This window comes from Leuresthes tenuis, unplaced genomic scaffold (assembly GCF_036924035.1).
Source record: "Leuresthes tenuis unplaced genomic scaffold, fLeuTen1.0.hap1 SCAF_18, whole genome shotgun sequence".
Classification (NCBI taxonomy): Eukaryota; Metazoa; Chordata; class Actinopteri; order Atheriniformes; family Atherinopsidae; genus Leuresthes; species Leuresthes tenuis.
In genome coordinates, this window is record NW_027325372.1 from 7679459 (window position 1) to 7897847 (window position 218389).

The 218389-nt window shown below is 40.0% G+C and overlaps 22 protein-coding genes across 26 annotated transcripts; 13 read left to right on the plus strand and 9 right to left on the minus strand.

Moving 5' to 3' along the window:
• Positions 1 to 480: 480 nt before the first annotated feature.
• Positions 481 to 23252, minus strand: plekho1a (pleckstrin homology domain containing, family O member 1a). Of its 2 annotated transcripts, none has more exons than XM_072370975.1 (10): positions 23050 to 23252; positions 20988 to 21137; positions 11262 to 11402; positions 7389 to 7493; positions 7099 to 7197; positions 6723 to 7007; positions 6261 to 6349; positions 5093 to 5255; positions 4866 to 4978; positions 481 to 4700 (listed from the first exon to the last, which is right to left on the minus strand). In XM_072370975.1, exons 1-10 carry the CDS (start codon positions 23074 to 23076, stop codon positions 3887 to 3889), a joined length of 1986 nt encoding a protein of 661 aa, XP_072227076.1. In that variant the 5' UTR covers positions 23077 to 23252; the 3' UTR covers positions 481 to 3886. The 2 variants fall into 2 exon arrangements, with proteins under 2 accessions (XP_072227076.1, XP_072227075.1); XM_072370974.1 differs by having other exon boundaries at positions 7096 to 7197.
• Positions 23253 to 25284: 2032 nt separating this feature from the next.
• LOC140274554 (saxitoxin and tetrodotoxin-binding protein 1-like) lies at positions 25285 to 28306 on the minus strand. Its single transcript, XM_072369867.1, has 6 exons — positions 28099 to 28306; positions 27738 to 27883; positions 27562 to 27647; positions 26807 to 26947; positions 25738 to 25857; positions 25285 to 25402 (listed from the first exon to the last, which is right to left on the minus strand). Exons 1-6 carry the CDS (start codon positions 28213 to 28215, stop codon positions 25377 to 25379), a joined length of 636 nt encoding a protein of 211 aa, XP_072225968.1. The 5' UTR covers positions 28216 to 28306; the 3' UTR covers positions 25285 to 25376.
• A 3534-nt stretch (positions 28307 to 31840) lies between these two features.
• On the minus strand, positions 31841 to 40308 carry vps45 (vacuolar protein sorting 45 homolog). Its single transcript, XM_072369866.1, has 15 exons — positions 40035 to 40308; positions 39607 to 39741; positions 39458 to 39518; positions 38945 to 39024; positions 38287 to 38355; positions 37867 to 38004; positions 37238 to 37348; positions 36508 to 36642; positions 35880 to 35993; positions 35588 to 35755; positions 35279 to 35437; positions 34938 to 35045; positions 34726 to 34847; positions 32874 to 33005; positions 31841 to 32553 (listed from the first exon to the last, which is right to left on the minus strand). The coding sequence occupies exons 1-15, from the start codon at positions 40125 to 40127 to the stop codon at positions 32466 to 32468; spliced, it is 1713 nt and encodes a 570-aa protein (XP_072225967.1). The 5' UTR covers positions 40128 to 40308; the 3' UTR covers positions 31841 to 32465.
• Positions 40309 to 43670: 3362 nt separating this feature from the next.
• On the plus strand, positions 43671 to 59678 carry pogza (pogo transposable element derived with ZNF domain a). Its single transcript, XM_072370521.1, has 25 exons — positions 43671 to 43803; positions 45597 to 45695; positions 47851 to 47978; positions 48137 to 48197; positions 48658 to 48882; positions 48960 to 49118; positions 49690 to 49775; positions 49862 to 50017; positions 50432 to 50718; positions 50976 to 51133; positions 51549 to 51649; positions 51738 to 51884; positions 51985 to 52119; positions 52532 to 52609; positions 53234 to 53331; positions 53958 to 54098; positions 54300 to 54359; positions 54461 to 54576; positions 55102 to 55135; positions 56307 to 56460; positions 56538 to 56939; positions 57262 to 57564; positions 57767 to 57961; positions 58052 to 58182; positions 58495 to 59678. The coding sequence occupies exons 2-25, from the start codon at positions 45608 to 45610 to the stop codon at positions 58631 to 58633; spliced, it is 3582 nt and encodes a 1193-aa protein (XP_072226622.1). The 5' UTR covers positions 43671 to 43803; positions 45597 to 45607; the 3' UTR covers positions 58634 to 59678.
• Positions 59679 to 65333: 5655 nt separating this feature from the next.
• LOC140275436 (uncharacterized) lies at positions 65334 to 79890 on the plus strand. Its single transcript, XM_072370899.1, has 5 exons — positions 65334 to 65553; positions 73441 to 73527; positions 73702 to 73925; positions 75736 to 75832; positions 78495 to 79890. Exons 1-4 carry the CDS (start codon positions 65487 to 65489, stop codon positions 75796 to 75798), a joined length of 441 nt encoding a protein of 146 aa, XP_072227000.1. The 5' UTR covers positions 65334 to 65486; the 3' UTR covers positions 75799 to 75832; positions 78495 to 79890.
• Positions 79891 to 88774: 8884 nt separating this feature from the next.
• On the plus strand, positions 88775 to 93433 carry cart4 (cocaine- and amphetamine-regulated transcript 4). The gene is made up of 4 exons (XM_072370559.1): positions 88775 to 88905; positions 89001 to 89163; positions 91905 to 91988; positions 92907 to 93433. The coding sequence occupies exons 2-4, from the start codon at positions 89023 to 89025 to the stop codon at positions 93012 to 93014; spliced, it is 333 nt and encodes a 110-aa protein (XP_072226660.1). The 5' UTR covers positions 88775 to 88905; positions 89001 to 89022; the 3' UTR covers positions 93015 to 93433.
• Positions 93434 to 101210: 7777 nt separating this feature from the next.
• On the plus strand, positions 101211 to 105260 carry LOC140275209 (uncharacterized). The gene is made up of 2 exons (XM_072370626.1): positions 101211 to 101730; positions 102607 to 105260. The coding sequence occupies exons 1-2, from the start codon at positions 101565 to 101567 to the stop codon at positions 104652 to 104654; spliced, it is 2214 nt and encodes a 737-aa protein (XP_072226727.1). The 5' UTR covers positions 101211 to 101564; the 3' UTR covers positions 104655 to 105260.
• A 3808-nt stretch (positions 105261 to 109068) lies between these two features.
• LOC140275225 (uncharacterized) lies at positions 109069 to 112490 on the minus strand. Of its 2 annotated transcripts, none has more exons than XM_072370641.1 (2): positions 112097 to 112490; positions 109069 to 111360 (listed from the first exon to the last, which is right to left on the minus strand). In XM_072370641.1, the coding sequence occupies exons 1-2, from the start codon at positions 112170 to 112172 to the stop codon at positions 110381 to 110383; spliced, it is 1056 nt and encodes a 351-aa protein (XP_072226742.1). In that variant the 5' UTR covers positions 112173 to 112490; the 3' UTR covers positions 109069 to 110380. The 2 variants fall into 2 exon arrangements, with proteins under 2 accessions (XP_072226742.1, XP_072226741.1); XM_072370640.1 differs by having other exon boundaries at positions 112091 to 112490.
• Positions 112491 to 113498: 1008 nt separating this feature from the next.
• Positions 113499 to 117624, minus strand: LOC140275212 (uncharacterized). Its single transcript, XM_072370628.1, has 2 exons — positions 117192 to 117624; positions 113499 to 116340 (listed from the first exon to the last, which is right to left on the minus strand). The coding sequence occupies exons 1-2, from the start codon at positions 117298 to 117300 to the stop codon at positions 114431 to 114433; spliced, it is 2019 nt and encodes a 672-aa protein (XP_072226729.1). The 5' UTR covers positions 117301 to 117624; the 3' UTR covers positions 113499 to 114430.
• A 471-nt stretch (positions 117625 to 118095) lies between these two features.
• On the minus strand, positions 118096 to 126285 carry LOC140274696 (uncharacterized). Its single transcript, XM_072370067.1, has 4 exons — positions 125890 to 126285; positions 123789 to 124886; positions 122415 to 122507; positions 118096 to 120381 (listed from the first exon to the last, which is right to left on the minus strand). The coding sequence occupies exons 1-4, from the start codon at positions 125957 to 125959 to the stop codon at positions 119318 to 119320; spliced, it is 2325 nt and encodes a 774-aa protein (XP_072226168.1). The 5' UTR covers positions 125960 to 126285; the 3' UTR covers positions 118096 to 119317.
• Positions 126286 to 127755: 1470 nt separating this feature from the next.
• LOC140275211 (uncharacterized) lies at positions 127756 to 131859 on the plus strand. Its single transcript, XM_072370627.1, has 2 exons — positions 127756 to 127866; positions 129377 to 131859. The coding sequence occupies exons 1-2, from the start codon at positions 127821 to 127823 to the stop codon at positions 131527 to 131529; spliced, it is 2199 nt and encodes a 732-aa protein (XP_072226728.1). The 5' UTR covers positions 127756 to 127820; the 3' UTR covers positions 131530 to 131859.
• A 5841-nt stretch (positions 131860 to 137700) lies between these two features.
• Positions 137701 to 157462, minus strand: LOC140274697 (uncharacterized). Its single transcript, XM_072370068.1, has 3 exons — positions 157133 to 157462; positions 152120 to 153418; positions 137701 to 139595 (listed from the first exon to the last, which is right to left on the minus strand). The coding sequence occupies exons 1-3, from the start codon at positions 157305 to 157307 to the stop codon at positions 138325 to 138327; spliced, it is 2745 nt and encodes a 914-aa protein (XP_072226169.1). The 5' UTR covers positions 157308 to 157462; the 3' UTR covers positions 137701 to 138324.
• On the plus strand, positions 143168 to 147041 carry LOC140275217 (uncharacterized). Its single transcript, XM_072370633.1, has 2 exons — positions 143168 to 143288; positions 144189 to 147041. The coding sequence occupies exons 1-2, from the start codon at positions 143225 to 143227 to the stop codon at positions 145823 to 145825; spliced, it is 1701 nt and encodes a 566-aa protein (XP_072226734.1). The 5' UTR covers positions 143168 to 143224; the 3' UTR covers positions 145826 to 147041.
• A 2991-nt stretch (positions 157463 to 160453) lies between the features above and the next one.
• On the plus strand, positions 160454 to 168017 carry LOC140275205 (uncharacterized). The gene is made up of 2 exons (XM_072370620.1): positions 160454 to 160700; positions 163217 to 168017. The coding sequence occupies exons 1-2, from the start codon at positions 160541 to 160543 to the stop codon at positions 166711 to 166713; spliced, it is 3657 nt and encodes a 1218-aa protein (XP_072226721.1). The 5' UTR covers positions 160454 to 160540; the 3' UTR covers positions 166714 to 168017.
• A 6961-nt stretch (positions 168018 to 174978) lies between these two features.
• LOC140275222 (uncharacterized) lies at positions 174979 to 180921 on the minus strand. Its single transcript, XM_072370637.1, has 2 exons — positions 180503 to 180921; positions 174979 to 179179 (listed from the first exon to the last, which is right to left on the minus strand). Exons 1-2 carry the CDS (start codon positions 180786 to 180788, stop codon positions 177987 to 177989), a joined length of 1479 nt encoding a protein of 492 aa, XP_072226738.1. The 5' UTR covers positions 180789 to 180921; the 3' UTR covers positions 174979 to 177986.
• Positions 180922 to 181750: 829 nt separating this feature from the next.
• dnai2b (dynein, axonemal, intermediate chain 2b) lies at positions 181751 to 186776 on the plus strand. Its single transcript, XM_072370632.1, has 12 exons — positions 181751 to 182149; positions 182771 to 182932; positions 183189 to 183310; positions 183388 to 183530; positions 183606 to 183719; positions 183808 to 183947; positions 184102 to 184224; positions 184784 to 185007; positions 185366 to 185501; positions 185575 to 185721; positions 186271 to 186492; positions 186613 to 186776. The coding sequence occupies exons 1-12, from the start codon at positions 181967 to 181969 to the stop codon at positions 186682 to 186684; spliced, it is 1788 nt and encodes a 595-aa protein (XP_072226733.1). The 5' UTR covers positions 181751 to 181966; the 3' UTR covers positions 186685 to 186776.
• Positions 186777 to 187913: 1137 nt separating this feature from the next.
• Positions 187914 to 189807, plus strand: LOC140275227 (uncharacterized). 2 transcript variants are annotated; one of them, XM_072370642.1, is made up of 2 exons: positions 187914 to 188193; positions 188839 to 189807. In XM_072370642.1, the coding sequence occupies exons 1-2, from the start codon at positions 188001 to 188003 to the stop codon at positions 189579 to 189581; spliced, it is 936 nt and encodes a 311-aa protein (XP_072226743.1). In that variant the 5' UTR covers positions 187914 to 188000; the 3' UTR covers positions 189582 to 189807. The 2 variants fall into 2 exon arrangements, with proteins under 2 accessions (XP_072226743.1, XP_072226744.1); XM_072370643.1 differs by having other exon boundaries at positions 188842 to 189807.
• Positions 189808 to 190633: 826 nt separating this feature from the next.
• LOC140275228 (RNA/RNP complex-1-interacting phosphatase-like) lies at positions 190634 to 193082 on the minus strand. 2 transcript variants are annotated; one of them, XM_072370645.1, is made up of 2 exons: positions 192694 to 193082; positions 190634 to 192076 (listed from the first exon to the last, which is right to left on the minus strand). In XM_072370645.1, exon 2 carries the CDS (start codon positions 192015 to 192017, stop codon positions 191322 to 191324), a length of 696 nt encoding a protein of 231 aa, XP_072226746.1. In that variant the 5' UTR covers positions 192018 to 192076; positions 192694 to 193082; the 3' UTR covers positions 190634 to 191321. The 2 variants fall into 2 exon arrangements, with proteins under 2 accessions (XP_072226746.1, XP_072226745.1); XM_072370644.1 differs by lacking the exon at positions 192694 to 193082 and adding an exon at positions 192424 to 192680.
• On the plus strand, positions 192946 to 196636 carry LOC140275215 (uncharacterized). Its single transcript, XM_072370631.1, has 2 exons — positions 192946 to 193263; positions 194014 to 196636. The coding sequence occupies exons 1-2, from the start codon at positions 193005 to 193007 to the stop codon at positions 195675 to 195677; spliced, it is 1923 nt and encodes a 640-aa protein (XP_072226732.1). The 5' UTR covers positions 192946 to 193004; the 3' UTR covers positions 195678 to 196636.
• A 2266-nt stretch (positions 196637 to 198902) lies between these two features.
• On the plus strand, positions 198903 to 202390 carry LOC140275214 (uncharacterized). Its single transcript, XM_072370630.1, has 2 exons — positions 198903 to 199489; positions 200083 to 202390. The coding sequence occupies exons 1-2, from the start codon at positions 199066 to 199068 to the stop codon at positions 201579 to 201581; spliced, it is 1923 nt and encodes a 640-aa protein (XP_072226731.1). The 5' UTR covers positions 198903 to 199065; the 3' UTR covers positions 201582 to 202390.
• Positions 202391 to 202932: 542 nt separating this feature from the next.
• Positions 202933 to 207114, plus strand: LOC140275208 (uncharacterized). The gene is made up of 2 exons (XM_072370625.1): positions 202933 to 203354; positions 204438 to 207114. Exons 1-2 carry the CDS (start codon positions 203024 to 203026, stop codon positions 206492 to 206494), a joined length of 2388 nt encoding a protein of 795 aa, XP_072226726.1. The 5' UTR covers positions 202933 to 203023; the 3' UTR covers positions 206495 to 207114.
• A 2123-nt stretch (positions 207115 to 209237) lies between these two features.
• LOC140275220 (uncharacterized) lies at positions 209238 to 215113 on the plus strand. The gene is made up of 4 exons (XM_072370635.1): positions 209238 to 209498; positions 212648 to 212890; positions 213263 to 213466; positions 213895 to 215113. The coding sequence occupies exons 1-4, from the start codon at positions 209282 to 209284 to the stop codon at positions 214761 to 214763; spliced, it is 1533 nt and encodes a 510-aa protein (XP_072226736.1). The 5' UTR covers positions 209238 to 209281; the 3' UTR covers positions 214764 to 215113.
• Positions 215114 to 218389: the final 3276 nt, after the last annotated feature.

Genomic DNA, 218389 nt, shown 5'->3' on the forward strand with positions numbered 1-218389 from the left:
TGTCTGAATGCTCTTAGCTCACATGTGAAAATAGTTGGTTTCTGTGTATTTCAAGCGTGTTTTGAGTTGATGAAGTTTGATATTATATGATGTTGTTTGTGTAGGGCAACATTCTGTTACATCACAATGAGAATAAAACTATAGTTTGTGACCATGTGTGGTTTTCTGACCCTAACAATGTATTCTCTGATAGGTAAACCTATCTATGTAGTTTTAACTTCTTTTAACGTTTAACCCCAACCAGTAAACCAGCAATCAAAGGTTTAAACTCCATCTACTTAGCCCCTTAAAGGCATTTATGTCCTATTCAATGGTGCCAGCCTTTGACTTCATTACATCATCACAAGCATCAATGCGATCACGTTGCAAAAGTAGTGGAAAAGTCATCAGAAGCTCGAGGGGAGACAAACGTGCGTATGTCCCGATCTGTTATGAGATCGTGATGTATTCACACAAACATTAACTCTTGTGTTTCTCCTTCAAGACTGTTTTATTCAAACAAGAAAAAATTTCGCCAGTGAGGTGAGAAGCGTCCACCTGATCTGAGTCGGACTGACTCAAACATTCCCCATCAGCACATTGAAGCCATCACAAATCTGTGTTTACATGGCAGAGCAGGTGAAAGCTGTCACCCAGTCACTACCTGATGTGAATCGCTGCCTGATGCCAGACGCTCTGTGGGACACAGAAGGGAAACGCAAATACTAAATAAATGTTCAAAGATCCACTCAAAGCTCTGGCTGTTTAGCTGGTAATGTCTGTTAGAGCCACCCACAGTAACTGAATACAGTTTATTTGAACCCGGCCTTGTTATCTCTAAAGGTGATGGTAAGCTGAAATCATTTTATAATTAAACAAGTTACAGCCAGTTTTGGAGACCACAGGGCAGCAAAGTATATCAGCCAAGAAGCATTTAGATTTTTTATGTCCATGCAGGGTGGGGAACAGGAAGAGAGTCAGTGCTGTCTGAGCATGTGCACCGAGCATCAGGAAGTGACTGTCCCACCAGCAGTTTAGCTTAGCTTGGTTTTCATGTGACGATGAGCTTTGGACGCTCCTGGCAGCCAGTCAACAGTGTTCATATTGGAGCCATTTACCCACAATGCATTGCTGTAGAAAGTAATTCAAACATCATTCAAAAACATCAACACATACATCTACAGTCAAGTATAGTCAGCGACAAAATACTTAAAATAACTTGTTATTTTTTTTATATAATAACAGTGAATACAGCATCGGATTCTCTGCTTAAAAACATTGTTTCAAATGTGCAGCAACATTAAAAATAAAAATAAATACATTTGTTCAACATCCTCTCTTCAATGTCACTCACAGTACACAGAATCCATCACGTGATTTAGCTCTTTCAGTGTCAGTGCATTCTTATACATGCTCTAAGTATCAGGAAATGTGCAAAAACACACAAACTGAAGGAAAAAACTGGACAACGTTGTCACACCAGCGACCCACAGGACCTCAGATAAATAAATGTGAATGTTTGACGTTACAAAATGTGAGTATAAACAGTTTACTGGTCAGATATCAGCTGATGAAACTGATATCTATTAATATCTATTAATATCTTAATATCACCCATTGTGACAAATATAAGGAGCTGCAGCTGATGTTTGTTCCATTAGATATTACACTTTCAGATGGTTGTGTCTCTGTAAAATGTACGAACATTTAGATTTATTTCATGCTTTATCTACTATTAAGTCCACAATAGGACTGAATTTAGCCCAGATTGAATATTCATTTGAATATTTGTATTTTCTGTGTGATAACTGCAGCTGCAGATTTAAACCTGCAGACATTTGTTTTGTGGCGTTTTTATTGTAATATCAAGTGAAATGGAAGAAATTCTGAAATATGTTTAAGGTAATTGTTCATTTCATATTAAGTTTAATTTAAATTTGTTAACCAGAGAAAATTGAGAGGCTGATTTTTGTAAATTTACCCTAACACACTGTTCCATATCTGAAAAACATATTTAAAAGGTCCAGTGTGTAAAATTTAAGGCAATCTATTGGCAGAAACTAATGTTACTCATATTCATGGTTTTAAGTAGTGTTGAATAATGTGAGAAAGTTATTTTAGAGATGTGGCACACCTACTCATCCCTCCACCATGTTCCTACAGTGGCCCAAATGGACAAATCAGACACTAGCTGTAGAATCAGCATCCCACATTTTTCAATCTCACCCTGATAATGCTTTGAGGCTAATCTGTATTTATTCCATCATCCAATCATATCTTCAAGATGTAGATGAGGTCATTTATGTCTGTAATTTTTCACGTTTGCTGACACTGATGTGCTCACGTGTGCTTAATTCGTCAGCGACCCATCTGCAACACGTTAAATCTGTTATTCATGTCCATGACACATATATTTCAGCACCTGCTTCACGTCTGCAGAAAATTAGATCCTTTGTTAGTAATTGAATTTGTCTTGTACGTTCATGGTTAGAATAATTTATTAACAGCAACACATAAATGTCCTCATGTGTATCTGTAAAATGTAAAGCAGAGTTTTTTTGTTGTTTAAGGGATGCACAGGTTTCTTCTCGGATATGTGCAACACTTAGAATTCCCTCACGTGTTTGTGATGCATTCATTTAGTCCCCGGTTTATTCAATTCCTGGTTCATGTCTGTTGGGACTGTTAGTGGGACATCCCCCTCATTGTGTGTCAGGCATAATCCTGTGGATAATCAATTGAAGGCATCCTTAGAAAATTAACATTTTTATGAGGATTTAATAATGGTGGATGTTTTAAATAAATTGTTAGGCTAAAATATCCAAATGAAACTGTCATGTTTTCAGTAGAGGGACAAAATGCTTCAAATATTTTTCATCACACAGTAAAAAATGGGGCAAAGTGGTTTTGTTCCAAAGGAATTTAGTCCATAGTGCACATGTTTTATAATGTGTCGCCACACGTTATAAACAAGTAAATACTTTTTCCTGTGTTCATTATTGCTTCTTCTCTGTTCGTCGCATACAACATTAAAACTCCCTGATTTTTGCTGTAGCTCGACAAGACTCCCTGTGATTGTAAAGATACAAACAGTGAGCTGGAAGGACATTTCAGGACACACACTAATAAAGGGCAACAACTAAACCAAGGCCCGGCAATGAATAAGTTTGTTTTTAACAGAAACATCACACAAAACTACTGAAATCAATATCAGTGAATAAATCGATACAATTCTTAACAAGTGTGGATACCGGAAGTCCATTTTCAGTGTCTTTTTACTTTTAAAAGGAAGAAATTTACAATAAAGCCCCACTTTGTGCTCTTAGGAAACATAGTGCTCTTCAGCAGCTTCGTGTTTTTGTCATATTCAAAAAGGTTTTCATAGTATAAATGTTGACATCTTTACTTGAAAAATGTGTGACTTTCTTTTAAAGTCCAAAGCTTTTTTTTTTTCTTTCGAAATCAACAGAGAGGCTTTTCACTTCACATTCGACGCGCAGCATCGTTAGAGATGCGTGTCGAATGTGAGGGGAGGCCTCTCCATTAAAACTGTGTTTAGTAAAATTAAATGTGACACATCTGCCACACAGGAAGGCTTCCTCGAGTAAACAGGCAGCACAAGCGAGGGGGCTTCTGCCTGGTGACGGTGTAGTGCAATATGAAGGATTAAAGTCATTAAACCTCCTTGGGAAGAACTGCTTTCAAAATAATCCACATTTGCTGAGGTGGTCACGTGGATCCCACCGTTACCGGCTTAAAAGATAAAAATCATGTCACAAATAGAATTAAAGTCTTTCAAATTAAGCAAATCCTGTCTCTTTTTTGTGCATCGCATGCTGAAAACGCTGCAACCGCCATTGACAAAATTCAGTAACTGAATCGGTAATTATAGGAAAGGAAATCCCCATCAAGGTGTCTCCGACTCGTTGTTATCTTCAGGTGATGTTGGCGAGGCGGGCGTGTCGTCCTCTTCTGCCGCCGCGGTCCCTGTGGGCAGCCCAGCTGCTGCTGCTGAAGTTGTCATTTTCTCGTAGGTCCTCCTACGCTGCCGCCTCAGCGTCTGACTCTGCAGCTCCTTCACCTCCTGCAGGACCTCCTGCGCTTCTTTCCATGAGGACACAGCCTCCTCCAGGAGGCGTTCCGCCTCAGCTCGCCTCCGCTCCACCTCCAAGTCGTCTTCAGACAGCTGCGAGGCAGGCAGAGGAGGCGACAGGCCGTGCTTGTCAGGCGTTTTAGGCTGTGAGGAATCGAAGGATCCAGACACAATCAAGAAGTTCTGACTGTGACAAGACGACTCCTTCATGCTCCCTAGACGAGGGGAGTCAGTTTCGCTGCCTCGTGGCGAATCAGATCCTTTAACCTGAGAGGATTCAGATCCTTTGATGCATGAAGACAGTTCAGGTGTCTTCTGTACAGGAGAGTTTTCTTGTTTGTTGGAAGAGAAACTGAATGATGCCTTGAGATTTGGTGAGCAGTGAACTGTGTCCGAGCTCTTTGAGCGAGGAGAGTCGGTCAGATGGGGGGAATTCTTCAGTCGAGGAGAATCAGTGGCTTTAGCAGCGGGTGAGTTGGATCGCCTGGAGCGAGGCGAGTCGGTCCCTTTTGAGCGATTCTTCTTGGCTTTGGATCGAGGAGACTCTCTTCCTCTCATTCGAGGCGAGTCTTTGCCCCGCAGGCGAGGAGAATCACTACTCCTGCTCCTCGGCGATCCTGATGACCTGCTGAGGAGGACAGGAATCCAATAAATATCTATCTTTAACAACATTTTATGACAACACAATTTGAAAAGCATAAGTACAAATGAGTTCAGATACCAAGCCCACACAGATGGGCATCCTCTATCACATTTGATTATAAAATATAAGCAAATCTGTGAGAAAAAATACCTGGACTGAGGAGAGTCAGAGCCCCTGAGGTGATGAAGTCGGGGGGACTCGATGCCCTTCAGGTAGGTTGAGCTTCCTCCTCGTTCCCTCTCTGCTTTGGCCTTCTGCAGCTCCTGTCAATCACACCATTTCATTAACTTCATTCTGTTTTACCATCTGTGCCATTCATTTTTGCAGAACTGTTAACCAACTGTTCAAAGAACAGCTCGTGTAAGAAGCAGTCGGACCTGCAGTCTCATCTCCTCCAGCAGCTCTTGAGCTCTCTGCATCCTCTGAGCGATGAGACTCTGCAGCTGACCGACAGGCTGGGCCAAAGCCCCGCCCCCTGCCTCCTCCTCAGTCGGACAGCGTCGAAGAGCAGAACGAAACTCTGAGCGGATCATTGCTGGCCTGGAGAAAGAGGTGAAAAATAAAGCGAGAGACATGAAGAATGAAGGACTATAAAAGGTTTTTCATTTAGCTAATCTGGCTTCTGTGGCAGCAGTGAGCTAGTCGAGTCATCCTTCTATCCAGCTGTGCTTTCCAGCTCCTCATGAACCACTTCAAATACAATATTTACATACTGCTTACGTCAAATACAATACCCCACAATGTAAGAGGCTGTACTTGTATCAGATTTGTTCACAACACTGACTTACTAAGCAGTATTGCACCTGGAGTTTTGCACTGTTTTCTCATTGTCAAAGCTCTGCCAGACTCTCATTCACTTATAAAACCAGAGTTACATCCAATCATTTCTGTCACCATTAACTCAAAAAATAACTTGAGCACAAGTTGAACTGAATAGAAACATGTTTGCTCAACAAAAGTGTATTGAGGGTTAGGATTGTTAAACTCTCAACGCTCTGCCGTGAGACTGGGTTGAAGTCTGTGTAAATCAGATATGTGGGCTCTGCAACAAAAGATGAATAACCATGAACCAAGATAAAGGGGGAGCACTGAAACCGTTTGAAAGCCCTGTTTGGTTTGATGCTATGAAAGATTTACATTAGTCCACAGCTGAGTGCATGAACATAGCTCAACTTAAAAATCAAAACTTTTGCATTCAAGCTTAGCGCAGACTAAAAGTGCGATGGATTGCATTATTATTGCTAATAACAGTTAGTCAAACTGAACAGTTTCCAAAATGTTTTGTTTTTGTTCTGGCATTATTCAAAGTTTTTTCTTTTTCAACTGTAAAAATGAAAATAATCTCTGTTAAAATTGCTATAATTCCTTGTGTTGCGCTTGAATTTCCCCACTGGGTTGTTGCAGCATCAGTATCAGTGTGGGGAGGAGGTAGCCAGGTTTTTAATTAATTAATTAATTAATTTAATTTATCAATTAAACTTTGTTTTTGCTTTCAATTACGCAGCTGTGTTTTCACAATCAGTCAACTGTCAGGTGTTTGAGTACCTGGACGAGAGGACCTCATCCATGGAGGCACAGCGGCTTCGACCCTGCATGCTGAACCTTTTCCCGGGCTGCGGCGTCTGCGACTGAGCCTACAAGACCAGAAAGGAAACAGATGTGTTGTTTATATCCGTGCTTCACAGGTGGGTTGGGCTGGTTTAGACTAAGCAGACGCGAACTAACGTCTTCCACCAGTGAGCGATAACTGTTGATGACTTGAGGACTTTCAGAGCCAACAGCAACATATTTAATGTTGCCTCACAAAAGAAAGAGGTAAGAGATAGCTGAAGTAAAAACATAGTCCAGAAATGATCCAGCACCAGTTAGGGCTCAGTCTTGGTGGGTCTTCAGGTTCAGTTGTTATGCAGACCCTTTTAGACACTGCTTCTATCACAGAAGGTCAGTTTCAGGTAACAATTGACTACTTTAGCAGAAAATGTGATCTACAGTATAAGAATGATCCACCTGGACTTGCTGGCACTTGGAGGTTTCCAGATGGGACTGCTTGCCCCATGACCGCTCACTCCCCCTGGGCAGACTGCTGGTCTTCACCTTGGGCTCTTTGGAAGTCACCCACAGCTTTGACACATCGGTGCCAGCTCGCTGACGACCACCAGAGCCCCCTTTCTGCAAGTCCACCCGGAAGCTGTTCTCCCAGGATTCATCCAAGTCATCGTCATAATCAGGGCAGAAGCCGTCCTCCTCAGCGACCAGGTCGAGGGTCAGCATGCCGTGGGAGGAGGTGGATGCCTGCGGTTAGAGATGAAAGACAATATGATATCATTAAAGATAATGTTCATGTGTAGAAACAGAAAGATATGACATGGCATCCTTGTACCACGGCCATGAGGTGTCCTTTGGTCGGCAGCCGGCGGCCGTGAGGGATCTTCGCTCGGTCTCTAGTGGGATGAGCTAAAGCACTGTCCTCCTCGATGGTAACCTGGACAGACATACAGCTTTGTTTCATAAACCTAAAGATAACCTTGACATCGTTGAATATTCTGTCAAGTTCATTCATCAGTCTATAATACGTTAATACTTTAATAACCATAAAGCTTCTCTGTCTGCAAAACTGAACCCTGAATTACATATTTAACTTGTCATTCTGCACTCAGTTTTACGACAAATTACCTCGTCTAAAATTCGGTTCTTGGCCTTGACGATGGCCACATTGAGCGCGTTAATCCATGACTCCTTTTCCTCCGGACTGACCGCCAGAAACACCAGGTTAGGAACCTGCACAAAGATATATTGGATGTGCAGTTACATACAGCATGTAATGGTTGTTTACCCTTTAAATGCTGCACAAACTAACTTTTTAGATGTTCCTTCATTGTTTAAAAAGTTGTGTGGTGTGGCTTTTCAGTACGACTAGAAGCAAGAATTCTTGCAAGGGTGTGTAACTGGTGTTCTTACAACAGCTGATGTTCAGTGTAACAGGTGTATATTTGGTGCTTTGGTGTTGCACAACTGCATCTGCCATCTAAGCTCCTGAAGACCTTTGTACTTCCATCCAATGTTATTTTAGCTGTAGTATTTACACTGCATGCACAATTAGAGGCAATAACCAAAGCCTCCGACCTTCAAAGAGGAGTATTGTCTTGTCTTCTTAATGAATATCCCAGCTGAGAAGTAAAGGTCTTTTTTTCTGTCATCACTGAGGCAAACAGTGGAGCGCTTTGATGCTCCTAGAACACTGTTCTAGAAAACTATCTAAAAGATTGCTTGGGTAAATTATTTTTATGAGACTAAAAGCAGGTTTAGAGGTAGATTTTCAGCCTAAGTTCAGCCTGAAACATGCTCATTCCTATACCCCTCCTCCACGCTTTTTCCATCAGATTTAAAGAAGTGGAGACAACTATTTCTGATTTTTACACCATGTGACTTCTCTATTAGACGGTTGTTTACTTATTTACCACATTTTCTTACCTTTAAAAGGTCTATGGTCTGTTGCACTGCTGTCATGTTCCACGTAACTGTCTGATGTTAAAGTGAAAATCCACATTGCAGCTCCTGCTTAAACTACTGTGAAATGTTTGAGTTGCTTCAAATAGAGAAAAATGTGATCTTTTCAATGCCTTTTTTTGAGAAGCTTTAAGCTAAACTTAATTCTCTAAAGTGAGAGCTGCTGTCTACTGCAACGAAGTCACTAACTGAGTACTAAAAACAACCAAACTAAAAGGAAAAAAAATCTATAAAATATTCCTTTAAATGCTGAATGACAAAGTGTGATTTGGTAAACATTTGTTAAACACAGAGCATGCCAGTTTGAAGCAGGTTATAGTCCCAAACAGCTGCTGCTTCACCCACGTTGCCTCAGGTGGAGAAGCTTTTTAAACTATGCTCTGCAGTCAGAAGTGCACATTATCAAAGGGTTTTCACACGCGAGGAAACAGAATCAGTCACGTTTTCTCCGCTTCATTTCAGTGCAGCAGCTGAGCAGAGAGAGGACGAAGGGTAGACTTACATGTGAGAGTGTGTCAGGGATTATTCTGCTGTAACTCACAGACTAATGGGATTCTGCAGATTAAACCTTTTCAGTGGGAAAAAAAACAAAACAGCACAGCTCAGCCAATCGGGACAGTCAACTCAAAGTGGAGGGGCTTCCTAAACTCAGATCCACCAATCCTGAGGCAGATGTAGGAGGAAATCCACCAACGAGGTGACAGTGTGAGTCAGGCAGGACGGCGTAATCTCTGAGCACGGAAACGAAGAGACACGGAGGGAGGACGAACTGCAGTTCAGAGCTTTCACATCTGGACGGACTGCTTAAAAAGCATAAAGCCTGATGCATGTAATGTTAAACAAGATAAACGGTCAATGGTGTGACATTAAGTTTAATCTCAGCTTTCAATTTATGACAGCAGTTTACTTCATACCAGGATATATGGTCTTGGTACAACACACTTCAGAACATAGCCTGCTCCAGAGCCGTGTATGTCTCATGAGATCCCCGAGCATAGAAGACCACATAAACCTGTTGGATTTCCCTGATGAGCATCTTTGAGAGATGCCCTGTGTAATCTCAGTGGAGAAAACGGCTCGTCTAAAACACACCGATTAAAGCACTGAAGCTTGTACTTGTTGAGCTTACGAGATGACATTTGCAAGCATGCCTACTTTCTGGTTTGACTTATGTTTAGTTTTTATATTTGTTCCAGATCCCAACGCAGTTCAACAACATCATAAATGCAGCTGAAAGAATAAAGTTTGTGTAATGTAATCCACAATCATAGTTACAGTCAGATCTGATCACAGCTTAATGTTGCGGAGGTAGTTTTTATAAACTAATTAACTTCATCGAGTTTGCAAACAGAATTCTCGCCTGGTTTTCTCAGCAGCAGCCATGTTGCTTTTAACCTGTGACTTAGTTTTCTTTTATTCTTAATACTTCTTGTTTGTTTTTCTTGTTTAACATATGTACCCCTTACCTTTTTCTGTTTGGTCACCAGGTGCTTTCAACACCACTTCTAAATGCACTGATGAGAGTTTGATAACCAGAGTTACGTGACCTCATAGTGTGATTGAGGTTGTTGGGGTTAGTTTGGCCAGATAATGAAATGATGCTGTGGCTGTGTTTAACATGTGTTGTAGCACAGGCCTTTAAAGGGACGGTGATGACCCTTTTATTCACTTTTTGTATTAATTACTGTTTTTCTTTCTTAAGGCTTCTGGTGTAAGTGCCTTTAACACTCCCTCCTCTACAGCAGGCAGCCCCATGGTGATGGTTTTCAGTTGATTTGTTCCTTACACAACACTCAAACACAGAATGTTCAGCCCCATGCTTCATCCTACTCCACCAACACACTGATCTCCACTTTTGTCCTAGCTTTACGGGTCAGGTTGTGACAGGGACAAATGATGCCATCACCAACATAAAAGATCAAAAGTAAAAAAAACTACAGCCCTGTCACTTTGGTATAGAAAATGTCTCAATCAGTGAAAGGTTCAGATTTACAGTTGACTTCTGCAATTCAGAAGAGGGATGTCGAAGCTCTTTGCTCTTGTGCTTTGTTTTAGCTGTTATATAGTTTACATAACTTTAAAAAGTCATGTCTAATACCAGTCTACCAGTACTTTGAGTAATGTTTTATTGCACATCCCTACGAGGAAATGGAACTTCTTAGTGGTGTTCTTTCATTTTTTCCCAGACAGAAGTTGGAAATTCTGATTTCCCACTTGTCACATGAATGCAGCATTAAACCGAGTTACAACAGAGTTACAAAAATAAACTTATAAAGTCTGTAAAAGTTCTTAACGTCAGCCTCTAAAAAGCTGAGCTAAACAGAGTGAAGCCTGCGCTCTCTAGAGTCGGTATGAGACAGAGGAATCACCAGCTGGCTGGCTGGTACATGACTTCAGCTGTCCTCTCTGTTGTCTTGTGTTTTTAACAATCTGACTCAGTTTGACACAGGACTCTTGACTCTTTGAGAGTGTAGTATTTTTTCTATCAGTTAGGTTGTGTAAGGTTATTTACTGTGTGCTCTGTTATATTGGCGATAATGTGCTTCAAGCGTAGTTGAGTACTACAGATCTTAAAAGAAGCAGAACCTGCTGAAAAAAGCAGCGTAGTGGAGATAGGGGTCACTCCTCGCCATCAAACAGGCTTATGTTAACAGAGGTGTAAATTTAAGGTTAGAATAGGACCTGAGGAACACTTTCTTTGTGGTATTTTTACCAAAGAACGTTAACAACATTTAACTCTGACCTCTGTAAACTGTACCAACGTGTGAGAAGAGGCGATAACATGTCTCCTTTAAGAGCTGAGAGGCTTTCAGATCACGATTAAAAAAGGATGAGGGAACCACAAGACAAGTGGACATCAAAACAATAACACAAGTTAAAGTTTCTGGCTTGCTATGTTAAGTACCCCAATGTTAGTTATATTGATTTGGAGCTCTATACATAAAACTAACCGACAGACAGGTACAACGATGGACAGGTCAACGGATAAACAGGAAGTGAAACAGACAAACAGTAGGAGAGACAAACAGGTGGACTCACAGTGTTTCCAGGCTGCCTGCAGCGCAGCACGGTGAAGCGACTGTGATTTTTCTTGCTGCGACTCTTCGCTTTCCTCAGCTCCTCTGATCGCTCGTAATCAGCCAGGTCAAACACTTCCTGTGCTTTACGTTCATCTTTCACCTGCAAACACGAAATAATCATTTCTCATAATAACATAAAAATACCAGAAACCTTTTGTTCTCTAAAAGTTTTTTTTACCCAGTCTAAGATTATATAAAGTTGTGAGAGAGTAAACTGAAATATAATACATTTCATATACAGATGATTTTTGCTCCATAGAGGAACACAGTTACACAGCATGTCATGACATATTCATATAAGGAGGCTGGTGAGGTTTGAGGATGAAGCCAAACAACAGAGTTTGAGTCACGTTTCAACCTCTGATGTTTTAAAGTAACTTAACACTGAAATGTCATTTTAGCATTTAGTCACTCTTTCGTTGCTCTTTTACACAAAAGCTTCATAGTTAAGATGAGGAAAATATCGTGGCTTGTAGTAAAACACATAATGTAATAACGTATCGGCCTCCTGGCTAAAGAGGACTCAGACAAAGTATCAGTCACCTTTTAGCCACTTTTTACAGATGACAGGTGTGATTCGCACTTTTCATCTACAGTATTTAGTAAGTTTAGGGTTAAACAAGAATTGGAAAAATGGTATATTTTTATAAGATTCTATTTCATCAGGAATTTTATCCCTAAATTTTGGTGGGAAATCTCTGGTTGAGTTGACATCGAATGTTACAATAAACCTCTCAACAGAACCTCCAATCAAGACCAGAACTCCAGATTATCTAATAGAATCAGGCTGTGGAGGTTCTGACAAGGTCTTCACATTGTCCCGTTTGTGTCTGTAAGTACAGACTGATGCGAGTAAAAAGTTGCATATGAAGTTGTAAAGAACTTGCTTCTATATGATTAATTGTGACAAAAATCAACAGATAAATGCTTATGAAACAATCATGATCACAGACCGTCTTCAGATGTAATCACTGCACATGTTAAACTCTGCATTATGACACAGAACGTGAAGCAACAATTAACAGTCAAAATTCTCTGAATCAGAGGGACTTTATACAATCCCAGTTCCAAAAAAAACAGGGAGTCTGTCTAAAATGTAAGTGAAAATGAGAATGCAACTATCCCATATTCTTTTAAAAACAGCCTGTAAACATCTGGGAACTGAGGAGACCAGCTGCTGGAGCTTTGAGAGAGCGTTGGTGTCCCATTCTTGTCTCATACAGCTGCTCAACTTCTGCTGCTGTAATAGATGCAGTAAGTGAACATCATCTTGCTGAAATAGGCAAGGCCTTCCCTTAAAAATATGTAATGTGGATGGGAGCAGACGTTGCTCTAAAACCTGATTATACCTTCCAGCATTGATGGAGCCTTTCCAGATGTTTAAGTTGCCAGACAAATGCACCCCCCCCCATACCATCAGACATAACAAGTCAGATGATTCCTCTCCTCTTTAGTGTGGAGGATGTAGCGTCCATGATTACCAAAAACAATTATTTTGAGTCATCTGACTGCAGAACAATTTTATACTTTGCCTCCGCCAGTTTTAAATGAGCTTTGGTCCAGTTTCTGGATCATGGTTTCTACCAAGATAGCTTTAACCGGCACAGTGAGCAGTGTGCACAGACAGTGATTTCTGGAAGTGTTCCTGAGTCCATGCAGTGATTTCCAGGACATAATCATGACTGTTGAGAACCTGAAGATCACAGGTATCCAATACAGATAATCAGGTATCCATTATGCGCAGAGATGTCTCCAAATTCTCTGAAACTCTGTAGAAACACTGTAGATGATGTGAGTGAAGTCTTATTACTCTGAAATTGTTCCACAATTCCAACACAATACAAAATGTCTCTTTCAACATTTTAATATTTTCTATGTTCTGTTGTGAACAAAATATAGTTTTTTTGAGATTTGCAGATCATTGAATTCTCTTTTTATTCATAATGTACACAGAGCCCCAATGTTGTTGGAGTTGTAATTACAGAAGTGCAGAAAATATTTACAATAAGATAAAAAAGGTAAAGACAGAAGGTTGAAAGTAATAATGATCAGCACATTAACCCAAATCTGTAATGAATAAACAACTAAATCAACAGAAGCAGCCTCTCAGTGTCTGCTTGTTCGCTGAGTGATGAAACTTAATTTCTCAAAGATTTAAACAAAAACAGAAATCATTATTACTCTGTAAAATGACCTAATTCAGCCTCAGACCAGCTGTGTCTGCTTCAGTTCACATTTTTCCCCACATCTGGCTCATTAGCCTGAGAATTTTGGCTGATTTGATTCAGATAATTAACCATGATGCTCTCTGTTCAGGGTTTCTTTCTATCCGAGTTATCATTACTGAAACAACAAATTAGGTACTTAAAACCATCTCCGCTTTTTAAAAGAAAATGCTCCACTCAAACAAAGCATACGCAGCTGTTCAGTTTATATCTGTCCTCTCTGCATAGAAGATATCACTGTAATTTAAATAAAAGACTCATGACAGTAAAAGGTTCAGCTTGAGTTAAATGAGTCGACTTGCTCTTCGTCTGGTTTTCATGTTTCATTCATCAGAGACATTTTCCCTTCGTTTAACTTTAAAATGTTTGTGGGAGCCACGGAGACGAAAACCATCTCACTTCACAGTGGAGAGGGAAAACTAAGAACTTAATAAAAGCAACTGGATTCCTTTTTCTTGGTTTTTGAAGACATTTCACTTCTACTCCAAAAGGTTTCTTCAGGGAGAAACTTACCACCGAGATGTGGAAACATCTCTAACTAAATTTAACTCGTAATTTTACTTATATGTATATAACCTGAAACTTTTATGTATATAACCTGAAACACATCGATTATACACAGAAATCTTTGTGTTGCGTAACCAACTGAGAACAGTCACGTATATAAACCGTAATAAAAGCTGCCGTCTACTTTCTTGAATAAATTTCTCGCCTGCCATGTGAGCATCATGAGGCGCTCACTCAGCCTACAGACGGTCCAGTCATGACTTCTCCAACGAAGGCAAGATCTACTGTCCTGAGTTTTACTCGTATGATACAAGGTACTGTCAACAAGCAGAACTGCAAAACGTACCACAGATGTAGAACGCTTCGATGGCCTTATGGTCAAAATAACTATGTGACAGGATGTCCCCGACATGAGAAACCGAGTGGAGCAAAGGGAGCGACACCCTGAATAGAGTAGAAAACTAAGACAGAAAGCAGCATCTCCATGTTGGCTACAGGGTAAGATCCATCCTGATAAAGGTGAAGTACTGTTACGTCAATTGAAATTGAGCTTTTAGAAAATTTTACAGACTAAAAACCCTTCAATGTCTGTTAGCCCAGTTAGAAGAAGAAATGACAGTGAACCAAAGACTAAAGACTAAACAGCTTCGATAACTTATGCCAGTCCTTGATTTTGGCAAAGATGAGCACCAAAAAGATCCACCATTTTTATATCAATGGAAGATTAATTATTCTGCTCTGTCTTCAAGAACTACTTTCATCTTTCATCTTTAGGGAAAATATCAAATGCATCATTAGTTATATTTATAATGTTTTTACCTCAGAATAAAATTAAACTAGCTACACAGGGCAGTGCTGGGAAAATGGAACAGACATAACAATAAAAGAGGAAATGTGGCTTCAGCCTTGGGTAATCCAGTCAACTTCCACTAATTCTCTTATTCAAGATATTTTTGCTGGAAAAACATAATTTCTTACTTTATTAACCTTATTTCAAATATAAACTGAAGCTGAGAACCAGTGTCGTTTAGGAGATTATTGTCTCAGCCACAAAAACCAGGAGCTAAAAAGAGTTACCCGGGAGACTACCCTGAACCTTTGGGGTGGTGCTTGCGGCACTCAACATTTCTGATTGTTCCAGTTTCTTTCTGTCTGTCATCTCAGGTTTATCATCAACAATACCTCATAAAATCTTTGACCTTTAAGTTGCACTACAAGAATAGTCGTTACTGTTTGTGAGCACAACATTTAAACTCCAGAATAAATTAGACGACAGAGCCCTGATTTTGACAAGAAAGCAGTGAAATCAGAGCAATAAAATCTTAATTTCCTCTTCAATCTCAGCTGCTTTGCTCTAAGACCCAAATAAAGATGCTCCAAACCCCACAGAAACATATAACATGGGCAGATTTTCAGTTGATAAAGCTTAACCGGACTTTCTGGTTTACCTGTAGGCTCAACCTGGCAGTGCACAGACTCCTGTGAGCACTGACGGGGTGGAGCGACACATTTCAGATGACTGAATTTGCCTGATCTACCCTGAACTTATGTAGATATGTGTTTGTGAAGGCCCAATGCAGAGTTGTAGAACCATGCTCTGGATCCAACATGGACTGGATAAGGAGACTGGTGACGAAGAGTGGGACAGAAACCCAACTCCCAGACATGGGACTTTTGCTCAAGGTCAATTCTGAATGTACTATTTCATATAAATTCCTTTATTTCTGTCTTTATTTTAACCTCCTTCGAATGGCTAATGAGCTACTTCATTTCACATTAAATGTACATGGTCAAAGTTAGGAAAATCCTCATGATAAGGTTTTGATTTATACAATAAAATATATTAAAAAAACAATTCCCAACATTGCCATGCTGATGCATCCCACTACTGTTCCGTCACCAGTTCGGGAGACCCATTCAACAGTTAGTAAGTAACAATTTGGGAGTGAGAATTGTTTTAAATTTAGGTCACAAGTGATGAATATCCACGCTTGTAACTTATCCTGACGGACTTACTTAATGATGGACATATTTTCATAAGGACCATGCAAAGTGAGCAAAAGGATTCAGTTCAGCTAACAACGGCTTAATGTCTTGTGAACTAATTATACTGACTTCATGTTTAATGGAAGAACATGACACTTTGCTTAATGGGAGTCTGTTGGAGCCAGCAATGTTTTACAGTCTGTGTTCAGTTATTATCAGGGGTAGTGCACTTTAAAGTACCCCCACACTGGCTTCAATTTCAGCCCACAGTTATTGGACCATTGGGGAAATGGTATTGAGCATCTGCAGACTTTATATCAAAGTTTGATGATCTAACACAAATAAAACTCACTTTTCTTGGCTTTAGGAATGTTTTAGACACATCAAACTATATAGATTAACCATTTATATCTTCAACATTACCACTAAAATTAAAGAAATGCAGATAATCTTAACTAAAGTGTAGATTAGAACGATGGTGTCCTCTGAGTGCATTTGAAGTCACATGGTGTGTTTAATGGCTGCAGGGTCCTAGTGAGACCAGAAGTCACATGTCGAAGCTGGTGGAGCTGAACATTCGTCAATACCACAATCAATATGATGCCTAAGCTCAACAAACACAGAGACCAGCCAGAGAAAGCTGTTAAAGTATAAAACATGTGATCAAGTCTGGTGATGAAATGATCCCATATCTTATCTTAAGTCATCAGTACTGTTCTCTGATCAGATCTGAGCAGTTTTCATCACAGTATCATCACCGAGCAGAAATGTCCTCAGAACTATAGTTTAAAAGTAAAACTGGTCCTCACAATGATAGAACTACACAATTCCACACACATACAGTGAAGTTTCCCTCATGCTGCTGTATTTATAAGTCCTGGGTCAATGTGCTGCTGAGACACAGAAACAAGACAAAGCACAGGGACCGATGTAATGAAAAAAAAAAGCATAATTACAGGAAACACGCACACACTGTTATTATCACGACTTCAGAGGACTTTATATTGACTTGAACTAATTTATTGGAGACATAAACAGGTCTAGTGCCCTCCTAATGCCAACCTTAACGTATCTTCACCCTCATATTTGAATTAAATCTAAATGAACTTGGGTTTTTTTTTTGTCCTCATAAGGAAAAAAATCCTCTTAATGTGACTATCCAAACAGATTTAGGTCCTCACATATGAGTAATATGCACACACACACACACACACACACACACACACACACACACACACACACACACACACACACACACACACACACACACAGATGGAGTAAATATGACTCATTATGCTGCTGCTCGGTTCACTCGGTCGACCTCCATAGAACAATAACAGGAACGACAACGCGAGTTTCTGCTGCTGAAATAAACCTGAGCAGACAAAAATATCACCTCCATGCAGGAAACACATGAACACACAACGTATTTTCTGACACAGCAACCACATTTAGCCGAATCTTTTTCTTCTTAAAGCAGACGTGTCGAGTCACTTTTATAGTGACACCACAAACACGAACTTAATGATGTCAGAACAAGGCGCGGACTCATCGAGAGATGAGGGCCCCTGGGGCCAAACACCTTCAGGGCCCCAAACCCTGACAGATATGAGACCTCCAAACAGAAAACTGGAGCAATGTTCCTCAGTGGTTTGTCAGACTGGGGTAATTTTGTATCTCTAGTTGTCATTTTTTGTCTCTTTGTGGCAGTTTCCTGCTTTTTTGTTGTCAACTTGCATCTCTTTGTTGTTGTTTTGTGTCTCTTTGTTGCCAGCCTTTTTGTTCTGCTTTCCTTAAAGCATCCATTAGAGAATTTCTCTTCTCTTTCTAGCTGTATTTTGTCTCTTTTCTTATCTTGTGTATCTGTTTAATCTTCTTTAGACTCTTTGTAGCTGTGCTGTGTTCCTTTTTGTGTCTTAGAAGCCATCTATGGCAGGGGTTTTGTTTTTCTTTTTTTGTGGTGATTATGCGTCTTTGTGGCATTTTTTGTATCATTGTGGTAGATTTTTTTGTCTTTTTATAGTCGCCTTCCATCTCTTTGCTATAGTTTTGTGTATCTTTGGGTCAGGATTTGTGTTCTACTGGATGTACGACCCTTCCAGAGGAAGGAGGACTGGCATGAAGTGTACATGGTTGCATTTTTTAAAAACAACTAAGGGTGCTGCCGAGGTAGGACAAGTCAAACTTGCAACGGACTATATCAAGACAAATTAATTAAGTGACTAAGTGAGTACCACAGAGACACAAAGAAAGCAACAACATCATCCAAAGCAACATCAATGATCTGGAAACAGAACACAGAAAAACCAGGAGACTATATACTGAAGGACTGATGAGGGGATTAACAACAGGTGGGGCAATTAGCAATGGAAACCAGGTGTTAGAAAACTGCAGTTAAGCTAACAGAAATGAACCAAAAGGCAGGATCTTCCCAAAATAATACGGGAAAACCAGAACACAAAAACCCACAGAGCATGACACACTGTAGCTGTATTGTGTCTCTTTGTGGCTGATTTATTTCTGGCTGTGGTCTTTCTGCATCTATTTTTTGTGTCTATGTATCTGTATTCTCAGACTTTCCCTGGTTTGTGTCTCAGATTAGTTTTCTCTTCATATTGATCGCAGGTCTCTTTGTAGGCATTTTCAACTTCTTAAGATCTTATTTTATCAGTTCTTATGTCTTTGTGGTTGTTGTTTCATATTTGTCTGTTTTTCTTCTGAGGTCCTTTTGCATCTCTTTAGGCTTATTTGTAGAGGTTTTGCATCCCGGCATCAGGGAAACTCAAACCATGTGATGCACACACATAACTTTTGTTATGTGTCTCATAGAGTTGGGTGTATTTACTGGTCTCTGCCCAGCAACCCATTGTCTCATGATAGATCTCTGCGTGCCTGCAGAGCTGCAACCTGCCATCTGAGATGCCACAGAAAGGAGAAAGTGTTAATTAGAAATTCTGACTCAGCAACCCACAACCCTCTGTGTGCAGTTTTGAAACACACTATTACATAATGTGAGGCAGAAACAGTGTGAACACTCAGCACTTTAGGATCCAACTGGCCCTGCTGCTAACACACTTCTACTGTGTGTTCAGGGACTCTATTATAAACTAAAACTCTATACTGTTGTGAGAATATCCAACATGGAAGATGAACTATCGGCTGAGAGTGTAATGAAAGCATCATTTGAATCTGGAGCATATCAGACAGAGATAATGATGTCCTCAGGAAACATGCACTTTGTTTGACTCTGACTCTGATTTCTGACACTAAAACTGACTTCCATCCCTCAGTTTTACCTGCAGTATTAAAGGAAAAGTCTCATAAAATCAACAACAGCTGCCAGCTCTTAACCCAGCAGGTTTATTTTGTTCCATCATAATTAATGCGTGCAGTAATGTTTACTAATGTGTGTCACAGAGCATAAAAAACAACGCAAACACACCTTCTCTGTGTTGCTGTAGCTCTAAATTGGTGTGTCTCATCAGGATGTTTGATTTCTATAAAGCGAGATCGCGATGGGTCAGTTTGCACAATCTGTGTGACTCAGCGATGTTCAGAAATGACTCAGCATCATCTGAGCTGGAAATAAACACAGATCAGGAGCGCTCTGTTCCTGCACTGATTCAACAAAATATCATGCCACAGACCAAGGTGACGCCTGAAACAATTAAACATATTTCTGATCCTTTCAACTGTAAATCTGGAGATATTTTGATATTCTTTCCTTCTTGTAAGCAGCTCCGACATTCAGATTCAAACTACAAACAAAACACCACCTGAACACAATCAACACACTGTCTCCTCCTGTTGATGTAAATAATTAAACTGGGATGCTGGGCAGGGCCAGCAGTGGATTAATCCATGCTTCGTGTCAGTAGTCGTGGCAGCTGAATAGGACCTGTTGTGCTCGTTTTGACCCTTTTTGAGGTAGTTTTGTTTCTTTTCTTTTCTTTTTTTTTGCTTCTCTGTGGTCATTTTGGATCTTTTCATTTGTTTTTGGTCTATTTGTTGTTATTTTTCATCTGTTTTGGATCTTTTTGCATTTCTCTGTTGTTTTATTTTAGTGGATATCATATTTTGTGTCTTTTTTAGGGTAATTTTGGTCTCTGTGGTTATTACTTTCTTTGTAATTTTGTGTCTCTGAAGTCATTTTGCACTTCTGTGGTTGTCTCTGCGGATGTCTTCATGTGGACATGTCTTAGTGGTTGTTTTGCATCTTTTCTTGGTCATTTTGCATGCTGTCTTGTTGTGTCTTTGTGGTCTCTTGTGGGTCATCTCTTTAACATCTTTTTGTGAATGTCTTTTAATGTTCATTCTGCATGTAGTTGTCTTGCATCTCTTTACATCTGGTTTGGAGCATCTTTGTGGTTGTTTTGTGTCTCTTTGAAGCTGTCCATTTGTGGGTGTCATTTTGTATCTCTTCGTAGTTGATCTGTGCCTATTTTACACCTATTTGTAATAAAACTGTAGTTGTCTGCATCTCTTGGCCTTCATATTCACACAGGATATGTTAACAGTTACTTACAGAAACTGAGATCACACGGGGGGGGGGGGGGGGGGGGGGGGTCTGACACTTGATCCCAAATTATTCCTATAAAATAATTATAAAACCTTTCACTGTGATTCTGCATATGGGCAGCCTGAAGCTCCTGTGTGTTTCATTCCTTGTACCAGCATGAGATGACAGAAAACTCAGAGGTGACTTTAGCTCAAGAATATCACAAATCTGATACTTGAATCACTTGCTGCTTGTCCTCTCCGCTGCAGCTTGAGGACACAAACTGTTGTCGTCTCTTTCTTACCCTAACCCACAGTGACATATCTGACACCAAACAGCTGCTGAAGCTCTGAGCCTCGCTACAGTCCGACACACAAACCTGTGCACAATCCTCCCTGTCCTGCACAACAAGCTGGAACCAGCGCTCTCTGTTTGAGAGCGTTTCCAGGATGTGTCTCTCTGTCCTCACCTCCTTGTCTGAAATGTAGAGATGGTCTCCTCTCAGGATCACGTAGCGGCTCCTCCACAGCTCCCTGAAAATCCCTCGACCGCAAAACTTCCGTATCCAGCCCACCTTCTCTGGCTGCTGGACTGCCGGTGGACCGAAGTCCTGAACACCCTGAAACACGACAAGAAAGATTCAGAACAGGACCACAGAAACCAGCAAATTAAGGAAAAGCTGCTTCCAGATGCAAATCCACCTGTTTTTTTTTATGTGTGTTGATGTCTGTTCAGCGAAAAGTGAGAAAGGAAATAATAAAAACAAGCGTAGGGCAGAGAAGGAAAGAAATGATAGGATGGCCGAAAGATGGAAGAAATGAATTTACATTTGAAATACAAACGAGTAAAATCCATTTGACCACAACTCCAGCAAAAAAGAAAGAAAGAAAGAAAGAAAGAAAGAAAGAACCTGATGAAATCTCTCAGATTTGATATTCAAAAGTTTAAAAACTAAAGGATGATGTAAAATGAAAAACCGATAATGAAGGATGAGGAGCTCAATCTTAACAGCAGAAAAAGATGAAGGATGAAACGGGATGAAAAGACTGTGATGATGAACAGAATTACTATGAAAAGAAGAGTAGGGGAAGAGGATGTTAGAGATTAAAGCTTCTTTCTAAACCCAAGAGGAGGAAAGAAGGCCAAGAAGTGAAAGCGGAATAACACGTGATTGATGGAGGAGTGATAATCTTCACGATGATCATGTTTGTCATGATCCCGCTGCTCTCTGTCAGTCTGACCTACTTTAATTACATAACAGCACGACGCTGACAGAAGGAAGGAAGGAGAAAACTGTGCACAAAGTCAGTGAAAGAAACTAAACGAGTAAAGGAATAAAACAACATCAAAGAGACAGGAAGCAACTTCAAAGTGTTTGGGAATAACCTCGGAGACAAGAAAGACTCAAGAAAACCTCAAAGAGACAAAAAAAAAATGATCGTAAAGAGATGAAAGTCGACCTCAAAGTGGGGCTGAGAAAATGGTGTTTGACTTCTTTTTCATTAGATTATATGACAAAACATTCTCATATTACGCTACTGTTCTCTTTAATAACAAAAGAAGAGGCAGTTAAACTCACGATAGTATGTTATCTTTTGACATTCAGCCTGTTTGATAGTCCAGTGTCCTCAATGTGTTTCTGTTCAAATGAAGCTCACATTTCACTGTCAGCTTTTCCTGTCAAGTTCCAGCGAGCAGCTCACCGCATGAAGGGAAATCCTTTGTGCTTTTACTCCGATAAGTTCCCCTAACATGTATCTGATGACTGGAGCTACAGATATACAACTTTAATACTTGCACCTCTGCTGCTGCTTTGTTTTTTGTCCACACCATCAGCCTCATTTTTAAGTGGGTTTTTTTCAACTTCTTTGGACTCTTTTCAGAGTCCGTAAACTCTTCAGTTCTGATCTGTTTAGACACAAAGTCATTTGCAGCCCTCAGAGTCCAACATAACTGCATGAAAATATCAAGTGTCGACCATCTTAAATGGCCCAAATCAAAAAGCAAGTTAGCAGGAGAAATCAGCAACTGAATAACAGTAAGACGTGACAGATATGAAGATATATTCACGCTTAACTTCAGCAGATGTGAGCAGGATTTAAATGTTAAACCGAAGGACTAAATAAACAAATCAGAACAAGTGTGAAGATCATCAGAAGATTCAGTGAAAAACTGATTCGCACCCAACATAAATCACAGGGAGCGCTGGATACATAACAATCAGTACAATCCATAAAAGGTTATTGTTTGATCTCATAAATGACTAACAAATTAAACTAGAGAGAAGAAAAGTAGAATAGAGATGAGGGGATAATAAAGGAATTCAACCCCCTTTTTTTTCTCGATGAGCAACATGAATATTGATGAACAATGAATACTGATCAGAAATCTGTCGCCCGAGTTATTGGACAGCATTACTCTGCTTCCACATCACAGATGGAGTGGTGAATTACGACCGGATGAATGATGAGAAGTGAGTCGTACTGCTGGGAAAAGCCATAAAAATGTGAATAAAGCGCTCCCTGACTGACCCGTCTGCTTTGGTTGCTTTTCTTCATCCTCCCTCCACACCGGGTCTCACCACACAAACACACCGTCGGGGTTAGGTCCGGCCCGGCGGCAGTTGCAGCCCGGCCACCGGTAGCTCTGGTCCCAGTAGGTCCTGGTTTCGGAGTACCTACGTCCGCTCGGTCGGCGCCGGTTCTTCTTCTTCAGCGCCGCGTTTGTTGTCTGAACAGAGGATGCATCCTCCCTGCGCGTGCGCGCGCGTTTGGAAGCAGATGCTCTCGCTCTTTTGCCCCACGCACGCTCTCCCCCACGCGGACGCGCACGGTACCCTACATTTGTGCTCAAAGCTGCCCGACAGCGACACTCAGCGACCCACCAAGATTAGCGACAACACAACAAGTGACGGACATGTTATTTTCTCATTTTACATCTCAACGTGTTGAGTGTAAAGAGAAAAAGATTTATCTTTTAAAAATCCCTGAAAAATACAAAAACAAACCATTATAGAAAAAGAAAAATACTAAACAGTCCCTTTGGACTTAAATTATCCCTTGAAATACTGTATTTCACCACTTTTAAAAATAAAAGTCTTAACTGAATTTTGGCTTTTTGCTACAGATTAGTATTGTCCCAGCTTAGATTGTAATGTCATTTTTTACTTGTTTTTTCATGTAAACAGTGAAGCCCTCTTTACATTCGGACTCATCAGATCATGATTAAATCACATATCACTGATTCTTGCAGTGATATGTGCACTATACATGCTTCTTTTGGGTCATGTGATGAGTGTATTTCAAGGTGTATCTGATTACCGTAATGCAGATGATATTTAGTTATATGTTTATTTTAAGCCTGGTGATGTTTCTGAGCTGTATAGTATACAGCCCATAAAATATGGGATGGCTGACAACTTTCTTCAGCTAAATACAGAAATAAAAATGAGTTTGCTTGTTTCTGTCTCAGGTTTAGACCCAAATAATCTTCATGTTCTGTCAGCTTTAGTAAAACTATCTTTTCATTATTTGGGAATTTCTATGAGCCTGGGTTTGAGACTGAATCAGCATGTAAATAGTTTAGTTCACTCCTGTTTTTACCAACTGAGACCTATCCTAAAATCAGCCCTGTTGTTTTCCCTGGAAATCATTTTCCAAGCTTTGTTTTACCTCGTTTGGTGTACTGTATTCCCTTTTCACTTGTCTGAGCAATTAATCTCTGCACTGCCTACAGTTGCTGCATCCAAAAGGTCCCATATAACTGAGACAGTCTTGATTTACTTACACTGGCTCACCATCAGGTTCAGAATCTAGTTAAAAATCATCTTACTTTCAGAGCTTTGCATAGTCAAGCCCTTATTTATCTGCTCAACTTACTGCAGCCCTGCAACAACAACAGGACCCTGGGGTCCTCTGATCAGGGCTGTTGGTCGTCCCTCGATCTCAACTCAGAACAAAAGGAGTTTGTGCTTTTGGGATTATTACCCCCAAACCTTGAAACTGTCTCTTATTGAACTTGAGATCTGTGAACACCTTTAAAAAGAAGCTGAGGACCGGCTTGCGTTTAATTGTGTCTCATTTATCTTCTTTGATCGTCTTCTACTTCTGTAGTCTTTCTGTTTTTATCTTTTTATCACTGAAACATCTTTTTCTACCTCTCTTTTTTATTCTTGTATTTGTGAAGCACTTTGTGGCATTTGTACATGAAAAGCGTGATAAGAATAAAACTTGCTTCCTTTACTTACAGTATTGCTGTACTCGTGGCGTTCTAAAAAAAACATGTTAAACATCAGAGAAGGCCAAAATGACATATTAATGCAAAATTAATAGATCATTAAATCATGTCCACTTATTCAGAGAGCAATAAACAGTTTTTGTCAGTTTTTATATAAAACATGAGTGATAGCTACATACATTTGATTTATTTTCACCATCATTGACTAGTAAGTCAGCAATATTGTATGTATTCTTAGGTAATATTAAACAATATTTCAATATGTCAAATTTACCGGTTAGATTTCTCCCAAATAGACATCAACTAGAAACAGGATCTCTTGTTGTACAAATTAACTCTATCTTTAAACTATCATGTGATTAGTTTTAGTGACCTAAAAAAAGAACTGAACTTATTTAGCTGTCAGAAACAGAAACTATCCTCCTTCTTATAAGTCAAATCATCAACGTTGATGCAATCAGCCTTTACCAACATTTAGTCTTTTAGTAATTTCCAGCTATCACATCTTAAATTAGTACAGATGTTTCAAGTTTAAAGGATTAATTTTTTTATGTCTTTGTCATATAACAAAAGAAGACTTTTAACATCACAGGCCCATCTTGTTGAGTCAGACTTTCTTCTTCTATTCCTTCTTATCCAGACAAAAATCTGCAGAGAAACAAAGACAAGACTAAAGTCAGCAGTTTGACCTGGTGTTCAAGTTTAAATCTGATCCACTCTGCTGTGTCTAAGAAGCAGACCTGGATCACCAGCCATGCCCAGGGCGCCCAGTCTGATTCATAAACTACACAAGAATAAGCAAGCTCTGCCTTTTTTACCCTGTCCTACATAATCGCCTACTTACGATATGACATTCATAAGAACAAGATCACAATCCCATCCCATGAATCTGACATGTTGATTCAGGGTCTAACACCAAGTGTTTGTGCCACTCGGGTTTCAGCAATATCTGTGTGCATCATGAGTGATTATAAGAGTCTTACCTGCTTTCCCATCGTAGCGGAAGTTTGACCCAAGGCTGAACTTCAGACACTCTGCTACCTTCCTGTGTTCACTCTCGGCAGCTTTCAGCTCGTCAGCATCCCGGTGTTTCCCCTCACTTCCTGTGTCACAGAGCCCCACAGGAAGTCAGCAATCTCACGGCAGGTGAAGAAACCAATGAGCGAATCACAACTCTGATGACAGGTGTAAACTAAAAGTCTGCCGGGACATGCCGAGCTGAACAGATGGTGAAGAAAAGCGGGCAATTTAAACACACTTTTCACCTTTGCACTGATTAATTAAAAAAAGGTTGATATTTCAGTCACACGGATGTTTTTAAAGACATGTTGCCCTGAAAAGTCGACTTTTTTCCATAAATCAATGCAAAGAGGAAAACCAGGTGCAGTAAATGTCCCTTTTCTTCTAACACAACAGTTTTTTTTTAGGATCTGATTCCCTTCATGAGAGCATGGGGTAGGAGGATTCTGAACCTCGGAGCTCCTCGAAAAGCGACTCCTATTTATCTGGTTTGAAAGTCACAAAGTATGTTAACTTACAAAGAAAAGAGATATTCAAAATGTCCAAACAAAAGATAAAAAAAATTAAAAAAGACTACCACAAAGAGGTAGAAAATGGCCACAATTTAACCCCAAAAAAGGCTCTGCACTCTGATATTCAGGGGAGCAGGAAAACGGGAAGCTTTGCAGATATCATGTTTTTAAACAGTTGAAATATTACATTTGTGCTCTGTTTCAACGTGAGAAGCTGTCGGCACACATAAATAAGTTTTATCTCAACTTGCTGCCATGAAATCGTAAAGTTGTCAGATGGATGGAGTCCACCTGAAGTTTCTTCTTCGTGTTTTTACATAAATGTTGATGTGTTTCAATCGATCATATTATTTTTTAGCTTGTTTACCTTATTTTGCTGTATTAGATTAATGTGTGTTGTACTTGGCAAATATTGGAAAATTAATTTACAGCTTTTATGAGTTTTTGGAACTCAGCGATGTGTCAGGTGTTATGATCTGTCCTGTGGACGCGTCTGTCGGTTTTTCTGTTTTTGTCTTACTGTAGATGAGCAGCATCCTCCCCGGCCTTCCCCCAAAGACTCCACTGTAGAGGATGAGCAGACAGTGGGGACAAGACTGATGGATATCTGCTCGGCCCTGATCATCGTATGGAGACACAACACCGTCAAGCTCCCGCTCTCCTAGAAAGAACAGATTGAGTTCACAATGATGTCAGCTCAGCAAATAATACAGCTCACATCGAAAACAGCCTCATTAGGAGCCCTCTTGTTCTTTTTTTCCCGTTATTCTGCTGCTGTCCCACCCATCTCCGGTTTTTAAACAGCTGCAATCTCCCATTTTGATATTTCAAACCAGCATCTTTGCCTAAAGAGGACTCTCAGTCACATCTGCTCTGCAGTGTCCTGTTGAAGAACTCAACTCCTCTACTTGATTTCATTGGAGGAACAGTCCCTGAGTTGAGTCATATTCTGGATTTGCAGCTTTGAACTGTACTTGTCTGGTTCTCCAGAGTTTTTCCCACATTTTACCACCAACACGGATGAATGACCAAAACCAGGTCTTGATTTACATCCTCCAAGGTATTCGCCTTTGCAGTCCACATGGTGCCTTATTGTTTCTGACTTCAGGTGTGAAAACACCCATCTTGGTTTGTCATGACCCTATCAAAAGATTTTGCAACTTTGCACTGAACTACAGATCATAAAATGAACATATGTCCCAAGGAATTATGGGTCTTTTAAAAGGACGATGCCTTGAATATGAGGTAATTCATATTGGCCTTTCTGGGACTCACCTGCGACGGCCAGATGCAGGGTGTGGTTAGATGTCTCAGGGTCAGAGATTGTCATGTTGACACGGTAGATAAGACATTTTCCATTCCTTGAAATGTAAACATGAACATGGGAACCAAGATCAAATCTAAAGCCTGATACGTACCAATGGAAATCAGCGTCTGTGTGACAAACCTACACAATGTTTCTCTCAGCGAACAGAAAGGTCTCATTGTTTTCTTTGTGTTTCATCTCCACCAAGGAGCTGCTGGTGTTCTTCAGATACTCCTCCCCTGCTGGGTAGTCTGAGAACGCCTCCACCAGAATCCACCGCATCTCTAACACCTGTGAAAACAAAGGTATGTTAAATTCTGCTGGAAGCAACAAGCAAAAACAAGGCAACAGGAGCAACCTGACACATGACTGAAGAGACACAAGATGACCACAAACAACATGGCTGCCTCATATTTGTCTGTTTCAGTCGGGCTCCTTGTAGGCATGACGATGACACATTTACCAGCACTGTTCACATGTTTTCACATGTTTTCGTGTACTCCCACCTTGCTCAGCTCTTGACGCTGCACTCTCAGCGGCAGGTCACATTCCTCATCTGCAGATGCTGTGTTGCAGCTCAGCAGCATCAGAACCAGCAGAGCTGTTCTGAACAGAACCTGCATTCTGGATTAGCTCAACCTGTTCTGATTTAGGGGAACTCAAGGAAGGGATTGTGACTTGTGTTGAGAGAGTTCCCTCTTATAAAGCCTACTCTGGAATATTCAGGGATGACCACAGTTCAAAGTGTCTGTTTGCTTTTTGTTCCAGATAAACTGGCTGCTGTTCTGATTGCTGCAGCATCTGATGACCCCTGGACCTTGGACGCCAGGATGCAAAAGACCCACCCACGTCTGCCTCTGTGATGACGCATGAATAATACTTCTATCATAATTTTATCAAAACTCTGGTTCTAGTCACTCAAATGGGACCTTTTATTTGTGTGTGTCCAGCATGAAACAACAAGCCTCATTCATTCTTTTCAGTGCTGGATGAAGGTAAATACCTTTACTGTTATTTTGTGTCTTTTTGTGCGTGTGTTTGTCTTAGTGGTTTCATGTTGTTATTAGTCATGTCATTACACTTGTTTTGTGTATTTTTTCCATCTATGTGATTATTTTATATATTTTAGTATATTTTTTTGTTGCCATTTTGTATCTTTGTGGTTGTTTGTAATGTCTTCATGGATTGTATTTTGTTGTTGTTTTCATTGTTGAGTCTTATAAGTTACATGTTTGTGGTCATTGTTCATGACTTATCTTTGTTGTTTTTTTCATGTGAAAGCTGTTGTTTTGAAGTTGTTGTTTTGTTTTGAAGTCATCTGTGACACACTCAGTTATGGCACTGATGTCATATCCATGTGGTTCATAGAGTCAAATCAAAGTCTGTGGCTTCAAATCATCCCTGCAGTTCATCAGCTTCCTGAGATCATTTTTTCAAATCCTGTATAATATAAGAAAAGAAGAAATACTTTATTCATCCCCCAGTGGGGGAAATTCAAATGAGTAATATAGCTCAAAAAATTATAAATATTTACAATGATTTCATACTAAACAACAATAACAACAACAATACTACTACTACTACTACTACTACTACTAATAATAATAATAATAATAATGATAATAATAATAATCAATGACAAAATAAATACATTTGAGAAGAACATGTCAGCAGTCACTATTAAAAAGCCTTATGGCTGTGGGGACAAAGGACCTCCTGAACCTCTCAGTCCTGTAGCGCAGTGAGATGAGCCTCTCACTGCAGCTGCTCCTCTGACCTGCCAGGATGCTGTGGAGAGGATGTCTATTATTATCCAAAACAGAATGTGATTTCCTCCTCACCCGTTGCTCCACCACAGCACTGAGAGGGTCTAGTCTTCTGCCTACAACAGAACTGGCAGGTCAGAGGAGCCGCTACAGTGAAATGGCCATGCATTCATGGCCATTTCTGGAGATTTCAACCATCCACCTCTATTGCTGCTCCTTATGTCTCTCTCGGCCCATATCATCTGAAAACCAGGTAGACAGCCATTGGTGTCCAGTATATGCTCCTACAACAACATTTCAGTGTAACGCAGAATACTGCATTACTGAAATTCCTGCTGTATCCTCAAAAGCTCTCCAAGCTAATCCTTTTAATCTTTTTAGTGGTCTGACCTACCACATGAGGATTGAGGTAAGACTTGGTTGAAACTTTCTCTGCCTCTTTCTTCATCTTGCTGCTGCCCGACATCCAGGGCATTTCCTCTTCAACTTGTCAGGGTTTGGGCAGTAGTTGACTTTTGGAAAGCTCAATCTCATTCAGCTGTTCCCATTTGTAAACATCTTTTCTGTTAGCATTATAGCTGATCATAAGAAATGTTAAATGGTGTCAGAAGTGAGAAGAGAAAAAAAAAATCTCTCAAAGATCTTTGTGTTTGCGGGAAAATAATTCAGAGGAAAATCTCAACAAATACAAGATACACACAACTTCAACTTGCTGGCACTATGGTGCCGTCAATTCTAGATTATATCTACATTTCTCTTTATACATTTTTCTGTAGTTTATTTTTATCGCTCTAAAGCAGTTTTATGTGTTTTAATGGTTAATCTATTTGTTTTCATTCTACATGTCATTAGGTATGAGTCTTGTTGCATTTAGTCTCTTTGGTTCTTTTATGTCACTTTGCACCACTGAGGATATTTTGCATCTCATTTTGGTTAATCCATGTTTCTTTGAAATAGGTATAAACTACTTTGGTTTGAGCCTGGTAGGAAATACCTTCCTTTTGTCTTTAGTAGGTCGCTCGTCACTGATGCTGAAAGTCCTTTCAGTGTTTTCACAGCTTATGTTTGCTTGAGTTTCTCTTCTTCAACTTTTACTGTTATCTAAACCTCATATTCCACTTTTGTTAAATGGAAATTGTATAATCTAACACATCTATAATCTCAAGTTTAAATCCTTAAACGTTTCATATGTTCCTTTCAAGGAAACATACTTTCAAAGTAAATATTAGTTGCTTATTAACAGAGAGAAATACGTAGTAGTTATGTCGTAAATGTTGTCATATAATTGTGTTGACACAAGGTTAACAGGCTGGAGACAAACAGCCTACAGTCCACACAATCGTTGTTTTCCTGAAATATCTGTAAAAATCTACAGGCTAGGACAGCTTTGTTTATATTTTTAAAGGGTCATAACCTCCTGATAAAACACGACTAAACTAGACTAGAGTGCAAACGTTATCCAAGTCTATTTAAGGACCTTCTAAGATAAAGATCAAGTTTTTAACCTATTCAACAAGCTTTTTGTGTTAGAATAACTGTCACCACCATGGCTGTACAACAACAACAGCCTCCAGATCATACATTCAAACTATGAAGCAAGCTAAGTTTCATGCATAACAGAGCTAAAAACTTGTCCCCCATAGCTTGCATAAATTTCAATGAATTGTTTGCTGTCTGCAAAACTAACCAAAGGCATAGACAGAAGACATGGGGCTAATATGCACATACACTGTTCCCAATCATTTCAAAGGTTTAATAGACTTGATGACCAATTTCTGTAATTAATTTTTTGTGTGCTGTCAAAGACCCAGAACTTAACTGATCAGATGCAACATATTTCACATTATTCTTGTAGTGTTAAACATGTTTTCATATTAGAATTTAACAACAATTGGATCAATCACCTCATGAAATCACCTCATAAGGTTAAAGCCTGAAAGTTCAGCTTTAGTCTGAGCCATAGACTGTAAAAAACATGGACCAACCTAAGATTTAGATGAATCTGAAACTGGCACATCTTAATCACCCCCCTGGTGACTGGCAGCAACATGGGACATGAGCCAAACTAAAAAATATTAATACACCTCAAATAGCTTTTTCTAAAAGATAGCTTTCTGCCTTTCAAGGCAGTTCTTTTCTCAGATAAGTAGATTTTTTTTTGTTAATTCATGTTATATTAAGTGACTAAGACAGCTTAGTCACTTAATAAGTGACCCATGAACAACCAATACTGTACACTTACATATGAGACAGTCAAAAACATTCAACACTGTGGGTGCTCAGAGGTTTCCAGAGGGAAAAAGCAAACATTTGTGAAAATAGATATTGAGTAACAACCTTAAAACACTGGATTGTTTTTGCTAATTTAATTGTTAAAAAGAAATAACTCAAATTTCTCCTTTTTCTGTCTGATGTTTAAACACTGTGATGAACTGATGCAAGTATAAATTCTTTATTAAACAAGAATCAAGAAAAGATTACATTAAATCAGGGTACATATTTAATTTAATGAAACAGAAAAAACAACAATACAGTATGTCATTATTTTATCTTATTGGTATTTCTAATGTGAACGCTTTCACATTAACATTCAGCCACACAGACACATATTATAATATATTCACAGAGCCAACAGTGTCATTGAGTGACACGCATAATAAAAACAGTGGATCAGACTATTCCTGGATTTAATTTGAGAATATTTTTGGTCTCCGAGGCTGTAACAGTGCACATTGTTGGGTTCTGTCAGACATCTCTTTTAGCAGGATTTTAAAGCTACAGAAACAGTTGTTTTTGTTATGAATGTTGCGTTTTAACTTGCATTACAGATTTTAATTGAACCTCTGCAACCAGAGGCTGTAACTTCTCTGCAGACAATCGACCAGCCGCCATCTGGACCCTGTTGAATTCTCATTTAATTTCTTTAAACAGTTTAAACTGAACCTGACTTGCGTTCTGAACTGTGAATTTAGTGTCTGTAGGAGATGTTCAGATGATTCACTGAGATGTTGGACTGTTCCTTTAAACACACAGACACAAACATAAATGGAGGGAATGATGCAGTTTATTCATCGATTGGTGAAGAAGTAGAAGAGCAAGGTCCGTGTTCAACGCCTGCTGCTATGGCGAACACTTCCCTGTGCTCTGTCGCTGCCGCCGCTGTGTCCTGTGGCCAGCATCACTTCCTCCAGGAAACTGACACACAGAGATAGAAAAGAGGGGTAAAGACACCTGGATAATAGTCGAGATTTAGGCCAAATGTAACAGAAAATGTGAATTAATATTTTTATTCACTGCTGGGATGTGACCACAAGGAGCTGTTCTTAATCTTTGAAAATTAAATCAACTAAAACCACAACTCGGTTTCTGGAAGTTATGGCTCCTGAAGATGTTTTTAATGAGTTTGTCTTAAAATAATAACTGAGGTGTGGAAAAGATCGAATTCTTTGTTTATCTGAATTATGAAACAAAGTAAAACCGACAGGTAAATAAATAATGTGATAAACATCGGATACCTTTTAGTGTTGTGAATGCTGCTTCCTCCCAGGACGATGCGGACTCCGGGCGTGTTACGGTTCAGGTTGTAAACTGTCAGAGCTTCTTCATACGTAGCGCCGCCGATCAGAAACACCATAATGTCCTGAGGCCTGAGACACACATGTATATCATGTGACTTTCTGAACAACTTTTTCTGGGTGTTACTGTAAACCGTCTTTCAGGTGTGTGTTACCTGAGCTGAATATTATCCATCTCAGGTGTGTCTTACCACTATAGGTAGTGTTTACCTATCTGAGATGGGAATTATCCGTGACAAATGTTTTTCAGGTGTGTGTTACCTGTCTCACAGGGAGGTTTTACTCTCTTGTGCTCGTTACCTGTAGTTTGTAAGGTGCGTGTAAAGTCCATCTCAGGTACGTGGTACCTGTTTCTCATGGTGGTATGATCGTTCTCAGGTGTATATCATACGTCTCAACTGTGTATCAAATACATTCAATCTGTTTCTGAGGTGTGTCTTAACATTTGAAGGAGGGTTACACATCTTTCAGGTGTGTGACACCTGTCTAAAAGATGTGTGTTAAGTCTTATGGACGTGTCATCTGTCAATAAGGTGTGTGTTAACTCCTTCTCAGGTGTGCATTACCGCTCTCAGGTGCATGTTACCTGTCTCTCATGGTCATGTTATCCATCTCAGGTTTATATTATATGCCTGACGTGTGTCTAAAACATGTCCCATCGGTCTCTGAGTTGCACCTTAACTGTCTTTTGGACAAATGCTCATCTATTAGGTGTGTATTGATAGTCTCAGGTGCATGTTAAAGGTCTGTTAGGAACAGTACCCAGTAACCCTTACTTCAGTGTTTGTAACATTCCTCTCAGGTGTGTGTTACCTGTCCAGAGTTTTGACGTGGGGCCTATCTTGAGTAAGTGCCAGGAAAGCAATTCTCAGCAAAAACTGACAAATGTTTCTTGGAAATATTCACAGTGCCATTGTAATATGTATCCATGTCGAACTGTAACATTAGCTGCCTGTTTCCCACCCCCACATCAGTATGCTGTGACACCAATGCATCACCCATTAGAGAGTAAATTAAAACTGGACGCACAGCAGAGCGCGACAAAGCTCTGTAGTTGATGTGGCCACTTTATGAACAGTTTGGGTGTTGTGCATTCCTGACTAACTACAGTAGTTTCTTTTGTAATCCTTATAAAGAAGACAAAAATAGCTGATGTTAACTCAGTGGTGAGAGTCAAAACACCGACCCATTTTAAGTCCTTTGAGCCTAATAGGGACGTGTACCCCTGATCCATCATACAGGCCAGAGAAGATCCTACAGTTAAGCCAACGCGGCAGACCTGTCTGATTAGAGGACTATGATACCAGTTACGTAAGATGGAGGAATCATGCTCCACTTTACCCGAAAGGAGCCCAACAAATCACTGGATATGGAGAAGATTGGTATTCACCCAAAGATGACATCCCTCACCTCTCTACCTGGTCCACAGAGCAGTTACAATGCTCAATGCTCTCAAATCACAACAGGACAATTTTCAAATTCGTCTTTACTTTTTGAGTCAGTAACCTCAAAACACACAAAACTAGTATTCATGATCATTACCAGAGGCATCCTTGTGTAGAAAACAATCATGCAGGCAGCTGCTGTGCCGCAGTACAGGTGTGAATACAAAAATACAAAAATACAAATATGCAGCCGCAATGCAGTGCAGCAAAGCTCACACCACATTTCTGGTAAGAAGCCGGGCTCTAGTGCACCCAGCTCTTAGAGAGATGTTACATATCTCGGGTCTGTGTTTTCTGTCTCACATGAGCCTGAGATGCATGTCACCTGTTAATCAGGTGTGTGTTACCTGTCTCTGAGGCTGCTGGCTCCGAGGTAGGGGAACTGACTGTCTTTGAGCCGGCCTTTAATCAGCTGATCCAGAGTGTCATGAAGCAGAGGTCCATGCTGAGTGTACACATTCTCCACACCCTGAGCACAAATATCAAAATACACAACAAACCTATAAAACCTATAAAAAAAATCAAGGAAAGTACCAGATGAAAGTGTGTGTGCTTGTACCTTGAGTCCTTTGAAGAACTGTTTGGTGATGGCAACGGCATCTGTCGGCGTGATGAGGTCAGTTCCTCTGACTCTCTTCCCACCGTATTCCACCACAGACTGAACCATCTGAGAGAGACCGGAGACACGCCAACATACGGTCAGCCGGGTTCTGAACTTTACTGCCCTCCAGAGGCGAAACTCCGTAATCACACGTTTGCTTAAAATCAGGTACGGCTCATTTCTGGCTCTTTCACATCCGTTTTACTTCAAGAAGTACAAATATTCGGACTTATAAATGCTTAATTTCTGTGAATTTAGAAAGAGCAGTTAGGAATGGAGTATGACGATGGCATCATTACCCTACGGTGGCGTTCAGAAACTCCTCTCCTGCTCAGCTCCTCCATAAGAGACGGGAGGATGCTGCTGCTGTGGCGCTCGTATCTCAAAGCGTAAAGCATGACCAGACGGACGGCGTCCAGCTCAGACACACGAGGATTCTGCAGCAGCCTCCGAACATTCTGAGAGAAAGACAGAGCATGTGAAAGTGGCTAATAAAGTTCCTCTAAGCAATCTTATTAAGTGACACAAAATCCTTCAGCAGTAAAATAAAAATCTTGTCGCAAAGGGTCACGAAGCAAGCCATAAAGACAGGAATGACATAAATATACCTGCTGAGCGTTGGAGTGGTCGTTCTGACAGGCCAGCTCTTGCTCCACCTCCGACACCTCCATCAGCCTCCGCTCTGACACCAGCCGGGACAGCTCCCCCACCACTGTCACGTGTTTGGACACGGTGCCCGACATCTTCTTAAACTGAGGGTAGTTATCTACAAATGCCTGCAGGGACGACACAGGACACCCTGTGTCAGAAAACATCTGGACCGGACTTCACTGGATAAAGTCTCGTGCTGCATGTCAGAGTGAATCATGTGTCGCACTGATCATTTGATGCAAGTCAGACCTTCATGTCAGTGATGGACTCCAGCTTCTGTTGCCCTTTAGGTTTCTTCTTCTGGAAATCCTCCATCAGGTTTTTTATGTTGGTGCCGATCTCCCCAAAGTTCAGGTACAGGTTCTGAAGGTGAGAAAGAGACTTAAAATAATGATGTTCCACCACCTGTCTGTTGGAGCTGAGACACAGTTTCTGCTCTTTGTCTGCTGGAGTCTTAGTTTAGTCTGTTTTGAAAATTTTTCACACATATTTTTCTGCTGGTTAGAAACACTCAGTTTTGAGGCGCTTCCTGTTGCTGTATTCTAATATGGGCAGACATCTTGCTATCTGTGTTAGCGCCCATGTCCCTAACCATAGCAAGAAGAATGAGATGACTGAGGAAGTGATGGTAGCTGCACAACCAAACAAAAAGGATAAAGAGCACAATGAGCTTGTCATATGGATATGTTTGATTTTTGGACCCAGTGCAGCTCTGGTAAATGCTTTTTCTATATTGTCTTTTGTTTGTTCAGTCAGCCTTCGAACAGAACAGCCGGCAGATCCTAACGTCCTGTCTACACTGTTAAAAAGCAAAGTTATAGAAAAACAGGTTTAATAAGAAACCGTTAAGAAACGTTCTCTCAGTTGAAAGACTCACATTAGCGTAAAACTCGTCGTTCTCTGCAGACAGCACCACCTCTCTCAGGTCTTTACTGATCCCTGGGACTCTGGACAAGTCGATCCTGTTGTTGTTCAGACCGAGCAGCTCATGAACCATCGCCTGATACGTCCACTACAACACACACCAACACCTGGTAAACACCACAGCTTTGCGAACAAAAACCTCCAAGCAGTGACTGCAAAGAGTTTTAGGGTCATGTTATATCTTCCTAAACAGCTAATCTACATATCTCTTCAGGCTTATATTAGAAAAACAGAAGTTTCCATGAGATAACTCATGTAATGATTAGCATAAAACAGAATAAACACTTCATCCCTAATTTTTTTTCATTTTATAAAAGAGGGGAAAAAATCTCCTAATTTCATGAGGAGAAATCTCATAATCACAAGAAGATTTCCTAAAAGATCTGAGAATTATGTTAAATATCTAAGTTCATTCCAAAAAAAATTCTAATATCTATGAAAAAACACATAATTATGAAATATTTTAATAGTTCGAGCCGAATTTGTTGTAGTGAAATAATTATATTAAAATAATAAATCTGAATGAAATTCTTATGTTTACAGTACAAAAAGCACAAGTTAGCAACACTAGATCTGATGATTACTGTGAGAGAGTTCACAATTAAAGAGAAAAATAAACCAAAACCTAGTTTCTATAAGAAAAGCCTGCTGATGTCACAGAGCGCAGTGCTGTGATTGGTCACCTGGTTGAGCAGCGGAGTGATAGCGTCATCACTGCGGTCGAGGATCAGCAGCAGAGGGGGAACTTCTGTCTTTCTGAAGTCAAACAGCTCGTACTCTTTCGTGATGATTTGCTGAGAACAGACAGACGTCATTTACTCCAGTAAAAGTTAAACTTCTGCATTCAAAATCCTTCTTGAGTCAAAGCATTATCGGATAAATTTACTTAAAGTCTCTTAAGGTTTAAAAATTTTTTAAGAATTGAGGTTGCTTTAGACCTAAATTTTAAGATTATCTTTGATGATGCATTTATGTGTGAGCTTATTCAGCTCATAAACTGAAAGCAGATATCAGAGGATTAACGGATTGAGTTTCATCTGTAATCTTGTTACTTTTATGAAGACATTTCTAAATGCAATTATGGTATAAAAGTGTCTTTAACGGTAAGTTCAAGCCCTATTTGAAGACTATTTTCTGATCCTCAGCCGGGAGACACATTCACACATTCAGTCAGTTAAAGCCGGACAGCTGAGGAGTAAATCTGGAGAAAGTACCATCTGAACGGAAAAGGAGCTAAACAAACCGGCTACATCAAAAAAACTTCCTCAGTCAACAGTGAGATCATGTGAAATGGGAGTGTTGTCATGGAAACCTTCACGCTCTCTGCAAGGCGTTTGGACATGTCCGAGGATAACTGGTAGCGGATCATCGGACATTTCTTCAGAGCAAGCAGGACGGAGGTCAAACCCTGAGTGCAGCGAGACAGCATGGAGGGTTCCCAGCTCCGTCCCTAACACACACACACACACACACACACACACACACACACACACACACACACACACACACACACACACACACACACACACACACACACACACACACACACACACACACACACACACACACACACACACACACACACACACACACACACACACACACACACACACACACACACACGTGTATTGTGTACACGATAAATATCCAAACACTTGTTTTTTCTTCAGGATTTTGGATTAAAAATATCAACCATGTTAAGCAGAAGGAGTAAATCAGAAGATATTTTTACCCTGGCGACTCCATGCAGGTTGAGGGAGAAAACGTGAGGATTAACAGCGATGAAGTCTCCATAAAACTCCTGCAGAAGAACAAGCTTGTTTCAGACTCATAATGGTTGAAAAATTGAGACACTTTAGGCCATCTTTTGGTACGTTTCCACAATAAGAATCATTTAAGGAACTCAGCTCCTCTACTTGCATTTCCACCAGAGGATCCAGGGGTGGTTTTATCACAATAGATACAATAGATTATTCTACTACTACTACTACTCTCGCTTTATTCCAGCATTTTCCAGCGCTCTTTAAAAACCTACAACTGAGAACGGGTTGACTCACAAAAAAAACAGAACCGACCACCAACTTATACAGAAAACATCTGAAACAAAGAGTCACGGTTAGTAGTTCTGTCATAAAGTGACATTAATCAGTAGTTTGGTTTTCAAACATCTTCTGAATAATTTGTCTGATATTTAAAGAGCTGATATTTAAAGAGCTTCAAACTGCTGAATTAAAAAACATTGGTTTTTAATCTAAACAAAGCTATCTGAACCTGTCAACATGTTGCTTTGTGCTTTAACTTAGATGCCCAGGACAAAACAGTGCTGTTAGATTGCAGTCAGTCTGAGCAGCTGATGTAGTTGACTCCTGAAATCAAGACCTGAGACTCACCTGTACTTCAGCCACTACTTCCTGTTCATCAGCCTCAGCCAGAGCTTTAATCTCACTCTTACTGATCACGTTACTGAAGTCTGAAAAACACACACAAACACAGCATTCAGGCAATGCTTTAACTTTAGAGAAAACAGCTGCTGTGGGTCGCTTCAATTCACAGATGTCAAACATGACATCAAACTAAACAATAGTGTGAAAATCCTCTGATGACATGGGGGTTTCTAGAAACTTGGTTGTTGTTGCCTTAATAAGTGCTTTCTTGAAACCTTTAAGTACTTGGCTGTGGTTTGACTGAAGTCCTCCTTTAACACAATAATATCTTCCTGAAGTGAAAGTCAGTCTGTGAACCCGGGCATAAATATTTCATGTTTGCGAGATGAAATCTGAGTCCTAATTCTGAGGAGAGGGAGAGCCAGTCCACCAGCTACACTACAATAGCTGTCCTCCTGGAGTGTATCTTTGCCTCATCCTGTCCTGATGATAATCATCAGCGTTATCCAGGTGACTTACAGATGAAGTAGACACTGTACTTTGGTCTTCTTAGCTCCTGGATGAGGTGCTCTACGTTCTCCTGCCAGAAACACAAACATATATCGATTTCAAAGCTGTTATTAATGTCACGTTTACATAGACACAGATTGACAGACGAAGTTTCGTACCTTGGTGGGACGAAGGAAGCAAATGGCCTTCAGGTGCTTCATGCTGTCTCTGTTCTGAGAGTCGATCCGCTCGAACAAGTAAACCTCCCTCTGCAGGATCTCAGACTGCGTGTACACCACACTCACTATACTGGTCTGAACACATACACACGTTTAATTTTATTTCAAAACAATCTCAGAATGTGATAAACAGAGCAGTGACAGAGCTGCAACTACAGTAAGTACCACATGACACCACAAACAACAACAACAACAACAAGGAGCACCAGTTCTGAAATTTCCACGTAGTATCAGCCCTACTGCCACATACTGCCAGGACTGTGACTACCACAGGTACCAGTTACAGTAGCCGTGAAACACAGGGTACTCCGCACAGGGCTCAGTCCCAGAAACAGCACCAGTATAACACAGTAATACTAATGTCTCACCGTCTCTTTGTCCATAAGCAGCACCTTCATCCCAGGGCCGCTGTTTTCGATCATTTTGGAGATGTACTGCTTCACCGCGAGCGTCACGTTCATGATGGCGACGCTGACAGACAAGAACGATAACAGCAAATGAACAAAAAGTGGAAGCAGCTGTAGAGAGTCTGTTTCAATCTCTCGGTACGATTTGTTTCCTTTATCAAGTTTCTTTCGGAAAACTATCAGCTGAGCTGCTGTGACAACAACAGCACTGCAAATTTCTTCCGGGTCCCTGACGTCAGCACGTTGTACGTACAGCGCCTGCGACGATAAACTTTATCTATGTCCGATGGGTTAGTAGTTGTTAATATAACAATGAATCTTGCTTAATAAATGAATTGCTTAAATTTGACATGTGATCTGTTTCATTGACTTATTTTTGTTATCTTATTTCATACTTTTTTGTTAGTAGTAGTATTTCAATACAGAACGGTGTTTTTTATAAAGTGATGCTGTTCCGTAAAAATGTAGAAGGGTTAAAAGAACAAATGGTTTTCACCTAAGCTATAGTAATAAAATCTAAGTAATAAAAGTAAATGTGATCTATTTCAACAACAAACAATGCACAACCACGTACAAACCAACAGATAGTAAATAAGGTCACATAGTTTGAAATGGTTCAAGCTGGATATTACCTGTGAGCCTGAATAGAATAAGAGACTTTGAATATAAAATGGCTGTAAAATGTATTCACATGTCATTCATGATTAAACACTACTGTATAAAACTATAATATTTAGAAACATTATGATTCAGTGTTGCATTACTTTTTCAAATTTAAAAAATAGTTAAGATTTCATATAACCTTACACCTAGTTTATCATGATTACTCTTAACAGATAATAACTCAGTTAATTCTAGGAGAAGACATCAGCTGGACTAACACCTGTTAGCATCTGCGACACTTTCCAACCATTTAAAAAAAATGCCACAAACATGATGGTAAACAGCTTCAATCAGCTGTTTAAGATCAGTCATGTGAAGTTTTAGAAATGTTAATTAACCCTTCACTAAGCCCCTCCCACGAACGGCTTATGTCCAATCCTACTTTAGCAACCGTAACTATGCACAAGAGGCCAGTCAAGCTTTGGGTAGAAAGCAAAATGCCGAAGCGGTGTGCATACGGGATTTGCAAGTCCGACAGTCGATATCCAAGAAGTTTGGAGGGTGGTGTTGAATTCTTTGCCTTCCCCAAGCCCAAGACGCAACAAGAAAAATGCAGGGTGTGGATAAAGCAGTGTGGAAGACCACACGAACAGCTGAATCCCTCCAAAATCAATAAGAGCACCTACGTTTGTTCTAAGGTAAAGTGCTAGCTAACGTTAGCTAACCATAGCTTTGTGCGAAAACGTTAACAAAGACGTCTCTGTTAAACCTTGAGCCACTGTGTAATATTTAAGCAAAATGAATACTAACAGATAGAGACAAGTTCTGACATACTGATATCTTTTAGCATTTTGTGAAGGGACGCCCTACAGCGGACTTCCCAAATCCTGTGGCTGCTCTTTCTTCTTCTTCCTCAAAGAGGGAACATGGAGGTAGCAGGAAATCTTCAGCAAAAAGGTTTGCGTTCAAATCAATATTCAGTGCATCGTTATCAGCTGCATTAGACTAATCAAAACGCCAGTGTCAATCATTGAAAATGAGATAGCATTTTATTGTTAATATTTATAGTACATGTTGATGTCTTGTAGTAGACAAACAAAATGTTTTGAGTCATTGGACGTTACACATTAATATGTACACCGAAAAATCACTGTTAACAAGGTTTCGCTGCCCACACCCTACCCGCACCAACCATTCATAAATGTTATGACATATATGTATTATTTCATATGTAATTTCAACTGTATTTAACAGAAATGTGTTAAGTAGTAATAACAAATATAGCATTGTAACAACTGCACTTTTACAGACTCAGATGTGATCAACAAGATGCTGAAGCGTCCACCCTGAACTCAACTGAGCAAGCTGCATCACATCTCAGTGTCACAGAAACTAACAATGGTAAGAATTAAGCACAGTGTGTGTTATTTTGTTTATTTAGTCATTACTGTTGTTGGCATCTGCCAAGGAAGTACTCAAAGAAAAACAATTCTAGTTTGGTTTTCATATCACACCATTCTGCTGCATCAAAATGTATGCGCTGTAGGTGGTAGTCTTTTGTGCACATCACAAAGAAGTCACACCATGGCATCCCTGTGAGTCCCAGCTGCCCTGTTATTTGGTAATAATATGTGTGGCTCTCCTTCAGCTTGGAGCTGCCATCTGCATGCTTCAAGAGATAGGGACAATCTTTGTAGCTCTCCTTTGATGGACACTTGATCTCCAAAAGGCCATGGCTAGTACTGCCCCCTATTTCAATGACCTTCCTGTCTGGTGAAGTGCCAAGGTGGGGAGCATGAGGATTTACCACAAATCCACATGGGAACACTGCATTTCCTGTGACCTCACAGTAATACTTTGGTGCTGTGGGCTCAAGGTGTACCCATCTTTTCATTGAGCTTGTCTGCCCAGTGACTGTGGTCATAATGATAGCCGCAAGGCATTCATGGTTTGATTTTTCTTGAGCAAATTATTTTGTAAGAGGTGGATGTAATCAGGGCAGACCGCGCAAGATGCCAGAGATTGTTTGTCTCCTGGTTTCTGGTCTCATGTTCCAGGGCTACAGACTGCGGCAAAGTGATGGAGATTTTATTCATCACTGTACTTTGATTGAGATTATAATTTGTTTCTGCTGTTAATAGCATTTAAATAAATTGCTTTTTGTCAAGTTAGCTAGTCTTAGTTTGCTAGCTGTTGCTTGGAAGAAGTTTAAAATTAAAATATTTTAAGCAACTAACACTTTTTTAAAAATGATAGAGTACCATAAGCTCCAGTTGAGGCTGTTTTCTAATGATAGTTGGAGTTTTGGTGATAATTATTGATGTCACATGGCCATTTTAGGTAGTGGTTTGAGTTTAGATTATCTTCACTTTAAGATAGCTAAACACAGCTTAATTTGTTTAACTGCAACATTGTTAAACTCGCAAGCTAATATTTTATTAATATAAATCGAAATGGGTAACACATGATATGTAATTATTGGCATTATGGCTAACAGTCTTCATGTCGAGTTTAACTGATTACAGTTTGCAACTGACAAAGTAAGCTGTTGCACTGAACAGATTTGGTGTGAACGTTAGTCCTATTCACTGTAGATTAAACGGCTCGAATTGTGTACTATAAATAAACTTTAGACGTTATAAAGGAATTTAAGTTATTATTGCGTGTATTCGGCAAAAATGGAGAGGTAAAGAATGCTAATCATGTTAGCACGCAGGCAAGCTAATCCTTCTAAATCTGCTTATGATTTAATGTCAAATTGAAGCTACGTGTCTTTAACGTTCACAAGTAAATGTCCGTAAAAAGATAAGAAAGGTTTAAAACTTTCTTTAATGTTAACTAGCCAAATAACGTTACAGCAAACGTGTGTCTCTTCGGGTGTATATTACTCCGCTTCGTCTGAATGTAGTGCCACAGAAAAAGGCTGCTGTTCCAAGGGGGTAGGCGGAGGGATACGGCAACGGTCTCACAACACAATACAGATTCCAACGTGTTTTGGCGTTAACGCTAACAGCTCCAAGTCTGTGCAGATTACACGTTTTCTCTTTATTTTTAGGAAACGCACTTTTGAAAATTCGGAATTTTAACGGAATAAACATTCATTTACCATATTAAAAGCCTGGGGAAGGTAAGCGTTCACGTGACACACTTTATAAAACTTATATCAAACACAGTCAATAAAATCACAGAATTAGCTGTTCTGCTACTTGTTAACATGCTAGCCCTGTTAGCTGACTGCTAAGCAGACTTAAAAGGAAGGGGGTACAGTGGGGACAAGCAGCATCACTGCATTAGCATACAGCACTTCCAGTTTGTTTTTATCACCGCAAGTACACTGAAAATACGTTTAAAGTCTAAAACGTTTAGCATGTAGCACACTATGTTACTGTAAAGTTTAAGTTAAGGGTTTTGAATGTCTTTGAGTGGTGCATTAGCGTACTAGCATAGCTTGCTAGCAGACAAAGCTATATCTTTAAAAGTCATATTGCTTCTGATTCAGTAAACTGACCAATAACCCAGCCTGGACAACTTTCAATTGCATTATCTAGTAGCTGTTATTTAAATCAAATTTAGCAAAAGGTACGTTAGAAAGCTAAATAACCTGATACAAAATCTCAAAAAGCTTGCCAAATTCTGAGCTAACACCCAGCAGGATTTTCTCAGTGCAAATGACAGGTGTAAATTTTATTTTCTGAATTGTATTTGTCTTGTTGCATGTGATGTATGGCTGTGAAAATGAGCAGATTTATCACGATGTTAAATCAATTTAATTGTTTAAATGCTTTGTTTATTTCTTAAATTAAATATTTATGTGTTTTTAAGAAATATATTCATCTGATTTGATTTATTTATTGTGATGTATAATAGACTTAATATCTTTTCAATGCTGATCAGCGTCATTAAAACAGATCATATCATATGGACTACAACTGCTGCTTCTGGTTAACTTATTCTACTGGTTATTTCTTCAATCAATGTTACTATTTTTTTCCTCTGAAATGTCAAGCGGTATTAAGAGATTATTATTGTATAATTGTTGTTCATTCATTTTTCTGTTGATCAGCTAATTGTATATACAGAAATATTTACAGCGTTGCAATTAATAAAACAGACTCCTGTAATGTGCTTTATAACTCAACAGGTTTGAGTTTAAAAAGACTGAGCAGCAGAGAGATTTGAGTAAAAACAGAGACGTAATGGTGTTAAAAGTCATATTCACTCGTGGTTCTGTAGCCGTCTTCTGCAGTCTCTAAAATGTGACAGTGTTGTGTGTTTGAACAAATGTGTGTTTCCAACTCATTAGCATTCTGACTTCAGAATGCATATAATTTAAACCAGATATAGACTATCATTTAAACCTGTCCCTTTTAAGGAATGTACACTTATTCTGAACAGGATGCCAGAAAGTTTCAGAAAGTTGGTCTTTTGTTTGGGTGGCAGGTGTAGAGTGAATGCAGGTCAATTCAGCATGAATTTCTTTTATTATGGATCAATCTTGTTGAAATATATTTGGAGATATCCAGGTTACCCATGCCATGTGCACTGTTGCATCTCCATAACATCCCTGATGCTGTTTTTTGAACCTAACCGAACTGGTGTGAAGCAAACTGAACTGTTTAAACTTCAGGGTGCAGGATATTTTCAAAGTTAGATTTTTTTAGACAACAGGACAGTTTACCCCTCCAACTAAGTTTGTTTCTTTGCCTGAACAGAATCATTTTTGTTTGTATCGCAGTTCCTCCTTGTGGCCTGTAAATCACGACCATTCAGTGCTAAGTATTTGATCTGGATACTGTATATATTGAGTTGATTAGCTCAGTCTTTGCAGAGATGTAAGGTGTTTGACGTCAGAGAGCTTTTCAAAAACACAATAGTTTTTTTTTATGCACAGTAATTGTTATGGATGTTGTCCTTTTGCAGGTGAAGAGTGGATGATGACAGAGGTGAAGACCACAGCTGGAGGTGGTGCTGACCTGCTGATGGAGTGTGAGGAAGAGGAGCTGGAGAGACTGGATGGAGGTTAGAGTTCACTTATATGGGATCAAGTGTTTCAGTGGTGTATTCACAAATATTCTGCATTGACTCTGTTTTTAAAGGTTACCCTCAAACAACACCTGACAACCAAGAAACAGGGCACAGTTTCATATCACAGTACAAAATAGTAACAAAACAGTGGACAAATGAGCCGCAATAATTAACAGAGCAGACAACAGATCAGTTGTTAAATTACATCTTTCACTTAAAAGCATAACAGCAACCTCACCACATATTTGTATATCACTTATTAGTTACCAGAGCTATCAAAAATTGTATTCCATTCACACTTGTTGCATTACAGTAGTCAGCCTAAGATCAGGTTTATAAAAGGCAAGAGAGCTGGAATAGGAGCTTATTAACTCAGCCTTTCTCTCATAAGGTGAAGAGAGAGATGGGTTTTGGCCCCCTACTGTACCTAACCAAATGGTCCTGCTTTGTCACTTATTGACCAGCTGAGTCTTTGCAGGCAGGAATTTTCTTTCTGGTACTGAAACCATCATTTATTTTGATTGTATCATGGAATCTCAAAGTTCAGCCAATGGTGGTCCATTGTAGATTTTATAATCAGTTTGCAATTATTCTATGAAATGCTAGCACTATTGTTTAATAAAAACACGTAAAGTTGTGGCATGTCAGCTTAAGATCTGATTCACGTTGTCTTCATATGATCAATGTAGCTGGTAATGGAGCAAGCATGTCCTTGAAATAACATAAATTTGCTTGGTCTTAAAAAATATAACAAATATAACCTCTTTAGTGGTTAAAAAAAAAGAAGCTATACACTAGTTTGAAAATGACAATTACTAACGTAACCCAGTTCAGAATATATTCAGAACATATGAGTTACAAATATTAACTGCAAAACTGCAGCCTAGAACAGCAAATTTAACCTTATGCCTAATTGCTTTGGACCTTTGGGAATGTGTTAAAGTCCTTATCTGTACTTAAAGCATGGTATTATGAAAAATAGTTAATGGGTGAAAAGCATAAAAGTAACACCATTACATTCCTGTTGCCCTCATTGACTGTGGAAATAGTGTTCTTCTTACTTTTCCTCTTTCTCACCAAATAAAATCTACTTCTTTGTGTCTAAAAAACTCAGTTTTCATCTCATCTGATCTTGGGAATAATTAGCTAAATTGAATTTAATAATATTTCATTAATCCCACAAAGGAAAGTTATTTTTGCTGCATGAAGAGTCAACAATACTTATAAGTTACAGGTCATTGGTCAGTATTTAAAAGTCATTACTCTGGACAGGAATGAATATTTGCACATTTCACATTTCTGTGGCTGGGTGTAAAATCTCCACGAGAAGTTGCGAATGTTGCAGACATCTGCATTTCCACATGTCACCGCTCTGGAATATCTCTTGGAACATTTCAGGACTCTAGGCTGTGTGTGAAAATGTCTTTTATGTGTCTTAACTACACTTTGCAAAGGGTCTGCAGTGTTGTCCATTATATTGAGCAGCTTTTTGCAACCTTCTTCTTAACATAATCAGCTCGAGGGGCTTCAGAGCTGTCTCCAGCACAGAGACGGTCCCCTTTCATCAGTTTGTTTACCTTTTTTTGAGTCACTGGCTCTGGTTCTGCTGCTTGCAATGTCTGCCACAGACTTTTAGAAGATATGCAGCATCTTAGTGCTGGTATTGAAGGACCTAAGCCTACTCCAATAGTCCAGACTGCTTTACCCCCTCTTTTAGACACCATCAGTGTTGTATCTCAATCTGTTGTCCAGATGAACACCAAGATATCTGTAGTCACCTTCCTCTTTGCCCTGTTGAACTTTTGCAAATGTTAGGCGAGTTTTTATGTTCCTGGCTTTGAGAAACACACTCTTCTTCAGTTGATCTGCACTTGACCGTGGATCTACTAAAAGACACATTGTTATAAGAATTGATTGATCAGGATGTGCTTTGAGGTGATCCTAATTTAGGTTTCTAATTGTAGTCCTGGCTATGCAAGACTACTGTTTGTCTATGCAATTCCCCATATACTTTGTTTCTGTAACATAGGTGCAGAGTGATAAGTGAGCATAGACCCACAATAGACACAAAAGAGTGATATACATTTATTAAACCAGCCAATTGTCTGAACCTAACATGATCAGATGTATTTGTCACATTCATGTCCAGATCTACAGTCTTCTGTCAGTGTGATGGAAGTTGAGGAAGAAAGAGACCCTGTACCAGTCAGGATCATCCCCATCCCAGTCCAGCCTTTGACCAGCAGCAGCTTTCCCACAGCCACCAGCACAGTGAAGGTAATGAGATCCTTTACACAATATGTCATTGATCATTTCTGTTTGTATCAGTTCTTACCGTGCTTATTGATTATTGATCACCTGTAAGATTTTAAACCTACCCTCACTCACTTTCTGCTGCTGATTGATTATTGTATTAACTCGGGTGATGTGTTCAGTCTGTAGGTTCTCCTCTGGGCTTCACGATCAACGGCCGACCAGTCCCACTGCTGCCCGGAGGTCAGTCTGGTCTATTTAAACGTGTGCTACAATCAGCTTTTTTCATAACAATCAATTTTGTAGAAATCTCTCACTTTTTCAGTTTTAGATTTGTAATAAAACATGATTAACTTAATTCAAACAAATTTTGTGTGACATTTAAGTAACACTGACAGTTAAAACTGAATGTTAAGTGTCAATGAATGAACAGTCAGGATTAGTTAAAGATCAGGAAATACAAGTAAAAGCTGCAACTCTGAAATTTGTCATCATGTGTGAAACGGCTGATGAAAGTCGAAGTGGCTGCTAATGATCTCCTTCACTAAACCAAAGAGGTTTGTGTGGTTGTTAGTGCAAGTCGCCATGGAGACTGCTTTACAGGGCGGCTGCTTTAAACTGATACAAAATATCAGTAGGTTGTTAGAAACGTCTGTGTAATTGATAAAGTAATAACTGAATTGCTTCGTTGTCTGTGCTGCAGGTGGCGGCGCAGAGTTGAGGCTGTGCTCTCATCCTGAAGGTTCAGCAAGTGGCTTCACCACAGTCCAGATCCCCGTCACTTTGACCGTCCACAGTCCTGTAGGGACCCGCTACATTAACACCGTCGCCTCCCTGACTGCCGCCGTCTCCTCCTCCACTGCTCTAACTCCTCCTCTTGCTGCACCTGCACCTCTCCCTAAACCTGACCACATCCCCATTATCACAGGTACTCACCACAGCCTGCTTCAGGTTTGGAAACAGAAGATCCTCTTTAAGCTGAACCACCATCTCTTTCTGATACAGGTGTGGTCTCAGGTGAAGCAGCTCAGAAGGTTCTGAATGACCACAATGTGAACTTCAAGTCTAGCCCTCTGACACCACTGAAAACAACCTCCTTTGCCCTGGCTTCGCCCCAAAAAACCAAGTCACGGCAGACATCACCTCACAAACCGCTACGAAAAGGTTTGATTCCTCCTCCAAAGCTGCTTTTCAGACCTGTAATTCAGATTACTGCTTACTGTTTTGTTTTTTTATCCCCCATATCCAACAAGAACCCTCTCCAAGCCAGATAGAACAGTAATCATTTATGTTTTTCAGCCTCCATACAAAAACTTCAACTTAAATTTGCACTGCAGGCTTCCTGCAGCTGTCTGACCAAAGTTGATGACATTAATAAACCATCCAGTTTGTGAAGCGTTTTTGTTGGGTATTTTCAAGCTTGAAAAAAATGAAAAAAGGGCGTTACCGTCTTTCACAGTGGAGCTGTTTAACCAGCTCTGTGTACCAGCACTCATGTGTAATCTGATTGGTCAGAAGTTGGGCTCTTGGCAGGTTTAGATCTGATCCTCTGATGTTTACGTTTAGCATGAGATTTACCATGTTGTTAATCCTCTTTTTATCATGGTGATCGATATGGTTATGTGAAGCAGTTGTGAGCCAGTGAAGGAACATTTGACTGAAGCTTCAGCCCATTGGTAACCCTCTTTGTGGTCCAGATTCAGGTGAAACTCAGGTGTTATGTGTCTCCCCTCAGGTGCACTCGAGTCGGTCAGTCCCCCCAACTGTCTTGTCTGCACTTCTCAATACAAACTCATAACAGAGTTGCGAGGATTCATGTGTGTAAGTCATGTCATATGCCCATTACACCTCTATCAGCAAGCATCACACAGCGCAGCTCTTCACACAACTTAATATTCCTCCTCCAGCTGTGCAGCCCTGACATTGCTCTGAGTCTGAGGAACTTGAAGAAACCGACGAAAAAACACAGCAGGAGAAGCAGAGACAAGAACAAGTCACCAAAAACCTGCAGAGACCCTCAAAGCTCCAGTAAAGTGTCCAAGAGTCGACCGGGACACTCTGCTGTGAGTTTACACTGTGAATCCACAAATCTCCTCCACATGTTCATAACTTATAATGAATGTTAATATTAGATCATGCTTTTTTGATCTTCACTGCTAGCAGCACATATGTGCGTCCTGTCGTAGTTATAAACACAGCTATCTCTGGATTATTGTGATAATGAAGGCAGATCCCCTGAATCATAAGAGGATTTCTGAAGGTTTGATGGACATCGGAGATGAAGATGGTTACTGTGTTGTTACTCTCGTTTCTTATACCATCTTCTTGCTTTAACTAGGACACAGCTAATAAGAGTTAGTAGGACTTGTTGTTGGTGTTAGGGTAGGTTTTGAAAGACTGCACAGCAGTTGTAGAACACCCGTGAATTTATCTTTGTCTCACACGTGACAGTTTTCTTTTCTGTGTGTCTCCTTCAGGCTAAAGTCATCACTCCTCCTCGAAAGATGCGTCGATATTCTGATGACTTCCAGTCAGATGAGTTCTCCAGTCCTATATCCTCCTCTAACACTATCGGCCTCACACAGCAGCACCAGTCTGGACCACCGTCTGACCTCCCTCAGGGTAAACTGGTGATACTGGTGGAGGATTTTTATTATGGCTGTGATCCCGGGCGCAGCGCTGTCAAACACCGCCAGCGGGTTGGGAACAACAGTGGACCATACCCCTGCATTCATTGTTCCAAGACACTCAGCAACAACATCAAGTGAGGCTCTTACTTGTGTTAAACCACACACACACCTGAACATACCGCTGTCATAGAACTGTCACCAAAACACCCAGCAGCCGTTACTGGAAGATATTTGGGTGAAATGGTTATTTTGAGCAAGTTCTCATCTGTCTGCTCATGTCTTTGTGAATAAATCAACATCCGATTGTGAACCCACTAAAAACCTTTTCAGAATCCCACCAGGACCAGACGTGTTTCTTCCATCTCAGAGACTGAGCCGTCTTGTGTTGCAGGTTAATGAATCATATGCAGGAACATGCGTCCATGGTGTCTCAACATGCTGGAGGGATAGACTCTGCGTCCTCCTGTCCTCACTGTTTCCGTCACTTCTTGTCTCCGATCAAGCTGCAGTGCCACCTGGAAGCTGTTCACAGCAAGTACGAGTCCACAGGTCTGTAACATAGAAATCACAGAAACACACCTGCCGTTTTCTAAAGTCTCTGTGTCGGTGAAAGGTTTTCCCTGAGGATTTCAGTAGTCACGCTGTTGTAACCTGATGTAGCTTAAAATAACTTAAGCAATGTCTGCAGCTCCACATATAAACTCCCACAACCAGAATCTGTATAAACAAGTGAGAAGAAAGATGTTTTTGTAGCCCTTTTTAAAATGATTGGACGTAGATCACATGGGATGCTGACCTTACTAATGCTCAGTTGGATCCCATCTGAACAGACATTTGTTGCTTGACACACTAATGGTTATTAGCATTTGTTTCATTAACCATGAATATTGATTTTTGAAATAAATCAATCAAATTGTTTGGTTTGTGTTTCTCATTTGTAAAGATGATTTGCTTCCTATAACAGTAACCTGTAAGATCTGTGAGCTGGCGTTCGATAATGAACCAGCCTTCCTGTGTCACATGAGAACCACCCACAAACCAGGAGAGATGCCCTATTTCTGCCAGGTCTGACAAACGGGTGCCAAAATCACACTTCCTCTTTAGCATCAGTCGGTTTAACCTGAGATCACTGAGTCCTGCTGTTTGTCTGCAGGTGTGTGACTTCCGGTCGTCCTTCTACTCTGATGTGTGGTCTCACTTTAAGCAGGCTCACGCTGACACCAGACACCTGCTGTGTCAGTTCTGCCTCAGAGTGCTGCGCAGCTACACCTGCTACCAGCAGCATTTTGCCCGCCACCTGGTACAAACTACTGGAGCTACTGCTACTCACTCTTCTGCATCATCGCTTTGTTTTTGGATACATTTGTGTGCATCTTTTGATTTTGTGTCTCTGTCTCCAGAAAAAACATGTGCTCAGCTGTGATAAATGCCGTCTTCACTTCCTGTATTGTAAAGAACGAACTGAACACAAAGCACTGTATCACAAAACTCACATCACGCCTCCTCAGCTCAGCGGACTCAAAGCTGGAACAAAGGTACACCTGACCTCTGTCCAGATGTGGTCCAGATCTCGTTACTCTGCAAAACTCCCCCAGAAACGGAGAACTTCCTAAAAAGTATTATATAGATTTTTGGAGTACTGAAACAAGTCAAAGAAACAGAACCGTGTTCTGTGTTGATCAGTCTACTGATAAACAGTATACCTGCAAATCTGGGCTTTTTAAGCTAAAAAAAAAAAAAAACAACTAAAAATAGAGGACTGGAGTACTAGAGCACTGACAACCACAGCAGTAAAAGTACTGAGCATGAGGGTACCAGAGAATCTGGACTTGATATCTTGATGGCATCATGCAGAGCTTGGCAGGTTGTCATTGAAACCAGAGTGCAGTTTCTGTTGGTGGGCACGAGAAGCTCCACTTTTACTGAAAAGGTGTTTCATGCGTGCAGGTGACTGTCAGGACGTATTCTGCGGCTGGAAAATCCGAACGAGAAGGTGGACAGAAGAAAACAGTCGCTCCATGCAAGGTGAGCATAAAAACAGCTTTTAAGACTTAAATCGGCTGCTGTCACACCGGACACTTAAAGATGAGTCAAGTCTTGTTCTTTTTTAAGTCTCACTCCACATCAAAGTCATCTCTTTGCTCAGCTTCCTCCAGACCTGCCGCTGGGTTACCTCTGACATATGATGTGTGTTTCCATGGTAACATAGTCAAGGTTTTGAAAAAGTCCGACTTTACTTTTGGCTTAAAAGTTTTCCTGCTGAAGCAGGTCCAGAGTTAATCAGCTTTGTGCAACAGATAGACCAGACGTCTCTCTAATGTCTAGCTGTTGGTTTGATCCAAACCGATCATTAATTTGTTTTCATGTTCACACGCAGTCTTTGTCTCTTTTATTGCACAATTAATTTACAGTTAAGGTTTAATTAGTCTAGATGAGTAATCTTGATTTATTTTGAATTTCTTATTACCTTATTTGAATTCTTTCTCTTAATTTTTTGCCTCAATTTTTTGTTTTAAATGCATGTATTTATGCACATGTATGCAAATAAGTCTTGATATACTGTGTGTTTGTTTTTGATTGATAAGTTTGTCACTCTTGTGGCCTTTGTTAGTCCTCATGTGAGTTTCTTCATCTGCTTTTGGTTTTCAGGTGGTAGATGTTGTCCCACCTTCTCCCACAGAGGAGGCTCCAAAGAGGAAACCAGTCGAGAGTTTGGGATCTCTGCTGTCCCGGCTGAGTGCAGACAGGTACAAATTCTGGATCTGTATATTCTGATCCTTCACTGAAAAATCAGTTTAAAACTGATTTTATTCAAAGAGCCGTCGTTTAAGTAAAGCCACTCTAAACTCTTCTATTTGGAAATCACTGGTGTCGACACTATGCGCGTCAGTCAGAAGTGATTGGAACAAAGGAAGAAGTACCCATATTTCAGAGCAGATCATTACAAAAAGCATGTGTTTGTGGTAGTTTATTTTATTTTCTGGTGCATTGTTATAGTTCTAAGATTTATTATTAAAGTTCTGTTTGTGTTCTCTTTTTATTTGGAAAAGTATCGAAATATATGTTGGTACCGGTATCGATACCAAAATGTTGGTACTTTCTACATCTACAGTAAACCCTTTCTTAAGCTCTTAAGAGACGCACTCAAACGTTAAACAAAGATACCTTTATTAAACTAAAAAAGCAGCAGCAGCATCTGTAAAATCCTGATGTCAGATATAGCTTTACGTGTTATTATGAAGGTGAGATGTGCTTTTGTATGACACCGATGTTGGTTTTGGATAATGAGCAACTTGTTTCACGTGGAAACAAACTGCTGCACAAGTAAGGTGTCTCAGTATTAAACTAAAGTGATTTTTCTCGTGTGTTTCAGTGGCTCCTGCCCCTCTCAGCACTGTATCGAGTGTCTGAGTTCAATCCCAGACCTCAAGATTCATTTTCCATCTCTGGTCCACTGCTCACTCTGCAGATTCGTCACCTGCTGCTCCACCTCTTACGCTAACCACATGATCAAGTATGGCTGCACCTCATTGTGGTGTCCCTTAAATGTCATGTTTTGTTACTCATGGAGGTTTTTTTAATTATTTTATTGGATTTTACCTTCTATACTTAAACAAGTCTTGTTGGTGTTTGTATTTGTGGAGTTTTTTGTTTGATTGATAATTGTTCTGTTAATAAACATCTCTTTTCTGATTATTTTCATGTTTTTTCACAGTAATCATGCCACTTGCAGTAAAGTCTCTCAGTTTCCAACCATCTTCAAGTCAAACCCAAGGTTAGCAAAGTAAACTAGTCTAATGTATTTAAATCTGTATGATTTTTGCTCATCTTCAGATGCTGCAAAGCTAACCTGCTGCTTGTGTTTTTGTGTTTCAGGTTGCCACAAACGATACGATGCCAGTCGTGTACATTTTCCACCTGCAGAGGAGACACAATGGCCGTCCACCTGACAGAAAATACAGAGCACGCCTTCGCCGTTTCATCAGCCGGTGGTATGGCCCGCACATGCTCTTAATGCCGCCACTTTTTGACTAAAATGAACAGAATGAACTTTACTGCCGTGACTTGGCACACATCAAAGTGTCACCATTATTGTGTTAACTTTGATTACAAGAAGAACTTAATTATGAAGATCTACCATTTCCCCTCATTCAGACAGTTATAATTCCTTGGATGAATAAAGTACATCAGCACGTCTGATGTATCACACATTCTCAATAAACTTCAATATATTTATGTGATTACAGCATTGAGAGAGTTTTTACTTGAAGATGAATTCTTCTGAAGTGGTTTAGCTGCTTCACGTCTCGAGGTTTCATTCATGATACGACCACCAGATGGAGCCAAAGTGAAAAATAATTCAGTCTCACAATCTGGGGCTCCTCTGATGCATATTTAACCTGCTGAAATGCATTGAGGTGAAATTCGGAGTGTAGAAGTTGTTGTCTTCTCTGAATTATTATTAAACTGTGCACGTAAGCCAACTCGCATAAAGAAAATCATGTGTTTTATTTCAGAGTGGACCGTGAGCGGAGCTGAGACACAGAACAGGTAAATGCTGAATCATCAGTAAACCCACCATAAACAAGAATACACGGTGAAACAAAATAGACTTTTATAGTATAAACTAATCAAAACCAAGTAAAAAAGATAAGCTGGAGACTAAAAGTTAAGTCTACTGTGTAGTAATCCTGTAATCCTGAAAGCAGAGGCAAGTGTAGACAAGTCCCTGAAGTTTTTATTTTTAAGGAGGTTATGTGGATTTGATGAATGAGAAAGCTTAGGCTTTTTATTTCCAACAAATCCATCCATAGCAACGGAGGCTCCGCAATACAAAACAAATCCTTCAATCTCATGTGAAATGAACCCATTATGACCTGGAGTTTGGTTTGAGACGCCTTCTAAAACCTTCCATTTCCCAGCCTCTGAAAACAGCAGATGCATGGAATATAAACCATTGGAGAGGTTAAACCTTAGAGTTGACCCATATGTTCATCACTAATTTAGCACTCAGTTAGCACAGGCTCCTGTATACAGCATTATATTTAAGTGATATTTGATGAAACCATAGAAAATGGCATCAGGTTATCTTAATTGTAAGTTAAATCTATGCTTTAAACTGTTAAAAATGCGTGATATGATTGCTTCAGAGGCAGCTTATCAGACTTTAACTTCCTCTGCTTTAAGCTTATAATACTTATAGCTATGAGACTGAAGTTTAGATATACCCATACATAAATATGATTGTAAGGCACACTGTGGCACAGCTTATATTATAGAGTTATTATTACTGTAATTATAAAATCTGATCAGATATTGGTAATTCTAGTCAGATTTTATTTTGGTGTGGGTGTCTTACTTAGCTTTACTTTACTTAGTCAACTGTTTCACTCCTTCTTGTATATCCCCTTAAAATGTTTTGGGACACTTAGGAAATAAGAATTCAGACTCTTTTATGAAATTTACATGAGTCATAAATGTTAGCTGACATGAGTCCAGTCTGAATGAGGCTTTATTTATATCACTGTTTGTCTTACAGAAGACGAGCAGCAACCAGATGATGAATCTTGTTATTTTCGAACTGATGTTTTGAATAGATGCAGACCTATTATTACTGTAAATATAAAATCTGATCAGACTCCAGTTTTTACACTAACAGACTGCTTCCTGTGTCGAATACTTTTTAATCTTCATTCTTTGCTCTTTCGTCACTCTGATCCAGCGGTCAGAACGGAGCCTTCGTCCCGATTCACCTCGTCCCCTCTGGTCAGACTTCCACTCGGCTGTCAGTCAAATCCCTCCCCTACCCCTCCCCAGTGTCTTTCACTCCTGCCATGACCATCAAGATCTTGGGGACCCAGCCACAGTCTGGACAGGTGAGAGACGCTGCTGATGATGCTGCAAGTATGATAGTGATGATGGTGATATTTAAAGTTCCTCTCTTCCTCCTCAGCCTACGCTCACGCCTCTGACGCTCTCCCAGCTCTCGGTTGTCCTCTCCTCTTTGTGTCACGGCATCTCTCAGACGTCTCGCCAACACCAGACATCTCCTGCCACCATCCGGTCCTGGATCGCCCAGCAGCAGCGCAGGCTGTCAGACAAGAAGTGGTTCTGGAGAACGGACAAGATGGCAGAGTGGGTGCTGAATCAAAGGGAGCAGCAACTGAGCGTGGACGCAGACGTCCTGCTGCTGATCGCCAGGCAGACTCTGGGAGAGAGCAGCCAGGTGGAGCGTCACAGCTGGATCGTAGACTTCATGCTGAGGCACGACCTCGGACTGCAAACGGGAAACGGCAACAGACTGAGGAGCATCCAGGACAACAGCCGCTTATTCACGCAGACCCTCTGCTCACAGGTCAAACACCAATTATCAATTAGCAGTTACTGATTGAAAATGACTCTTTGTCCAAAAATCAAACTAATCTGAAGGAACGGGTACGTTCGGGAGCTGAATGCACACTTTCAACTGAATTAACATTATTTTAAACTACATTCTTACATTATTGTTTATTAACGGCTGTATTGATGCATCACAGTTGTGAGAAATTGATAAACATTTCATCTGTACTGCCATTTTTATTTTCTGCAAACAAATCAATCAATAATATTGAGCAAGAGAAGCACCAGGTTTTCAACTTGATGGAATCAAGTGCAACTGCCATTTTCCCCGTTTTCAGATGCAGAGTCAAGATGTGCCTCCTCACGGTTTGGGCTGCATGGACGAGCTCCCCATCTTTATCAACTCGGACCAGTTCGCCAACCAAAACCCACAGGCCTTTAAGCTGCTCGGCTCGCCCGGTGACAGATCCGTGTTCGATGTCATCCTCTCGGCTCTGTCAGACGGCAGCTTCCTGCCCCCCCTGCTGTTCTTTACCGGAACTTCATCACTCGTCCCAGATGGGTTTCCCGACAACGTGCTGCTGGAGGCTCGACAAGAAGGATTCACCGACGAGGAACGTCTGCAGATCTGGATCGATAAGGTAAGACACTTGTCTGTATGGTGGTTGGACGGTTGTTGTGGTGGTTAGCACTGTCGCCTCTGAGCAAGGAGGTTCCTGGTTTGAATCCCCTTTGAACTAACCTTTGGAGTGAGTGTGAGTGGGTGTCTGTCTCTGTGTGACCCTGATTTGGATCTTTGTCACATGTCAGGTGACCTCCTGTTTGTCCTCCCTGTCGCTGCAGGTTTGGTGTATGACCTCAAAGAATGACCACAATTCTCTCCTGGTGATGGACGTCTATCGAGGACACTTGAGTGACAAGTTCAGAGAGAGTTTGTCTTCGGTCAAAACAGACGTGGCCTTCATCCCGTCGGGTTGCAGCTGTCGTCTGCAGCCACTCGACATCTGTGTGACACAAGTGCTCAGAGACTTCCTGCAGGTACTCTCCTCTGTTATCCTCGTCTCACCTGTCTCAGCTGTTCGAATCACTGATATCATGTATTGAGGTGTTTGCGGTCCTCGTCTCCAGGCTCGCTGGACTCAACTTGTCTCCGATGGGGGCCTGGATGGTCTGGGACTGGATCAGCTGGCTCTGACTCTGGCCTGCTGGCTCAGTGAAGTTTCATCCACTCTGAATTCGCAGACGCACATCCTGCACAGGTTTGAATGTCTTCATGTATTTTTAGGTCTGCGGGTCTTACAAGGTTATCAGTTTGTCTGTTTCAGGTCCTTTTTCAGTCGTCCTTCAGGTTGACACTGAATTTATTTCAAAATTTAATTTGTCACTTAACAGCTGTAAACTGGCAACACTAAACTTCCCCAAAGTTTAAACTACTTCAACCAACATCAAAGACTTGACATTAAACACCAGAACTAGTCAGCATGAGGTCATGGGACTGTTTGACTGCCGTGTTTCTTCTTCTTTGGGTTTGGTATTAAAGGTATTCTCCGCTGTTGTGATAACTCTTTCAGATCATTTGGTTTGGCGTGCAGTCTGCAGCCTGGGGAGGGTCATGGCGAGAAAGCGAGGATGATCGCAGCTCTGAACAAGGCTTTGACGCAGCCTTTAGAGACCGGAGGGCCAGTGCTGGTACCGACTCCAGGATCATAACCATAACAGGTTTCACTCTTGCTGATGATGAAAGATGAGATGAAGAAGGATAAAAGTCAGGAGGAAAAATCTGAGGACAAACGGGAGGAGAGGAATGAACATGTAGACGATATTAAAGGAGGAAAGATGTTTGACAGAGACAGCGATCGGGAGTCGTTTCACTGATAACTGATTCATCATCTTCTTCCCTGCAAACACGAGCTGCTGCTGAGGATAAAGCTGTGACATCATCTTGGACCAGACTCAGATTCAGAGGACTCAGATTTAACGGATAATCGCAGCTCAATCAGTCATTTGGCTTCGAAACATAAGAAAACAATAAAACTAGATAACATTCAACCCAACAGGTCCAATAAGTTGTTGTTTTTGGGGTTCCTGTAAAGCTCAAAACATCTTTCATTTAATGACCTGGAGCCATAAATATAATATCATCAAAATTAAGAAACTTTACACACGACCCAAAAGCAACAGTGTTCACCCTGAACACCAGACAGATTATTCAAATTATAATTCGTCATTAAGTGAATACGACGTCCAAAGCTATGAAATTTTGTTGAGAAATTAAATGAAAAGCGTCAAATCGTAAGATTTTAGCTCAAAATAGAGATTCAACAAATTTAGATTCACTTGAATCATTATCAGTGTCCCCACTCACATCAGTCCTGCGTTTCACATTCACCACATTTAGTTGTGTTAATACCTGACATTTTTTAATTATTCTATCAATAAAACATGAGACCATCAGGAGCTATGCTGTTACAGTCTGAACCGATGTCCTCAGATGTTTAATTTTATCCAGAAAACTTCCAGAATATTCACTTTGAACAAAGAAAATGACCATGTTAATGAAGCAATAACAAAGTAGTTTTATGTTGATTTTATCATCATGGCAGCTCTGAGATAGTGGCAGATATTAAACCTTGGAAAGAGATCAATAATCAAGTTATATCTACTGTCTAATAATCACTTTATGGCAGGAAAACTGTGATCATGTACAGATGTTATGGGTGAGCTATTAATGAAAGTTGAACTCATGGTGACAAAAGATATGAATTCAGTTCAGGATCTAAAGTTAGAAACTTCACTGAATTAAGACGTGGTTGTTTTTGCTGCTGTTTGTACATATATTTGTTCACATTTGTTACTATTATTCTGCACATGGATTATTTTGATGTTTTGTTAAAGAAAATAAAGTTAAAAAAAAAAGCCCACATTGAGACTTTGACTTTACTGAGCTTCACAGAATCCCAGAAGATTAATCTATGGTTCTATTTAAATTCAGCATGTTATATACATTTAATCTGATGTATATACATATATACATCAGATTAAATTTATGTACCTGAACGCCACACAGATTTGCTCCCTGTTACTGGGAAACTTTTCATCTGCACAGCCTGTAGCTGAGCTAACAGCAGCTATCCTGTTAGAAGGTGATGTGCACACGCCCACGCATGTTTAACTCTGACCTCTGCAGCATCAAACGTCCCTGCTGACACTTAAATATAGAAACCATGAGAACGGAGCCTCTTTCCCAGCATGCCCAGGAGCAAGGCAGTGACCCCCCCTCGAGGATGGCTTTGACCAGCTGGGGGATGCATGAGGGGAAGGATTTCAGGACCTTGACTGTCCCCCTTTTAAATTTAGTGTCAGACTGAGGACCAAGATCCATCCCTGTGAATTCCAAGAGTCCGGACTGATGGGTCTTGAGCTGATGGTGCTTAAAAGATCTTCACACATTTAAAGAGTTATTTTGCAGTAAATAAACACCAGTTTTCTTAATTCTTCAGAGTAGCAGCTGTTTACAATGATGACCTCTTTGTAGACACCTTCAGGATACCATCACCTGGAATGGTTTAAAATGTGAACCTTATCAAAAGTTAACTGGAGGAAGCCTCTGACTGAACACACTCAGTTGTTTTATGTTATGTTGAAGGTGTGCAGTGCTAAGAGATGAATACAAGCATTTCTTTAACTTGGGATAGGTTTGACTTTTCAGTTAAATCGACTTAAAACACGAGCAGTTTTTTGTCATGATAATGATTACATCTTCTTTAAAGTAACAGCAGTGATACTAGAGTTAAAGTATAACTTCTGGCTGTCACAGCTGGGGAGTGTGACCAACCCAAGACCCATTAGCATCTATTAGCATCTGTTAGCACCTCTCTGACTAGCATTAGCATAGTGAATAGTGTCTCAGCATGCGGTCTTGCTGTTGGTGTGACCAGCAGGAAGATTATTCTCTCAGAGGAAGGAAATTCACTGTCACAGCAGCTTTGACGCTGTGACTTGTTTTATCTTAAGCTGCTCTTAACTTGTTTACATGCCAGCTGTGTAAAAGTCAGTTCAAACTAACTGCGCTTGGATTTGTGTGAGATATTCTGCCTCAGAGAACTGCTGCGGATTTTAATCTGATAATCACAGCTGCCTCCGAAAGATAAAACCTCCATATCTGAGATGATTACAGAGGAGTCCCCCGTCCACTGCTGATCTTTGCTTTGTTTGCACACTGGAAGGATAAAGACACCAGGTGGATGTCACTCAGTCGCTGTTTCATGTGGACAAACCTCTGAGCTGCGTCCGACAAATAAGAAATTTGTAGGTTTGTCTTTAATCTGATTTAATCCAGCTCTCACACCAGATTACAGTCTGAACAGATTTGAGTCTAAAAACAAGCAGCGAGACAGAATTTTTGGACCATCATTTCTACATACTATTATCTACCTGACTGCTGAAACACACCTGACAAACCTACTTGGATATAAACCTGTTTCCAAGACAGAGTTTCCATCTACGGGCCATTTCCACCCATGGAACTGAAAATAATCCATGCACAAAATACTCAAACACACATTTGTTGTGTAGGTTATTCACCTCTCCTGCTCTTCACCCCCTAAAATTATATTTTTCTCTTGACCCCAACTTCTTGATAACTAAATTACTCGTCAAACATGAGGATTTCACTGTAAAATTCTGGGCTGGTGCCATTATCGATGTTTAAATTGATCATTTTGCAGAGGGCTGATAACCGTTATGAGTTGTTTTTGTGACTTGTTTTCCCTTTAATGCCAGAAAAACAATGAAAAAGACAGTAGGGATTTCAAAATGTAATATTAATATATATATCTTATGTTATCTTATGTTTTAGCTTTTTAGCTCATTAAAGATTCACCAACTTAATTACTTTTCAGTGCTTATATGGCCATTATTGGGCCCCCACTGAAATTAACGTAAATTAATCTTGTCAGTTTGAAGGTAAAGTCAATGCAACACAACCAAAAAAAACACCAGATAAATGTCAGTCACTTCCTTTGACTGATGTTGTCCTATTTTCTGACAGGCTGGTGTTAAGCTGTTGTATCTGTGCCTCCTCATCAAACATGTATAGCAGTTTTATAAAGGTAGAAATCCACATTTTTACTTTGATTTCCATTTACTCTAAGTCCCAGGGGATGGGGGGCAGGGTCTGGTGTAATTGTGTTTCTAGACTTTTTCTTTTGTATATTGTACACCGTCTCTGGTTCTGCACTTAAATTTCTAAAAAATGTATTTATTGTATTGATAAATTGATATTTATTGCAGGTCAGTTTTGTCTCGGTGTGCCCAACATTTGTAGAAACCACCAGTAAATCTGCCAAAGGTTTCAACTCCACAGACTTGGACTCATGAATAAGCACCCTGTTATCCGGTGTATGTATACTTTGTGAAAAGGTGGTGATACCTTGTAAATTATCTCCCGGCCACAGACTGAAGCAGGATGGGAACTCAAAAGCTGAATGTGTTTCCTCAGAGACCGAACCTTTAGTTGTCTATATGTGGTCAAAGCTGACATCACTGATTAGGTCACCCTGCAGTGAATTTCCCTGAGAACTGAAAACAAAGACCAGAGTCTATTGTTTAACACCCAGCTGTGAAACAAGAAACAAAGAGCTTCTATTACTCTGAAGGTTTGGAGCGCACTTTTTTTTAACTGGTTTTAACCCTGTACACACCATCTGGACCAATTTGATGCTGCTCTGCTTCAAACGCTGGTTTCACTTAATTTCTGCTGAGCTGAACCTGCCGAATCTCTGAAACGTGAGCTGACAATATGTTGTGTTGTGCTTGAGCGCTGCTGCAGCTGTGGGTTTTCCTGCCCGACGTGTTTTACTGACGGGGGGTGGCAAGACCAGACAGGAAAAATCTAATAAAAACTCGCTTCCGAAGAGCAGAGTAGGAATTTACCTCAGAGATCTGATGGGCCGCCTTTTGCGCACAGAAATAAATCAGTTTGGCTCCCAAACTGGAATCAGAAGAGAAACAGAAGCTACAAACCTCAAACCATTTTGAACCTCAAGTTATTCTCTGTGATCACTGACCAGCTTCAGTGTATTTAGAAAATGTAGATTATCCTAGAATTTGGGGCTGCACAGGTGTGGTCGACTCACAGAAAGAAGGTTTCTGGTTCGAATCCTGGCTGGGGTCTTTCTCTTCGGGTACTCCTCCTACCATCCAAATGCACGTGTTAGGTTAACAGGTGATACTAAATTGACCCTCATAGGAGTTATTTGTCTCTCTGATAGACTCCAAACTCTACCCTGAACTGGACAAAGTATAGAAATTGGATGGGTGTAATTCCAGAATTTTCACGCCCTCAAATAATCCGCAATAAAGGTTTGAATTAATCAAATTAAAAGTAGCTGCTGTTGTTTCCCTGTGTCATTTTGACCGAAGCATTTCATGGACATTTTATTAAGACCTCAGAAGATAGTGTCAACGTGCAAAAAAAGGGCCAAATATGTTTCCTTTAAAGTGCGTAATAATGTGTAAAGATACTGGGAGTTTGCAGAAGGCTCAGTGTGTAAAGGCCAGAAAGCACTGTTGGGAAAGTTGCTGTCTATTATTGAAAATGCAGAACATCATGAAAAAGAGGAGCTGAAATCTTGTATTCAGCAAGAATAGACACGGATTCCTCTCGCAAAACTCCAACAATCAGCAGTTCCGACATGAATCAGTTGTGTCATTAAAACAAAGGGTGATGTAACGCAGTGGTAAACATGTTCTCTCCTGACTACTTTTTTTAGCATGTTATTGTCCTAAACCCTTAGATTTGCTTACATGTGCTAAATTCACTGGAGTTGGTAAGTCAGGGCTCCTTGCGCCAACAAATTACAGATGATATTTTTGCTGCATTTTAGAAAACGTATCCATCTTTTTGTTCAAGAAACATGTCCATGACAAGCAGGGAATGGTCACTTAGCCATAAGAGACGTAGTGTCATTGGAGCTTCAATGGTTGGTCCCAAAGTGAACATGTTTACATGGTATTTAAATAGACAAATTATTAATTGTGTTTGTACTTTTAAAATGCATGTTAGTCTGATTGAAATACTTGGAAATTGAGCTTCTCAAAAGCCAGACTAACAATCCCAGACAATGTGGCTGTGGCTTGATTTACCCCTTTGTGTATATACTCAACTAGATGTAGATGTGCCCAGCTCCAAAGTTCTATCTATTTGCATCTTTTGTGGAAACATTATAGTGTTAGGGTATACAGCCAAATTCTCAATGAAGCCAACAGAGACAATGCATAAGCTTGCGTTCGCTTGCATCGTTTCTAGACTGTCACTCTGCTCTAATAAATTCCTCCAGGTCGTCTGACAAACTTAGCATTAGAGTGTCTGTGCAGTGCATCCAGATGTGCTTACATGTACGATGATCTCCCACAGAGAAAGTTAGAATGTTTTGAACATTTTCTCACACAATCCACGGCATCACTTCAGTCAATAACCTAGATTTCCCTCCTGCACATGTAGACAGTTACAAGGATGGTGGTACAATTGCATGGTCACTTCAACTCAGTTCAACTGTGCGTGTAACCATGCTTACATTTTTATCAAAGAACCCAGGATTATGTTTATGAACCCAACGTCATTGAACATAACTCCACTTCTGTCAGAACTTGTACAGCTCAACACACCAAAGGTAAAGACGCCGCTCCTTTCAGTGAGAAAGGATTGAGTCACCTTGCTTTAGAGGACCTACCTGCTTAAAAAAACAACACATCTTCTCACAACCTTTGGTCGGAAAAGGGTCCAATTCAAGCTGAACTCTCAACGGTATAAGAGCAGAGTGGAGGATGAGCAGCTGCAGACAATTTGCATATTCACAGTTTGCGCATTTTAAATGAAGCAAAGGTGTAGAGTAACAACTCTGCCTTTTTAAGGCATGAGAAGATTGTTTTTATGGGAAATAAAACTTTTAAACTAATGAGCAGAGTTTTTTTTAGGTTTTACCAATTCAAGGAGGGAATTATTCAAATGGTCCACGTTAAAAATCAACTTTTTTTGGAAAGCTGCTTCTTCCCATGATATCCACAGCTATGCATGACTTATTCCTCTAAACCTCTACAGTGGAGGTGTAGATGCAGAATAAACATGACTCACACAGACACAGCAGACACGCTATGGAGAAATACAGCAGTTTGTGGTAAACCTGAATTTCACTTTAAGCTGGGTGTAGATATCAGTCTGAGGCAGTTTGGACTAATTGACAATGATAATAAAGAAAAGATTTTCTTTGTTCCTGTGACTCTCGCTCTGACTGTGAATGTCTCTTTCTTCATGTTTGGCAAACAGGGAACAAACTTGGCAGGAAAACCAGAACAGCCCTCCCCCCCTTATCCCTCTCCTCCCCCCCTTACTCTTTCTCCTCCCCTTTTCTCTAAATGTGTTCATGTTCATTCAGAGCTCTGTCGCTCAGAGCATCACACCTCTCTGTCCTTTGTCTCTGTTCACTCTTTGTCTCTCTGTCCATCCACTCATACATCCACCCGTGCCATCCTTCCTCCCCCTCTCTGCCGGTCCATGTGAATAATGTCCAGTTTCAGGTTTCTGTTACTTAATCTGCTTGGAGGCTCTCTGCTGCTGCTGCTGACTGCTGGTGAGTCTTTTAACTGTCTGACTGTTGCAGCTGTTCCACTTCCTGTTCTGGTGAATTAATTTCTCTGTTTAGCTGTAAGATGACATGTTTACCCCCTCCTCCTCCTCCTCTTCCTCCTCTTGCTGCTCCTCTTGATGTTTGTATGTAGACAGCAGAATCAGCTCATGTGTTGACTTTAACACTTGTGTATTTGTTTAAACTTTAAGTATCTTAGTAAATGCACATCTGCAAAAGAAATTACTCACATTTTTGCAGAGATATCAAAGTAGTGAGGTCAGCTGTGCTCGGGGGACACTTGTATTTGATTAAATACTGTTTTTAATTTCTCATATTTGTCACTTGTAAGTTGTTAAAAGAGATTTGAGCAAGACCCTTTTGTTGGTGGGAAAAGAGCAACTTGTTTCACGGGGAAACAAACTGTAGACACATCAACACACACCTTTGTTTTGATGTTGATACTTTTTGGGTTTTGAATACAGGACTTGTACTCTGTAATCACTGCTTCTACTTTAGCAAAATTAAATGGTTCCCTCTGCCAGTTAAGAAGATTTCTGAGTCGATTCTAGTTTGAAATTAAGCTAAATCAGTCATCTCATATTGGCTAAATGTGGAAAATGCATTAATGTGTACTGTCCTGCAGGTGACTTCTGGTATTTGTGTTGATTTTTAAAAACTGATGTGATTTGGGCTCACTGAGCTTTAAAGTCAGGTCACTGTGCACATCTTACACTGTCTGCAGAGATGTGCTGGTTCAAATGGAGGTGAAGTTTAAAGAGTAATTGAACCTGCTTTGAACCCCGTTTTTGTTGACCTTCGGTAGTTTAAAGGCCCACCGAGATGCAGTGATGTACCAGTATGATTCAGGACTTCAAGTCCAAAGTGAACCACTGTCTGTCATATATTAGATTAAACAGCAGCAGCTTCTTGTCAGGAAGCATCAAAAAACCAATCAGAAGGATGATCTGATGTTTTATTGGATTTTAGGATTTTGGAACATTGCTTGTACTGTTTGGTTTTTAAAAGTCATTGCAAACTGTGAGCAAATCACAGTTTAGCCGTTAAGCTTCTTTCTCAGATGGGTTATGTGACAGTTTTCTGATTGACCCCCCCCCCCTCCCCCCTTTGAGGGAAGAGGGTCGTCATGGTCACAATAAGTACAGATCTGAACAGCTGTTTCTGGCGCCGGAATTTAACCAGCTAACGGCTGCTTTTCATAAATCTGAAAGGACCAACAGTCCCTGAACTACACGCTGCTTTCTGTTGAATTTATTTATGATTTCATTTGAGCTAAGCATGTGTTGGACTGTATGTGAAATAATGTTGGACTGTTTGTTGAACAGCTGGTTTTGGTCAAGTTTCTCAATGGATCATGTGACTCTGCCAACAAACGCCCCCACACTGTTACGGACCCCCCCAGGCTTTTATTTTATCAACTTCCTGTCACTCTCCTCTCTGTCTTTTTCTCATTTTCTCTCTTGTCTTCCTCCCTCTCAACTTTCTGCTCTCATTGTCGTCTTTCTTTATCAGTTCCTTTCTTTCCTTCCCTTTTTTCTTTCCATCCTGTCTTTCCTAATTCCATTTTTTCCTTTCTCCCCCTTCTCTTCTATCTTTTCTTCCTCTCAACCTTCCTCTTCGTTCCCTCTCCTTCCATACCTCTTCATCACCTTTTCCTCCTTTTATTTCTTCTTTATCTGCAGACTTTTCTGAGCAGAGAAGAAACATCCCAGTGTGATTGACAGGTGATATCAGGCAGTGTGTTTTTGTGTATGTGAGTCAGATGGTTTTCATTTCCTCTGCTGTGATGAAGCTCTGTGATTGACAGGCACTTAGAGATGACACACTTCCTGTTTGATGATTTATTAGCAGCCCACCCCCTAATTTCCCATCAGCCCCCGTGTGAGTGTATGACAGTTTATATCCCAGTGGGGGCCTTTAAATGACTGGGAACCTCATGTTACATTTTTGATGGTTGAGACTTGGTTTGAAGGTTGTTGTACAGGAATGCTTTATGTCAATGCTGTGTCCCCACAGGGCCATGGAAACAAATTACTGTGTTTGATGGTGAGCTCAGTCAAATCTTAGAGACAGGAAATCAAATCAAACTTACAGAGACAGAAAAGCAATAGGGCCCAAAAACTCAGAACATGTGCTTTATAAAAACAAGAGACTATGCAACACCTGGACCAGCCGAGTCGTGGACTCTGATAGACCTAAGAGGGTCCATTTCTCCCAAATCCATCACAGTATTCAACCAGACTTTTTATAAAATCAGTGTATGTTAACACAGCTGAATTCCCCATAAAGCTGCTCTCATTCACATATTTTTCTCTATCTTTTGTCAGATGGCTAAATATATCAGAACATCAACCCATAAAGACTACGTGTCCACTCATGATTATTTAAAGCGTTTCCAGGCTGTCGCTCTGCTCTAATAAAATCCTGATTTTATAACTGCAGCGTCATCTGATGACATTACCATTTAAGCAACTTAAAGAAGTCTGTGCAGTGAATTCTGCTGTTCTTACATGTATGGTACACGCAGAGAGCAAATTAAAAGCAACTAAATGTATTAAACATTTTCTCACACAGTACATGTCTTTCTGGTGTTGGACATACCTCAGTCAATAACCTGATTCTGCTCCAGTGGATGTATACCGAAACATGGACGGTGGTCCAGTGAAATGTCCCAGTTGAGCTGTAACTGTACCTCGACAACGGTGCATGTAACCTCTCAGTGTTCTTTACTCACCAGGGTGTCTCAGCTCTTCATGGACTTTCTGATTATTTGGGTGAACTGTCCCTTTAATCTCATGTAAAAGATCAGGTGTGACATGTTGATTGACACAAATCAGATCAGATTTGACAGATTAGAGATAACAGATTATCACCCACTGACCTCATTCACTGAGTCGGGATTTTTTGAATGGCTGTATTTTTGAGGACCAGTTTGGTCTCTGGGGACATTTGTGGAAACATGAGGACCTTTTTCTCTCTCATAAGGACATTTGTTCTAATCCTCACTTTGGAGCAGACCTTTAAAGTTCTGTTTGGAGGTTAAAGCCTGGCTTTATGGTTCAGGTTAATGTCCTGTCAGTGCGTTTATGTGTGCGTTTTCCAGAGGAGGAAGCAGGAGGAAGTAGTGTCGGAGCTTACCTGCAGAGTCCAGCAGCTGTTTGCACACTTGAGTTGAAGTGTAAAAGCAGATGACCTGTGATGTTTTGGACATGTGTGTTTCAGAACCTGATGATGAACTTGACAAAATGCTGGGACAGTCAATACACATTTAAAACAAAACACATCTGTGAGGACATTGTAGAGCTTGTGTCCACGTGAAATAAGCTGCTCATTAACTAAAACAACGTCATGAAACATCAATTGCAGCTCTCAGAATTAGCAACTTAATACCTAGAAATTGTGAATGGTGAAATACGCAAATGCTGCTGGTAACAATTGATGGCCAGAGAAACAAGAAATGTGATTTGTTTATTTCATTTTGAAGCTGCTACTGCAGAAGAGGTTTAGAGGGCCATTGAGCAAATAGCAACATAAGTTTTAGATGTTTATGTTAATGCCTGTGGGAACCACGATAAAAGCCAAATAAATCTAGCTTTTTGGGAGGACAGGCGCATCGGTGATCTCTCAGCAGTATCAGCCACTGACACAGGTTTGACAATTTCGGAGTTATGATGTGAAACTTGGACGATGAGCAAAACATTTTCTCAGGGAAACACTGAGAGGGTTCGGACTCTCATGCAGCTGATGGATGTGGGGTAGGATGAGGGGGTCCTGGGGGAGCATCTTTCCCATCAGATTGTAAGGTTTTTCACATCAGTTTTAAGAACATCTCTCTTGATGTCTGTAGCTGCTCTTCCTATACCAGCTTAGTCCGTCGGTCGGGTCACTGGGGGGCTGGAGCCTATCCCAGTGGTCTCTCTTAAAACCAGTTCAATAAATAAAAATAGAGTAAAGTATTTTCTATTCTGTTCTATTCTGAAATGTGTACAACATTTGGATGGAAGCCAGCTTATATTAAAATCTTGTGATTCTCTGTGTAAATGTAATTTAGAAACAAGCCATAAGTGGAAATGGAAATGATTAGTGTGTCATTGGTTTATGCCCCATTTTAAACCACTAAAGCAAAGCATTGAAGCAAAAAAGTCATAGGAAAAATATAAATATTTCATTTGTAGCTTTGAATCAACCACTTACAAAGGACCATTTATTCCCCACATGGACCCTTAAATCATTTGAAAACAGTAGAATCAACTAGAGGAGCACTAGAAACCCACCAAAAGACATCTCAAAACATCTTAAGCACTACTAGAACACCCCAAAGATCCAGTATATCTACCTAAAGGACCAACATAACCTAACAGATCCATCAAAATGTTCTACAACACCCCTAAAGCCACTTAGAAGGCGCTTGCACCTCCTGGAGGATGTCTTAAACCATCCAAATTGCAATTATGGGCATGAAAAGGACCAAACAAATCATTTAAATGGACTTCAGAGCCACTTAAGATAAAATAGACATACATAAATACTCTAAAGCGATACCAGAAGCTCCACAGTAAGCCTTAATCTGTTTTTTTTTTTTTTTCAAATAACATTCTTATTCACGGGCTGCACGGTGCTTAGCGCTGTCACCTCACAGAAAGAGGGTTCCAGGTTCAACTTCCAGCTGGGGCCTTTCTGTGTGGAGTTTGTATGTCTCCTTGTGTATGCATGGGTTCTCTCCAGGTACTCTGGCTTACTCCCACTATCCAAAAACATGCGTGTTAGGTTAATTGGTGACTCTAAAATTGTCCCTTGGAGTGTGAGCGTGTATGTGGTTGTTTGTCTCTGTGTGGCGCTGTGATGGACTGGAAACCAGTCCAGGGTGTACCCTGCCTCTCGCCTGATGACCGCTGGGATAGGCTCCAGCCCCCCGTGACCCGACCGACGGATTAAGCGGGTATAGAAAATGGATGGATGGATGGATTCTTATTCATCTTGCTCTAAGTTTTTTTAAAAAAGCATCATTGGGTTATCACTCCATGGCAAAAGTATCAAAATAATGGAATAATATGCATTTACTTTGAGCATCACATATCTAAACACTGTGTCAGAGAGGGCTCAGACAGGTTTACTGTCACATGTTTAAACATGATTCAGATTATTGCAGGAACTCTGTTACAGTCAGCTGGTTAATTTTCTTTTTCTCGGAGCTCAGACAGTTTTCACTTGTTTGGATCATTAAAACAGTGATGTCAGCTAACTGTCACTGTGGTCAAACCAGGGTCATCAGGTCACATGATGTTCAAATGGGCTCTTGACACGATAATTTAGTTCAGACTTATCAGACAGTGGCCTTTTGTGACATTAAATCATAATGAGGCTGTTTGTTCGAGTGCTGGAGGAAATATTTAGTCCTATGTTCATCTGATGATATAAAGGATGTCTTTATATCTTCTCATAATAGCTTTCTGTTTATCTGTTTTGGTGCAACTTTTACGTTCATGTTTAGAAAGAAACTTCAATCAGAAAGTCCAAATCTGAGAATGTTTTAAGCTCAAGTAAAGATTTCAACCTCGCTAAATATCAGAAAACAAGCAAAAGATAAGAAACTGGAGTTAAAACAGGTCAAACTTTAGTTAAAACCTAAAGAAAAAAAATGAGCTCTCCATTAAAATGTAGTTAAATCTCAGTTTGAATAAACTTTAGTTTCAGCTGCAACAGATAAAACAAAACCAGATAAAGTAAAACCTTGTTAAACAAGGTGATATTTCACAAATTTCACACAAGAACACTCACAACACTGTGCTGAAAATCCATGTGCACTTTCTCTGCAATCAAAAATCACACTCACTTTAAAGTGTGAGATGCTGGGCTGGAGATGTGCTCACAGCTGGAAATAATAGAGTGGCAACTGAGTAGAACGCAAGGGAGACAGGCTATGATGCAAAAAAGTATGCTTGAGAGCTTGATGGAAAATCTGGGAACAAGCCAGGAGTAAATGTTTGAAGGCTTTAGTGCTCTTACATGCCGTCCTTCTGGAACTTCTCTGAAAAAAGAGAAGAAATCGGCTTTTTTTAGCCTCTCGTAACGAGCTAATCCACATTAAAATGTAATGAAACTTATGTTTGAACAACACACGTAATCAACTACTTACCAAAAAGATTTAAGCTATATCTAAAGTAGCTCTGGCCAAACTGAAACCAGGAGTGTGACTCCACCGATGTTTATGGACACTTTGTTTAGACTAGTGGTTTGCCTGCTATACGAGAGAAGCTGAGTGTCCTTTAAACAGTTACTACAACTCTGTTCAACAATGAAGTGAAAACATGCAGTGGCTCACTATGAAGCCAAAACAGAGCCAAACCTTCCCACAGTTTCTGCCGGAGGCTGCTGGAAAATAACTTTCATGCATGCAGATGTGGAAAAACCCTAAATAACCTGGAAAAAAAGATTGAGATAAAACTTTTAACAGGACATCATCATAAAACAGCTGGAAATGATCACATTTCCTCAAGTAATGTTCTCTCAAAGCTGAATTACTTGTACTTGTAATAATTAAATGTGTCTGACATTTATCTGATATCTCTAATACATGCTGCTTTAGATTCATTTTAAGTACTAAAGATATTTCAGAAACACAGACCAAAAAACATACAATTATGCTTAATTGAATACAGTCCCAGAGTACTTTATATACCTCTTTGAAACAAACCATTCAACACTATGAGTATATTTAGTGTTGGTGCCTTTTTTAGTATCTTTTTATGTCTTGTATTTCATGATTATACTTTGGGAAGATCTTTGTATAAGGAATGTTACTTGAATAAACTCTTTTAATAGTGTACTATCGTTTCAGTACTTCTCTGTGTCTCGTTTGAGAGAGAATAAAACTATCTCACATACCACAAGAATACACCTGCCGCTCATGAACTGAGTACAATACACAGCAGGTCTAACAGTTGTGATGTGGTAGTGATATCGACCTGACAGTTGACACGGGGAGGTTTTGACTGATGCTGACAGGCTTAATTTCTCATATTTGTCTTTAAATTTCTCATATTTGTTTAGGATCATAGCATAGATCATAGCCCCTTTTACCTGAGTGCATTCATATTCAATCACCACACCTGGGTTGACTTAGCATGTCCATAACCAGTGCCGTGGCTTTGCTTAGTGGGACTTGGGTTGTTAGATTTAGTTAAGTCACATCATCTAAAAAGCTGTGCTGAACTAGCCTCTGATCTCCAGGTGCTCCATTTGATCTCATCTGTACAGGAGCCTCCTAAGTTAAGGTATTCTCCTCAAGTGTAGTGACTGGATAGGTTAATTTAGCACTTAACTGAAACTGTGAGGACCACATATAGCGCATTATTTCAGTGGTTTATTAGAAATGTGAGCAAATGTCTATCCTATTCCACAGATATTCAATTTACTGTGGATATTGATGCATTTTTGGCCTTTAACTTTCCTTTGTTAGAATTTCCTTAAACACAATAGACCCATGTGATATTACAAACTCATCCAAGCTTAAGTCACAAGGGACTTCACAAAGTAATGAGAAAATAACCATGAGGATATCTTATATGTAAGTACAGGTTTATTAAGATTTTTCAATTTGGGTAATGTATTGATTATTTTTTCTTTAACACAAAACGTATTGAGAAATAAACCCAAAGAACTCAAAAGATACATTAAAAAGATGATTATTTTTTGCTACACTAGTATTTATTCATAATTTAAAAAAATATTAGAAGTTTATGAATAAAAACCACTAGAGCTTTTTTCTAATGTAATTGTTTTAGAGAAAGACAGCAACTGAATGAACCCTCTCGTGTGTTTGCAGTCTGTTGTTGTCTGACAGATGCTAACATCGCTGTGTTGTGTTTGCAGTTTGTGAGGCTGAAGAGTACGGCTACGTCACACCAGTTTCAGACTACGACCCCGACTACAATGCCACCTTCGATTACAGCTTCTACAGTAAGTAAAGCTAAAGGACTCTAAAGGACAGACAGAAAAAGATGGATGCTTTTCCTTCTCAGATCGTTTTAACTAACTGACAGTTTGAGGTGAAGTATCAGCAGTTCAAGAGAAAAGAAACAGAAATGGGGAAAAACAAAATGACAGCTGTGGCATGTTCGGTGGTGTTTCCAGGTAACACCAGCATCGAAGACCTGGACGAGTTCAGCAAACAATTCATCAACCCAGATGAAGACGAGGATCAGGAGGGGAAAGACGACACGGGAGGACAGCAGGGTGAGGAGGAAGGGAAAGACGACACAGGAGGACAGCAGGGTGAGGAGGAAGGGAAAGACGACACAGGAGGACAGCAGGGTCAGGAGGTTGTCTATAGTGTTGCATCACTTCCTGTTTCTCTGGTAAGAATGACTTACTGATCAGTTGAAGATGTGGATATGTTAATATCTTAATATAAACCCCGAATGAAAATCTGCTGTACTTCAATTAAAGCTAACTCGCACCAGTTAGACCGTTACACATTTTTAGTTTGGGCACAATAAGTAATAAGCAACTAAGTAACCAGTAAAATATAATCTCATCATAATCATCGCTGCCTCACAGATGAAGTCTCAGTTCTGCTTCAGACCAACATGGAAATAAGTTTCTCCCAAGTAAAAACGTTTGGTCATCTTGGAAGTTTGCAGCCTTTCAAAATGTTCTTTGATAGCAATACATGGTACTGGAATATATAAAATGCAAGATTATGCTGCACATGATTTCATTTCACACATACGCCACATTGGAAACCTTGAAAAACTTTGGGGCGGGGCAAAGAGACTGTAACCAGTCCTGATTACATGAGGAAACTAGTGAAACCAGAAGCTAGCAGGCAAGGAGAGGCTAGTTCATTTTCAGCTGAAGTCTTTCAGGACACCGATGTTGTTCAAACTTTTAACTCCAGCTAAGCTGGTCATGTTTTTGCTGTGATGTTATGAATTCAGCAGCAGAAACATCACGAACCTCTGGAATCAATGATCGGGATCAAAGCTGCATTCTGTCTGATGTTATTTATAAAAGTGCTGACTCTGTAGCTGAGAGCAGGTGGCTTCTGTTAAGAGTCCATCTGCCTTCTGTGAGTGTGGATCTGATCTATGCCAGCATCAACAAACAAAACACTCCTATCTGCGGACAAAAAAAACACTCACATAGGTTGTCACAAGTCTGCCGGCAGACAGAGTATCAGGGTAAAAAAAATACAAGCAAAAAAACCCCAAGAAAATTCAAAATAACTGAATGAAAACAAAGGAGAGGCTGGATGAAAGAAGAGGAAACAAAAAACTGAAAATAATATCACAACAACAAAAGTCTCTCAAATCTCTCATTACATTCAATGTCTCCAGAACAAAATTGTATGTCATAAAGCATGTTGTGCTTTGAAGTATGATTGAATGTACTGTTGATCTGTGGTTTTTGATCTTTCTGGGTTGAGTCAGTCTGGTGTTGAGCAACGTCTCGGAGGTGAATGACTCAGTGTTCAGTTACAAGGACAACCACTAAAATTTTCTTAAAGCTTAACACCATGACCAGAGCAGAAGAAACAAGTTCATGAACTGTTGTTTGTCTTTGTTTAAAACCTCAGAAATGAAGATTTATTCGTCTGAGGGCACACATCCCCCACAAAATCCTATATTTTCTCCTCTGTTTATATGGTTTCAGTTTGAAACCATATAGTCATATTCCATAGTCAGATCTGTTCTGACTCGTTTTGTCCCAAAACACTCTCCCAGAGTATATGATATGATGTATATCATGTAAAATGGAATAAATATCAAAGGAACGTTTGAATTACCACTTGCAACAAAACATATCAAATGACCCCAAACCCTCATGGCAGTTCAAACCTTTCAGATGAAATCCTGCTGACTGATGTTCAGTGAGAACAGACATGAGTCTAGCATTTATGAATAGAAAGAAAAGTACAGCACAGTCAGTTAGTGTTACAGCAGACAATTATCTGTGAGATTGTGCATTATTAAAGTAAAAAAGCTAATAGCAGATGTCAGAAATAGAACAGATCTGTTTGCAAAAGTGCAACACCAGTTTCAATAAGTCTGCCAGCAGGGGGCGCTTGTTTCTTAGCCAGAAACCAGATTTCTACCTGCTACCAGCTTTGATCTCTTATCTGATTTGCATGTCTCCATCAGCTGAAGATGTGTTTACTGCCTACAGGAACTCCGGATGCTGGTCGGGACTCTCTTCATTCTGATGGTCGTGAACTTACAGCAGCTGTGACACACACCACTGTGAGCACACACACACTCAGTAGGTGAGGTGCACAAACGTAAAGAACATTTACAGTGAGAAAATCATCAGGAGTCCCAAGATCAATCAGGAAAATATCTGAATGTCCTGTTTCTGGTTGTTTTTTTAGTGACATTTACATGTACAAACAGTCAAAAACCTGCTTCATCCCTGTTCCTTTCTGTAGACTCTCAGTCCTTTCAGTCCTCCAGGTCATAGTAGTCCTAAATGCTTTAATAGAATATAACTTTACTTCTTTTTGGTTGTGCGGCCTTAAGAGAAAAGATCTTTCCTGCATTTTCACCATGATAGTCTGCATTGGAAGTTTGTGAATGAACACGTGAACACACCTGATGCATGGTTGAAACATCTCTATCTCTTGAACTTCTGAAACACTTTTTACTGATTTAACTATTTTGTATGACAGAAATGTTGACCCATGTTTAGACAGCTACGGACAGATCTGACCTTATTTTATATCATCTGCAAAATTGATATTCTTTATTAGTCACAGCAGAATCAAAACCTAAAATCTGACGTTTGAAGACCATATTTTACTCTTATTTAAATGTTCATAAGTATATTTTCAACGCTAGAATACAACCTTCATTATTTATAAATGTTTTTTGTCTTTCTGTGGTTCAGTATAGAAAGAAAAGCCTGAACTACAAATGAGGCATTACATGCATGTCAGGATTACTCCCTTTGCTGTGGCTCTGCCAACATTTCACATGCATAAAATAAACAAACTGACAGGTATAATATGCCCTTTTTAAAATACAGAAGATTTTGGCTGCCGGGTGTCCAAAAAATGTTGACTTTGAATGGTTTATCTGTGTGAAACTGAGCCTCTGAATCTGCTGATGAAGATCATGTGATCTGGTAGAAACCTTCAGAAAAGCTGTGAACATTTCCCCTAAACTCCTGATAACTTCCTCACAGGTGAGGTCATTTTATTGTGTTTGGCTGGACAGCTGGCATAACGTTGCTTTATGTGTGACAGTTTTTTAATGATTTCCTAAATGCTTTACTTCATATGATTAGTTCGTTTAAAAAGTTCTCCATTATGAGCTGTGACAGATTCACGTTCTCTGTTGCTCCTGACATTTAGAGTAAAAATCAGATAAAAGCTGCTGAATAAAAAGTGACTCACACAAAAGTTTGTCTGCTGTCAGGACAAAAGGTTTTTGGTCTGTTTCATCGAGCCAGCGCTCAATGAAACATTTTGTTCATGGCTCACATTTGACTGATGAGGCTTTTTTTTTTAACTACAACCCTGTTTCCAACTTTATATGAATGCTGCGTTCCATGTCACCAAGAGACAAAACAATGGTTTTCAAATGATCTAAACCCTGTATCTCATTATAGAAAGTCTAAAGTCAGTCATGTAAAATGTCAGAAGTTTTATTCTATTTGGAAAGATTGTTTTAGCAGGGGCAACAGAAGACTGGTCAACACTTATTGAACTAGTTAACTGGTAACAGGTCAGTAACATGATTAGTTAAAGAGGAGTGACAAGCTTAATAATTTAGGAACAGCAATGTTCATCTGTGGTGTATAATATCAATAAGAGATTTAGAGACTCCACATAAATCTCTATTACGAAGAGACGAGGCTGAAAACAAAAAATCTAACTAAATAAAAGAAACAACTGACTCCAATAACAGCGAGTCGCTGCGTCCACCAATGCCATAGCATACTAAAAATAAGATTAACAAATGCAGCCACACAGAATCAACAACAAGATGTCTAAACCACCAAAAAAACAACAAATCTGAGCCAAGGTCAAGCTGTTCTCCAAGCCACAAGGTTTCTGGGAGGAGCCTTTAAACAAGAGGTGTGGAGCCAGCAGCTGTTTTGGTTGGTGCAGAAGGCTTGAACATCATCCAATTGGCTCCTATTGGAGGTGAGCTGAAGGGTTGCATCACAGAAAAGGAGGTTAAGTCACCTACTCACCCCAGCGGCCCGAGGCCTTAACAACCTGTGTTACCTGTCAATGTTGCATGTGCACTCATCAGCTAAGTTGTTGCCAAGCTACAAAAACAACACCCCAACCAGCTGATGGTGACCTCACCTTCCTCTCTGCTACATGTTTGTCAGCTGATTTATATTTAATTTTATTATCTATCTATAACAATAACATATATTTGATAATAATCAATACAGCAGCAATATAGATGAGATTTGAACTCACTGTTATTTATTTCATGCTTCATTCTCAAATCTGCAACATTGGTGCCAGTCTCTGTGTTGGGCAAATTCTGAGGTCTCTGTTCCCCTTTAAAGTCAGTGAACTTCTGTGAAATATGTGCAAACATGTAGAAAGTGTTGTTGACAAGGTGAGCGCCGATCTGTTGTTATCACGGAAGCAAAGGAGCAATTACAAATGTTATGACGTCAAAGCACATAGTTAATGCCTGATCTTAGCAAGCCAAAAACTCTGGGTATCCAATCCACATGACAACACACATCAACAAATCTCTGTTTATGTTTAGCGAATAGACTCAACTGCATTGAAAAATGTGCTTTTGTAAAAACACCTGGACTGGCGTGACATGTCTGCATGATGAAAATGCACAAAGAAGTTATTTGTGGCTGAAAAGAACTGTAGATGATTGCTGTGAAAAAGTCGCTCATGGTTGAAGTATTTTGTTCGATGTTTTTATTGACTCCTTCTTGTTTTCCAGCTGTTGGGCAGCCTGTTGGATCACCTGACCTGGGTTGGGCGAGAACACTTCATCCTCAGCAGGCTGAACCCCCCCATTCCTCATCCTCAACATGTTTTGGTACCCGGCTTCAGGACCAAACAGACCTTAGCCAATCACAGACCTTTTTGTCGGCAACTCAAGAGTTCTGAACTTGTTTTATATTATAAAGAAAAAGAACTTTATCAAATGAATAATTTCATATCTGCCATAGTTTTGATATCTGAGTGTGGAAGAACCAGGACATGATCAAGATCCTCTCTGCATGGAGACATGTCATAATATGCTGGGAATATATACAGTACAGATGTTTATTAATGCCAAAACTGCTGAGTTAACCTGTGTAGAAATGACATTCATGTTTTAAACAGCAAAGGTTTTTTTAAGGAAAGAGATCAGGAAATTATGCTGAATAGCGTATTTAAAGATACTTATGCCAAACATTGTAATATCGTTTTTGTTTTCCACAGAAATATTCTCACTGTTCAATAACCACTGAGCCAAGACCTCCAGAGACCCCAAAAAGCAAAACTGTAATAGATCTTATTTGAGCACAGCCTCGTCTATTAGAAATCTGTCTCACAAATGTGCAAAATCATGTATTTTTTGGCCCTACATTCTCCATGTTGTAGCCCTGCTGTTGCACAAGAACAATGTAGAAATCTGGTGTTATATCTGAACTGTTTTATAGTTTATCGACCTCTTTGTTGTGAATTTATCAGTTAAGGTCACTAATTGTTCCCCATAACATTTTTCTTTTTAAATGTCTGTCCAAATGCAGAATAATTTACTATTATAAGAAACTATCAATTACACAAAATATGTTGATTTACTCTGAATCAAAACCACATTTTCTGAACCAAAGAGCTTCTGGACCTGGATGTGAACTTGGTTTCTGGTGCCAAAGTCCAGGATTTTATATGTCTTCCACCCACCTGCTGACCTCCCTTTATAGACTAAAGCGGCTCATAAATGATGATTCTGTTACACTTGAACATGGCTCTGAAAATAAATGTAATTAATTCGTGGTTGAGCAGAATCTGGTTTTAATTAGGCTGAATGTCGTCCTAATGTTTTGTATAACTGAAAAACTTAATAAGACTCCTTCATTAACTGTAAAACTAAATTAAAAATTTATTTTGGACAAGTTTCTCATATATATTTTGTATATATTTTTAAGAAAACCGATCCTCTAAGAGAAGAAATGAGAAACTGTTTGTATCTTTTTTAGGGAGAAATCCAGGACATTTTCAATGAATTAACTTCCAAACTATTAATGAATTTCAATATTTAACTGTGGGTCAGTGGTGCCCTCTGATGTTAAAAAAAGACTCTTCATAGCAGTTAGAACATAAACAGGCCAACAAAATATATTTAACTATACAAAAATCACCTAAAATCTAAACTTCCCTGCTGTGTTTGTATGATTCTATTAATTGTTTTTTATATTAGAAACTTCACTACAGTTTATCTCCTCTTATATTTTCTCACCAGCACTTTGTCAACAAGCAGCACTTATGTCAAGCATTTTCTCCATTATAGGCTGTTCTGAGGATACATGAAACTGGGCTTTCCCACCAACCCATTTCAATTCATATTTTAAAGCATTTAACACCCTGCCCTGTCAACATGAAAGTCCTACCTTTATCCAGTTGTTTTCTCCAACAGTTTGTGCCAGAAAGTTATTTTGGAGTTGAATATTTAATGCATCAAAGTTTATTTCAATCCAACTAAAACTAAATCTTCTTAATATTTAAAACTAGTCCGATACAACAACCATTAGAGGCATTTGAAAATGAACAAGAACAGATGTTTATGTGCTTTATTGTTTTTATATTTTTGTTTTGCAATAAAAATTTAGAAAATTATAAACGTCCTCTTTGTTATTATTTAATTCAGGGGATATGCTCTGCACACACAAACTAAAGCTTAGGAAAAGAGATGTAAGATTGATGTTTCGCATAAAATAACATCTAAAGTGTTTGTTAAGAAGAGAGCAGGTTAGACTCAGTCTTTACAGTGTGATCTTTGATCTTTTTAGGCCTTGTGCACGAACCTCGTCCACAGCCTTCTGGCACAAGATCAGATCATACAACTTGATTACTCCTGAAGAAAATTCTTGTGATTGCTCCAAAATGTGATAGAAATACAAAACAAATTCCCTTTATAGAGCCCTTCGTCCACCAGCTTGCTTCCATTGAAACTCACTGAATTAATGCTTCGTTGTCGTTTTACATTTCTTTTTCAAAACCAGAGAGGCACAACTATGAAGCCCTGATATCAGCTTTTAAAGACATTCATGGATTCATGGGAGGAACACACTTTTCTTTCCAGAACCATTTCAAAGATAAGCTCAGGTTTTGTGGCTGTTACATATCTGACCTTAGATTAGTCGTTTTAGGAACCAAAACCAGGACCTGTTATCACTTCCTGTAAACCAAGACATGTTGTATGAGTGTGTGAATGTGGCTTGCAGTGTAAAAGGCACTGCTGGCTTTATGTGGTCAACTCGACTACAAAAACACTATATAAGTATACTACATTTACCATTTACCATCCCTGGATAGTTAAAATGACAACTTGGGAGGTAAACTGACCCCCACTGCTTCGAGCTGATCATTTTCCTCCTGCAAACATTTGTAATCCAAACTTAAATTTGAAGTTGAAGCAAAGGAAAGGGAATCATAGACAAAACGATAAAAAGTGATCCACTTAGTAAAGATTTGCCTTAGTTTGAGAGTACAGCGTTCCTCTTTCAAAGCTGGTTGTGAGAGAGATGACGGTTTCAATATATTAGAATTCGCTTTTAAAGACTTGTGTTACTAAGCAAGTGTTCATCATATGTTATGAACTAATCATGAAGGATCAAATGCTGGAACTTAAACCAAACACTACATAAATACATAATACAAATTGGCAACATTAAAGGTTCTTTACATTAACAAAAGTTTATGTTAAATGGAAATTGTTGGCTTCTTTGACATTTAGTTACAAAAACATTTGAACATTTTTTTATACTTATCTTTAAGTGACCTACGTGAGCCACTTACCACACAAAACTTCCCCTTTTTTAAAGCATTAATTCAACAACAAAAGTGTCTATAAAAGGTAATTTTCTGCAGTCTGACAGACGAGCTTGGTGACACTTTTGACCACTTCCAGTTTTATCAAAATAACTGCCGACCAATAATCCTCCAGTTCCTTTTTTTTAAACATTATTTATTGTATTCACTCAACTTCAGAGCTCATCTTTTTACATAATGCTGAATTTGTAACTTTAATCAATGAGTGTAAACTGTACAGTCCCAGAGGCAACAAAGCAAACTCAAACCATAATACTTCCACCATCATGCTTCACAGCCATGAAGTTCCTGTTTGGTGCAGACCAAAGATGTCTCTATGTTACTGTGGCCAAACAGCTTTGTCTCTGAATTATCTGTAAAGAGGACGAAAATGCATCAGAGCTCCCTGCAGAGTCAGAGATTAGAGTCAACGATTCTTGGAGACTTTTATTTTGCTCTTGGGCTGAGTTTGTGGATAGCCAGTCCCGGACAAAACCATGGACTTTGATTTGAATCACAAGTATTTTTTTCTGGAAACATTATTGAACAAAATTAAACAGCAAAGAAAAGTGCAGACCCTAAAAGTTTCACCTGACATTCCACATGTAAGAAGTCAGTCATTTGTACAGACACTGTCTGGCCAAAAAAAGTCAAAGCAAAAAGTTAAGAGCCCACTATTGAAAACTAATGATTCATTTGTTTCAGTTGGGATCGAGTACTTTAACTTAAACTGCTTCTCATTTCTTCAACAACCATGTTGGAGGTGACATCCTGTTGTCTTTGAAAAGATTTTACTGTGACAGAGGGGTCAAGTTATTGACCCGTATCAAGCTAACAAACAACCACGGAGATTGTTGGAACTCACAAGAACTGTCACAGACATCATCTTTGAGGACGAAAATGCATTTACAGGAAAATCTTTAGTGATCGTGATCAGAGATCACTTAAACATTTAGTGAAATCAGATCAAAGAAAAGCAACAGTAGAAGCTCTCATTAATGTTTGATAGCAAAAGTAAGAGCTTTTCTACATGCACAATGTGACGAGAACTCAAGGTATTGACACTAAACAGCTGTGTAGTCTTAAGAAAGCCAGGTCATTCGCTCATTGTAGAGGCTAATCATTGCAAGGGAGCATAGATATCAGGGAGCCTGTGGAGGCAGCGTTATGATCTGAGGTTGTTGAGTCAGTTAGTTTGAAGTTCAGCAATTTTATGTGTCCAAAAACTGAGGTCAGCTGACTATCTGAATATACTGAAGGACCAGGCTTTTTCCTTCACTGATAGCACGAAGCATTCCTGAATGACAGCATCAGGATTCATTAGGCTCAAACTGTGAAAGAGTGGTGTAGGGAGCATGAAACGTCATTATGACACAGATTCCAGACTTTAACCCTGCTGACAGTCTTTGGGAGGACTTTACACAATGTTCTGACTCCCCCATCATCAAAGTAATGCACTTTGTAATTATTTTGTTTGTATAATGTAGGATGCCTGATTTTTTATTTTAAGATGTGATAAATATTTCCACTTTCTATGCAACTATTCCACTTGACATGCATGGTTGTTTGTCTCTTTTGTCTTTGTGATGTACTGACGACCTGTCCTGGATCTCTTGCCCGATGGTAGCTGCTATAGGCTATAGAGGGTTAAGCAGCAGGACAATAAACACAACCAAACTCCACTACAAGTAAGTTTGTTTTTATTAAAAAGTGGTCATTTAATTTTGGTTGGTTGATTAGTGGGTTATCAGACAGTTATCTCTTAACTAAAAAAGACGTTTGATTCCCCCCCTCTGAGTATCTGCATGAAGCCCTGAGGCTTCATGCATTATGGGTTTATTTCTGGTGTCCGTGTTGGATATGATCGCTTTATGACGAAGTTTTGATCTTGATCAGAGGTGTCTGTTAACAGGAATAAGTCCATCAGTGTCAAAAATACCAGCGAGTGTTGACAAATACTGAGAGGAGGAGGTGATGACGAAAACCTCAGGCCAAGCAGTTATTTCAGTCCAGGAGGAAATTGCACGACAACACAAATCCCAAACCAAGCCGCTGATAAATGTCAGATTTTTTATCTGGATTTATAGCTTTTGTTTTATCTCAGTACAGAAGATGTCCACAGTCATGAGGAGAAATCAAGAAATATGTCTCATTCTTTCTGTTTCAGCTTTTAACCTGCAAGGAAAACCAGAGCAAAAGTTAGACAGAGTTTAAATAGCCTGTGACACAGAACTGTAATTCTAATGCAGAGATGTCGTTCTGTTGTCTAAAAAGAGAAAAATGTCTTCCTAATACTCATGTCGTCACTGTGGAGAAATGCGTTCCTCGTGCTAAAAAGTACTCTTAATCTGGAAGTGTCATGTTCATGCAGAAATGTCCTTATAATGTAGAAATCTGTTAACACAGAAAAGACTGTCATGTGTAGAAAAGTCTTCCTACTGAAGAATTTCCTCTTAAAGTAGAAATATCCTAATAATCCATGTCCAGAATTATCTTTGTGGAGAAGGAATTTCTTCCTGAAACAGAAATGTCCTCTTCGTCTAGAAACATTATTTTTGTCTAACAGGGCTGGAAATCGTTACAGGTTTCCCGAATTGATTCAATTCCACTTCAGAAGGTTACAGTTCAGTTCCAATTTCCTCGTTGGTTCAATGTCGATTTGAATGATATGTGGTTTCACTGTAGATTTGGCTTGGCTATAAAATAGGTTTTCACAATAATTAGAGTAAAAATCAAAACTTTTATTAACTTTTTGGTCAGGGACATTATTAAAATGATGTTGCTTTGCTTTTGTCAAGCTCGTCTCGGTCGACATACTTTCTTTATGCAAAGATCAGGTGTGACAGTGCTGCTGCTTCTCTCACGCTTCCCCTCTACAGACGGTGCATTTTCTTTTACTTTGTGCATGAATCTCGTTGCTCAATATTGTGATACAAGTCTTGCAAGATTGCACAAGATGTCTAATGAGGGTGAGCCCAAAAATGACATATATACATACAAATATATAAACAATTTAAAGGATTTCATGAATCAGAATTAATTCAAATCAGAAAATCTTTATTTTTTTTTTTAATTCAGCCCTATTGTCCAAAATTGTTCTCAAAATGCATAAAAATGGTTTGGATCTAAACTGTACCATCACAGAGACATACCAATGTGCACTTGCACACTCACACATATTGAGGATGAAAGGTGTCTTTGATGCTTTTTTGGCTGTCAGTGACCTTCAGTGAAACTCGACTGTCAGCAGACTGACATGAGACCCAACAGCAGCATTCGTCTCGGTGAAAATCAAATGCACAGTTTCTTCTCTGTGACGATGAAGTCGCCTGATGAAGAAGATAAAGTATGATAACAAATGCAGCAGCGGAAGGTTACTCAAGTTAGTGGTATATTTGATTTATTATCAAACAGAGAAAAATCTGACGCTAAAAATATATTTAATTTCCATATAAATCTGAAGAAATGTCACAAATTCTCAATTTTTTCTGTCTGTTGTGAAACAAAACTGGTGCAAATTCATGTCACTCTGCATGTTAACTCCTTTGCACAAAAGGCTGCTTTTCCTTGATTACAACCAGGTGGATCTGATTGACTCATCAGAGGTTTGTTTCACCTGCTCTAAGTTCAGCTTTGACTCAATTAGGACATTACTTAAGGGGTATTTTGAAGGTGGAAAACATGAAACCGGTACTAAGTGAAAATGTCAGAAGTCAGTTTGTTTTTCCAAACAAAGAAAGTCCATCAAAATGTGGCAATATTCATGTTATTTATATTGTCTTTTGTTGCTTTTTGTCCCAGCTGAAAAGTGTATTCCTAATGGTATAAAGGGAGTAAAATGTTTTTAATACTACAGATTGGTTTTGTGTGTTCTCATATTTAAAATGCGTCTCAGTTGATTTATTTGAATTATTATTCACAAACATATCCTATGTTAATTTAGCCACAGTTGGATTGGAATTTCTATCTATCTTGGAAAATGTGCTCGTTTTGATTGGCGTCTGATTGCTACAAATTGTTTTCCTCATGAAGGTCTAGTTCCAAATAAATGTCTTTTGAAAGCTGGACAGCGAGCAGGAGTAAACGAGAATATAAATGGATTTTTTATCTGAAACTCGTGAAAACCTCATGCATTGTCTTCTTTAGAATAAAGTCAAAAGTCGTGACGTTGCTGTGGATGCAAACTCAGCCGGTTAGTCTCACTAAAGCTTATTAAAGGTCGGAGCATCAGTTATTAGCCCTGAAATGTTGCAGATGAGTATTTGTGTTGTTTTAAATTTTAAGGCTTAGAAAATCTGGATGGCTGCAGCCGCTGATGGTCGATTCATTCTTCTCATTTTTCTCCTGAAGGTGACCGAGGCTGAGGCGTCGAGGCTGGAGGTCGCCTTCTCCTCTGATTTTTCTGAATAAACAGCATATATATGACGTCAGCATCAACCTCGACTGTCGAGGGGAGATTAATCTTTGACTGCAGGTTTATACTAATTCTGACCTCAGCCAGGACTTCAGATACTGTTTTCATTGTCCTGTTGTGTCAATCTGAGACTGGATACAAAGTGGATGAAGGTTATTCAGGTTATTCATTTCAGATTAGAATTTTTTTTATATAAATAACATGTTCTGTTTTCTTACAATTTATTTACTATTATTGATGATTTTTAGAGGACAGCTCCAAATAAGTATACATATGTATTTTCAAATTCATTGTTATTAAAAGAAAATATATGCCATCAGAGATACAGAATAAAGATCTAATCATGTGATCCCAAACAGTTAAATAATAAAATGGGCAAAATTTGAAAGACTCCTCCAGGAATTCTTAAATTTGAATAATGACAGTAATAATAATGAAAACAGTTAAAAATAAGTCACCCTTTAGAGCTTTTCTGCTGTTTTATATTCTTTAACAGCATTTGCTGGTTTGCATTAACTCTGGAGGTTTTTGTTTCTTGCTTGGTCACAGACCAGAGTTTTGTGTCATGTTCTCATTGGATTCTATGTTCTCAGTTTGCTTGTATTCCCTGTTTTCTGTCCTGTTATTATCCAGGTCTTTATTCCATAATTTCCTCTGTTCCCTCTTGCTCTGGTCATTAGCTCCTTCTCCCTCACATCATCAGTCACTCATGGCTGCAGCCACTTACTAATTGTCTTCCTCAGTATATATTCCCTATGGTTTCCTTCAGTCCTTGCCAGATTTTTGTCATTTCTCATATCAGTTCTTAGTTTTCTTGTTCTTAGGTTTTGTTTTCTCTGTTTGGTTTTCGGTGTTCAAGATTAGTCCGTGCTTTTCGTTACTCTTTTAATAAACCAAGTTTAGGTTTCCCTCAACCTCCTGGCGTATCTTGATTTCAAGTTATTTACCCATAAAAAGGGGCAGAGCCAAGTAAATGTGCCAAATGTGAGTTCCCACACTTTGGGTCCTTCTCTCAATACCATCACCAGTGATAGTTTTGGTGTGCGCTGCTGCAGTGACTTTGTGTTCTCATAGATTGTTGCTCCTGATGAAATGGTGCTACAGATGTTTCCCAGCAGCAGATCAATACAGCAAAGCCTTTCACTGATTTTAATGCTGCAGCCAAATTTAGTGACTAACCAGAACTTAATGTCAAAATTAGATAATTTACAGTGGAAAGGCATTTTCTTTGTTTCTGGATCTAGGCCGTCACTACAGACGGTGCTGAAGGTTTCAGAATTTCAGACACCGTCAGATGTGAAAACAGCCACAGCTGAGCTGGTGTGGAGATAGCAGGCTTTCAGTGGTCTGACATTTAGCTGTTAATGAGAGTAGAGATGAAAGCAGAGAGCAAACGAGTTGAGCTGCAGGTCGCAGCACGATGCAAATCAGACGAGGAAAAGGGCACAAACCTTTTTCTCCTGCGTCATCATTAAGCTCGGACCTGCCCTAAGATCAGTTGCATCAGGCCGACTGCTTTCAACTGCGGAGCGAAATGTGAACAAACAGAATTCAAATGAGTGATAAACAGACTCCTCAGGGCTGCTTAACCCTGACCTCTGACCTGTGACAGGACGCAGCGCTTCAGTTTAACAAGCAGGTGTAGACGGAGGCTGACAATGACATTACTGTTTGTGTCCAAGTATTAGATCGATCCACTGGAAAAGCACATTATGTGTGTGCTGCTCTCTTTAGCTTCATGTTTGTAGTCAGCACCTTGTAATTAGATCTTTAATATGCTGCCACATAATTCAGTTTCGGATTAAATCAGACGCTCCAACATCGTGGCAAACTACAATAGCAATATGTTATAAAAAAATTCATTCTTTACAGTGGAGCTGCTCAAATATGGTAAAATGAGACACAAAGTGAGCAAAAGTAAAATGGAACAATGGTTCCAGACTGAAAGAGACAGACTATTAAAAGTGAAAAAAAAATCCCCCCACAAAGACAAAGTCACGCAAAATCAGCCAAGGACACAAAATTATTACTTACAGATACAAAAAATACAACAAAATGAACAAAATTAGAAAAAAAAATACAACTAAGGCCTGACATAAACACAGAGATACCCAATATGACAAAGATACAAAACCGTTACAGCAAAACTTTATCATAAAGAACACAAAACAACAAGAAAGACAAGGATGCCCAACTTGGTCAGAAAGACAAACAAAACAACCAGAGAGAGAAAATTACCACAAAGAGACAAAAGAAAATGAAACACTAACACACAAACAGTCACACAATACAACCAGGTGCAAAATGCTCCAAAAGAGACACAAAACCACCAGAGACATAAAAACTACTACAAAGTGATGCAAAGCTAACAAGAATCAACAACTATATAGAAATGCAGGACAACACAATGGTTACAGACACAAAACAAGAAAAAAAAAAGATAAAAAATGTTACAAAGACACAATGAGCAGAGATGACAACAGATGATTTTAACCTGCGATCAACACAAATTTCTGCTACTCTTTTCTCACCTTCAGCTCTGCATCACAGGCTGACCTCTGACTTCTGTGCAGCAGACGCCTCCATGTAAACATTCAGCATCAACCCATTTAATATTAACTCACAGACACACCATCAATCACAGGACAACACATCCACACACGTTATCTGATGAGCCGAATACATGAATAATCTGAGGCAACAGCATCACAGCAGGAGGAGGGTGAGGACGAGGAGACGGTATAAATACAAGAGCGGGAGAAACGGGAGCTTAGGTAGAAGGAAGGGGACAAGAAAGACAAAAAACTATAAGAAGAAAGAAAAGAGGCTGCTGGAAAACTTAAGAAAAACTGCTGCTGGAGCTGAACTCGGACACCACCGAAGAAGAAAAAAGGGAATTATTTCTGTGGCTTTCAAAGTGAGTTTCCATTTTACAAAACTTCACTCAGTTCTTAATGCATTTAGAAACAATTTAATATGTGGGGTGGTGTGTAATTTTCTGGTCATTTTTAGGTTTTTTAAGAAGTTTTTGGAGATGGAGCACATGCGAGCAGTTGTCTACCTGTCCGTCTGCTTGACTGTGATGACATCACTCTGTCAGGGTGAAAGGTCATCTGAAAATCAGCTGCCATCTGCACCAGAGGAGCCGATTCTCGGACTCACAACCAGCGAACTGGTGAGTGTTTTCTCCGGGAGGTTTTTACTCAGAAAGAGAAAGCCTTTACAGCTCGTTAAAGTTGTGATCAGACTTTGGCACAGACTATAAATGATGCTGCAGAGTAACAACGTCTTTTTTTATCTTTATGTGATACGATATCAACACGTATTCATCATGAAAGTGAATAGTGATTCGAGGAGCTGCAATACAGATTGATAGTAAATCTAAAAAACGAATGAAAACATAAATTGTTATTAGTTAAAAACAGTCAAACACTAGTTAAACTAATATCTTTAGAGATTGCAAAACAATATTGGTAGAAGTAGATGGAGGGTAAATTAAGGCTGCAAGGTTGGGATTTAAAATGTCTTTGGAGGAAACTGGAGTAATTCAGTTGGATTAGAAGTGATTGAGGCGACTGGTTTAGGAATCAGGAAATCATTACAGAATTAAAATGAATTCAAACTAAAAAAGATTCTTTAATTTTAGCTAAAATGAGCCAAGTCGACTTTGTCAAAATGAAACAGGTGAAGGTTTAAACATTTTACTGACATAAGAAACAAATAGGTTAAAGTGATGCTGTTCAAACATATCATAGAGGAAAAAATTAAGATAAATTAAGTTGATAACATTTGTTCAATGTAGAGAGATGGTTAAATATTAAGAATCATGAATATAATTAATTTTTTTTAGGGTTATGAGAATATATAACTAATATTACTAATTTTATTGGATCAATATTCAAAGCAGTAAAGTCCAAATTATTTAAAAAAGCTTTTTACGGTTATTAGTTATTATTGAAATAATTATTGTTTAGTTATTATTACAATTGTTTAATAGGATTTAAAGGAACTGTAAAGTCACCATAGACACAGTTTCAGAGCCAAATATTGTGGTAAAATGTGTGAAAACAGTCAAATAAAACTGACACTGACACTGTTGTTACTGAGATGTTATCTGAACAAACTAATAAACAGACTATTTTAACTTTGGCTTAATATCTAAATATGGTGATCACATTTGATCAAATTATAAGTTTAGATTGGTTTCAATTGAGCTTTTAGAAGACTAAAATAGTCAAAAAGAGACTGAAAATCAACACTGAAGTTATTAAATCTCTTACTGGGGCCAAATACTTTAAGTTGTCGATTATAAAAGTCCAAATAAAGTTTTCATCCTGTCACACTGATGTGACATCATGAATATTTAAACTGTTATCAGGAGTCAAAGCATAATTAAGGTCATGAAGTTCAGTTTAGATCTACAGAACTGGCCTTTTTAGACTAATTGATGATGAAGGTGATGAAGGAGCGTCCAAGCTCAAGCTTGATATTTAATTTTTATCTGTTCATATTAAGAAAAATATAAATATTTTTGCTGTATAGGGGAAGGTCAGTAAATGTCATTAAAAGGTCACTGTGAGGGAACTCACAGAAACACTCGAACATGAACCAAACTCCATTATAATATCTGAGGATTTAGGAAAATCCCCAGAATCTCATGTTCATTTAATTGGCTTTTCTGTTTTTTATGTATGATTAATGTCAAATGTCTTGAGGTTGAGGAAAATGGGTGAATTTGACTTGAACTCGTGTAGCAGCAGAGGATAAACAGTGTTTGCTTAAACTGAAATGAATTATCACTTGATCTCGATTGAGATTCATTTACATAGTTTTTACTCATTGGTTAATTTAGGCTTTAAGGGATCATGACATTTTATTCACTGGTTCTTCTTTGATAATCAATTGAGCTGCTTCTGGATATATAGACGATAAAGGTAACTGTTGGTTGCAGCGACATTCTTCAACCTTACAGCAGGTTTTTCTATTAATGACTTCATGATTTAACTTTTCAACAAGTGACAACAAATATAAGCCCAACAGTTCCTGTTTAATGCCACTTTAATACCACTTAAAGCCGATGTTCTACTTAAGTGTAGCACACAGGGCTCACACAATTCAAGCCGACCCACTGGGCCTCTGGGCCTTTTAGGGACTTTGCAGGTCTGGTGCCCATTTTCCTGAGCTGGTGATCCACTTTGGGTGCATTTACAACCTGAGACTTTTGTTGTTATACTACAAGGCAAAAGTATGTACAGTATGAATATCATGAAATAAGGAACAAAACATGAGAACTCCAGCTGAAAATGGCCAAGAGTCAAGAAAAGTAATGTGCAGATGGTTTTACTGTGTAAAAACAGAATATATACAGTATGTACAGGAGTGCAAGATGGCGGTCAGTATTTACGTGTTAACGGCTCAACCTGCTGTGTACACATGGTGTAACACTCAGTGAGCTAATGTTAGCCAGTCGCAAGATAAAAGCAAATGTTTATTGTACAGAACAGTTCAGAAATTTTGTTATTTTCTTGTCTTTGAGACTGAGACAAGGAGGCAGAAGGTGTCAGAAACTGTCAACCAATTTAATGATGGATGCCTTAACAAATTCTGAGTTTAGTTTTAGACTGATGCTTTATGTATTGAAAACCAACAGTAATAAACAATAGAAAACGTGGTCACACAGACAGAATTACAGATTTTTATTTTCATGCAGTTTTAGTGAGTCGGTGTGTCCCCATCCTTAATGGTTTAAATACAGGTGACTTACATACTATAAATGAGCTTAACAAATAAATACAAGGTCAATACAGTGTCACGAGTTCCTTAAAAATGCATCGTTAATGGGTAGCAAATGTGAAGGCACCAAAACACCTTGAGACGCATGTTAGAAACAGTGTATTTGTGTTTCTGTGTGTTCAGGCTGAAGCTCTGCAGGGTCTCCTGGAAGAAGCTGACAGCAGAGTCGGACTCTCTGTGGAGAAGAAAGCTAGCGTCATCCCACGGGTGAGAACATGACTGACAGCTGTCAAACCTCATGGCAGTTACCATCACGACTAATAACCAAGTATTAATAGAAGAACAAGGAATATTTTTATGGAAAGAGGGATTTTCTTAAAGAGTGTTTGAACTGAGTTTGAAAATGACTGGAGTTGATTTGTTGGATCATTGGAGAGTAGTTGGACACTTTTGTTAGGAAGGTGCAACTGTGTAGGATCAAATTAATATCATAACCTAACAAGAGACAGAAATGAATAAATATTCACTCAAAGTCAAAACTTTTGATGACGACAGGCCCTGTCTCCTTCTCCTGAGGAGACGGATGGATCAGCAGCGATGAGATTCACATTCACAGATGAACAGTGTGCAAAGTTTTGTTAGCCTATTGGTAATTAAATGTAAAAAATACCATCTACGATGAGTCTCATCCATCATCAGCCATTTTGGAAATACCAGAGGCGAATCAAAACAAGCCTTGGTCCAAATCTAAATGAATGGGTTAACAGTAACTGTCATTTCAATGGTCACTTTTCTGTGTGGTTGGACCTCAGCAGCAACTGCACAGCTCCATGCAGAGTGTTCATTATCGAACACTCACCTTCCCAGGTAATCCTGTGCATTATAGCCTCCTCCTCCTTTAAACAATAAAACTTTGTTTCACTAAGTTGGCAGGAAGGAAATAATTAGTCTTGTTCACAAATCTATTGAAAAGTAACAGAAAATGCAGCAAAATATGACCTGCTCACATGACAGTTTAGGTTCAGAAAAATCAAAAAGATTTTTTCAAAGTTGAAAAAATTACTATAAAAATAATTTTTAATAGTTTTTTCCTTTAATTTTTCATCTTCATTAGGCTGTGGAGAGATTTTCTTTGGCACTAAATGAATGCCATGAAACTGAAGCTCATCTCTGTTCTTCCCTCAGTGTGACGTAGGCGAGCGCTGTGCGATGAAACATGGCCCTCGGATTGGTCGGCTCTGCGACTGTCTGAGGGGAACAGCCTGCAACACCTTCTTCCTGCGCTGCTACTGAACATGCACACTCATTAGCACTTCTATATTTGTGAGGAAAAAACCTTGAAATGTGAACCTAAAATCAGGTCTGAATTCTTAAACAGACTTCTTAAACTGTCCTCACAAAGATAGAGGTGCACACCGCCCCACACACCTGGCTGTGTTTCTGCATATTTGTCTTTGTTTTAAAGTTTCCGTGTCCGTTCCTCAGATTCATTTATTTTTGTTAATAAAGACTCTTCATAAAGCTGCACAACTCCAGTGAGTTCATGATTTACACAACACCTGATAGGTTGAACTCAGTCTGTTGGAGTGTCATATGACCCTCAGATAAACTTTATTTTCACACAGAGTTGACTGTTTATTGTTGTATTCAGACAAGAAACCTTCTCATAGCATCGCACCTGTAATTCATCATTTCCTTAAAGTTGTTTGTATTTCGATGTTTGTCAGAAATTATGTAAAATATCTGAAAAATAAAGTTTATCTAAAGAGTGTTTTGTCTCTATGAAGAAGTTTTTAGTTAGTGTGTGCTTGATAAACATTATAGGCAGCACTGTAATTCACAGTCTGACCTGATAGTGGCACTGTTTTTTCAGCAATGTTTTTTTTTTCAGCAATGATGCTTGAATCTTTACCTAAAGATAAATGTGTTAGGGGTTTCATTTAGAGAACTTCTTCTGCAGTCCTGAAGGATTGCAGTTGAAGATGTGCCTGAGGTGACTGATGAGAAGATGTGGTAAGTTTACACCAATTAGCCACTGAAAATGGTCCTATTGTGTCTGATCTTCATGCTAGTCTTTGACTTTTTTTTTTTTTTTTTTTTTACAGCTAAATAACCTGTGATGTACCACAAGATAAAGTTGGGGAACTCTACTTCCTTATTTGCTCCATCCATCCTAAATAAATGAACATCATATCTTATGCAGATTAGACTCTGCTTTGTTTTCCACCTGCCCACAGACTGACTATTAGGTGAATCTGTCAGTCTTTCAGCTGCATGCCAGTATAAACATGTTGATTTTCTAGGAAAAGTTCATTCATTAATAAGACTTATTTCTATCCATCCATCCTTTTTATATACCAGCTTCATCAGTTATGGAGGTTGGAGCCTACATCAGCTCTCACAGGGCTACACCAGTACACCCTGGACAGGTGGACAATCCACCACAGAGCTACCACTTTATATAATCATCATTAAATACACCAGCAGCATCAGGTTATAGTCAGAAATGTAACCTCACTTTTGTAGGACTCAGGATTAATGCCCGTGGAATGTTCATTTTTGTCTGCATCTTGGTTTTATTTCAAGATCTTAAAGAAAGCATTTGTCAGGGTGGGTGGTGGTGGAGAGAGGAGAAGGACCCAAATGCAGATTTGTAACAGGCAGGAGGTGAACAAAAACTAAACTTTGTTTATAAAGGAAACTGTAACAAAAAGCTCAGCAAAGTCAGAACACCATAAAACTTAACTTGTGAAAAATACAAACCTAAGAAGTAACTAAACCTGACTGTGACACTTTGCATGAACAACAACCAACAGGGAAAACCATGAGCTGAGAAGGACTGAGAGAAACCAGAAAGCTTAAATACTATGGTGAAGTGATTAGAGAATAGATAGCAGCTGGGACAATTAACACAGGTGAGGGAGTGAGTGAAGCAAATGACCAGAACATGATGACTGAGGAAACATGAATGAGAATGAGAAACAGAAACCTACATGACTGTAAGAAAATAAGACCAAGATCAAAATTTGACAAGAATGAAATATAATAAAAACCCACCCAACAAATCTCAGAAAAACCAAGAGAAAACCAAAGCAAGACCACAAAAATCCACAAACCCTAACACCGTTGGCCTTTTTGTTGAGTGTATATGATAATACTTGAAAAGTAATGTGATACATCTCAGTCCAGAAGACGTATTTTGTTTTCTTTGAATGACGTAGCTTGGTTTGAAGGTTCAGGTAGTCCGTTAATCAGAAGCAGTTTATGGATTTTTTTCAATTCAAAGCTTTTGAAATATATCACAAAGACAGTTTGGTTCTTTCTTTTGAAAAAATAAAGAAAAATCCTCTTTCTTACACTTTTTAAGGCCAGCAATACTCAGCAGGATGCAGGCAAACATGTTTATTTCTGCAAGATGCAAACCAAGATACAGATGCAAAAATATCCTTTAAGATGACATTCTGTACACGAGTTAAAAAACAAATTTCAACTGTCAAAGCTCAGTCTGGCAGTTTCAGTACAAATGAGTTGTTTAATATGAGACTAGAGGCAGAGAAACACACAAGAAGAGCTTATGGAGCATATGGAGCGAAGGAGTGCAAGAGTTTCTCTTTGTTGGTTTATTCAAAAACTACATTCACATACAGTATTATAGCTGAGTCTTTCGTGTGTCATATAAAATGGTGAACATAATGAAGAACATAACATCCCACATTGATTTATCCCCAAAAATGTGTGTGTGGGGATAAATCAAAAGCTCTGCAGAAGGATTCCCTGTGACTCATAGTGAAACTGTTTTTAATGTAGTGGAGACGGAAACCAACAGAAAAAGCATACTTCTCCAATCAATCATCGCTGATCGATCAGTCCTTTCTAATCAGACCCCCGTTGCCGCTGATCAGCCCACAGGCCTCATTATTCGACAGCTGACAAACTCTCCTAAAAAAGACACTAAAGCAGCAGCAGCCACCACCTTCTCTCCAACATTGATTTACACTGACACTGACGACAACAGCTGAAGTGCTGTGGATCAATAAGCAGTTAACATGCTGAATATTTAGCAAATTTATCAACTTTTATGCACTTTCATCCCAATAAATTACATAATCCAAAATGTAACAACTCAAATTTAGTTCAGTTTGGGGGTCAGTTTAAAATTAGCCTATAATTTCGGTTAAATGCTGTTAGCAGATCAGTTAGCACTTAGCATCTCAGATATATCTCAGATATATCTCAGATTAGCATTTGGGAAAATTTGGTAATTATTAATCAAGCAGGATATTGTTTGTCTAGCAAGTCAGTTAGTTTGGTGCGAGGACTACAAGGAGGAAAGTGGCTTCATGTTTCTCTTCAGAGGATTGAAAACAAATCTCTCTGCTCCAACAAACTGACCTAAATTCTTTTGTTAACGAATCAGCACATTGATTGCCGAGTCTATTTGCAGAGTGATTATCAGCTTCAATGCATACACATGAAATTTGTCCGCTGCTTTTAACCCATCCAGGTTGACACACACATGCACAGGGTCTCATAGAGACAGATGTCATACACTGGAGCGGTGGGCAGCCATTCACAGCGCCCAGGGAGAATGGGGGTACAATGCCTTGCTCAGCTGTGACAGAGTGGGAATCGAACTGCCAAAAACTTCAGGTTATTGGACGACCCACACTCACCACTGAGCCACGGCCGCCCCGTGGAAGAATAGAATAATGATTAAAGATTCAGTTAGCAAACTGTTAAGCGGGTCAGCTGAATTACTTAGTTTGTCACTTAGCAAAGAGATTAGCAGGTCAGTTTGAAGATTGATAAAGAAATCTAATGGAACAATAGATTTATCTTAGGTTAGTTGGAATAATGATTAGCGGCTTCTCAGGCCCATCAGCAGATTCACCAACAGGTTATTCAGCTGTTCAGTTTAAGTAGCACATCATTAAGCAGTTGTAAAATACTGCACATAATCTGGAGATTTTCCTACTTTGTGTACGTCTGCCTTTTTGTTTTCATTGTTTTTCTAACCTCGTGTGGAAAATTTGATATTTGATTTAATTTTGTCTTCAGCTCATGTTCACCTCCTGCTGTGTTTTCATCAGTTGCGTTCAGTCCGATCATTCGATCAGAACGAGCTGGGTCTGATTCAGAGAACCTTTGATGTGATCGTCAAACAGACAGTCACAGCTTATCGCTGAGGATCATGAACAGGTTGGCATTTAGTTTCCAGCGTCGAGTCCTCAGAGATAAGCTGCAGTAATTACTGCAGCAAGCACAAATATTGCGGGAGGAGCAGCAATATAAAACAGATTAGTAGAGCAACAGACAGCTAATTCAATTCAGTTTTATTTATATAGCGCCAAATTACAACAATTGTCATCTCAAGGCACTTAAATAATATAGTCCAATTCAAGCCAATTGGAATTCAATTTATTGTACTCATAATCCAATTAAATCCAATTAATTAATTTAAAAATAATCCAATTCATTCAGATAGAGCCCATTTAAAAAACAATATCCTAGCTAAGGAAACCAACAGATTGCACCGAAACTTGTCTTCAGTCCAATCTCCCGTCCTGAGCGTGCCTGAAGCCACTTTGGACAGGAACGACTCCCTTTTAACAGGAAGAAACCTCTGGCAGAACCGGACTCAGGAAGGGTGGCCATCCGCCTCGACCAGATGGGGTTTGAGAAGACAGAAAAGAGGGGGAAAAAACACCATAACACCATTCAAAGGATATCTGTTGGAGCAGGGAAATACAAGTTAATAACCACAATAATGTCACATGTACATAACATCATTTGAGAAATTAAACAGGGGGAAAAAGAGAGCAAAGTGAGGAAAGATGTGACAGATGAGGCCCCCATAAGTCTAAGCCTATAGCAGCTTAACTATGGGATGTTTCAGGATTACCTGAGCCATCCCTAACTATAAGCTTTATCAAAAAGGAAAGTTTTAAGCCTAATCTTAAAAGTGGAAAGGGTGTCTGCTTCCCGGACATTTACTGGCAGCTTATTCCACAAGAGAGGGGCCTGATAACTGAAGGCTCTACCTCCCATTCTACTTTTAGAAACTCTGGGAACAACAAGTAAACCTGCAGTTTGGGAGCGAAGTGCTCTCTTAGGAAAATATCTTACAATGAGATCTTTAAGATATGATGGAGCTCGGTCATTAGGAGCTTTATATGTGAGGAGAAGAATATTAAATTCTATTCTGAATTTAACAGGGAGCCAATGAAGAGAAGCTAAAACTGGAGAAACATGATCTTTCCTGTTAGTTCTCATCAGAACTCTGGCTGCAGCATTTTAGATCAGCTGGAGGCTTTTCAGAGAATATGTGGGACAGCCCAATAATAAGGAATTACAGTAGTCCAATCTTGAAGTAACAAATGCATGAACTAGTTTCTCTGCATCACCCTGAGACAGGATGTTCCTGATTTTAGCAATATTATGAAGGTGAAAGAAGGCAGTCCAAGAAACCAGTTTTATATTTGCGTCAAATGATAAATTCTGGTCAAAATTAACTCCAAGGTTCCTCACTGTAGAACTAGAAGCCAAGGAAATACCATCTAGAGTAACTATATAACTAGACAATTTCTCCCTGAAGCACTCAGGTCCAAAGATAATGACTTCAGTTTTGTCTGAATTTAGAAGCAGACGGTTCTGAGTCATCCAGGTCTTTATGTCTTTAAGACAGGCTTGTAGTCTGACCAACCTATTGGTTTCATAGACAGGTACAGCTGAGTATCATCAGCATAACAATGGAAATTTATGCCATGCTGTCTAATAATGTTACCTAATGGAAGCATGAATAAAGTAAAAAGAATTGGTCCAAGCACAGAACCCTGAGGAACTCCGATCTGTGAGGAAGATTCATTTACAAGAACTGGAATCTATCAGATAAATATGACTTAAACCAGCCTAATGCAGTTCCTTTAATCCCAATAACATGTTCAAGTCTCTGTAACAGAATGCTGTGATCGATCGTATCAAATGCAGCACTGAGATCCAACAGGACAAGCACAGAAACAAGTCCGCTATCAGAGGCTAAGAGGAGATCATTGGTAACTTTAACCAGTGCTGTTTCTGTGCTATGATGCACTCTGTGTCACGGTTCGTTGGAGAGGTAGGACCCAGATGCAGTTCTTCAAAGTAAAACTTGATTTATTTTCAAAAAACAAGGAGCAAGAACAAAAACAAGACAAGGCAAAAAATAACATAAAGCGCGGCAGAGCCAGATCAAAAATACTAAACTATGAAATAAAGCAAGACTATGAAAAACAAGACTATGAGCAACCAAGCAAGACAAAACAAGACTGTGGCATGAAGGGTTAGTAGTAAGTGATAAGGATTCTGCAATGACTGAAAGTAAACCAGGGGACTAAATACTGTGGAGGGAGTGATCAGTAAATGAGGTGCAGCTGTGAACAATGAGACAGGTGACGTGAGTGAACCGAACGTGAGGAAAAACATGACAAGAAGAAAACATGATTAAACATAAACTGACATGACATAAACTGTGACACTCTGAATCCTGACTGAAACTCTTCAAACAGATTATTTCTATGCAAATGATCCCAAAGTTGAACTGCAACTATTTTTTCAAGAACTTTAGACAAAAAAAGGAAATTGGATATAGGTCCATAATTAGCCAACACTTCTGAATCAAGAGTAGGTTTTTTAAGTAAAGGTTTAATTACAGCAACCCTAAAAGTCTGATGTACATATCCTGTCAACAAAGACAAATCAAATCCAATATGGAAGTGTTAATTAAGGGGAAAACCTCCTTGAATAAAGCCCACTTGCTTAATTTAAGTAAGTTTGTTGGAGCAGAGAGATTTGTTTTCAATCCTCTGAAGAGAAACATGAAGCCATTTTCCTCCTTGTAGTCCTCGCACCAAAGCCACTTTAAATATTCACGTACAGCAAACTAGCTTTTCACTGTTTACAAATCTTAAAGTTTAATATGAGCTATATCAATCTTATTCCTCCAGAAGGTAACGTGATCTTTATCTGTGTCATCACAACTGGTTTAAACTTCAGATCTGAGACCAGTACACCACTATGAAGCTATATTTGAGGTAACTTCAGGCCTAAAATAAGGTGTCATTTCTTTAGGATAGAAGCTAAACAGTGTTAACTGGTGTAATTACATCGTGTCCTATGTGGTAAAGATTAAATTTTAACACATTCAGTTTTAGCATACTTGAGTGTAATTGCAACCAGACTAATCCTTAGTAAACTCAAAGTGTGGTAATGATTAGTTAGCTTGAAGTTTACTATTTTGGAACAGCAAAGTATATTTTATGTCACAGTCTGCTCTGTAACAGTCTTTGTCATGTCACAGTTTATGTTTAACCATGTTTTGTTCTAGTCATGTTTTTCCCCACGTTCAAGTTCAGTTCACTCAAGTCACCTGGTTAATTGTTCACAGCTGCACCTCATGTCACTGATCACTCCCTAGACAGTATTTAGCTTCCTGGTTTACTTTGAGTCACTGTAGAGTCCTCACCTTCCCTTCATGCCACAGAGAGACAAGTTTGATTACCTGCCTCATAGCCACAGTTTGTTACCATAGTCTTTGTATTTCATAGTTCTGATTTTTGTTCTCATCGTTAAGTATTTTTGATCCAGCTCTGCCACGCTTTGTTTTTGCCTTTGCTCCCTGTTCATGTTTTGTTTGGATTAAACCTTCGGATTTTGAACTAAAGAGCTGCATCTGGGTCCTACCTCTCAGCCGATCCTGACATTTTAGTTGTAATTAAATTCTAGAAAAGCAGAATTTGAAGTGTATTTATTGTACTTTAGTGGGCTAAGGTGGAACAACTTAAAGCCTATGTAAGTACATGGCTGTGTATCTACTAATTTACCTGCTGAATTAGTAAACTAAAAAAAAACTTTGTTTCATGAGTATACTAGAATTTATTACAAAAGATGCCACTAATAAGGCAATATGCCATTGATATGTTCTTATTTTATCAACAGTGTCCTCAATCATACTTTTCACACATTTCTGTTCAGAAAAATTAGTACTTTTTCGTAACTAATCATATTTTCTTATTCTATCAATTGAAATACAAGTGTAAAAAGGGCACTTAATATTACACTCAAAATAAATTCAAAATATACTAAAAGTTAAAAAATTATTCTTTCAGGGAAAGTTTTTTTTACAGATGAATACACTGAAGTAATTGCAGATAAAGTGTATTATCGTAAAATTATGAAAAAGTGTGAAAGGTGTTCTAGATAACATACTGTTTTTAATAGTGCATTGGCGATATCTAAAAGAACGTGAATTTATTTGAAATACAATGATGGATGATATAACTTTAAACGAGTTAGATTGGTTATAGAGAAGAAAGCTTAAAGGTACAAGTAAATGAAAGTACTCTAACATTAGCAACATAACTCTACTGCTCTTCTATAATATGGTAAAATATTATGGCAAAGTGTTTAAAAAAGACATAAAGGATAACGCATAGACATATTTATATATTTAACTTTCTTCTTATTCGTTACTATGGTCGCTCTCCTATAGTCCATCCCCTGTCCCACAGGTCGAGACCCCCTAGTGGCCTGGCGAACTTCCGTTGTGTTTTGAGTGAACTTGCAGCGTTTCTCCCTTGCAGGTGTTTTGAAGTTTGCGTCGCGTGTGCTCCGGTCGTTTTTGTGATTGCCGCATTTTTCTCTTGCAGCGTTTTACTATTGGGTTTGTTTTACCGTTTGCAACGCGTTTGCACGTGTCAGCCACCGTACGGGGCAGCTCCAGACAGCTGGGCCTGCTATCGTTTGAGCGGGAGGAGCGGCTGGAGGGGCAGGAAGAGGTGGTTGCGGAAAACGCTTCACGGAGTGAAGATGTCAAAATCACAGATTTTGAGAGCGCTGGTGACGCAACGTCTGACGGACGCAGTGGAGGAGATCTTCGGGCTTTTCGAAGGAGCCATCGCGGAGTACGAGGAGGAGATAGAGCGCCAGCGCAGCCTGCTGGAGGCTCGTTTGGAGCCTGAGGGAGGTGGAGCAGGTCGGTTTCACCGTTTCCTCTTAAGTCCGCTGATGCAGCTCCAGGGTGTAACCTAACGAAGCCGAGCTTAAACCGGAGGAAACGGAACCGTTAATCAAAAATAGATTATTAACCGTTAGTTGCGAAACTGAGGTGCACACAGTGACCGGATGTCCAGCCTGATTGGCCTTCAGAATAATAGCTTTTATTGATTTATTAATAGCTTTTAAAAACAATAATGGTTATAGTAATGATAATAACAAGGATCATAGAATGATAATGATGAAAATAACAATTATGATAATAGCAATAACAATAATAATAATGTTACTCTGATAACAATAATAACAGCATTATTATTATGATCACCAATATTAAAATGATGATACTGACGACAACCTGGGGTCAATTTAGAGTTACCAATGAACCTAACAAGCGAACACATTAACAATATATCACAAATAAATTATCTGTATGTTTTCTTTGAATTTACATTTGCCAAATAAAGTGTCATTCAGTTCACGCTGACGTAAGTCTCAAACTTTTTCTTAAAATGTACTTCATGAAGTCTTATGAAGTTCGTAGATTTGAAGCTGGTCACAGAAGCAAGAAGCAGCAGCAGTAGTCAACTGATACCCGAGCAGGATGAAAGATTACCTTAAAATTTAACTGAAATAACTATGTGATCCTGTGACTTCTTTACTCTGATATTCTCCACTTATCCATCCCATAGACAGACAACCAGACATCCTTTACATGAAATATAACCATCCATCTTGAGTGTGTAATCTGTCCCTATTTGTCAGTGGTGTGTTTACTAAACTGAAATAAAAAAATAAATAAATTCTCAGACTTTTCATTATTGGCTGCGTGTCTCTGTTTTACTCTCACCTGTAGATGACAACAGATCTATTGTGAGGAAAGAAGATTGTCCTCCCGAACAGCAAGAAGGGAGCTCTAGGCTGGACCAGGAGGATCCAGAGCGTCCACACATTAAAGAGGAACATGAGCAGCTTCAAGCCCAGCAGGAGGCTGAAGCCGTAGGGTTCAGTTCCGTTTTTGTGAAGAGTGAAGAGGATGAAGAGAAACCTCGGCACTTACTGTTTTATCTTACTCAAAGTGAACAAGAAGAGGACCGTGGAGCACCAGATACAGATTACACAACTCCAGAACCTGAAACAAAAGTTAGAGGAACCCGTAAGTCTTCCAGGAAATGTCAGTCACATGCAAACTTTCTGAGGAAGAGTGGCTGCAAGAGGAGTGAGAGACCTTTCTGCTGCTCTGCGTGTGGAAAAAGATTCAGCCAAAACTCAAATCTAAAGACGCACATGATGATCCACACTGGAGAGAAGCCGTTCAGCTGCTCGTTTTGCAGTAAAAGATTCATACAGAAGGTGCATCTGAGGCAACACCTGGCGCGACACACAGGAACGAAACCGTACAGCTGCCCGGTTTGTAAAAAGCAGTTCAGTGAACGGGAAAACATGGCGCAGCACATGGTCGTTCACACGGGGGAGAAACGGGTCAACAGCGGCATCTGTGTTTTACTCTCACCTTTCGATGGCAACGGATCTATTGTGAGGAAAGAAGATTGTCCTCCCGAACAGCAAGAAGGGAGCTCCAGGCTGGACCAGGAGGATCCAGAGCGTCCACACATTAAAGAGGAACATGAGCAGCTTCAAGCCCAGCAGGAGGCTGAAGCCGTTGGGTTCAGTCCCGTTTCTGTGATGAGTGAAGAGGATGAAGAGAAACCTCGGCACTCACTGTTTTATCTTGCTCAAAGTGAACAAGAAGAGGACCGTGGAGCACCAGATACAGATTACACAACTCCAGAACCTGAAACAAAAGTTAGAGGAACCCGTAAGTCTTCCAGGAAATGTCAGTCACATGCAAACTTTCTGAGGAAGAGTGGCTGCAAGAGGAGTGAGAGACCTTTCTGCTGCTCTGCGTGTGGAAAAAGATTCAGCCAAAACTCAAATCTAAAGACGCACATGATGATCCACACTGGAGAGAAGCCGTTCAGCTGCTCGTTTTGCAGTAAAAGATTCATACAGAAGGTGCATCTGAGGCAACACCTGGCGCGACACACAGGAGAGAAACTGTTCTGCTGCAGCACTTGTGACCAAAGGTTTAATTGGCTTTATCAGCTCAAAAATCACCAGTGTGTCAGTGCAGAGCTTCAGTGCACTAAGGAAGCTGCTGATGGAGCTAAACCTGCTGAAACAGACAGATATTTACAACCAGGTACTGAAGGTGAGACTTCACACAGTTCCACAGTTCAGACTGAAATCCTTGCAGCTGATATGGGATTTAACAATGACGGGAAGTCATTTGGTTGCCCTGACTGCAGTAAAACATTTTCCCGGAAGACTTACCTGCAGCAACACCTGCGATGTCACGCAGGAGATAAGTGTTTCATCTGCTCAGTCTGCAACAGAGGGTTTCCCTGGAGAAAACAGCTTCAGAGACACATGAGAATACATTCAAGAGAGCAAAGGCTGAGGTGCAGCGTTTGTGACAAAATGTTTAAATGGCCTTATCAGCTCAGGGTCCATCAGTGTGTCATTGAAGAGTCCCCGCCACCATGTGACAGCCAAACTCAACCTCCGTCCAACTGCTGCTCTTTCACACCCCCTGTTAGTAACAAAGGACATCAAGCAACGAAGCAGTTCCAATGCGCTCAGTGTGGGAAAGTGTTCAGCCTCAAGGACACGCTGCTGCGGCACCTCCGGTGTCACACAGCAGAGAAACAGTACAGCTGCCCGGTTTGTAAAAAGCAGTTCAGCAAACGGGGAAACATGGAGCAGCACATGGTCGTTCACACGGGGGAGAAACGGTTCAGCTGCGGGGTCTGTGATCAAAGATTTGGTTGGCGCAAACAGCTCAAGAAGCACAAGTGTGACGGCGAGAGTAGCAGCAGCCACCCTACTTCAAAGGTGCACTGAAGCATGCGAGCTGACCCTGGAGTTGTCACTCTGTCATTAGCTTAGATCAACAGAACCCCGTCTCATTTCATGACTTAAACTGTGTGCAAATACGAGATGTCTTATGAATCTGAGCCACTCTCAAACTGAACGCATGTACAGACATATACACGAAATGATCAGATTATAGATGAGAGTGAAAAAAGGGCTGTAGCCAGTTCCACCCACAGCTCAAGAAGAACAATCCTATGAAACGTAAAGCAGCATAGGAGCCGAAACTCATCTGGTGCCAGAAAAACAGACTGGTCTATACATTCACTCTTTTCTAAAAGTTGTATTACCAAGGTGTTCAAACACCATCAGCGCGGACATCCTTACATACGACCATTTTGTGTTGCTGCAGTTATTTACAGAACCCGCAATTAAATTAGATTAGACAAAATAAAAACTGAAAATAACTATCTCGCAAAAGTGTCTACAAGTGTCTGTTTTGTTTCTGTGCATATTTACAAAGAAAGAACCAAAGAATTCTCCTTTTATAAATGCATGTTTGTGTGTAGGAAGACTGGAACAAATTCTGTCCCTTCAATCAAATGCATGTGTAGAGATGTTGGCCCTCAGTAAAAAAAAAAAAAAAAAAAAAGCATGCCAGATTGACAATAAAGGTTGAAAAACTGTGAGATTACTTCAAACTGTCACAAATGTGTTATTTTACTGTATTGTATTGTAACTGTAACATGTCCAAACATGCTTATAAGGTTATAGAAGGGGTGAACATTGGTATTACATCACAGACTTTCACACAAGAGAATGGAGCTTGAGCCCTAAGTGACCCACTGTGGTTCCCAGGTTGTCTTCTTTTTACACTTTGCTGTCAATTGCGGTTGGTAAGAAAAAAGCAGGTTGCCATCAAAACAACGAGCAGTGAAAATATTACTTTCACACAGATTCTGTGCTTTTGGACAATGTAGCGCATGCCGTATTTTCAGGGTGTTCATGCTCATCATGTGCCTTAATTTGCCTGTCTTACTGAGATGAGACAATCTGACAACAAGCAAGATACTTTCATCCTATTTAAAAATAGACAAATAACTCCTTGAACATATTTATATATGTGGATTTCTTCAAGTTTCATTAAGCTTATTTCACAAACAGTACAGATAGTGAACCTTGACTCAAATCCACTTTTTCTAGTTGAATTATTATTATTCTGTAATGAAGCTGTCTTCTTTGGTGTTTTAAACACCCAAATTGTACCAAATCTAAGGGTTTGTTTAATTCATTATGTCAAGCCCAAATGCGACTTTCATGGTATTTTATATCTATCACCCGTTAGACTAAACTAAAAGGAATAAAACAAGTTTTAACAGCAGTATTTCATTGTTAAAGATAAAGGAATTTGTGCAAAGGATCAGTGTGCATTACACATTTCAGACATGTAGGTTTGAATGGATGAAGTTGGTTAGCCGGCAGAGAAAGTTAGAAATCAAAGTTACAGTTTTTAAAGTCTGAACTAAAGTTTAAAAGAAGAGGCTGTGTTACTGAGGTGTTAGGTTTCATGGTATTACTTTTTAACTGTATAAATATTCCCGTTCTTTATATTTTAGTAGCAGCACTGCCACCTTCTGACCAAAGTCTTACACATCAATCTGATTTACTTTCTCTGTAGGTGATGTATTTGTGAGAATGAAACCTTTGAGGGACATCAAATTGTCTCTTTGACTTTGTAAGTCATGGCCCACAACCACGATTTCTGCTTTTACTCATGTTTGGATGGATTATGAAGCAGGACACCAACATGTTGCGTCTTTTTTCTCTTCCTTTTTGATTCATTTTGCATGTCTTGTGGTTATGTTTTGCATTTATTTAACTCTGAGGTTGTCTTGCATATCTGGCACATTCTTCTTTTATTTCTTTGTTGCCAATTTGAGTCTTTTGTGGTTGATTTGCATCCGTTTGTTGTTGCATGATGTGTTTGTCTTTGTTGTCTTTTTAGTTCCTTGAACACATTTTATTGACTGTCATTTCAAATGCTGATCAATGAACCCTTCTGGACTTGAACCCAGTGAGCCGACCCAGTAATTCCTATCATCTTCTGTGCTTTATAGTCAGTGGTTTAGTTCAAGTCTGGGCAGCTTTTATTCTTAAAGAAGACCTGGAAATTATCACTAGTATGCTCACTTCCAACTGCGGAGATTGAAACCACCTTCACACCAATCCTTTGGTTTGTGTGGCTGTGTGAAGATGTTCAGACTTCAGGGTCTGAAGGTTTTCATCAGCCAGCGGCTCACCACAGCTGTGGATGACATACTCGGACATTTAGAGAGAACAATACTGGAGTATGAAGAGGCGATGGCGTGATCTGGATGTGGTTTTACTGACTGGAATGAAGCAGCACAGGGCAGGTTTGTCCTCCTTCTGCTCCTGCTGATGTCAGCTAACCCTTCATAAGCAGCCAGTAAATATCAGAACAGACCGCACTGAAACCAGTTTGTGGTTTAAACATCCTGCTGTCCCCAGGGGAGCACGGATAAAACATTTTTCTCTCCTGAACAGAACTTCAGACCTTTGCAACAGTTTGTAAACAGTCTCCACTCGTTTGAAGTATTAGTTAAAATGCTTAACAAGTAATCAGCGATCCCTGTTCATGATTCATCCCCAGTTCTCACATAACTATTAATAAGCTGGGTAGAACTATCCAAAAACATCTTTTAATAGTCAAATACAGAGGAATGAACTACAAGACAGCAGCTGTCAGGAATGTGTCAAATACTTCGACCTTCGGGGCTTCACATCTATAGAGATGTTTTTAAGTCGACCCAATCAGTCCTTTTAACTCACTGACCAGTCACTGATCTCAGCGATTGGTCAGTAAGAGAGCTCACTGATTGGCCGTTCAGTGTAGGGAATAAGTGAATGAGAAGGGAGCTGCTTCAGCTGCTCGCTCTGTGGCACATGATGCTCCACACAGAAGAGAAACCATACAGCTGCCCAGTATGTGGGGAGAGTTTCTCTCAGGCCAATTTAACTTATCACTTCTCAGTGCACACACACGGAGTGTGCACTGAGAAACAGTTCAGCTGCAGTGTCTGTGACAAGAGATCCGCAGGGCAGTCGTAGGTCAAATGCCACAAGTGTCACATCTGATATCTCTGATGCCACAGAGCTGCTGGAAAAGGACACTGAAACGCCTACTTTGAATTTCTTCCTTTCCACTGAGATGTTTGACATTTTTGGAATATGAAAAATAAGACTATAACAGGTTAAAAGATAAACAAATGTGTCAGGCAAGACACTCTATAGCTATTTCATTTGAAAAAAAGTAGACTTCCAGGTTATGTAAGAAGCAATCAAAGAGACCAGAGTGTATAAAGTGACATGAACATAAAAGTGGTCGTAACAAAAAGCAACCACAGTTTTTGTAATTCACAGATTAAACAATATAAATAAATGTTTTGGAGAAAGGAGTTTTGTCTTTGTTTTGTGGTTTTTCTGTCTCAGTCATCTCAGATCAGCAAATGCTGACTTTAAATTGTACCGCAGGCATGACTATTACTGTTTGTAAACTAAAAATTTGAAAGCCACACATTCATGATCACATGAATCAGATGAGAAGATAAAAAAGTGCGTCTCAAGCTTCAGTGGTCAAACGAGCTCCAGAATGAGGGATCTTTGATCTTTTTATCACAGGTACACTGACGCACAAAAGAACCACTCAAAATCCATGAAATATGTAACAGCGTCAGTTTTACAGTGAATAGAGCAGACAATCCACCTCATGTTTCAACCATGGAGCGGAGAGATCTGATTGGGACAAGAAATTTAAAGGCTCAAATTTAAACACCCGCAACCTGTAGAAATGTTCATACACTAAGGTACGTTTTATTACCAAACAGCATCTGTGTAGGCAGATCTGATCAGAAAGGCAGTGCCGACACTGTTGGGGAGGAACACTTCAGCAACCTTAATTTTCCCAATCTACCCTGTACCTTAGAGCCTAAACCCCTTCAAAGAAGCCCCGGGCAGTTTATGCTCTAGGTGCTGTTGGTCAAATTGTGCCAACAGTCATCTTACTAACAGATAGCTGTTGCTGGGAGAGAAAGGAGATAACTGGAAAAGATGGCCTCGTAGAAGTAGAGAAGTTGCAGATTTTGTGTCCTGTTGGAGGTCCTGACGGCTGGGCTTCTCTTTGGTGGAAGACCACCAGATTTCTTAGGGGGTTGGGCTGTGCAAAAAACGACACTTAAAAAGAAGAGCAAGCTGTATATTGAGTTGTGGATCTTTGAGTGTAGAAGCACATGTGGTTAAATGCAGCTAAATGCAGGGGAACAGTGTTGGTTTAATACAATTTTATGTCATTCATATATATATATATATATATATATATATATTCTTCTCGATTTGTTCTTTCTTCAAAACATCCTCAACACGCGTGCCTAAAAAAAAAAAAAAAAAATTGCAGTGTGACCAATGGACTAAAAGCTTGTTTTTATAACCAGTTTAGCATGTAACAAGTAAGACAGAACATGATATTTTTCACATTCACAAGTGAGGGTGGGTCGTGGTCACAAAATTCAAAGGTCTGCCGACTTCGTTGTAGCAACTTCTTTCCCTGCTTGTTTTGCAGGCTGGACATTTCTGGTTGTCTGAACTCCTTTCTCAGATACAAGATATGTGGAATTAACAGCCTCATCAATCTTTAACAGCACTGACATTCAGACCCTCACACGGTGGTGATTTTTTCCACAACGTTCTTCTTGCCTCTGAAAGTGACAAATATTTGACATTATTGGAAGATCAATCAAGCGAGGTTTACCACTAGTCCTCATAACATCACAGTTTTCCAACAACATCCGATAATAATAATTCATATTAACAGGCAAAGCGCGTTGTGCTTGTGTAAAACAAGGACAGAAGTAGCTGAAAATATCCCTTTTCCACATGTTTAAGCTGACTGAACAGTCATTGTTATGCACATGAAGGTTTAACTGCAGAACTATAACAGCGTAGCTGTTATCAAAGGGCGCCTCATCCTCAGTCACTTTACAGGGCACTGTTTCTATCACGCTAACAAACACTCAAACTGTTGTGATGAATAAAAAAAGACTGAAAATATTTATATATAATTAGAGCAGAAGCGTCAGGAGCAAGTCAAGCACTTTTAAATAGTTTTTTCTCCTCATCTGCCTCAAACACTTTGAAGATATTTTCCCCCGAGTTTTTCAATAAGTAATAATCTTATTCAAATTCAAAACAAAAATGCTAATATTTTCAAGTTCTAATACATTAGCCATGGAGACTGGTAGCTATCTTGTTTCTGTGTTGGAAATTTCAATAAAGAACTTGCTCCTCATTAACTCAGAGGAGCAATTTCTTAGAGGAGTTACTGCCTCAAAATATACACTTCAGTCACGTTTCACATCAGTTTTACAATTTCATTCTTGACCCAGAGACTCAAAGTTGATCATTATGTACAACAAACTTCAGAGGATAATCACGTTCCTTTGTAGTAAGACTGGAGAGGTTTAAGATATCGGTTGCGTACGCCAGCATGCTGTGGCTAATATCTATTTAGAAAGTCTGCCGGTTTAAACTGTTCCACAGTGGTGTTACAAAACATACTTTTAAAAGAGAGCCAGCAGCTTGTCATCTCATATCACCTAAAGCCGAACAGTTTCTCTCTTGCGTGGAATCTCATGTGTTCCCAATGAGGAGGATTTGCTGTGAAAAGCAGTCATTCAGACAGTTTAGCTGAAAGGTTCTTGTCCTTCGTGACATCTCATGTGAGAAGTTAAATATATGGTTTTACTGAAGCCTTGACCACAGACTGAGCAGCTGAAAGCCTTTTCTCCGCTGTGAACTCGTGTGTGGTTGACAAAATCCTGTTTCCTCCTAAAAGCTGCCTCACAGACGGAGCAGCTGAAAGGTTTCTCACCCGTGTGGATTCTTGTGTGTTCCACAAAAGCATTTTTCCATTTAAAAGTTGCCTCACAGAAGGAGCAGGTGTAGGGTTTTTCTCCTGTGTGACTTCTCATGTGACGGCTCAGACCTACACTGTGTCTGTAGGTTTGGCCGCAGACGGAGCAGCTGAAAGGCTTCTCTCCTGTGTGGGTTCTCGAGTGTTGCACTAAAGTGTATTTCCTTTTAAAAGTTGCACTACAGACAGAGCAGCTGAAAGGTCTTTCTCCCGTGTGGATTCTTGTGTGTTCCACACAAGCGTTTTTCCACGTAAAGGCTGCATTACAGACGGAGCAGCTGTAAGGTTTTTCTCCTGTGTGAATTCTCTTGTGTCCCAACAGACGTCCCCTGCGGCTGAATGTTTTACCACAATCACTGCAGACGTGTAATTTCTTACCAGCGTCGCATTTTATGTTACCAGAGTTTGAACCTGTCTGAGGTCCACTGCTCTCCGCCCAGTTTCCATCGCTGACGTCCGTCTCTGAAGACTCTGCAACTCTGTCTTCGACATCTAATACTAAATACTGGTCTGGATCTCCCACAGAGTCTCTGTTCTCCTCAGTCTGGCTGTGATGAAGCTCTGAGGACTGAGGTTTCTCTTCATCATCTTCACTCTTCACAGGGACGGGGCTGAATGTGAACTTGATGATATCAGCTTCTTCTTGTTCCTTTCTAATATGTGGGGGTTTTAGGTCCTGGTCCAGACTGGGACTCCAGTTCTGCTGCTCGAGAGGAAACTCCTCTTTGATCACCAACAGCTGCTGAACATCTGCAGGAGACAGAAACACGGACACATAATGGAAGCAGTTTACTCTAAGTAAGTCATCAGGAAAACACATATTTTTCATTCATTCAACTGTTCATAACTGCAAACTTAGTTTTAAAGGGTCGTGTTTCAGTCACTTTGGCTACATTCACAGTCCAGGCAAAAGTGGTTCAAATCTTACTTTTTGGAGCATTTCTGACCCATATCAGATTTTTTATATGTAATTGCCATTCGTTACAGTCAAGATTTTACATAAACTCAAAACAAAAATGTGCAGTTCCACTAATCAAAGATGCCATTTATGTGCGCTATCAACAAATTAGAAGCAAAAAGTAGAAAAGGTAGCTCTTCAAGAGTGTAAACCTGTGTTATTATTTGGAAGTGTAAGTAGTTTTAAATTGAATTGTTATCAGGAAATTAGTTGTAGAGTTTCACAAAGTGTTATCCAGCGGCCCGGCAATATTTTCTTAGGTTTGTTTCAGGTACTTCAGCCTCTACGAAATATTTATGGCTTGTTATTTCATGCTTCAGACTGAATATTCCCAAATTTATAACAAATTAAGTCGACCTTTTTCTGTCCTGTGACTATTTCAAGCTGGAAAATGGGGTACCTAGAAACACGTAAATACTCTGCATTTATCTTGTGGTTAATGAGACAGGGTTTTCCCTAAAAACAACTTGCTGAAATGTATACTTAATATGAATGAAACCATTGTTAAAAAAAAGCACAAACAGTTACCATAACTATCCGCTGATACGTCTGCGGCACTTGGCGTCTGCTTTTCCAACCGTACCAGCTTCTGGACTTCAGACATTTTTAACACTGCTTTTACAGCAGCTACTTTTGCTCTCTCACTTCAGTACAGCCTGGTCTCCATCAAACTGTCGCTCTGACTCGATGTGCTGCTCCGTCAGTCCACCTCCGGCTCACAGGCTAAGCTAAAGTAGCTTTGGAGCTGCTTGGAGCCGAGTCAGGAAAATAAATTCAGAAACACGATGAGATGTACCAAGTCCACCCAGACATCTTGATCGGATACAGCTGCTCTGAGGACTCATTCAGTTTGGAGGTTGAGCACTAAAAGAGAAACGCAGAACTGTTTTCGTAGCAGCTGCTGCTACAAGGAAATCACTTCCGGTTGGCCGGCAGGTGATACTTCTTATTGGCCTTCAAAATTAAAGCTTAAAAACACGACCATAATTCCTGACGCTTTCGATGCACAATAGTTTATGGAAATTACTCGAATATTAATCACCATTGTTATCATTATTAATATTATCGTTATTATTAGTAGCATTAGCGTTATTAGGATTAGTAATATTAGCATTTAGCCGAGGTTCTATTATAAGAATAAAAATTCATGATAAGACCATTTACAGGTGCAACTTTCCCATTTTTATCCCATTTTATACTTTCATGCCCCTGCTGTAATTCTGAAGAACTTAGATGCTGTTTATTTCTTCTCACTAAGCTTTATTGCTAACCTTAAAGAAACAATCAGCATTGTGAGCTGTATGCTCAGTAAGTTGTACCACTAGACACTAACAGACCCCTTCTGTTTTTCCTTCGCTTTTGTCTTTTAACATGGCCTCTTATCAAACAGACTCAAATTATTGGACTATGTTGCAAGGTCGACTTAACTGACTCTGATTTCCATTATTATTCACTGTGCACCTGCAAACTGGAATTTGTTAGTAAAGATTCTCAGTTATTCAGATTATGGTAATCCTAGATGCTTCAAAAGAAGGCAACTCTATGTATTTTCTTGGTCTAGTTGCCTTCTATTAAAGTATCTGTAACTGGAATAATATGTAGGGTAATCTAAAGTCTACTTAATTGGACCACCATCTTTGTCCCAGTATACATGCATGGGAGGGGGGAGTGAGTGACTCTTCTAAATATGTCTGACACTGAAATGCTGTGGACTATATTAGTAAAGGTTTGAGATATTCTGCCTCTTCTAACTTTATGAGTGATCACCGTACATGGAAGTTTAGCCAAAGTCACTGTACAGATGTTTTTAAGTTACCTGAATGAGGATTTTTATCTGATGATGCTGCGATTATAAAATCAGGCTGTTGTCTGACAAAAGAAAAAGAATAATATCTGAACGAGAGTAGCTTTATTGGGAAGTCACCTGTATTAATAAACACCTACACTTTTAGAAAAAGATACAAAAATGCATTTACAGAGTCTAACTGAGCATATACATGCAGTGAGTGATTTGATCCCCGACCACATTTATCTGGTGTTGTCAGCCTGGTTTTGAGAAGCTCAACTTTTTATGATTTCAGTCAGACATGTTTACATGCAATTTGAAAGTCTGGTTTTGGTCGGATACTTTTTTTCTTCTCGTGTCATGTGAATGTAGTTAATGGCCCACAAACTCACCTCCAGGATCTCTGATCTGAGTCAGAGCAACTAAACCAAGGAAAGTGAAGTGAGTGCTTCTGTGGAGGACAGAAACTGCCGTATCCAAGAATAAATCGAGGGCACTATAAATGAATTTACCAATAAATGCTAATAAAAAGTTTCTGATATTTGGTAATCGTTGTTTTCCGTTTTTATTTACATTTTACACAATGTCTCAACTTCTTGGGAATTTGCCTTTATTTGGACGTTTCAACTGATTCACTGAATTATTTCTGTAATTAGGTTTGAGTATGGCAGTTCCAGTCCTCCATATGCTGCGTCAGGTGAAAAATGATGTTGTGAGATGTTCCACCCAGGTTGTTCTCTCTTTTCTGTATGCTGCTGTTATCAATTTTAAAATGAGTATATATTTTTCAAAGGGCAATATTTCGGTTGTAACATTCAATAGATTGTCTTTTTCAATGTTTATTTGAATGACCATATTTGCTTAAAAGATCCCACGGAGTTGTAAATAACTGCATTCTGTTTCCATGTTTTATACAGGGTTGTATGTGATCAGGTGGATCCATTTATGGAATGACTGTCTGGAATGTGCACCTCATCTCATTCTGTAGAGTCAAATTTTACTCCTAAAAAGGGCAGATGTCAGGGGATATCTTTGTGTCCATTGGTAACAGCAGTTTCCAAACAAAAGCGGCAAATTCAGGTTATCTCACTGCAGCACTGCTGATCTGCTGTGACCCCTGAGAGCTGAGTGATCTTTTTGTTGCAGCTGTACGGTTTTTCTCCAGCGTGGACTCTAACATGTTCCTTTAAACTGTTTCTGCTTTTAAAGGATAGCTTACAGATAGAACAGCTAAATGGTCTTTCGCCAGTGTGGGACCTCATGTGGCACTCTAAACCATCTTTCTTTCTAAAAGCTGCTTTACAGATGGAGCATCTAAAGGTGTTTTTGATGCTATGGTTTTCTGTATGATACTCAAAGTCCTGCCTCCTCCTAAAAGCAACCCCACATATGGAGCAGCTGAAGGGTTTTTCCTCTGTGTGGATCTTCATGTGTTGCACTAAACTGTTTCTCTTCCTGAAAGCCGCGGTGCAAACATAGCAGCTGAAAGGTTTTTCTCCCGTGTGGATTCTCGTGTGTTCTGCAAAAGCATTACTCCACTTAAAGGTGGCCTTACAGACTGAGCAGTTGTAGGGTTTTTCTCCGGTGTGACATCTCATGTGACGAGTTACACCTTCCCTCCTGGTGAAGCCTCGGTGACAGACCGAGCAGCTGAAGGGCTTCTCTCCTGTGTGAATTCTCATGTGTTGAACTAAGTTGTGTTTTGATCTGAAAGCTGCTTTGCAAACAGAGCAGCTGAAGCATTTTTCTTTGGTGTGGATTCTCATGTGCTTCACTAAATTGGTTTTGAACTTAAAAGCCGCCTGACAAACCGAGCAAGTGAAAGGATTCTCTCCTGTGTGGGTTCTCATGTGCAGCACCAGATTATGTTTGGATCTAAAATCCGCCTTACAAACAGAGCAGCTGTAGGTTTTTCGAATGTGGACTTTTGTATGTTCCATCAGATCCTGTTTCCATGTGAACGCCTCTTTGCAGATGGAGCAGCTGTACGGTTTTCCATCAGCGTGACATCTCATGTGACGGGTTAAATTCTTTTTTCTGCTGAAGCTTTGACCACAGACGGAGCAACCGAACGGTTTCTCTCCAGTGTGGATTCTCATGTGCTGCACAAAGGAGTGTTTGCGAGTGAAAGCCGCCTCGCAGACGGAGCAGCTGAAACGCTTCTCTCCTGTGTGAACAGTCATGTGTTGCACTAAATTGTGTTTTGATATGAAATCTTCCTTACAAACAGAGCAACTGAAAGTTTCTGTTGTGTGGATTTTCGTGTGTTCGACCAGATCCTGTTTCCAGGTAAAGGACTCATTGCAGACAGGGCAGCTGTACGGTTTCCCTCCAGTGTGACACCGCATGTGGCGGGTTAAACCTTCTCTCCGCCTGAAGCTTCGACCGCAGACGGAGCAGCTGAAGGGTTTCTCTCCCGTGTGGATTCTCATGTGCTGCACAAAAGAGTGTTTCCATGGAAAAGCTGCCTCGCAGACAGAGCAAGTGAAAGGTTTTTCCCCCGTGTGAACTCTCCTATGTTTTAAAAGGCGTGACCTGTACTCAAATGATTTATCACATTCAGTGCATTTGTGTAACTTTGCATCAGAGTTGCGTTTCATGTCGCCTGTAGTGACTTTACTATTTTTTATTTTTAAACCTGACCGAGGTCCACTGCTCTCCTCCCAGTTTCCGTCGCTGACGTCCGTCTCTGAAGACTCAGAAGTCTTGTCTTCAGTATCTGACTGTAAACACTGATCTGGTTCTGGTTCTTCCCCAGAGTCTCCATTTCCCACAATCTCTCTGTGATGAAACTTTGAGGACTGAGGTTTCTCCTCATCGTCTTCACTCTTCACAGGGACGGGGCTGATTGAGCACTCTGTTATATCAGCCTCCTCCTGTTCCTCTTTAATGTGTGGGGGCTTCAGGTCCTCCTGGTCCAGATCGGTACTGAAGTTCTGCTGCCCAGGAGGAAGCTCCTCTTTGATTACCAACAGCTGCTGAACATCTGCAGGAAACAGAAACACATTTTATGGAAGCAGTTTACACCATTTAAGTCATCAGAGTCCTACATTTGAACCAATATTGCAGTTCTAAATATCAGTCAACATCAAGAAAGTAGCAGAGAGATGTATTCATTGTTGCCTTCATATTATACTTCTCTTAACTGTTATATGTGAAATACAACTTTTTAGGTACTTAATTTGGTATTTCCAGGTCCTTCCCCACACAGTATAATAACAGCTGCTCAAATGTGTCTCAGTGTCTATGTGGATTGTCCACTGGTGCAAAATCGGAGGACACAGACATATATTTACAATGGAAATCAATGTTACTGCTGGTTATCAGATTGGTGCTGTTGAAAACACACGCAGATCGAGCTACGTCAAGAACAAAATACAGATGTAAATGTTTGTTGAATCTTGTGGTTTTATTTTCATAATAAAGTGAAAACAATTACAAAATAAGAGCCTCTTCTTTGCCCTAAATTGTGAAAGCTATCACAAGTTAATGAATTATATTCGTTCAAGTCATTGCCTATCTTGTTAAAAGGTTAAACGTCTGCCTCTACAAGCCCACATTTAACCATAAGTGGTTAATACAAAGCAACTTATAATTGTTGGAGCAGAACAATTTCCAGTGCATTCAATCCCTGGTCTTTATTACCAGAGCTCAAAAAATGAGATTACATTTATTTTCTCTGTGTGTTATATCTTTGACATGTTCAAATGATAAGTTCAGGCAAAATAGAGGCAAAAGCCTATTAGCATCATAGTTCATGGTGACAGAAAACTTCGGCCGTGGTGATTATAAAATGATAAGTAGATGATTAAAACAAAGAAAGAAGAACATGGTTACCACCAAGTTTAGAGATCAGCTGCTCTCCAGCCTGACTGCCTGGCTCTTCCTCCACAGTTTGCTGTTTTTTCTCCAATCCTCTCAGCATCTGGGCTTCAGACATTTTCATACAATTACAGCAGCAAACTGCTCTCCACAAATTTCGTCATGAAATCAGCCTTTTCTCCCTTAAAATGTCGCTTTGGTTCGATGTGTTCATCAGCTCCATTCTTTCTGTTTCCAGCTAGCCTGCTAAGCTAACGTTAATAGCTTTGTAGCCTTTAAAAGCTTTTTTTCAGCAAACCAGACTTTCATTAACAGTTAATAATACAAACTCCATTGTGGCGATTCTATGTGATACACGGGTTCTGAGGACTCGCACAACAAAGACATAATACACTATGAAAGAAGGATGTTTGACTCTGCAACTCTGCTGCTGCTGCTGCTGCCAGGAGAAAACTACTTCCGGTAGAAGCGAGCTCTAATAGGCCTTCAAATTAAGAGCCCCAGGACTGTACAGAAACAACCTGACCAAAGAAAAAGTCATCATGTAGATTTAACTTCGCAAATAAGTCAGAGCCTCCCTGTAGTAATTAAGTAATGTTGGAGAATATGCTACCCTGTTTCAGAAGGGTCAAATGTCTGCATCAAGCAATAAAAAACATAACAACTAAGGTCATGGCTGAAGCTACTAAAACTGAGTTGAGGACTGTCCGGCATGTTAAAATCTTCAAGAATAGTCTTTGAGGAAAAAATGTGGTAGGAATAAAATCTTCAGTTATCATTATTGTAAATCCAAATCAAAGAAAATCAACAACAGAACACACAACAGTGTTTAATAGTGAAAAAATAAGCATTTCCTCACACACATTGTGAAGAAAACAGCTTTGTGGCGATCTAAAACTCTGAAGCATATGCTTTCCTTTTTCTCTTCTTCCCTGTAAAAAAAAGTGCCGGATCAAATAATGGTAAATAAAAAAATGGAGATGGAAAGTTACTTTTCTTTATTCAATAACACTATCTGCCTTTCAAAAAAACTCCTTTCTGCACTGTCAGTAAACATGCCGAGCATCTTCAGTCAGGTTTTTAACAGAACTGCTTTAAAACGCAAAATACAAACAATTTAGACAACATCCTACACTGCATGTTCCTTCTGTGGTGGAAACTTCCAGAAAAGAGACACTTTGTAATGATCACATTGCACAAAATCATTTTACACTTATTACACTGAGCACAGTCCTTGCTAATCTGACTCAAGACCGGCTTCAATATTTGTTTAGTAAGCACACTGTATTTATAAAGCTGTAGAAAGATCACACTCATGGTATCATCTTGGTAAAGATGGAATAATTGTCTCATCTGCTGCTCAAACAGTTCCACGCCGCTGCTATAAAACAGCGCAGGGATGCAGGGATCAGAGCTGCAGCAGCTTATTGGCTCCATTTCAAGCATCATCAGAACATCCAAATTCAGATAAAGAACAGAGCAAAGTGGTTCCTGTGCTCCAGTTAGTGTTCTTCCAAATGTAATGAGGCACGTTTTCAGAGGAGGCATTTGGGTGCGCGGGGGTAAACCGGGATTAGATTACCTGCAAATCAAACTTGTTGGAATATTAGTAACTTTAACTCCCTATTCTTGGTGTAAAGGTGGAGATGAAAAAGCAAAACGGAGAAAGAACGAGGAGGGGTCACAATTATCGACATAAAAAAATGCCCTAATTGGCCGTTAATTTAAAAGATGCAAAGCTTAGCAATGAGCTGTGAACGACCAGATGACAAAGATTTTATTTGTGTGCACAGATCGCATGTGGTGTTTACAACTAAGTTTATTAACCACAACTATAGTTTTACAGATTGATCTTTTTTAAGATAAACATACATAAAATCTATTCATGGGAGAGTGAAACGGATATTGGCCCTAAATTAACCATATTCTACATTTAATGACTCCATATCTGTATGATTTAAATGTTTCATTATGATCGTATCATTATGAGTTGTATTTGCAGCAGCCACAGCTTTACTTTGTTGTAATAACACATATCTGATGTTTGGGAAGGTTGGATGAGCCAACTGCTAATGAGGGGGCTCTATAAAAAATGATTGCCCAGAGCGTTGATGTAGCTGTCAGTCCAGCCTTTGTGTCTTTTAGTTGTTGTGGTATCTTGTGTGCCTGCTCAAGTCACGTTTCCTTGTAAAAGCTGCCTCACAGACAGAGCAGCTGTAAGGTTTTTCTCCTGTATGGATTCTTTTGTGCTCCACAAAAGGATTGCTCCACTTAAAAGTGGCCTTACAGATGGAGCAGGTGTAAGGTTTTTCTCCCGTGTGGCATCTTGTGTGACACTTAAGACTTTCTCTGTATTTGAAATGTTGGCCACAGACGGAGCAGCTGAAGGGTTTCTCTCCTGTGTGGATTCTCATGTGCTGCACCAGGGAATGTTTCCAGGAAAAAGTTGCCTTACAGACGGAGCAGCTGAAAAGGTTTTCTGCCATGTGGAGTCTTGTGTGTTTCACCAAAGCATTTCTCCATTTGAAAGTCGCTTTGCAGATGGAGCAAGTATAAGGCTTTTCTCCTGTGTGACATCTTTTGTGACTATTTAGACTTTCTTTATGTCTGAAACGTCGACCGCAAACAGAGCAGCTGAAAGGCTGCTCGCCTGTGTGGATTCTCATGTGTTGGACAAAGGAGTGTTTCCATGTGAAAGACGCCTTACAGACGGAGCAGCTGAAAGGTTTCTCCCCTGTGTGGATTTTCTTGTGTCTTAGCAGACATGGCCTGCGGGTGAATGTTTTACCACATTCAGAACAGCTGTATAACTTATCAGGGTCATCATCTGCAGGGACATCAGTTTCTTTTATGGAGTTTAAACCTGACTGAGGTCCACTGCTCTTCTCCCAGTTTCCATCACTAACGTCTGTCTCTGAAGACTCTGAAGCTTTGTCTTCAGCATCTGACTGTAAACACTGGTCTGGATCTCCCACAGAGTCTCTGTTCTCCTCAGTCTGGCTGTGATGAAGCTCCGAGGACTGCCTTTCCTCTTCATCATCTTCACTCTTCACAGGGACAGGGCTGAATGTGAACGCTGTGATATCAGCTTCCTCCTCTTCCTTCTTAATCTGTGGAGGTTTTACGTCCTCCTGGTCCAGACTGGGACACCAGCTCTGCTGCTCAGGAGGAAACTCCTCTTTGATCACCAACAGCTGCTGAACATCTGCAGGAGACAGAAATGTTATAGAATAGTTTGAGTGGCAACATTGAAGTCATAACAGACACAACATAGTCCTACAGTTTTAACAGTGTTGTCGTTATAAAATCATTGACTGCTTTTCAGTTGGAGTCATAAGAACAACTTTACTGGGAGAGCAGCAGAGACTTGTATTCATTGTTGATTCATTACCTTCTCGTGAGTCTTTTCAAAGACTGAAAAACTATTAAAACTATTACTTATGCTCGAAACTGACCCATATCTCATGGCTCCTGAGGGTTATCCCGATGTCAGTCAAAGGATAACTCCCACAAACCTTCCACTAAATAAGATGGAAATACTTATTTAGTCTTTCACTTATATATTACCAGTTAAAACTTTAGACCAACTGAAACTAAATTTATTTAAAGGGGTGTTAAACTTTTGACTGGTGCTGTGGCGGATGCTAACATATGTTTTGCTTGAATCGGCAACGAAGACCATGCTTTGGAGAAGTTTTAATAAAACAGTGACGTAGTTTCACCAGCAGGGGGAGCCATAACTCTACAGTTTACACATTCAAGAAGCTGAAGACACAAGATGTGTGGAGGCCCGCTCCCTTTACAGGGAGGTCCTAAATACTTGACTTGAAAACAATGGCCTCTGCCATCTTTTCCTTTTTGTTTAATCCCTTTCAGTGCATGAATTATAGAACTAATCTATGTTGATGATGCTTATCTCTGACTTATCCTCTATAAAAGAGCATTACCTCGTACATCAAAGTGACCAGTGGCAACATGCAGATATGGAAGAGCTGCCTGTAGGACTCCTGTTGAATTTCTACACTTATTCAGTGGCATCTACGCTTAGAAAACACGTCCAAAAAGTCACCTTACAAACCACATATTTTCCTAAGAATAAGAAATCTGATTTATTGCAAATATTTAAGGTGGCCTCAGAGGTCTTTATCAGTGGTAGAAAAGCCTTGTTCTCCAGATTAGGCCCTGAATTTAACTTTAGTTTTAATTTAACTTTTCTTTTTTTTTTTCTCAAAGGTATATCCAGACTGATCCAAATCTCCATTTCATCCATAACAAATATGATCATTTTTTTCTGTAGGTTAAATTGTTATATTGCACTTATAATATTTGTCTTAATTCAGTAGCTGCATTGCTTTGTTTATTCTGATGCTGTAGAGGAATTTTTTGTCAAAGTTTGGTGTTTTGGGGTAAATTTTCAAAGCATCATAAAACAATTATGTAAATCGTTAATATCTGCAGTAGACTACAGGATGGGTTTGTTGGCAAATCGGGACGACATAGAAAGCATACCGCTTATAATTCCCTCTGATTCACCAACTAAAAGGACGGTTTCCATCATAACACATCGACTTCTTTGATCAACAGGTTTGTGAATGTAACTTTGGCCCAAGTTGTTATTTATTAAACTAAAATCAATGGTGGATCAACATTGTGGTTAAATTTGGCGATTAAAATGCCAAAATTAAATCAAATCACTCTAAATGTAATACACAGACTTATCTTGTAATTTATTGTTGGCTTTTTATATAGCTTGTTATATCTTCATTTGTAAGTCGCTTTGGATAAAAGCGTCTGCTAAATACATAAACATAAACATCTTTACAATAACCACGTGAGTTATTGATTTTCTGCCATTCAGGCGCTTTAAAAATCCAGCGTTGCGACACATCCAGTATAAACCTTTAAATGACGTCACATTGTCTGACGTCAACTGTCAACATCCTGCCTGACAACATTTAAATGTTGTTTCAGGCGTATTTTGCTGTCTGGGATGCCATCAGGACAGGAATAAGTTAAAAGTTTTTTATTTCAGATGACTTAATCCAGAGCAGGTATGGGTTCAGCATCAGTTACCGTGGTGATGCAGCTGTTCAAAACAGAACCATCTTCATGACAGTGAAAACTCTATATACTTTAGATTCAACATAGCTCACTAAGCCAGTAATTTCACTTTGTAGCACACCCCTTTGGTCTTTATAAAATGCTTGGAAATTGTTCAAACATAAAGAACGTGGTTACCACCCAGATGAGAGAACAGCTGCTCTCCAGTCTGACTGCCTGGTTCTTCCTCCGCAGTCAGCTGTCTTTTCTTCAATCCTCTAAGCATCTGGACTTCAGCCATTTTCACTCATTCCCCCTCAAATCCCATCATAAATACGTCTGCTCTCCATCAGACTGTCGCTCTGGCTCGACGCGCTGATCAGCTCCATCCTGCCTGCTTGCTACTGGCTAGCTAACGTTATTAGCTTTGCAGCCCTTTATTCAGCAGAACAAACTGTCATAAATAAAGTTGACACAAAGTCCATTCGGGAACTTTTACACGATTCATCTGCCCTTGAGACTCACTCGGTTGTTAGATTACACGCAAAATGACTCTTTAAATGTCTGTCACTACAACAACAAAAAAATAACTTCCGTTATCAGAGGGTTCTTTCGGCCTTCAAAATAAGAGCTCAAAAACTGAACAGAAACTGCATGTTTCAGATCGACCACGTTACATCTTTTTTAAACAAAAACATTTATATGAGAACACTACCACACATTGCTTAAGACGGAAATGTTTTGTATAAAAATGAAAATTAAATTAGATTTTGTTTTTTTATTATATAGCACAAAATGCCAATAAATGTCCCTCTTAATGTAGTTCACAGATACAATCCAATTATAAGCCAGGTCATTGTAATTATAACCCAAATTAGCCCTATTCATATAATGCCAATTCACAAAAGTTGTTTACTAAGGAATCAGTTGTTTCTTGGTTGTAGTGTATGAGATGGAAGAACAACATACCTCCCTCTATGTAAATAGTTTTAATTTAACTTCATTTTTCAGTTGAGTCTCACAACAGCCTCTCCTCTTTTTCCTTCTTAAAATCCAGTGTATTTCATTAGCTAGCGGGTATAAACTTTTTCATATCAGAGTAAAAACCTTTGTGCAGATCATGAAAGGACACACTCCCTTTTATTCAAAGTCTTATCTTTATTTTCCGACACTCTCCTCTGCTGCCAGGACTGTGCTGTTATCACACAACAAAATAAGCCACATCGAGGGTTTGGGGATGCAGCAGCTTTTCATTTCCCATCAGTTTATTTATAGCATCATTATGCTGACTCAACAGAAAATGCTCATTCACACACAGACCGCCCTGGTTCCATTACTGTCCATTAAAAACAGCTTTTCGTGTTGTTCAACAACAAAATGAATACATGAATAATTAAATAAATAAATAAATACAGGAATAAATAATCTTTCCTTTCTTAAAGGGTTATTATAAGAGCTCATCGGGGTATTTATCTTAATAAAAATAACGATTGTGTATAACCATAAACTGTGATACAGTGAACCAGTCGTACATAGCGAGCAGTTTCCACCCAGATGGCGCTCACATTCGGCCTGACTCGCTGCAGCTGCCTGGGCAGCGCTGCTGATGTGCTTTGGCGCCGGACATCCGAGTGAACTTTTTGTTGCAGGTGCTGCAGCTGAAGAGCTTCTCTCCAGTGTGCGTCCTCATGTGTATCTCTAAAGTGTACTTCCTCTTAAAAGCTGCTTTACAGACGGAGCAGCTGAAAGGTCTCTCACCTCTGTGACATCTCATATGACAAGTGACATACGCAACCTTACTGAAGCTTCGGCCGCAGACTGAACAGCTGAAAGGTTTTTCGCCGCTGTGGATCCTCGTGTGTTCCACGAAATCCTGCTTCCTTCTGAACGCCGCTGTGCAAACGGAGCAGCTGAAAGGCTTCTCTCCTGTGTGGATTCTCGTGTGCTCCACGTAAGCATTTTTCCACTTGAAAGTGGCATCGCAGAAGGAGCAGCTGAACGGCTTCTCTCCTGTGTGACATCTCATGTGATGGGTCACACATTCTCTCCTTTTGAAGCCTCGTCCACAGATGGAGCAGCTGAAAGGCTTCTCGTCACTGTGGATTTTTGTGTGCTGTATTAAAACTCGTTTTGTTTTAAACGACGCCTGACAGACGGAGCAGCTGAACGGCAGTTCTGCTGTGTGGATTCTCTTGTGTCTCAACAGATTTGCCCTGCGGCTGAATGTTTTAAAGCATTCGGTGCAGCTGTAAAGCTTCTTCCCACTCTCACATCGATCACCAGCTGCAACTTCGCAGTTTTTTACAGATTTTAAACCTGACTGAGGCTCATTACTCTCCTCCCAGTTTCCGTCACTCACGTCCGTCTTTGAAGACTGTGAAGTCTTGTCTTCTGTATCTGATTCTGAGCATTGATCTGGATCCGATTCTGGTTCTCCCAAAGACACTCTGTTCACCTCAGTCTGGCTGTGATGAAGCTCTGAGGACTGGGGTTTCTCTTCCTCATCTTCACTTTTCACAATGACAGGAATGAATGTGAACCCTGTGATATCGGCCTCCTCCTCTTCCTCTTTAATGTGAGAAAGCTCTAGGTCCTCCTCGTCCAGACTGGGACTTAAGTTCTGCTGCTCAGGAGGAAACTCATCTTTGACCACCAACATCTGCTTGACGTCTGCAGGAAACAGAAACACAGACATTAGCACTGAAGTTACCAATAACATCCATCATAATCACCTTCACAGTTTTAAAGATTAAGATGTTAATTTTTTCCATTTCCTTATGAAAACGCCATCAAATATGACTAATGTCGTGTCACCTTCATGACCATAGTCACCTGTAACAACATGCTGCCTGTAGAATTATCAGTATTTAATATTACCGCGGTCATTCATTTGTCTGCCTGGTGTTAAAAACACACCCGGAACAAGTCGCCTCAATGACAAAACATTTTCCAGAGACACAGTGATGCAGTTTTCTCACAGATATTTGGTGTAACTTTGAAGTGGAGCAGCACTCAGCAGTTGTAGTCATTTATGTGTCACATATAGAATTAGATGGGTTTATTCGTGTCCCCTGAAACTGTGGTGTGTCTGTTATGAAAGGTTAACAAAGGCTCATTGTTTGTAGGAACAGTTGCTTTTTATACTAACAAACCCTGATGTGCGACTCTACCATCAACCTTTCCAGATCAGGGGCCAAGTGCAGCAACAGTGTGTTGGTACAAATGATTTAGATTTAAACAAGACAAATATCTAAGCACACCCTGGTGAAAAATACACCAAGTATATTCAATTCAAGCATACTTGAGTGTGGTAATGATTAGTAAAGTTTTACTATTTTAGTGCATTTAAGTTGCAATTAAATTGTAGAAAAAAAATTTAAAGTATCTATAGTAGTTTTGTGTGCTGAAGTGGAACAACTACAAGTATTTTTTTAATTTTTCACCAGTGACAAACGTCTGGAAAATCTGGTAAAAATAAATAAATAAATAAAAAATGCATATGCACATTTCTAATTTAAGATGTCAAAATCTCGTTTTAGATTTTCTTAAATGTACACATTACTCATATTTAAACCGTACGTGAGAGTCAATTAATCTATGCCGGTTAACAGTAGTCATTAGTTTGAGGTTTAATGTCAATAAAAACAATAATCATGTTGGAGAACATGGATACCGCAAAGTTGAGACAGCAGCTGCGTCCCAGTTGGACTCTCAGGCGCTCTCAGCATCTGGAATTTGGACATTTCCACAGTCACAGCCGACAGTCATAGTCATATTCTCCACATAGTCCGCTGCGAACACAGTCCGTTTTCCATCATATTGTTGCTCTGACTCGATGTGTTGCTCAGCTCTCCGTCTCTGCTTCCAGCTAGCATGCTAAGCTAACGAGATTGACGTTGTTGCTAATATAAAACGAGTCGAAGAAGAAGAGAAAAACATTCTCTGACAACATGAACAACAAAATGCTCATTCAGGCATGTTGATAAGACACAACGAGGACGAACTGAGCATAGAAATGACACACTGAGAGGAGGAAGAGGCACTCTGTTTCCACATCTTCTGGTGCTAAGAGAAAAATTACTTCCGCTTGTGGTGCGCTCATTATTTTATGTCAGCCTTCAAAATAAGAGCTCAAACATACAATGATTTCATGCAGAATAGTCAATAATAATAAAAAGAATAAACAGAAAAAGAAACTTGATCTATTCGGATATTAGGTTTTATTGGAACGGAATAGTGTTTGACTTATTGAGGAAACATTTGCATTATATTTGCTTCATCTATGTGGTACTGTGCTCTAGTGTTGAGCCACCTCTTATTTCTTTATATTTTGCCTGCAATGAGCAAAACTTTAGAGAAATCCTTAAAAGTGGTCTCAAGCAATAGTTCCCCAGGCTTTCTAAAGGTCTTCCAAAATCTTAATTTGGATATTGGCTGCTTTAGCCATCATTCAATAGATACAGGATGTTCTCAAATAAATAATAATTCTTGATAATTATGATTTCAATAAAAAATTATATAAATATATATATTTGATATCAATATTTAAATCAACATTGGGTTTCTGTGTTTCTATAATAAGTGTGTGATAAATTCTACCTTAATAACATATGACTGCTGGAAATAGGAGTAAATCATCATCATAACCTGTAAACTAAAATATATTAAATATGTGTTACATATTGCCTATACACTGCAAGTATGGTCAAAAGTGTGTTGTTGCTTATATGACCAACAAATGCCGTGTATATTTGTTCAGAAACACTTTCCTGATGCTTCATCTCACAGGTGAATAACAAGCAACAGGCTAAAACTCAAGATGGCAACATGTGCACACAGTCTCTCCTTTTTATGTTGAAACTCATTCAGTCAGGTGTGCAGAGTACTACTATTCATAGTTCATATACTATTCGAGGATAGTAAACTGTCATTTCCTCGCTTCCCTGTATCTGGTATTGTCTCTAAATTGTGTGATGAAATTAAACACTTAGAACATTATATAACTGATGATAGGGACATTTCCAGATAGTGTCATTTCATGTATGCACAAATTAATATACTGATATGCAAATTTAGCATGTGCTCTGTACCAGACTATACTTTTCAAAGTATATTGCACCCCAATGTATACCGCCCCTTTGTACAGTATACAGAAACTTTATATATATAAAGATGGAATGAGGCTACTGCTAAGGTATGGAGGATCAGAGCAACCTTGCTTGTAATTATTTAACCCTCATCATGTTGTCCCACTATTTAACAGGTTAATGGGAGAATTAACTTTACAAGACCAAACTAAGAAAATGTACTAACCAGTGAGCAGCACAAGCCAAACGTTTGTTAGTGCCAGCAAACCCACTTGTTATGCTGTTCTCGTATGCCTTGACCTTTTTGTACATTTTTTTCCCTCTCTTGCTCGTATAGTTTTCTGTGGACCTGTGTGTGCGTATTTAGTAAACTAATAAAGTTAACGCTCGATACGGCACCAGAGTTTGAGTTTTATTTTGAAAACCACTATCCGGAAGTAGTTGTCAACGTTCCTGCTCGTGGTCACGGTGGATTAAAATCGTTCGGAGTAAAGTCGTCAGCGTCCAGTTTTTAGAGATGGATCAAAGCCCTAGACAAGTGAGGGGGGTTTTAGATCGTACAGGTTAGTTTTACTTCCACTTTTCTAAATCGTTTTCCGGTCCGATTACGTCTAAAGTCGGAGCTAAGCTAACGGTAGCTAAATTGCTTGTACACATCCTGTGAACTGCAGCTAGGTCCTTGCTCCAATTTGTCATTGCATCAATGTTATTTGATTTAATTTTGGGAAAATTATATTTTGTATTATCCACTAAGTATTTGATTTTGGTGTGTACTAGTGGATATACTTACAAACACCTAGAATATGTGAGCTGCTCCAGTTGTTGAGCCAGTACATCGTCAATTATGGCACCGATATCAGCTTTGCCAAATTTTGCAAGAGAAACAAGCAGCCGGGTTTACGAAAAACAAACACAAAACAAGCGACTAGAGTCTCAATCGATAGTTGATTTGTTCTAAATAAATACTTGATTTAAAACCGCAGCGCCATACAATGGGGGCGCTGTAGTGAATAGGGCATCGTTGCAAATATCAGGAAATGACGCCAAAGTTTGAGCAGAAATTGGTGCCGATTTGATAAATCTGAGCTAGGTTAGATATTTCATCATTAATAAATAGGCTTTAAAAGCCTTTTGCAAGAAATAATTTAATTATGATTGTAAATAAAATGATAAATTTATGATATGGGTGATAACACTCGGGTGCACACACTAATTTTCACTGAGGCGGCTGTGGTTGTGGCTACAGCTCACCCTCTTCTTTACAGAAATATACGTTTAGTAACAGGAGGAGCATTGGAGATTATAAAGAAGTACAGATGATGTGATGTGTTGGATTACTGTTCAGTTCTTTATGTTCATCTATTCGAGGAAGCTCATCGGAAATTGTTGTCCAGCAAAGACTGGAAAAATGGGCAACAGCACAGGTGGCATGTATTGATGTATTGATCTCTGATCGCACATCTTTCATCATTTGAAGTTACTAAAAGTGATGATTCCAAAGGGAGCAAGAAACATTTCAGACACCTTATTTACCTGAGAGAACTAAGGGGATCTTCCCCAACCGTGAGATTATGCTTAATCAGGAAATGTAGAGGTCCAACATTACTTTGACAAGTACGCAGCAGCATCTGTAAAACAAAGTTCCTTCTCAAAGTATGCTCATGCTGCAGATAATCGTGAAACCTGAGTTGCAGAGTGCGCCACAGGACTGTTTCATCCGTGGAGATAATGACATATTGAGGCCAAAACTAAATTATTTTGTTTTAGGTTTTTTAGGTCGGCTGTGACTTCAGACACAGAAATAAAAACTAATAACTATTCTTTAGAGAGACAAGTGTCACAAATCAAGCCACAGACCACCGTCTATCTGAAATTACAACCAATTGACATTTGATGGGTTTTTAAGATACTATATCACAATATTCAATACGCACTTTAGGAAGAAAACTGCAGTTATTTTAAGCAGATGAGCACCACACCTTTTATCCAGAGGTTGAATTTTGAAAGTTCCTCATTTGTTACTTATGAACTGATTCTTGACTCATTGTTTCCTGTGATGCTTCTGTTTTTCAGAACTCTCGCATCTGTTGCAAACGGAGCCTGCCGCTGATCAGCTCACGAGAAGCGCGAGCTTGGACCAGCAGGAGCCACATGTTGAAGATAATCATGAGGAACTCTGTCGTATCCGGAGACTAAACGGAGCTGATGGAGAGGACTACAAAGGATCAGATTCAAGTCAATGTTATGTGACTTCAGACTTTAGTGAACTTACAAGTGATGACGTCGATCAAAAGTTGGACATAAAATTTCATAGCTCCGTTTGCGGTGACAGAAGCGCTGGGAATCTGAGTCTTGATGGCAAGGCTGATGTCGAACCCGACACGAATGAAAGCGATTTCTGTAAGCAGACCAATGCACTGCAGTCAGGTTTAAACACTCAAGTAAAAGAAGAAACCCCAGTCAGTGATTCCGGAGGTCCTGCCGTTAAAAATCTACTTTGTTGCTTTTTCTGTGGGACAGAATTTGCAACAGGAGGACTTCTGACGAGGCACATGTTCATCCATACGGGAGAGAAGGTGCTGAGCTGCATTATTTGTAAGAGAACATTCACTTTGGAGTTGGAGCTCGTAAGTCACGTGTGTGCTCGCGAGTCCTCTCGGCGTCAGCAAAGTGGAACCGAAGCAGAAGTTAATGCCGGCAAACTGTTTAACTGCTCGCAGTGTGGTGAAGAATTTTCCCGACGTGAAGATTTGAATGTACACCTCAGATGTCACGCGAGAGGAGACTCCTTCAAATGTTCCATTTGTAACGCTGTTTGTAGTGACCGAGACTCCTTAATCCAGCACATGAGGATCCACACGAGACAGACGCAGTTTAGCTGCTCAGTTTGTGGGAAAGACTTTGCATGGAGGAGACATCTGACGAAACACATGGAGGTCCATAGGAAAAGGAAAAAAGTGTTCAGGTGCAGAGTCTGTGGCGCTGAATTCTGCACCTATTACGTGTTATCTAAGCATAAGCTTATTCATCAGTCATCAGAGCTTCATCATGCCCAGTCTGAGGAAAACGGGGAGGAAATAGAACACATGGAACCAGCAGCTGATGGAGAGGACTATGGAGAACCGGAAGGAGTCGGGACCTCAGACCAAAGTCCACATTTACAGCCAGTGTCTGATGTGGAGGCTTCGCTTCCCTTTAAATCTGGAGATGGGGAGTGTTGGAAAGAGACTGGAGAATCTCAGTCAGAATTGACCTCAGTCCAACACGATGAAGCCTCAGAGGGTGACACAAAGGTGGCCGTACAACAGCTCACATGCAAAGAGGACCCGAGTCCTCACTCTGTGGACCACACAGAGGTGCCGATGGAGGTGAAACAGGAGGATCCACAGGTTAAAGAAGAACCAGAGGAGACTGAAATCACCACGTTCACATTCAGTCCTGTCCCTGTGAAGACTGAAGAAGATGAAGAGAAACCTCAATCCTCACAGCTTCATTACAGCCAGACAGAGGAGAACAGAGACTCTGTGGAGGGACCAGAACCAGCAAAGAACTTGGATCCAGATTTTGGAGCAGTGTCCTTTAAAAGTGACGACAGCGTGGACAGTGATTTTTGGAAAGAGGCCCGAGGGCCTCAGTCAGGTTTAAACTCTGAAACTGATTCTTGGAAAAATCCATTAAGCGGTTCTGATGACAAACCATCGGAGTCTCTGCAGCCCGAGAGCGATGACAGCGTCGACAGCGACTTTTGGAAAGATTACAAGAAACCACAGTCAAATTTAAACTCTCTGAAACATGAAGCTTCAGAAAGAGGAGTGAAATATGTAAACGACTTGAAGCCATACAGCTGTACTCTGTGCAGTAAAGCCTTTCGCTACAGCTCATATTTGAAGACGCACATGAAGCAGCACACAGAAAGGTATTTTTGTTCCGTTTGTGGTTATAAATCCACCTCCAGCTCAAATCTGAAGGTTCACATGAGGACTCACACGGGAGAGAAACCATTCAGTTGTCCGATGTGTGATAAAAAATACACAAACAAGGCAAGTATGCAATCTCACATGACCGTCCACGCCGCAGAAAGGAAGTACAGTTGTGATGTGTGTAAGAAAAGCTTCGCTTGGTACACGGAGCTCAAATACCACCAGTGTCTTGGCGAGGCCTCGCATGAGCAAACGTATGAGGACGACGCCAACATAAATCTGAAGCGTAACGTTTCGTACAGCTGAAACGACTCATCTGCTGTTAGTTTTAGGATTATTTTCCTTCACGTTTTGTTTGTTGTCGTTCAGTTCTGCTTGAAAGTGTTCAGTTGGTCTGCAGAAACCTGACAGTTTATTTTAAAAGTTGTCGCTAACTTTTTAACAAAACATGCTTCCTACCTCTGTGCTGTTTCACGCATTGCAACAAGATAAACTTTATTTAGAAAGACTGTCTTTGTGTCAGAAATTCATTCAATTTTGAATGAAATTGTGGCGTTTGGAAAATTCAGATTTTTCTCCTTCATGCATGTCGGGTCTTTGTTTATTGTTGCAAAGCAGATTAAATTTGACTTATTAAATGAGATTCTATTCAATAAAGTGTCCAAACTCTTTCTTTTTCAAGTAGCCGGTTATTGACAGGCCATGCACGTCTGTTGCACATGCACACTTTAGCGGTTTTACACTTTATCATAAAACTTTCAAGCTAGAATTTGAGCTTGTTAATATCGTTAAGTTCTTTCACTTAGTTATTTTAAAGCTTTTGTGTTTTAAGCTCTCTGAATTAGTTGGGCTTCATGACTAAAACAAACTGTTACCGTGGTTACATAGTGTGTGGCTGCAGGGATACACAGTTTTCATACAGTTTTTCCACATTAAAACAGAATTTAACAGCTTTGGTCAGTACATCATTTCTCCTTGTTTCCCCTCCATCTTGAGCTATAACTGGAGTCATGCTGAAATAAAATCAAAGCGTCATCACAGATTACAGATTTTAAAATGTTATATGCTGTGAAAAACAAAAGTTTAGTGTAACAGGGCTTGAATGAAAGGTACAGACTTTTTTTTTAATGTACTAAGATGGATTAAATGTCATTTGGTTATTAAAGTAATCCAAACGAAACCTCAGATGAACACCAGTACGTGACAAAGTGTAGCATGTCATCATTTATTTAACAAAAACTAAGACAAAATGCAGAATCATCGTGTAAAAAAAGTATTTTACTGGATTATTTACATGTTTTCTGTTTAAACTGTGCGTTTCTTTTTGTCTTGTAAACTTTGTGACGTTTGTCGTGCAAAACAAGAATTTCTGTGCTTTTTACTGCATATCTGACAAAGGAATGGAGTTAATTTGGACCAGGAGGAACCACATGTTGAAGATAATCACGGGGAACTCAGAGACTAACAGAAGCTGATGGAGACGACTGCACAGTACTTTGGGAAAAATCAAGTATTTTTCATTAATTCATCAAATCTGAACCTGAAAAATGTATTGCTTTATTAGATTTCTTAACATCGACTTGAGACAAACATAGACTGTTATGAAAGTTAGAAGAATTTCGACTGAAATGCTAAAACTGCTGACTTGTTCGTGTGACGACAGCTATGGCTATTATCAGCGTTGTAAAAATGTCCAGGAGAACATTTGGGTGTTTTTCAGTCAGCTTTCTCCACTTACACTCTAGCTCTGAACATTTTGCCCCTGCATTTCAGTCGGGTAAGTTTTCATGATAAGTTGTTGATTCTTTTTGGAAACGGTTCAACGTACATCTGAAAATAAAAATAAAAACACAAATGTCACGTTGATGTGTGAAGGAAAGCCTCAGAGTGGCAAAGTGATGCCCGTCACAGTTAAGGTTTCTCTCTTTATAGCAGCAGTTCTTGATAAAACAGTGAATTTTCACTTAGAACGAGCTACAAGGTACTTCTCAAAGTCGAGGAAGAACCCTGATGCAGGATGCAGAGGATGCAGCATCATCAAATCTCACCAAAGGACTGCTCTGGTATCCCTGACCCTTTAAAGGACTTAGTCCTTCCTTCTCTGTCCTTCATTCAGACAGAAGATGGAGCAATGTCAGCACACTTTGCATATAAATGTAACCCAAGTTTGCTTTCACTGTATTTGTTGTCAATATAAAGTTGTGAGCATAGTAATGTGCTCCATCAAAGGAAAAACAAGGACTATAAATAGACATTTCCTGCATAATTTGCTGTTGGGTAACTGCGTAATTTTTAACTGACTTGTTAAGACTGTTCCCTTATTTGTAGGAATAGCATGAATAGTCTTTTATATTGTGTTGGAATTGTAGTTTTAATTCTTCTTTGGTCTTATTTTCAGTAACTTAATTTAGGAGACTGGGGTACAGACAAAGTCTCTGAGATTCTGGGAGTATTAAGAGGATGACACCAGAAAAATGTGCAAAACTGAAAGTCCTTGTTCCTGCCTCCTCATTTCCACTCTGGGTTATAACTCATATGTAGTTTGTCACCAAGCAGGGGAAAAGTGGTATCGTCTCACAAAATAAAATGCTTTAAAAGGTTAAATTGATGGTCTGAACACTAGTCATCACAAAAAGGAGTAGATCAAGATTCCTATTTAAATGTGCTTAGCAGACCAACAAATAAATGGGCCAAACAAACTAAGTGAGACTATTCGGCATTACTATGGAGGCTGTGGTGGAGAAATAAATAACAGACTCAACTAACACCAGACATAAAAATCAAGAAAACCCCATAAATAACAGTAATTCACAACACAGCCAAACACACACAAGAAATTACTCTCCCATATAATCCGACCCTTTAGTACAGACAAATGTCTCAAACAAAAAAGGCCAAATCAGTTGGAAGGAAGACACAAGTGCCCACCTTGGGTTGTATATGACAGCCTGAGGAAAAATAGGAGCGGCCAGGAGCTTTGTACAAAGGAGACTTACCTTGATACCTGCAGGGCCGACAAAGCCACCGGAGACCAGCACTGCATCTGAACAGAATCATCAAGAGCTGCCCCAGGCATCAGTTTGACTCCCACACTCCATCAAAGAGGGTCGGAAAGGAAGGTCCTTTATAAATCCAGCCAGTTCATGAACAACTTCTATTCTTTCATGTTTCACTGTGGTTGTAAAATAAACTCAGAAACTGGAATAGATTGTGTTACTTGTCATTTCCTCTGGCCACTCTCACTCCTCCATCTGGTGCTGCTGCCTTTGCTGGTTCTTCCTCACACCTGCTGCTCCCAGGTGGGCCTGATTTATAATCTTCCTTCCCCCTCCCATTCCTGTAAAGGACTAATCTGTGCATTTCCTGTGTATCCTGTGTATAGGTTTGTGTCTCTCTGTGGAAAATTTGTCTCACTTTTCAGTGTCTCCACTGAGTGTTTGTGGTGGTTTGTGCCTCTTCGGGACAGACTGTGTCAGTCTGTGATGGAATTGTGTTATTTTGTAGTAGTTTTGTCATTTTCTTTCTTTATAGTTTTGTTTCAAACCCACAAATAAAGTAACTGTAATAATAAATAATGTGCTGCGTTCCTCCTGCCAGCACACAGAGAACTGTTTTTTAAACTGGGTTTGGACAGGTATCAGTCTGGTTCCAGACTTTCCACAGTCAAAAACATACACAAAAACATATTGATGCACATAATATTCTAAGCATAGACTTGGTCAAATCTACACAATTGTTCTTTCTGGTCCAGATCTTTGTACCCATTTTTTAATATTTCAGTTTTTGATTAAATTCATCTATTAACACTGAATTTGCTGACTTCTTTGACCTTAATTTATGAGAAATTACAACTAAACCTCAATTCAATAAGAAGCAGCCACCACACTACCAGTTATAAGGCTGTAATCATGTTACCACGGCAACCGGGAGGAGCTGAAATATTCCTATCAGATTTTAGCATCCCTTCACCTTTTCTGCTTCATGTGATAACATCAGCAAAATACAAAAGCCCTGAGAGGAAACTGATCTTAATTATTTTCTCACCTTAATTTGATATTTTCGTCGATTGATTCAAGTTGGGACAGTTTGTAAAATGTTAACTGTTAACAAAAAATACAGTAATTCTCACATTTACTTTTGACTTTTATCTAATTTAAGACAGTATAAAGCCAAGCGTATTCATGTTTTGTTTAGTAAATGTCTTTTTATGGGTTATTTTGGTCTAAATGCATACGTTTCTGCCTTTCAGACCTAAGAGTTTTTGGGTAAGTAATCAGGTAAAATAACAATAATAATGATGTTCACACAGGTGATGTCATCAGGTGATTGTAACCATCTAAAAATGGCATCTGTGAAGGACTCTGGGGAGTAAAGAGGATATTTGCCAGTTTGTCAACAAATGTGTATGAAAAAATAATTGAACTAAAGTTCAAAAGAAGACGTTTAGCTTCAATATTCAATCTTGAGTGGAGGGTTATACCTAAACTCTTGCATTTATTCAAAATAAGTGCAAAATAGGGGTGTTGCGAGTCGGATAAACAAGTGAAACACAACTACTTTAGTCTTCCTTAACATGGAGGTTGAGATGTTCTTTTCTGCACTTTTTAAAATAATTTGTTTAAAATCAATGTTCTTCTGAGAAATATCAAACAGAATTCGCATTTGTTCCTCAACCGAGCAGAATATAGGTAATTTCCCTGAATTCGTGGGGCTCTGCCGACTCTGAGCTGCATCGTCTGTCTCAGTCTGTGTGTCACCACCAGCATCTTCCATTTGGTAGCAGCAGCACCAGAAGAAAAATCAGTGACTTCAAACCTTTTACGTTTCAACATTCAGTGTAAATTACAGAAGCACGAGAAAACAGCAGGGACAAAAATCGCACTGCTTGATCAGATCACAGACCAATAGATTTTAAACAGCATTATGTTTTCTTCCTTACTCTAAACCTACAGTATGTAGTTTACCGGCCCAGTTTACTCCCGATGGCCAGTCTGCCCTTGGATACGCTCCAGCCCCCTGACAACACTGCGCTGGATTACACGAATAAAGAAAATGGATGGATGGTAGCAGGTATGACACTGACAAATAACTGGATGATGTAATGCAGTTTATTTGGATATTCCTCTGAAAAAACTACTTAATTTACAGTCTATAACAAAATGATACACATACAATTAATAAAACAATGAATAAATAAGTACCGACTGTTTTAAGCTTCAGTTCCACATTTCCCTAAAAAGAGGTCAAGGCTTTTGGTAACTTCAGCCTCTCAAGCCTGTATTAAGGGCAGGACTTTATTTCTAATTCTCATTATTTGTCATGTTTTGCTACAATGCCTTTATTTAATAAAAAATAAATAATAATAACCATGATCCTCGCCATCATAAGATACCTGGCTTTTAACTGAATCCTGGTTTGTAGTACAGATGTAGATGTAGTTACATAGTTGTATTCTTAGCTTTTCTTACAACAACTACACCAAGTTTTTCTTATTTTATCCTTGTTAGAAATCCACACCTACCTTGCATGGATTCTACAGGCTTCTTTGTCAGCTGTGTATGATTTGTTGATATTTAAATTGCTTCAATCTGATTATTTCATCAACTACAGCTCTAAATAACACCACTTAGCAGATTGTTTACGAAAAAATGATCGAACTAGATGTGCCAACAAATTGTCTTGATTGAATTTAATCAGCTTACAGACTATAACACATTCAATTCAATTCAATTTTATTTATATAGCGCCAGATTACAACAATTGTCATCTCAAGGCACTTAAGTAATATAGTCCAATTCAAGCCAATTGGAATTCAATTCATTGTAATCATAATCCAATTAATTCATATAGAGCTAATTCAAAAAATTAATATCCTAGCTAAGGAAACCAACAGATTGCACCGAAATGTGTCTTCAGTCCAATCTCCCGTCCTGAGCGTGCCTGTGGCAACTGTGGAAAGGAACGACTCCCTTTTAACAGGAAGAAACCTCTGGCAGAACCAGACTCAGGAAGGGTGGCCATCCGCCTCGACCAGCTGGGGTTTGAGAAGACAGAAAAGAGGGAAAAGAGGGGGGAAAAACACCATAACGCCATTCAAAGGATATCTGTTGGAACAGGGAAACATAGGTTAATAACCACAATAATGTCACATGTACATAAAATCAATTTTGAAATTAAACAGGCGGAAAAATACACATAAAAAATGGTTTAGTCTATCAGTGGAGACTGATCAACGAAAGGAAAAAATATTTTATCTTATGCACCTGCTCCTAAATCTGTTCTTGGCTGGTTTGGACCTGCCACAGCCCGCTGAGTGAGAACGCACATGTGGAAACTGAAGATGACGATGCCTGGTACATCCGATTGCGTATCACATTGTAGAAATCTTACTTGCACATGTGCATCACCCTTTCTCTGTCAGAGGATCCCTCTGAAACCCATAAATAATAAGACTCATAAGCTACATATTTGGTGTATTTACACTCATACAAAATCATACAAAGTATTCTTATTATCCTAAAAATCCTCAAAGTTGCCCACCACAGAGGCTGCCAATTGCAAAGCATTCTGGGTCAGTGGTGTGAGATGCTTGTGCAAGATATCATTACTTTGCCCAATTGTGCTGCTTTTGGTTGTGGTTTGGAGTCGAAAGGGAACAAGAAAGAATAAGAGAAATGGGTTGTAGGCGAAGGGCGGGTTTCTGAAAAATATTGGACTGTATCACTGATGTGCCTTGAGATGACAATTGTTGTGATTTGGCGCTATATAAATAGCTCACTGGTTCTGCTGGTTATAAAAGATAAAATCCAAACGCCACACCTACAATACAAGGCAAGAGAGATACCATTAAACAGTGCAATATTACCATTCGCCCACCAGCTGATCCTTGGGCACAAGGGTTTGTTTTATGTGACTGGTTTAATACTCCACCTCTATTTCTTTATAAGTGATGGCAAATATCCCAACAAATATTTCTCCTGATCCTTCTCCTTTACTGGGCCTTTAATTCGCATGTTCATTGATATTTTAGTAAAATGCCACGTATATCACATCTGTACAGCTAAAGCCTTTGTCTTGTAAAACACCAGACAGCTTAGACAGCTACGGTACCGAAACCATCTCACATTGGTGCAGCTTTTCTGCTGAGTGGCAGACACGCTGATGGTCTTGCATGTGATGTTTCCTAGTAAACCTTTTTTGACAGAAGCTGCAGGTGAATCTTTTCTCTCCCGTGTGGATTCTCATGTGAACTTTCAGGTCGGAGTTAAAGCTGAAAGTTTTGCTGCATTCCGAGCAATTGAAGGGTTTGTCTCCCGTGTGAGTGGTCAAGTGATATTTCAGACTCAAGCTGTAAGAGAAACTTTTACCACAAACCGAACAGCTGAAAGGTTTCTCCCCTGAGTGAGTTCTCAGGTGTTTTCTCAGATTTCCACTGTGACCAAATCTTTTCCCACACTCAGAGCAGCTAAAGGGTTTCTCTCCTGTGTGCGTCCTCAGATGGTTTGTCAGCATTGTCTTGTCATTAAAAGCTCGGCCACACTCGGAACAGCTGAACGGGCACTTTCCTGAGTGACTACTCAAATGCTTGATGAGATTTCCACTGTGAATGTACTTCTTCCCACACTCGGGACAGCTGAATGTTTTCTGATCATTGTCATATGTTTCAACTGTTTCTAAATCCGGGAGTGAATTCCCAGTTGATTTGGATCCTCCAAAGAGGACTGAAGGGCAGACGCGTTGATGTCTTTTCATGTGATGCTGCCACGTAAATTTTTTGTGACAAAAGCTGCAGCTGAACGGTTTCTCTCCGGTGTGGATTCTCATGTGAGCCTTCAGGTCCGCGATGCGGCCGAATGTTTTACTGCACTCTGTGCAGCTGAAGGGCTTTTCTCCCGTGTGAGTTCTCAGGTGTTGTTTCACATGTCCACGGCGGCCAAATCGTCTCCCACACTCAGAACAGCTGAAAGGCTTCTTAAATTCACCACATGATGTGTCAGTTGCAGGTGGTTTATTAGTTTCAACAGAGTTTAAACCAGAGTGAGCCTCACTGCTCTCCTCCCAGTCCCCATCACTGACGTCTGTCTCTGAAGACTCTGAAGTTTCACCTTCTGGCTCCAAACACTGAACTGGATCTGATTCTGGTCCTCCCAAAGAGTTTCTGTCCTCCTCTGTAGGACTGTGATGAAGCTGTGAGGACTGAAGTTTCTCTTCATTATCTTCACTCTTTACAGGGACAAGACAGAATGATAACTTGGTGATATCAGTCTCCTCCTCCTCCTCTTTAATTACTGGGTTCTGCTGGTCCAGGCTGGAGCTTCTCTCCTGCATCTCATCTTCACCAATGATCACTTTTAGGACACCAGGAGGTAAACCTGAAACAGCAACATAAATAATGACCTTTTTTCTCATGGCAACTTTTCAACCTTGTTCAATTTCTACAAAGCACTTTAGATGTGTTTCTCAATCAACATTAATACATTATATATTTACAATTTATATACAGTATGCAGCTTTTTTCCGCTACAGACACACGCTGATGAACATATTGAGGGCAATGAGGGGTTCAGTGCCTTGCACAAGGACACTTTGACATGTGGGCACAATGAGGATCAAATCGGCTCAAATGGTTGGAAAATGACTGCTCTGCCAGCTGAGCAAAGGATGGAGGTTTTTACTTTAGTCTGATGCAAAATGACAAATCATTTCTATATTTTGCTCTGAGGGATTAAAAGATTACAATGTTTTAGGACTGTCAGATAAACTGAAACTAACACAAAAGATAATATTGAATATGCACTTAAATATCATTATCAATCACTTAGGGCAGTTCTCTTGTTAGACAACGGTGACGTCTTTCATTCATCTTCTGATGGAAGAGAGTTCTTTTCTGAAGAGTCTTTGACTATAAAATGTTTCTGTCCTTTTCCACTGACCACACTGCACCCTCAGATGCCTTGTAAAACACTGGTTCACCTTCTTGTGTATGAGTTTTATCCCCCTGACATCCAGTTTCCATCTGAAGGTGCTCACAACTTGTAACTGGAGTCCTGGGTGTATTTCCCTTGCTCTTACTGTACTGATCATCCTCCATCTCATCAATATCACCCCCTCATAACAAGACCCATTCTCGCTTCATACTGATCTATCCACCTTCAACACATCCCACCAGCCCTCAGCTGCGAGGGCATTCCAATGAAGTTATTCATGATACAGTTTCATGCATATAGGAGGGACAGTACAGGCTCTGATTCTGCCAAAACAAGGTGGTTGTAATTTCAGTAGGTTTCAAGTGTGACTCGCAGCTGCTGCTTTCATTTCAAGCTCAACAAATTACACGGTTTGTTGAATCTGTGGATGGCCTTTCAGTAAGTGGTTTTAACACCTTTGACAGCCTCTTTTTTTGATGCATAACCAACAAACTGTCTGCATTGCATCGATTAAAAAAACTAAACAAATTAAGACATGTATAATTTGAAGAAAACGACAAAAGATTCAGTTCTACACAATTCAAATTTGATGCTGCTTATCAAAACACTCCAGAGGAAGCTGAGCCATTATTCTGACGTATAACTAATAAGATCGAATCCTCAAATGACTTAATTTATTTCCAAAAAATAACATGCATCCTGTTCAATTTCTAATGTTGATGACATAATAATCAGAATCAAGCAAGTTAAAGTCGATTTTGTGGGAAAACAACTGTATGATGTAAGCCTGAATTAACTTTTAATAAATGTTTCTTTTCTTTTCTTTCTTTTATGTCTCATTGAGGTACAATATATCTTCTTCCATTGAGCTCAGCTCAAGAAGGCAGAACAAAACCTTGAGTAAAAGATGCACTTAAAAAAAAAACATTTAAGAAGTTAGAACAATAAAAATGTTTGTTGTATTTGTTTACCTGCGGATCGTGACGCAAAGACGTAAAGCAGCGACGTACTGCGGTAACCAGTGAGGTTTGAACGTGTAAAAGTTACCAAAAGAAAATCACGGTTGCGTGTATAAACAAAATAATTCTCACTACTGTTCAAATTTCTCAATCTAACTCCAATATTTGAGGCCGTTCAATTGTGGAAATGACATTAACCATAAAGAGGAGTTTGCGTTTCATACTGCGTTAGCTTAGCAACGTCCCAACAGCAGTGAACCTATTTCCGGCAGGTTGATATACACATACCTTCTCTTCTCGGCTCCATTTCTGCTTTCAGGTCCACATTTGGAGACTCGCTATCCCGTTCAGTGTCTGCTCTGCCAGACTATGGAAATATTTTACCGATTTTGACTCCAGTTGGGCTTCAATGTACTATCGAAGCTCAAAGTGAAGACCAGCGGCCACTTCCGGCGTATGTTTCTAAATAAAAGCCTAACAAAAAAGTCAAACTATATAGAATTCGAAGAGATATTATCGGAAAAGGCATTAAAGGTTAAAGTAACTTGTTATTTGTGTAAATATGAACAATAAAAACTTAAATTATTTATTGTTTGGGTTTTTTGAAATGTGAGAATTTCCTTTGCAATTTGCATGTGCTGAACAAGATCATTTTCATTTTCAACTCCCATGTTAAACACATGAGAACGTGAGAAGCAAAATTAAAACCACTTGATTTGGAAACAGTATTAAATACACATGTAAAGATTTAAAAAAATATTGAAAGGGTCAATTAAAACCGATGTCTTGGTGGCTTTGAGTGTCTTGGTGTCTTGGTGGCATTAATAGACTGAGCTGGAATACATTAATTAAATATATACATTTTAAAGCATCAAGAAGCATTGCAGTACTAAGCAAAGCAGGTATTAGACTGCACATCCCTGCATATTCTCTCACCTCATCAAAGCTATCGTGCAGACGTCTAGGACAATAACTACAAAAAAAAGTTAATTAGCAAAAATGTGAGGGTAGACGGGATCATACAAATTCACTGTTCTTGCAGCTTGAAATTTCCAGATCCATTGAAATTCCAAACAGCACAAATTTTGTTCAGAACAAAAAATAAGAAATTACCTGGAAATATCCAAAGCATATTTTCTGTAAAGGATGGAAGATACAACGCAAGGGGTGTTTTCAACTTCAAAACTTTTAATGTGCATATTACAAGGAAAAGAGTTGAACCAGTGTCCAAAACACAAAGCAGTTCAAAAATAGGTATAAAGATGTGGTCTTCGTGAAATCTAAAGAATAGGAAGATGTTTGAACCTCGGTGAATGTCTCTGTTTATGTTACCTCGTGATTACTCAGATTCTGCAATAAACAGGCCAAAACTGGAGCTACCTGGCTTTGATGTGTGGATGTAAAGTTATGAAATTGCAAGAGGAGATAATATGATTATATTTTGTGTGTGACGTGGTGTTTGTAAAACAAATCTTTACGAGACGAAGTTGGCATCCAAATCTTTAAGATCCTGAAATCTGGGCATTTTTACACAAAGTGGACTGTAATGAGAATAAAAGCAAACTTCACTCGACTTAGACAGTAGCGCTGGAAGAGCTGCAACAGCTCAATGTGAGTTCACACGGTAGCGGAATCTGACAGGAGAACGGGATATTACTTCATTAATTCAAGACCTTCACAATAAAATATTTCTTTAATCGGCGACAGCTAGAAGACTAAACTTAGCAAGCAGGGACTAAATTAAATCAACCAAAAATACGGCTTTATTGTTTTGTTGCAAGGTATTTGACTGGAAACTGTGCCATTTATAATCAAATACGGTCTGTATGGAGGGTTGTTTCTGCCTACAACCAAAAACTGAGAGGTAAATCAAAACTTAAACAACCAAAGATTTGCTCTAAAACTTCAGTTTTGAAATAAGTAATCATCATTTTTATATTAGTAAGATACAACCACATTAACTCAACCACAGTTGACAGAAAATAAATGCTGTCAATAAAATAAAGACAAAGAAAGATTTTACTTTGAAACTCGTCCCGGAAACTATGATGTCGGAGTGAAACCGTTATCCGAAAGCAAATAACCACCGATCAACAGTTTTCTTAAAGTTCAGAGATGAAGCGACACCGCGGGATCCAGGACGCGGTTCTGGGTCCTGAAGCAAAGCTCCGGGAAGAAGGTTCGTTTTCTCTGTAATGCTGCAAACGTCACCGCTCTGCTAAGCTAACGCCAGACTAAGCTAACAATAGCTAAACAAATGAGCCTTGAATGAATAACCTAATCAGTTATTTTGGATACGGCAAACTCCTCTGAAACCACAGAAATAAAATACTTTCTTTTGCTCTGTGTGTGTAAGAATGAAGAAAAGAAGAAGAAGACAAGTAATTGTGATTTATTTAGACAACTATGCTGCTGTAAATTAATTTAAAACTCAACATGTATGGGCAAGAAAGATAAACACTGACATTAGAAATCTATGAGCTTTGCTGCTGATTTCTGGGCAAAATTTCTATCAGCTTCTTTTTTGCTGCGAACTTTTGAGCTGCACCTCAAAACGAAACTAAAAGACAAGAAAAACTTTATATTATGGTCACAACAAAGCTCATTCCACTTATCATCTACAATTGCGACGGAAAAGGTTGATGCACACTGAAATGTGGTCAGTTGTTTGTTTGTTTATTTGACCTTAAATTCCTCACGATACAGAGTTTGATGCTCTCAGTTCTCACTTATTCCTTTAGATAGTAGTGAAGGAGGCATAAAATATGATTTTAAAAAGAAAATCATGCCTTAAATGTTAAATAAAGTGATGGGTCTCTTTAAACTGATAAATGGAAGTTGTTCAAAATATAATGCAAATCTATTTAAAGTAACCTTAATTACTGCACCTGCAAGGGCCCAATTAATAAAGGTAAAGGTTTTTTTTATATATTTTTATCAGCCTTTCTCAATCTGTGGATCCTATATTTCCTTTTCATTTGCTCTTTGTTTTGAATAACATCTCAGCTGTGTATACCTGCACACAAGTTTTGACTAAAGTTCACGGGTCAGGGGTAACTTATCTCTCTTTGTGGTTCAGTTTTGCCTTTAGATGTCCAAAAAGTGATTGTTGGTGAAGCAGTAGAGCAGCAGTGGAGCTCCAACGCCAGTCAGGAGTCCCCACACATTAAAGAGGAACAGGAAGAAATCTGGACTGGTTTGGAAGGAGCGTTGTTTCAAGGCCTGCAGGAGGCTGCTGTGACCAAACTCAGTCCTGTCCCCGTGAAGGGTGAAGATGATGAGGAGAAACCTCAGTTCTCACCGCTTACTCACAGAGAAAATGAACCTCCACACATAAGTTCGACTAAACAGATGAAAGTAGAAGATGACGGAGACGACTGTCGGGGACCAGACATACAATCTTATTTACAGCCTGAGAATAATGAGAAAGTGTCAGAGTCCTCAGAGACTGAAGTCAGTGATGGTGAATGGGAGCAGAGCAGGGAACCTCAGTCAGATTTGTATAATCTGAAGAAGAGCATCAGCTGTAATGTTGAGAGATCATTCAGCTGCCCTGAATGTGGTCAGAGGTTTGGACGGAAGCCACACCTGAAAGCACACATGAGGATTCACACGGGCGAGAAACCGTTCAGTTGCTCCTTTTGTGGTAAAAGGTTTTCTCAGAAGGGAAACTCCATCAGCCACATGAGACTTCATACAGGAGAGAAACCTTTCAGCTGCTCCGTCTGTAAGAAAAGCTTCAGGTACAGTGGAGACGTAAGCAGACACATGAAAATCCATGCAAGAAAGAAGAGAGCCGACAGCCAGATTAACAACATGATGAAGAGTAAGATTTACACTGGTCCAATACAAGGCAGCAACTTGGATCTGGAAAACCAGTCACAACTAGATAGTGATACTAAATCCACAGAACATGAAACTGAACCAAATGATGGGTGTTTGAGGCAATCCAGGGAGCATCAGTCTCTGAATAGTGTCATCTCGGTAAGTGATATCAGAAATACTGACAAGGATCCATTTAGCTGCTCTGAGTGTGGGAGAACATTTTGTCGCAGGGATCATCTTCTGAGCCATGCAAGAACGCACAATGGAGAGAAACCTTTTAGTTGCTCTGTGTGTCATAAACGCTTCAGCTGCAGTGGCAACATTTTGGCACATATGAGAATCCACACGGGTGAGAAACCGTTCAAATGCTCATTTTGTAGCAAAAGTTTCAGCCAAAAAGGAACTTTGCAGCTACACACGAGAATTCACACTGGAGAGAGACCATTTCGCTGCCTGTTTTGTGATAAAAGGTTTGCACATAAAAGACGAATGACCCTGCACATGTCCATCCACACGGAGGAGAAGCGTTTCAGCTGCGGTGCCTGCGACAAAAGGTTCACCTGGTACACACAACTGAAAACCCACAAGTGTGTTGGTGAGTCCTCACAGCGTTGTCAGAGCCAAACTGAGAGGAGAACTCCTCCAAAGGAATCCTTTTGCTGCACCGAGTGTGGTAAAAAGTTTAGCCTCAAGGGCAACCTGAAGACGCACATGAGAATTCACACAGGAGAGAAACCGTTCAGTTGTTCAGTTTGTGGTAAAAGTTTTAAGCAGAACGTACATCTGACGGAGCACATGACCATCCACACGGGTGAGAAACTGTACAAATGCACAGTGTGTGGCAAAGGTTTCAATAAGAAGCTCCTTGTCGGGAATCACACATGCATCTAATATTTGGACAGTTTGTCAGATCGTCTTGTGCACCAAGTTCAGCGCCTTGTTTGGTTCAGAACAAAAAAAACTGTCACACTGTGATTGATAGAATTTTGTCAGTGGCGAGTAACTCAGTAGAAGTGTCATCCTGATCCCAGTGTCCAATGTGAACTATAGGGATGAATATGCAGGTAAAGTCCAGAGGGGTGTGCTGTGAAGAAGGGTTCTTCCTAACAAAATGCACAGATGACCTGACACTTCAGTCACTAGAAGAGCAGTTTGTACCTGTGAATAGACAGGTGCGAAGATATAAAAAATCATTACAGCAAAAAGCAGCAATGTTCCTGCACTTATGACAAAATCATTACTGTGCAAAGTGGTAGGTTAATATGTGACTGCTTTTTATGTCTTGGTGCACTTTAACTTCCAACTTCATACTCAAGAAGTGCTTTCAGCTCAGTCACTGCCATAATAACGTGGGAATCATCCAAGTCATAGACCAAACCAACGTTGGATAATATTTTCTGGTTGACTGTTTTTGGTTTATAGATTCATTTTCTAATCTGTGTTAGATCCAACATCAGCGGCACAGGTGGAAAAAAATGTAAGAATACTCACTGCCCAAAAGAAAAGAAGCTTGAGAAACGTTGCAATATTTCAGGTTGATGACATCACAGTGACAGCAGAGGAGTCTGAAGCCAGACAACAGGTCTTATTGTTCAGATCAGTTTTTGAGCTGACGGGGTGTTTTACCTGTTTATGGGTAAAACAGAGTAGCTATGCATAACACATTGGTAACACCTGGTAATTAATTCTTCACACTAAGCAGACTTGGCTGGAAATATAGACCTCAGACCCCTACATCCCTGTATGATTAGCAGGAGAAGGTCTATGAATTATGACTAACACATGATATTCTGCTTACAAACTTAAGGATGAAGTTGATACTAAAAAAATTTTTTTATTGATTAATAAGTACTGTGGTGAACTGTCTTTTAGCAGCCAAACTGAACTGTGAGTTTCTGTCGGCAACTAAATCTAAAACGTTCATATTGTGCAATCAGCTTGTAGGTTTTACTACGACTGTCTTGTCCTGATACAATAATATAGCACTTTTTATCTATGAATATCCAAACTACCGTAAACCTACTTGGCTGAGGGCACTCAGATGTTCCTTACATACATAAACGGATTCCTTTATACTTATTGCCAATATACTCACTGAACATACAACTCAGTATGTCATTTATTCTCTGAATAAACCATGTATGCAAAACTACTGTTTCTTGGTCTCTCATTGATTGTTTCCATTAAACTTTGATCTTTGTTTTTTATCTCTTCTTTGCATTTTATTGAAGTTATGAAATTGATAGTGTTTCAAATTAAGTTTTTCCACTCTCTCCTGTTTTTACATCACTCAGAGCTGTTGTAAGAGCTGTATGAGGTGTGCTTCTGCACAGGACCTTACAGTTGGCAGATTTACATCCAAACCTCAGGACTTTAACGCAGTGCATGTCTTTCGTAAGGTGTGGCTACTCAAAGAGCTTATTCCAAAGACTGAAACTACTGTTTCAGATGCTTCACTTACTCAAAAGAACTGAGGAAATCCTCCAACCGTGTGATTGAGTGAAGCTTGTCAAAGCTCAAACATTAAAATTTTGTGCACCTTCAAGTTGAAATACGTTGAGTTCATAGCTGGGTTTTACCTCTAAAAGACAGACTTTCTCTTAAACCATCGTGGTGAGCAGGACTGAGGGTGTTTCTTGTGTTTAGGAGCTATTCACACCATAACCATTACAAGGATTATAATGTGAGCATCCACACAGCTCATTAATAACATTCTGTAAATAGACAGAGGAGAATCTACTGCTTGGATATGAAAATGATCTTCTCTTAAGGATTCCTATTATTCTTTGAGTTAACATCAATTTAATGATGTCCTGCCATCTCCATCAGCACCAAAGACAGCTTGGCAGCAGGCTGCGTCACAGCTAATTAAACGCTTTTTTTATGCCTAATTTTTAGCTCAATGCGTTAAACCAACATTTGACAAGTGGTGGCCCAGAAAGCAGAAGACTGGGTAATTTCAGAGGATATCAGTTAGTTTACACAATGATTGTCAGAAATGGCAAACAACATTAATAAAGGACATAATTTATTTTGGCTTGAATCTATACTTAATATGTATTAATTGATCAATAAGAAAAGTGTATGAAGCTCAGCCTGGATGTCGATCAAAATCCTCCAATTTATGTATATATATATATATGTATATATATATATATATATATATATATATTTTTTTTTTTTTGTAGATAAGACCATCTTCAAACAGTTGTGTTTATAGTTCTTCTCTTTTGTGTAGACAGCCATGCGTGATGTGGATTTGTTGTTCTTGCCTGGTTGGCTGTAGCATGTTGTACAGCTTTCAGTTTCTCTCGTGCAGGGATGGCCAACTCTGGTCCTCGAGGGCCACTGTCTTGCAGGTTCTATGTTACCCTGCTTCAGATTAACTGTATCTCTTCAAAAGATTGCTAAATTTTGCACAAGCCTACTAATGATGTATTGATTTGAATCAGGTGTGTCAAAGGAGGGAGCCCATCCCTGCTCGTGTCACTTTATAGAGATCAATGTAACTGTAAGCCACGTATAACGACCAGTTTCAAACAAACAAACAAAATAAAATATACGCTACTTGATGATGGAAAGCAAATAGTTGGAAGCTTTTTATCTTCTTTTGAAAAGTTTTATCCGCAAATGATTGGCGAGATCGTGTTCGTAATGATTATATTTCACTTGCTTTAGCAATGTTATCGTGATCCATGCACCTGAATGGCATGGGCGTTGCATCCTGGGGCGCGCAGCACCTTTTTGTGACCGGCCCAAAGCCACTTATCTTCAAGTATTTGTAACGTTGTGCAGCAGAATAAAGTTACTTAAATTCTGACAAATAAAATCCATCAAAATTATGCGATTTAGGATAATACGACCTTTTATTGATAAAGGCAGGAGAATTCTCATCACTACTTCAAATAATAAAATATGTGTGCACAAGTTTTCTTCTTCTTTGGCTGCTCTTAAACTTCTCTGTAGTCTTCCTCTTTTCCTCCTGCCTGGCAGCTCCATCTTCAACATCCCTTCTCCGCAGATGTTTTAGCCTTGCACTCGTAAATCATCTCCAAACCTGAGCTGTCCCTCGGATATATCTACTACAGGTGCGTGCAGAGACACACCTACTCACGCTCTTCTTTCCGACTAGTTTGTCTTAAATGCTGCAATCGTACAGCGTGGAAAAATGTTACAAAAATTGTGAAGTGCGCAACAGGCCAAAGCCATGTGAGCAGGTCTGGAGCGCCGGGTTTTCAGTTTCTCAGTTAAACAGACACGTGAAACTGAGTTTTTCACTTATTAACTGTGCACCAAATGAAAAAGGAGCAAAGTTGGCAGGTTAGTCGACAGGAAAGTGATCCTGACTGTGCACGTTTGAATCATCAAAACACTTTTGTCCAACATTACTGCACCGTTATTTTATTGTTGTCGTCACTTACAGTGTGGTTCTTCTTTCCTTTACAATTTTATATTTCTAATACATAGAAATGTCTTTTTATTTCATAATTGGATTAAAAACAAACAACAGAAATAGACAGTTTAAATTGCTCTTCACAATTTGTCAAAACGACAGTCATAAAGCTTATTTAGGAAACTGGAAGTATTTTACACTTTGATATCTGGAACTGAAACTGAAACAGACAATGAAGTGTGTCCGTATGAACCCTGGTACAGTATTTTATGATGAATCCCTCCTCATGTTCCATCACAGCACACACACGGTAATCTGACTGAAATACAGTTGCTGATAATTGCGCGTATGCGTGTTTATCGTGGCTGCCTCGTGTATTGTCCATTAGTTTGGTGCGTCGGTTGTGCACATCCTCGGAAATATTCGTTAGGCGCACTAATGCTTCAATATGTATGTGACCAGTGGACGAGGTGTAAGCGTACTTTTGCCATTTTTCGATGTTTTGTATCGTTAGTTTCCCACACAATGCTTGGTTTCGGAGCCTTAGATCAACTAAACAATTTCTGTTTTAATTTCTAATCTTTATTACAACTGAAAATGTTCTACAAATAAAGTTTTGATGTCATTGTATGGCTGAAGTTTGAAATTGGCATCCGTATCGATTAAAAAAAAAATAAATCACCTTTTGGTTTAACTTGGTATCGCACATCACTGCTGCTTACATCCCGCAAATCAGGCAGCAGCTTCCGGTCTGAGTGATCAGGTGCGCCCCCTTGTGGAACCCCGAGCATGGAGATGGATGCTTACGTCAACGCGAGGTGAAAACAGCAACTGTATTTACGACCTTAACTTTTTTTTACTGGTGACCTAACAGAGAGCAAACACAAATAAATTAACAGAAAGACGAAAAACACAAGGTGTTCCAGTGATAGCAGGTACTACAATCTGATCCAGATGTTGACAAAAGTTCTTATGAACATAAATTCTGTCCGTCTGTATTTCATTTATACCAAGTTCATGATCTGCTGTAAGTCATACAACGTTAAACATCTGGATTTTGACACTGGTGCTAAAAATATGAAATCATATAAACTATTAAATTATGCCTGCCTGTAAATATCATCTACTTCTGACATTGATCACCTTTGGTCTGAGGGTGGACTAGAGAAAGAGCTGTCCAGAAATGTGACCTCGTGCCAGTTTATGTGGTGCCTTAAAAACAAAAGTGTGTTAGAAGTTTATCATGCAGCGTACAGTGAGAAAAGATGCTCAGGAAGACATTGTCTTCCTCCTTTTGTACCAGTGAGAAGACTGAATGTGAACCAGCTGCAGCTGACAGAGCAGGAGGGTGAATAGTCTGTAGATTTTTGATCTGGAGGAAAGCATTACCTGAATTTTGCTTGTAATGTAAGAGGGTAAAACACATTCCTGACTGATACAATGATTTGTTGAACAAATTTGAAACCAGGATCCAGTATAAAGTGAATATGGTTTCAGCAGCTGCAAAGTAATGAACACTGTACCACAACCCGTTCAAGGCAGCTGGTTTCTCACAAGGTTCTTATGGTCATAATCATAAGGCAATCTCGCCAGGCTTCAGGCTATGTGTTCAAGGCACAAAGGGTCAGATCAAATGTCTTATACTGGCAGCTGAAAGAAGGTCACCAATGGCAGCTCCTAACGAAGTTAGCATACATGCTGCTATAGTATCAGTTATTTCAGTAGAGACTACTTAATTGAAAGAAGAGCAGAGAAAGACACTGAAGACTGAAACGTTGACTGGAAATATGTTTGATTTAACAAATGGTTCAGCTGGTGACACATGGAAACAGAGGGTTGTTTTATCCAATCACCCGCAGTACTTTTTCATAATGTTCACCCTTTTCCAGACAGTACTGTGCAACAAACTATCTAGTGCATCATTAGTCCAAAACTTAAAACTTAACCAGCGACCTATTAAATATTCTGGGTGTAAATGATTAGAACGGCACAAAAATCTGTGCACTCAGACCCATGAAGAGTAAGAAAACAGCACTGATGTAATGTCTGCAGACTCAGTCAGTCTCATATACAAGCAGGGATGGCTATAAAATTCAAATAGCTCATCCAAATAGTCACAAATCAACTAAATATCCTGCTCAGGTACACATACATAAATTAATGATTATTTTCCATGTATTGTGACGATAACTTTAAGCAAAGTAAGTCTAAGGCTATGGTTACAATACAAGATCAGGTCCAACGAGAACTGCATCGATTTCTCCTTTTTAAGAAAAATTATATTAAAATAAAAGTTTCATGACACAACTGAGATTGAACAAGGCAAAAAAGGACCTTTCCATAATAATGATCTGACTGGGGGTAAAACTGCATACATTTTTGTGCCCATTGGTATAGTTTGAATTTTCAATTAGAAAAAATATCCAAAAAAACTAAGACCAACGTTTAATTTACTTATTCCTGGTAACATATTTCTTCGATGTAACTGCAGACACATGCTATAGTGGAATAAGTATAACAGTAAAAAAACAAACAAAAAAAAAACAAGGATTATACAGGATATATGCTCTAAAATGGCACTGGAAAAATATATTTTGTAACCTTTATCAGGTTGAGTCGTGTTTAAAAGGACGATTAAAACTGTCACAGACACAATCTTTTCAAGTTTCTCATGATATTGAATAAATTATTTGATTAAAACAGCTACAGAGACGATGCATCCTTATCAAAAGAAGCAAAACCCCAGAAATTTTGGTTTCTGAGATGTTTAATAAAGCACTTGGATCATTTCTATTCTCTATGGACTTCCAAATGTTTTGTCAAACTTCCTTTCTGTCTGTATCTTTTACCACATACTGAGCAGCTGAACGGTTTCTCTCCGGTGTGAATCCTCATGTGCACCTTCAGGTTTCCACTTTCAATAAAACCTTTCCCGCACACTGTGCATCTGTAAGGTTTCTCCCCTGTGTGGATCTTCATATGCTTCTGCAAGCATCCATTCCATGAGAAGCATTTCCAACAAACCGGACACCTGAAAGGCTTTTCTCCTGTGTGACATCTCATGTGTGCCTTCAGCTGTCCCTTAAAGCCAAAGCTTTTCCCACATTCAGAGCAGCTGAATGGCTTTTTGCAGATAGTACATCCCATACAGTTTACAGGGGCTCCATCGTCCCCAGTCCCATGGTGGAAATCAAGTGTAGTTCCTGCTTGTAAATGTCCATCTTGATCCGAGTTCACAGCAGATTCTGTTCCTCTCATATTGTTTCTGTTCCCTTCTGTGAGGCTGTGATGAAGCTGTGAGGACTGATGAAGACTGCAGTTGAATATGGCCTCTCCTTTATGGACCGCCATGTGCATTTTCAAATTCCCCCTCTGTGCATAACTTTTCCCACACACAGAGCAGCTGAATGGTTTCTCTCCCGTGTGAATCCTCATGTGCACCTTGAGATTTCCACTTTCGGTGAACATTTTACCGCACACCGAGCACCTGAAAGGCTTCTCACCAGTGTGGATTCTCATGTGTTTCTGTAGACGCCCTCTCCATGAAAAGCATTTCCTACAAATAGGACACCTGTAAGGCCTTTCTCCTGTGTGACACCTTATGTGTAACTTAAGATAGCTCAAGGAGCCAAATCTTTTCCCACATTCAGAGCATCGAAACGAGTTCCAGTTATTACATCCAATATCATTTAAAGGGATTTCATTATTTACTGCAGAATGGGGCTCTTGGGTCATGTTATAATCATCAACACTGACTTCAGTCTTTGGTTCCACAAAGGCTGAAGTCTTGTAATCGGTATCCGGTTCAGCTCCTCCACAGTCCTCTCCCTCCAGAATGATTATGTTCTCTTTAGTCTGGCGCTGATGAAGCTGTGAAGACTGAGGTTCCTCCTCATCTTCTTCGCTCTTCACAAGGATGGGGCTGAATGTTAATTTTGTGACATCAGCCTCCTCCAGCTCCTCTTTAACGTGTAGGGGCTCTGGCTCCAGATCTGGGTCTTTGTGGTCCACACTGGAGCTCTTATGTTGATGTCGCTCTGGGGTAACCTCTTCTTTCCCCACCAGCAGCTGCTGGATATCTACAGGAAGCGCTGAAACAAACACACAACGACATCCATGACTTGACATTAAAGACGGGACAAATTCTGCAGCAGTGAAACACAATCAGGTGTAGTTGTTGTGTGATAACACCTCCAATATGTTCTTACATGTAGCACATTTATTACAGTTATATGCACAATTTGGTTTGCCTTACAGTTTTACTTTTACTTGGCCAGTAAAGTGGACCATCGTCCTTCTCCCATTACTCATGCATGGGAGCAGAATCAAGTTATTAACTGTGGAACGCTGTGGAAGCTCACTGTTCATGAAAGAGCAGCTGAATTCACTGCACAGACACGGTCTTTAAGTGTTTTTTTTTGTTTGTTTTTACAGTAAATTTTGTTTCTAAAGCTTTAAAGTTCTATGTAAAGAATTTTAACCATCTAATACAAAGCTTATTTTGCTTACTTTAACCATAAAAAGAGCCAGAAAATGTCCTGTGACTACAGAATATTTAGAACCTTCAATATCTTGGAGTTATTTACAGTTTACTGAATGTTAAGAGTGTTAACAGTTTGAAATGGAGAAAAAAGTTTGATATTTGTACACGAACAAACTCCTCCAGGTATAGCTACCATACCCATAAGGTTACAGCATCTATGCACCATTATTTAAGAGCTAAGCTCTCACTACACATTTGTTTTTTTACCAATTTATGAGACAGTTTGTGGCACCATGTACGACCATGAAGGACACATTTTATGTGATTTAAATAATTTGTTGTTTGGTAAATTAAATGGCGGCCATAACTTTTGTACATGAAGGTATCGCGGCGAGGGGGGTGTTTCGTATAGTATTTCCACTTGAAATGCACATCCCTCACAGCAAGAAGGTTCCAGGTTCGATCCCTGCCTAGGTCCTTTCTGTGTGGAGTCTGCATGTTCTCCCCGTGTATGCGTGGGTTCTCTCCAGGTACTCCGGCTTCCTCCCACCATCCAAAAACATGCATGTCAGGTTAATTGGTGACTCCAAATTGTCCTTAGGAGTGAGTGTGAGCACGCATGGTTGTTTGTCTCTATGTGGCCCTGTGATGGACTGGCGACCTGTCCAGGGTGTACCCCGCCTTTCGCCCGATGACTGCTGGGATAGGCTCCAGCTCACCCGCTACCCGATTAACGGATTGACGGTATAGAAGATGGATGGATGGATCTTAATATAGGCTGCATTTAGTCTTAAGATGTTTTCACAGAAGAACTTTTCACAGAAGAACTGACCAAGAGAAACATCATTAATAAACTTGCTCAGTGTACTGAAGCTGCACTTACAAAGAGCTGTTGCATGCACTGTGTATGCAGTTGGAGCCTTTCCTTCATACTGTACCTGTGGTATTTTAACATTTGCTGAAATTTTCCTCTAATTCTGCAATAATGTGACATTAAAACCTAATCTGGTTTTACACAAAACCTAAAAGAAGATCCTAAACAACAACCAAAGGACACAAATTAGATAAAAAAAATTACATTTATCATTTAAACATTAAGGTAAATTATACAATATTACACATCTGTGAGCTGCACAAAAATAAGTGAAGCTCTCGCAGGTCATGTGAAATTAGAGTCGGTTGTTTTCTGGTGTGAGAGTTGTTCATGCATGTGAGAGACAACAACTGCCGGCAAAGAATTCCTTGTATGTTTCTACGTACTTGACGAAATAAACCTGATTCTGATTCATAGAAAACAAGGGAGATTTTTCTCTATTAAACTATCGCTTAAACCCACAGTCAGACAGACTGTTTACTGATGGAGGAAATTCACGATGAGCTCGTTAGGAGTGTTGACCAACACGATTACCCCCAAGAGCACGAGAGCTCATGAAGGAACCCAGCGCCTCTTTCATGTTAAAGTCCATGATCATAACACTGATCTGATACAACGTGCACGGCAGGGCTGTGAGGAGAAAACCACAACTGGTTTTACATGTTTGGAGAGAGGAGAATACTGTATCCCAGACTGTGAACTCTCACGTGCGACGCAGTGACAGTAAAGTGTCTTGTATGTGTTGTGATGCGGTCACTGATGAAAGAAAGACTTTTGATTATACCGACACAAGCTAAAGGGCATGCAGCAAGCCCACTAACTATTCATTATATCCTTTAATGTTTAAACATGATCAAAGTCAACGTTTTTTAATGACCAAGTCAAAGTTTCAATCTTAATTTATCTGAAATGTTGTGGTCTGACCTCAAGCAAACAGTTGATGTGGAGAAACCCACCAACATCAAATCGTTTCGTTCAGAGGAACAGAATCCAACTCCTTCAAGCTGACGTGCAGGACAGATTTTTCTTAACAATCACTTGCAATTATTGCTGTATAAGGGAGTCACAGCAGATATTGAAAGGAAAAGTTCAACTACTTTTGCCGCTCACAGATATGTAGTATTGGATCTGTTTATATTTTTATCTTTAATTAGGTTCTCTAGTCACTTTTAGGATTTGAATGAAACTTAGATATGTTTAAATCATCTGTCATGAATACAAAAATTCAAGTTTATATACCACCACTCTACATATTTATCACAGTGTGTAAAGCAAAGTTTGAAGCAGAAAGGATAGGTGTGTGCCTTAGCCATCCTTGGGGCTCAGTTTTATTAATACTTGAGTTAAACACTATGGTGCAGATGCATCATTTGCTCAAGATTGTGAACACAGAGCGGTCTGTGTGGCATACATTTGGTCATCAGAGGGTGAAAGCAAGCAAACACTTGCATAACTCCCAGTTTGCTGTGACTGCTCAAACATTCCTGATGCACTAATCTGGAGTGTGGTCCATCAAGCAGAATCCTTCTCCTGTACATCGGTGATACCAAAAAACACAAATTCAGTGTATAAAGTACCATCCACTCCAAGAACAATAACTATAATGATGTAGACGCAGCGGTTATGTAAATAGTGACTCAAGTCTGAGGACATTCTGACCACTGTCAAAGAGAACATCAGTAATGATGATACCAGATCTCTTGACTGTGTGCAGAAGGTCGTTTTTTATCTAAAATGTCAGTTTAAAATACCCCACAAAGGGAGATTTGAAAGAAAAAGCGTTGCGTGTACCATTTATTACCTTGCAGGAACAACTAAAACAACATTTACATAGTAATAAAGTATACTTTTACATCTTACCATAATATATATGAATAATAAAACACCCTAAAGTAACCGGAAGTCTTATGACTGCCCCCCATTCAGCACCAAGACAAGAGAACAGGACCCTAGGAGTATTGTGGCAACATTTCACTCTGAAAGCAATCCCAACAAGTTGTGCTGAGGACAAAACCATCCACTTGAACGGCAACATTAATAAACATCTTTTTATAGCTATGGTTTTTGTTCCTGGTGTTGACAGCCTTTAGTGGGGCCCTGAGCAGATGATTGTGGCTCATAATGGCCACAAAGCATCCTGCTCACATACCAGATTCAGGACATCCTGGCATATATTTTAACATAGTAGCATCTAAAAAAAAAAAAAAAAGAATTAAAAGTATGGTTTAGTACATTGTTGTAAACACAACGTCAGTGTTGAGTGAACTGATTTTAATCTGAGGTTCTGAAAACTTAAAAGTTTACACTATAAAGAGGTTTATCATCGCAGAGTTCAGGGTTTGACTCTTGAGCTTTAGTAGCAGCTAACTGCGGCTAACGTCCTGTTTATGACGGTTTAACCGACGTTAACACAACGGTCACGTTTAAAGTCGCAGAAAGAGGACAAACCTGCTCGGTGCTGCTTCATTTCAGCCGTTAAAACCACATCCAGAAAATCACGATGGCGTCGCTCCGTCTCCTCTTCATACTCCAGTATAGTTCTCTCTAAATGTCCGAGTATGTCGTCCACAGCCGCGGTGAGCCGCTGGCTGATGAAAACCTTCAGACCCTGAATTCTGGACATCTTCACTCAGTCACACGACAGGATCAAACCCGGAGGATTTCCACTGTTTGAAATCCGACGTTTTCGTCTTTACGTGGCCTCCGGCACTCAAACTATACCAAACGATCACTTCTTCTTCTTCATGTTTATGGACACATCACTGGTTTGCTGTACGCGACCACAAGTCATCCCTTCCGGTTCAAGCTTCAAAATAAAGTTATGGGCCTTCGGGCCGTTCACGATAAAAAATCTTAATCTTTTAACCACGTAAATGAGCACTATTTGCTTCTACTGACTGATGATTTAGGTGGAATAAATAATATATGGCACAAGGCACACAAGGCAAGACAAATTCATATATCTCTTTTGATATAGATATAGATTTAAATGTATAGCACAATTCAACAACAAAGTCATTCAAAGTGCTTTATAAAGAACATGGAAACATTAAAAACAAAATTTACAGTTAAAAAAAATGAGAGGTACAGGGTTGTGAAAATTATTGATCAAAATCGTTCAGTTCAATTAAATCTGCTTCTTCAGTGAACAGGAAAATCTTGAGGTTTGATTTAATTGATTTAAAAGAAGCTAAAGTAAACGCAGACCTGCAGTTTTCTGGGAGGTTGTTCCCCTTGTGGTGGTTAAAAAAAAGCAAGCAAAACATTAGTTTAGTTCTAAACTAAGAAATCAAATTTGATCTATTTATCTTTTTTATTTATCTAAACTGTTGCTTGTTTTTAATAATTTCAATTTCAATTTAATTATTTTCTTTATTTCTTTTTTTATTCTTTTATGTTTTTTTAACGCTCTGTTCCACTCCCCGCTGCAATGCTTTTATTCTATGTAAAGTACATTGAATTGTTTTGTACATGAAACTTGCTATACAAATAGATTTGACTTGATTTGACTTAACTTGAGATTTACTTTGGCCTTAAACCACTTAAAGTTTCATAACTTTAACAGCTGTATGTTTGAATCAGTTTTTGATTAACAGAAAGCCGGTGTAGAGACCTTTGGATTGGAGTAATATGATCCATTTAGTGAGGACTTGAGCAGTCGCTGTCTGCTTGCTCTTTTCGACTTTTCCTCCAGTAAATAGACTGTTACACTTATTTACTGAAGATAAATATATGCACCAGGTTTTAAAATCCTTGATATATTTTAGCTAACAGCAGGCTGACTTAATAACTAAGTTGATGTGGCTGTTGAAGTTCAGGTCCATAATGACATCCAGATTTCTGCCTTGGTTTGTGGTTTTTAAAATGAAAGACTGAGGTTGAGCCCAGAATTTTTAAGAGTTCTTCCTTGGCTCCAAAGACAATAAGCGCTCTTTTGTCTTTGTTTAACTGAAGGAAATTCTGAATTATCCATTTTGTTTGTTTGTTTGTTTAAAGGCACTTAAAGAGTGTTTGTAAAGGATTATAAACCCCAGGCGATATGGTGATAAATAGAACAAAGAGAGTTACATTGGAGGATTTTGAAAGGAAAGGAAAGAGTGAGAGAGAGTTTATCTCACATTAGTAGTGAGTTTAATTGCCACAAAGTATATCACAATCTTTGGAAAACATTATTTGTCAAAACAGGAAGAATATCTATTGATTTCACAAAACTAAAACCTCTCAGCCTGTAATTACTGGTGGAGGTTCATTTACTGGCTTCAGAATTCACTAAGCTGCTTTTTGCAAATGCGTCCAAATGTGTCCAAATGCGTCCAAATGCAAATGCGTCCAAATTAGTCCTGAAATGTTTTAGAGTTGTTCTTGAGCGTTGGCATGTGACAATGCAAATGTCCATAATATTACTCTGGTCAGTCTTCAGAATCACACAAGACTGTTCTCACCCTGTTCACTAACTGTTTGAAATGATGCCCCCAGGTACACGTTACAGGTGTCTAAAAACAAGGAATAGCTGATGCAGTAACAGCTTCTTTCCCCAAGTGATAACAGCCTTAAATGATAATGCAAAATGTTCCTAATTATTATGCAGATGCAATGCACTTATCTATATTATTTAACACTATCAGTTCAGACAGTAGCTGTTTGACGAGTGGAAGAGATGTTATAATTCAGCAGTGACTGCGCTCTTGGTTTTTCTTACAACTCACACAAACATAATCCTGGGTCATTTTTCTAAAGAAGGTCTCTTATTTAAACCAGTAAGCTTTATTAAAAGGGGCTTGTTTCAGATCTGATTATATTTAAAGAGTTATTTATGCAAATATCTAGATAGTTCCAATGGCTGAAATAAGTCTGACTAAACCTGTATTTATGATACTGGACAATGAAAATGCTAAAACATAGAGAAACTTACCTGCATGTCTGGATCTTTAACCCTCTTAAAGTACCTATAAGTCTCATTCACTTCACTTGTGCCACACATTACTGTTAAAAAAAAGGGTAAAATTAGATTAGATTAGATTAGATTAGATTAGATTAGATTAGATTAGATTAGATTAGATTAGATTAGATTAGATTAGATTAGATTAGATTAGATTTCCTTTATTGTCCTGCAATGGGGAAATTCACACGTTACAGCAGCAAGCAAGAGACAAAAAGAGGAAAGGCAACAGAGACATAGCAGGTAATACCACCAGTATCAGCAGTTGTACAGGGGCTCGTAAACATAAAAATTGCACATCGTTATTATATACTTATTATATACTTACTATTATATACATTGATTTAGAATTATTCCGAACTTGGAAAGAAAATAATTAATTATTCTACTCCCTCTGCTTGAAATATATTACATTATTATAGATTACTGGTTTCATTACACAAATTTAAGCCTATTTTAAACATATTAGAAGCAAATATGCTTTGTTATGAATTGATATTGATAATTCTGGTCCCATTTGACCTGTGATGAACGTGGTGATTAAATTTTCTGATGTTTTGAAGTTTTAACTTTAAGATGTTATACAGTTCCTTTTTATGATTTCTAAATATATACATTATTTTGTGCTCAGTGTATGTGTAAGAAAGAAAGAAAGAAAGACTCTATTTTCTATGTAATAATAATAATAATAATAATAATAATAATAATAATAATAATAATAATAATAATAATAATAATAGTTTTATTATGAAGGCCTGGAATTGTACCGGAAGTGATGTACTGGTATCTTGCGTATGAACGGGTATATCTGTCTTCGTGCTACAGGAGCTGAGAAAACATGGAAGCCCATTGGAAATAAGAAACAGATTCTTCTTCTCAGCTTTATTTTGTGCGTTTCACTCCGCGATCGGGGAAAAATGTCCAGATTTAGGGAACCTAAAGATCCGATCAAAAGTCAACTGCTCATTTTAGCTCGCAAGGATACGTTTGGATCAATACCCGCAAATGAGAAGGGAATCGATGGCCGACGACAGCTCCTGGATGTGGTTTCAAACTCTGAAAAGCTGCAGAGAGCAGGTAGGTTTTCTTCCTGCTGCTCCTAATACTTGTTTTTAGGTTGTTGTTGCACAGAATAATTGCAAAGCAGCAGTCTTAACTTAGTGAGCTGAAAAAAGGGCTAATTAAAGTAGTAAATTAGTTAATGGAGGAAGTAATCACATCCTTTACTTCAGTAAAACTACCTCACTGTTTAAGTACAGTGTTACATAAAGAATTCTTACGTTGACGTTATTGTATATGCATAGAAAAATTACCCTTGAAATATTAAAATTGAAAGTGTTTAGTGTTGTACAAGTTCACACTAAACAAAACAAGATAAAAAGTTCATTTCACGCAGATTAAAGCTGAATAAGTTCATTTTCATATATCACTACTTTAAATGATGTGCTAAGTTCACAGTCCCTAAATGAAGCAGTTCACATTTACCTCTTACTTTTTTATGATATCCTCTGAATTCTTCTTTTTCTATGGTGTTATGAAGTACTGGCACTTCACAGCCGTTTCAGTAGATTAATGCATGTCTCTGCATTGATCCATTTTACCAAGATACATAAAACTGGGACTTGAAAATAAAAGTCAGTGCATAGCCTACGGTAGTTTATTTGATCATTTTCACACATAAATTAAAGCGCATTAACAGCAGAGACTCAGTGACAAACGCTTCAGTCTCACAATTAACATCATGCCAACCTAGTTTTTGGTTTGTGCCAGAGCTCACACCCGTAGGGTGTCTGCAGGCATAATTCATCATGACACAAGAAAGAGCTGCGCTCACTTCATATTCATCTCTCCAAAACAGCCTTGTTCAGTTCAGAATTAATTGTAAATATGAAAGCCACTGATTAACGTGCTCATTTTAGCACATTCATGCACAACACTGTGCCTCATGGCTCTTACTGTTATGTATTATATCCTTTTATTGTTATTATTACTCAGTCAGTCTTGTTAAAGTGAAACTCAAGTTGAACTTGATCAGATTTTTATTAAGCTGTAACAAATGTTTTTATTCAGAACTGATCTGCTGATAATGTTTTCCAGCAAGTGGATCTGGAGGAAAAAATTATGAAAACCGTAAGAAATTATGTGAAAAAAATCCCTTTTGACACCTACACATTGAAAATGTTTACATGGATAAAACGATTCTGACAGAAACCCAATTAAGACCTGTAGGGAAGAAGCTGCCATATAAACAGCATTTTCTGATCACTGTTGTGATCATAGTCACATTATGTAGTCAAGTATTAATTTTAATCTTACAATTATGTCCAGTTGGAGAACTCACAGGACTTTGCAACAAATACAGATGTTGTCACCTGCTTTAAAACATGTGCTCTGCCGCTCCCCAAAGCGGGGTTGAGACTGAACTTGCGTTTTCTTTCCAAACTGTCGAAGTAGTTGACAAAAAATGTCCCACTACAACAGTGATGTGGTCTTGGTTTTGGCATGTATTGTGGAGGAGAGTTAGATGTTAGCTTGTCACTACAAATGACAACTATAGAGCAACAATAATACATCTACTCTGCAAGTGCAGTTTGTAGAAAAGGTGACAGGTGTTTGAAGTTTGCTCAAAATATGCTCAAATCAAGTTTATTATTGATATTTCGATGGATGGTTAAGTCACACCTGCAACTTCCGTTTGTAATTCCTGATCCCCAGGTTCACAAGACAAAAGTTTTCTGTTATAAATAGACGTTGTAACGTGGTAATTATTAGAGACCATGATAAGGTAGAAAAAAAGTGTCCTCAAAACATTTTTAGTCTTATGAGTACCTGCTCTGCTCACATAACGACAGCATCACAGTGGACTATAATTTCATCCACGCTTACAGTTTTCAAGACAAAAGTTTTGATAAAATAAAAGATGTTACAAATCTATTCATATACAACCAGAAGGCAGATTTGGGGTCTTTGTCACCTTAATTTAGCAGAGAAATGCTGCTGCGAAGTACGACCAGCAATTTAGAATTTCTTTGCTTTATTAATTTTTTCTGTCTTAGAAATGAGGTACATATAGACAGCAGAAAACCAGATGTATGGCCAGATGTTAATGTTCACAGATTCTTTGGAAGATTGCAAAGATCTCAGTCAAGACCAAAAGCCTTTCATTTAAGATGGTATTAATTTGTGTTACTCCAAATCACACATGTGGCGACGGCAGCCATGTTGAAGGTTTCGCCTGTCAAGGGCCTCCAATTCACGCACTACCAGGCGTGTCCAGAGGGAACAGTGATGCAGGTGTATACTTTCAACAGTATATAGATGGCTCTGGCTGATAGTTATCTGGTGTGTCCAGGTTTTTTTTTGTTGCATTGACTTTGCCCTGAAACTGATACTGAAGTGTTTTTGTATTTTTCCACTATGGAATTTTTCAAATAAAGAGCAAAGACCTGGTTCTCTTCCTCAACTGACCTGAACCCTCTTTGAGATTATGGGTCCTTCACTTAAGTAGCTGTCAAGCATTTGTCTGTTGACTCAGTTGTCAATAAATTGTTACAGGGCTTCTTTTTTCTACAATGTACGTTTCTGTTTTTCAGTGTTCCCTGAAAATGAAGAAGCTGTTCCCACTAATCAGCAGGAGAGGAACCAGGAGGGAAAGCAGGAACTGAAACAAAGGCAAATGGAAACTGATGGAGAGGACTCAGAAGGGTCCGAGTCAGACAGGCAGTCACAACCAGGTGTTGATGAGAAGACTGATGAGGATGACCATAGTAACAAAGAGGCACACGTTAGACTTCACATAGGAGAACATTACGATTGCTCTTTGTGTGGTAGACTGTTTGCACAAAGACAATCTCTCAGATGCCATCTAAAAACTCACACAGTACAGAGAACTTTTAGTTGCACTGTTTGTGGAAAAACATTTAGAAAGAATGCAAATTTAAAACACTGCATGAAAATCCACACAGGGGACAAACCATTCAGTTGTAATGAATGTCAAATTACATTCAGATCATCAAAACGGGTGAAAAACCATAGATGTGCTGGTGAATCATCAAAGCTTGACAGCAATAAAACCAAGAAGACACTGAACTGTCCTAAATATGGTGAAACCTTTCCTAACAGACACTTTCTGAAGGTCCACAAGAAAACTCACTTGAACAAAAAGGCGTTCACTTGCACAGTGTGTGGTAAACATTTTCCATATACCTCTCAGCTGAAGTCGCATTTGATAAAACATACTAGAGAAAGACAATTTAGTTGCAGTGTCTGTAAGAGAACATTCAGGTGGCCGTCACAGGTCAGATTACATAAGTGTGCTGGTGAGGCATCGGATCATGACGGTGATATACCAGAGGAAATGCACAGCTGTCCTAAGTGTGATGAAACATTTTCTAATGCGGCCCTCTTAAGGGCCCACAAGAAAATTCACCTTGAAGTGTGCAGGTGCACTGTGTGTGGAAAGCAGTTTCGGTATAGCTCTCAACTGAAGATACACATGAGAAAACACACAGGGGAGAAACCCTACAGCTGCCCAATATGTGGGAAAAGATTCTCACAAATGGGAATTACAAAGCAGCACATGTTTATACACGCAAAGGTGAGACCGTTCAGCTGCAATGACTGTGGCAAAAGATTCACTTGGCATTTTCAGATCAAAAGACACAGGTGTCCTGCCAAATATGTGCATGAAGGCAAAACTAGAGGGTCAGAAACAACCTGGGAGCCTGATTCGGATCGATGGTTAAAACGTTTTGTCTACAACAGGCCGAACGCATCAGTTGAAACTGAGGATAGTGACAGTGACTTCTGGAAAGAGACCAGAAAACATCAATCAGGTGTCACATATCAGAGAAATAAAAAAGATTCCTCAAATATAAGGGAATGTATTACAAGCGAGAAACATCTGAGCTCTCTTGATAAGACACGCAAACTCAAAAATGATAACAATGCTGACGGTGAGTTTTGCAAAGAAATCTTGCCACTGAAGACAGGTTTGAATAAGCACATAAAAGAAGACACTTCAGTCAGTGATGCAGGTGATCAACCTGACGAAGGACCACTCGAATCCTCTAAATATTGTGAAGGATCTGAAGACAGACCACATGCGGTAGAGAAACCATTTTGCTCATTTTATGGGAATAAATGTGTGACAGGAGGACACCTGACAAGACACTTGTCTGTCCATATGGGACAGAAGCTGCTCAGCTGCATTATTTGTCACAGAGCGTTCAGATTGGAGTCAGAACTCATGAGTCACTTGTGTTCACAGGAGTCTTTACAGGACCATCAAAGCCAAACAGAGGAACATAGGACCATCAAAAGACTGTTGAGCTGCTCTCACTGTGATGAAAAGTTTGTCCTTAAGGAACAGCTGCAGATACACATAAGAAGGCACACGTTCAAGAAAAGATTTAAATGCTCAGTGTGCAGGGAAAGTTTTGCCCGACAAGAAGATTTAACTTTTCACTTCAGACGTCACATAAGATGCTCAGTTTGTAACGCCGTTTTCGGCAGCAGAGACTCATTAGTTCTGCACATGAGGAGCCACACTTTACAGACACAGTTTTATTGCTCAGTTTGTGGTAAAGACTTTGCTTGGAGAAGACATCTAATAAAACATATGGAGGTCCACACAAGTGAGAAAACTGACTCTGGCACAGATGACATTGAGGATCAGTTCAGTGACCTAATTTACTCAAATGGAAACCCATTCAGATGTCCAGTATGTTATGCAGGTTTAAGTGACAAAGAATCATTCAACCAACACATGAAGATCCACACCAGAAAGACACAGTTTCGCTACTCGGTGTGTCGTAAAGACTTTACGTGGAAACAGCATCTGGCCAAACAGATACAAGTCCAGGAGAGCAGAGACACCTACAGCTGCAGTGTGTGTCGTGACGGATTCAGCTGCCAAAATGAGCTCAGCCACCATCAGTGCAATAATCAGTCCTCAGAACTAGTTGCAACACATTTGCAACCAAAGGTTCAAGAAAAGGCTTCAGATTCTTCTGATCCTGACACTGACGACAGTGATTTTTGGAAAGAGTTAAGTAAAAATTCTGTAAAAAGCAAGGTCTTTCAAAGAGACCAAGGAGGTAACAGTGACAAGACTCTAGAGTCTTTTAAACCTCACAGTGATGACAGTGTTGACAGGGATTTTTGGAAAGAAACCAAAAGGACTCAGTCTAATTTAACCTCTGTCAATGACAATGAAATCTCAGAGAGTGACACAAAAAGGAGCATTCAGCAATTTTTTGACAGAGAAGATACCGCTCAACACACAGAGGGGCTGAGGGAGATGAAACTGGAGGATCCACAGATTAAAGAAGAACCAGAGGAGACTCAAATCACCATGTTCACATTCAGTCCCGTCCCTGTAAAGACTGAAGAAGATGAAGAGAAACCGCAATCCTCACAGCTTCATTACAGCCAGACTGAGGAGAACAGAGACTCTGTGGAGGGACCAGAACCAGCAAAGAACTCAGATGGAGATTTTGGAGCAGTGTCCTTTAAAAGTGACGACAGCGTGGACAGTGATTTTTGGAAAGAGATCAGAGGACCTCAGTCAGGTTTAAACTCTGAAACTGATTCATGGAAAAATTCTGAGGAAAAACCATCAGAGTCTCTGCAGCCAGAGAGAGATGACAGTGACTTTTGGACAGAAAAAGGGGCAGTTTTTAACCCGCACCAAAGTATTGAAGCATCTGGTAGTAAGGTGAGTTATGAGAATGTTGAAAAGCCATATAGCTGCAGTGACTGTGATCAAAAATTTCTCTACATTTCTCATTTGAAGATTCACGTGAAAGGCCACACAGAGAAGAGACCATTTTTGTGTTCCGTTTGTGGACAAGGATTTCCTTATAGGTCCCACCTTAAGATCCACATGAGAACTCACACGGGGGAAAAACCATTTGGCTGTCCAGTATGTGGCAAAAAGTATGCACACAAGGCGAGCATGCAGTCTCACATGAGTGTCCACACCGGGGAAAATCGGTACAACTGTGATGTCTGTGACAAAAGCTTTGCTTGGTGCACAGAGCTTAAATATCACCAATGTGTTGGTGAGTTCCCACGTGAACATAAATAAACCTTAGAGCTACAGAACTGTCTTTCAGTAAAAAAAAACAACTACTTTATTAACTCATCTTGCATTGTTTATTGTGGCCGAAGAATATGAAATGATGAACAGTTTATTGACATGGTGCTTATTAATGTTCAGCCAGTGAATAAATCCATTTGACAACTTCTGTACTGCTAATAGTACCTCCACTAGGTACTTAACAGGAAAATTTAACTTTTAATTTTCTTACAGTAGCATCTCTTAGAATAAGATGTGATTCTTATTTTGATACAGTGAGGCTATCAGATCTTAAATGATTATATCTAGACTTAATTATTTAGAAACTGCTTCATTTTTGAGCATTGAAGTATCCGGTTTGAATATTGACGGCATCTTTTAAACCACGTTCAGTACACCAATTTCTTTATCTTTTTCTTATTTACTTTGTTGAACTAAAGTTAAAATCTGAAGCTGCAATGAGATGTTGGGATTTAAATATTGAGAAAAAGTTTCATCTGTTGGATTCCTCCTTGGTGACGCCTTCACACGCTGTTTTCTATCTGTTAGGTATCTTCACGAGGTCATTCGCTGAAATGGTTTCCAGTTATTAGGCATTGCTCAAGTCAAATGACATGTTTCCTACGGTAAAGTGATAATGATAGTTCATGCACCTGTTAGCTGTAACGGTGTACGATACTGGCAATTTAAGCTTGATTTTCCACCACTTCACCTGCTGCCTCATTGCTGTTGGCTGCATGTGTGTTAGATATTGCGGGATGTTGGAAATTATTTCATGATAACACCTAATCAGCATGAGTACTACGTCCTTCGACAGCAATCAGTCCTTTCTCTCTGGTTTGAGCTTACAGGCATCATCCAGTGCATTCAGTATTTTTCAGCGGGACAATGAGCAACAAACACACCTCCAGTCTCTGGTGGAGCTGTTTGACCATGTAGCAGTTTGATGGAGTCATGTATGTTTTAACCAATCTCAGAAAAGTCCCAGGTGGTGACATCATGAAGCTTTTAAGATAATAAATAGTTTACAAAGCAAAAAGTGTGAGACAGCTTGTAAATGTGGTTTGTTCTCACCCCTCTCCCCAACATACTCTGTTATCTTATTGCTCCAGTGTCCTAAGTGTGGAATATTTTATCCAAATCATTGGCAGCTTCTGTGTTTCTAAAAGTCAAATCAAAGTATTCTGTTGTGTTGTGACTACTATGATGACTAGATCCACTTTCCTTCTGGTCTGTGCATTTTATTGTTATTTGTTTGCGTTGTTTCTTGAAGCCACACTTGAAATATCAAGCTTCCTTTTATGTTTATGTCATTGTTCACTAACAGTTTAACTATCTTTAGAATAAAAATAGACAAAAGAACCTTTCAGTCTGTGTTTTTTATTTTCATTTTCTTTTTACTGCTTTAGATAAAATGATCACAGCTGCAGTTTATTCATCATTCGATTGATTCATAGTAAAATATATAATTATCAGGCCCACAAGGAGTAGGAAGCAACTGATGTGCACACACAAAATAATAGGCCTACTACTCAACAAAAACTTGTAATTTTAAAAGAGATAGTGTGTTTCAAAATCACTCAAACACTGAATCGATACCGTTTGCTGAACCCGTGAGAAATTACAAAGTACGTCCGGTCTTTGTTTCACCCTAAAAGCCCTGAATGTAGAGATTAATTTGACTAAAAGGTAACGTGATTTTCGCGGCTTTTATTTCAAATGGAATTTTTGCGCATGCGTAGATCAAATCACATCACTGGTTTGAATCGGTACAGTCCATGAACACCGGACCACTGACACCGCAGTTTTTGAGGACTCAAAGCACTCGGAACCAGCAGAATGTGCGCCGTTCAGTTAATGAGAGTGTCGGTACAGGAGCGGCTCAGCTTCGCCGCAGAGGACCTTCTGCAGCAGCTGGAAACAAGAGACAAAGCGGCTGGTGAGAAGTTGAGACCCTTGGTCACCGAGCGGCTAATGGCGGTTGCCGAGGAGATTCTCCGTCTGTTTGAAAAAACCGTTGAGGAGTACGAGAATAGTTTGCAACGGTCGGAGCAGAAAATTTGCCACCAGGAGAGGCTGTTAGATGCCGTGTTCAACCCTCAAGTCAGGCTTCAAAGAGCAGGTCAGTCCCTGCTTTCTTCACCCACGGAGCCCTTATGTCCCACACATTAACGTTCGCAACTATAGGCCCAGGAAACTGGGAGAACTTTTCTAAACTGAAATATCTTGTGGATTTTACTCCAACGCTGGCAAATGCACGAAAACGTCATTATTTTTTGATAAACACGTAAAATGTGTGATTGTAGCAAAGCCAGATAGGAGATGTAGTTTCTCCTAATAAAATTAGAATGAGTTTTGGTTGAATTCTGGGCGCCATTAAAGGCACAATTATAACATAGTTACTCCCGCATGGTTGCTCCGACCAAGATAAAAATCATATCACTACTTGTTCCTCGATCTGGAAGAGTGTGCTTGTATTTTTCTGTCATTACTCAAACGGTTTTCCAGAAAATTGAGGGAAAAAAACCCGGGAATTTACCCCCTATAGGAAATGCATTGAATTTCAAATATAATGGGACAAAAATAGCATAGTTTGGTGTCCTCGTTACTCAGCTATACTTCATCATAGAAACATCATTACTTTAAGGAATATACAGAGACCAAGGCCTATTTAGTCCGATTTTTTTTTTCAATAAAACCCTCTTTTACCTACGGTAACATACCAACAGGAAGGCTTATTCACTCTCAATTTTAACGAAAGAGCCCAGTTGAACAAACCAGGAGTTTTCACAGCTATGTTATACATGCCTCGCTGTAAAAATAAACGATTTCACAGGTTTACCTCAATTCAATATTTGTTCTAAGTCTGTCTGCCTCTGTCTGACTAAGACAAACTCCATCACCATAACAGCCTGTCATTCAGCTGAACCTCCTCTTTTCCCTATGAAGCTACCTCACACACAACATCACAGCCTGCCTCCCTATCAACCATAGAAAGCTAGTATCTCATATGTCAAACTATCTTTTCTTATCTCCGTTTATTAACTGTTTCATGATAGATTTTAAGTAAGGCAACAAGCAAAAGCTCCATTGACACCCATCAAAAATTCTTCAGAAATTTTCTAGTTAAATACTGCTATAGAGAATATGAAGTATACCTCTTGCCATGTATATTTTTTGTAATTTAATTGGTTTAGTAAGTACTTTAATCTTAATCTTGTTCACTGAAGCTCTTGTGTGCAAGTATTCATGTTTTAATTACTGCTCTACAGGACAAAATGCTGAACATATTCCTTGCAAGTTAAAGAAGTTCAGAGATTAGAGCATGTATTGATTTTAGTCAATACGATTACCAGTAAAACCCAATGTTCATCAACCCATACAGTGAACACACATTATAATTGGTTAATCTAAATAAAAAGCTTAAACGCTGGGTTGGATTTTTGTAGGCGATCTGAACTTAAATGGAAAAGACTTATGAAGATATATTTTTATAATTAGTTACTTCCTTTGGGCGGTAATCCTGTTTTCTGATTGGTTCATTTTTAAAGTAGTTACCAAACACTGCTGCACATACAAAAGAGCTGCTGTAAAATATATCAAATATTTCGCTTTCAAATGTGGGCCAGATTTTTTTAATCAAAGTAAAATAAGAACTATCAAAAATACTTTTTTTACAGTGCTACAAAGGACCTAAAATACTTGTGATTTCTTTGTCTTTCATTTTATTAAACTATTTGAATGTAGTGAACCAGCAATATAGAAATTATTGAAGTAATTTAGAGAGGTTAAGCAAATTGCCATCAGATCACACCAAATCATTCTTTAGCAAATGTATTTAATATCTACACCTGTACATTTAATGTCTTCTCCCATAATGCACCAGGTTTTATCTTATATTTTGCTTAATTCATGAACAGATCTATCAAAGAATTTCAAACCTTTTTTGTAACAGTTGCAGTTAAACAGTCATTTATATGCAGTACAAATAAAGTAAAGCTATTTTAACTGTTTCTGTAAATAGTTTTATTTGCTCATAAAAGCAAAGAAGAACCAAAAAAGAACCAGACTGATAAACAATTTTGGTGTATAATAGTACGGTTCCTTTTACATTATTAGGCTCCTATAACACTGAAGTAATTATCAAATCCAATATCATCCTTTTGTCTGATTGTAGTTTGCACATTTGAAGAAACTGGAAGGTGAATATCCTGGATTTCACATTATAGATTGTCACTCTGTCCAATGGGAGATCTGAAAAGAATCACAGTTTTCTCCCCTGATTTGTTGTGACATATGATCAAATGATAAGTTGATGGTTTAGTTTAGATCAATTTGTCACCCTCTCTTAATGATTCAGTCAGGTATTTTGGGTAAGAAAACCTCTATGAATATGTAAAAACTTGACAAATGAATGCTCGCAGTGACAATAATGAAAGATTATTGTTTGCATTTAGCAGAAACTCATGGTTTTCTGCAATGTGTGTGTTGTGTTTTTCAATGTTTCCTGCAGATGTCCAGCTGCTGGAGATGATCTCCGGTTTGGACCCACAAATCAAACAGAAAGATATGGAAACGGAGGATGATGGAGGTGACTGTGGAGTACTGGAGTCAGACAAAAGTTTACCACCTGCTGCTGCTGACGAGGCTTCCCGCTCTCTCAGTCAAGACGGGCAACAAACGTTAAAGGAGCGAGAATTTCACAGTTCTAATGATGAAAAAACACAAATGGAAAGTTTGGATGAGCCTGGTAGAGATGATACAGAAAAAAAGCCATTTCTTTGTATCTTGTGTGGTAAAAGATTTACTCATCTAAGAAGCCTGAGCTACCACTTGAAAGTTCACTGGGAAACATCCAGTTGCAGTATTTGTGGTAAAACAATGACAATGAAGAGCCAACAATATCACAAGTTAATCCACACAGGAGCAAAACCATTTAGTTGCGTCACCTGTAAGAAGACATTCAGGGAGCCCGCACAGGTCAGACAACACAAGTGTGTTGATGGTTTACAGCAGCTCACTCTGAGATGTGACGAATGTGGTGAACAGTTTTTAGAAAAATCCCTCCTGGTAGCCCACAAGAAAATTCATGCAAAAGCTAAACAGCAGAAGCAGTGGCTAACTTGCACAGTTTGTGGCGTGCAGCGGCAGTACCGCTCGCAAATGAAGCAGCACATGATAAGCCACAAACTCAGATGCTCAACTTGTGGAAGAACATTTGCAAAAAAAAAAAAGTTCATGCAGCACATAGCAGTACACATGACATTCAGCTGCAGTGACTGTGACAAGAGATTCTGCAGGAGCCACCATCTCAAAAATCACACATGTCCAACCAAGCGAAAAAGAAAACATGCATACACAAAGTCTGAGACTTCTGTTGAAGCTAATAGTGGCGTTGATAGTAATTTCCGGAAAGATACCAGGCAAGATCAGTCTGGTTACACATGTGAGGAAAAAAAAAAGATTTCCATTGAAGAACGTGGGTGTGATTCTGACAGCAAACCACTGAGCAGTCCTGATGTGATTGCATCTGATCCCCAAAGTGATGAATGGTTTGTTTATGAATGTCGCCAAGAGACCAAAACCCTAGAGTCAGATTTAACCTCTGTGATATACTGGAAAATCTGCGAGAGTGATACAAAGACAGAGATTCAGCCGTTTCCATACGAAGGAGATCTGAGTCTACCCGCAATGATCCACACAGAGGAGCGGATGGTGATGAAGGAGGAGAATGCAGATCCTCGGCAGATTAAAGAGGAACCAGAGGAAGATGCAATTACATTCACATTCAGTCCTGACTCTGTGAAGACTGAAAATCACGAAGAGAAATGTCAGACTGAAGTGAACGGAGACTGTGTGGAAGTCTCAAAGCCTGATCCAGATCCACATTCAGATCAGACCTCGGACTCCTCAGAGACTGGTGTCAGCGATGGTGACTGGGGACAGTAAGGCTCCGTCAGATCCAAACAGCACTGTTGCCTCTTTGAAGGACACCAGCAACGAGCAGCTGTACGATGTGCGGTAAAATGTTTGGCCGAATGGTGAATCTGAAGAACCACATGAGGACTCATACTGGAGCGAGACCCTTCTGCTGCAACCTGTGTAATAAATCATTCACGACAAAGTTTAACAGGAAAATGCACGTCCGATCACACCAGCGAGAGAACCTACAAATGTGACGTGTGCAGGAGACGCTTCAGCTGGCACTCGCAGGTCCGCTTCCACAGAGGACAAAAAAACTCTTAGATGCTCATTTTGTGGGGAAGAATTTGTAACTGGATTACTTTTATCAAGAAACTTAGCTGCCCATACAGCAGAAAAGATGTTCAACTGCATTATTTGTGAGAGGATGTTAACGTTAGAGTCAGAGTTCGTGAGTCACCTGTTTGGTAATGACTCCTTCAAGCAGTGTTTTTCAACTCCAGTCCTCAGGAACCACTGCCCTGGAAGGACTGGAGTTGAAAAACACTGCCATACAGTGTCATCAAAGCACGACAGAGAGGCAGATCGCTGCCAGAAATCAGTTTAGCTGTTCGGTGTGGTGAAGGGTTTTCCAGACAACTAGATTTAACTTTACAATACAGACTTCACACGAAAGAAGATGGAGATTTGTTCGTTCAACACACAAAAACAGTTTTGTTGCAGTTTTGCTACTCAGTTAATGACTTTACATGGAAACAGAACATGGCCAAACAAACCTAAATTAATCAGTGCCTTAACCAGGACAAGACAGAGGAGAACAGAGAGGAAAGAGAACAGATGGAGGACTTTTAAGAACCAGAATCAGCTGGAAACTCGGGTACAAATTGTGCTGAATGCGATTCTGAGTCCCTGCAACTAACACCTATACTGTCTTTGTATTTCTGACAATGTGCACAGGCTGATCTGTTGGTCCTAAATGTAAAAATAAAAACTTCTTTATGAAGATTGGTGTGGTTGATTTGTTTCATAATCACAAGATGGTGACCTGTAAATAGATTGCATTTGCATAGTTGTCAATCTACAGAAGTGAACCTATAATGACAAAATCTGATCTATTTAAAAGCCTTTAAACTAGACATGCATCCAAACATTGTGAAGATTATGACAGATTAATCTGTGCGAATGTGAATCTAATTTTAACTCGCAATTGTCAGTTGCATTAATTGAGTTGGAATGAAATCTTTTAGAGATATATCTCTGTTTTATTAGGAAATTGTAAAATTTTACCTGTTGATATTAAGTAGTTCTTTCATTTAGCTTTTGTCCAGAATCATTTCGTCTCTCTGGTCACAAAAACTGAAAATGTGACTTTAAAGATTTATTTGGTGACCAACCCAAAACTTACATGCTTGGATTCACACATCTTCATCAGCTTTTAGTTCAGTTGCTTTAGTTGGCCTTACGGTAAAAATGATGGAAACCACACTTATAATTAAAGCACATATGACAAAAAACAATCAACAGATGAGGTTGAGGAGAAATTATGGAATTACTGTAATTTTCATTTCTAAAGCAAATACCTGCACAAGCCTGAATATGCAGATGAGTCTGAAGTTTAAGTTTACAAAGCTTAAGAAGCTGCTGCACCCAACTGATGGGCAAGAAACACGGCCCCAGCAAACGAGCTATCAGCAGAAACAATGGGAAGGATTATAAAACTCCTTCAAGAAGGTAATTCAACTCAAAAGATGTCGGTTATCCCCAGTCAGCTGTGTAAAAGGGAAACATGCAGGTCGACTAAGGCGGACGTCGAAGCATCAGGAAGGAAAACTCAAAGCAAAATGTCTAAGAATAGAAAATACGAGGCAAAAGAAATGAAAACCATGGACAGAAACAGAAGTCAATGTTTGTGACTGAACTGTAAGAAACAGTTTTTTTTTTTTACATCCAGAGAAGCCAGACGTAAACCATCACTGAAACCTAAAAAGAAGGCTAAAGAGAAGCAGCCATGGACTGTGGATGATTGGATTAAAGGGATAATCAGAGATGAATCACCAATCTATTAGACAAGGAGATGATGCTGGAACTGTAGTTTGGTCCAATGAAACACACAAGTTTCCACAGTCATTGATGATATGGGGTTGATGTCAGGTAACAGATGAGGGGAGATGGCAGTCACTTCCTCTACAGTAAATATACAGCTGAGCTTTAAAGTTAGGAACACTTATTTCATCAATCAAAAGGAGGTTTGGTGATGCTGAGGAATGATGCAGATCATTACAAAACCTCAGGTTAAGACAATAAAACACAGACATTTCTTTATGTTTTTAAAAATTAAACTTGTTTTTAATTTGATGCCAGCAGTTCTTTCCAGAAAGTTGAGACAGGCGCACGTTTACCACCGTGTTTCATTACATCCTGTTTTTATCAACTACTAGGTTTGGTCCAACCTCAGTGAATGAAATGGCACAACTCGAAACACTTGTACAACACGTTAGCAGCTTCCAAAACAACAAGTTGAATCATCAGCAGGGTCTGTTGTAGTGGATAATAATGAGCTTATTGTTAAATAAAGACGCTGCCTCTGAACAAAAACATTCCTTATTTATTAAAGTACAAAAATGATCCCTCTCAGGAGATGCTGCTGTAGCTTTTAAGTGCATTAAGACTTCAAATTTTATTAGTTTTCATGAAGTTTTGTGGGGGTTTTTACACTCAAACAATAGATTTATTCAAGCAAGTAGAGACAAAGCAGACATTTTAGTGTTAAATGTTATTTTTTTTCTCATTTGTCATTCATAGAAAATCATTATTAGTGTCATATAATTAATTGTGTGCAAAATAAAACATGATAACAGCATTACAGATCAGTCTTCAAGTTCTTTAAAGTATCAGTCATCAATAAACTCATCCTGGATTCTTTTATAGACACATCTAGATCGAAGGCCTCAATACGATTGGTACACCTCAGAGTTTAGTTCAAATTTACTAAATCTCAGCTTTGAAATAAGACAAATCCGACCCGTGGATTCCACCGGACATGGTTGCGTGTTCCAGTCTGCCAAGACAAGATCAGCTGGACGCACTCAAAGGAACCACAAAGATAATCCAAAAGGTTTCCGAAATAAAACCCTGTGTGCAGACACTCGATCACATCACTACTCAGCAGAAACTGTGGCACCGGGCTAAAATTCAACAGGTCAGAGGATTTTAACCGTTGAGAGTGAGATGTTCCACAGTTGGAAAAAGGAGTTAATGACGCTACACACAGTTATTTAAATTAACTGCAGGAGTTTGGGGAGTAACTGACGAGATACCATAGAAATACTTGATTTTGTCAGACTGTACGTTCTGAAACGCTACCGGTGTGATGTAAATAAAATAAAAATCCATGTTGCAGCTGGAACACAACACAGTTAATGGAACTCAGGGGTTAGACGGTGTTTGGATGGAGCTGCTCATTCCACAAATCAGTGCCCAGTCCAGTTGTAGGAAGTTAAACCTACAACTGAAACTTAAATCACAAACTAAGCTGTGGCCTCACAGAAACGGGCCTTTTATAGCTCTGTGCTGGTTATGTCACAGAGGTACAGTAGAAGTTACAGAAAAATGTACTTCTATGTGAATAATGCTTGAAGCAGTGTTTTAAATTGCATATACTCATAAACACAGTGTTACTTTGTTCACTACTTACATAATTGAGCATAATTTATAGTGATTTAAAGCCTTTACTAATCTCAGCTTTTTGTTTCTACTTCTTTAACACAACACTACATCACCAGAGGGTTTGAAGGGTCTTATTTAGACTGTGCCTTCGAGGTTGTGGTTCCTAAATTCAGTAGGGCCTCAGGACTCTCACACTCTGCTATTCCTAACCACTTTGTGAGAAGCTGTGGATGTTTATTTGAGGAGCTGACTTGGAGTACAGTGGCCTTCTCTGGATTTTCACCCCTCATCCCGTCAATTAAACGTTAAGGTCCTTGTACACATTCGGCTGTCAGTGAACATCTGTCTCTCGTCTTTTTGGTGTGTAAAGCGACTGTACTGCACTGTTGGACCTATTCAGCTTTTTTTTTTAAACCCCAACCAATTCACTATGTTGGATCGGCCTCAGAGCTGATAGTGACAGATACTAGGGATGCAACGGTACTCGGTAAAATATTGAATCGTTCAGTCCGCTATGCACGGGACAATACACCCTTATGGACCGCGGGTTTTCGGTTTTGCAGTTAATTTTGCTGATGCTTTACAGGCCACAGTGTGCGCCTGGCAAGGCAGGCGAAAAGCCCTCCCTGCAAGACACGATTTAATGTCCAATCACTGTTGTGCCTCCACCCACGCACTCCCTGTCAATCACACTGTTGTAACTGGAGGCGGGTTCAATGTGCAGCTAGCACACGGAGGACGTCTGGGCTAACAGAGTTTAACAGCGAGTAATGTTCCGTTAGTTAGACTCATTTACATTGAGAGGGCAACGTTTGTGTGCTGTGACTAATGGTGCGTTCAAGATATACACGAATGTCGGAATCTCTGAGGTCCAAGTCAGAATTTTTATTTTACAAAAAAGTTGTGTTTAGTAACTGTTAACTTGAAAGAAAAGTGTTATATTATTCAGTACAGTGATATCCAGTGATACTGGCATGTGGACAGTTTTTGCAGACAAGCAAAATAAAGAGAGAATTTTGGGAGGAAAAAAAACTTCTCTTTACGCACAAAACATGTACCAAAACTGAACCAAAACCGTGGCCCAAAAACCAAGGTATGGACCGTACCGTGGGTTACCTGTACCATTGCACCCCTAAGAGATACTGTACTTCTAACTGGCTGTTCAGCTGAGCTGGAGAATCCAAAATATAACCCATTTAAAGTGGTTTCTTGATATTTTAGATCTTTTCCTATTTTCTTCCATAACCAACAGGCGAAGTGTTGCAAACACTGCTTCAGCAACAACGTTCTCACAAACCATATCCTTAAACACGTAAACTTCTACGATGAGTGAACAGCAATTTAAAGACAATAAGCAAACACTACTTTGTTCACCTTTTATTGTTTTTCTTTTATCTCTATAATCTTCAGGTTTTCCTTGTTGAATACCATAAACAGACTACCACTCTCTTCTGTACCAGAGACTCATGCCCAGAAGCAGATGGTACATCCGAATGTAGTTTCTGTGATGCGTTCAAGTGCAACACGTTTTCCCAGATGCTGACTCGAGAAGACACAGCAGGGGGCATTTTGTTGCAGCTGGTGTATAACACTCTTTAGACAACAGCTGATCAGTAGCAGTACGGGTATGAGAAGCTTCGTATTTATTAGCTACATCGAGATTCACCTCTGACTGAAAGGTCTTTGATGAACCTTCATGATGCATTTCCTGACTCCTTAGTGTTGCCTTCACTTTGAGTTTTGGTACATTGTAAATCTGCAGACTCATTCAGCTGACACTCGGCAGAGTGCAGCTTCATGTGTCTCTTCAGATGTCCTGTGACGGTGAAGCACTTCCCACAGACGGAGCAGCTGAATGGTTTCTCCCCTGTGTGGACTCTCATGTGGATCTTCAGGCTTCCCTTCTGGGCACAACTTTTGCCACAGATGTCACAGCTGAATGGCTTCTCTCCTGTGTGGACTCTCATGTGTTTGGTCAGGTCCCCCTTTTCAGCGCAACACTTCCCACAGAAAGGACAGCTATACGGTTTCTCTCCTGTGTGGACTCTCATGTGTTTCTTAAGGTCTGTTTTCTGAGCACAACCTTTGCCACAGACAGAGCAGCTGAAAGGCTTTTCCCCCGTGTGGTACTTCATATGTCTATTGAGGTGTTCCTTTACATGAAAACTTTTATTGCACACAGAGCAGGTAAAAGGTTTCTCCCCTGTGTGGATCCTCATGTGCCTGGTCATGTTTCCCCTCCCGCTGAAATTCTTCCCACAGAACAAGCAGCTATACGGCTGCTCTCCAGTGTGACATCTCATGTGAGCTGTTAACGATCCGCTGTCTTTAAACGATTTATCACAGTCTGTACAAGGGAAAGGTCTCTCACCTGTGTGGTCCCGTATGTGTCTATTCAAATTTCCCTTAAGGCTAAATCTTTTACCACAATATGAACACGGAAAGGGTCGGTCCTTCACCGAAGATCCAGTGTCACTCTCAGGAACGTCACTGCTGTTTTTAATATCCTCCACACCTGACTGAGGTTCATTTGTTTGTGGAAAATCAAAGTCGCTCTCATCTGTTTCAGCAGAGTCAGGAGAGTTGTCTTCACTCACTGGCTGTAAAAGTGAATATGGGTCAGAGATCCTGGCTTGTTCTGATCCTCCCACAGAGTCAATCCTCAGCTCGGCCTGGCCACGATGAAGCTGTGAGGACTGGGGTTTCTCTTCGTCATCTTCACTCTTCACGGGGACGGGACTGAATGTGAATTTTGTGATATTGTTATCCTGCAGGTTTTGAAGCTGGTCTCCCTCCTGACTGGTCCAGATTTCCTCCTGCTCCTCCTTAATCTGTGGGGCCTCTGGGTCCACCTGGACCAGACTGGAGCTTTTCTCCTGCTGGATTTCTGCAGAATAAAATAATAAAGATTTTTTTCCACTTTAAATCAACAACATGTTATGTTAGTATACCAGTGACTCTAACAGTGAATACATTTCTATAAAGGAACCAAAGACACTTCTGATCAGTTTGTCCAAACAAGTAATTGTGTCTTTAATATGGACGGAAAGATAACAGCAGTTTTTTTGGTTTGAAGAATCTGTACTGCTGGGCTATTATATACAGCTGTATTATGTTTATGTTTATTATGTATTATGTATAAGCACATGTCATCTACTAATTAGTTGGAAGTTTGCTTGAACCAGGCAAATCATAATAGATTTCATAACAAAAAAGCCAAAGAGAAGAAAAAGACTAAATGAACTAGACAATCTTAATTTAAATTTTTAATTTCACTTCCTCAAATCAAATCTTAGATCATTATAACAAAATTCTTAATTCATGTAGTTGACTGAACCAGTATTTACAAGTTATGATAAATTAGGTAAATTTCTGACACAGAAACTGACAGATTGTGCCAATAAATGGTTTATTCCTGCAACTATCAACACTTATTAGGAGCAGGGCAACATAAATTGCATTTTGAAGTTAGGGTTGTTGAGGTTCAGACTTTTCCAGTCAGAGATCTAATTTTGGAAAATCTGACTTCCGAGTTCACTTTGAACACACCATCACTACTGGGGAAGTAAGCCGTAATGACAGTCCCTCAGTCTGAAGCTTAAAGGGGTTGTGTTCAAGTAATCATTTCTATTCATTATTAATGACTTTTCATTCTAATAGAGCTACACAAATCATCTAATGAATATTCCAGTATTTCTTGCAATATACACTGCCAGTGTATCACTGTCATTATTACTTAGCAACCCAGTAATTCCCAGAACTTGATTCATTGCTCTAATAGTCAGTAAGTGTTTTTTAATAAATTAACAGCTGAGACTTAGTTTCCTGTGACTGTAACCAGACACATTTTAAAAGTAAAAAATTACTCTAAATAATTCTCTCAAGAAATTGACCAAGTGGTTTTAACTTGTTGCGGTTTCTTTAAAAGTATGTCGAAACTACAGCTCCCATGAGACTTTGCAGCGTTGAACTGTCCAAGACCCATGTCTGTTTTGTTTATAGTCACTCTGCACAATTATTCTTTGTGGTTATGTTTTTTTTTTAAAAACAACAACTGAGGTTTCATATGTTATCTGCTTTATACATTTTTATTTCCGACTACCGGATTAAAACTTCATAAAAATAGCTTCAGTTCAGTTAAACTCTGCATCTCTTTGGGGCTGATGCTAGCTGACGTTAGCGTATGTGGATGCAGTGCGCGGAGACCGACCTGCTTTTGGCAGCCTGACTTCGGGCTTCAGTATGGTGTCCAGCAGCCTCTCCTGGCGGTGGATCTCCCGCTCAGACCACTGCAATCTGTTCTCGTACTCCACCACGGCTTTTTCAAACAGACAGAAGATTTCCTCCGCAGCCGCGGTTAGCCGCTCGGTGAGCAGCGCTCTCAGCGCCTGGAGTTCGGCCGCTTCTTCTCTTGTTTGCAGCAGCTGCAGGACGTCTTCTGCGGCGGTGCTGAGCCGCTCATGTACCGACACCCGCAGCAGCTGCACGGCGCACATTCTGTGGCGGTTTCAGCACTTTGAGCCCCCAGAACAAAGAGAGGCTGTGGGGAGGTAAACACACTCCCAGTTCCGCGTCAGCGACGCTTCACTTTACGGAGAGCGCAGCGGAGGGAACAAACAGCGCTCTCTGCTGGACCGGTAGGAGAATAACAAGCTATTTTTATGGCATTATTATTGATGTGCTGCGTTTACTTCTTTAACTCTCTTTTGGCTATATGACGACATCAAAAGACGTCACTTTAATTTGTTAGAAATTGTACATTATTGAATATTGGATGATAATAAGCTAAATTAATATTGGCAAAGTCAGCTATTGACAGTAACTTAACACAGCACACTTACTCACAGCTGCATAAATTCTGTTGTGACACGGTCTTTATGCAGCTGTGAAAAAAGCCAATTGTCCAAGCAAATGCAATAGGTTTGGGGTGTTTTATTCATCCATTCCCAGCAAGAAAACAAAGAACAAACCCTCCTGTTGCTTTTCTTGCTCTGGTAGAAAAATAATAATAAAACAAAACATACGCCCACACATGATGTAAACCTGAATACCTATTCGTACAGGCGGGTTAGATACATAATAGCTCCAACAGGCCCTTTTCAACATTTTTAGAAGAAAATGATGTGATGTTTTTAACTGCATTACATTATTATTACAGATTTAGTAACATTATACGAAAGGATCAAACTTACTGATGCATACTTAATACTAATATAGTCGGTATTTATGCTTGATATGCTTGGCTGCATGAATTGATGAATGCGAAAAGGTTAATTACCATACAGGTTTTATTAATGTTAGGGTAAGGTATATAAAACACTTCACAGCTTTGTAAGCTTGTGAATCCCCGTTTTTCGCTAAACAAGTTACAACTAACTTAGATGATCAAATATATTCTATAATCAATTTGTTTAAAAAAAAACTTTATCCTAGATGGTTTTGAGTAATTATTCATTCAAAATATATATTTTTCATAATAATAATAATTTAAGAAAGTAAATAATCATTACCTGTTGCCAGGATACCGTTGTCCCCTCAACGTTGCTAGGATACAACAAACCGCGTCGCCATTCCTGTTTAGCTTTGTTGGACACAGTTTGACACCGATTACAATTCCAGTTTGCATTGACTCCGTTTAACGAACTTCGGTGATTTCACGGTGAGCGCCGCCAGCATGGAGATCGTCCATGTTTACACGAAGCTCCGCAGCGAGTTTGGCCGCCAGTGTTTCTTTTCTGACCGGTCTGAGGAGCTGCTGGTGGACATTTCCCCGGACCCGAGCCTGGCCCTTCAGTTCATCGAGAAAACCCACAGAGACCTGGCCGTTCAAACCCACCGGGAGATGTCGGAACACCAGGTAAGTTTAAATGTTGCTGCCTCACTTTGTCCCTTAAAGTTACCAACGACTTTTTCCCATTTATTTGTTTGCTTCACTTTCAGTATTTCAAGTTTGTTCAAGACTTTGGCAAGTCAGTTTGGCAAGACTTCCTGTGACACAAAAGTTTTGAGGATCAGAAGTTAAAGTCGCAGATTGTCATAGCTGTCACAAACTGTGTATTCACCTTATTAAAACAGTAAAGGACAGAATAAATACTGCTTACGTCGATTAAAGCACACAATTTTCAGAAGATATACTGTGAGATATAGAACGACAACTGCTGATATAAACAAACATGACTTTTTAAGCAAATATGTCAAATATTAATTTGTTCCAGCTTCTACGGATCTGAGAATTGGTTTATTTGTTCACACACTGTTGGTGCTGTAAACTTAATTTTGTACTGTGGGAAGCTTTAGCACATATTTTACTGTTTTCTCACTATTCAGTGACACAATTAATAATCAACCAACTGATATGATAATTACAAGTTCTAGTCAGTTTCTAATCTTGAGTTTGGTCATTGGTTTGAGGATCCTAGCTGTAAGGGATGTATGTAGGGCATATGATAGGCTGATGACATGTAAACACTCATTTCAGGTAAACACAGAGCGCTTCGAGTCCAGCAGCTGTGGGATAAACCACGTGGAGGGGGGATGGCCCAAAGACATCAACCCTAATGAGATGGAGCAAACCATCCGCTTCAGGAAGAAGGTGGAAAAGGACGAGGGCTACACCAACAGCATCCTGCAGCTGGGCACCGTAAGATCCATGTCAATCCACCTCACCTCAGCCCACAATAAACTTAGTAAAAAAGTTTCATTCAGAGCTTTTCTCTGATTACTTTCACACATGCCACTTTCCTACATTTCCCAGAAAGCCCTCAACCCCCAGCAAAGGGTTGACTACGTTGTCTTAGATCAAATCTGTTCTTTTAATGATAGAGGTAATAAGGGCTGCCCTGACCAAAACCGTTGTGATGTCAGCATGTGCTGTGTGATGTCATCGTATGGTTCAGGTCATGGAGCATTGCATCTGCCAGAACAATGCCATAGATATCTACGAGCAGTACTTTGAGGATGAGGAGGATGCGGAGGAAAGTCAGGAGCCACCGTCTGCCAAGACCATCAACATCTTCAGGTACAGCTGACACTGAGCTGATCAGTAGGCTTATTGATCACTGACTGATGACTGGCATCACTCCCTTTTTCTTGCAGAGATCCGAACGAGGTGAAACGTACCGTCACCGGTCTGTCATGGCATCCTGATGGAGGCAGGAAGCTGGCCGCTGCTTACTCCTGCCTGGAGTTTCAGAAGACCTCCAGAGACATGTGCCTGGACTCCTACATCTGGGACGTTGGTGGGTCAGACTGAAGATTTGATTAAAACCACCTCGGAGCCCAGTCTGTTCACTAGTGAATGTTTTAATTTTCAGAGAACCCAAACCGCCCGGAGATGACTCTGAAACCGGTGTCTCTGCTTGTCTGTCTGGACTACAACCCAAAAGACTCCCACACTCTTGTTGGAGGCAGTTACAACGGACAGATTGGTGGGTTTAGGTCTAGACTCCCTGACACACTGGTGAGGTTCTGTCTGTGACCGGGTTTTTTTATTCACATGCGGCTATACTTGTTTAGTTTACTGGGACACCCGTAGAGGCAGCCAGCCTGTGGAGTATTCCTCTTTGGAGCATAGTCACAGAGACCCGGTCTACAAGATCATTTGGCTGCAGTCCAAGACCGGGACAGACGCCTTCTCTGCCTCTACTGACGGACAGGTAGGCATGACAGAAAGATAAAATGATGTCATACAGGTAGATCGTTGGCAGACAGACTCTTGACGGAGAGACAGATTGGCAGATTGATCGATGATGGACAGATCTTTATTAGAATGATAAACTTTTGCAATAACCATTTCTCCCTCTCCTTCAGGTTCTGTGGTGGGATGTCCGCAAGTTGAGCGAGCCCACAGAGCGTATGGTTCTGGACCCAGGCCGGGAGGGGAACCTAGACCGAGCTTTAGGAGCCGTCTCTCTGGAGTTTGAGGCCACCATGGTGAGAGTTGGTCTGCCTCTGCGCTTCCCAGCAGCACACACTGTTGGTTTGTCTCCGTTCTGAACTAAAGTTGAGAGTCTTGAGCCACATTTAATTTTAGTGTCTTTCTCTGCATAAAGCCTAAAAACTGAACTTAGTCCTCCATCTTTCAGAGGATTTGATTTGTGGCTCCTCGTTTTTGTGTAAAAGCCACAGTGTATATAGTTAACGTCCGGGGATATATGACGCTATATGGTCGTTATACACGTTATACATGTTATATAGGGCATTATCCACCATATAGACAACAGTTATATAGTGTCCACATTTATTTTATTCATCTGCCACCTTTTCACCTGTTGAAAAGGATGGGTCTTTACTTTGACCTAAAGTATTTGAGTCTACAGCTGTTTGGCTGATATTGATTTGCCCTGAATCTACTGTAAGGTTGAGGTCACTGAGTCTGGTCATTTTCTGATATGAAAAGAAAACTAATTGCATTGAGCTTCTTGGCTGTAATTTTGTCTCCGCTCCTGCTGTCTTAAGCCTCAGTGTGTCTCTGTCCACGATGTCTCTCCAGCCAACTAAGTTCATGGTGGGGACAGAGCAGGGCCTGATCGTCTCCTGTAATAGGAAGGCAAAGACTCCAGCTGAGAAGATTGTTTGTACATATGACGGCCACCACGGGCCCATCTATGCCCTGCAGAGGAATCCTTTCTTCCCCAAAAACTTCCTCACTGTGGGGGACTGGACAGCTCGCATCTGGTCTGAGGATATCAAGGAGTCCTCCATCATGTGGACCAAGTACGATTCATGTTATTACACTGGTGGAAGGTGTCGACTTGATGTTTTTAAGTATAGAATTTAAATATGAAAAACAATATTTCCAGATGGTGCATATTATGCCTGATGGGTCCTCCTTTTGCACCTGTCTTGTGTACCTGATTTCTCATTTCTTCATTATTTATTCTAACTGCCATGTTTAATTTTACTCCATCCTGTTTATTCTAACTTCAATATTTGCTGGTTTTCTCCTCATGTATTGTGTTGTCTTTTCTCTTTCTATTCACCATAAAGCTTCTAGTCTTCTTCCTATCCAGACCAACGTCCTCCTCATGTAACTTTACACCCAGGTTTTATCCCGTATGATATTGCATTCCAGGTACCAGATGTCACACCTGATGGATGCCTGCTGGAGTCCAGTCAGGCCCTCCGTCTTTTTCACAGTGAAGATGGACGGCATGCTGGACGTGTGGGACATCCTGTTCAAGCAAAGCGACCCCACACTGAGCCTCAAGGTATTTTGAGCTCACCTGTAAACCAGAAACTGTCCAGTACAGTCAGTCCGCTTACTCTTGTTGTTCTTCTCAGGTGTGTGACAAAGCTCTGTACAGCCTCCGTGTGCAGGATAACGGGCGCCTGGTGGCATGCGGCTCAGAGCATGGTGAAGCCACGCTGCTGGAGATCTGCTCGGGACTATCGACCCTGCAGAAGAACGAGAAAGGTCTACTGGCTGCTGTAAGACAACTGCTGATTTGAGATCTGATTTAATGATAAGAAGAATGTTCTGTCATCTTTCGTTGCCATGAGTATTTGCTCAAATACATGTGGAACAAAAATAGATCCAGATGGAACATCTTTGCTGACATTTAAAAGTAGAGCTCTAGTAATTTATATAATAGTTAAACAACTAAAGATGATATAAAAAAGACCCGTTAAAATATGAGCACAGTAGTTTCAAACTAACTGACATAGCTCAGTTCAGCCAATGAGGCAACCACCGAAGGTGGTCATGAAAAGCCTTGTGTTTGATAGTTGAGTTAATTTTAATGTCCACATGATTCACTCAGCTGTTAAGAAAATTGAAGAGTGGTTGGAAGATGATTTCTTAAAAACTTAAATTTCACATATTTGTGGTTCACAGTTCCAAATACTTCCAAACAGCTGCATTTGGATAATAAGAACTTATAATATGGTCATTAGCAGCTTTTCTGAGATGGAAACAAACTGTAAATGCTGCCTTCTACAGACCAGGGGGAGAATGAATGGTTTCTGAATGGTCTGCAGATGTTTGAGCGAGAGACGAAGCGAGAGAAGATCCTGGAGGCCCGACAGAGGGAGATCCGACTGAAGGAGAGGAGTCGCTCTGAACAGAGCAAAGAGGAAGAGGCCGGGCGGGAAGAGGGAGAAGAAGACCCCGAGCTGCTCATCGCCAGAGCTGAGAGCGACTTCTACAACCTGGTGGAGATGGAGCTGAGGAGGAGGGAGAAGAGGGAGGATGCACAGCGGGTGAGGACGAAGGAGAGGAGTGGAGTGCCTTCAACTCATGACTGCTTCGTTCATCTTGCACCGGTGTGGTGAACGCATGATATCTGTTTTTTAATCAGTGTTGTTTGGGTTTTTTTCCAGGAAAAAGACACCTGTGAGGAAAAAGAAATGAAGGACAGAGTAGAAAATGGTGAAACTGGAGTGTCTCAGTGAAAAAAGATCATGTTTCTGTCTGCTATCATATTTATTTTCTCTGTTCCATTTGAAAGTTTTAACAGTTCCCTGAATATTCATCAGTTTTCACATGTTTTTGCACAAATTAGCTTCAGTTCAATAAACTATCCAAACTGGATCCGGTTTGTTCATGTTTGGTCTAAGATCCATAAGATAAACATTCTCCTGGGACATCTGATATGAAACACATGACACTCTTACATTTTCTCATTCTTCTCATTACTGATATCAAAGTAGCTGATGTGTAGTGGATTGCACTATCCTGAACTCTTCCTAAAATGTGAATGCTATAGGATCCACTGAAAATGTATAGCCGTGTAATTGTCAGGTGAGATCTGAGCGTTCTTCTCAGCTCTTTTTGCTACTTGGTTAGCTGTTGTTTTGTTAAAACAGCTGTGAATTGCTTCGTCATAAGTTTTAGACAGGAAATGTGTCTTTATCATGTAATTATGATGAAATGCAAGACAGAAATACCTACAAACATTTTATACAGTCAACATTTCCAAAGGTATAGCCTGTTTTCTGTTAATGTGAAATATAAAGACATAATAAGGATCTAGATAAAGTCATACTGATTCCACATTTCTATTAGCGTAACTGTGAACAGTTGCTAACATTTGCAACTGAAACAACTTTAATAAGAAGAAAGTGATGTCCTCCGTGTGTGCTACTGCAGGCCTTTGTATCTGATTATTATCTGTTTAGCCACAGAATCATTTAAGCTTCTATTGACAGTTTAGAGAATGTTAAATATTAACAGGGGATTTGCAATCAGTTTGACGCTAATTCCTGTTATAAAGTTTGTAGTCATGCTGCTATTTTGTCCAAGTGTCTCCAATCGTTCAGTTGAAGGATCAGAGTTAATATTATACTATTAATAGACATAGTGTGTTCTATCCGGGCAAATGAACATTATAGACTAATTCAAATATTTGGAGTCACTTTCTCTAAATTATGTTTGGCCTTAAGCTCAGATATCCCTTCAAATGGTAAATTAGTTTTTTCTACTTTATTTTTTATCCTAGAACAAGAAGTTGATTTTAGACATTGGTACATATATTGCATTTTGATAAAATAATTACAGATATTTACTTATTTTTGCAAAAGCTCTCTGGAGGACAAAGTAGAAAAGTCCCTCAGTTATGTGCTTTTATTTTGAATGACCCAGGAAGTCCCCTTGTTTACATGGGAACCCGGACAATACGCATCGTTAGCCCTGTAACTAGCCGCAGCCAGTTGTCTGTGCAGTTTCCTCTCGGTTCTGACCGCGTGGTGCTCCCTCCCCGCACGTAAACATGTCTCGAGTCCAGAAGATGCGGATGTTCGTCAGTCAGCGGCTGAACGCGGCGGTCGAAGAGATTCTCGCGGCTTTTGAAAAAGCCATAGAGAAATATGATCAGGAGGCGGCTCGGAGTCAGGAGGTGATCTCCCGCCAGCATGCGTTGCTCTGCACCCTCCATAAACCGATGATGGATTTGCCGTCCGCAGGTGAGCAACACCCGGAAGTCCTGAAGTGGACGGGAATATATATGTCTGCAGGTTTCAGGTCCGGGTTGGAGCTCATTTACTTTCAGGTGCAATCTCATAAAAGTCAGAAAGATTTGGTGTTCAGACCCTTTGAGACAGTATTTCCCAACCCTGGTCCTGCAGCCCTGCATGATTCCCATGTTTCCATGCTCCAACACTGAGTTCCGGTCTTTGTTTGAGGACTATCTTCTGTTTGTGCTGAGGGGTAAACTGAATGATGTGGAAAATGGCAGCATATATGATGACTTATTTGAAAAACGTAATCTTATTTATAAATCTAAAAATAAAAGCCAGCTTTTTACGATTTAACACAATTAAGAGTAAATCCAGTCTTCCTAAACAATAAATTTAGCTAAAGAGGGAGTGAGGGGGTCAGAACTATTGATAAACTGTTGTGGTGTGCTCTATGTGGAGCTACTGTTTTTTTTTTTTTTTTTGTTCATATAAAAGCATTAAACTATTATTTCTTGTATGTTTCTGATGATTTGCATGTTTGCTTCCTCACTGCAGACCAGATCTCTTCAGTGATTGGGTAAATTATGGAAATAAAATGGGGTTTAATCTATGTCGAGTACTCAAAGTTAATTATGTGTTTGTGTTTTTGAGCAGACGTCTTAACGCAGCAGCTGCTGCTGAATCAAGAACAGGTCGCTCTCAACCACAAAGACCAGAACCCGGAGCAGGACGTGGTTCCAAAGACTTTGTGTGTTGAAGAGAAACAGCAGGAGGAGCAGATCTTACACCTGGATGAGGCTGAGATCATCAAGTTCACCTACAATTCCAGGCTTGCAGCAAAGCCATGCAACGACCTTCATCTGTCGGCTGAACCAGGACCAGTGAGTCCATATCAAGATGTTCCACTGGTGTTGTCGTCTGAGACTGAAGACAGCGAAGACTACAGCAAAGACTCTGCCGGATCGAGACCCGCTTCAGACAAGCCGCCGGTGCTTGGTAGACCAAAAGGCTTCAGCTGCTGGGTCTGCAGCCGCACCTTTAAGGCTCGCAGATTTTTGTTGAGACATGTCAAAGCTCACCTGCCGGAGGCGAAGCAGGTCTGTGGTCTGTGTGGCGAAGAGTTCGAGGCTGCTGAGGGCCTGACTCTTCACCTCCAGACGCACTGCAGTAAAAGGAAGCAGCGAATCCAGGCCAGGACCCAGAGCAGGGACAGGCGGCTTCGGCAGCGCTCCGGTCTCAACAAAAACACCAAAGTCCCGGAAACTCAGAAACCAAAAAATTGTAACGACTGTGGCAGGACTCTCCTAAAGAGGAGGCACCGGTGCCTGGCCCGAAGGAAAGACCACGACCAGGAGAATCCAGGACGACTGAGAAAAAGGAAGAGGAAAGCTTGAAGGATGAGTTTGACCAACAGTTCATTGTGGTTATAAAATGAAACTACAAATCTGCTATTATTTGTTTCTATGGTAACATCTTCTTTGTTTAAAGAAAATATTTCTCACTTTTCTCTTTACTTAGTGTAACCCAGGTTACTAGCTCCTTATTTGAAGTCCAGTTTATCAGTTAATTGATTAGGTGAATAAATGAATAAATTCATATTGTTTTATGTGACAGATAAATAGTTGGTTTTAAATGATCTTACACAAATTGTAAAAATATGATTTATGATTTAAAATCTTAAATGTGTCAAATAAAGATCTGAATATACACAGGTTATTTATATCTGTTTAAAAATAGTATTTTGTTTATTCGAGTGTGGCAACTGTGCCTTTCTCAGAATGTACAAGATTCGGGTGACATGAGGAGTTCACATAATGTAACGTAGCCAATCAGACGCCACCAAGGTTTACGTGCGGCTGCTTTTTGGTCGGACCAACATCGAGGTGGCTGTGTGCTAACTTTTTGCTGCAGATATTAGTTGTGTGAGGGAGCCAGATATTCCAACTTCTGAGTTATTTTACTATCGGTGCAGAGAGCAAAGCTTTTTCTTGCCGTGGTTTGATTACCGGACCGTGTGTTTGTGACAGAAACGAAGGAGAACGTGGAACCTGGACTTCCACGTATGTAAGACCTCAGGCTGAATTTGTCTTTTCACACCCTGAGAAATGGTCGAGTTTCAGGTCGCTTTGATCAAAAATGCACTGAAGGTAAAGCCACCACAAACCAGCAGATTACTGAGACACATTTATTCAGTGGCTAGTTCAGAGCTTTTGATCATATCACATGACCTGCATGAGGTGGCAGAGCCTGTTTGTTTAAACCAAACTTTTCATGCCATCAGTCAGAAACTGTGTGAGAATAACTAATATAGTTTATTTATTATAATGTACAAATCTGATAAAAGAGACACATCAAGTTGTTCTAAATGTTCACCAGCCACAGTCGTTCATCTGCTGATTGTGTAGCAAAAATTCATGACAAGAAAAGTTTAATTTAAAACTTTCACTGCAATAATAAGTTTGTCAAAGTATTGTTCTTTGCATGTTTCTGAAGATTTGATATAACTGGGAGCAGACGTTGGTAAACTGAGTTTGAAATCTGATTTATTCACAAAGTATATCATAGAAAGTATTCAGTATTCTGTGTCAAGTTAAAAATAATAACCAGAAGGTTAAATAAGAAGCTGAACTGTTTTCTTTATTCAGGGTGAAACTGAGCAGAGCGCAAATCTGAAAAAAAGTGTGGCTCTCCTGTGTGGTGTTTCTGATCAGTTCTGCAACTAAAATCGGTACCGCGTCAGTGCTGTTGAAAAGGTTTGTTTCAAATGATGAACAGCAGAGACTTCATGTTAGATGCTCAGCTCACTCTTTGGGTTGAGCTGCAGGAACTGCATCAAACAGGTTAAATCACATTAAAGTTCACCCAAAAATCTCATGCTTCTGATGCAGGAAACAAATAAAAGGTGGATCAGAACGATCACAAAATGTACAGATGAAAGCAGCAAAGACCAGCAGCTGTTTCTGTTTGCTCCATCAAACTGAACTGAAATCAAATGAAAGTGACTTTGTGGTTGGCCTGCCTGTACCGGGGAGAGGGGGGGGGCATCCTATGCAGGTCTATCAGAGGACTGCTGGTCTTTTCCTCATTCTTTACCAGGCAGCTGTTTGTTGTTTAGTCTCTTTAAGGACATCAGATTATTGTTGTTCCTGTTTGTTGGTGGTCATCAGCGACTTTTGCCCCTCCTTTTTGGCTCTCATTGGCGGCCTCTCGACAGCCAGCCCTCTGATCGCCTCTTCCTTTGGCTCGTCGATGCCGTCGTTGCTTCTCTTGGTGGCACTCCGCAGGTCATGCAGGTAGTTCTGCCTCTCAATGCAATGACCTCTACAGGAGTTGAAGAGCTCCAGAGCTGCTGGGGGATCGAGCCCGTCCACGTCAATCAGGTATCTGCAGACCAGGTACCCAGTGCGGTTCAAGCCGTGGGTGCAGTGGACTCCAATTAGCTTGTCATTGTCCTGGTTCTCCTTCAAGAAACGCCTAACCGCCTGTTTAAAGCTCAAGATGGCAGCATCTGAGGGAATCTGGTGCCCCTCTATGAAGATTTTGATATAAGAGCAGGACTGTGGGACATCTGTGAGTCTGTAGTACCTGGTGGTGAAGGTAAGGTCGATGATCAGACCCAGCTCCTGATTCTGACTTTCTACAGAGTCCAGCAGATCCCAAAAACCAAAGGAGTGAGACTCAGGAACCTGATAATTCAGAGATGGTTTCAAAGGTACTTTAAAGGCAATGAATCTAGTTCCTGGTATCCTCTGTCCTATAGGACAGTAGTTCAGCCACCGCTCTGGTATACCGTTTTTCTTCTTCTTCTTTTTCTTCTGCTGATTAGGCATCTCAGATGCACCAAGGTCCCAGAGGTTTTTACACTCAGATGAAGATCTCAGACGTGGACCTAAAGCACCCCAAACAGAAACAGTAGCATAAGAGGCCCAAAGCTCCACTCTCAGTGTTAAAACTCCGGACGAAATATAGTTGAAAAAAAATCAATTTAGCCAAGTTTTATTAACTGTATTGATTATCTCTACAAATTTATGTATTTAAAGATTTAATAGGGACAGATCATCAGATTCATCAGCATCAGATTCTCCAACTGCATATTCATTTTTACATTTTAATCTTTAGTACTGTGTTGTACAGACATTTTACATACAACTATTTACTTTACCAGATAGTAATATGTCATGCATTCTTATAATAATAATAGTAATAATAAATCAGTCATAATTGGGTCGATATTACCTGTAATCATAACACGCTGTATGACTGAATGCAACATTTTCTTGTTTTGCCATGTGCTAAAATCCACCGACCAGATTAAACGTTTTAAAAAGTACATATTTATCGCAAGTACCAATTTACTGAAGCTTTAACTTATTCCGAATAGACCAGAAGACATCGCTTAATGTGAACAGATAATGTGACACGTTTTAAAAGATATGTAACTTTGTCGAACCGTAAACAAATACAAAACAGACATATTTTAAAAGGAATTTGGTTTACAGTTCGTACCCGGTGTAGCGCTGCGAAATTAAAGGTTGCGTTTTCTCAACAGGCGAAGTGAAGAGTTAAAACTCTTAAACAAAATTATAAACTAACGTAAAAACGTAAAATTTAACATAAGATTCAAGTAACAGAGCTTTTAGTTGGCAGATGGCAGTTACCCCATAGACATGTGAATAATACCATGTAGCCGCGGTGACGCTGGATATGGCGTAACGAACCATCCGCAACGTGTACGTCTTACGTAAAGACGCAAGGGATCCCGGAAGTGTTCTCGCACTGTTTACATTTTGCTCTTTGTCTGACGGAAAACCTGAAAAATGTCTAAAAAACGGTCAGGGAGCCGCAGTCTGAAGGCCGCGATCGACCAGCATTTAGCTGCTGCTGCTAAGGAGATCTTGTGGCTCCTGCAGGAGCGCAGCAACGTAGAGCTGCGGGAGCTCAGGGAGCTGGTGATGGAGCGGATCACCGCAGCAGTGGAGCTCATCCTCACTGCGTTTGAAGCGAGCAGAGCAGGCGAGAGAGGATCGCAAGCGCCCCGCGAATGTCTGAAAGAGAATTCCGGAGAGGCACGGAAAGGTCAGCTCGATTTACGGCTTTGCTTAAGCACCACACACAAGTTACTGTACGATTTGGTGGTGGCTGCCAGACGACTGCATTGTCTGGGATGCTTTCACAGCGATTAAGAGGAAAGAAAAAAGCGTCGGGGCTGAACAAAGTTAACTAAATTACAGAAAAGAGGCGTTTTGAAATGAAAATGAAAAATCATTTCTTTGCCTTTATCGTTAAAAATAGGTGTCGTTGATAATAACAGTGGCACCCTTTGCAGATAGTGCTGATGGACACAGTACTAATATTTCTAAGAAGGAAAACAACTAAACAAATTAAAAACATGTTTAGTTTGTTGCAAATATTCTCACGTATAAATAGAATGGGCTTAATACGAAAGTATTTGGTAGATTTCTTGCTTTTTTAAAATTAGACTTTTTCTTTGATAGTTTTTGAAGTTTGGCAACAACAGTTAAGTGCAATGAGATTGAGCAGACAGCATACTCCAGGTTACTCACACAAAGAGTTGAGAATTCAAGAAACTGCTAAATCACTGCCTTGTGACATCAGGAGAATAAGATGTGGTGGGTTTAGTCTTATAATATCCTTTTGAATCCCAAGCAAAAACTCTCTGATGCTCCTTAGATGGATGCCAATGATGTTTTAGGTAGTTTTAATCCCCTAGTGCAGACCTTTCACCAGAGGTATCCATAGATCAAAGCATGAATTATTATCAGTGCTGACTCTAGAGAATTAATCTGTTGTGTGTTTTCTCCACAGAGTTGTGCCTATCAGTTGGCGTCAGGAGTGTCTCTGATGACAAACGTCTGAAGCAGGACGTCTCAGTTGATGGCAGACTGAAAGAGACTCAGCCCAGTACTTCCTCCAGACAAGACACAGTCTCCGAACTGGACCACCACCCAGAAGATCCAACCAGAGAAGAGGAAGAGGATGAGAATGAGAATGAGAATGACACAACAGAAGTAACATCTCACATCTGCAGAGTGTGTGGGAAGTCTTTTGACAGGAAAGGCTTTTTACTGAAACACGTGGAGAAGCACTCAAAGGAGGCAGAGTGTTTTTGTGGTGTGTGCGGTGAACGTTTGGAGTCCAGTGACGGTCTGAGACAGCATCTTCAAACCCACCGTGACAGCAGCAGGACCTGCAATGTTTGCGGCAAGAAGTTCCCTTCGATCCGAGCTCAGGAGACACACCTGAGGCTGCATACTGGTGAGAAACCTTTTAGCTGCCACCTCTGTGGCAAAGGCTTCAATCAGAAGGGCAACATGATGACTCACATGAGGATCCATGCAGCGGAGAAGCCACTCACCTGCACTGTCTGCTGCAAAGAGTTCAGCCACACTGACTCTCTGGAGCGACACATGAAGGACCACGATGGTCAGATACCATTTAGCTGCAAAGTTTGCGAAAAAGGCTTCCCAACAAGCACAGAGCTGAAGCGGCACACCCGGAGCCACGAATCTGACAACCAATCGACAGAGAGGAGCAAACGCAGGAAACTGAGTCTTACTCCGTCTCACTCTTGCAAAGTCTGCAAGAACACCTTTCACAATAAAGGTAACTTACTTCGGCACGCAGAGACACATTTAAATGATCCTGACTCTCTCTGTGGCGTCTGTGGGGAGCGGTCTGAGTCTTTAGAGAGTATGCAGCTCCACATCCACAGTCACCGAGAAACAAGCAGGATCTGTGAAATCTGTGGCACCAACTTCAGGGACATGGAGATCCACATGAGGACGCACACCGGCCAAAAACCATTCAGATGCAAAGACTGCGGCAAGGACTTCCCCAGAAAAGGATCTCTGGAGAGACATATGAAGCTACACGCTGGTGAGAGGCCGTACATCTGCGAGTTCTGCGGAAAAACTTTCATCGAAAACACCGTCCTGAAGAGGCACATCAAGAGCCACACAGGAGGGAAGCCCAGGATTTACTCCTGCGAGGTCTGTGGCAAGAAGTTCACCATGAGCCAACATCTGGACGTACACAAGAGGATCCACACAGGGGAGAAGCCATATACATGCAGGGTCTGCGGCAAGAATTTCAGACAGATCGGCAACCTGGATTCTCACATGAGGATCCACACGGGAGAGAAGCCGTTCATCTGCAGCCTGTGTGGGAAAAGATTTCGGCAGAAGATCTCACTGGAGACACACGAGAGGTTCCACAAGAAGGAGAAAGCGTTCATCTGCCATGTCTGCAGCAAAGGCTTCGTCCAGAAGATCGACCTGAAGAGGCACATGCTGACACACACTGGCGAGAAACCTTTCAGCTGTGGGGTCTGCGAGAAGAGATACCAGGAGAAACGCTCATTAGACTCTCACATGAAGGTCCATACCGGAGAACAGGTCACCAAGGACTCAGCTGTGACACTGAACCCTAAGCAACAGGAAGGAGTTCAACCTGACTTCATCCAGCTGTGACCTGCAGATTGAGGCAGGGGGACTCCCTAAGAGGACATCTGCTGAGAACATGTTACCCTGCAGCTTCATGTTAATGTTCGATTCAGCTTCATTCAGACCTGCAGAGACGTTACAGAAAGAGTTGTACCGAACAGGGAACATTGGTCTTATATTGGAGACTCTCTCTCAGATCATGAACCTACCTGGTTCTCTGATCTCAGATGATTTTTTTGGGAAAATAAGTTTTAAAAAATCCAGAGCGTCCAGTTTGCTTGCGAAGCTGCTGGCTCTGAAAGACGCCTTCTGTTTTTTAGATTCAGAATGTTCTGAAATCTTCTCGACCCCACCCGCTTTCACTGATGTCGAAACATTAGCATTAGATTTAGAAAGAAGTTTAAACAACAACCGAAGATGATTTTAAAGAAGAAAACCTTGCTTCATTCATTTGTAAAAACTTTTTAAACTGAACGGTTTCAGCAACTAAATGCTGGAGGAGCTGATGACCTGGAAACAACCAGGATGGACTCGAAAACAAAATATGCGGCATTATGTGCTACTACATTGATCTCCACAAATTGACATTTTCTCTGGTTTATCTGAGGTTTCTCACAGTAAAAGGAACATTTTGGGGTTTGTGGAGATGACGATAGATGATAACTACATAATCAGTTAACTGAGAAGATAATTGATAAAGTAAATGGTAGCAGCAGTCCTGTCGGAACCTCCTCTTAAGGAGTATTAATTTGTCCAACTAACGGTCCAAAACCCCCAAATCTTCACTTTACTACATAAGATGAAACAAACTTTATTGATCAGTATAATGTAATATATATAAATATACATTTTTTTACATCCCTTAAAAGATAAAGTCCTTCTTTCACACATACACGGCTGAAGATGTACGTAATAAAACTTCATCACTGCAGCAGATAATTTATAATCCATCACTGTTATATGAGCAGTGTTATAAGAATAATAATAAAAAAAGAATCTCAAAGTGACAGATTTGTGTGAAATTGTTGTCATTAATACAATAAAGGGTGGAATGCTCTCTCCGGGTCGGGAATGAGATCCTTCCCCAAGTGGAGGAGTTCAAGTATCTCGGGGTCTTGTTCACGAGTGAGGGACGAATGGAGCGGGAGATTGACGGGCGGATCGGTGCGGCGTCTGCAGTGTTGCTCTGCACCGACCCGTCGTTGTGAAGAAGGAGCTGAGCCAGAAGGCGAAGCTCTCTACTTACTGGTCAATCTACGTTCCCATCCTCACCTATGGTCACGAGTTGTGGGTAGTGAAAGAAAGAACAAGATCGCGAATACAAGCGGCCGAAATGGGTTTCCTCCGCAGGGTGTCTGGGCTCTCCCTTAGAGATAGGGTGAGAAGCTCAGTCATCCGGGAGGGGCTCGGAGTAGAACCGCTGCTCCTCCGCATTGAGAGGAGTCAGATGAGGTGGCTCGGGCATCTGGTTAGGATGCCCCCTGGGCGCCTCCCTGGGGAGGTGTTCCGGGCACGTCCCACTGGGAGGAGACCCCGGGGAAGACCCAGGACACGCTGGAGAGACTATGTCTCTCGGCTGGCCTGGGAACGCCTCGGGGTCCCCCCGGAAGAGCTGGAGGAAGTGGCCGGGGACAGGGACGTCTGGGTTTCTCTGCTCAAGCTGCTGCCCCCGCGACCCGACCCCCGGATAAGCGGCAGATGATGGATGGATGGAATACAATAAAGATTTTCTGATAATGTCTCATTAATATAAAATAAGACCGATCATAAAAACATTACATATTTCCAGTTGTTTTTACACCATAAATCTGACCAAATTCAGTAAATTTGGTGTTAGCCTAGAGCAGGGATGTCAAACTCTGGTCCACAAGGGCCGCTGTCCTGCAGGTTTTAGATGTTTCCCTGCTTCAGCACGCCGGATTCAGATGAAATGGACCTCTTCAAAAGATTATGCACAAGCCTGCTAATGATGCATCGATCTGAAGCAAGGAAACAAAACCTTGAGGCCCGGATGTGGGTTTGTCTGGCCCAGAGGATGTGGCTCACATGGGGTCGAATAGTCAGAAAAAAAAAATATAAAAAAAATCACCCTTTCATCTTTTTCAAACCACTGCATATATCATAATAGTTCATAGAAAGTGTACTTTTCCACTTTTTCACAAACCTCAAAAAATATGGACTCACAACACTTTGAGCATGTTCTTTAAGCTTTTGTTTTATTTTTGTAAAAAAAAACATGACACAAAACATTTTTATCAGATGAAATAAGAGAAAAATCGCTTTATCATTTGCTCTTCTATAACTAATACTTGCACCAGTTTTAAATATGTCTGCATTTAAAGCCTACAGAGCTTCCCGGTTAGAAATAATGGCACATTAAGTCTGTAGGAGCCATGGGGAATTTATTTTTGATTTTTGTATGGGCTATAGGGTCAGGTCTCACTGGGCAATCAGCAGTCATGGCTGTATAAGGTAAGAACCTTTTTGTCTAGCAGGTGTTTCACCTGGAAGGGGAAAACCGCTGAAACGATTGGTGGATACAATAGGTGCAGATGTTTTATGTGTACGAGAAAGAAAAGGAAATAAATGGACAAAGTGTTCAAGTGGCAATTCCAACTTATACTTTAATGACGTCAAACAAGGTAAAACATTTTTTTTTTTTAAATTCAACGCGTCAACATTACTTAACATTACTTGGCTTAAAGCTTTGGCTTGGCCTCGACAAAGTCAAACAGGTCTCTGTTTCCTCACATTTAAATCTACTATTTAAAGTGTTTTTTTTTGTGGGGTGGGCTCAGTCCGCACTGAACAATCACTCTTTTCTTATCACTTGTCTCACTTCTTGAGCTTATCTGTTGGACATAAACCTAACCCCCTTTAGTATTTGATATGATCTGGGTACTGTAGACTTGAGCCATGTGCCACAGATAGTCCGAGTTGAGCACATTCCTCTGTACAAACTACTTAAAAAAACTGATTGAGTTTTAGCATTATGGCCAGTGAATGAAAGCGTCCATCTGACTCAATAAGCTGATGATTATCAGTATATTATCAATATTTTCCAATCACCAAGCACGTTTTGAGATATTTCAAGGATTCGGACTGCTCGTATCATATTTGTGTTATTTAGATAATCATACTCTTATAATAACAAAAACACTTCCAGCCACGTTTAGCTTCAACTTAATTATCCCCTATATGTGTGACAATAGAAACATTCTGTTCAGACCTCGCTTCCCAGGAAAACTCGCATGAAACAATGAAAGCAGACTTGAACTCTCCAGTCCGGTAGAGTTCGCTCTTCAGTCTCCTCCTTCCTGAAAGTGAAGTGTCGTCTGCGCGGAACTCAAAGTGTGTTTACGTCCCTGCAGCCTCTCTTTGTTCTGGAGGTTAGGAGGGCTCAAAACGAGGCAGAATGGGCGCTATGCGGCTGCTGCGGGTGTCGGTACGTGAGCGGATCAGCGCCGTCCTGCAGCTGCTGGAAACAGCGGAAGAAGCGGCTGAACACCGGGCGCTGACAGCGCTGCTCACCGAGCGGCTAACCGCGGCTGCGGAGGAGCTCATCGGTCTGTTTGAAAAAGCCGCGGCAGAGTACGAGGACAGATTGCAGCGGTCTGAGCAGGAGATCCGCCGCCAGAAGAGGCTGCTGGATACCGTACTGAAGCCCGAAGTTAGGCTATACAGAGCAGATGAGTCCTGGTTAATCAAGTCCTCAGGTACTGTATCAGCTGGAGCCAGCCAACACTCGCCTGCGCACACTTCCGCTCAGCTTCAAAATAAAAGTCCGGACAGCCAAAGTGGAGAAGCTACAGAAAATGAACACGAGGCTGCAGGCCGTGGTGAGTAAAACAGCGGAGTCTGAGCCATAAGTTTTTCAGTAAAAGCTGAGGGAGTCCATACCGTCAGCCTTCTTGAAACGAGCTTTAGGAAAAATGGGGGAGAACTTGATAAAGTAAAAATTAGGTTAGAATTATGGACAGAAAATTATCTACAATCTGGTTAATTTTCTTTCAGAGGTTTTAAGAACAAATTTTGACCAATTTGTGGCAAGAAGATACAGAATACTGGCTATAACTATGTTGTTAAATCTGCAAAAAACTTTCACTCCAAATGAAAAATTTGTCCATCGAGAAGTACAAGCATTTTGTTTTTATTTTTAATGCAAAAATCATATAAAAATGATAGAGCTGCATAAATGTACTTATTCAGTAAAATGTTGCAGTTTTATTTCTCCAGCAACTGAGGATTTCGGGTTTTAGGATTTGTGATAAAGATAATCCAACATCTGAACACCTTCAGATGAATAAAAGATTGAACACACAAGCTATTCATGAATCAGAAATGAACAGAGATTAGTTTATCATCACAGTCTTGTATACATTTAATTTAATTGTATGCATTTTCTGATTAGATTTTCTGCTCTTGTCTTCAGGGTCTCTGCGGTCGGTGACATTGAACGACACAAACGTCCGGCCAGCAGTCGACCCTGCAAACCTGAACAAGTCTGACTCTGAAAACATCAGTGATGCCTCCTGCCTGTCGACGCCTTGCCCCGCCTCACCCTCCGACCACCCGCCTGTCTCTGCGAGCAGCGACCAAGATCAAGATGACGACTGGACCGGGCGAAATCTGCCCAATAGATCTGCAAGGAAAAAAAAGAGAGGCCGGCCTTCTCTCGCAACGTTCAATGTTGAGAGAAAAAGGAAGCGCTCGAGTCCGGCTCAGAGCTTCAGCTGCTACGTTTGTGGACGTTCTCTGCAAGGCAAAGGTTTCCTGCTCAAACATGTCCTAACCGTCTGTGCCAGCAACCCGGATTACCGATGTGGCTACTGTGGTGAGCTTTTAAACTCGACAGACAGCCTAAACACTCACTTGCAGACTCACCAGAAGAACAGCAAAACATGCTCTTTCTGCGGAAAAACCTTCCACTCCATCCTGGCACAAGAGCTGCACGTGCGCCTGCACACTGGAGAGAAGCCGTACAGCTGCTACGCCTGCGGCAAAAAGTTCAGCCAGAAGGGCAACCTCACTTCTCACCTGCATGTCCATGCTGCAGAGAAACCTTTTAAATGTAAAGAGTGTGCCCGTTCTTTCTGCCACATGACTTCTTTAGAGCGTCACATGGAGGAGCATACTGGAAAGGCGGTGCACACCTGCAGCGTATGCAGTCAGGAGTTCAGAAAGCTTCGGATCTTGCAGAAACACATGGTGAGCCATCATAAGGATGACTCTCACAATACGAAGCAGTGCCGCAGCTCAACGCCAGTGTACCCCTGCAAAGTGTGCAAGGACACCTTTGAGCGGAAGAAATTCTTGGTGAGACATGCAGAGACTCACTTGAAGGATCCGAACTGCTGCTGTGGAGTTTGTGGTTACCAGTACGAGTCTGTTGACAGGCTCCATGCTCACTTGCACTCCCACCGTGATGCCGGCAGCACCTGTGATACCTGCGGGAAATGCTTCCCAGGTCACTCAGCACTGCTAATGCACCTGAGGATCCACACAGGAGAGAAACCCTTTATCTGCAGCTACTGCGGAAAGACCTTCAACCAGGGCGGTAACCTCAAGACGCACCTGAAGATCCACACAGGCGAGCGGGCATTCTCCTGCAGCATCTGTGGGAAGGGCTTCACCCAGAAACAGACTCTGGACACTCACGTTCGCTTCCACAACAAGGAGAGGCGTTTCCTGTGTCAGGTCTGCGGCAAAGGCTTCATGCAGGACGTGGACCTGAAGAGGCACATTCTCATCCACACCGGAGAAAAGCCGTACAGCTGCAAGGTGTGTGGGAAGAGTTTCCAGGCGAAACGGTCACTCAATGGACACCTCAAAGTGCACGCACTCGGGGGGGAGGATGATGGACCGGAGCTGGATGACAGCACAGAGCCGGAAAGGACAGACAGCTTCTACTCAGGATACCTTCAGCTATAGATCGGGAAGTGTTTCCAGTCAGTGCAGTCTTTTAAATGTTTATTTTTGTGAAATCTGACAGTGAATTGAGCCATTCTTTAATGTCTTATTTTATTCATTAAGGAGGCCACTTGTTTAATTGTATTTGCAGCAATTAGTTAATTAAGTTGCATGTAAATCAAGTAGCAAATAAAGTTCTGATTAGTTAATCATCTTTAAGCTACAGTTTGGTGCTGTGCATTTACCATAAATAACACCTGAACACACAGTGAGCTTTCTTACCATCAGACCTGATGCTGATTCAGCGTGTTGAAAAAAACTCTTTGATTTTGGTCACCTAAGACACTAATCAGTTATGTATTGTATTGTGATTGGCTGCCCTGATCAATCATTCCTACTGAAGATGAAGCTGAAGCTACTTTAAGATTCTGAAACATGTAGTTTCAATGCAGGTTGTCAATAAATTCTGTCTAGCATTAATTTCAAATGTAAGATAGAAGTCTTAACATTTGCAGATACCTTTCCATCAGAAGCATCATTATTATAAACACATGGTTGTGATCTGTTTGATTTATATTTTACTCTGCATTTCATCCCATCAGGTTGCAGCTGAATACATTTATTGAAAAGCTAATGTAATATGAGGGAGGATTCCAGGTTTAACATCCATTCAGTAAAATTGAGCTCTGGTAAAAAAGAAGAAATCAATGAGTTGAATTTACTAAATTCAAACTCTACTGGTTTAAAATGAAGCTCCTGCTTTTTCTATGGCCAATCATACTATTGTGACCACTGATGGCGATTAGAAAAATCAAAGTTTCCCAACTCAGCCCTCATCAACGCAAAGTTCAGGTTTGATACTCTGAACTTATCTCAGATATGAGGAGGGACACTAACGTCCGATTGTGTACGTGAAAATAATTCCACGTCTTCTGAATTAGACACTGTCCTTGTTTGGAGAAAGCTGAACTGACGGAGCCATGGAAACTGGATCTGTATCAGCTCAAACCTACATAGATAAATCACACTAAATCAGTTTAGACAAAATTATACAAAGGTAAAATTAAAGTAATTATTATAGGATTATTACAATAAATGCATAAGAAAGAGACCACTGCTGTACACTGTCATGAGAAGTCTGCCTCCATGCCAAGAAACCACAGATGATGTTGTTGCTTTCAGTTCAGTTGTATTGAATTTTTTAATCTTTTACTTCAAGAGTCGTCTGAAGAGAAACATTTATATACGCTCTGAATACCTTTATTGGTTGAAATAAGGGGGGAGAATAAAACAGTTTTAACGGAGTTAATCGGTGCTTTTTCTACGCTGACGGAGCTGAGTACTTAGAGCACTGCTTTGCTCCGGCAGGGGGCAGAATACAGCCTTCTCTCCCCTCAATGTTGGCTCGTTGACCCGGACAGACCGGGACAATCTCGGGTATTTTCCTTCCTGCTGTCCGGAGAATGGAGATCTGTGCCGGGATGTCTCCGACAGAAACCCCGCCGCGCTGTGGGCTCCGGGCACTGGCAGACTCTGTGTCGGAGTTGCTCAGCAGGGTCGGAGAGGAGATCCTGGGCGCGCTTGAGAAGCGGGGCGGTGGGTCCAGGTACTCCGGTGCCTCTGGTCGTCTGTTCCAACTGCTGCGGGTGCTGCTCACCGAGCGGATGGCGGTGGCTGCGCAGCGGATCGTCGGGCTGCTGGAGCGGGAGGTGGAGGAGTACCGGCGGCAGCTGGAGCGGCAGGGCCGGCTGTTGGAGGCCGTGTTGAAGCCGGTGGTCCGGCTGAACCGAACGGGTGAGCTCCACGGGCCTGTACCGCCATGTTGGAGCCACATCACATCACACTGACAGTTGCTAAGTGACCACAGACCAATCAGCACCAAGCATCTGATTAGCCATTTAGCCTGACGGAGTTTATACTTTTCACTAGATAATAAAAAACAACTAACAATCCGTTTTGAGAGTAAATAATGTGCAAATATGTAGTTAAAGACGATTTTTAGTTGTCATGACCGGACATCATGAACTTTTTTCTGTTTGTTTATCTCTAGACACACAAGAAATATTAAACAGACAAATGAGTTAATTATGAAATGAACAGTTCAGGTGCTTTAATTCACATTAGTTTTGTACTGATGAACATCATTTTGCCTTAGATTTTTTTTTCAATGAATCTGAGATAAACCAGTTTAATATTTCCTACAAAGACTGAACTCTCCTTGGGAATCTGCTACTTCCATCAGTAATTCGGAAAGCAAATTATTTCAAATAACGGTTTTGTCAGAAAATAGTCAAAATTAGTTGTTGTCAACTATCTCTCTAGCAGTCCATAATTTCATCTACTTTCTTGTTTTATTCACTCGTTTTGAAACCTATAAACCTATAAAACCTTTAAATTGGTCACATTTTAGTGGGAGAACAAGCAAGTGTTTCATCATTTTCTTCAATAAGATAACTACAGCAATTGTTTGATTATTAAAACAGTGGCTTATTAACTTTTGGTCAATCAATTGATTGAAAAATATTTGCAGCTTAACGTCCCAAAGACGTTATGGCTGGCATGTGGTAGCTTCAGATATTACATGGTCTGTGCTTTTTAGTTCCATCACATCATTTTACATTACAGCAGATATAGTCAGTCCAGTCCTAAAAGTTTGAAGGAATGTCTTACAAATGAAACCATGACAGCTTGAATACATTTCATTCTTATATCAACTTCCAGTTTCTCTCATTTGTACATGTTTGCTGTGTTTAAGAGCAGGTAGAAAAGATAGTTTTCCAAAACACAAGCTCGTGTAACTAACTGTAATTATAACTTTATATCATGTAATTATAACTTTAAAGCACTTTGAACTGAGTACTTTTTTCTCCCCGTCAGACACTGTCAGCTCGACTCCTAAGATTATCACCGTAGATGAAAACCTTTCCTTGCTCTCCAACTCCACCCACTCGCCATCAGGTCCACCCAGCTCTGCTTCCTCAAACATTTCTGCAGCTGAGAGTGATGACGACTGGAGTGGCAGCCGTATATCCTCCGGCAGTAAAGAGACAGGCGGAGTGGGTGCAGGAGGCCAGACTGCTTTCCGTCACAAAAGAAACTTGGTGAGACATGTTGAATTACACTCTGATTCCCCAGAGCATCTCTGTGGACTCTGCCGACAACACTTTGAGTCTTCAAACGCTTTGTCAGAGCACCTCAGATCTCACAGAGAAACTGTCAGCGGTGGCGGGACCTGCGAGGTTTGTGGGAAGATGTTTCAAAACATGGAGACGCACATGAGGAGCCACACTGGAGTCAAACCGTTCAGCTGTGATGTCTGCGGCAAGAGCTTTCCCCGACCTGGAGCCTTAAGTAGGCACAAGAAAATCCACAGCAGAAGGACCTCTGATACCTGCCAGGTCTGCGGAGTGACCTTTACTGAAAACGAGCTGTTCCAGGAGCACCTGAAGACACACGAGGATGATGACAGAGATCAGACTGAGAGCAATGATGTAAGCAAGGAAGGTGGGTTGGAGAGGCTAAAACCAAACAGAGATACAGAACCAACCCCTGGTGGGAGGTCAGCCTCACTCTGCTGCAGAGTCTGCGGAGATTCCTTCCACAGTCGAGGCTTTTTAAGAAAACACGCAGAGACGCACTGCAGGGTATCACAGAGCATCTGCGGCGTCTGCGGAAAGCAGCTGGATTTGCCTGACTCTCTGCAGACTCACCTGCAATCTCACAGAGAGACAAACGGGACGTGTAGCATCTGTGGAAAGAGTTTCCAGAACATGGAGGCACACATGCGGAGCCATACGGGTATCAAACCATACCGTTGTACCATCTGCAGCAAACGCTTTCCCCGACCTGGAGCTCTGAGGCGACACAAGAAAATCCACAGTGGCGAGCGACCGCATGTCTGCCACCAGTGTGGCAAGACCTTCATCGAGAGCAGCGCCTTAAAGACTCACAGTAGGAGTCACTCGTTGGAGGATGCGGAGACTACAACGGACTGTCAGAGTCTGAATGCTGAGACACAAAACGCCGAGACACAAGCTCAGTCAGGATGCAGCTGCAAAGTGTGTGGGGAGTCTTTTCAGAGTAGAGGCAGTTTGAGGAAACATGCCAAGAGTCATTCAGCTAAGTCGGTCTGCGGAGTCTGCGGTGAAAGTCTGCCGCCGTCTGAGACGCTGAGAGACCACCTGCAGACCCACAGAGAAGCTGGTAAAATCTGTCACATCTGCGGGAAAACCTACCAGAACATTGAGACTCACATGCGCAGTCACACTGGCGTCAAACCATACCGCTGCAGCATCTGCAGCAAATCCTTCCCACGGCCCGGGGCTCTGCGGCGCCACAAGAGGATCCACAGTGGGGAGCGCCCGTACATCTGCGAATTTTGTGGGAAGACGTTCATTGATAACGGTGCTCTGACAGCACACATCAGGAACCACACCGGAGACAAACCTGCCAGCCGCGTCTCCTGTGAGATGTGTGGGAAGAGTTTAGCCTCAGTCCACGTCCTGGAGGTCCACAAGAGGATCCACACAGGTGAGAAGCCCTTCCTCTGCCGCATCTGTGGAAAAGCCTTCAGGCAGGTGGGAGGGCTGAATGCCCACATGCTGACACACACTGGTGAGAAGCCATTCAGCTGCAGCCTTTGCAACAAGAGCTTCAGCACAAAAGGATACCTGGAGACCCACATCCGCTTCCATAAGAAGGAGCGAGCGTTCAGCTGTAACCTGTGCTGGAAGGCCTTCGTCACCAAGAACGACCTGAAGAAACACCTGCTGACGCACACTGGTGAGAAGCCGTACAGCTGCCGGGTCTGTGGCAAGAGCTACCAGGAGAAACGCTCCAGAGACATCCACATGAAGGTTCACCTGGTTGTCCAGAGCAGCAAAGACCCGATCAGGAGACAGGATCATCTGCAGCCAGACTTCATCCAGCTGTAGAGGTTTTACTGGTTTTACTGGTTCTACACCTCAGGATGACTTAAAAACTGAATAATCTGAATAAACAGATCAGATGTTGTGTTCAATAGTGGAGAGCATAACAAGTCTTTTAGATCATAAAAACATTAAGAAGCTGATTATATTTGTAGAAAGTTTGTGAACCCTTAAAACAGGGTCAAACTGTAACACCCAGATGGATGACTGATACATCCAGAGAAACCAAAGAAACAGTAATCTGAAGAAGGGCCTCATGCTCGTAATGTCACACATGACAGCTGAATAAATCTTTTCTGGGAGCTCTTTGGTGTGCAGATCTATCCATTTTATTTCCTATTCCTTACTACCAGCCACTGCTTCTCATTTAAAGCCCAAAGTTCTGTATCCAGCACATCCATCAACTACAACAAAAGCATTCTTCTGGCAGCTTTCTGTCTCATTCATGCAATCTTTAGCAAACTGAAGATGGGCAGCGGCGTTTTTCTCCTTGCAGCCCAATCAGGAGCACCATTGTTGTTCAGACTTCTCCTGAACATCAACAGCCAATCCAAGAGAGGCCTTCAGTGGCTTTGAAATGACCCTTGATTCTTTGCTACTTTGCATAGCAGATTATTACGAAACTTTGTGTGGGCAGCCACACTTTGAGACCGCATCACTGGTTCCTCTTTTTGTACACAGTCTGTGTGACTGAACTTATTTAGAAATGAGCTGATGAGCGTCAACAGCTCTTTTACCAGAAGTCTCTTGTTTGTGCCATGCTGCACTTCACAAACATGAATAAACATGAGTCTTTATCTGGTTTTAGGAGAAGTGAAAAATAGATGATTTTTAAGGTCATATTTATGCAGAAATAAAGGTTTGTCAAAATTTCAAGTACCACTGTATTTTCAACATTACAACTATCGTATATTTTGATATATTTTTTCTTGAACTTGAATATTTTATTACACATGCAACATACAGTTGTGAAAAGAGTGTATGTCTTCTATCAGTTGTAAGGTTTTAAGTAACAAGAGCACCTTCTAATAGAAACAACATGACACAAATCTAAACTTGTGTGTAAAAAACTAAGAACACCTCATGATTCAGCAGCTTCTAGAACCACCTTTAGAAGCAGTAAATGGAAGTAATAATTTTCTGTATGTTATCTGTCTCTTGTCTTTGTGGAGGAAAACAAGCCCAAATCATCAGCCCTCCACCACCATGCTTGACAGTTGGTATGAGGTGTTTGTGTGCTGATATGCTGTGTTTGGTTCTCTCCAAACATGGTGCTGTGTATTATGACCAAACATCTCCTCTTTGGTCTTTTCTGTCAAAAGAACATCATTCTGGAAGTCAGGTGGTTTGTTGAGATGCATCTTTGCAAATCTAAGCTGTGCTGCCATGCCATTTTAGAGACAAGAGGCTTTTTATAATTGTAGTATCATGAACGTTAACAATTTAATATGAATATGAAATTTAACATGCTAACTGAGGCCTGTAGTGTCTGAGATGTTGCTCTTTGGGTTTTTTTTTTTTTTGCAGTTATGTGGGATATATATTGGTGTAGAGCAGGGATGTCCAAAGTCAGTCCTCGAGGGCTGCTCTCCTGCAGGTTTTAGACGTTTCCCTGCTTCAACACACTTGATTCAGATGAAATGGATCTCTTCAAAATATTGTTAAGACTTCTTCTTGGATCTGGAGGACGTTTCACCTGTAATCCGAACGGTTTCTTTAGTTCTAAACTAGATGGTGGGGAGTATCAGCTTCACTCTGTCCAGAATGAAAACAGATGGTTTGAGAGAGGAGTAAAGGAAACCAGCTTAGACTGGAAGACTTGTTAGACTGGAAAAACCCATCACTGAACAGAGGAGGTTGAGGTGGTCTCAGGTATCTAACACAAAGCAGCATTGTCTCTCCTCCCCAGGCTCTTCAACAACTACTTATGCCTTGGATCTTGTGCCAGAACTCGCTCTTTCAGACAGGTAGACAATTCATAGTTGAAAATGACTCAAACAACCCACACATTAGTCAGGTGGTTCAGTGACACATATGATTGTAACGTGCTGCCATATGAGACTGAACCTCTCTACTTATAAGCTGATACTCCCCGCCAACTTAGAACTGAGGAAGTCTTTTGGATGAGGTGAAACATCTTCAAGATCCACGAGGAAGTCCAGTTGCTCTTATTCAAGCTGTTAGGATTTCTGGGAAGTCCATTCCTGAGATGAATGTTTTCCACTTGTGAATAATCTTTCTCTCTGTAGAATGATGGACCCTAATCAGTTTGGAAATTCAAGATTCAAGAAATGGTTTTACAGCACTTCCCAAATTGATGGACAGAAACAGCTTCTTTTCTAAGGTCATTGCTGATGTCTTTCCTCCTTGGCATTGTGTTAACACTCAACTGAATGCACCAGACCAATAAACTGACAAAATGTCTGCTTCTATAGAGGTGCTCACATCTGCTGAGGATCAATTAGTCACGTTCATTTAAGTAACAGCACCTGGCACTGCTTCTGTGTTTTAGCTCAGTTTTTGTTCTATACATAACAACACAGTCTAATATGACATGTGTTGTAGGTTACTAGGTATATTTATTAGTAACACCTGGCAGGGAGTGGATGTGTGCTCAGATATGCGCTATTTTCTTTCTATGATACTCATCTCGTGTACACGTCCACCGCTGTGAGGTGCTTTTGTTGTGAAGCTTTGCTGTCTCAGAGAATGTAACTTGACTGTTTCCTGTCTTTCCAATATTCAGCCCTCTGCTTCCTCCGTGTTTGTATCTGTCGCTGTTTTGGCCCCAACATGCTGCACATAAAGCTCCACATGTTCCGTTTGTATTTGGACCAGCGTCTCTCCGCGGTCACAGACGACATTTTCCGCCGCTTCGCTTCCACCGTCGCTGAATACGAGCGCGAGGTTCTGCGCCTTAAACTGGAGATCAGCGGGCAGCAGAGGCAGCTGAGGGCTGCTGGACCTCCGGGAGACGCAGGCAGAGACAGACCGGAGGATGAACCTGTGGGTGAGTAAACGCACTAGGTGCAGAGGGACTGCCAGAGTGAGACGTAAAGTTATTCAAGGAGTTTGAGTATAAGGCCACATTACTTCTTTTTTTGAAACACTTTCCATCTTTTATCTTCGGTTCTAACCAGCTGGTGAGGAGTTTCAGGCTTGCAGGCAGGTGAGTTCTGTTGCTCACTGACGTCATTGTCATCGGTGAGCTGTTCACCTGCATGACCAAACTTGTTTTGGTCACACGATCCGAGGTGTGAATGGCCGTGAAACTGCCGGGGGCAGTCAAGGCTGCGTTGTAAAGTGTTAGGAATGTGATACCTTAGGCCTCAAAGATTATGTTCCAAGTTTAACATGGACTGCTTCTTTAACTCTCCAATAATTTGTGCTCCCTGTCTAAAATTACGTTACGTTACTTTCCTCAAAAAAAGTGTCCCTGATTGAGATGCAGATGGTCTGCTGACTCTTGACCTGAAGAGCAGGTTCACTGGCGTTGAGCTGCATGTTTTAGCAGGTTGGTTAGTTTTAACCAATATAAAGGTTTATGTGCTCCACCCCTAACCCTGCTCTGAGGACTGCTTATACAACCCCATATCCAAAAAAGTTGGGACAAACTTTGTATAAGAAAAAAGAAAAGAAAAAAGTGATTCGGTGATTTTCAAATCTCATAAACCAATATTTTATTCACAATAAAATGTTGAAAGTGAAAAATTTACATACCGGAAATAATGGCTCATCTTGATTTTGATAGCAGGAAGATGTCACAAGAAATAAACGGGGGCAATAAAAGGCTGCAAAAGTAAGGGTGGCCATGTAACTAATTACTTAATTAATTGGCATCAGGTCAGTAACATGATAGGGAGTAAAAAGAGCATCTCAAAAAGACAGAGTAGAGGTTCGGCAATCAGCAAAAGATATCTATAGTACATGTTATCGTCAGAATCTGGACGCAGCCAAAAAATCGATATTGATCCTTAGGCAGCACTACTTCATCATGGACAGCTTTTCCTCCATAATAAAAATGACTATCCAGCTTGTTATTAATGCTTTGTTCAAAAGCCTGCATATCTGATTGTATGGGGATGCATTAGTGCCTGTGAGCATGAAAGGCTCCATCATTTCTGAGAGGTATCTTCGGGTTTTTAGAGCGACACATGCTCCCATCCAGATGATATCCTTTTTAGGGATGTTTCAGCATATTTCAGGAAAACAATCCTAACCCACATACTGCATATATTACAACAGCATGGCTTCTTAGTAGAAGAGTAAGTGCAGGATTGACCTGTCTGCAGTCCAAATTTTTTACCAACTGCAAATAGTTCATGTAACACAAAATATGACGAAGGAGAGCCAGGACTGTTGAGCAGCTAGGATCCTACATCAGACAGGAATGGGACAACAATCCTCTCCCAAGATCCAACAGTTGGTCTCCACAGTTCCCAGATGTTTACAGACTGTTGTATAAAGAAGAGGTGATGCGACACAGAGGTAAACATGGACCTGTCCCAACTATTTTGAGACGTGTTGTTGCCATCAAGGATGAGCTAATATTTTTCATGAAATAGTTTTAATATTTTCTATCTTTTTATTGATAATATTTTTAATGAGATTGCAAATGCACCTTTTTTATTTACATTTTACACAGCATCCAAACTTCTTTGGAGTTGTTGTATAACGCTGCTCAGTCCATGTTTTGTTCTTCGGATGCATGTGTTTTGTGTTTAGAGAAAATATGCTTGTAAGACACAGTTGGTGACACAGTCAGTTGGTATAGAGTTGTAATGAAGCCCAGATCAAGTATCCCCTATCTAACACTCATAAAGCGGCATTGATTCTCCTCCCCAGGCGGTTTCACAGCCATTTACACCTTCAGTCTTTGTGACCAAAACATGTTTGATCAGGCAGGTGAACAATTCGCATGTGAGAATTTCAACTATGAGCCAGAGAATGGTCAGTGACAGCCGACAGCATCTCTCAAAGTATGATTGATCTAAAAACATCTTCTAAGACTTAGACTCCCCACCAGTTGGTTAGAACTATACTAAAACGTCTTCAAAAACTGAGGAAGTAGTAAAGTTTCCTTCCATTCAATCTCGTAGGGTGACTATGACCTGGATTACTGAGAATTTACACCAACAAAGTGAGACGTAAAGGCTTCTTCCACCAGATGTCGCTGCTGTGAATACACCTCAACTTATTAAACAGGAAACCAGTTGTAACAGACCGTTGAACCTCCATAGAGCAGTTGAACAGCTTTTTCTTTCTCACCAAAACTAAAGATAATTTAAAGGTATAAAGCCTCGATGATGTGTTTACTGTTGGAAGTATAAAGGCACTGATATTGCATGGAAAAGGCTTTATAACAAGTATAGGGTCTGCATTAAATAAATTTAAATATTCAAGTAAAACCACATGCTTATCAGCATCAGATGAATAAAATATCAACAAAGTATTGTGAGATCATTGGAAGAGACACCCTGTAACAGACTGTAACACTTAGTTGTGCATTTGCAGAACAGCTTCTGAACAGCTAAGAAAATGTTGTAGCCCTGTGCTGTTTTCACATGTTCCTGATTATTTATTAAATGACTGGTTTGGTCTGTTAAGGTCACATGTTACTCACATACCCGACCACCCTGTGGGTCATTTGGGTTGTTTTCACCTATCAGTTGCTTACCTACCTGACTACCATTTGAGATGTTGCACGAATCAAAGGGAATTTGGTTATGAAACAGCCTGTGAAGGAATGTCAGGACTCCACGCAGTTCATGTTGAAAACCCCATCTTTTTTTTCCCATCTTCTTCTTTGTATGTAAGATCAAGGTCTATTCACTCAACATTGCTCTAAAATCCACATCTAAACAGAAGTTCTGGCCTGTGGACACACCCATCAGCCACATACGATGCAGACCTGATTCACTCTCATTCACATTTATGTTAAATTATTGTAACCTAATGTCAAGTTGTCTTGTTAATTTAAACTCTTATTTACTTTTTAGACCACTGTTCTAAAACAACATAGAGTGATTATATAATGTGTAAAAGAGTCAGTTTTCTCACAAAATGCAGGTACTTCAGACATGAAAACATGTTCAGTTGATAAATGGAAATAAGTGCATGTGTGAAAGGGACTTAACTCTCAGCTCTTTACTTCTCTAGGTGCTCAACATGTTTGGACAATAGAGGAAGAGCAGGAGGTGAGGGGGCGAAACTTAATGGTGCACATTACCCAGGAGGGTGGGGCTTTAGGAGCAAACAACATGGTCAACAAGTTTTCAGCAAGTTTGAATGAAGAGCTTCATTCGTCTGACAGTCAACTGGAAGGTGTCAAACAGGAAGTGGATGAAAGTCACATGATACTGGAGGCTTTAGTCGGTGCAGAAATGAACTCCGAGCAGGAAGGTTGGTTCACATCATGTCTGACCAGATCATTTCTCCTGCATGTAGAAATATATTTATAAGAAGCACAGACACTGCCTTTAATATGTTTAAATATTCCAGTAAAAATACAAACTATCATCAACAGATAAAAAGGGATATCAATAGAAAAATTTTTTTTTCTTTTAACTGTATGTGACCAAAGGAAGGGACACCTTGTATCTAACTGCAAGTAAATTCTAGTATGATTTAGAGTAGATTTCTATGGTTCTCAGTCAAATCCTCCAATCAATTACCTTTGCGTCCAGTTCCTAAAAACAACTGACTTCATCCATCTTTTATGTACAATCTGAAGGTTTTAATCTTTTCTTAAATTAAGCTCTTTGTGTCCACCAGCTGTTCTACAGAATTTCACCATAGAAGAAGGGCCACAAGTGAGAGGACAACGCTTCACTGCCCACCTTAAAAGGGATTCAGAACTGGAGAACACAGGCACCCAGACCACACGTTCTCTGGAGGCTGAACCTCAGCTGGCTGACAAACAGCCAAAAGTTTTTCATGTCAAAGAAGAAGTGGATGAAGATCACATGGTGATTGAAGGTCAGTTCACAGCGGATCATTAAACTTATCTTTGAGCTCAAATTAGACTCAACAATGTTGAATGGTCACAAATTAAACAGGCCTGGTCACCCTGTGAAATAAATCTGCATGATAAATTCAGGTTGGAGATGTGCAGAAAATAGTTTCCAGCACAACATGGAGCCTGTCCCAGCTGCCATTAGATGACAGGACGAGTACACCCGGGACAACACAGACAAACAAGACAAGCAGCCATTCACTCTCACTCCTACGGGTCAATTTAGAAGCACCAGTCAACCTAACATGCTTATTTTGGGGTGGTGGGAGGAAGGTGGATTACCTAGAGAGAACCAAGTATAAACCACTGTGCAGCCACAGATTCTACAGTATCTGCTTAATGTTTCACTGTCTTTGACAATAAGATTTCTTACATTAGTTTGTTCCCCCAGATGGAGTTCAGAATTTCACCAAAGAAGTAGAGCAGCAGGTGAAAGGGTCGAGCCTCAATCTGCACATCAAACGAGAGGAGGGCAGAGCCTCTGGACCTGAGGAGACCGATACTAAACTCACATTGAGCCCTCCTTGGCAAATGAAGGAGTCTAAAGAAAACCCTTCATCTAGTCAGATCCAATCTTACATGGATGATGAGCCTCATCCTGACCTTCTGTCGCGTCCTGAACCTGGAGGAACCCGCGTACTTCCAGACTGCAACAGTAACTCTGATGTCCATTTAGAATTGTCTAATGAGTACAGCAGCAATGCTCTGTTTGAATCAGATGACCAGCTCTCTTCGGGGACTCAAACCACGCCTCCGGCAGACCAGAATCTTCTGACCTGTAGCAGCTGTGGCCGAGAGTTTAGCTCAAAGACAAGTCTGAAGAAACATATCAGGAATAACTTGCGTCAGGACCAGGACCAGATGTCTTGCAGCTACCGGAGACAGAGAGCCCCCTTCCAGATACCCTCCGACCGTTTTAACTGCAGAGTTTGCGGGAGTTCCTTTTACTCTCAGGGAATTCTGCTCCGGCATGCCGAGGGTCACTGCAAGGAGCCCGAGAGGCAGTGTGGACTCTGTGGGAACCTTCTGCAGTCCACCAAGACCCTTATAGAGCACCTGCGGTCCCACAAAGAAGTGGGCAGCACCTGTGATGTGTGTGGGAAGAAATGGAGCTCCATTAGGAGGATGGAGATCCACAGACGGGTCCACACCGGAGAGAAACCATATCACTGTGAATTCTGCAGCCTGAACTTCAGCCGGAGGGAGAGTCTGGAGAGACACATGAAGGTCCACAGTGGGGAGCGACCACACCGCTCTTAGAGAGCTTTACCAGGAGGGAGGGCCTGATGCAGCACCTCAACATCACCCACAAATTAATCTCATTGTTTTTTAAACTTGATTTTTTAATTTAGGGGAACAAGTTTTTGGAGAAACTTATTACTTTCTATCTTTTGATAACATTGTGGCGTCCCTCAGAAGTGTCCTGGTTCCTCTTTGATATGAACCAGAAGTAACTGAGTTTGAATAGTTCTTTACTAATCCCCAAGACTGTTTGACAGTTTCAGGATGTTTCTGTTCAGATTTTCAGATGCATATCTATGGACTTTGTCTTTTGCTAAAATGTTTTCATCATTTATGGGAGAAGACTCTATTTGATTCCATTTTTGGAGTCACTGAAGTATCCCGCAAACCTGTATAACCTGATACTAAGTTAAAGCAGAATTAAATTGTATAGAAAAATGTTTTCTTAACAACTCAGCCAAACCCGAATGTTTAAAATGAAAAAAACATGCTTTTAGAATTTGATGTTAAAATCCTGAAAGTGATTGACATCTGAGCAGAACCACAATAACTGGTAAACCAACTACTTTTGATTTGAAATTTAAACGGACACTTTCCGGCTGTGGAATAAGTTACCTGAAACCTCACCTTACGCTCACATGGCATGAGTATGTCATGCAGATGATGCTGCGTAGATGTTGGACGGACCTGCTGCAGAGCTGTTAGTTGGATAGCTGTCAGATACGCATATGGCATCGGCTGGATTTAGATTTGGGCGAACTCCCAAACGGACGTATTAATACGCATTCACAGCTATTTTGCTGCCTCCTGAAGGATTGCTGACCTGCCCAAAAATAAAGATTCCTGAACAGAAAATTGATCAACTGTTTGAAACTCTTGGTTCAAAATTTCAGTTGAACATAGCTCTCAGTCATTTAAGATGGTTTTAAGCATTTATTGGATACATTATTTATATTCCTAACATGTATAAAGTGATTTCATATAATGGTCTGGATTTTCTCTATCTAAGCTTTAGATAAATCCTTCTGTTTTCAATCTTAGCATTAACTACAACTTATTTTTATTCTTAAACAGTCTCGTGAAAACAGCACTCTGTTTAAAGAAGCAGGGTAACCAGACCAATGTTACCGTATATTAAATTGCAGAAAATTATACCTGTCGAGTTTTTCTTTTTATACTGACTTCATGTTTTAAACAGTCTGTGTGAGCAAACATTTGATTAGAATATGTTCATGTGATTGTATTTGTTGAACTGTGTCACATTAGGGAAACATTTTGGTTTGTATATATACATATATACATTTCAGCATCAATGGAGCTTTTCCAGAAGTTCTAGGTCCATAGGCACAAAGGCATCCCCGTAGCATCAGAGATGCAGGATTTGGAACCGAGTGCCAATAAGAAACTTTGTGGTCCTTCTCCTTTTTAGTCTGAAGGATATGATACTTGTCTGACTATAGAAAAGTTTTCCACTTGACTTCAGTCCATTTTAAATGAGCTTTGGTTCGGGGGAGACGGCAGTCTTTCTGGATCATGTTCACATATGGTTTCCTTTTTATATGATTGAGCTTTATCTGCTTTTGTGGATGGCACGGTGAGCTGTGTTCAAATGCAATGATTTCTGGAAGTGTTCCGGAGCCCATGCAGAATCATGTCTGTTTTTAATGCAGCTCTGCCTGAGGGTCAATATTGACTTGTGTATATATATATTTTTTTGGTTGTGTCCAATTTCTCTGAATCGTTCACATTATTTACTGTAGATGGTGGAGCAGGTAAAGTCTTCACATTCAGGAACATTAATCTGAACTTGCTTCACAATTTGTTGACACATTTTTCTGCAGATTTCTGAACCATTTTTACTAAGATGAGACTCTTCCTCCCTATTTTCTATACAATCATGTCACTTACCTTTAGCCAGTTAACCTGATTAGGTTAAACATGTTCTTCTGTTTCTTTATATACAATTTATTCCCCAGCTTTTAGTTGCTCCCATCTTAACTTTTTTGATACATTTCCATCAAATTCAAGATAAAGCAAAAAAATATGTATTTTCCATGTTCTATTGTGAATGAAATATTGGTTCATGAGATTAGCAAACAACACATTCTGTTTTATTTAAATTTCATACGGCATCCCAACTTTTTTGGGTTTATCAGCTTAATTAAGAAACTGTACTTAAAGTGCTAAAAGTACTAGCTGAATAAAAAGTGCCCATAATTCTTCCACTACTTGAGTCAAAGCTGTATCTTATGCACGTATCAATTTGAAATCGGTATTTCAACAGTTGTTGTAGATGGAAATGAAATACTTGCAAAATATCAGGCTGCAGATATGTTGCAGCATGAACCCCTTTTTAGTAAATCAAGGAGTAAATGTCATCACCCTCAGGCTGCATGGTGGTTAGCACCGTCACCGTCACCTTCCTGGTTTGAATGTTTCTGGATGTTCTCCCCGTGTATACGTGGGTTTTCTCTGGGTACTTTGCAGCCTGGATTAAAAGTGCATGTGCAGTGCACCGTTTTCTGAGGATACTGCTCTACTCCTTTGTAGTGGATGCTATAGTAAGAAAAACTAAATACTGATGGGGCCAGTGACCTTCCCACATCAGTCAGTGTTGATGCCATTGTTGAGGCTAAGTTTGTAGGTCTGAGCGTTATCTGTTCATCTTAACCACAGACTCTGCACATCTACAGGTAAAGGGGCGGAGCCTTTCAGCGCTTTTATCAGTTTTTTAACATTTTAATCAAATGGCTGTTGTGATTTTGTTGACTTTCTAAACAGAAAACACCACACAGTCATTTCTAATGACCCTTGGTTTTTGGTCATGATGGTGTTCAGCTTTCATGTACAACATGTACCATCAGACAAGAGAAACATTAACGTACAAATGAGTGTTTTCATTAACAGAGGAGTAAGGGAGGAGGGCAAGGAGTGTGCTTGTGTTCATGTGCGTGTGGGTGGTGATCATTTCCAGGAAGAGGTACAGAGAGGGAGAGTTTGTGTGTGTGTGTGTGTGTGTTACTAAGTGGCTTCCTGGTCCACCGGGTGTATCCTGTTAAAACACACTCGGTGGGTCCTGTATGTATGTGTGTTGTACATTAACTTTATCAACAAGAACGCACACACAAAATGGAGTCATAGCTTTTGTTGAGAACACAATTTGTGTTGTTGCTGGTGACAAACTTAACTGTTCTCATGTCAGGATTCACACATTCAAAACTTCATCGGGAAAATCAAGCATTTTACAACAGGCTCCAACGAGTCCAGTGATCAGCGAAGGTCAAAGTTTAATGAGACATTGTTCAATCATTAATTATTAACAGATCAGGAATGTTAACACATAACCTCAGTCTGTATGAAACTCTTAAGATACTCACATATATGTGCTGTGTTCTATATGTCACTCGCTAACACATCAAATCAAAGCATTAAGACTAAAAAATATATATATTGTCCCTTTTGCTTTCACATTTTTATGTCATGCAAATGTTTTAGAAGCGTTTCACCAATGTTTTCATGAGAAGAACACAGTCTGTTTTGCTGAAGAAAAGACTAAAATCCCACCACATAATAACATCACCAACTTCTTCCAGAAGGTATGCAGTCTTCAGCATCAGATGAAGGCTGTTCATTTATCTTAAAAT

Coding starts and splice junctions, on each gene's coding strand:
- LOC140275217 (XM_072370633.1), top strand. CDS start 143,225: ATGAAGCGACACCGCGGGATCCAGGACGCGGTTCTGGGTCCTGAAGCA. Junction 143,289..144,188: donor AGCAAAGCTCCGGGAAGAAG/GTTCGTTTTCTC, acceptor TTTGTGGTTCAG/TTTTGCCTTTAGATGTCCAA.
- LOC140275436 (XM_072370899.1), top strand. CDS start 65,487: ATGTCCAGTTTCAGGTTTCTGTTACTTAATCTGCTTGGAGGCTCTCTG. Junction 73,528..73,701: donor CTTCGATTACAGCTTCTACA/GTAAGTAAAGCT, acceptor TGGTGTTTCCAG/GTAACACCAGCATCGAAGAC. Junction 73,926..75,735: donor CATCACTTCCTGTTTCTCTG/GTAAGAATGACT, acceptor TACTGCCTACAG/GAACTCCGGATGCTGGTCGG.
- pogza (XM_072370521.1), top strand. CDS start 45,608: ATGATGACAGAGGTGAAGACCACAGCTGGAGGTGGTGCTGACCTGCTG. Junction 50,719..50,975: donor ACACTCAGCAACAACATCAA/GTGAGGCTCTTA, acceptor CTTGTGTTGCAG/GTTAATGAATCATATGCAGG. Junction 51,885..51,984: donor AGCATTTTGCCCGCCACCTG/GTACAAACTACT, acceptor CTCTGTCTCCAG/AAAAAACATGTGCTCAGCTG.
- LOC140275205 (XM_072370620.1), top strand. CDS start 160,541: ATGTCCAGATTTAGGGAACCTAAAGATCCGATCAAAAGTCAACTGCTC. Junction 160,701..163,216: donor TGAAAAGCTGCAGAGAGCAG/GTAGGTTTTCTT, acceptor TCTGTTTTTCAG/TGTTCCCTGAAAATGAAGAA.
- dnai2b (XM_072370632.1), top strand. CDS start 181,967: ATGGAGATCGTCCATGTTTACACGAAGCTCCGCAGCGAGTTTGGCCGC. Junction 183,311..183,387: donor AAGACCATCAACATCTTCAG/GTACAGCTGACA, acceptor TTTTTCTTGCAG/AGATCCGAACGAGGTGAAAC. Junction 186,493..186,612: donor AGAGGGAGGATGCACAGCGG/GTGAGGACGAAG, acceptor GTTTTTTTCCAG/GAAAAAGACACCTGTGAGGA.
- cart4 (XM_072370559.1), top strand. CDS start 89,023: ATGGAGCACATGCGAGCAGTTGTCTACCTGTCCGTCTGCTTGACTGTG. Junction 89,164..91,904: donor GACTCACAACCAGCGAACTG/GTGAGTGTTTTC, acceptor CTGTGTGTTCAG/GCTGAAGCTCTGCAGGGTCT. Junction 91,989..92,906: donor AAGCTAGCGTCATCCCACGG/GTGAGAACATGA, acceptor TTCTTCCCTCAG/TGTGACGTAGGCGAGCGCTG.
- LOC140275222 (XM_072370637.1), bottom strand. CDS start 180,788: ATGTGCGCCGTGCAGCTGCTGCGGGTGTCGGTACATGAGCGGCTCAGC. Junction 179,180..180,502: donor AGTCAGGCTGCCAAAAGCAG/GTCGGTCTCCGC, acceptor TTTATTCTGCAG/AAATCCAGCAGGAGAAAAGC.
- LOC140275214 (XM_072370630.1), top strand. CDS start 199,066: ATGGGCGCTATGCGGCTGCTGCGGGTGTCGGTACGTGAGCGGATCAGC. Junction 199,490..200,082: donor ACACGAGGCTGCAGGCCGTG/GTGAGTAAAACA, acceptor TCTTGTCTTCAG/GGTCTCTGCGGTCGGTGACA.
- LOC140275220 (XM_072370635.1), top strand. CDS start 209,282: ATGCTGCACATAAAGCTCCACATGTTCCGTTTGTATTTGGACCAGCGT. Junction 209,499..212,647: donor ACCGGAGGATGAACCTGTGG/GTGAGTAAACGC, acceptor TTACTTCTCTAG/GTGCTCAACATGTTTGGACA. Junction 213,467..213,894: donor AGATCACATGGTGATTGAAG/GTCAGTTCACAG, acceptor TTGTTCCCCCAG/ATGGAGTTCAGAATTTCACC.
- LOC140275225 (XM_072370640.1), bottom strand. CDS start 112,172: ATGTCTGAAGTCCAGAAGCTGGTACGGTTGGAAAAGCAGACGCCAAGT. Junction 111,361..112,090: donor AGCGGATAGTTATGGTAACT/GTTTGTGCTTTT, acceptor TGTCTCCTGCAG/ATGTTCAGCAGCTGTTGGTG.
- LOC140274696 (XM_072370067.1), bottom strand. CDS start 125,959: ATGTCCAAATTCCAGATGCTGAGAGCGCCTGAGAGTCCAACTGGGACG. Junction 124,887..125,889: donor GCTGCTGTCTCAACTTTGCG/GTATCCATGTTC, acceptor TGTTTCCTGCAG/ACGTCAAGCAGATGTTGGTG. Junction 120,382..122,414: donor GCTGTTCTCTCATCTGGGTG/GTAACCACGTTC, acceptor TGTCTCCTGCAG/ATGTTCAGCAGCTGTTGGTG.
- LOC140274554 (XM_072369867.1), bottom strand. CDS start 28,215: ATGCAGGTTCTGTTCAGAACAGCTCTGCTGGTTCTGATGCTGCTGAGC. Junction 27,884..28,098: donor AGCGTCAAGAGCTGAGCAAG/GTGGGAGTACAC, acceptor TTGTTTTCACAG/GTGTTAGAGATGCGGTGGAT. Junction 27,648..27,737: donor TTCGCTGAGAGAAACATTGT/GTAGGTTTGTCA, acceptor TTACATTTCAAG/GAATGGAAAATGTCTTATCT.
- plekho1a (XM_072370974.1), bottom strand. CDS start 23,076: ATGAAGAAAAGCAACCAAAGCAGACGG. Junction 7,494..11,261: donor GCAGGCAGCCTGGAAACACT/GTGAGTCCACCT, acceptor ATCTTTGTGCAG/GTTCCTAACCTGGTGTTTCT. Junction 4,701..4,865: donor TCTGACTCTCCTCAGTCCAG/GTATTTTTTCTC, acceptor TGTCCTCCTCAG/CAGGTCATCAGGATCGCCGA.
- LOC140275211 (XM_072370627.1), top strand. CDS start 127,821: ATGGATCAAAGCCCTAGACAAGTGAGGGGGGTTTTAGATCGTACAG. Junction 127,867..129,376: donor GGGGGTTTTAGATCGTACAG/GTTAGTTTTACT, acceptor TCTGTTTTTCAG/AACTCTCGCATCTGTTGCAA.
- vps45 (XM_072369866.1), bottom strand. CDS start 40,127: ATGAACGTGACGCTCGCGGTGAAGCAGTACATCTCCAAAATGATCGAA. Junction 38,005..38,286: donor ACCTGCATGGAGTCGCCAGG/GTAAAAATATCT, acceptor TGTGTGTGTTAG/GGACGGAGCTGGGAACCCTC. Junction 37,349..37,866: donor GCCTTGCAGAGAGCGTGAAG/GTTTCCATGACA, acceptor GTCTGTTCTCAG/CAAATCATCACGAAAGAGTA.
- LOC140275215 (XM_072370631.1), top strand. CDS start 193,005: ATGTCTAAAAAACGGTCAGGGAGCCGCAGTCTGAAGGCCGCGATCGAC. Junction 193,264..194,013: donor TTCCGGAGAGGCACGGAAAG/GTCAGCTCGATT, acceptor TTTTCTCCACAG/AGTTGTGCCTATCAGTTGGC.
- LOC140275208 (XM_072370625.1), top strand. CDS start 203,024: ATGGAGATCTGTGCCGGGATGTCTCCGACAGAAACCCCGCCGCGCTGT. Junction 203,355..204,437: donor GGTCCGGCTGAACCGAACGG/GTGAGCTCCACG, acceptor TCTCCCCGTCAG/ACACTGTCAGCTCGACTCCT.
- LOC140275228 (XM_072370644.1), bottom strand. CDS start 192,520: ATGTACTTTTTAAAACGTTTAATCTGGTCGGTGGATTTTAGCACATGG. Junction 192,077..192,423: donor ACAGCGTGTTATGATTACAG/GTAATATCGACC, acceptor GGGGTGCTTTAG/GTCCACGTCTGAGATCTTCA.
- LOC140275227 (XM_072370642.1), top strand. CDS start 188,001: ATGTCTCGAGTCCAGAAGATGCGGATGTTCGTCAGTCAGCGGCTGAAC. Junction 188,194..188,838: donor GATGGATTTGCCGTCCGCAG/GTGAGCAACACC, acceptor TGTGTTTTTGAG/CAGACGTCTTAACGCAGCAG.
- LOC140275209 (XM_072370626.1), top strand. CDS start 101,565: ATGTCAAAATCACAGATTTTGAGAGCGCTGGTGACGCAACGTCTGACG. Junction 101,731..102,606: donor GCCTGAGGGAGGTGGAGCAG/GTCGGTTTCACC, acceptor TCTCACCTGTAG/ATGACAACAGATCTATTGTG.
- LOC140274697 (XM_072370068.1), bottom strand. CDS start 157,307: ATGTCCAGAATTCAGGGTCTGAAGGTTTTCATCAGCCAGCGGCTCACC. Junction 153,419..157,132: donor AATGAAGCAGCACCGAGCAG/GTTTGTCCTCTT, acceptor TGTTTGTTTCAG/CGCTTCCTGTAGATATCCAG. Junction 139,596..152,119: donor TTTGGAAGTCCATAGAGAAT/AGAAATGATCCA, acceptor TTGCTGTTTCAG/GTTTACCTCCTGGTGTCCTA.
- LOC140275212 (XM_072370628.1), bottom strand. CDS start 117,300: ATGAAAATGTCTGAAGCCCAGATGCTGAGAGGATTGGAGAAAAAACAG. Junction 116,341..117,191: donor GCTGATCTCTAAACTTGGTG/GTAACCATGTTC, acceptor TGTTTCCTGCAG/ATGTTCAGCAGCTGTTGGTA.